Source organism: Giraffa tippelskirchi, chromosome 2 (assembly GCF_054371585.1).
Source record: "Giraffa tippelskirchi isolate mGirTip1 chromosome 2, T2T-mGirTip1v1.2.pri, whole genome shotgun sequence".
NCBI lineage: Eukaryota > Metazoa > Chordata > Mammalia > Artiodactyla > Giraffidae > Giraffa > Giraffa tippelskirchi.
The window spans coordinates 163,895,740-164,184,097 of record NC_137276.1 but is presented as its reverse complement, the minus strand read 5'-3'; the positions used below and the strand labels follow the sequence as shown (position 1 = coordinate 164,184,097).

The following is a 288,358-nucleotide window of genomic DNA, read 5'->3' as shown; positions in this document are numbered from 1 at the left end:
ATAATACCATTTATCCATTTTACTTTGAAAAGCTAAAATACTGGCAACCCACTCCAGTATTCTTGCCTGGAGAATCCCACGGACAGCTGGCAGGCTACAGTCCATAGGGTCGCACAGAGTCACACACGACTGACTGAAGTGACTTAGCACGCACACACATGGTTCACTTACAGGTTTTTTGATCAGGCAAATGCTGCTGCCCTGAAGCTCCTGCATGTTGGACCCTTCAGGGAAGTGCTGTTTGGGTCTAGAGGGCAGATCCAAGTCTTGACTGGGTAGCAACAATCAGAGCAACAATATACTCAGCAAGATAACCCTAACTGCTATCCCCTGTGTTAACAGGGTAGATGTAAAATGATACTTCCTGGTGTCTTCAATTTGCATTTTCCTGATTCCTAACAAAGTTGGGCATCTTTCTGTGTTTACTGACAATGTCTCTTGCAAAACACCTGGTAGTACTTTGTCATTTTCTTATTTATTTCTAGGAGCTTTTGATGTACTCTGGACTCTAACCCTATACTGTATTGGCTGTGTGTTCCCAGTATCTTCTGTTTTGCAGTTTTTCACTTTATTTATAGCATCTTTTAAGGAAGAGAAATTTTCCTTTTATTTTTCCTTCTTAAGTGGACTTAATTTTTTAGGGCAGTTTGAGGCTCACAGCAAAATTACAGAACAGAAAATACAGAGAATTTCCCATGCACTGCCAGACCCCACACAGACACAGCCACCTACTGCCAACATCGCCTGCCAGAATGGTACATTTGTTACAACTGATGTACCTATGCTGACACATTATTGTCAGCTTTTCATGTTAATGTAGTGGAATTTATTGATCTTTTTCTTAACAGTTAGTGCTTTCAAGAAATTCTTTGTACCCCCAAGGTCATAGAGACAGACTCTGATACACCCTTCTTAGAGGGTGTATTCTGCCTGTCATGTCGTGAATGGACCTGGAATTGATTTTTGAGGCTGCTGTGTAGCAGGAATCTAAAATGGGCAGCAGCACCTGCCCAGCTATTCTCACAGGGTTATTGTGAAGAACAGAGGAGAAAATATGTGTGAAAGGGCACGGAGAACTGTCCAACAAGGTACAGATCTGGGTGCCTTGGATGCTTAATTTGATACAGGATGAGAAAGCCATTTAAGAGAAGGTTGTTTCAGCTCTTGATTTGCTAATAAATTCAGTTGCATGTTAGGCTGCCGATAGACCAGGCAGAAACAAAACCTCCTCTCCTCTTCTGAGGCTAGAGGTCATGTGTGGGCTTTCCAAAAAAGCAAGTTCCAGTAAAACCACTGAGGTTGGTCTCCCCCCATCCCCCCACCCACACTGCACACTCCCTCAGTTACCTGACATTAACAAATGTGATTGCCAAGGCAGCCCTGACTCATAGAGAGAAGATTAAATTATACCAGAAATCTGCTCAACAAAGTGCATGAGTAATGAGATTCAGAAAGATGTCTGTCTAAAGCAGCAAAAAGTGTAGGTGCTTTCCAGAGAGCTTGCTGTACCCCCTCAAAGATGACTCCATCCGAGTTCCTGCTCCATTTTGAATGGCAAAAATTGTTAAGAAAGCACCTGTGACATCTGAGACCAGGGACCCCCGCAACTTTCCCGGACAGGAGATAACTGAGCTCCAGGAGGAGGTGGGCCAACTTCAGGGAACTGGGAGATTCAGATCCAAGGAGGTAGGTCTGCAGGGCTGGTTAGAGGCGGAGGGCTAAGAGCCCAGGGAGGAGGGGGAGCAGACCCAGCAGGAGGCCATGCTGCTGGAGGAAGCTGACAAAATCAAAAGCACTCTTTGACCTCAGAAGGTGGCATTGTTCGTGCTCCTTGAAGCATACCATGACTGAGAGCCAGGTTTTAGGCAAACCTGGGCCAGGTGCCTGCTACCCAGGCCTGTGACACTGGCCTTGTAACAGGGAAGAAAAAATCTGACTCCATAGTGGATCCTTTAATCTTTGTATTCCACTGCTTTTGCTACAAGTTAAGAGAATGTTGCCTACAGCCTGAAAGATACAGAAAAGCCCATTCTCAAGGCTCTGATCTTTAAAAGTATAACACTTTTCCATTCTTATAGAGATCAAAAGATGGAGAACAGAGGATAACTTCTGTCTTGTTGAAGGATTATAGGAACACTGTGACCAGACCTGCCTGGACAGCTGCAAGAACAAGAAGTCTGCAACAATCATTCACATCCCCTCTCCTTTTTAGTTAAAAAAGGAGGCTAACTCATGGAGGATGGTTCTTTGAGACACTAGTCCACCGTCTCCTCTGTCTGCTGGCTTTTCTAATAAAGTTGCTATTCCTTGCCCCAGCAACTCATCTATTTATTGGCTTGTTGTGCAGCAAGCAGTACAGCTTTAACAAAAGTAACAGCCTCACAGGGAGGGGACTGGAGGAAGGAGAGATATAAAAAGGCCTCGGGGAATTGTTTGCAGATGACGAGTATGTTCAGTATCTTGATTGTGGTGGCATTTCACAGATGTACACTTGTCAAAACTCATCGGACTGTACACTTTAAATATGCCCAGTTTGTGTGTGCTTAGTCCCTCAGTCTTGTCCACCTCTTTGTGACCTTTTGGACTGAAGCCCGCCATGTTCCTCTGTCCATCAGCTTTCCCAGGCAAGAATACTGGAGTGGGTTGCCATTTCCTTCTCCAGAAGATATTCCCAACCCAGGGATCAAATCTGTGTCTCAGGTGTCTCCTGCATTTCAGGCAGATTCTTTACCTGATGAACCACAGGGGAAGCTATGTCCAATTTAGTCATTTATATCCCCATAAAACTGTTAAAAATTACCAAAGAGCATGTTGGAGATTTTTATTACATTGGTACGTTGATAGAAGAAAGACTGGAGTAAATTTTTTTTTTATTACATTTGCATGTTGATAGAAGAGACTGGAGTGATGTTTCCCCCATATGTTAACAGGGTGGTAGGATGAGAGATAATTGCAATTTTCTTCTTTATGTTTTTCTATATGTTAAAAAAAATATCCAAACTAGATATGTTTCACTCTTGTAGTCAGGGGGAAAAAGTGTTTACTTCAAAATAAGGACAATCTTTGGGACTTCCCTAGTGGTCCAGTAGCTAAGACTCTGAGCTCCTGATGAAGGGGGGCCCGGGTTCAATCCCTGGTCAGGGAACTAGATTCTACATGCTGCAACTAAGAGTTCTTATGCCACAACTGAAAGATCCCTCATGCTGCAACTAAGACCCAGCACAGCCCAATAAATAAATAAATATTAAAAAAAAAAAAAAAAACACAGCAATCTCTAAGTCACTGGGATATTGTGAAGACAGGCAGCAGTGGAGCCAGGGTGTCAGGTACTCCAAGCATTCAAGCTGCAGTAACTGAGGGAACTAGCTTCGGACAGAACATGCCAGCCCTGGGTCACATCTCAGCTCTGCCACTTGTTTGATGAGTGGCCCTGAGCTAGGTACCTCACCGTTTGGTGCCTCAGCTTCCCCCATTACAACATGGGAGTGATTGTAGAAGCCTCTGAAGGTGGTTGAGAGGTTCAGTGAGGTCACAGCAGTATTCCTATAGGACAGGAGAGACTAGGCAACAAGTAGCTGCTGTTTCCTCCCTGTCTTAGCTCAAGGTATTAAACAGAATTGACTTAAGAAAAGGTTTATTTAAAAAAAAATAAAATAAAGAGAACTGAGTAATCTCTGAAACAGAAATTCAGTTCTGGAATTGAAAGTTTTGAGGTTTCTCTTACCCGGTACCAGAAATACTTCTCTATCCACCAACGGTAACCACCGCTTGTGCCCAACTCCATCACCGCCTCCAACCAGGGTGCGCCCTCCCGATTCCTCTGCACACGCCCCTCCCCACCTTCCTCTCCTTCCCCGATGCTCTGCGGTGAATCACCTGAGCCCGCTTCTCCGGCAGCTGCTTTTGGAGGGCAGAGACCATACTTCACCCTTCTCTTCTCTCTTGTGTCCTTTTTCTGCAGACCTGGGAGTAGCCACCTGTGCCCCCACCCCGTCCCCCATGCCCAGCCCAATTTTGGACTTGGCCTTCCCTTCAGTGGTCTGGATGTGTCCCTAACTGCCTTAGTCTGGTTCCCTGGGCAGCTGACTCCGCTTCCCTGAACCTCCGTTTCCTCATCTGTCTCCTGGCACTGATTATTCCTCCCTCACCTGGCTTGCGAGGGAATGTGTTTTGTGACTTGTGCGCGAAGCCTCACACAACACACGTGAGACCAAATTTTCTTCAGTCACCCCCAGTCCCAGGGAAGAGGAAACCCCCTCTGACACCCGACCCTCCTCCCAAGGGTGGGCTCTAGCCCCTGAGGACGTCACGGACTTCACTGTGACCACCTTTCTATGGCCAGTCATCTGCAAGTGGCCGACAAAAAGGGTTGCCTGCCACTTCAGTTAACAACCAGTGCTGCCTACCATGAAGCCATCAGTCAAGGCAGCCTCTCCACAAGTATGCTCCGAGGAAAATTTAGCATGGAGACAAAAGAATACAGGTGCTGGATAGATAAGATACATTTCAAAGGAACAATTTCAATGAGCCCAAACTCTTGCATCTTCCTACACACAGAAAGGCACTAAAATCATTAACTCAAGGTGTCTGCTTTTTATGATTAGCAGCAATTATTTGATGTTTGACTACATTTTTTTTTTTTCAGCAAAAACTCCTATATATCCTGGCACCTTCCTTATGTCTTTGGAGCAGTTCCTCAGAGTGATCTGAGAAGCTGTGTCCTGGGCTATAGTCTTCAGCAAGGTCCCTGCATAAAACACAACTCATAACTTTTAGGTTGTGTGTTCTTCTTCAGTTGACAAGTCTTAATGGAATCTTCTTCTGGCTGGTCATTTAAGCTTCAGGCAATCTCCCTTCCCTTCCCCCTTGGGGGGCTCAAAGTCCCTTGAGGCCAAGGCCACCTCATTCATCTTTCACTTCCCCACCTTTGCTTTTCACCCAAGAAATCCACCCCTTGCATAGAGCTCACCTTGTGAGCTCCTTGTCTGCTAGTTCTATTTGAATCACTGTTTGCATCTCTCAGAGTCACAGCCAGAGACTTCTAAGCCATTAAACTCTATGGGGACAACAGAACAAAGTCAGAGAGAGACAGATCAGCAATCATCATTCCAAAAGGGAAAAACACCTTAAGAGTTTACAGAACAGGACAAAAGGCCTGCTACCATGTTCCAACAGGAAAGGCCCCTGACCTCACTCAAGCTGTATGTGTGTGTTTGTTGGAGAAGGGGGGGTGACTGTGGCAGGGACAGGGTCTGTGTCTGTGTCTCACTCATGGTGTGTGTGTGGTGGAGAAAGGGGATGGCTGTGACAGGGACCGTTTCTGTGTGTCTGGGTGGGTGGGGATGCATTTGCAAAGTTTACACCTTTCCTCTGACTTAAACCCTACCACCAGGTTGTGTGTTACAGGCCTGCTGGAGGGCAATTCTAGCCTGACCAGTGGTTAAGAGAACCTCAGGAGGTGAGTTACTTAGTTCCTCCTCCATGTGCTGGGTCCCTCTGGGGCCCAGCCTGGCATGCCTCTGCCTGCCTTTTGTCTCTGCCCGGTTCTCCTTCTCACCATCCCCTCCCCGCACCCCCAATCAGTCTCACTATCTGCCCCGCCACAGGCATGAGGTCAGCCAGTCTGAAGCAACCGTCTCTGGTCTGAGGACAGGCCCCTTCCTGGCACAGTTCACCATCGGAGAGAAGTGAGCTCTGAATCGCCTTCCCGGGGCTCCACTGCCCCCAGCTTCAGTGGTCCGTTGGGGAGCTCTCTCTCCAGGCCCCACCTCCCCACTGAGGATTGACCACGGTCATTGTTTAGCTCCTCCACTCCCTCACTGAGTGACCTTGGGCAACTCACCTCACCTCTCTGTGACTGTTTCCGCCTTCTGGAAAACAAGACAATAATACCTACTCACAGGACTGCCGGGAGCACTGAATGGGAAAACAGTGTTTCCCAAACTTCAGTCATTCAACTTCCAGTCACAACTTTTACCATATCTGCCCATTACCTGCTCTGTTCTTTACTTGGTGCTTGTCACTAAATCAACTTTAAATCATCTCACTTTGTAAAACTTATACTTTGCTAAAGAACACAAAGCCCATGCAATATATTAATAAATGCAGCCTCTCTTGTTCTTTCTTTCCATTTTAAAAACTCCTATCTCTAATCCTTCAATTATTGGCCAGCTTTTGAGCTAGCTATATTCTTTTCTAATATTCACTGTCATAAATGCTTCGCTACCTTTTAAAGTTTTTATTTATTTTTTTTGACTAGGCTGGGTTTTGGTTGCTCTGCCTCCTGCCAGTTGGTGGCTTTCTGACAGGGGCTGTTCTCTAGTTGCAGTGTGCAGGCTTCTCATTGCTGTGGCTTCTCTTGCTGCAGAGCACAGGCTCTAGGCATGTGGTCTTCAGTAGCTGGGGCTCATGGGCTTAGTTGCCCCTTGGCATAAAGGATCTTCCTGAACCAAGGATCCAACCCATGTCCCCTGCATTGCAAGGCGAATTCTTAACCACCAAACCACCAAGTCCTGTATTGTTCCAATTTTTAATGCTGCTGAAGTGAGCATAATGTTTATTAATATACAAAGTCCCCTGGGGAAGGCACATGTGGGCTGTTCCAGCATACTTTAAGAGACCCCCAAGGTAACAGATGGCAGCCCCGAGTCCATACCCAAGGCAGGGTGCAGTGACTGTGGGCCATAGGGAAACTTCTGCCTGGGGGAGTTGCCAGCCTGGAAAACCAGGACCAGGGCCCTCCATGCCCCAGGCGGGCAGTCAGAGGGGCACAGGGGACAAGGAGCCATCCTGGGAGTCCCACCTTCAGGCCACTGTCAGAGTGCATGCCTCCTGCCAATCGGTGCCTGAGGACCAAGTGCCAGGATGGCAGAGACCAGGCAAGGGGACGAGGGCAGATTTGGCCTTATTAAGCTCAGGTCTCTTGAGCTGTGTGGGCAGGCAGGGCCTGACTCCATGAGCTCACAGTGACCTGTCCCAGTGAGGAGTTAAGAGTGTGGGGACTTCAAAAACAAGTCAATTAAGTGGTGCACAGGGCCTGCATGTAACAACCCTGTGATTGTGCTCTACGCCGTCAGTTTAGAAAGCTCTTTCACATGCTTTTCTTGGTATGTCACCCTATGAGGTAGTCAGGGCAACTCCAGGACTGTTACTCCACAGATGTGGAAACAAGGGTTCAGGTGGCTGAGATGTGAACTCTCAAGAGAGTAAAAAGGGGAAGGCAATGTGTGATATTTACTAGCACTTCTTATGAGCAGGCACGTTCCCATATCTGATCTCATTTAACCTCCGGAATGGTGCTGGAGGTATGAGCTATAAGCCAAATAAGCAAAGTTAAAAATCCTACCCAATAGAAAGATGGCAACGACGACTCTATATGTGAGACAGCAAGAGACACAGATACAGAGAACAGACTTTTGAACTCTGTGGGAGAAGGCGAGGGTGGGATGATTCAAGAGAATAGCATTGAGACACGTGTATTACCATATGTGAAATAGATGACCAGTCCAAGTTTGATGCATGAAACGGGGCACTCAAAGCCGGTGCACTGGGTCAATCCAGAAGGATGGGATGGGAAGGGAGGTGTGAGCGGGGTTCGGGATGGGGGACACATGTACACCCATGGTTGATGCATGTCAATGTATGGCAAAAACCACCACAATATTATAAAGTAATCAGCCTCCAATTAAAATAAATAAATAAATTAAAAAAAAAAAGAATCCTACCCAAGATGTGGCAGGTTTGAATTTGTTAATTACAGGCAGCCCCCACCTTCTAAGTGTGATCAAGAGATATTCTTCCAGTGAAATAAGGCTTTTATGGGATTTAGGTACTCAGGCTAGTCCAAGGAGGGCCAGTTAACCCACAATACTCCAGAATTCTTGAACACATATAGTGAACACTAGAAAAACATTACTGTAACACCAGTAATTGAAACAGAAAAGCAATAGCATTCGATTAAGGAAAAAAATTACTCTTTATCTTGAATGTTTGCCTGAAACTCTGAGGCTAGATAGAAGGATGGACATAATTTCCCCTGCCCTCCTATTTTAGAATTTAAAGAAAAAGAAGAAAAAACAGGACTCAATGGACATCTATTTGAGCAGACTCCGGGAGACTGTGAAGGACAGGGAGGCCTGGCGTGCCGCAGTCCATGGGGTCACAAAGAGTTGGACACGACTGAGCAACTGAACGACAACATGTGGGAGTGGGGAAGGAGGCACACAGCAGCCCGTGGGGAGCAGGCTGGAGAAAAAAGGGCAGAGTCAGCTGACTGAGTATGGATGTTGTGAAAGGAAGAACCAGGTGCCCGGGAGCTAGCTCCACGGGAAGGGGCCGGCAGGATGGCCAGAGACTCTGAATTCTCTCCTGCTCAAGAGGCTGCTTCCCATGGGAACCAGATGTCTGGCCTCTACAGAGATATGACAGAGGATCTGCCGACTGCTGGGGAGCCGGGGATCAGAGGCCTGAGGACAAAGCGCGAGAGCAGTTCTGCCACTGGCATTTTCTAGGGAAGAGGAATGTGTTTCCGATGGGTAGAACCAGAAGTGGATTTAAACCCCTGCCGCCACATACAAAAGTCTGGAAGTAGGGGCAGGTGCAGGGTCTGGCAGCAGCTGGATAACCCCTTCCGTCCTGGGAAGTATAGCCCAAGGCGACTGCTCTCAGCTCTGAGGCTGAGACAGCAAGTTCCAGTCTTGGAGCCACACTTACCAGCTGTGTGACCCAGCAGGTATGTCACTTCTCGGAGCCTCACCTCCTCCTGAATAGGCAATAAACTTCCCACCCAGGGCCACTTCAGAGAATAACACCTACAGAACAACTCACACACAGAGTCAGGCACACAGCAGCAGGGGCGCATACAACCAACATGTAATCAACACATGGCACCTCCCATCCTGGCTGGCTCCCTCACTTCCTTCCAAGCCCACTTTGAGCCAGGTCATGAGGCTGCAACTCAAGGGTTGTTGTTCAGTTGCTCAGCAGTGGGCAACTCTTTGCGACCCCATGGATTACAGCATGCCGGGCTTCCCTGTCCTTCACTATCTCCTAGAGTTTGCTCAAACTCATGTCCATTGAGTTGATGACGCCATCCAACCATCTGATCCTCTGGTTGCCCCCTTCTCCTTCTGCCTTCAATCTTTCCCAGCAACTGAAGGGTGGAAGAGGTCTTTCATGATTCAAAACAGATATAAAGAGATAAGAGGCGTGATTCTAATTTGAGATCAGAGCCTGACAGCGGATCAAGCTGCAGAGGCCACCACCTCCCATTCGTGGAGCCCTACAGCAAAGGGGCTTGCAGGGGGCATGCACCCAGCTCCCGGGTCAAAGCAGAGCAGCCGGCCAAGCCAATCAAAGTGTCTATAGCCCCCTAGTCCCCAGTGTTCTCAGGTAACGTCAGAGCTGTAAAGAGCCACATATCTGGTTCCACATTCTGATTGCACAGATGAGGGAACAGGCCCAGAGACGGGAAGGGCTTTTCCCAGTCACACAGCCCAGCAGAGGAAGTGCTGGGCTTAGGAATCAGATGTGCCAAAACCCAGACTGGCAGCCAGAATCCCCTTTGTTAGGAAACACTTGGTCATTTAGCACGAGTATCTGATGAATTTGCTTCCAGTCTTTTAAAAATACATCTGTGCTCAGTTGCTAAGTCATGTCCCACTCTTTGCAACACCGTGGACTATAGCCGGCCAGGTTCCTCTGTCCATGGGATTTCCCAGGCAAGAATACGGGAGTGGGTTGCCATTTTCTTCTCCAGGGATCTTCCTGACACAGGGATTGAACTTGCATCTCCTGCATTGGCAGGCAGGTTCTTTACCACTGAGCCACCAGGAAAGCTCCTTTTAAAAATATATAAACATAATTTAAGATTATATTTAAATATAGAATGATATACAATAGTATAATTTTAAATTAAATTATACATGAACACATTTTTTTAAATTCATTTCATTGCCTCCTGGGTATGCTGTGATTATTCAGTGTTTATTGAATGAATGGATGGATTTTTATCTCCACTATCCCAGTCCAAGCCTCAGCCTTTTTATCAGCTTCTTCCTGAATGACAGGAATAGGCCTTCAATTGGTCCCCTCCTCTGGATACCCCTTTACCCAGAGCCCTTCCTCCCCGTACCCACCCAGTCCTACCATGGTCTCCACAGAAGGGCCCCCAGGGGGAAGGAGGGCAAACAAGGCTGCTCAGAGAAGTCCCTTAATCCTGCTCCTCTCACCATCAAGGCTGACCTTGGGACACCCTTTGGACTAGTCTTGGGACAGGTCTGGGGCCTCCAGACACCCTCTCCCCTGGATCCACCCCCCAGCGCCCCCAGCTGCTCCTTCACACTAATAGTGCTCCTCTCACTCAACAGCTGGGTCTGCCTCTGCTTTTTCTCTCCTTTCCCCTTGTACTGGGACTCAGAAAGACCTTGACCTCTGGTGGGACTTCAAGGGAATAATTCAATCATAGACAATTAGGGCGAGGGACTTCCCTGGTGGCCCAGTGGCTACGAATCTGTGTTCCCAGTGCAGGGGAGCAGATCAATCCCGGGTTTGATCCCTTGTCAGGGAACTAGATCCCACATGCCTCGACTAAAGATCCCACATGCTGCAACTAAGACCCGGTACAGCCAAATTAATTTTTTAAAAAAGAAAATTAAGGCTAGTTTGATGGGGGAACCCTTTCATAATGTATACAGATAACAAATCATCATGTTGTATACTTTAAAAGTCTCACAATTTTACTTGTCAATTATGCCCCAATAAAACATTAAAAGAATATTAAGGCCAGAGCCTGGGGAACTGGCAAGACCTGAGAAGACAGAGGCTCAGCCAGGCCCAGCATTGCTGAAGGCCAGGGAACGAGTGAGTTCTCCACAATGGGGCACACCCCAGGCGTAGGACCTGGGAGATACCCTGGCAGGAGGTGAGAGAGTCATGGGCAGAATATCCCATGAGAGAAGGAGAGCCCGGAGTGTGTCTGACCCCCCAGGTCAAGGGTAGAGACAGCCCAATGACTGTGTGGCCAGCAGAGGAAAGGCAGCTGAAGACAGACAGGCGGCGCCGTCCCTCCCTGAGATTGGTGTGCGCCGCCCCCGGGGAGCACGCTGGGGGCCTGGCTGTGACCAGAGGCCCTCTGGCTGGAGCTGGTGCTGAGAAGCCTCCCAGTGAGACTGGACGGTGAGTCTGGAAGGGCGTGGACCCTCCACCAAACCCCAGAGTCCAGTGCCCGAGACCCCACTGAGCAGAAACAGGGTGGGACGGAAACCAAACAAACTGCTCCTTTAAAGCCACCTGAAATTCATGTTTCAGGAATGTTTGATTTGGGGCTTCTCTTTCCTGCAGCAGGATATTTAAACAAAACAAATCTTTAAAAGCTTCAACTCCAAAGCTCAGAGCCCTCTGTGTGCCTACTTCTGGTCTCCGCTTCAGGAACAAACTTCCTTTACTCTTTGGTCTGGACTGTATCCAAGGCAGATGGAGCCCCTGGACCAAGGCAGGGGCAGCCCACGTCCCTGCCGAGGGTTCACAGCCAGACTTTTCAGCCTTCTAGAGGCTTCCCTGCCAGGGGCTCAGAGAGGCTGGCAGTTGGAGGTGCCAGCTAGGAGCAGAAAGGGCGGCATCCCTGCCCCAAACCCAAGTCCAGCCAGTTCTTCCCTAGGGAAGAAACGGTGGGGAAGAGAGCGAGCTGAGAAGTCACCCAGGCTGGGACTGTCTGGGATTGAAAGGGAGGCGGCCCATCCTCAGTCCTGGCCACTTCCAAATGATCCAAACCCAGAACCGGCAGAGGAAGTGGAGACAGAGGGCTGGAGGGAGGTGGGGGTTACTCCTGCCAGGCTCCCCAAGCCCAGGCCTAGTCCTCACAAGGCTCCCTTTACAGTAGCCCCACACCTGCGGGGCTGTGGTGGGTGTGAAAAAGTGAAAGTTCAGAGCATCTTCCACCCTACACTGTGTTCTTCCACCCTACACTGTGTCATCCACAAGCGCTGGAGGCAGCCGGGCTTCTGCAGATGCTGTAACAGCAGTGACGAGAGGCCAGCGGCTTTCCTGTGGCCATATCACCAGGAAGCACAGGGCCTGCCTTCCAACCCTACTCTCCTGCCATCCCATCCTGGCATCCCACTGCCTGGCCAGGCAAAGAGCAGGCAGGAGAGAGTTCTTTCCATGCTGTGTCTGCAAGGGCTGCAGAACAGATACCTAGGGGCAACTGGGCAGAAGACTTTCCAGCCCAGATAGCCAAGGGTCCTGTCCAGGGATCGGTACTTCTGTTTGGTGACCTAATGCTCCCCCCGCCCCCTGACTAGAGGAAGTTCAGGCAAAGGACTCTAATGGGTCATTGAATAAGCCCTGCCTGGGGTCCAGTCTGCCTCGGGGCTTGTACCCAGACCCAGGACACTCGTGCCTGGCCACTAAGTCATAGACTCCCAGGTGGGCAGGGCAGGAATAGCCCCAGGGATCCTCCAGAAAGCTCTGTCTTTGTAGATCAGGAGAGGGAGACCCGAGGACTGTCCAGGGTCATGCCCACAGAAGTAACAGCAGCATCTTCCCCACAAATCATTTTGAGGATTAAATGAGATAATACCAGCCAGGCACTAAGCTTACAGTTAGCATCAAACTGATAGTTATCACTGTCATCACTTTTGTGATTTTGCCTGTGGGAGCCAAGTTATTATACCAGACTTCCAGAAGATAAGTGCCCTTCCTGTTTACAGTCCAGGCCTCTGACCCACAGGGAGTGGTGGGAAGCAGGAGACAGAGACCCAGTCTTGCCTGGCCTCTACTTAGCTCTTTCATCCCAGAACAAGTCCTGCTGAGCCTCTCTCCGAGTTCCAGTGTCTTGGTTTTCTTGTCACTGAGAAATAAGCTAGATATTCAGTGTGGGGATATCCCTCCTAGTGTGGGAATCTCCAATTTCAGCAGCAAAACAGTCCCAGAAGCAGCAGAAGCGGCTGGGGGAGCATGTGCCTGGCTCAGAAGAGGAAGCCCCAGTCAAAGACAAAAGCGCCCTGTGCAAGCCCTGTCTCTGGCCTGGCCCAGAGTTCTAGAGGTTTCCATACCCAGGCTCAAGGGCTTCCAAGAATCACATTTGAAAATTATTACTTGAAAGCCATCAAACAGTTTACTCTCTGTTCCTAGAAGCGGTTGTCCAAGAAAGGTGGTGAGGGGTGGAGAGAGACAGGCAGAGTCATCGTAGGGAGAGCGTGGAAGACAGTGAAAGGAGGAAGGGGACAGAGAGAGAGGACACAGAGTGGAAAGGTGAGAAGGGGTGAGGCAAAGACAGACATGGACGGACAGACCGGGAGGCTATAGGGAGAGGGCAGAGCCAGCAGGAGCGGCGGGCGGCCTCGAAATAGATGCAACAAGGTGCTTTCTTAACAGGAAACCCCTCAGCCTGTGGGAGAGCACAGCCGTTGCGGGGTGGGAGGGGTGATCTTGCTGTTCCCTTGAACATGCTCAGCCCACACCTCCATCCCCCTCTGGCTGGAGGATACAAACATGCCTTGACTTTCTGTAACACAAGACCACAAACCTCCTCTCCTGACACACTTCTCTTTTGCTGCCTGGCTACCAGGAAACCCACACCCAATGGCAGCCCCAGTGTTGGTATCCCCAAGGCCCCAGCAGGTCGTAAAGTCCTGACTCGGGCATCACCTGGATCCTATTGTGGGAACGATCGCTACACTGATTAAGCACCTGCCACGTGCCAGCGCCAGGGTCAAGATCTCCACGTGCACTGCATAATGAATCCTCATAAAGGCACAATAGAGGTAATGATTCATCCCATTATACGGTGGGCCGTCCAGCTTCAGAGCCCATGCCTTAACCACTACTCTGAACTGAAATAAAATATAACTGCCTAGGAAGCACAGTGTCATGACAAAGACTAAGTAAGGAGCTTTGGCCCTGCACTTAGCAGCTGTGTGACCTCGGGGAAGTGATTTGTTTGCTCAGTCAGTTCTGGTTTCTTCAACTCCACGGTGAGAGGTGAGAATAACAACTCCAGAGGGTTGTTGTGAGGATTAAAGGAGATCATGTGAACCAGCTCGCCCAGGTCCTGGCCGAGCTCAGTAAAGGCTTGTTTCCCAGGACAGGTCTGGCAAACTGTCAGCCCAGCCCCTTCCCTCCACTGCGCTCTGTGTGCAGGAACTGGAGGAGGATGTGGGCATGGCTGGAGCATCACCTGGGTGCCCAGGAGCCCAGGAGGCTCAGCCAGCAAGAGGCATGCTCTCTGGGAGGTATGAGGACTCTGGCTCCCCAATTCCAGGCTTCGGCCACCTCCTCTGCCCTGTTTCTCCCTGCCCTGCCCCACCCTCAGCCACTGGCAGGGCCCCCTTGGGTGGGGCGGGCAGGGCAGGGCGAAGGCAAGGCAGCAGGGTGTCATTATCGCTCCCAACAGAGCTGGAGTCAGAGTTAAGCCTGCTTTCTTATCCGGTCCCCAGGCCCTGCGCTGACATGTCCTGCTGGCTCTGTGGGGCTGCCCAAGTCCCTCCTCCTCCGAGGTGGTGCCCGGAGCAGGAACAGGAGGGGCAGCTCAGGAAACGGAGAACACGTTTGGACACTGAGTCATTCCATTCCTTCTCTCCCTAGTGAAAATGTGTGAAATTGAGCGTGCAGGGGCAGCTGGATGAAGTAACCCCTAAGGCTCTTTCAGCTCTAACGACTTAGGACTCTGACCTCTGTAAGCTAGCCATGATGGTCCTCCCCGTTTACAGACGAGGGCCCTGAGGCCAAGCAGAGGAAAGAGGCTCGCTCCCATAGCACACTAGTTGGTAGCAGAGCTGAGTGACACCCAGGTCTCCTGACTGCTGGCCCAGGGCTCTTCCCACCCCGCATGCCCTGACCTTCTAGAAGGTCATGGAGGAAAGGTGTAAAGATGAAAAGGAGGTGTCTGCTTCCAGGCTCCCCCTCCTTCCTTCTGGTTCCAGGAGTGGCCTGGGGACCCCACAGAGGGGCTCCAGACATGTGGGCACCTGGACAGCCCTGCAGGGGTGGGGGTCACTTCTTGGTTCCTGTCCAAGGGGCGGTAGGGACTGCAGGGCTTCCGGGTTGTGTGTGGAGAGCTGGCCCCGTTTTCGGACCTGATAACACCCCTCCCCATATCAGTGGTCCAAGGACTGCAAGGGGTGTGTCTGGGAGTCAAGGGCAGGCTCAGCAGAAATGTGGAGAAGGCAGAAAGGAAAGGTGGGTACAGTTCAATAGAAGCCCCCAGCCTGGCAGGAAAGAATTTTTAAGAATGCCCAAGGCTTGGGGGAGAGAGTGTAGGGGAGTCAGAGGAAGGGGTGAGCCAGCTCCATGAACACCCCTCCATCCAGGCCTCGGCCCAGGTTCCCGAACCCTCCTCCTCTCTGGTGGAGGCTTGGACCACCCTGAGGACTCCCATTTGGGAGGAGGACTGAGAGCCTCTCCTCACTGCTGGGCAGCCTGGGCAGAGCTGTGCTCTCAGAACACACACAACCAGGCCCCTCACACAGATCTGTGCATCACATACACACCTGGGGCCCGGGGCTCAGAGAGTCTCATGTCCTTGTCCCCACACGTGCGACCATGCACAGTGGGCTTCCCAGACAGGGATGGCTGCTTCAGCTTTACTTGTAAACATGACCCCTGAGGATTTTTAATGTGGCCACTGAGGCCTTTTACAACAAGGTTAAAACTGGGCTGCCTTTTTGTAAGGTGGTGAGTACCTTGCATCCCTCCCCAGAACCCAAGGTTAATTTTGAGAGCTGAGAAAACAAGGGGGCTTAGGACAGGGGAGACCCTGGGACCAAGGCAAATGGGGTGAGATAGAACTGGAATCTCTGGGTTGAACAAGGCTGGCCAGGAGCCCAAGACATAGAGCCAGAGGGGTGGGTGAGGCTGGGCCTGGGGCGGAGGGAGAGGGAAGGGCAGCCTCAAAGGGGACCCAGCTTAGAGAGAACTGGAGCCAAGTCCTGTATCTTAGGTCACCCACCTCCCCAGGCTGGGCCCCCAACACACAAACAGGCATGCACACACAAGCGCATACCTTCACGGGGCCCTGGGGTGCCCACCCAACGCTTCCCTTGCACCTTCACCACACCCCCTTCACCTGGATACACCAGTGGTAGGAAGCAGTGTGGATCAGTGCCCATCCCGAGGGTAACAAAGAATCCTCTCACCCCTTTACTTCCCGGGATGAGGCAGGGGGAGGGCCCACTCCCAGCCAGAGGGCCAGCCCCAGCCCTCACGTTAGGCTCCAGTGTGCCGGCTGATCAGGTCCGGCTTGGAGAATTCCCAGGCGACGGGCGCCCCCTGCAGCCAGACAGGGGTGCAGCAGAGCAGAGGGTGGGACTTGGGCGGACACTGCGGCATCGCTGCGTTTTCTCTTCCATCATCTTCAGCCTTCCCTGTGGTTGCTATGGTTGCCCCATTTGAAGGATGACAGCAATGCTGAGTGTCTTACCCAAGGTCGCAGAGCCAGTCAGTACTGGACCCCGGCTCTTCTCTCCGGGGGGCTTCGTCCCAGACCTTCAGAGCCCGCCCCCTTCACACTCCCTCGCACCCAGGACAGACAGTGCAGCAGACAGTTGTAAAAGGTAGGAAAAGGGTATTTAATGCGCTTGGGGGTCTCAGTACTCCCTCCAGGGGAGTGGGCAAGGGCAGGCGGCAGGGCACAGGGTCTTCACGAGAGGCTCAAGAGGTGAGGTTCGGGTGCAGGGACTCCTGGCATCTCCCGGGGCGAAAGGGCAAGAAGTAGACAGAGCCTCGTCTGGGGGTCTCCCGCAGCCGGGGAAGCACGGGGCTGGCGTGGAGCTAACACAGAGTTGGGGGGATGGGGGCTCTCCTCTAGCCCCGCCCCACAGCCCACCCACTGCGGAGCAAGACACTGCCCAGGCCACCGTCCGCCAACAGGCAGAGCAAAAGGAGGGGGCGGCAGGGTCCCTGGGGGGCTGTGGGTTACCCACCCCCACTTCATCCCTAATGTTCCACTTCCCATGGTTCATAGACCCGGTTTCACAGTAAAAGGTGCCTTTAAATAAGGGAATCACACACCACCATCCCCCCCACCAATGGTAAACCACTGGACTAGTCTCAGTTCTCCTGAAGAGCTGAGGAAACTGAGGCCCAGAAAGGATAAGTGACTGGCCCAAGGCCACCCAGCAAGTGAGCAGTGTGGTCTTTTCCTTTGTGAGTCCATGGACCCCTGGGGTATTCTGGAGGTCTGTGAATCTACTGCCAACACTCTTCAGGCCTAAAATCCCCCTCCCTCCAGCTGAGTGCTCCAGCTTCAGGGCCAGCCCAACACCAGGGGCCTTCTCTCCACACCCACAATCTGCAGACGCCCTCTCCCAACACACACATGCACACACACACACACACTCACCTCCTGGAGGACTGCAGCCTCACCGCTCCCTGGGGGACCCATCCCTGGTTTGTAGAGACCCAGAGGTTGAGGCTGGGGGCCAGACTCAGGCCCAGGGAAGGCAGGGGGAGTGAGCACAGAGGGGCACGCTGGGAAGTGCGGGGTCTGTATGGGCACCCAGTCAGACCCCACCACTCTCTGCAGCCAGACAGCTTCGGCCATATACCTGGGGAGCGACAAGCCAGATGCAGGTGGCCATGGCCTCCTGGCATGGTCCCTCTCAGTCTTGGGGGGCACACAGCCTGGGCCTGGGCCTGCAGGGAGCTGGCACCTGTCTCCTCCAGGCTGCAGTGCCCCTTCTAACCCCTCTTCTTGGGGCCAGAACCCACAGAGGCAAGAAAGGGGAGGCTTCAGGGGCTCCCACTAGGTCCTGGAGAAAACTCCGAAAGAAGAGGAACAGTGAGCGTCAGGGGCCAGGAGCTATGCTAAGGGGCCAGGGGAAACCATCCAGCTTCACCCCACCCCACCAGCCCCAGGGGCCACCACCAGGCTTCTGCTTTGCCAACTCACTTGGGTCCCAGTGGTGCACAAATTGTTAAATACCAGTTGCTGGCACAGCCATGGTCGAAGGGATTGTATCCCTGCAGGTATCGGCACTGGAGGGGGTGAGGACAGGAAGAAGAGCTCAGATCCAGCAGGACGGGGCAGGACACCCATACCATCCCTCTGGGTGCTGGTGAGCTCAGCCCAGCCCAGCCTGGAGCTGCGGCCAGACTCCAAGGACAAAGGAGCCGGAAGGTCAAGTAAGGTGTCCCACAACCCACTGGTGAGTAGCTCTGGCACCATACCCACATCTCCTGCCTGCACAGGGGTCCTCCCCCATCACCTGTAGCCTTTCACAATCTCCTCCCCCTCTGTCTCCCCTGGCCACCTCCTTCCAGATACACTTTTGGATCTTCCTTTTGCTGCTAAACTGCTCCAAAGGCAGTTCCATCCTTGCTCCTTCAACTTGTCTACTTACCCACGTCTCATTTTTTCTTTCCTTCTAAAATTGTGCCTTCACTGAATTTCACTATCTGGAAGGGTGGCTTATTAATCCAGGCTGCTCCCTTTTATAGATGGGGATACTGAAGCACCAGATGGCTAAGTAACACAGCCAAGATCTCCTTGCTGGTATGTTGTGGAACTGTGATTTGAATTTATGCAATCTGGCTCCAGAGCCCTTGTGATCTAAGCAAGTGTCCCAGCAGAAGTTGGAGGTAGGAAAGGAATGAAGTTGAGGTGTGTGAAGAATGCCTGAAATGGGTCCTGGTATCAGGAAAGAGGGCTTACCAGGTGTCACTAGTGGTAAAGAACCTGCCTGCCAATACAGGAGATATGAGACTCAGGTTCGATCCCTGGGTCAGGAAGATCCCGTGGAGGAGAAAATGGCAATCCACTCTAGTATTCCTGCCTGGAGAATCCCGTGAACAGAGGAGCCTGGCGGGCTACAGTCCATAGTGTCACACAGAGTCGCACATGACCGAAGTGACTTAGCACACATGCACAATGGGAAAGAGCCCTGTCTGGTAAATCAGGGTGCAGATCACATGTAGGTTTCTTAAGGTTGGAGATCACGGACTGACACAGCCCCATCTGAGCAGTGGAGGCAGGGCAGGCCTATGGCCTGACTTGGGCTGTAAGAACCACAGGATGTGGGAAGGGAGAATGCTGCCCAGGAGAGGCTGAAATGAGGCACTGAGGCTAGAGAGAGAAGACATGCAGACCACAGGGGGCTGATGAGCAAGGGCTGTGCAGAGGAGTCACAAATGAGCTGAGAACCAAAAATGGGTGGGGTGGAGTGATTAAGTGGTGACTGGAAGGATGGGAAATGGTGGGTAAAGAGGTCTCCTCTGTCCTTTCAGCTGTCTCAGTGTCTCCAGCTACTCCCTCAGTGATGCAGCCAACTACAGGCTTCCTAAAACAGGCTTTAATAAAAAATGATTGCCACGTGGAAGGAATCTCATGGTAAGGGATGTTCACTTTACCACTCCTAGTAAACAGAGTACTGAAAGTCCAAGGGAATGCAGGAAAAGTAAAAGAAATGAAGCCATACATTGTGGAAAGGAAGAAACGAATCATGACATGATTTTCTATGTAAAATCAACAAAAAAGCAATTAGAACTAATAAATGAGTCTAGAAAAAGTGTAAGACTCAAGACTAATACACAAAAATCCATTGTATTTTCTTATAGTAATAGGCAAATGGAGGGATTTCCCTGTGGTCCAGTGGCTAAGACTCTGCATTCCCAATGCAGGGGGCCCAGGTTCAATTCCTTGTCAGGAAACTAGATCCCACATGCCCAAACTAAGAGTTTGCATGTAGATACTAAAGATCCCATATGCTGCAACTAAGACCCAGTGCAGCTTAATTAATTATTTTAAAATACAAACGAAAATGAAATTTTAAAAATTATAACACAAAAAACAAAATGTTTAGAAAAAGGTCTAACACAATGTAGTCAAGATCTATATGCTGAAAATTGACACTAATGAAATAAATCAAAGAAGCCCTAAATAAATGGAGAGATATACCATGTTCATGGATTCAAAAATTCAGTATTATTAAAATGTCAATTTTCAAAATTGATCTATAGGTTCAAACAAAATCCAAATGAAAATCTCAGTAAATGCTCTTATAGAAATCGACAAGTTGATTCTAAAATTTATATAAATTTAGGTAAGATAAGTCAAGGTAACTAGAATAACCAACAAAACTTTGTAAAAGAACAAAGTTGGAGAACTCACATTGCATGATTTCAAGACAATATAAAGTTGCTAAGCAAAACAGGGTGGTATTGATTTAAAAAAAAATCAAGAGTCCAGAAATACATCTTCACATGTATAGCCCAACAGATATTCCAAGGCAACTCAATGGAAGGATAATCTTTTTCAGAAATGGTGCTGAAATAACCCGTAAGCAAAAAAAAAATAAATCTTGACACATACCTTCTGTCATATACACAATTTAACCCCAAATGAATCATAGTCCTAAATATAAAACCTAAAACTATAAAATATCAAGAAAAAATATGAGAAAATCTTTGTGACAGGCAAAGATTTCTTAGTTACATACCAAAGCACAATCCATAAAAGAAAAAACTGGTAACGTAATTCATCAAAACTTAAAACTTCTGTTCTTTGGAAGATACTGTTGAGAAAATGAGATGACAGGCGTGGAGAAAATATTTTCAAAACACATATCTGAATCTTGAATATAGAAATCTTGAAGTGAAAAGTGAAGTGAAAGTCACTCAGTCATGTCCGATTCTTTGCGACCCCCATGGACTATTCAGTCCATGGAATTCTCCAGGCCAGAATACTGGAATAGGAAACCATTCCCTTCTTCAGGGAATCTTCCCAACCCAGGGATTGAACCCAGGTTTCCCACATTGCAGGTGGATTTTTTTTTTTTTTTTAAAGGCGGATTTTTTACCACCTGAGCCATAGAAATCTTAACACTCAATATTTAAGAAGGCAAACCAACTTTTAATGGTCAAAGAATGGAAAAGACTTTCAATCAAAGATATAATGATGGCAGGACTTCCTTGGTGGTCCAGTGGCTAAGACTCCACACTCTCAATGCGGGGGTGCCTACCAACATTCCACAGACTCATCCCTGGTCAGGGAACTGGATCCCACATGCCACAACCAAGAGTTCGAATGCCGTGCAACTAAAAGATTCCACAAGCCAAAAGGAAGATCAAACGTCTCATGAGCTGCAACTAAGACCCGGCGCAGTTACGTAAATAAATACTTTTTAAAAAAAGATAAACTGATGACAAACAAGAACATGAAAAGATGTTCAAAATCATTAGTCATTAGGAAAATGCAAATTAAAACCACAATGAGATAGCACTACACATTTCTTAGATCGGCTTAATTTTTTTAAAAATGACAATGCCAAATGTTAATGATGCAGAGCAACTGGAATTCCTATACATTGCTTATGGAAATTGAATGGTACAGCCATTTTGGAAGACAATTTGACAGCTTCTTATAAAGTTAAACATACAGTTACTATATGACACAGCAACATCACTCTTAAGTACATATCTCTCCCCCCAAAAAATGAAAACTTGTATTCACATGCCTGTACACCAACATTTATAATGGCCTCATTTCAGTTCAGTTCAGTTCAGTCGCTCAGTCGTGTCCGACTCTCTGCGACCCCATGGACTGCAACACGCCAGGCTTCCCTGTCCATCACCAACTCCCGGAGTTTACTCAGACTCATGTCCATTAAGTCAGTGATATTTCTCCTGGCAATCTTGGTTCCAGCTTGTGCTTTATCTAGCCTGGCACTTCCCATGATGTACTCTGCATATAGGTTAAATAAGCAGGGTGACAATATACCGCCTTGACATACTCCTTTCCCGATTTGGAACCAGCCTGTTGTTCCATGTCCAGTTCTAACTGCCGCTTCTTGACCTGCATACAGATTTCTCAGGAGGCAGGTCAGGTGGTCTGGTATTCCCATCTCTTGAAGAATTTTCCATAGTTTGTTGTGATCCACACAATCAAAGGCTTTGGTATAGTCAATAAAGCAGAAGTAGATGTTTTTCTGGAACTCTTGTGCTTGTTCAATGATCCAATAGATGTTGGCAATTTGATCTCTGGTTCCTCTGCCTTTTCTAAATCCAGCTTGAACATCTCGAAGTTCATGGTTCATGTACTGTTCAAGCCAAGCCTGATTTGGAGAATTTTGAGCATTACTTTGCTAGCATGTGAGATGAGTGCAATTGTGTGCTAGTTTGAACATTTTTGGGCATTGCCTTTCTTTGGGATTGGAATGAAAACTGACCTTTTCCAGTCCTGTGGCCACTGCTGAGTTTTCCAAATTTGCTGGCATACTGAGTGCAGCACTTTCACAGCATCATCTTTTAAGATTTGAAATAGCTCAACTGGATTTCTATCACCTCCACTAGCTTTGTTTGTAGTGATGCTTCCTAAGGCCCACTTGACTTCGCACTCCAGGATGTCTGGCTCTAGGTGAGTGATCACACCATTGTGGTTATCTGGGTCATGAAGATCTTTTTTGTATAGTTCTTCTGTGTATTCTTGCCACCTCTTCTTAATATCTTTTGCTTCTGTTATGTCCATATCATTTCTGTCCTTTATTGTACCCATCTTTGCATGAAATGTTCCATTGGTATCTCTAATTTTCTTGAAGAGAAAATTTTCTTGAAGAAAAAATTTTCCTCTATTTCTTTGCATTGATCACTTAGGAAGGCTTTCTTATCTCTCCTTGCTATTCTTTGGAACTCTGCATTCAAGTGGGTATATCTTTCCTTTTCTCCTTTGCCTTTCACTTCTCTTCTTTTCACAGCTATTTGTAAGGCCTTCTCAGACAACCATTTTGCCTTTTTGCATTTCTTTTTCTTGGGGATGGTCTTGAAACCTGCCTCCTGTACAATGTCACAAACCTCCATCTTCAGGCACTCTGTCTATCAAATCTAATCCCTTGAATCTATTTGTCACTTCCACTGTATAATTGTAAGGGATTTGATTTAGGTCATACCTGAACAGTCTAGTGGTTTTCCCTACTTTCTTCAATTTCAGTCTGAATTTGGCAATAAGGAATTCATGATCTGAGTCACAGTCAGCTCCTGGTCTTGTTTTTGCTGATTGTATAGAGCTGTATACTGTCACCCTGCTTATTTAACTTATATGCAGAGTACATCATGAGAAATGCTGGACTGGATGAAGCACAAGCTGGAATTAAGATTGCTGGGAGAAATATCAATAACGTCAGATATGCAGATGATACCACCCTTATGGCAGAAAGTGAAGAAGAACTAAAGAGCCTCTTGATGAAAGTGAAAGAGGAGAGTGAAAAAGTTGGCTTAAAACTCAACATTCAGAAAACTAAGATCATGGCATCCGGTCCCATCACTTCATGGCAGATAGATGGGGAAACAGTGGAAACAGTGGCAACAGTGGCTGACTTTATTTTTCTGGGCTCCAAAATCACTGCGGATGGTGACTGCAGCCATGAAATTAAAAGACACTTGCTCCTTGGAAGAAAAGTTATGACCAACCTAGACAGCATATTAAAAAGCAGAGACATTACTTTGCCAATGAAAGTCCATCTAGTCAAAGCTATGGTTTATCCAGTGGTCATGTATGGATGTGAGAGTTGGACTATAAAGAAAGCTGAGTGCCGAAGAATTGATGCTTTTGAACTGTGGTGTTGGAGAAGACTCTTGAGAGTCCCTTGGACTGCAAGGAGATCCAAGGAGATCCAGTCCATCCTAAAGGAAATCAGTCCTGAATATTCACTGGAAAGGCTGATGCTGAAGCTGAAACTCCAATACTTTGGCCACCTGATGCAAAGAACTGATTAATTGGAAAAGACCCTGATGCTGGGAAAAATTGAAGGCGGGAGGAGAAGGTGATGACAGAGGATGAGATGGGCGTATGGCATCACCGACTCAATGAACATGAGTTTGAGTAAACTCCGGGAGTTAGTGATGGACAGGGAAACCTGGTGTGCTGCGGTCCATGGGGTTGCAAAGAGTCGGACATGACTGAGCGACTGAACTGAACTGAATGAAGATAATGGTGACCTCCTTTAAAAGGTCCCATGCATGCATTGCTGCACTGAGTGCCCCCAACCCTGCACCAGGCCACCGCTGACCCACGCCTCTGCCGGAGACTTCTGGACACTCACGGGCAAGTCTGGGTCAGTCTCTTGTTTGGTCACTGCTCCTTTCTCCTGGGTCCTGGTGTGCACAAGGTTTTGTTTGTGTCCTCCAAGAGTTTGTTTCCCCAGTCCTGTGTAAGTTCTGGTGGCTCTATGGTGGGGTTAATGACAACCTCCTCCAAGAGGGCTTATGCCATACCCAGGTCTACTGCACCCAGAGCCCCTGCCCCTGCGGCAGGCCATTGCTAACCTGTACCTCCGCAGGAGACACTCAAACACAGTTCTGGCTCAGTCTCTGTGAGGTCTCTGTGTCCTGGTGTGCACAAGGTTTGTTTGAGCCCTCCAAGTGTCTCTGGCAGGTATGGGGTTTGATTCTAAATGCGATTTTGCCCCTCCTACCATCTTGCTGGGGCTTCTCCTCTGCCCTTGGACATGGGGTATCTTTTTTTGGTGGGATCCAACATTCTCCTGTCCTGCCTCATTTGTAGTCACCAAAACCCAAAACAACGCAAATATCCTTCAATTGGTGAAAATGAGTAAACAAACTGTGACACACCTGTATGATGAAACACTACACAAATAAAAAAGAAGGAAACTCCTGATACAGGAAACAACCTGGATGAATCTCAAATGGATTACACTGAGTGAATGAAACCAGACTCAAAAGGCTATGATTACATTTATACGCAATTCTGATAAACGAAAAACTATTGGGCTAGAAAACAATTCTGTAATTGCCAAGGGCTGCAAGTAGGGAGAGAAATGGACTACAAAAGTCCATGAGGGAATTTGGGGAGTGAGGGGAGGGTGGATGGAGCTATTCTAAATCTTGGTTATGGCAGTGGTTACAGAACTGTATGTTTGTCAAAACTCATACAACTGTGCACTAAAAAGGGTGAATTTTACTGTGTGTAAAGAAAAAAATCCTATCAAGGCTTCCAAGTTTCCACTGCACCAAGATTAAATTATCCACCTGACTTCTTTGCCTTTTAAATCTGGCCAATCCCAGGCAGATCACTTGATTGCGCATGCCACACGTGCTGCAATTAGAAATGTTCCCTCATCCTCCTACCAACATTCCACAGACTTTTAGGCTTCCCTGCTTTTTTGCAATCTTTGCCCCTCACAGCAATGCCTCGCCTTCTGCCGTCCAAAACCGCTAAGTGGCACGTCCTACTCAACACCGCGGTCCTCACTGAATTCTCAGTGCTACACAATGTCGGCAGGCCCTTCTCTCAGCGCGTTCGCTGGTGTCCGGTGAGTTACTCTGATTTCCGGTCCCTTGTCAACACACGCGCAAGATGCAGCATTACTCGCCTCCACGCCCACGGCTCAAAATAATGCGCACGCGGCCTAGCACTCAGTCGTGTACCTTCGACGCAGTGCACCCAGGAAGAAGGGTGACCACCGAGCTCCGGAAGGAGGTGAGATCTGAGCTGAACCTGCGTCTGGAAGGGCTCAAGAGGCACCTTCCAGAGAGCTCAGGCCATCAAAGACCAGGGCGAAGGAGAAAGCGGCAGGTGCGGAAGCCCAGGAGGGGTAAGGTGACCACCCACAGCCCGATACCATCATGGCGCCCCGCTCGTCCCCGCGTACCTTGCCCTCGTAGGAGCGCTCCGCCGCGCTCACCGACACGGCCTGGATCAGCAGCAACAGGAAGAGGGGCACCAGGAAGCCGGCGGCGGGTACAGCAACAAAGATGCTGCAGGGCAGCTAAGGAGCAGAGCCTCCGGACAGATCTCCTTGGCCCCGCCCCTCACCTACCTCCGCCCACATCAAGCCCCGCCCACCCGCTCCCCGCTCACCCTGCTGCCTAGGGCCAGCGCCACCTCTAGCACGCTCCAGCCTTGACCCTGCTAGCTCACCGCGTCGCAGTTCCTCCTATCCCCACCCATCTCTCTGACCCTACCTACCCTAACCTCGTCCCAGGCTGGTCCTCTCAGGCGGCTTCACCGTCTAACCCCGCTCACTATTAGCTCTGCCAGCCCCGTGACTCCGCCCCTCTATTGACAGCTCCTCGCCACCCTCACTGTTTGGGTCGTGGGTCCCCACAGCCCAGCAGATACGCGATGGCCTTGTCCATGGAGAAGGATAGGTGGGTCGTGCGCACCAGGAAGATCAGGCAGGTGACCAGCATGGCACCCGAGTAGAGGCATAAGGACAGGACCAGCAGCATGAAGAAGCGGAAGTTGCGGTGACCGATGCAGTTATTGACCCACTTGCAGTGGTGGTCAAAGTCCTAGGCAAGAGGGAGAGGACTCATGCCTTGACCCAATCTCTGATCCAGGCTCTATCGCCCCCAGATCTTATGCGCTCCCTCTAAACCCCTGCCCTTGACCTCACAAAGTGGCTCCCATTCCTAAGGAGAATCTGAGCCTCAAAGTCCTTAACCCTGCGGGCATTCACCCAGTTAGAGCACCGCAGCGCTCACAGAGCTGCACATCTTGTCAAGAGGCTTTGGAGACAGGACCTGCCTGCTCTTCTCTGGGACAAATCCTGGTGTAACTTCGGAGAGGACATAGAATATCTCTGGGCATCTGTTTTCTCATCCACTGGATGAGCCTAATAATAACACCCTTGCCCAGCCAGTCTCCCAGGGTTGTAAGGACTAGTTAAGACAGCACATTGGTGAACTGTTGCAGACTGTGCGCTCAGAACCCAGGAGACCAGGAGACCCTCTGGCCTAGACATTTTTTTCAGAAGAGGCAGGATGTTCTCCTGGCTGGTCCTGCAGCCTGCCGAGGAAATTTGGACATCCAGTGTCATTGAGCCCTAGGAAGAACAGAGGTGTCTGACCAGGCCCAGCATAGATGTGGATGCCCCTCTACAACGTCAAAGTGCAGGAAGGGGCCAGCCTCCCAGAAAAGGTGCAGGCACAGAGGCAGTAACCTGCCTGAGTGATCAAGACTGTCTGGGAATTACTGCCACCTTTGGTCTTTAGCAGTCCAAGAAGTAGTTTCACACCCACCACTGGCCCCCATGTGAGTAGGCCTCCTGGTCCCAGGCAGGTGCTGGGAGAGTAGGTGGGCAGGAGAGAGGGGCACTTACCTCCACACAGATGTTGCACCAGGGACAGTGGTAGGTCCGGGGCGGGCGGTGGAAGCAGCACTTTTGGCACCACTGCAGGCGGAAGGCCCTGTGGTTCACCCATACCACATGTACCATCAGGGGGCCCTGTTCATTGGATCCTGGCACGGGAAAAGGATTGAGCAGCAGTCGGAGGCCCTTCCATCAGTCTGCTGCAGCAGAAGGGTGGGGACGGGTAGCCCCACAGCATCCCTGGGCTCAGGAAGAGTGGGGACCAGGTGGCAGGGGAATCCTTAGTCCTCACTGAGCAAGCTGGCCAGGCTTAGAGAGGCTGGCAGTCACAGGGAAAGTGGGTTTCCAGCCCGAGGAGTTCTTTGTGAACTCAGGCCTTTGGTACTGTAACTGACACTTTATGGAATTTGTGTGGTAGGGAGGAGGAAGAGAAAACTGAGTGGTTGTGAAGAGCTGGCTTCTCTCCCAAGGAACTTCTGCCCTGGACCTCCCCTCCAAGGAAACTGGAAAACCTCCAAGATTCTGTTTTTTTCACACCTCCATGGCTCAAGAAATGAAGTGGCAGATGCAGGGCCTGAGCAAATGAGGACATGGGGGGAAGGAGCCCTGAGGCCCCAGTGGTGGTGGGGGGAGATGGGAGGAGCACTTTAGGGATCACCCCTGCAGGCAGGAGCCCCCAGGGGGCCAATGTCTCACCTTGATGCAAGATGCCCGGATCGGAGAAGTTGAGTGAAATGAGACTGAAGAAGGTGAGGATAAAGAGGAGGCCTGTGATGACGGGAAAGGCCCATTCCCCATTCTGGGCCAGCCACCTGCAACTGAGACAAGAGCAGGACTCAGCCCTGAAGCTCCAGTTCACCTAGTCAGCACCCACAGACCATAAACCTTGCTCTAAATATCCAGGCTTGTGACAGATCCATGGAGACTCCACCAGTCACCCTGTATTACCAACCACCTGCAGCTCCCAAATGCACCAAGCCCTCTATACCTCTATACCATTCAGTTCCCTTTGCCTAGAACATCCTGCCTTCCTGACCCCTCTTCTGCACTCCCCCTACCTCCGTACTATCATTATCTGCTTTCCTTTCTGTTGCTCTGTAAGAAAGCTATCAGGGAGACTTACGGAAATGCGAAGAAGAGGCCACTGAAAATGACCAACAGTACCACGTTGAAGGCGGCAAATAAGCTTGGGAGGACCCAGGGGAGCGGGGCCTGAGGTGGGGGGTGGGGCTCCTTTATGAGCGGCATGGCATCCTTCAAGAGCGGCATGGCTGGACCTCCTGTGCCCCCAGGGGAGATGAGAGTCACCAGGCTCCCTTCCCGCTGCTGGCTCCAGGAGCTCCACGGCCACAGCAGCCTTGGAAGCCACAGCCTAGAGTGGAAAGAAAGGAGTCCCAGTGTGACATCACAGAGGCTGAGGATAATGGGGCTAGCAGCTCTCCAGCACAACTGTCTGCAGCCAGTGACCATCACTCCTGACAACAAACCACACCCTTGCTTGTGCTGGGGACTGAGGGGTCCTGTCCCTGCGAGGTTGGCTTCAATACCACGTGAGATTAGAGAAACATGGGGAGGAGATGGATGATGCTGCTCACCTTTCAGGATCAATGCTCCTCAGAGGAAACAGTGTTCATCGTTCTATCTCTATCTGTTCCTTTTTTGTTATTACAAAATCGCACTTTGGGAGAGGAGGCAGCTAAATCTTCCCTTGTTTCCAGGATTGGCTTCATGACAAAATTCTGGTCAATGAGACATAGTAAACGTTGCAGGGTTTCTGGAAAGGCTTTTGCTTTCCTCATTAAAGGGGAAAAAGACACAGTTGGTGCAGTTTTGCCCCTTTCTTCCTGTTTTGAACCTAGATGTGCTGGCTGGGTCCACCTCAACCCATTAGGCAATAAGTCAACACGGGGCACAGACAGAGTGACAGTAATGACACTGAGTCACTTCCCCAAGCCTTGAACTGCCTCCCTCTGAGCTGCTTATTATGTGAGAAAATGACTGGGTTTTCTGTTACGTACGACTGACACTTGCCATTTGTTTTAGCCACTGAGCGTCAGAACCTCCCTGTGTTTGTTTGGCGGATTCCCTGAGCTCTAAGTCTTGATGAAAGCAAAGACTGTTTCTCCAGCCCAGCTGGACCTGAAAATGCCAGACACCCACAGAAACCTCTTGCAGCTAGCACACAGGCCTGCGGCTTGGGTGCCTCAGATTAGCCTCAGAACTGAGGCTACCACCAACCAACTGAGGAGGCCACTGAGATGAAGTAACTGTCTTTTTAAAACTTAGACTGTGGCCTCTGCTTAGAACCCTCCAGTTGTTCCCAGCCCCCTCTGAGTAAAGCCCAAAGTTCTTGCCATGGCCTTCAAGGCCCTTCCTGGTCTTTACCCACTGACTTTCTGACCTCGTTTCCTAACAGCCCCTTACTCACTCCACACCAGCCAGGCACACAGCACTCCTTGCTGTTCCTCAAACACACCTGGTATATTCCAGTCCTGGGTTCTTCACACTAGCTCTTCTCTTGCCCTGGAATTCTCTGCCACGTATATTCTCAGGGCTTGCTCCCCGACTTCATTGTGTTCTTTGCTCCATAGGTGCCCTCTGCGGTTATCCAGACGCCTGCATCTCCAGCTGTTTCTGTAGAATCATTGGACTTGGGGCCAATGAATGTGAATATTTAAAACATATTTTGCATAATTTACAAATGCTTTCTAGAGAGTTTGTATACATTTATACTGCTATTATGAGCATACCGATATCATAATACCTACACTATAGTAGGTATTAATGTAAAATTGTTTCTCCAATTTTATAGATGACAAATGATAACTTGATCTTTTAATTTATATCTCCTTAAATTACTTATGAAATTAAATATTTTATACATCCATAGATCATTTTATTGTAGTTTTGTGAATTGCCTTTGTACATCTTTTTCTTGTTCACGTTTCAAATGTGGAAGTATTTTTCTGTTTTTTTATTGTGGTAAATATACATAACATAAAGTTTATGTTATGTATAAACTATCAGTACTATCCACTCCCGAACTTTTTCATCATCCCAAGAGGAAACTCTATACCATTAAACAATACCTCCTCACTCCACCTCCCCCCAGATCATCGTAACCACTGTTTTACTTTCTGTCTCTATGAATTTGACTATTTCTCACAAAAGTGGAATCATACATCTATCCTTTGGAATCTTCCTTATTCCACTTAGCATAAGGCCCTCAAGATTCATCCTTGAGCCCTAGCAGTCCTGGAAGTTGGTATGTTGTAACATGTATTGGAATTTTTTTGCTTTTTAAGACTGAACAATATTTAATTGTATGCATATGCCACATTTTGGTTATTCATTCATCTGTTGATAGACATTTAGACTGTTTCCACCTTCTGTGAATGATGTTGCTATGAACATGGGTGCACAAATGTTTATTCAAGTTCCGCTTTTCAATCTTTTGGGTATATATCCAGAAGTGGAATTTCTGGGTCATATGGTAATTCTATGTTTAGTGTTTTGAGGAACTGCCGTAGTATTTTCTATTACAACTGCATTATTTTACATTCCTGCTAACAATGGACAAGGACCCCAATTTCTTCACATCCATGCTAACACTTTTTGTTTTCTTCTATTTTTGTTTGTCTTTTATAATATCTGTCCTAATGGGTATAAAATGATAACTCACTGTGATTTTGATGGAAGTGTTGGGTTTTTCTTTCAGATTTTCAGGAGCTCTTTTATCTTAAAAATTCTAGCTGTGTTTGTTACAAATATGTTCCCAATTTATTGTTTGCCTCTTAATTTTGTATGCAATGTTTAGTGTAAAGTTTTTGTTGTTTTTATGTAATCAAATGCATGGATCATTTCCTTAGCATCATCTTACCTTATTTTCCCTTCTTCTATCTGATATTTATATTTCTTGTTTTCTTTTTCATTTAACTCTTAAGCCCATCTGAAATTAACATCAGGGTAAGATACTAGGTGAAGGTCTAATCGTGTTTTTTCCCCACATCATTATAATCAATTGTTTCAGCATCATTTATGGAATAAATGTTCCTTTCCCTCTTATGACAGATACTAAGTTCTTCATACCTACTAAGATGTGCAGGTAGCTCTGTGAGGTGCCTCCCAGAACCCTCTCAGGAATGAAGAGCTTACTCCCCCATCGGCTAGAAAACCGCCTCAGCTTCGGAGATTGCCTCCCCTAAAGAAAACCTCCTTCCAGGGACAGCTTGCATCCAAGGAGTGGTCCAACATGAGGATATAAAGGTCCAGATGCTTTTCCAGTGCAAGACAATTCTGAGGAGCCGTCCTAGCCCCCATGTGACCTTGGAGGAGGCTGAGGCCCTGACCACAGATCAACGTCTCCCTCTGCTCAGCCTTGCTTCCTTCCCTTCCTTCTTTCCCTCTCCTTTCACAGGTGTTGGTCCCCAAATCATTCCCTAATAAACACTCTGTGTCTAAGCTCTAGAATTTGTGGGCTTTTTGTTTCATTGATTTACTGAATTCAGCACCATGTATTTTGATATTTGCAGTTTTAGGATCCAGGAGCCTTTTTTCATTCTTAGTTGTCATTATCTGACTCTCTAAACTTATGATGTTGTGTAGTAAATGAAAACATCAGAACACAAAAATATTCACTAATGAATGAGAAATGAGGCTCCACTCAGACATCACCTTTCATTTAATACTAGCATCTTCCTTTTCCATCTCAACTGTAACACAAAACAATGCCAAGTTCAAGTATAATGATAACTTATTGCAAAGTGACATTTAAAATCTTGCAAAAGAAGTAGCATTTCATGATGTTGATTGAAGTTATATTAGAATACAATTTTTAACTTTTTAATTAAAAAAATTTCATTTAATTGCGGTAACGTCGGTTTTAATATTATATAGGTTTCATGGGTAGGACATTGTATTTCCACTTCTGAATACACTGCAACAGGCTTCCCAGGTGGCTCAGTGGTAAAGAATCCACCTGCCAATACAGGAGACATGGGTTCAATCCCTGGGTCAGGAAGATCCCCTGGAGAAGGAAATGGCAACCCACTCCAGTATTTTTGCCTGGGAAATCCCATGGATAGAGGAGCCTGGCAGGCTATATAGTCCAATAGGGTTGCAAAAGAATTGGACACCACTTGGCAACTAAACAACAACACTTAAAACTAACACAATATTGTAAATAACTATACTTCAATAAAAATATACTGATTTTAAAAAGAAAAAGCATTTGGCTAAATCCTTCCATGATTCCTTGACAGATTAGGAATAGAAGGGAACTTCGTCAATCTGAGGAAGGACATTTTTGAAAAACCCACAGCTAGTGTCATAATCCCATTCCAGTATTCTTGCCTGGAGAATCCCCATGGACAGAGGAGCCTGGTGGGCTACATTCCATGGGGTCGTAAAGAGTTGGACACGACTGAGCGACTAAGCACAGCATCATGATAGTGAAAGACTGAAAACTTTCTCTGTCAGATTAAGAAGAAGACAAGCACGCCTGCTTTTGCCACTTCTGTTTAACACTGTACTGGAAGTTCTATAGAGCCATTAGGCAAGAAAAAGAAAGAAAAGCATCTACGTTGGAAAGAAAGAAGTAAAACTATCTTCATTTGCAGATGACACAATATTGTATATGGAAATCCCTGAAGAACACATGCACACACACATACACACATTCAATTAGAGCTAATAAATAAGTTTAGTAAAGTAGCAGCAGTTTTCATAATAGCCAAATATGGAAACAAACCAAATGTCCAATAGCTGATGAATAAATGCCATTACCTGATTTTTCAAATATGGTATATATCCATACAACAGAATATTGCTGCTGCTGCTAAGTCGCTTCAGTCGTGTCCGACTCTGTGCGACCCCATAGACGGCAGCCCACCAGGCTCCCCTGTCCATGGGATTTTCCAGGCAAGAGTACTGGAGTGGGGTGCCATTGCCTTCTCCGATAATGGGATATTATTCAGCCATAAAAAAGAATGAGCACTGATACATGTTACAATATGGATAAACCTTGAAAACATTATGTTAGATGAAAGAAGTCAAATACAGAAAGCCACATATTGTATGATTTTATTTAGATGAAATGTCCAGAACTGGCAAATTCATAGAGAGAAAGTAGACTAATGGTTACCATGGAGTGAGAGGAAAGAATAATTGAGAAGCATGAGGTTTATTTGGAGGATAAAAATATTCTGCAATTAGATTAATGGTGATGGGTACACAACATTATGAATATACTACAATGCACTGAATTACTTTAAAATGACTGAAGGAGTGAATATTATGTGAATTTTATCTCAGGAAGAAGTATTTTAAAAGAGAAAGACTGGCCTTTGAATATCAAATGATTTGAGAGCCCTAGGGAAAAACTGATGAAATTTATGATCAGTTTGTATTTTTCAAAAATGACCCTTACACTGAGAAAGCCAGAACTGAAGTAATAGATGCCTTATGTTACCATATGATTTTGCAGAGGAAATTAAACAAAAGTAAATAAATAAATAAATAAAGACTTCATTCTTCTTGATTCTAAAAATCAAGGTTCCATAGGTAGCAGTCCTAAATTAGCAAGAGAAGAATCTGATTGGCTGGCCCACCTCATCTTCTAGCCACACCTTAGCTATGGACAGACTGGCCTTGATTAATCCATGGGTCCCACTGTATAAAGATAGTCACTTAGGGACTCTGGGTGAGGCAGAAGCACCACTTGAGAGCTAAGGCCTTCCCTCTCCCCAACCACCTGCCCTTCTGCCTTGCGTCACCATCCATCCTGAGGATTAGCCAGTCTCCCCTGGGCCTCCCAGCCCCTGCCCAGCAGCCTTCCCTCCTGCTCTTCAGACCTCCTCTCCTGCCTCCCACACCCCTGTCCCACAATTCTGTCCCAGAGAAGTTTCAGAGAACATCCTCAGCATTCTGTGTTCTGCTCTGTTGTTTTTGTTGTTCAGTTGCTTCAGTCGTGTTTGACTCTTCGCCACCCCATGGAGTACAGCATGCCAGGCTCCTTGGTCCATGGGATTTTCTAGGCAAGAATATTGGAGTGGGTAGCCAATTCCTTCTCCAGGGCTTCTCCTCGACCCAGAGATCAAATTTGCGTCTTCTACATTGCCCGGTGGATTCTTTACTGCTGAGCCACCGGGGAAGCCCTATGGTCTGCTCTAAGGAAGTCTAAAGTTCAGGGCTCTGGATGATTAAGCTCAAGGCTTCTCATCAGGGTAGGGATGAATGACCCAGGGAGCGGGGAGCATGCCTGTGGAAATGGTTTGAGGAAGCTGAGTCAGCCTGAGTCTTTGCTAGGGCAGGGCCCAGGCGACTGACCCTCTGGAGGTCAGTGCCCTTGTCTTACGGGTTGTGCCCTATCTCCACTTCGGGAGGTCATTGGCCCCTGAGACTCCTGGATCACTGCATTGTCCTGTCCGGAGAACTGTACTTTAGGAAAAGGATAATGAAGAGAGAGGACTCTTCTTGATCCTCAGGAGATATTTTGAGGAGCTACTTAGGGACAGGAGTAAGGAGTCTTCTTGTTACTACATCAGTAACTGCTTCCTCTGACAGCATCTACCCACCAACCCAGAGCAGGGGGACTTTTTTGCTTTCCCAGAACTTACTCTCTTGACCCTCTCCTTGGCTTTTTTTGCTGTTGTTGTTGTTTTACTATCAAGAACTTCATCTAAGCCTCAACAGAGCCCCTAACCCAGGTCCCTTCTGCCTCTCTCCATATCACCATGTATCCAGCTTAGTGTAGTGTCATAACCCCTCTGACCCTCAGTTTCCTTATCTTAACATGAGAGTAAAGATAACGTTTACCTTTAATGAACTGAGAAAGTAGCATTGACATATATACACTATCATGTGTAAAATAGCTAGCTACTGGGAAGCTTCTATATAACACAGGGAGCCCAGCCTGGTGCTCTGAGGACCTAGAGGGGTGGGATGGGAGGGAAGGGAGGCTCAAGAGGGAGTGGATACATATATATATATGTATATATAACAGTGGCTGATTTTCTTTGTACAGCAGAAACCAACACAACATTGTAAAGCAATAATCTTCCGATTAAAAAACAAATTTTAAAAAAGCATTTACCTTACAAGAGTACTTGTTAAGTTTAAATGAGATAAGGAATATGCAGCAATTCCTGTACCACCTGTTGCATAAACACTCCACAGGCGTTAGCTACTGTTGCTGTGATTTCATTATTTTATCTGTCATGCAACTGATTCTAAGGAGCACTTCAGTATGTGTGAGGCCCTCTGCTGGGAACTTAGGGGTACTATGTTTGGCCTTAAATAGGTTTAAGGAGAGAGCAAGAAGAGACATCACCAATCAATAAAATAGTTCATAAGCATACCATTTGGCAGTTTTTTCAAAACCTGTCAAAGTGCCCAGAGATCCCACTCAGTGACTGCCTCTTAAATACTCCCCTCCGCCCATTTGCTGCACCTTCAGGGCTGTTTGTCTGGATGAGCCTGTCGTCAGGATGCCCTAGGCTGGGCCTCATCTGGATTTCCCAGCTGCCCTCCTTTCTGCACACCAAGCCAATAGCACCAATACAGTCAAAGCCTCGGCCCTGACTTCCACCTTCATGGGGACAGAGCCTGACTTCCTGCCGGGTTCTGAGGGGGAGGGGGTCACTCAGCAGGGGGGACTGTGGGGTGGATCAAGGATTTTGTCTCTACCAGGGCCCTGGGAGTCTCCTCAGGAGGGATGGAGAGTGAAGGTGGACTGGGGTCAAGGGGTGGCCAGAGGCATTCACGGGAGGGAGGGTAGGGGGAACCACACCTACAGGCAGGGAGGAGTCAGGAAGCAGGGAACTCAGCCAGCTGAGGGGTTCAAATTCCTCTGAGGTGAACTCTGAGAAAGGAACTCGTGGGCACAGGAGGCCTGAGGAGGGAAAGAGCCAGAGGGGAAGATCCAGCCACTCCGCCAACCCACGGCCAGTCTTGCAAGCAGCAGTCAGCTGAAGCTGCCTCCCCTCAGGGCCCTGACTTCCCTGTCTCTCCTTGGCCCTCAGTGCCTGCCCGGAAGGAAAGCCGGATAGAGAAGACGATGGAGCCAGGCAGGACTCAGATAAGGCTCGATCCCAGGTGAGTGAGGGAGGCAGGCCCCTAGCCAGGAGCCAGCTGCTAAGCAGCAGGGGGCCCTCTCACTCTGGCCAGTCCCTACCTCCCTCTCAGCACAAGAATGAGACAGGACTGACAATGGTCTGGTCATCCTGGAAGGTCCTCAGGGACACTGTGGGGAAGGGTGAGTGTATGACCCCTCAGAGCCTTAGCTTTGGCCCCCAACCAGGCAGAGGAAGATCCCAGAGGTGGAGGGGGCATGAGGGACATGCGTAGAGCTTTGACCAGATGGGGACCCATTCCTGATGCTAAGGGTCCATTCTTTCTCTGGGATCCTGCTTTTTCTCCCTAGCCACCCCCTGGGCTGCTGCCCCTGTGGAAGTGGAGGGAATGGACTGTGGGCTTTTTGAGCACTGCAGCCAGACTGGCAGACTGTCACCTGGGCCTTGAGGGGAAATGGAGACACTCCCTGAACCTAGGAGTGTTCGAGAGAGTGTCAAGTTTCTGGTGTCCCTTCTGCTACCCACCCGCCTGCCCCAAGTCCCCATATTCTGAACACAGGCTGGTGTCTTTCCAGGTACACGGCAGATCTTCTGGAGATACTGAAAATCAATTACAGCGTCCCCTCTGCCTGCTTCTCTTACCCTCCCACTGCAGCCCAGCTTTTGAGAGGTGAGTCAGGGACCCTACCCAGAGGGAACTGAAAGAAGGAAAAATGAGCATACCAAGGGGGAAGTCAAAACAGCTGAGAGGAGCTGAGGGAGCATGGTCCCTCTATGCTGGTCCTGAGCTGGCCAGCATAGAGGGAGTGTCTGGGAGGATGGCTGACCCAGTGTCAATCTTGGTAAAAACCTTTTAGGGAACTTCCCTAGTGGTCCAGAGGTTATTCGGGGGGTGCAGCTTTGATCCCTGGTTAAGGAAGTAAGATCTTATATGCTACGTAGTACAGTCAAAAATTTTAAAAATTTCTAAAAAGCTGGGGAAAGTACATCTCTGGAAGAGCCAAAAAGTCAAAAGAGGGGCACAGCTGTGTGGCCTGGAGAAAAGCCTGTATGTTTGGACTCTCCGATTCACACGGGAGACACTGACCTGGAGCATTTTTCAGACCCCAGGGCCACCCAGGGACTCATGTGGGTGCCCAAAGCCCCACAGAATCCCCTCGAGGCCTGCACAACAGCCTCCTTAAAATGAGTCTATATCGCTCTGGAGAGTGGTTATTATGAATAATATTCTTAAAACTTAGGTGAACCTGTAAAAGTATTCTGACAGTGTTGGCCAACTAGCTCCTATTACCAAATTGGTTTTGAAAGTGAAAGGCATAGGATGGGACTCTGTTCATTCCCTGGACACCTAAAACATGACAATCAAATGACCCTAGCATCTTGATAGCAAATGTGGCTCCCATCTATACTGTATTTTGTTTTCTTACTGCATGATCAACCACCTCTTAGACGTTGATGAGTAGGAATCTGTGTCTCTATCCTTAATGCTTTTCCTATTCTCCTTCCTGATGTTGTTACCTCAAGGAGGAGACTCTTTCTGAACAGTAGGGTGTGGTCAGTGTGTACTAGGAGGCAGATATGGGCATGTCTACATTTCAGATGCTCTGAACTAGAGTGAATACCAACTGCCAGAGGAGGTCCAGGGGTGCCTTGTAGCTGCTCTGTGGTTCAGGCAAGTAAGCAGATGCTACATCCGACTCCAGGGATTTCTTGTTCAGAGAGCACAGATGGTGACACAAGTCTTCTCACACACCAGTGTTGTCAACCAGAGGCAACTTTGTCCCACAGGAGACTTGGGGCAATGTCTGGAGGCAGTTCCAGTCACCACAAGTAGAGGGTGCTACTGGCATCTAGTGGGGTAGAGGCCAGGGAGGTTGCCCTGGAAACAAAGGAAAGTCCCAACAACCAGGGAATTAGCTGGGGCAAGGGGTCAATAGTGCTGAGATTGAGAAACCCTATCTTACACAGTGAAAATGGATCACACATTGCTTTGCTGCAAAATGTGGAAATAGAAGCACCGAGGATATTCAAAGTAGGTAGACCATTCTGGGTCTGGTAGTCTGGGGAGATGCCTTGTTCCCCCATTGAACTGTTGGAGTGAGTAACAGTTGGAAAGTAGGGAGCTGGAGTGGAGATAGAAGGAGTAGGCAGGTTCTGCAGGCACTGGGGAGATTCAAGGTTACTTGTGAGGAAGCAGGGGACAGTTGAGAGGGCTGGGCAGGTAAGGTGGGGCCTGCTGAATGTCAAGCAGAAGAGTTGTACTTTATCCTGCAGGCAGAAGGAGTGGATGAGGGCCCTGAGATTGGGAGGAGCTGGATAGTATTTCAGGACCATTAATTAGTAATCAAGATAGACTTTGGGAAGTAAGGACCTTAAGAAGCAGGGGTATAAATTGGAGGTCAGTGCCCCAGCCTAACAGGAAGGGCAAGAGCCTGCGCCAGAGCAGTGTCGGGGAAAGGAAGGGCAGATTGGAAAAATACAGGCAATCCAAAGAAAGAGCAGGCACTCTGGTAAATATTTAGACAAGGTAAGTGAAAGAAAAAGAAACTCTAATGATGACTCCGAGAATCTGAACAGTGATGATGACACTGACAGAAATAGGAGAGTCAGGAAGAAGTGCCGATTGGACAACACGGTGAAACCTCTTCCTCCTTCATTTATAAACTCTTTGTTTCTTAAATGCTATTTAAGAAAGAACTATTCTGGAAGAACTGTTGAAACTTTGAATAATTTGTTTTTGAAATGCCTGTGATATGACTGCAATTATAATCCCTAGAGGATTTTCTTATTAATGGACTGATCCAAACTTTTATTTGGGGGGAGTGAAGGGCCAAGAAAAGCCAAGACAATTTTGAAAAAGAGTAAGGAGGATATGTGCCCTACCTGATATTAAAGGTTATATATTATAAGACTAGAGTAATTGAAGCAATAATATAATAACTGCAACCGCACAACCCAGACTGCAACTTAAACCCACTATTTGTGTTTTTTTTTCCTTTTTGGCCATACCATATGGCTTGCAGGATCTTAGACTGGGAGGAATAGAGGAACTCTCCTTACGTGCCGAGGAGACACGTCTAAGAATGCTTACGGTAGCATTTGTTTGTCACAATGAAAATAATAACAACCATGAAAACAATGTTGAGTGGAAAATATTTATATAGATTTTTTTTTAATGCAAAGCAATATAATATGTTGAGCATGTACATATGTTGTAAAAACAATTAAAACATACAGGAAAAGATACATACCAACTTCAGAATAGTAGTTAGCCCTGGGAGGTGAAATAAGTGAAGGGAAAAGGACCCTGGAGATATATACAGGGTCTTCAAGTACACCTGTAATGTTTTATTTTTCTAAGAATAACTTTCGAAGCAAAGCTAGCAATATCATAACTCTTCAAAATGGATTATGGATACATTAATGCAGCTCTATTATTCTCTTTATTTTATTTTAAATTGTAAGATAATTATAAAAATAATTTTTGACAGGCTGTGATGAAATGTTAGGTGGAAAAAACAAATGCAAAATTTTACAGTATGATCTCAGTAATACAATATGTATACACTTTAACCAAGATGTTTTTTAAAGCTACTTTTCATTAAGCAAATACTACCATTGAGTCACATGCTAAGAGGTTTAATTGGAGGATAATAATCTACCCATGATTATAGAGCAAGAAGTAAATGGAATTTTACTTTGAGCTTAGAGCCTATGCTGTTCACCTCCATGGAAATACGTGCAAAAATGAGAATAATTTTTGGTTAGGAACTACCTAGGATTATGGGTAAAACTTTTTTTTCAAAGTTTTAATGTTCTTATATTGTTTTTATTATTTAAAAAGGTAATCTTCATTGTTACAGATACAATGGGAATTTGCTAGTTGCTAAAGTATAGTTGTATTCAACAGGTCAGTTAGACAAGTATTTCCCAAAATATGTTCCTTGGAATACTAATCCCAAGGGGTGCTCCATGAAAACAGAGCCTGTAGAAAAATCATTTCTGTTAAAGCTATATTCTGTGACCTCCCTTTGGAAATTAACAATATAAATCAGATTTAAAACTTATATTCTGCAGGAAAGAAACATGTTTAACCTTGTTTAAAGTGTTTCCAAAAATCCTTGAGCCATCAGAAACTTTTGTTTCATAATATCTGTTAAGATACAGAAAAATAAGACAGAGGACGATCTTCTAAGGAGATAAATGAGTTTGAGGTTGAGTAGTGGTGTTGGCTATGGATACTAAGGAAGTTCTCTCTCAGCTTTTGCCCTGTGGAAGTGAATGTGAGAGCCTGTAGATACTGCAAGTAGGAGAAAGAATAGAGCACAAAAGGCATCAGATACAAGAAACTGCAAAAGCACTTCCATACTGAATACCTGGGATATGCCTCACCTCCACCTTCATCAACTTAAGCAACTTTTGATGGTTCATATTATTCCACATTTCTTCCCACAGTTACGTGAACACACACCAAGAGTCAGCATGTGTAATGGTGAAGAGAATGGGCTTAGTTTAGGATCAGGAACCCTTGGGTTTAAATCCCAGCTCTGTCACTTTCATGCTGTGTGATCATGGGTGAGGTGCTAAACTCTAAGCCTAGTTTCCTGGAAAAGCTTGTAAATAGAGATGACTGTAAGAAGCCTCATGTAGTCATTTCTTTCATTGATCAAATAGTCACAGTTACTGTTGCATGCACTTGGAGATCGAACAGAAAGCAAGCCTGACCAACTCCCTGCCTTTGTGGCGTTCACACTACCATCACCCTATGGGGACACGCAATAAATATGTAAATAACCTCACTGTGAGGGGAACTTGGGAGGGAGAGATAACACCACACTGGACACTCAAGGGTTGCTGACTGAGGAGGGGCATTTGAGCAGAGAGCTCAGTGATGAGAATGGGCCAGACAGAGGGAGCTCAGGGAGAAAAACTGAACAGGCAGCAGCCAAGCACTATAAAGTCTTGGAGGTAGAAATGGCTCAGGTGATTGTTAGGCGGCTGAGGGATGGTAGGGAAATCCTAAACCTCAATAAACAGAAGAGGTGAGATGCAATGGTTGAGTCTGGAGAACAAAGGGTGTGGGAGAGGATAAGGAATCAGTAGAGGAGACCTAAGGTCTCCAGGAGAGGAGCCAGAACTGTGGTTCCTGGAGTCAAGAGGGATGGGAGAGATTTTCAAGGAGGAGGGAATAGTCAAGGACAGTGAAGACTGAGAAAGGCTTTGACGTGATGGCTTCTGGAGGAGCTGTTTCCACTCTCAGCTCTCAGTGAGCTGATGAGGACAAGAGTCAAGCAGGGGCTGGGGGAGTCCCTCGAGGAGGGGCCTCCAGCTGTATTCCCCTTCCCAACAAAGGACATTGGTTTTTAGAAATCTACTGAATTAATTTTGCTTTCTGCCTATCTGGACTTTATATTTTGTCTGTTTTTTTTTTTTTAACTAAACATTTCCATTGCAAAAATAATTTAGGAAAGTCAATATGAAAATAGAGAAAAGTATGAAGAAGAAAAGCCATGTATGGTCCCACCACTCAAGACCAGCACTGCAAATATCATAGTATAAGCTCTGTTTTCTATGCTTTTATTTAACATTAGTAGAAATCACTCAGTTCAGTTCAGTCGCTCAGTCGTGTCCGACTCTCTGCGACCCCATGAATCGCAGCACGCCAGGCCTCTCTGTCCATCACCAACTCCCGGAGTCTACCCAAACCCATGTTCATCGAGTCGGTGATGCCATCCAACCATCTCATCCTCTGTCGTCCCCTTCTCCTCCCGCCCCCAATCCTACCCAGCATTAGGGTCTTTTCCAATGAGTCAACCCTTTGCATGAGGTGGCCAAAGTATTGGAGCTTCAGCTTCAACATCAGACCTTCCAATGAACACCCAGGATTGATCTCCTTTAGGATGGATTGATTGGATCTCCTTGCAGTCCAAGGGACTCTAAAGAGTCTTCTCCAACACCACAGTTCAAAAGCATCAATTCTTCGGCGCTCAGCTTTCTTCACCGTCCAACTCTCACATCCATACATGACCACTGGAAAAACCATAGCCTTGACTAGACGGACTTTTGTTGGCAAAGTAATGTCTCTGCTTTTAAACATGCTATCTAGGTTGGCCATAACCTTCCTTCCAAGGAGTAAGCGTCTTTTAATTTCATGGCTGCAGTCACCATCAGCAGTGATTCTGGAGCCCAAAAAAGTAAAGTCTGACACTGTTTCCACTGTTTCCCCATCTATTTCCCATGAAGTGATGGGACCAGATGCCATGATCTTAGTTTTCTGAACGTTGAGCTTTAAGCCAACTTTTTCACTCTCCTTCTTCACCTTCATCAAGAGGCTCTTTAGTTCTTCTTCACTTTCTGCCATAAGGGTGGTGTCATCCGCATATCTGAGGTTATTGATATTTCTCCCGGCAATCTTGATTCCAGCTTGTGTTTCCTCCAGCCCAGCATTTCTCATGATGTACTCTGCATATAAGTTAAATAAGCAGGGTGACAATATACAGCCTTGACGTACTCCTTTTCCTATTTGAACCAGTCTGTTGTTGCATGTCCAGTTCTAACTGTTGCTTCCTGACCTGCATACAGGTTTCTCAAGAGACAGGTCAGATGGTCTGGTATTCCCATCTCTTTCAGAATTTTCCACAGTTTATTGTGATCCACACAGTCATACTATACTACAATTTTATATACTGTTTTTATAAGCATGACATCGTATGAATTTTTTCGCATTACTACAAAGCCAAGTATGTCTTTAAAAAGACTTATTTGTTATAAGATGCATATTTGTTATAGAATAATTGGAAAAGAAAGAAGACAAAGACCACCCACAGTCTCATCACCCAAAGATGGCATTGCTGATTTATTCCTAGGCAATGGTTCTTAATGTTTTTATCTTAACCCACATGAACATGGGGTAAAATTTTAAATAGTACAAAAGGGCTACTAATGAAAATTAACACTCCCTGGCCCTATTTATTTTCATTTTTAATCTTCATCCTACTTTTTTAGCTGATGATTCTTTTTATAGTTACCTTCAAATTACCATTATTTCACGTGGTATCAGTTTTGTACATTATCTGTGGCTGCCTCTATAATACACAAAGATTTAATTCACTTAGTACCAAACTTCTACTCTTTCCACGTGGTTTCATCATTATTTTTAGTTGGTTATCTTTATAGCTATATATACTATACCTGTAGTTTATTTCTTATTCTGCCAAATACGGACAGTACTTCTTCACTTTCCATTTTGTATGATAAAGATATTAGAGCCCCACTCTTTCCTTAACTCTTTTCTATCCTTCTCTTCAGCCAAATCCTTTACATGGCTATAGTTTTACTATGCTCTTTATTTTTATTTCTTTCTGGTCATACCACGTGGCTTTTGGGATCTTAGTTCTCCAACCAGGGATCAAACCCTGGCTGCCAGGTCCTACATACCAGGTCCTAACCACCAGAGAGCCAGGGAATTTCCTGTGGTAATTTTGCTCTCTGGTTTGTTTGCATTAAGGTTTGTTTGTTTCAGTTATAAATTACATTCAGTAAAGAGCAATGATTTTATGTATATAATTTGATAGATTTTTACCCAAATGTACATCTGTGAAATCACCACTTTACTGCCTACACCTTTTTTAACATTCAGAAGTTTAAACTCTTTATATCAAATTTGACCACCCTTCTCTTTGTGATTTCTTGGATTATACCTAAGCTTAGGAAGGTCTTCCCTCAAGTTTTGATGAAAATACAATTCTCTCTTTTTGTTCCTTCTCTCAACTTTCCCTGTTTTATTTTTAAATAAATACCTCTTTTTTTAAATCTCTTTTTTAAAACACTTTTTTTTTTGTATTGCTGCTGCTAAGTCATTTCAGTCATGTCCGACTGTGTGACCCCATAGACGGCAGCCCACCAGGCTCCGCTGTCCCTGGGATTCTCCAGGCAAGAACACTGGAGCGGGTTGCCATTTCCTTCTCCAGTGCATGAAAGGGAAAAGTGAAAGTGAAGTCGCTCAGTCGTGTCTGACTTTTAGCGACCCCATGGACTGTAGCCTACCAGACTCCTCCATCCATGGGATTTTCCAGGCAAGAGTACTGGAGTGGTGTGCCATTGCCTTCTCCGTTTTTGTATTGAGGTATAGCCAATTAACAATGTTGTGATAACTTCATGTGAACAGAGAAGGGACTCAGCCATACATATACATGTATCCATTTGGATGGCATCACCGATTCAATGGACATGGGTTTGGGTAGACTCCGGGAGTTGGTAATGGACAAGGAGGCCTGCTGTGCTACAGTTCATGGGGTCAGAAAGAGTTGGACACGACTGAGCGACTGAACTGAACTGAACTGAATTCTCCCCCAAGCCCCCACCGGCTACCATTCAGGCTGGCACGTAATATTGAACAGAGTTCCATGTGCTATACAGTAGATCCTTGTTGTTTACTAAAGATTTATCTTTTTAATCTATCTGGAATTATTTTGATACATGGAAGGCTTTATGTGTATATCATGATAAAACAATGGCAACAGTTTTAAATCCACATTTTTATTGTATAAGGATAAGATTGTGTCAGAAAAAAAGATGCCCTGTTATGTTTATATCTTTAAAATTTCAAGGAAGGGAGGTAAAGTCTCTTTTTAATTAAGGATTACAGCCAGGTGGTTTTTCGCTTGTTTTATTTTGTTAATGTTTAAAACCTGCACGGCCTACTAGAGCAATATCTGTAGAGGTAATTGAGAAAGAGGCAACAGAACTGAACAGCTACACCAAACCAGTAATTCGGTCACACAATGGGCTGCATCTTAATTAAGTGGAAGCGGGTGGAGACAGGAATGGGGAGGAGGGAAGAACAGCACAGTCCTGTCTTTTGAGGCCTGTAACAGAACGGAAAAGCCTACTACTGACTTCAGAAGTGCAGGCTGGGAGATTGTCCAAGGACCGCCTTCCCTGCAGCAGGTCCTCTGGATTGCTGCTGCTGCTGCTAACTCGCTTCAGTCATGTCCAACTCCATGCGACCCCATAGACAGCAGCCCACCAGGCTCCTCCATCCCTTGGATTCTCCAGGCAAGAATACTGGAGTGGGTTGCCATTTCCTTCTCCAATGCATGCATGCATGCTAAGTCGCCTCAGTCGTGTCCAACTCTGTGCGACCCTATGGACAGCAGCCCACCAGGCTCCTCCATCCACAGGATTCTCCAGGCAAGAATACTGGAGTGGGTTGCCATTTCCTTCTCCACCTCTGGATTGATCACAGATCTAACTGTGGTCAGAGGTAAAGGGCCTCTTGGAGAAAGCAAACAGAAAGAAAAACACATGCCCTGAAATAAGAACAACTAGGATCAAAGTTCAGTTTAGTTCAGTTGCTCAGTCATGTCTGACTCCATGGACTGCGACCCCATGGGCTGCAGCACACCAGGCTTCCCTGTCCATCACCAGCTCCTGGAGCTTACTCAAACTAATGTCCATTGAGTTGGTGATGCCATCCAACCATCTCATCCTCTGTTGTCCCTTTCTCCTCCCATCTTCAATCTTTCCCAGCATCAGGGTCTTTTCAAATGAGTCAGTTCTTTGCATCAGGTAACCAAAGTAGTGGAGTTTCAGCTTCAGCATCAGTCCTTCCAATGAATATTCAGGACTGATCTCCTTTAGGATTGGCTGGTTGGATCTCCTTGCAGTCCAAGGGACTCTCAAGAGACTTCTCCAACACCACAGTTCAAAAGCATCAAAGTAGTTTTTGACAAATTCACCTTTGTCTGGTTGCTCCTTGTGATGTCACCAAGTATGACTGACCCAGATGACAACTCAAGTCTTCACGAGGATGTGGTCTCCTTCTTCCTTGTTTTGGTGTCAGCAGCTCTGAGCTGCCCTCACTCACCAAAACATAGGCCAATATCCTCTTGTTGTTGTTCAGTCACCCAGTCATGTCAGACTCTTCGGGACCCCATGAACTGCAGCACGCCAGGCCTCCCTGTCCCTCACCATCTCCCAGAGTTTGTCCAAGTTCATGTCCACTGCATCAATGATGCCATCTCGTCCTCTGTCACCCTCTTCTTCTGCCTCCAATCTTTCCCAGCTTCAGGGTCTCTTCCAATGAGTCAGCTGATTGTATCAGGTGACCAAAGTATTTGAGCTTCAGCATCAATCCTTCCAATGAGTATTCAGGGTTGATTTCCTTTACTCCCAATGCAATAGGACAGTGGCTGAACTCTGCCAGTCTTCCCTTGCTTCTTTTGTCATCTAGCCAGTTGGGAGGTTAAAAGGAAAGAGTCTGCCAACTAGGGAAGAACTTAGATAAATGCGGGTCCAGGCTTAGTCACTGAGGACATGGAACTCTTTGTTTAAAAAATTGTTGCACTGATTAGAACATGTTCAGAAACAAATATTGTGACGATATTAGTATTTTCCTATTAGCAAGGGTGAGGCCTGAGGAGCTTCACTGTTGTTTGTTAAAATGTTTGTTATCTTCTATTATCAGGTGAGCTTGTTTAACATGTAGATTACATCCCAGATCTATGGGAACAGCATCTATGGTGACAGGGGGCATAGGAAGTGGGGGTCTGGACAGCTACTTTTTAACAACTACTCAAATGATTTCAATAAACACTAAATCCAGCTACTGTAATCCAGCACTGGATTACATTTAATGTGAGAATAAGTGTACTTGAGGCAAGCATAGGTTGAATGTCCTTGGAGTCTTTACTTGGGTCCACTTCTTTTGTTAAAGTCCCTTCGTGTGTCCCAGTTTTGTGACAAAATTTTTGAAATCAAATTTAAACATCTCTAAGTATATCAAGTTTATACCATTAATGGGTTTCTCAAGGCAAGAATACTGAAGTGGTTTGCCATTGCCTTCTCCATCGGGAGACTTCTTCCACTGGAAGGACTGATGCCAAAGCTGAAACTCCAATACTTTGGCTACCTGATGCGAAGAGCTGACTCATTTGAAAAGAGTCGGATGCTGGGAAAGACTGAAGGCAGGAGGAGAAGGGGATGATAGAGGATGAGATGATTGGATGGCATCACCAACTCGGTGGACATGAGTCTGAGCAAACTTCGAGAGTTGGTGATGGACAGGGAAGCCTGGCGTGCTGCAGTCCATGGGGTTGCAAAGAGTCGGACACAACTGAGCGACTAAAGTGTATCAGTATATATTCTGATATATATCAGAAGTATATATTCTGCTTTAATTATAATGTTAATTGGTCCCTGTCTGCTAGCATAACCCCTGTCACTGAGAAAAGTGAATAGACCCTGTTGATCTAACTTAGAATTTTTGTTCATTGTGTGCAAACTTGTTTGGTGTCTATATCCTGGTTCAAGTAAGCCTTACCATACTTAGAATGATCTGGTCTAGTCTCCCATGCATGCAGAAGAATGACTATTTCTTAGTCATGTGTTGGAAATTCTAGGTCTAAGAAAAAGCCCATCTTCTACATGAAGGGAAGCCTAGACCAGATAATTCTAGATGTGGTAAAGCAATTTAGATGTATGTGAGGAAGCCCACATCTTCTGCTCCTTAGCCCTGGTCTTCAGCTCACTGGAGTCTGTCCTCTTTCCACTCTAGCATTGGGCCCTATGGAAATTTCCCTCATGGTCATCATGACCTTGCTTGTTCTGGGCTCAATAGCCATCTTCCTGGAGGCTGCCGTCTACCTGCACAAGAACACCCGCTGCCCTATCAAGAGGAAGACCCTGCTCTGGTGCAGCTCTTCACCCACGGTGAGGGTCCTGCAGCTGCCTTTGGGGAGGGGCCGAAGAGGAGGATTCCTTTCCACTCAACAATTCAAGTTGCCTTCCTCTACTACTTTAGGGTGGGGGTTTTAGTCTGCTATCTGCAGTCAGGATCCCAAGCTTGGAAGGTCACAGGCAGTGGGATGGAGTGTTTGAAATCTTAGAGCCACAGAAAACAGCTCTAAGAACAGCTAGAGAACCGTCTGAGCCCACCAGCTATCCCATTCACTACTCCCCTGCTACCGTGTTGCTGTTAGAATAAGCCTGCTTCCTGTACAGACCAGCAGTGGTTCCTCAGAGGGTAGGAGGAGAGTAATTTTTTCCCATGGGGTCATGTTCACTCTACCCTTACATTGTAAGTCCTTCTAACTCACTCTTACAGCCATTTGCTAGCTCTTTGGCATGCTCGCAGGCCACAAGATGGGGCTTCTCTTTCCATATGCTGAGCTCTGTGTCTGTTTTGGGTGAAGAACAAAGCCCTTGAGGTCCTTTTCTGCCAGATGACACCTGCCTGGGCCATCTCAAGACATCAGAGGTGCTCTAATAACATGGGATGTTGAAAAGGAAGGGCTGGATCTTGAGCTACCTATTCTTAAAGATGCACTGAACTATTCCTACTCCAGTGACGTATGTTGAGAGATAGTCTTCAGAAGAGCCTTTGACTCATGGTGACTTGCTGTCTCTAACCCTAGACAAGGAATAAACTGATAGCTGAATTAAAACAAATTTTTTTTTGAATTAGTTGATTTAACTAGCTCTTTTGCCAACTGGTCACTTTTTTTTTTTAATTTGGCTGTGCCAGGTGTTAGTTGTGGCATGTGGGATCTTGTTTCCTGACCAGGGGATGAACCCAGGCCACTTGCATTGGGAGCTCGGAGTCTTAGCCACTGGACCACAAGGAAAGTCCCCAGTTGGTCACTTTATGTAATGGTGCCTCAGATGTTTAGCTTTTGCTTCCTTGAGCTCTTGCCGCAAAAGGTGAGCATGCAGCCTCCTTCCTTACCCTAACCAGCTCCTGGTTCTTCTCCAAGCAGATAGTGTCTGCATTCTGCTGCTTTGGTCTCTGGATTCCTCGTGCCCTCACACTCGTGGAAATGGCCATAACCGCGTGAGTGTCCTGCCCTGCCCCCAGCTGAACTTGATATCCCTCTGGGGTCCCCCTTCTGCTCCTCTCAACCCCGGGAATCCAGAGTTTATGTCTTTTTTTAAATCCCCTGTCCCTTCCATAAATCCACACAAATAAACTGATCACAAATCGAGCCCTTTCCAACTTGTCTCTTGAACTTCTAGTGCATCTCAGGCACCATTTTGTTCTCACAGCCTGCCCTCTTCCACCTGTCCTCTCTCTCACTTCTCTAGAGTCACACACTCAAAATGCCTAGACCCTACCTGATCCCTTCAGGAAGCCCCCCTCTCCGTCCTTTTGCAGTCTGTTTTTCTTTGGCAGCAAGCGGTACTCCAGCAGCTGCTGCCGCACCCCCTTCTGTGTGCTCTCAGGCCCACCTCCCACCTCTCCCCCAACTCCAGGTTTTACGCGATGTGCTTTTACCTGCTGATGCAGGCCATGGTGGAAGGCTTTGGTGGGAAGGAGGCAGTATTGAGGACACTGAAGGACACCCCGGTGATGATCCATACAGGCCCCTGCTGCTGCTGCTGCCCCTGCTGCCCCCGAATCAAGATCACCAGGTGAGACGGGAGGGAGAGGCTGCCTAGAAGAACAGATTGGCCTCTTCTGCACTCTCTCCAGAGCCTCTGCTGGCTCTCTCAATCCTGCTTCAAACCTCATGGGATTTGGCTTGTATGGAACAAAGCCAGTGATGAAAGGGTGGGCATCCCACAGCCAGGACCCACACACTGGGCACCCACACAGGGGTAGGAGCAACAAAGGAAGGTGAACTCCAAAGTTCCTATCACTTACGCTCACTGTCCCCTACAAACTTTACCACAGAGAACAAATTGGACTTTAGGCTGTTTACTTTCCCCTTCCATCCATTTCAGTTAATGAGGTTGGGGTCAATCCTCAGATAGTTCTTTCTCAAAAGGCATCATTCTGGTCTGAGGGTGAGTGGGAGGCAATAAAGAGGGTTCCCAATGCTCTTCCTAAGTCCCCATCCACTTGACTATGTTGGTGTCTATGATGGTGGCCAAGCCTTGCCAGGAACCCAATGACAGAGCTGGAAGTTCTGCTTGGGGTGGGTGATTTGTAGGTCTATGTTCCTAACCCTCTTCCCACTTCAGGAAGAGACTTCAGCTGCTGCTGTTGGGCCCCATCCAGTACGCTTTCTTCAAGATATCACTGAGCCTGGTGGGCCTGTTTCTCATCCCTGATGGCATCTTTGACCCATCAGACGTAAGTCCAGAGTAAGAGACAGCAGAGGCCAAGATGAGTTTAATTTCTTTGAGCTCTAGAAGGAATAGCTAGAGCCAATATCCCCTGATTCAGGGCCCCAGGGTTGGGATAGCCCCAGGTACAGGGTTCTGTGGAAAAGCAGAGGCTCGGGGACTCTAATGGGAAGAGAAGAAGCTTTTTTATTTTACCCCACTATGGGAGAAGGGAAAAAAAAGGAGAAAGGGGCTTGCTTCCTCACTGACTGCTTTCTGGCCTGCCACCAGATTTCTGAGGGGAGCACAGCTCTATGGATCAACACTTTCCTCGGTGTGTCCACCCTGTCGGCTCTGTGGACCATAGGCATCATTTTTCGTCAAGCCAGGCTGCACCTGGGCGAGCAGAACATAGGAGCCAAATTTGTTCTGTTCCAGGTAACTATACCCTGGGAGAGAAAAGATGGTTAATAATGAGCCACAAATCATAAGGGTTAGGAGCTGAGACTAATAAAGGCTAGAAGTGGGTCTGGGAATCTTCTTAAGCCTTAGGTTTCCTGTGAGATTTGGAAAAGAATCCCTGCCCTTCCCCAGTTGTTGCTCTTCTGTGCTGTAACAGTTTCCTAAGGTTGCTGGAGCAAAATAGCACAAACCGGACAGCTTAAAACAACAGAAATGCATTGCCTCACAGTTCTGGAGGTTGGAAGTCCAAAACCAAGCTGTCAGCGGCCCACATGCCCTCTGAACACTGTTGGGGCGAACCCTTCCTTGACTATTCCTGGCTTCCGATTGTTCGCAGCAATCCTTGGCATCCTTGGCTCATCACAGGGCATTCTCCCCTCATGTGTCTGTGTCTCTTTTTCTGATAAGGACGTCGGTCATATTGGAATAAGGACCCACCCTACTTCAGTATGACCTCGTCTTAACTAATTACATCTAATCAGTTACCAAGACGATGATGGTCACATTCTGAGGTTCTGGGGGTTAGGACTTCAATGCATCTTTTAGAGGGACACAATGAAGCCCATAACACATGTATTTTTAAACCTTAAATTCTTATACCTTTGTTGTTTTCTTTTCTTCACTACCCATTACTTCTAAAAATCTTGCAATTCATCACCACTAGAAACATCAGCATTATCACAGTTACAACTACGAATGACCAGTACTACATATTAGGTGCTTTTCATACATTAATTACATTTAAGTTCACTAATCTTCAGAATCACTGTTTTTTCTATTTTACAAATGAGAAACTGAGGTGTTTTGCGGTTTGCTCAAAGGTACATAAGGAATGGGACTGGAATTTAAATGTAGAACTGTCTACTCCCAAACCCACATCCCTTATCTTACTGCCTCTGCATCATCACATCTTTCTTGAGAATTCTCTTGAAGGCACATTTGTTCACTTTTTACACTTTCCACTCTCTTAAGCCCAGAGATAACCTTTCCACCAAATGCAATGACTTCTAGCCCCATATTGTTTCTCTTCTCTCTCCATTCTTTCTGTTTTCTTGCTGGGCCCTTCTCCTATTCCCAAGGCACAATGATTCCTTTATAGTTAACAGATTGATTTCACATAAATTCTCATTTGACCTAAGCAGGTGCTGCTTACAGGCACATGGTAGGCAGAAGTGGCGGGTCTATAGGAAGACAGAGGACAGAAGAGCCTACCATGAAGTAAGGGACTGACAGGGCACAGAAAGGATCTGGGCTCCAGAAGCACTTAGGGTCAGGCCACAGAATAAAAGCCCTGGGATTGATGAACCTGCCCATGATTATTGGAGGGAAGCCTGGACAAGCCAGATCTACCCTGGAGAGGTTGTGTGTCAGGAAAGTGTACTCAGAGATGGCAAGCACTAAGACACATTTCAAACACAGCAGTGGGCCAGCCAGCCTCAGTGCCACGGATGCTGAGCCCTGCCTTTACTCTGCTTTTCTGTTCTGCAGGCACTCCTTATTCTGTCTGCCCTGCAGCCATCCATCTTCTCAGTCTTGGCCAATGGCGGGCAGATTGCTTGTTCACCTCCCTTTTCTTCTAAAATCAGGTCTCAAGGTAAGCACATGCATGTTCCTAGTCTATTCCAGGATGGGCAGGAGAGGGAGGTCCAAGAAGAGAGGATCTTAGATCAGAGGTAGGGCTAGCCACTCTCAGAATATTCAGTGTTCTGCTCAGAGTACTAAGAAAGAGACCTCCAAGAAATCTAGCAGAGGCTCTGAGACTATGACCTCTCTGAGCACACAGACAGCTGCAATCCCACAGCTTGAGGCCCAGCCCTGATGATCAACCCAGGAAGCCATGGGTTCAATCCTCAGCTCCTGGAAGAGGAATAGGTGTGGTTAGGATGCAGAGGGTCATGATGATAAAACATGCAAAAGAAATGTTTAATCCTAGCCTCAAAGCTCAGGAGGTAGAGAGCCAAGTTCCAGTTCTGGCTCTACTGTTAACTTGCTATGTTACTGGTGACAACTTAATATCTCTAGGTCCTGGTTTGAGGATAAATTAAGAGAAACTGCTGTCCAACTCATACACCAGGGCTGCTAGTGAGATACCACCTCTGTAAGTTAGAATAACCTATATTTTTTCCCATGCTGCAGTGATGAACTGCCACCTCCTCATCCTCGAGAGTTTTCTGATCACTGTGCTGACACGAATATACTACCGAAGGAAAGATGACAAGGCTGGATATGAACCTTTCCCTTCTCCAGACCAGGATTTGACCCTCAAAGCCTGAGGTGAATGGCTTGGACAATGAAAGAGACACTGTATTCATTAGACGGGCACAAGATTTCTTTACTGCTCTTCAACCTTGACCAAATGGGGATCGATTCTATTGTCAGTGCAAGCTGGCAAATGATGGATGCTTGACTGTAGAGATGAATGAGAACTATGCAATAAGACGAAATTGTTTTGGATCTTGCCTGAGCAAGGTATTTTAAGCTTAATAAACAGGATGGAGTTTGATTTTCTACAACTGGGCACATTGCCTCCATGGGTGCCACTATTAGCCCATCAAGACTGTGTATTAAAAGGTTACTCTGAGCTTTCCCAAAGCAAATGAAAGGGGGAAGAGTGTATGATAGTTTTCTTGGTATAATAACAGAAGTAGAACTCAGCCAGGCAAAACAGTATGAACCCAAAGTCTCAAAGAAACCAGGCTTCTGAAGAACAGATGGAAGTTGTTTTCTTCCCTTACAGATATGTCAGTAGGGCACTGATGACATTAGACCTGGGAGATCTAGATCAGCCTCCCTCTGTGGGCCAATGGCTTTTTGAGTCTTCTGTACGAAGCTGCAAAAGGAACTGCAATGATATGGTTCATGCAGTGATTCTGAGGAGACAAATTAGGATACAAAAGTAAAGGAATTAATCATACAGGTAAAAGTCTCAAATACATAAAATATATCATACACATGTATACCAGGTCAAAACATATTAAATGGAACATTAGGTAAAATCACTTTGCCTTTATTTGGATAATGACAAAAGCCAAAATAACTGAACAATAACAATTTAATAACACTCAGACAGGAAAAAAGTATACTGAACACCGATTGAGGAAAACGTCCTTGTGGACACCAGCACTGGTGATGGGGCCAACATTCATGCCAAGGCCAGTATTTCTTTCCAACACTCTTTCTTCTCAGGATCCACAATACAAAACAACGCAACCAATCAAGTCTCTGTGTTCAAAACAGTCAGTGTCTCCCTAAGAATGGTGGGAAAGCCCATTCGAAAGCTAAGGAAACAGAACTGGAGTCATTTTAATGTTAAACCAACTACTTTTGTTTTCTACTCCAATCTAAGTACTAACATTAAATTTTGGCAGACAGAATATCTTTCTTCTTTCTTTTAAAGAAAATTAACATTTAATAGTATAATCCCCAAAACATGTTCTACTTATTTGCAAAAATAATAGCTAGGGACCAGTCTTTATCCCATGACAAACTATTCCATGACAGAAAACAAGAACAATCATTGTATGACCTTGAAAAATATAACTTTAAAAATACTTATATTGATAAGCTTGAAAAAAATACCATTAGTTAAAAACATTGTTAAGGGAGCTTTTCTCCTACCTGCATTGGTTCAACTTCTGGTGACAGTTTGCTGACAGAACATGTAAAAGCTATGGCTTTTAGGAAATTAAACAAAAGCAGCAAAATAGACTTGATTTGGAAAGATTTTAGATAAAGGGTCTGAAACAGGATTAATAAGGCAATGAGCTCCAGAAAAACAAAAACTGCCCAAAAAGCAAGAAAGAATAAAAAGCACTGTGAATAATTATTGTAGAGGGAATATTCAAAGACTTCCTGGACAGCTGTGTGGTCACAAATAAGAAAAATGTAACTCAGGTGCTGCCTGCAGTGTTATCAGTGATCAGAAAAGGTCAAAAGCTCTCTTGACCTCCCTCAAATTTGTTCTCTTATTCAGGACTTTCAACCTCCTCACATCCCCAACCTTCTTACCCAAGCCTCAGCAAAATAATGGTCTTTGGCTCTAGCAATCAGAAGCAGCTGGAGCAGTATAAATCACTCATTTCTATTCCTCTAAAATTTCAACCTCTACCCTTCAGTGCTGCAGAGTCTAGTGTATGAAAAAAGCAAACTTTCTGCCCAGCTCATCTCAAGGTAACTGATGGAATGGCACCTCCTCAGCACTGGCTACAAGGCTTCTGTTTCCCTTCTATTTCTATTACAGAGAGAGGCTATAAGGTTGGTTGTCCTTATAAAGACAACCAACTTTTAAGGCTTTCCCATTTCTGCCACATTTGGCCTATTCAGGCTGACAGCTTTGTTTGTGTGATTTAGGGTTTAAGTAATATTAAAATTAATGTTAGAAGTTAATATTAACAACAATATTTAAAGATTTACAGATCACACATGTGGTTGTGGAATGCAAACCTCTAACTTCATTTAATTAGGCACAAATGATCAAATAATGCATCATCCCAACAACTTCTTCCACCTACCCACCGTTGTCCAGCACGTAGGATCACATTTATGGCAAAGTACCTAGCATGTCATGCCATAAAGTTTTTTGCTTTCAGTCAAAATTTCATGGAGATGTACTGTGTTAGGACAATGAGGCCACAAAGGCTCACCAGAAGGGGGGAAGAGTTTTCCCACAACGCGTGCACATGCCAGTGCTAGCAGTCTCATGGAGTTTGTTAGCCTAGAGGTCATACTCCAAGGACAGAATATGCCAAAAGCAGCCCATCTACAGAGCAGAGGAGGAAGGCCAAACATTTGGGACCCAGACAATACATGGGAGGAGTGACTGCAGGGAGGAAAATCATTCTGATTGCCTCCTTTTCCAAATATACTTGGACAATGTGTATTTTGAGAGAAAATGTAGGTGGGTTTCAGTGGTGATTTCACTGCTTTTCTATCAACAGAAATGGGCAGAATTCCCAAAGAGGGAAGACTGAAGCAGAAAAGTTAAAATATGTGATCCTACGAAGCTGGGTATTATAGGAAAACATTTAACTTCAACAATTCCAAAAAAAGGATTCCAGGCCAAAACCTGTGTAAACTAGATTTGATAGTAAAAATAGCACTTCATGAGAAAAGTTAGAAATATAATTTTTATGGGCCATCAGGACAGCAAGAGGTTCACCCTGTTTATTCCTCTACTCTGCTGCGCTCTGCTTCTCTGGATGATCTGAGTTTTAAGAACCTAGGTAGTCCTCCTGTGCAGGCAGACAATAACTCTAGCCACTGGCCCTCAGGCATAAGAGCAAGTTTTACCATAAAGTGTTCAGGAAGGGGACTATGAGATGCTCACAGCCTTAGCAGAGGGGCAAGGAAAGATAAAATGTGGTTTCCTTAGCTGAAAACACTAAAACTCCACCCCCACAAGGGGTATTTATGAGTGATGAGATGGGCCCTGGACAGAAGCAAATTTCCCCTGAACCTAGGATTATGATAGATAATGTTCTGCTAGGTCATGTGCTGTAGGATGCTACAAGCTGAAAAGGAGCTCATGCTCAACAGCAAGTGCTTAAGCTTCAGCATTCTCTGATGTGAAATTTAAGTGGTGAATCCCCTGGGCAACATAACAGGGGAGATGGGGGGCAGGCAGAGGGAGAGGGAGGGAATCTACCACACTCTTGTAATGTGAGCCACTGGTAACTTGCTAGAGGGGCAGTGACGGGAGTCCCTGCCATATGCCAACTCACTGGGGAGAAGAAGCACCTCATGGAGCACTGGTTCCAGTCAAGGATACTCTTACAAGGGGAAGAGGTCAAGATAAAGCTTTAAAAAGGGGTGCGTTTCCTTATGCTTTTGCACCTATGTTCTCTGCAAACCTCTCTCAATATGGTTACAAGCAACATGGATTAACAGATCATGTTCAAACTGCAGACATTTACAAAGTATCCTTTGTAAAAAGCTAGGAAATGAGTATTAAGACAGGAGTAGTAGGGCCAGGGACTTACCAGAGGAAAATTAAACTGACTTTGTATAGGATTGAGTATTGTCCAACTCCCCTCCTCAATCACAGTAAACCTGAAAGTGTTCCTCCCTTTAAAGGTAGGAAGAATTTAAAGATTACAAAAAAGAGATTGACAAGAGCTCCCAAATAACTGGGCAACCGAGTTTTCTGAGAGATGAACACAGCATAGAAACCGCAGCAGATGCCATGTGGTCTGGTTCCATCCCCATCAGTGTCTTCATGGACCCCACTGGGTCCAACAAGAAACTCCTCCGGGAGTTAAGAAAAGTCAGACTCAGATCTCCTTCCCACAGCTATACGGACACACGTGCCAGCAGTATACTTTGGGGATTTGTGGCCGTTACTCAGCTTTTAGCTTTTTTTAAAAAAGGAAACCAAAATTATAATATTTTCCCTCCAAATCACCCATCAGCATGGCTCACTGCCTGAAGGAGTTGGCAAGACAGTTTGCCTGAGAATAGAAGGCAAACACTATGGTGTATCAAGAAGAAAAGGCCTCTGGTTATTACACCACTTCCTTCTGCCCACTCCTCAGGGGCAAAAAATTAGTTCTACTTACTACATTTGAAAGACTAATTTTTTAAAAATTAATAAAAATGACAATTTCCCTGTCAAGAGCACATGAACATAAACAGTAAAGCAAAGTCCATGGGGAGGGTATATGAATGCAGAACAGGCTTCTAAGATGTAGTTAGCCTCCTTCTTGGTGGGGATGGGTGATGTCTCTCCGCGGATAGGCTGTCTGGTCCCCCCATCCTAAGTCCTCTTGCCCCAACTGTCTTTCCTTTGTAGCTGTCCTTAGCATTAGTGTTGGGATCACAATCTGGAATTCAACAGAGAGCTTCTGAAGGTGATGGGACAGAGGGAGGGGAGGAGAAAGGAGAGGTGAAAATTTAGTCTTCTTCATCCTCACTGATATCATAGGCTGCAGACTTGTGTCTGGAGAGGTTTGTTGGGGAGGAAGGCGGGGAAGTCTTGCCAGAGAAGGGCCACCGGAAAGAGGGAGAGGGGGAACGTTCACGAGTGGGGCTGTTGCTGGGACTCTGCCTTGGACTGATGGCCTGCAGCATCCGGCCTTTCCCCTCTTTCAGCATATGTTTCTGGGGAGACCAAAAGGAAGAGTTAGAAGAAACCTATGGATCCTACTAACCAATGGAGGCGATCTGAGACTTCAAATTATCATGAATGCCCTCTGTAATGTCAAAAGTGACCAAGCCAGCCACAGATACAATTCTAACCAATTTCTCAAAGTGGTTATGCTATACTACATGTCTAAGGGTTCCCACCTGCTATCCACTGTCACCCAATCTTTGACTTCTATGTCAAAGGAATTCTTAAAAGGCTACTTGGTCTGTAGTCTAGGTTCTAGGCAAAAACAAATGAGTTAACTCAGACAAAAGGGTACCTACCCTAGTTTTGGGGGTTCTCTGAAAATTCTATATTCTCCATGAGTAATCTATTCTGGCATCCAAGCACCCCCCACAGCCAGATCATTTCTGATATCCTAGGGCTCATCTGCTAATAGCTACACATGCACCTTTTATCTGGCTCAAAAAGACCTTGCCTATTCCTCAAGGACAGAATTCCCACCTTACCCAGCAATCCTGCAGTGGCTGCTTATAGTGGAGGCAGTTTTTTTTTTTTTTAACTGTTCCTTGCTCTTTCCTTTCCTTCTATCCAAAATTGTAATGTAGAAGCAAGCTAGGCAAGGTTACTCACTTGTCACCATATTTGGAGGTTTATAGAGAGCTGGTAAAATTAGGAGAATGTATAACCACTTTCTGTAAAGATTTTTAAAACCTTTCTGGGGACAGTTGAAATATAGTTCTGTCCAACAAAGGGAACATATTAGATAACTTCTTATTGTCAATGTCCCTTTCTGCTCAAGGATTCTATAGTTCCTTTCACAGCATAAAGATTCCCTAGATTTTCCTGAATTTCCCGAAATTGCCCAGCAGGAAGGAACATACCAGCGCTCCTTCTGGACCAAACATTTCCAGGAAACTTCCAATGAATTCTCGGGATTTCTCTTCCCATTTCTGAATGAGGTCAATGCTTTTTTCTTCCACCTTCTGAACAAATTCTTTTGACTTTTCCTCCACATCTTTCACTTTCTTCTTTACTTTGTCAACTCGCTCCTGCAAGTGGTATTTCTTCTCCTGGATAAAGAAAGAACTGTTTTGAGAAATAATACTCACTCTGATCTTCCATACCAAGGAGAAGGAAAAGACTTGGTTTGGTACTCTATTTAGACACTCCTTTCGGTCTTGAGAATTTCATTTTACTTTAATATATCCCATACTTCCCTAGCATGGTAACAGAAAAGATATGTTCTGGATGGTCATCCTATGTAAAAGTATAATAATTCTAAGATTGTAGAGCCCAGGACTAAACCAAATGCACAGGGAAGCCCAGTAACAGACTGGCATATATCAAACAAAGTCAGATTTTTTTAAGACAAAACATTAACTTGGAAGATAAACATGCCCAACAAAACCCCAAACCCCATTCTAGACGGAGATGTATATGTATATGCATGTGTAGCTATTAGCAGATGAGCCCTAGGATGTATATGTATAGGGAGGGAGCAACAAGATCACTGTACAGTATTGCCAACAAGTCAACTGTAACAGGTTGAAAAAGAAAGTAGTAGATCTTTTACTTAATTCATTTATTGTGCTAAAATTTTCCCTCCATCACTAGCTTATTCTATGACTACAGGGAAGTTTTTTTTTTTAAACATCTGGAGGTCTGTTTGCTCATTCGCAAAATGAGGATGACACTCATTAGTCCTGTCAGCTTCCCTAAAGATAAGGGAAAATGGTATGAACCCTCTCAAAGGGAGGGAAGGAGTCTTTAGCCAAATGAAAAGTGTTCTCATTTTCAGATCATAAAGGGGAAGGGGAATATGTTTAGGATTCTTAAACACCTGAAAATAAATTCTGCAGTGTAACAACAGCTAAGTTGTTAACAGCAGCCAGCATTTATCTGCACAGGTAAATCAATTTAGATGAAACCATTTTACCCATCCATAATTCACAGAGCTGGGAACAAATGAGGGAGCATGGTAAATTACTCACGTATAAAAGACACAGCAGCTTTCTTCTTCTTAAATCAACTTTACTGAAGTATAACATATACAAAATGTGTAGCAGTTTGTTTCTAAGGGCAATATTAAGCTAAGATAAACTTGCTTTCATAAATCAAATTTTAAAAGTTAGTTCCATGTGCCTTGAGAAGTTGCATGCAAAATGTTGCGTGTTACTATCCACACAGGGAGAAGATCCATAGTTTCCATCAGATTTATAAAGACCATACAATAAAAAAAAAAAGTTAAGAACCACTGTTTTAAATGTATTTGATATAAACACTGTACTTTGTAAGTTACACATTCTTATTTATTTAATTGACTGAATGTCCTTGTTTCAATGTTGCGATACTAGACCATAAAGGCAGATAATGCTTCTTTTTATAGGACAGATACATTCAAATGCTCTTTGTAAAAAGCCTGGCATAGTACTATGTGCAAAGAAGCATCCACTGAGCTTTTGGAGGTGATAATAAGAGCAGATTGAAGAGCAAGTTTAACTTAGATGAAGTGAGAGGCAACAAGTCCTATAGGGCCAGGGAACTCTGGGATGAGGTTAGAACTTACATTGATAAAGCTGACATTGAGTTCCTTTGCTGTGTAGCCCCTCTGGAGGTTCCGCCTGGCATACACATCATAGTCACGGACAATTCGAGTGATGATGTCTGATGTGGAGATACCTTCTGTCCTCTGTGTTGGAGCAAACATGCCTAACCCAAAAACACAAACACTGTGATACTCTGACTAGCTCAGGCAGTAGGACTAGATGGAAACTGGGAGCCACAGTCCTTTCCTATCCTCAAAAAGCAGAGTCTGCTATTACTAAGTACAGTCTGAGATACTGACATACAGAAGGAAGACTGAATCAAGGGTTAGGAGTAAGGAAAGGTCCTAATATTAAGACGAGAATGGGGCTGGAGAAGGGTTTCCTGAAATTAAGAGATAACAAAAGTAGATGTTTAGACTGAGAACTGATGGATATGATGCTATGCTCACTTTAACTTCTTATCCAAAGTGTGACCTAAAAGTGGATGTTGAATTTCTCACTGTATAAATTTTCCTCTGTAGTGATATGATTGAATATGTCATTGTTCCCGAGACTCCATAAAATGAGGATGCACATCAGCTTACTCACCTGCTTCCTTGATGTGCTTATAAACATCATCACTCCCAGCAGAAGAATAAGGGATGTCATCATGAGCCACAAAATCAATCTGAAAATAAGGAAACATGATTAAAACTCAGGATAACTGCTACTTAGAAAGAACCAGGCAACACTCTGTGGCCTAGAAAAAGGGCCACAAGGTGAACCCAGGCCTCAAATGAACTTTTCTCTTTGTCTCTCTTTGCTCAGCTCATAAATTTCACGATTCTTTTACAAGTGATCCAACCTAACTGTTTATGGATCATAAACATGAAGCTACCCAGTTTCTCTTCTAGTTGCTCCTCCTGGTTCCTGGAAGTGCTACCCTCACACTGAATACCAGTCACCATGGTGTGGGAAATGGGCCTGGAGGATTTTCTGGTATGCTAGTTAGTGGATGGAGTCAAGAAAAGGAGAAAAGAAACCTCCCTATTCTCCTGGCTGTACAAGAACTACTAGTCAAAAAGGGTTTCTAAAAATATGAGAAAGAAGTCACTTCTTTGTTAACTGGTTTCTCTCTAAGTCTGTGAGATAAGTGGGAATATAAAAATAGCAACCAAGAGCCCCATAAAAGACCTTTAGGTCTCAGATCTATCACTTTACTACTGTCAATACCTCTTGCACTGGGATCAACAATGTTTCTAAACCTCATTTATTTACTCCTTCCTGAATAGGCCATTATCTCCTTTGTTAATATAATTGTTAATCCCACTATCCCCAGCTCCAAGAAGCCACTGTAATGTTACTCTCATCAGGACTATGTCAGGAACTTTCAGCTAACATATTAATTACCCATGAACAATTTGTCAGGGACACAAAGGCAGCAAAGTGAAAACAAGAATGGTGAGCATGCCAGACTCGTGACTGATGATATACTACTAACAAGGAGAGAAAAGGGAATCTGGGAGTCCCTCTAACCTTTTCTGCCTGGGCCTACGTGGCTATGTTGCTGAGAATAATCTTGCTCTTCACCTTTGGTACCACTGGCTGCTAAATGTTAATGCAGAAAAGCTACAGAACTATAAAAGGTCTGTCTTAATCCTAAATAGCTGTAACAAATATCCCTTAGCTTCAGGCCTACCCAAATACTGCTTTTGAAGCACTTTGGCTACTTTTGTTCTTTCCTGTCTCACTGGACAATTTACTTTCAACATTCTACACACCACTGTAGAGAACTGACAACATGCTTGCTGGCTCCTCAAACTTGAGGAACTTCCAACCTGACCTGGTAAGTTCTTCTCAGCTATAAACCCATCTTTTGTAGGAAATCTGCTTTTTTAATGTGGGAAAATAAAAAGGAGATAAGGATTTTTATAACACCAACTCACTGAGACAAGGTGAGAAACTTCACTGGTTTCTGACCCCACATAATTTCTAGCCTGAAATTAAAAGTCTTGAAACTAAATTTAAGCCAATACAAGATAAGTCCATGTTTCTATATCTTATTTCCTGGAATGTGAGCTCCTTGAGAGCATGGAAGAAAAGTTATGGCCAACCTAGACAGCATAGTAAAAAGAAGAGACATTACTTAGCCAACAAAGCTCCATCTACTCAAAGCTATGGTTTTTCCAGTAGTCATGTATGTATGTAAGAGTTGGACTATAAAGAAAGCTGAGCGCTGAAGAATTGATGGTTTTGAACTGTGGTGTTGGAGAAGACTCCTGAAAGTCCCTTGGACTGCAAGGAGATCCAACCAGTCCATCTTAAAGGAGATCAGTCCTGAATATTCACTGGAAGGACCGATGCTGAAGCTGAAACTCCAATCCTTTGGCTACCTGATGTGAAGAACTGACTCATTTGAAAAGACCCTGATGCTGGGAAAGACTGAAGGTGGGAGGAGAGGGTACGACAGAGGATGAGATGGTTGGATGGCATCACTGACTCAATGGACATGAGTCTGAGTAAACTCCAGGAGCTGGAAATGGACAGGGAGGCCTGGCGTGTTGCAGTCCACGGGGTCGCAAAGAGTTGGACACAACTGAGTGACTAAACTGAACTGAGAGCATGGCTGGGGCTAGGTATACTCTAAAGAGGCTGGTATGCTATGAGGATGGACACACCTATGGGGGAAAGTGTGGCGGTGCGTAGACTCCATAACTGAAGAGGTTCAATTTCTAGCCCAGCTCGAGTGTAACCTGGTTATTTGGCCTCTCCGGCCCTGTTCTCATATGTAAAGTGGAAATAACTAATAACTACCCAACGGGAGTTTTGTGGGGAACAAATTAAATATAACGGACGTAAAAGTGCCTCTAAACCATCAAATCCAATAAAAATGTCAGGGATGACTATTATTAGAAGTAATAACATCATCATCTCTTCTATATTAAATTTACAGAGAAGGTAGAAGTAAAATAAAGCTAGTGGAAAACTAGCCCAAGTACCAGAAGCCTTCAAAGTTGAGGGAATTATAAAACACAGAATGGGAACAGGTACTCAGTTTCTTACCCGGTGTTCTGCCAGGAACTCTGGTGTCAGGGTCCAGGGGGCATTCCTCACCACCTCATCCACATAGCGGCAGTGCTGCACTGCATCGTAGCGCTCATTTTCATTCATCACGGTGAAGCCTTTGAAGTTGTGTGTTAGCTCATCACTGCAAACTGAGTTCATCACCACATCATAAGGTTATAAGTCAAAGTCCCCTCTGCTTAACCACACCTCGGTCACCAACCTCTACCATTTCCTAGGATTGTAACCAATCACCCCACTTGGATAACAGTATTCTAAATGTAGCTCAGTCTGGGTAACAATGCTTTCCCTAATCCAAGATACACCTTCGGGAGCAACACTATGTTCACACTTTGGAAAGGAGAGGATACAACAGAAGAATAAAATCTTTGGCTTTGAAATGAACCTACTATACATTTCTGCATCAATGAACAGTTTAAAAAAAATATTTTCCTATTAGACTGGAAAGTACCAGTTGCTCAGTCATGTCGGACTCACTGTGACCCCATGGACTGTAGCCCACCAGGCTGCTCCCTCTGTCCATGGGATTCTCTAAGCAAGAATACTGGCATGAGTTGTCATTCCCTTGTCCAAGGGATCTTCCCAATCCAGGGATCAAAGCTGGGTCTCTCACATTGCGGGCAGCTTCTTTATCATCTGAGCCACCAGTGAAGCCCCATTAGCCTGGACTGGACCACATAACATTTGCTTAGCAGACTTTTGTACTTCAGCTGATTCAGAATGACAAACTGAGGGGCTTCCCAGGTGGTGCAGTGGTAAAGAATCTGTCTGCCAATGCTAGGAGATGCAAGAGATGTGGGTTCGATCCCTGGGTTGGGAAGATCCCCTGGAGAAGGGCATGGCAACCCACTCTAGTACTCTGGCCTGGAAAATAACATGGACCGAGGAGCCTGGTGGGCTAGAGTCCACGGGGTCTCAAAGTCACACAACTGAGCAGGCAGAGTACACATACAAACATACAGAGTCATGTTAGGATGATAAACTGAAATCTAAAGTAAATGCTATTTTTAGGTAGGCAATAGGGGAGCAGACTGCAGAAACCAGCCAAAATCCGTGAGATAAATCCTGGACATCTCAAGTCAATGAGCTTAGAGCGTCTCTTTCCAGGTTTATACAGTTCAGGTTTTAGATACTTCATGTTCTTCATATGCTTCACATTTTAAAGAGGCTACACTATATCCCTCATTTAAAAACCAAAATAAGAGTCAATGTACTCAGGTTATAAAGACAAGAGAAAAGAGGCCACTATAATTTTTTTCTGAACAGCACCTAAGTCAGCAGGTGTTTTCTTACCTCCCACAATGAGGTATGTATTAGGGAAAAGGTTCTTTGCTTGCATCAAAGCCCGGGCATGACCAGAATGAAATAAGTCAAATATTCCATCTGCATAAACTCTCACAGGCCGTTCACCTAAATCCAAAGGAAAGAATTTATCAGACAAACACACTGACTCAATACCTCCTATTTAACAAATGGAAATGGCACCGTGTGACCGTTCCATTCTTGCACAACTCCCTTTTAAGGTGTTCTCTGGATATTCAGCTTAATTTGGGGTGTTTTGGGATTGTAAGGAATAACATCACAGAATTCCAAAGACCCTCTTGGCATCACAGCCACTAACTCTCTTTGTCAGCCTGGTTTTACCAAATTGATCAGGTAATTGGGTTTCTTGATTGTTTTTTCTTGAAGTTATTTAAGAACTGAAGGGAAGAGTTATACAAGAGATATATCTGAAACTTTAAAATCATCATTTTCGGTTTATATTTAAACTTCAGTTATGTTTAAACAGACTATAATTAAACTATACTCTGGCTGCCTGCTCTCTCATTTTCAAGCTGCTGTGATTACTAATGACTAACACTTTGCTTTGAAAATAAAATACTTTGTTTTGAAAGTAAAGAGTGATCCAGAGGAGTGAGACTGAAAAAGAGGGAAAGTAAGCACCAGTTATCAATCTATCGCTTCTCAGTCCCAGATTCACCCTCACTTTCTGCTCTGTGGTAACAGATGGAATTTCTTCAAGCATTTCTCCTTGATAGTGAATATGTTACACCTTCTCAGTACAGGGTAATATAGAAAATACTTGAAAATCATATATAAATACTTTAGGACTTTATATTAGAGCTTTGCCTCTTCTCCTGTCCATTAGTGAATAATAAATGACCGTCAACTTATTTTTAGTGGTAGTAGACTGTGAAAGAAAAGGCAGGAAATGATATTCTGGGGTACAAGACTAATTCTAAAGTCAAGTAAACACATTGAGAAAGAAACTGATACAGTGGTTCATCATGCTTCAAATGATAAATCTAGTGAGTCCTAGGCAACCTATTTCCACTACATGAATAAAAGAAGAGTTGTTTCACTATAGCAGCAAAAAAGAACAGTAGGAGCATCTGCATTATTTTTGGAAAGAAGGGTCAGAGCCTTATCATATACACCATACTGAAGGCAGGGATAAGATACATCTCCTTCCTGCCTTGAGGATAATGAATCAAGAGGGAGGAAACTGGTTCTCAGGAGGCTTATGGACTTCTCTCTATAGATAGCTTTATCCATAAATGAAGTTTTTAAACTGAGAAATCATACACTGCTGACAGAGATATAAACTGGTATAACTTTTAAGAAAGGAAATTAGGCAATATCTGTCAAAAGACAAAGGACAAATGTTTATACCCTTCAGCCCAGCTATTCCAATTCTAGGAATTTATCTCACAGATATGTTTGTAAATATGTATGCAGATTGCATTATTCATTGCAGCACTGTTTGTAATACCAAAAATTTGGAAACAACCTAAACTTCATTGGAAGACTGACTATGACATGATTCCCCACTTTGCTTATATTATTTGCTTAGACATCCATAGGAAATTGGTAATACTGGTTGCCTGCAAAAGGGATACTAGGTGGATGTGAGATAGTAGTGAGAGGAAGACACTTCACTCTGTGTCCTTTTTCAATGTTAGGTCATGGGAATGTAATGATTTTATAGGAAGCAAAATTTTTAAATAAAATAAATACACCAATACAACAAAAAACAGAGAAATAATATGATGGATTTAGGAGTCAGAAAAAGTTATAGCTTAAGCTTGCCAACAAGCTACATTCCTATGTAATCTTAATCTCTTTTTAAGTATCAGTTTCCTAACCTACAAAACAAAGCAACTCCCCCCAATCTGAGTAGTATAATCTCTCTTCGACATCCTAGAAATCATGACCATGAAGTAACTAACACACTTCTAGCTTTCCTAAACGAGTTCAGAGTAGTTATGATCTCACTTTATTTGATCCTGAAAGACAATGGATAGAATATAAAACTTGAAAATATTGTACTGGTGTTTCTTTGCCATTAGTATATAACAAGGGCAAAGTGAGATGAGGGAAATTAGCTCAGTAAACACATTTCCTGGATAGTGGCAGTAGGACAGAATGCTGTTAAATGAGTGGCTATTTGCCAGCAGTTAAACATCCATATTAGGCCAAATCACTCTGAACTTTCTTGGATCAGCCCCAGATGTGCCTCTCTTGCTCTATTCAGCATTTCCCCAGCACCCCAACCTCTCAATTCTCTGTCTTAACCCCAAGTCTTTAGAAAATCCAGGCTGGTGTATTAATCCACTGACCAGAAGGGGCCACTGTTGAACTAAAAATCTAGGGAGAAAGAATGCGTTTGCATTCTTCTACCAAGTGGCTATTGGCCAGGATGACTATACCCTTTGACTTACATCTGCTGTTCCAGCACATTATCAAGAGCAACTGTTTTCACTTTCAAAAATGGTCTTGATTTGGATTATAAATTATAGTCTTTGCACTACTTCTAGACTAAGTAACTAGATGTTCTCCTTTAAACAGAAAAGACGTGGGTCTCAATTTATTATTTCTTTTGATATATTCTCTCAAATAGCTACCACTGAAACATTCCATCTTTAACAGATTTCCATTGCCCTTCAGACTCTTGCCTTTTTCTTCTTTTCTAAAAGAGAAAAAAGTTCTTTTCATCTTCTAAAAGAGACAAGAATAGGAAGCCAAGAGATACCTAGAGTAACAGGAAAATTTGGCCTTTGAATACAAAATGAAGCAGGACAAAGGCTAACAGAGTTTTGGCAAGAGAACGCACTGGTCATGGTAAACACCTTCTTCCAACAACACAAAAGATGACTCTACATATGGACATCACCAAATGGTCAATACTACAATCAGAATGATTATATTCTTTGCAGTCAAAGATGGAAAAGTTCTATACTGTCAGCAAAAACAAGACCAGGAGCTGACTGTGACTCCTTACTGAAAATTCAGACTTAAACTGAAGAAAGTAGGGAAAACCCTAGACCATGCAGGTAGACCTAAATCAAATCCTTTACAATTATACACTGCAAGTGACAAATAGAGTCAAGGGATTAGATCTGACAGAGTGCTTGAAGAATTGTGGACGAAGGTTTGTGACACTGTACAGGAGGAGGTGATCAAAACCATCCTCAAGAAAAAGAAATGCAAAAAGGCAAAATGGTTGTCTGAGGAGGCCTTACAAATAGCTGAGAAAAGAAGAGAAGCGAAAGGTAAAGGAGAAAAGGAAAGAGATACCCATTTATATGCAGAGTTCCACAGAATAGCAAGGAGAGATAAGAAAGACTTCCTAAGTGATCGATGCAAAGAAATAGAGGAAAACAAGAGAATGGGAAAAACTAAAGATCTCTTCAAGAAAATTAGAGATACCAAGGGAACATGTCATGCAAAGATGGGCACAATAAAGGACAGAAACAGTATGGACCTAACAGAAGCAGACGATATTAAGAAGAGGTGGCAAGAATACACAGAGGAACTATACAAAAAAAGATCTTAATGACCCAGATAACCACAATGGTGTGATCACTCACCTAGAGCCAGACATCCTGGAATGCAAAGTCAAGTGGGCCTTAGGAAGCATCACTACAAACAAAGCTAGTGGAGATGATGGAATTCCAGCTGAGCTATTTCAAATCCTGAAAGATGATGCTGTGAAAGTGCTGCACTCAATATGCCAGCAAATTTGGAAAACTCAGCAGTGGCCACAGACTGGAAAAGGTCAATTTTCATTCCAATCTCAAAGAAAGGCAATGCCAAAGAATGTTCAAACAACCACACAATTGCACTCATCTCACATGCTAGCAAAGTAATGCTCAAAATTCTCCAAACCAGGCTTGAACAGTACATGAACCATGAACTTCCAGATGTTCAAGCTAGATTTAGAAAAGGCAGAGGAACCAGAGATCAAATTGCCAATATCTGTTGGATCATCGAAAAAGCAAGAGAATTCCAGAAAAACATCTACTTCTAATTTATTGATGACGCCAAAGCCTTTGACTGTATGGATCACAACAAACTGGAAAATTCTTTGAGAGATGGGAATATCAGACCACGTGACCAGCCTCCTGAGAAATCTGTATGCAGGTAAAGAAGCAACGGTTAGCACTGGACAAGGAATGGGCTGGTTCCAAATTAGGAAAGGAGTATGTCAAGGCTGTATATTGTCACCCTGCTTATTTAACTTATATGGAGAATACATCATGGGAAACGCTGGGCTGGATGAAGCACGAGCTGGAATCAAGATTGCCAGGAGAAATATCAATAACCTCAGATATGCAGACGACATCTCCCTTATGGCAGAAAGCAAGAGGAACTAAAGAGCCTCTTGATGAAAGTGAAAGAGGAGAGTGAAAAAGCTGGCTTAAAACTCCACATTCAGAAAACTAAGATCATGGCATCTGGTCCCATCACTTCATGGCAAATAGATGGGAAACAATGGAAACAGTGAAAGACTCTATTTTCTTCGGCTCCAAAATCACTGCAGATGGTGACTGCAGCCATGAAATTAAAAGACGCTTGTTCCTTGGAAGAAAAGCTATGACCAACCTAGACAGCATATTAAAAAGCAGAGACATTACTTTGCCAACAAAGGTCCATCTAGTCAAAGCTATGGTTTTTCCAGTAGTCACATATGGATGTGAGTGTTGGACCGTAAAGAAAGCTGAGCGCTGAAGAATTGATGCTTTTGAACCATGGTGTTGGAAAAGACTCTTGAGAGTCCCTTGGACTGTAAGGAGATCCAACCAGTCAATCCTAAAGGAAATTAGTCCTGAATATTCATTGAAAGGACTGATGCTAAAGCTGAAGCTCCAATACTTTGGCCACCTGATGTGAAGAACTGACTCATTAGAAAAGACCCTGATGCTGGGAAAGATTGAAGGCAGGAGGAGAAGAGGATGACATAGGATGAGATGGTTGGATGGCATCACGGACTCGATAGACATGAGGTCTGAGCAAGCTCCAGGAGTTGGTGACGGATGGGGAAGCCTGGTGTGCTGAAGTCTATGGGGTCCCAAAGAGTCAGACACGACTGAGCAACAGAACTGAACTGAAAAGAGACCATCTTCTCATCTCTCAAGCCATACCTCTGTTATTTCTAAGCAGTGCATTTACTCCAAGATTACACACACTTCCCTCTTGTACTCTCCCTTAATCTCCCTAAATGAAAACCTGGGGGCAGGGGAGGGATGCCTCTTGAATCAGTTATTGGTTTAAAATTCACTAATGATGGTATGTGTAGATTCTTTATTCGTTTATTCCTTACCTGGCTCCAGCATGAAGACAATCAATTACTTGGTTATCTAACATAACACTGAACAGGCAGAATAAGATAAAGGAACAGCCAGAGGTCAAATTGGCAAACTTTATAGACCAATTTGGGACTATTTGTTCCACCCAAGATATAATCAGTTTGCTGATGGTCTTCTATTATTTATAACTGATGTCTACAAAGAGTAGCAACACTCCAGGGTGAAAAGAACACAGAGATGGAAAAACTTAGGTTTTAGCTCCAATTCTATCACGAATTATTTGTTTTACTGTAGGGGAAACTTCATTAGAGAAGGAACTGGCAACCCACTCTAGTATTCTTGCCTGGAGAATCCCAGGGATTCTGGGGGAGCCTGGTGGGCTGCCGTCTATGGGATCGCACAGAGTTGGACACAACTGAAGCGACTTGGCAGCAGCAGCAGCAGGGGAAACTTCACTTCTTAATTTCTGTGGACCTTTATTCATGTATATAATGAAGAGACTATAAAGTACATAATCTCAAAAATGACTTACCTGTAAAATTCTATTATAAAATTTTTAGAAATTAGATTTACTATTCAGCATTTGTTAATTACAAGTGTCAAAACTTGGAAACAGTATACATATATATACATACATTTTTATCTTCCACAAATGGTATGTGGCTAGATTAGCAACAAGGTGGGTAATATAACTAATATGATCAGATCTGGTGAGGTACTGCATTCTCAATGTGTGTCATTAGCATATGAAAAGTCGTTGCCCTCAACAGGCTCTACTATCACATCCGAATGTGATCCCTGAACCGTAAAGTAGCATTCTTAAGTCTAACCTGCCACCCCTACTCTGTCACATACAGCCTGTCTTTACTTGGTGTCATTTTACTCTGCCTCATTAGCCTAGATATTACTGAAGTAAGAGGAGCCAAACCCCAAAAAAATCACATCATAAATCAGAAGGGTTGTGATCATCATGAGCTATATCTAAAATTCTTCCAAAAGGACCACATTCTCTGGAATTTTGAGGACCTCAAAACCATACTATATATGGATAAGATACAGCCAAGGGGTATCAGGATCCTAGCCTGACACTGTCCAGCATTCATTTCACTACTTCTAAGTTACAACAGAGAGTAAACATACTAACACAATTAAGAAGTAACTATAAATATCTTCTATATACTGAAAATGCATAGATTTGTGGCTATAACTACCTCTTATTCCTGAGAGCTTGCCTAGGTTGAGTCCAGCCCTACATTTACAGAATAAAAACCATAGTAATAAAGAAAGAAATGAAAAAGGATTGGGGAAAAAAGGGAGAATTGGAGAACTTAAAGAGAAGTAAGAACAGATGCCAATAGGACTTTGTATTCATAACAAATGCTCATGAAGTTTCTGTTTTATTCTTTTTAATTTCTATTGAAGGACAGCTGCTTTACAATGTTATCGTTTCTGCTGTACAGCAAAGTGAATCAGTTACACATATATCCCCTCTTTTTTTAAGATTTCCTTCCCATTTAGGTCACCAGAGACCACTGTGCTATACAACAGGTTCTCATGAGTTATCTATTTTATACACAGTAGTATATATAAATCAATCCCAATCTCCCAATTCATTCCACTTTCTCCTCCCCACCAGGTATTCATAAAGTTTGTTCTATACATCTGTGTCTCTATTTCTGCTTTGCAAGTAAGTTCATCTGTAACATTTTTCTCGGTTCCACATATAAGCAATACTATACAATGTTTGTTTTTCTCTTTCTGCTTTACTTCATGCTGTATGACAATCTCTAGGTCTATATCCATGTCTCTGCAAATGGTACTATTTCATTCCTTTTTATGGCTGAGTAATACTCCATTATATAGATGTACCACATCTTCTTTATCCATTCCTCTGCTGATGGACATTTAGATTGCTTCCAAGTCCTGCTATTGTAAACAGTGCTGCAATGAACACTAGGATTTATGATGATCTCTAAAACCAACTGCCCAAAACAGGGAAAGTATCTAGGATACATATTAATAATTTATGAGGCCAAAAACTGCTAGTTAATGATGTAAACTAAGTATACAAATAAAGAGTATGGGCTTTGAAAATAATAAAGAAAAGTCGTCTTTGAAAAACTTGGACAACTATAATATCAATAAAGATAAAATTAAGTGACGAGCATCTCCCAACTTGGGATATTTTTGTTCTATATCAATCAGTAGTATCATAGCTAGTGTACAGACTGACAGAAAGGAAAACTTGGGGGAAATTCTGAAGACTATTAAAAATGTGACAGTCTGACATTATCTGGGCCTCTGAAAAAACAGACAAGATTATAAACCAGCTCAAGTTAATATTTATCCTCTTTGTTCCTCTGTATCTCCAGCTATGATGATAACAGCCCCAAATGTGTATCACTATATCTTCTAGCTGTGACAAAAATACTGGGAAATAAGCATACAAGAAGAAGAAAAAAATGAAATTTTATGGGGTACATTATCCTCTCAAATAGAAGAGTAAGGGAGATGGGAGGAACACCTCTTTCAACTAGCTTTTCCAGGTAAACTGAGGGAACAATATAGAGTATGTGTATATTTCATAAATACAACTGAATGTTAAAAACAATAGTCAAACAAAAACATAATTCATCATTTACTTACAAGGAGTTCCTCTGCTGGCTTCTTCCATAGTTACCCTGACATAGGGCTTACTAAAGTCTACTTCAATTTCATCAGAAAAAGGTGCTGGCTGCCGTAAACCCTTAAGAAGAGGAAAATGAAGGAAAAGAAAAATTCAATAAAATACCCCCCCAAAAAAATGGTAGCTTGACAGAACAATCAGTTATTAAACATGCTGTGATTAAAATTTTTCCTAAATCTTCATAACTTTAAAAAGGAAAAAGATATAAGCATTCCAAAATGACAAGTGAAAGTATAACTTTTTACCAAATGGGCAAATCATGGCATGAAAGATAAATGTCTTGATAGTGATTTCAGCCACCATGGTGGACGGTGGCTGGGAAGCTACACATAGTCCCAACTAACTGGGTCCAGAATGACAGCTCCTCTACCAGATGGTAGAACAGCCAACCCTGAACTATGTGATGAAATTGCCAAAGTTCACAAGTGCATTTTCTTACCACTTAGTTGAAGTGGTACAGAACTGGGAAGGCAAACAGCTGCCACATTCTTTAAGCACAATCACCACTATGTAATGCTTTACACTGTAAATATGTTAATTCTCATTTACAGCCCTGTGAGGCAAGCAGTATGACAGTTAATACCCTCAATTTAAAGATGAGGAAAGTGAGGTTCAGAGAAGTCATATGAATTGCATGTAATTACTCAGAGGCAAAGCTGAAATATGAATACAGGTATGCTCTTTTCCTCTTTGGAGGAAAGTCTTACTTAGGAGTTTTTGTTAAATTTATTTCTAAGTATTTTATTCTATTTGATGCTTTTGTAACTGTTTTATTAATTTTATTTTTGGGTTGTTCCTTGCCAGTATATAGAAATGCAATTGATTTGTAAGTGTGTATGTGTATCGGTATGAGTAATTTCAGTTGATTCTCATCTCCTGTGGCTTTGTTAAACTAAATTATCAGCTCGAGCAGTTTGTTTGATAGATTCCTTAGGACTGTCTACATATGAGACCATGTTGTATGTGAATAAAGACAGTTTTATTTATTCCTTTCCAACCTGAATGCCTTTAATTTCCTTTCATTATCCCTTAATGCACTAGTTGAAACCTCTAGTACAATGCTGAATAAAGATTACAAGGACAAACATTCTTGCCTTGTTCTCAGTCTTAGGGGAGAAGCATGCAATCTTTCAATATCAAGTTTAAGTTAGCTGTAGGTTTTTCTTAGATGCCCTTTATCAGATTGAGAAATCTCTCTTCCTTTTGTAGTTTGTTGAGCGGTGTTTTGGGTTTTGTTTTTTGGCCACGTCAAGCAGTTTGCAGGATTTTAGTTTGCCGACAAGGGATAGAACCAGGGACACAGCAATGAAAGAACTGAGTCCTAATCACTGGGCCACCAGTGAATTAATTCCCTGTTGAAAGTTTTTTAATGAACGAATGTTGGATTTTGCCACATGCCTTTTATACAATATTGGGACAATCATATTTTGTTTTTTTAAATTAATTATGGTGTATTAGATGCACTGATTTTAGAATGCTAAGCCAATCTTTCATTCTTGAGTGAGATTCTTCTTGATCACATTGTATAAATCTTTTCATATGTTCTGGGATTCAATTTGTTAATAAATTATTAGGAATCTTTGTATCTAAGTTTATGAGGGATTTTGAACTATAATTTTCTTTTCTTGTTCTGTTTTTGCCTGGCTTTGACATTTGGTCTCATAGAATGGATTAGGAAATGTTATCTCCTCTATTTTCTGAAAGTGTATAGGATTGGTATTATTTCTTCCGTAAATGTTTGATAGAATTCACCAGTGAAGACATCTATGTCCAGCTTTGTTTTTGTGGGAAGATTTTCTTAAATACAATGCAATATTTTTAATTGGGACAGGTCTATTCACATTTTATTTTTTTTCTTGGGTCAGTTTTGGCAATTCAGCTCTTTCTAGAAATAAGTCTGTTTCATCTGAATTGTCTCATTTGTTGGCATGGAGTTGTTCATAATATTCCCTTACAATTTTTTAAATTTCTGTTGGGCTATAGTGAAGCTCACTTAGAATTTTAAATTCTACACAGATCACATCATGACCAGGCTAAATTCAGAAACTGGGAAGACACTTTTAATTTCAGATAAGGATATATTTTTAAAATAAAGTTTTAAAATGAAAACATATTTCTTTTAAAGATCACTTATATAAGCTTAGTTTAAAATATGCTAAAGCTATAAGAAAAACAATCATTTTTAAGAAATTTGTGTGTGTTATCTTTTTTTAGATGTTTTTTAAAAGAGGTTAAGAAAAGACCAAGGAGGGCTTCCCTGGTGGTCCAATGGTTAAGAATCCACCTTGCAATGCAGGGGACACCAGTTCAATCCCTGGTCCGAGAAGATCCCACATGCTATGGGGCAACTAAGTCCATGTGTCACAACTACTGAAGCCCACGCACCTCAAGCCTGTGCTCCACAACAAGAGAAGCCACCACAATGAAATGCCCAAGCATCACAACTATAGAGTGAGCCCCCACTCAACACAACAAGGCCCACACACAGTAACGAAGACCCAGCACAGCCAAAAATAAAATAAATTTTTTAAAAAGGAATAAAAAGACAAAGATCATAAGAAAAAAAAAGAACAGACAAAAGACCCCAAAATGTGTGATTTTCTGAAGTAATTAGAGATTTACTTACAAATTGGAAAAAACAATTTATCCTCTAAAAGTTAGTACTCAAAGAGATACCTGACAGTAATTTGTGTTTCTAAAAGTATATGCTAGTCACAAAATAATATATATTCTATGATTCCACCTAGATAAAGGTCAAAAACAGGCAAAACTAATCTATGGGGAACAGAAATCACAGAACAAAGAAAAAATCTGGGAAAAGCAGATACTGACTAGCACGGGTGTGAGGGGGTCTTCTGGATGTATCAGTTATTACATGGATATGTATACATATAAACATTTATTGAGCTGTACACCTAAGGTTTATGCATTCTACTGTATGTAAGTTATACCTCAAAAAACAAATGCCATTCAGACACAAAAAGGAATGCAATACTGATACCTGCTACAACATGGATGAACCTTGAAAAAATTACGCTAAGTGAAAGAATCAGCCACAAAAGACCACTTATTATATGATTCCATTTATCTGCAATGTTCAGAATCGGAAAATTCATAGATAGAAAATAGATTAGTGGTTACAATGGGCTGGAAGGTTGGGGAGAAATGGAGAGTGACTGCTAACGGGTACACGGTTTCTCTCTGGAGTAATGAAAAGCTACTAAAATGTATTATGATGATGGCTACACAACCCTGTGAACATTCTAAAAAACTTTGAATTGCACACTCTAAATGTGTGTGTGAATTATAATGGTATAAGAATTATCACAATGAAGTTGTTTATATAAATAAATGCTTATATATAAAATATATGAAAGAAATAGAAAAAATTATGCTTATTAACATTAGTACATGTAGATGAAAGACAGCCTTACTGTGTTCTCTGAAATAATTCAAATGTCCAACAACTGATGAATGGATAAACAAAGTAGTATGTCTATATGGATTTACTTTTAAAAAGAAATGAAGCACTATCACCTGGATGGACCTTGAAAACACTGTGCTAGATAAAAGAAGCCAGACATAAAAAAGGCCACATATTGTGTGATTATACCAAATGTTCATAATAGGCAAATCCCTAGAGACAGAAAGTAGATTAGTGGTTGCCAGGGTCTAGAGGGAGGGGAGAATGAGGGAATGATTGCCAATGGGTATGGGATTTCTTTCTGTGGTAATAAAAATATTCTGGAATTAGACAGTGGTGATTTAGTATTAAAAACCACTGTGAATTTTTAGTGTAAAAAACCACTGAATTGTACACTTTAAAATGATTTAAATGGTGAACTTTGGGCTTCCGTGATGTCTCAGAGGGTAAAGAATCCGCCTGCAGTCAGGAGACAAGGGTTCGATCCCTGGGTTGGGAAGATTCCCTGGAGGAGAAAACAGCAACCCACTCCAGTATTCTTGCCTGAAAAATCCCATGGACAGAGGAGCCTGGCGGGCTACAATCCAAAGGATGGCAAAGAGTTGAGCGACTAAGCACAGCACAAAATGGTGAACTCTATGCTATGTGAATTTTACCTTAATTTTAAAAGATACATTAAGTATTCTATCTTTCACAACTCTGTTTCTTCAATCTTCCTTGTAGAAGGCAAATGCAGCTGTCCCTCCTGGCTACAGTTTGTGCTGAATTGATTCCTCCTAAGTATAGAGAATGAAACCTAAGGTTCTTCAGCTACGGTAGATCAGCAAAACCTTTAACAGTCTAGAGCTGCCTCCAGTTAGAATGAGTAGTATGTTTTTGGAAAAAAAAAAAAAACACCCTATCATTCTCTTCTCAGAGAAAAAGAAAAGTGTCACTAAAAGCTGAAGTTTATAAAAGTAGGACCAAGTATTTCTTTCTACCTATGTTCTCCTAAAACAAATCTCCTTTATTTTAACCTCAAATGAATCCTATGGAATATTATAGCTTTCAAGTCTTCTGATTCTCTGGTAGCAAAATACAAATGAAAGGGCAAGCATTTAGGACCTGAAAATCGTTAGATCTAAATTCCAGTCCTATCGTTTAATAGCAGTGAAATCATAGCAAGCTTCTAAAGCTTTCATCTTCTATAAAATGGAAGACAGTAATACCTGCTCCATAAGTTTGTTATGAGGATTAAATAAAATAGCATATGCAAAGTAACTAGTACAGTGTTTCACATACAAGTAGTCACTCAACAAGTATACAACATTAGCTCATTTTCTCTTCCATTTTATGGAACAGGTTTCTTTATGCCAACAAAATTAACTAATTTGTATTAATCTAAGAGGTTAGCTTCTAAATGTTATATAAAATTTCTAAGTTTATGCAAATTATAACTAACAGTGCGTGCTAAGTCTTTTCAGTCAGGTCCAAGTCTTTGTGACCCTATGGACCGTAGCCCACCAGGCTCCTCTGTCCATGGGATTCTCCAGGCAAGAATATTAGACTGAGTTGCATGCCCTCTTCCAGGGGATCTTCCTGACCCAGGAATCAAACCCGTGTCTCTTATGTCTTCTGCACTGGCAGATGGTTCTTAATCACTAGTCCCACCTGGGAAGCCCGTAACTAATAGTATATACTGCATGCATGCATGCTAAGTCACTTCAGTTGTGTCCGACTCTTTTCAACCCTATACCATAGCCCACCAGGCTCCTCTGTCTATGGGATTCCCATTTTCTCCTCCAAGGTATCTTCCCAACTCAGGAATCAAACCCATGTCTCATGTCTCCTTGCCAAGCAGGTTCTTTGCCACTAGTGCCACCTGGGAAGCATAATACTATAACTAATAGTATTATAACTAACAATTAAAACTTACAATGCTCATTATCCTCCAAATTAAGAAAGAACTTCTAAATGTAATATTGCTTCCATAAAAACTTTCTGACTGTTGTTGTTGTTTAGTGGCTATGTCCAACTCTTTTGCAACCCCACAGACTGTAGCCCACCAGGCTCCTTTGTCCATGGATTTCCCAGGCAAGAATACTGAAGCAGGTTGCCATTTCCTTCTCCAGGGAAATCTTCTAACCCAGGGATCAAATCCATGTTTCCTGCTTGGCAGGTGGATTCTTTATCACTGAGCCACCCAGGAAGCACAAATTCTTTATACTTAAAGCCAAACTAGCCAGAAAGTTATCCTTTAATTTTTCCTCCTTAACTCTTTTCTCTCCTTTATATCCATTCTATCATGACCTACAAAGTTCAGTTCAGTCACTCAGTCATGTCCGACTCTTTGCGACCCCATGAACCGCAGCACGCCAGGCCTCCCTGTCCATCACCAACTCCTGGAGTCCACCCAAACTCATGTCCACTGAGTCGGTGATGCCATCCAGCCATCTCATCCTCTGTTGTCCCCTTCTCCTGCCCTCAATCTTTCTCAGCATCAGGGCCTTTCCAAATGAGTCAGCTCTTCACATCAGGTGGCCAGAGTACTGGAGTTTCAGCTTCAACGTCAGACCTTCCAATGAACACCCAGGACTGATCTCCTTTAGGATGGACTGGTTGGATCTCCTTGCAGTCCAAGGGACTCTCAAGAGTCTTCTCCAACACCACAGTTCAAAATCATCAATTCTTCAGCGCTCAGCTTTCTTTATAGTCCAACTCTCACATCCATACATGACCACTGGAAAAACCATAGCCTTGACTAGATAGACCTTTGTTGACAAAGTCTCTGCTTTTGAATATGCTGTCTAGGTTGGTCATAACTTTCCTTCCAAGGAGTAGGCCTCTTTAAATTTCATGGCTGCAGTTAGCGTCTGCAGTGATTTTGGAGCCCAGAAAAATAAAGTCAGCCACTGTTTCCCCAACTATTTCCCATGAAGTGATGAGACCAGATGCCATGATCTTAGTTTTCTGAACATTGAGCTTTAAGTCAACTTCTTCCCTCTCCTCTTTCACTTTCATCAAGAGGCTCTTTAGTTCTTCTTCACTGTCCGCCATAAGGGTAGTGTCACCTGCGTATCTGAGGTTATTGATATTTCTCCTAGCAGTCTTGATTCCAGCTTGTGCTTCCTCCAGCCCAGCATTTCTCATGATGTACTCTGCATATAAGTTAAATAAGCAGGGTGACAATATACAGCCTTGATGTACTCCTTTTCCTATCTGGAACCAGTCTGTTGTTCCATGTCCAGTTCTAACTGTTGCTTCCTGACCTGCATACAGGTTTCTCAAGAGGCAGGTCAGGTGGTCTGGTATTCCCATCTCTTTCAGAATTTTCCACTGTTTATTGCGATCCACACAGTCAAAGGCTTTGGCATAGTCAATAAAGCAGAAGTAGATGTTTTTCTAGAACTCTCTTGCTTTTTCGATCATCCAGCGGATGTTGGCAATTTGATCTCTGGTTCCTCTGCCTTTTCTAAAACCAGCTTGAACATCTGGAAGTTCATGGTTCACGTATTGCTGAAGCCTGGCTTGGAGAATTTTGAGCATTACTTTGCTGGCATGTGAGATGAGTGCAATTGTGCAGTAGTTTGAGCATTCTTTGGCATTGCCTTTCTTTGGGATTGGAATGAAAACTGACCTTTTCCAGTCCTGTGGCCACTGCTGAGTTTTCCAAATTTGCTGGCATATCGAGTGCAGCACTTTCACAGCATCATCTTTGAGGATTTGAAAGAGCTCAACTGGAATTCCATCACCTCCACTAGCTTTGTTCGTAGTGATGCTTCCTAAGGCCCACTTGACTTCACATTCCAGGATGTCTGGCTCTAGGTGAGTGATCACACCATCGTGATCATCTGGGTCGTGAAGATCTTTTTTGTACAGTTCTTCTGTGTATTCTTGCCACTTCTTCTTAATATCTTCTGCTTCTGTCAGGTCCCTATCATTTCTGTCCTTTATTGAGCCCATCTTTGCATGAAATGTTCCCTTGGTATCTCTAATTTTCTTGAAGAGATCTCTAAGTCTTTCCCATTCTATTGTTTTCCTCTATTTCTTTACACTGATTGCTGAGGAAGGCTTTCTTATCTCTCCTTGCTATTCTTTGGAACTCTGCATTCAAATGGGCATATCTTTCCTTTTCTCCTTTGCTTTTCATTTCTTTTCTTTTCACAGCTATTTGTAAGGCCTCCTCAGACAGCCATTTTGCTTTTTTGCATTTCTTTTCCATGGGGATGGTCTTGATTCCTGTCTCCTGTACAATGTCACGAACCTCCGTCCATAGTTCATCAGGCACTCTCTATCAGATCTAGTCCCTTAAATCTATTTCTCACTTCCACTGTATAATCAGAAGGGATTTGATTTAGGTCATACCTAAATGGTCTAGTGGTTTTCCCCACTTTCTTCAATTTAAGTCTGAATTGGGCAATAAGGCATTCATGATGTGAGCCACAGTTACCAAATACTTGATGACACATCCTATTCCTTTCCCTGCTCTCAAGGAAAGCACTTTTTTTTTTAAAGCTAGTGAGATATGAGTTACAGAGCTCTATATTATGTTTACATCTCTCAAAGGGAAGGTCTTATTTAACACTCCCAGGAACCACTGCCATGCAGGCACAAGGTAAATATGTCATAAAATCTTGTCTGTTCAATCCAAATATCAACTAATGAGAGGATAAATAAAATGTGGTGTGTGATATACAATGGAATGTTACTTGTCAATAAAAACAAATTAAGTACTGAATATGCCACATTAATGAATCATGAAAACACATTCAGTAAAAGAAGCCAGCCACAAAAGACCAGCTATCATGCATTGCCATTTGCCTGCAATGTCCAGAGTAAGCAAATCGATAGGAATAACGTAGATTAGTGGTTTCTAGAGGTGAGACCCTGGGAGGAAATGGGGAGTGACTGTAAATGGGTATGGGGCTTATTTTAGGGATAAGAATATTCTAAAATTGGTTGTGGTGATGGTAGCAGAACTCTATGAATATATTAAAAACCATTGAGTTGTATAGTTTAAATGGGTAGATTTATGATCTCAGTAAAGAAAAAAAGAAAAAATCTTGTTTTTTCTACAGAGTTGAATGAGATTCAGAGATAGAAAGAATATGTGTACAGCAGAAATTACACACAAGTTTATTTAGCAGACACTCCTCTCATAGTCAGTACAGTCTGCTGGGTGAGTGAATCTTTGCTCATTAGCTCTTGATAAATAGCCAGTGTATACCAGAGAAGAACGTGAAATAGGTAGCAAGCCATTACTGATTTGTGACATGAATATATGAAGCAGAGTAACTAAAAACACTGAGATTCCTCAGATTCTAAAAACCAAGAGATTAACTCTTCTCAGAGCCCATTCCACTAAGAGTCATCTTCTTAGGTCTATTAGCCCATTCCACTAAGATTCATCTTCTTAGGTCTATTCCTGGCTACGGTGATCAGCTCAGAGTATTACCTTCTTGGTTATAGCTTGTCCCTACTACAAGTGAGAATGCTGAATTTGTGCCTACCACCATCTCCTTAACCTGAATTCTCTAAGAAACATTCAGAAATTAACAATGCCCTGTTTTGTTGACTGCTGAGTCATTTTCTGAGTTTACCTGCTGTGGTATAAAGAATAACGTCCTCCTAAGGATGTGTACATCTTATTTTCTAGAACCTGTGACTATGCTATCTTACATGGCACCGTGGGCTTTGCAAATGTGATTAAAGGATTTTGAGATAAATTGTCCTGGAATAGCTAAGTACATCCATCCAATGTAATCACAAGTCTTTACAAGTGAAAGAAAGAGGCAGGAGATTCAGAAGGAGATGTGATGACAGAAGCAGTGGTCAGAGTGTTGTGACTGCTAGCTGGTCCCCTGAGCAAAGCAATATGGGCAACTTCTGGAAGCTAGAAAATATAAGGAAACAGTTTTCCCCTAGAATTTCCAGCCCTACCAACACTTGACTTTGGCTTCCTGAGACCCATTTCAGACTTCTAATCCCCAAAACTATAAGATAATATATCTGTATTGTTTTAGACCATTCATTAAATTTGTGGTAATTTGTTACAGAGAAACAGGAAATGAATATACTTGCCCTCAGCATCATCATCAACATCAGTCCTGGAGCATAAACCTCTCATTTGTGAAGTCCAGTTGCTTTTACTGCTCAAGATAGTATACTGGCTTGGAACAACTGTTACTTATGTCAGAGTAGAAATATTTTTCCTTCTGGGTTATGAAGCTCCAAAAGTAACCAGGGGATCAAACTGCAGTTTGATCAATGGGTAGTGGTTAATATAGGTACAAAAAATACAGAAACATGTAATTCTGTTACTGGGATTTTAAAACATGGATTTCATAATAACACTGTGTACCAATAACAACTCCAATTATCTATAAATATTCTTTGATATGCTTTCTACGGGAAGCTTCAGGAAGGGTACCAACCTGAGACAGGATGAAGAGTTTGGAAAGCAGTCTTTCATCAAATGTTTGTAAGTGGTTAGGAAATACAAAGATAACACTTCAGAGATAAAGGAACGTAAGGTAGGCAGTAGTAGGAAAAGGTTCTCATCTAAGATATAACTAGTAATGGAGTGGAGCAGTGATATGACAGAAAAGACAGTAAGACACAGAAAACTAAACCAGAGATGATACCAAGATCAGGTCACTGCCTGGAGCTACAATTTCTCTATTTCATTAGTTTGAATTTTATCATATTTTGCCTAATATACATACAAACTCCAAGTTTTCCTAACATTCTTTTTTCAATTCCAGTGTAAAGTTCTTACAACTGAACTGTGAATTATAATCTGCATAAGATTTCCAACAACTGTTGGAAAGTCACTATTCACACTTACTATTCATTCTTTCCATTATTTAAGAAGACTTGATAAGAAGTAATGTTGATATCATCAGTGTTATATCACTTTCTACCTTCCCCCTGCAAGGTTAAGAGTTCAACAAAGAAATCTCTTCCTTACTTACAACTGCACAGCGCGGCATTTTTGAAGGAATTCCATCTTCTTCTGTTGCTCCATTGGGTCCAGGTGTCTCTTTCCTCCTCTTCCTTGTGTTGACTTTGGCTGAATTCTGTGCATCCATCTTCTTTTAGCTGGTCATAGAGAGTGAAAAGAATTTTTTTTCTCACTGGGGAGAAAATTTCTCAATGACAGGGAAAAGCACACACTTCACAAAGATGAACCAAATGCATCTGGTAAAAAGAGCAAAGCGTCACAAAAACCAGGCTCTAGTAGAAACACTGAAATGCCTCTCTGTGGAAAAATGGCCACAGTTAATCATCTGGACCTTGGAAATTACTGCACAAACAATACTAACTATTCATTTCATACCCTGACTGCATGTAAAACACTGGAAGAACTTGGCTGAGAAAGTTAGTTATACAGACTTTCACTACCCTTACATCACATCCCTAGGATACCCAGAGGTCTGACAGGTGCAAAGAAATGTGGAAGGTATGTCTTTGGTACAGAAGGTGAAAAGAGTCTTTTTTAAAAAAGAAAAAAAGATGGCCATCAGCAATTACTGGTTAACAAAGTCTGGATTTCTTAACTCTAAGTGCTCTGTATATTTCAAAGACTACTTGTCCAGAGTTAGAAGTATGAAAATTGTAGAGTAAGTATACTTGTGAGTTTCTCTGGTAGCTCAGCAGTAAATAATCTGCCTGCTAATGCAGGAGACTCGGGTTTGATCCTTGGTTTGGGAAGATGCCTAGAGAAGGAAATGGCAACCCATCCCAGTATTCCTGACTGGGAAAATCCCACAGATAGCAGAGCCTGGCAAGCTGTTACAGCCCAGGGGGTCTCAGAGTCAGACACAACTTAGCAACTAAACAACAAACATACTTGTATCTTTTAAATGTCTTTCCTCTCCCTTTTTCAATACTCATTTCCCCCTTCCGCTTTCAGAGTCTTAGCACCTTAAACTTGTCCACAATCCCCAACTACTAAAACCCTATCCAAGCTTCTTCCCCCAAGGAAAATTTATTAATTGTTGTCTCATTTAGAAGAAAGCATTTAGCAACTAACTATTACAGAAAAGTTCTGAATATTTAATGTTCCATGTTTAGGTGACATAATTTTCACAAATAAATTGATTTCTTGATAATGATAAAATTTTAGGTATCAGCCAGGAATTGGAGAGAGAGGAACCTCAATGATCAACTGCCACCTCTGTCCAAGATACAATGACAGGTGGAAAAAAGATCCTCAGAACAAAAGTGGTAAACAAAACAAAATACCAGACAGAATGAGGACTTTCTACGCTGTCTCTCTGCCTCTAATAAGCCCTCCTGAATAAGATATTTATTTAAACAATTGCAATCGTGCCTTACTTTCTTTCCTCTGGCTAAATTCCAAAGAGCAATGTGACAAGATCTACAAGAAACCTGACCTAGTTCTCAGAGACTGAAGGAGACACCTCATGAGTCATGGTTAAATATTAGCCTGATATGAAAAAAATGTCAGAGTCTAAAGTGAAAGACGAATACCACCCAGAAACTTCCTTTCATCACATATTCAAATTCAGATTCAAATGCTCTTTCATCACAAATTAAAATAAAAAAGGAGAGAATTATATATTTAATAAGTTTTTCCAGTGATGATGATGAGAGATTTTCATGATTGTTATTATTCTTTTGAAATACCGAGAATTCAGATTTACTACTCTCATCTCACTGATCTGAGTGGCCTGCTAAGAACGCCTAATCAGTTCAATTAATGACAGTTTCTAATTTGCAAATAACAAGATTTTGCTGCAAATATTTCTTAAATTCTCAGAGTAGGCAGACAAAATCCATTACGAGAAATATAATCAGCAAATGGTGTCAGGTAGCTCAAAGATCAGGCAGTCAATAATACTGAGTATATATTGTGTACAAGGTATTATAATTTTTACAATAAAAGCTATTTTCTCAAGAAGACTTCTTCAATCAATGTGAGGAAACCACGTTTATGATATAAAAATGGTCCTTAAGATTCTAAAACCACTGGGGGAAATTTTGTTTGGGAACAGGAGTTTACACAGTTTCAAACTCTCTCTCCATCAATGACTTATTAATTACAAAGTAAAGCGAGTTACCTTTAAAGTGAAAAAAAAAAACCAACTCTTACCTAAATAATTAAAGCTAATTAACATCACCAATAATGCCTCCTGATACAAGGCACTGGGGTCATATTATCTGCCAAAAACACATAACCTATATGTGTTTATGAGGAACAATTAGACAAACCTCAACTAAAAGACGTTCTACAAAACAAGCCTGTATTCTTCAAAAAAATGTCAATCATGAAAAACAATGAAAGGCTGAAGGACTGTTCCAGGTTAAAAGACCAAAGAAATGACAACTAAATGTAATGCATAATTCTAGATTGGGGGAGAAATTGTTATAAAAGATATTTATTAGGACAACCAGTAAAATTAAAATATGGGTTGTATCAGATAATAGTATGTATCAATGTTAAAATAAACTTCCTGAAGTTGATAATTACACTGTTATGTAAAAGACCGTCCTTTTTTTAAATGCTGAAGTATCTAGGGACAAGGGGTTATGACCTCTGATCGCTGCAACTTACCCTCAGCAAAAAAAGAAAAGAAAAAAAATTTATATTACATACAAAAAGGTAAAGCAAATATGGCAAAATTTCATCAATGTATGAAGCTGCGTGAGCACGTGCTCAGTCGCTTCAGTCGTGTCTGACTCTTTTCCACCCTATCGACTGTAGCCCACCAGGCTCCTCTGTCCATGGGATTCTTCAGGCAAGAATACTGGAGTGAGTAACCATGCCCTCCTCCAGGGGATCTTCCCCACCCGGGGATCTTCCCCACGTCTCCTGCATCTCTTGCACTGCAGGTGGATTCTTTACCACTGAGCCACCAGGGAAGCCCAAATGAAACTGAGTGGGTCATAAAGGGCTTCATTTTAATATTCCTTTTTTTAAAGTTTTACTTTTTTTTTCAAGGTAAAAAGTTTACTTTTAAACATGTTTGGGGACTTGTCTGGTGGTCCAGTGCTTAAGAATCTGCCTTCCAATGGAGGGGAAGAGGGTTTGATCCCTGGTTGGGGAACTAAGATCGCACATGCCATGGGGCAACTAAGCTGGAGCAGCCAACTACTAAGCCCAAGGGCCTCAATAAGAGAAGCTCATGGACTGCAATGAAGACCCCGCATGCCGCAACTAGGACCTAACACAAGCCTAATAAATGCACTTTTTAAAAATGTCCAATAATCATTTTCTACACAGACAGACCCTCATCAAAGGTTGTCTTTTGGGATCTCTAAAAATAGATTCTCTCTCCTTCCTAACTCTGAATCAGTGTAGATGATACATACATTCTAAGAAGTACGTGTTAGCAATCTAGACATGTTGCAAGTAGGTAAGATAGTAACAGCAACAATCATAATAATGACTATTTTTCTTCAATATTACCAGTGACAGACACTGTGCTGGGTACTTTATATACATTATTCTAATTTAACCCATATAACCTGAGAAGCAGGTATTTTTAGTTCCAGTATACAAGTGAGAAAACTAAGGATCAGGGAGGTTAAGCAACCTATTCAGAGGTCACATAGCTAGTAAGTGGGAAAACCAGAATGCCGTCTCCCAGAAATCCACAAATTTTTAGTAAAAGAAACTGTCTCATCATTACTGCTGCTTCTTCCTTCAATTAAGAACATTCTTTCCATAGCATAGGTTTCTTAAATTTTTGCAAACTTAAGTCAGACCAGCCTAAATTAACAGTGAAATAAAAAGGTCAGATACTGAAAGTAGCAAGGTCCAAGTACCAATCAAATAGAACTAACATGGTTATTGGCCTGATTCCAAAGCTGCCTGATTCGCCAGCTATACAGATCGTTCCTGTCAGAAGTTTTACTAGGATTTCCTGATAAGCTTTCAACTTAAGCAATAAAAAAATTGTTTATTTTTCTGTTCCTCTCTCTTCTGACACTACAAATAGGCAGCGTTTAAGTCACCTGTACTTTTCATTCATGATACAAAGCAGAGTTTTAAGGATGCCATAATAAATCAAGGGGATAAACGTCATGCCATATTCTCACCAGTTACTTTTCATGACTTCAAGTTAAAATTCCTTAGAGTTTAACAGAATAATACTTAACACATTCAAAGACATATTTATAGGAACTTCTCAGAAATCTTTGCTGAGTGTGTGCAGGGGTCAGGGGCAGAGGGGAAATGTGGGCTATATTTTTTCAGCTTTACTGAATGATGTATAATTGACATACAATAAATGTATACTTAAAGTGTATAATTTAATGAGTTTTAACACTATACCCTTGTGAAATCATCAAAATTAAGATAAACATATCATTCACTCTCGTTTCCTCATACCACTTTATAATCCACCTCTCCCTCCCCATTCTGATTTTGCTTTGCTTTTTGTTTGTTTTATAAACAAAACACTGTGGTAAAATATACATAACATAAATTCTGCTTTGCTTTTAACTGCTTAAGTCTTGAAGTACTGAACCATCTTGTTTGATTCAACTTAACCAGCCAAACACATCATAGATATCATCATACTAGAAAGAAGCAAAGGAGGTAAATACTGCCATTGTGATTTTAGAGTTTTTAAAAATTTCTATTGTTTAAGACAACCAGTCTTTTTTTTTTAGTTTACTTTTGATTGCGCTGGGTTTTTGCTGCTGTGTAAGGGCTTTCTCTAGTTGTGGTACGCAGGCTTAGTTGTGGTGGCTTCTCTTGTTGCAGAGCAAGGGCTCTAGAGCGCGTGGGCTCAGCAGTTGTGGCACACAGGCTTAGTTGTCCTGAGTGCAGCATGTGGAATCTTCCTGGACCAGGGATCGAACCCATGTCCCCTGCACTGGTGGGTGGATTCATAACCAATGGACCACCAGGGAAGTTCTAAAGATATTTTAAAGTCAAACTGATATCTGGGGTCACTACATACTGTGACACTGAATCTATTCCACTAGATTAAAAAAATAACACATAAAATATCACAGAGAGAACTTGAGGCAGGAGAAAGGAGGTATCTGGCTAGCTATTTAAAACTAATGTAAAATTTATTAACAAAGTAAGAATCAAGGCAACCATTAGTATTAGCATTGATACATTACAAAGCCCATTGGTAAATAATAGTAGTAATACTAACATATTTTACCTGTATTTCAGTTGAGTAAATACATTCTTCAATAAAATCTCTCCATCTGCCTTTATATAAACACCTCTAACCAAATGTCTAAGGCAGTGTTTCTCAATAGTTTTTTTACTCATGTTCCATTTTGAGAACTCAATGTCTGTGTACACAGTATGTGCTTGTAAACATCAGCTACCATTATTATTTCATAGTAGTAGTAGTTGCCATCATCTGCTTTTGTCTATTTCCTATGTATCCTCTATGGCCAAAAGAGTTTGTCAAGTTTTCCTCCATGATTACAACTATGAAAAGTGTACTTTTCATGTAAAAGTATGATAAAACATGAGGTATGCTCGCTGCATCTTCCCCATTCTATCCTACCCCATTAAAGAATCACTGCTGTAGCAAGAACTCTTCTGATGTTAAGCAATGATGAAGAAAAAATATTACTACTACTGTCAGCATTTATATAACACCTGTATGTCAAAAAATTTTAAAAATTATTAAAACTGTCTTAACACTCACAACCCTCTGACATACATGTATTATCACTATTGAAACTGAGGTACAGAAAATAAAAGTCACACAACTAGTAAGTGGTGCTAGGAATCAAATTCAATCAGCCTAACTGCAGACCACATACTCTTAACCACTATAGTATATGGTAAAATATGACACTGTATTTACTATACAAGAAGGTACCTAATACCTATCTCTAAATATCTGAATGCCTGTCATGTTGGATAGGGCAGACACTTACTTTATGAAACTCTAGATAATGGAAAATGAATCACTAGTTGGAAGATGCAGAGACACAAATTTTAACTGAACATAATAAAATGCTTTTGAGGAATGAGAGTTATCTGAAAAGGGACTAGGTGACCTTAGGGGGCATTTCATTTTAGCATACCAGGTCATTCAAGCAAAGACTGTATAGAAATACATTTATTCATTTTATTGGTCATAATCCTGTTAAAGTCTATCTTTTTGAAAAAATGTTTTATTGAAGGATAATTGCTTTACAAAAGTCCATCTTGATTGATCTGTTTGTTCTAATCTGTTAAAATAATTTCAAATTGTGACTGCCATCTATCACTTTGCATTCACAATTTTATGTAATCTATAAACTTGAAAAGCATGGTTTTTATGTCTCCATCCACATTAGTACTGAAAATACTGATCAGAATAGATGTCACCATATACCAATGTAACATACCACTAGCACCCTTTCTCCTCATTGAGATCCACTTGTAATACTGTTAGTACTATATAAAACACATGAGAGTTTATCTTTAGAAAACAGAATTAAAAATATATTTAGAATTCTTAATGTTTACAGTATTCAATCAGACATAAACCTGTTTCTTTGTACTATCACATAATCCACATTTCTCTATCACTGTCCCAAAGATTATGATGATAATAGTGATGATAAAAATTATAGCTAATGCAGGCTTCCCAGGTGGTGCTAGCTGTAAAGAACTCGCTTGCCAATGCAGGAGACCTAAGAGACTCGGGTTTGATCCCTGGGTTGGGAAGATCCCCTGGAAAAGGGAATGGCAACACACTCCAGTATTCTTGCTTGGAGAATCCCATGGACCGAGGAGCCTGGAGGGATACGGTCCATAGGTCACAAAGAGTCGGACATGACTGAAGCGACTTAGCATGCATGCATGCAAAACTAACACAGAGTACTTCCTATGTGCCAGAAAGTTATAAACCTTTTGCATATATTATATATTTTTAAAATATTTTTTATTTATTTAGTTGTAGTACATAGACTCTGATCTCCACTGCAGCATGTGGGATCTCTTAGTTGTGGCATATGAATTCTTAATTGCAGCATGTGGGATCTAGTTCCCTGACCATGGATCAAACCTAGGCCCTCTGCATTAGGAGCATGAAGTCTAAGCCACTGGACCACGAGGGAAGTCCCTAAACCTTTTGTATATATTAAACAATTTTTTATTTATTAAATAACAACAATCTTATGAGGTAGATAATATTATTAACTCTATTTTGCAGATGAAGAAATTGAGGTACAGCTGGGTTAAATGACTTGACTGAGATGACATGTCTCGGACAGGGCAAAAACAGGATTTGAACCAAGGCATTCTGGCTCTAGATCTGTGCACTTAATGACAACATTATGTTGCCTAGTGTATAAAATGGTCATACCTGAATTTAAACAAAACCACTTCTTCCACCCTGGCCATGAACTACACCCTGTGCCAGGCAGGAATTTAATTTCATCTTTCATAAAGACTGAACTCCTTCTTACTGGGCATATCACTGACAGACTAATTAGGGTTTGGTTTGGGCTAGAGTAGAAGACTAGAGGATGCACTAGACCAAGAATCATATCACATACAAGAGGAGTTAATTCTAGCTGCTCCCAGGGACTTTCTGGCGGTCCAGTGGTTAGGATTCATGCTTCTGCTGCAGGGGGCACAGGTTCAATCCCTGGTCAGGGAACTAAAATCCCACAAATCGTGTGGCTTGGCCAAAAACAAACAAAAAAATTTAGCCAAAAAAATATCTTTTAGCTCCTCCTTGTACTTTAACTCTAAGTTAAGGTGAATGCCTTGACCCTAAGAGATTCTTCCTGAGATTAAGGAACTTTCTAATAAAATGCACTTAATTTCTAAGTTATGGTAAGGATCAAATGAGAGATTAGAAAACAAACTCCCTAATGTTGTTTGTCTTTCCACTGTGCAATCTCCTGCTCTGGACAGGGGCCATTTTCATTTGGAGAGTCAGTATCATTTGGCCTGTGTGATCTTCACCCTTCATACCATCAGATACCATGTGCCTAACCTGAACCAATCAGCACATCACTCTCCCAGGCCACAGACTAGGGGAAGAGGGGGTGGGAAAGGCAGTGATAGGTGACCTAAGATAGTCCAATCAGAGTGAATCCCAGGACTTGTCAGATGGGAATCCTGAGACAAAGATTTGTGAATTTAAACCTGGAGACACGTCTCTAGGAACCATCTATGACAATCTACTGGTCATCCTATAACCAGGAAGAGTCTTTCTCAAAGTAAACAACATAGGGAAAGCAATGATGATGGTGGAGAGAAGCCAGATCCTGAATTGCCTAATTCTCCCACCCAATGCACTTTCCTTTTTGCTGAAACTCAGATAAGTTGGGTTTCTTATCACTTAGAACCACAAAATCGTAATTGATGCATCCAATACCTGGCAATGAGCCCTAGCACACAGCAGATGCTCAATAACTATTTGAATAAATTTAATTAAAAAAAAAAAACTCCTTTGAAATTTTGAAAAACACTACACATCTTAGTATTTGTTTTGATGGAAAGATGTCAAATATTTGTCAATTTAGAAGTGTATCAAAGATGGTAATATAAAGCTCTCATCCTGTCAAAAGTATTTTTCCTTATCTGCTTACATGTAGTTCTTTCATTTCCCAAAGATGACTTTTGTTTCCTATGCTGTATTTTACACTATAAACTGAACATTATGCATCAGACAAACTGAAGTCTAAAGATCCTTTGGATTTAGAACAAACACAACTAATAATTTTTGTTTTTTAGTGTAAAATACTTCTATATCTTTCCACTTTTTTAGGAGGTAGAAAACACCAAGACCCCAGACATTCCATAACAATAGAAATTATAAAGAGATTAACTCTCACACCTTTCCTCTAGAACTATTACTAAAACTATTTTTAAACTTTGACTTTATAGGTCGCCCACGTTTTTCATTTTTCACTGGCTCTCTTAGACCATCTTCATGTTCCTCATATCTACTAACTTACACACCTTGAACGTATATAGAAAAATTTAATAACTAGTACCTAGGATTGGGGGCAGGAGGAGAAGGGGACGACAGAGGATGAGATGGTTGGATGGCATCACTGACTTGATGGACATGGGTTTGGGTAAACTCTGGGAGTTGGTGATGGACAGAGAGGCCTGGCGTGCTGCAATTCATGGGGTCGCAAAGAGTCGGACACGACTGAGCGACTGAACTGAACTGAAACTGATGAAAAAAACTACCTCTAGTTTCCCTAAAGTTCCAATAGACGGCTGCCAGACACACTGAATTTGCTACTGAGAAAAGGTATGTGAGAGGATGAGAGTGTACTGAGGGTAGCAAATATATGCTGGGTTTTCAAGTTCATTATACTGAAACTTAGCTTTACCTAAAACTATACCACGTTTATTATACTCACAACTGCCCAGTAATCACTGAATATCTCCAACAATGAGGAACAATACTTCCCAAACTCTGTTTATGATAACTGCCCCTTTGTAATCAACTAATGCTATTCACGTAAAAGTGAGTGATGTCCCCAGAAAAGGAGGAGACTTTAAATATCTACATTCCAGAAGGAAAATACACACACACACACACACTCACAGTGGCTGTCTTAATAGCTACTTGACAGTGGTTAGTAGGGCTGCGAAAAGATGGCACCTCCTCAGAGCCAATACAGTACAAGAGCAAAATGAGGATGGGGAGCAGGAGACTGCCTATTTGCAGATAGATCCTGGTTTCCAGGCACAGCACCCCCGTTAATTAAGCTGAGATGAGTCAGAATGAAAACAACAGAAGCCAAAATACAGTGCCTCCCTCTTGGGCCCATCAGGGTGGGCCAAAACCTCCTATTCCTTAGCTGTTTATCCTTCCCAAAAGTTTCTATGTCAAAAGAAGCTGTAACAAAAAAGAGGAAAATAGAGCTGGCATTTAGAATGCAGCATCTGTAATTTTTCCAACACTGCTACATATTCAGTCCCTAGTAAGTCACTTCATCTTAGTCACTCAAATTCCCCATTCAAACACAGAATCTAAATATGGACATCAATACCCACACTACCACCACCCTGGCTAGTAAGTGCCTTAGTGTCTCCAAACTGCTTTCAAGATATAGAATGTAGTATCTGCTCCTGTGATTTTTACCCAGATTCACAAAATCTGGCTCCATTTCTGCTGACTCACTTCCCAGTACACACTGCTAGCTTTGTTCTTCAGTGTTCCAGTAGATGCCTGCTTGGACAGATCAACTCTGCTATTAAGGAAGCACACAAAAGAAGTGGAAATGTGTGTCAGCGGTAAGGGGTAGCAGGACAGAGATATGAAGGATAAATCTAATCAAGTGTTTTTCCAACATGAATGTCTTGAAGGAGACAATATCTGGGTGCTGGTATGCATATGCTTGTGTTTTAAAGATGAGTCTTCTAGAAGTGCAGTTTTAGAAACTCCTACTCAATCCCCTTCTATTCTACTTCCCTATTGCTGGTAGATTTACTAAGTACCCCAGGGTGAAAGAGGAGACGGACACTGCTTCTTAAGCTATGCAACAATCTAAATAGTAGAAGCTGCAATCATATATACTCTTCAAGTTTAAAAATTCTAATTCAAATCTGACTGAGTACTACAGGAACCATCTGAGTTACAAAAAAAAAAGGAGACAAGAATTTTTCCTTTGCCGCTTCCCCTCATCCCTGGGCCTACAATAATTTCCCTCAATACAACCCTATACTCAGGATGAAATGGTTGGATGGCATCATCAACTTAATGGACATGAGTTGGAGCAAACTTTAGGAAAGAGTGAAGGACAAGGAAGGCTGGCACGCTGCAGCCCATGGGGTTGCAAAGAGTCGGACACAACTGAGTGACTGAACAGTAACAGCAATATTCTACTGGCATACCTACGCCCAGTTCCAAAGCTAAATGAGTAAGCATACTTCATATTTGTTATCTTTATCTGCTTCTACCACTGTGGAGTTTAACAAGTAGTGCTCTAAGAGGCAAGCTCTGTGAACTTCTAGGTTAAAGTGAGTCAAATACTGTTGGCATTAATCATGTCATTTGCTGTACATTCAGGCCTTCCCACAGATAACAGTGCAGCCACATCATCCTTTGTGTAAGGATCTTTGAAGCTTGAGGGAGGATATATCTAGCCCACAGTGGGAAGGAAGGGCTGGATTCAAGAACTAGCAGAATTCCTACAGCAAGGGTCAGCAAACTACAGCTTACAAGTCAAAAATGGTCCACAGTCTGTTTTTATAATTAAAGTTTTACCGAAACACAGCCATGCTCATTCACTTATGTATTGCCTATGGCCATTTTTGTGCTACAACTACAGAGCTGAGTAGTTGCAACAGAGACTGTATGACTTACAGAGCTGAATATTTACTGTCAGGCCCTTTACCTAAGAAGTTTGCCAACTCTATTCTAGATAAAAACAAGATCAGTTTTATTAATAATTTGGTAGCGAACTCTACCTAGATTATGTAAACAGTTCTAATGTGGAGGACAGTGCTAGAAATTATTTCAAGAAACTGTACCATAACTTTCTTCAAAAAAAAAAAAAAAACACAACACTATTTATTTGGCTGCACCAGATCTTAATTGCATCATGTGGGATCTAGTTCCCTGATCAGGGATCAAACCTGGGACCCCTGAATTAGGGAGCTCGGGAAGGGGAATCAGCCAGGGAAGTCCTCGCGTACCATAACTTCCTGATACAGGATTACTGCAGTTTATGCCACCAACCATAAAATTAAAAGATGCTTGTTCCTTGGAAGAAAAGCTAACTTAGCATATTAAAAGGCTGAGACATCACTTTGTCAAAAAGGTCTGTCTAGTCAAAGCTATGGTTTTTCCAGTAATCCTGTGCAGATGTGAGAATTGGATCATAAAGAAGGCTGAGCACTGAAAAATGCATGCTTTTGAATTGTGGTGCTGGAGAAGACTCTTGAGAGTCCCTTTAGACTGCAGGGAGATCAAACCAGTCAATCCTAAAGGAAATCAGTCCTGAATAGTCACTGGAAGGACTGATGATGAAACTGAAGCTCCAATACTTTGGCCACCTGACGTGAGGAACTGACTCATTGGAAAAGACTCTGATGCTGGGAAAGACTGAAGGCAGGGGCAGAAGGGGGCAATAGTGGATGAGATGGTTAGATAGCATCACTGACTCAATAGACATAAGTTTGAGCCAACTCCAGGAGACAGTGGAAGACAAAGGAGCCTGGAGTGCTAAAAAGTCCATGGGATCACAAAGAGTTGGACATCACTTAGCGACTACAACAGTAACAAAGTCACTAACCAGTATATATCACTACACCATATAGAATAAGTCAAAAGAATGCCTGCTTTGGGAAATTTTAAGTGTAAAGGTGATTTCACAACATTATCTGCACAGACAGATTAGTTTTAAGTCAGGGCTCAATGTTACTCCTCAATACTTAGGATCAGTAAATGGCCACATCTAAGATCTTAGCTTTGAACTTGATCTCTTCCCTCTAATTGCTTCAGAGAAACTCTTATTCAACAAACGCTGAGTGGGCACTTACTCTGTATCAGACTCTGGGTTAGTCATGGACCAAAATAAAGTCTGTACTTGGGCCTGACCACAGAGGGTTGGATTTCAGGACAGAGATTATCCTAAAAACCAGAAACTTGTAACAGTTCTTACAGCTGAACAATGTGCTCTGCCACTATCCTACTGTAAGAATCAGTGTGTAAACCCTGGTTTAGATTTTGTTCTCCCTAGACTGGGTTATATCTCTAAGGCAGGATCTATGACAGATTCAGGGAATCTGGGATTTAGACTAAAAAAAGTGTATCTTTAAGGGGGGTTCTGGAAGGGGAAAACATGTACACCCATGGTGGATTCATGTCAATGTATAGCAAAACAAATACAATATTGTAAAGTTAAAAAATAGAAAATAAACTAATTAAAAAAAAAGTGTATCTTTATTTTCACTAGCCTCTGGCAAATCCACCATCCTTCAATTATGAATGTAAGCCACAACAGTAATAGTAGACTTAGTAAAATAGACTTTGTCACCAATAGAAATCATAGATATTTTCATATAATATTACACTTGTTACAAATATCTTGAAACACTATTTAAACACATGATCATTTAAAAATTATCATAGTTATAAGACCCACTGATAGACAGCAGATAGTTTTATTATGTTAATAAAAACTACATGTGCTATTTCACACATTTAAAATATATTTTGATAACTACATATCAACACAATTTGTTTTCTTTATAATTCTATGTACTTTTTTGCATATAAAAACATTAATCAAAAAAAGGAGTCCACAAGGTTTCACCATAATGCCAAAGTGGTCCATGGAACAAAAAAGATTAAGACCTAGGGGCCAAAAAAACAAACAAACAAACAAACCAGAATCACCCAGTTTCTATTAAGTGCCATACACTCATTCTGTTCTCTAATATAGAGCAAAGATTATAAATCACTATTTTTAGCAGCTTTCACTTCAAACTGGTTTGCAAATAGTTGTGAATGTGATATACCAGCCTAGCAAATCCATGGGTTCCCCTGGCAGACATTCTAGTCCAAATGCAGAAAGCTTCAAACTAAACTTTCAACAAGAGAGTTACCAACAGAAAGGGAGGAAAAAAAGAAAAACAAACAAACCTCCCTCCAATCCTGCTATATATCTATCTATTTATGTGATCTGCAAACAGGAAAATACAGGAAATTCACTTATTTATATTTATGAAATAAAGTATGTAAACAAACCTAACACAGTGCCAAATACATACTAGAGACTCACTGTTGGTTTGGGTTTTTTTTCCCTTCTAGAATGGTGCCGTGGCATATACTGCAAAATAAAGTATGTAAAAATGTATATTCCCTGAATTTATTGATTAAATTATAAAGGAAGGGAGTTAGGATTTAAATTTTGTCACAAACCATTCATAAACAATTAACAAATCATATGTCATACATGTGTCTGGGTACCCATTTGATAGGAATATTGGGAAAAGAGAAGTTTAGGCCTAGAAACAGAAAGGTTTAAACTTAGGAAAGAGAAAGTGCTAGAAGTTACTCTCTCGGCAGACAAGCAAGAAAGATGAGCCCTGTTCTCACTCTCTTCTTGCTATTATTTTCTAATGTGACTTATGTAGACATAAGTAAAAGATATAGAATCAGCCACAATCTTGAATAAAAAGGAGCTCTCACAGTCCAGTGATGATTGGGAAGTAGCCTGACTTTAGGATTTCTCTAACTGAAAAAACTCCCCCTAAATCATGACTTTTAGAAAAATTTATTCTTTCTAATCTATTTCAGGAGAACATAAATGTTAGTGTTAGAACTTCTGTTTGATTCAGTAGGAGGAATTATCTCTATTAGGAAAGTCAGAAGATCTGGCTTCAGATGAGAGTTATGCTAATACTGTGAAAGACAAACATAAGAAAATTATTATTAGATATTCTGTCCTTATCCATCATTATTATGCTTGCTTTTTCTATGAATATTTCATAAATTAATCAGAGTTTATAACATGAAGAGGCTATTCAGCTCCCAAGGGGAATCATGTCTAACCTACAGATTAGATAGCTCCACAGGAAAATCATGAATGAGGGCAGATGGTTAACAAACTCCATGAGACTGTATACTAAATGTGGTTAGTATGTATATTTTTCAGATTATTAACGGGCTGTTTAACCAGAAAAACAGCTTTCTCTGCCACAGTAAGGAAATCTAAAGCAAGAGAAAGCAATCATTCTTCCCACAGTCACAGAGTAAATCAGTGTTAACATCAGATAAAGTCACCAGGAATCCAAGGCTCTGACTAGATTCTCCTTAAGGAGTCACATATCCAAAGAGGAGATTCTCAATAAAAATAAAACCTCACCTGTTTATGAGAGAAGACATCATAGGCTGAGGAAGGAATAATGTTCTTTCTTTATCAATTAGGCCATTATATTGGTTTCCAAAAGGAATTTACAAAGCAGGTCAAATCAAAAAGAATATTTCATTCAGCAAACACAAATAACCCCAGAGGCAGTGCTGTAGTCCCCAAGCCTAAACGTCTTCCCTTTGGTGATGAGTAACCTTTAAGTAGTATATTCTGTTTTAGGAACAAATTCTTAAGTAGTTCCTTTTAGCTATACAGAATGTAAGCCTAGTAAACATATAATATTCTAGAAACAGCCATTTTTTAGCTAAGCAAAGGCTCTTCCTGGGACTTTCCTGGTGGTCCAGTGACTAAGACTCCACACTCCCAATGCAGGGGGCTGGATCAGGGCACTAGATCACACCAGCCAAAACTAAAGATCCTACATACTACAAGGAAGACTGAAGATCCCTTGGGCTACAACTAAGATTGGTGCTGCCAAAAAAAAGGCTATCCCTCACCATTCCCAACCGATTCCCGTTTAAGTATCTTTCTGAAATCTCTTCTGCTATGACACAGTGTATATGTGTATAAAGGGTGGGAGTGACTATCAGGTTATAACTACAATGTCTGGTAAGTTAAAACTGTCTCAAGCTTCTTCTATTAGATATATTTTTTTAAAACACTAAGTGACGCAACCAATAAGTAGCACCTTCTACAAAGGGCTGTAAAAGAGGAGGAAGTAGTGAAACTCACTTCAATTTCATCTGCATCACTAACAGTCCTCATGAAAGGGAATAAGTAGAAAATAAACCCAAGCTAAAACATCACTTGAATCATCCACAGCATGGTATCATTCCCAGTTGGCCAGTCTTGGCCTCCAATGTACAAAAATCGTTGAGCTGGACAGCTAAATACATTAAAGCTTCTCCTCTGTGGCATTCTAGTCACCACTGTTGATCTCTCCAGGTCATCCCGTCTTCTCCATGATGATCATCTGTTCACCACAGATTACTGCACCAAATTTTATTCTCAACCAGTACGTTTTTACTAGCAATTCTCTGTATTTACAGAATCATTAAATATTAAGATTGAAAAGGACCCTGAAGGTTAGTTACTTTATTCTCAGTAGAATCTTTTCTGTCTCTATCTTCAGTTCCCTTTCTAAGCCTTGTTTCTACCCTCTTCAAAGCTTCCCCCTTACTCAGTGTCTATTCCTAACAGTTTTTCCCATCATAAACCCCTATATCCTCACTGCCTTTCTAAATATTACTGTCCCTATTTCAATATATAAGTATTGGTTCTCCCAACTGAGGACCTGAGTTTCAGTCTTCAGTTAAAACTACTCCAATTTTATTTGGGAAGCCTTCTTCAGTTAAGTCAATCTGGTAGGGGATGTGCCCCAGCCCCAGATCTTCCGAATTGCATCTTGGTATTTCCAAATAGTCCCCTCACTGTAGAATCATGACATTTTAGACCAGAAGGAAAACTCAGAAATAATCTGGTCCAATGTTTTTCCAACTTTTTACTACATTTTAAGATACATGAAATTCATTTTGTATCATAACCTCACACACACATAACTGAAACAAGTTTCATGAAATAATACTATTATTATGTGAAAATTTCAAGTCTATTTCTTTTTTTTGTAAATTTCAGGTTCCCTCCACTAAATGGACTACACAACCCAATAACAGGACAGACCCACAGTTTAGGAAACATTAATCTAATCCAAACTTCCCACTCACGAAGGAAGAAACTGTAGCTCAATGGTGAGGTAAGCTTCCCAACCACGAGAAGTCTGTCCATCAGATTAAACTCGGGGTCTGTCTAACCTTCTCCACCCAATCACCACACCCCTACTCAAACAAAACGCTACAGTAGTACCCTGTCCAGTCACTGATCCACAGTCTTCTCCAACTCAGCCCGCTCAAAGTTACTGCTCCTTGGTCAGAGTACCCTCGCAGCTGCTACTTCATGTTCCCTTAGGTCAGAGTCCCCTCCATCGATCAGTCTCCTCCGAGTCGTTGGCCCTTGGTCAGTTCCCCGCTGTCACTGCCTCATACTTCCTCGGTCACAGTCCCCACGCAGCCTCTGCCTTGTGTTCTCCAAGGTCAGAGCCCCTTACTATTCACTGCTGCTGGGTCACAGACCCCTCGCAAGCAGCTGCGTCTCAGCCACAGTCCCCTCGTTGTCAATGCCCCTGGGTCACAGTAGCCTCGCAGTCGTAGCCTCACGCTCCCCTCGCTGTCACTGACCCACTCTTCTTTCAGTCACTCCTCCAGGCGGTCCCAGCACCAGTTTCTCCTCTCAAACAGAGCCGTAAGGATATACACACACTCGGTCCTTACCCGCAGCTCACGTTTCCCTGGCCCCTGGCCACTGTCCCGTCGAATTTCTCCAGGGCGCCGCGTCACGGACAAGCGAAATTGAAGAGGTTGCGGGGAGACGCCCGGGAAAGGCAGCTGACGGAAGCACGGACCGGAAATCCCGCCTATTGCCCGCCCTCTTATCACTCCGACCACGACTTCTCTTCGAAAACCACTTCTGACACAGTGGTTCCGCCTCCATAGAGGCCCCAGGGGGCGGAGTAACTGAGCAGAACTTAACCAAGAGAGAAGATAAAACGGCAAAGGGACACTTACCGTGAGGAATTGGACTATGCGGTGAAGAAACGGCTGTACCTTGTAATAAGACACGGCTGTGACTTGTCACTCTTGCTCGCTGGCAGTCTGTCAAGAAGCGTTAACGTGGTGCCTCGCCTTTTGCCGAGCTCCGGGTTCAGTCCCTCCCAGGCGGACCTGTCCGTTTTAGTCCTTCCTGCTCTACCCCAGCGCCTGACGCGGTGCCAGGCACTCGTATACCAGCACATTCACAATGCAGATGGCCGCGACACCTTCCAACTTCGACACCCCCTACCTCCACACTATGGTCTGCAACTGCTTCACAAAGCGCCAACCTTTCCCTACTGGGTGACGTCTTCGCCAACCAAGTCTTGTGAAAAGCCCTCTGTGTTCCCGTTGTTTCTAACCCAGGTTGGCTCACCAAGAGATGATCCCTCGGTATCAACTGGGGGCCATTTGAGCCGGAACAATTCAAGGGTGGCCACTGGTAGGAAATCACACAGAGGGTGACTGGTGAAAAGAAATGTTTTCCTTTGCTAGAAAGAAACTAGCAAACCCCTTTGGAGGAGTCCCTTGAAGATGGGCTTCCCTGGTGGCTGAGACAATAAACAATCTGCCTGCAATGCAAGAGACCCAGGTTCCATCACTGGGTGGGGAAGATTCCCTGGAGAAGGGAATGGCAACCCACTCCAGTATTCTTGCCTGGACAATTCCATGGGCAGAGGAGCCTGGTTGGCTACACTCCATGGGGTGGAAGAGTGGACAGGACTGAGTGACTAACACTTTCACTTTCAACAAGGCAAGTAAATAGCCAATGTTACGGAATAAGTATGTAAAAGAACTTTTCCATGTATTTACTTATTTTTATTTACATGCTTATCTTGAAAGCGGCTGAGAAGAAATATGGTGGGTAAGCAGCTGCTGAGGAGCTACTAGGGGAAAATAAAAGATTTATATTGTGACCCTTCCCTTTTGAGTTTCAAATAGTTATTTGAACAGGGCAGATAGATTAAGGTGCTTGAAATAAGGACAGCTAGCTGGAGAAGACATCTAAGGGGAAGATTACTACAAAGACAGTGGAAGTTGGGATAGTACTATCATAACCGCTCAGTCTTAAGGGAAGCTAATTTCATATACAGCCTGGAAACTCTTCGATCGTGACACTGGACAAACCCTGGATAAAACAAATACAGGTTTAAACTAACAAGCTGTGGAAGGTGTAGAGTGGCAAGAGCTGAGTAAAAATACTAGGTGAAAGATAAAGGCAATAATTTAAAATGCAGGAAAAAAAGTTTATGCACAAATAAATTAATCTCGGAGTTAATTATAGTGAAAAATTAGAAATAATCAATCCCACAATAAGGACAAGGCAAAAATAACCAATGGCATATAACCTAATGGATTTGCAACTATTAATGTAGGCTGATGAAAATTATAATCAAATAAAATGATATAAAAATTGTACATGACATTATAAGTGAAAAATCAGGTTACAAAACTGTATATATGATGTTTTTAACCCTGAAAATAAAAAAACTCTGGTTTTGTTTGAACAATTTCATTATGGATTATCCCTAGTTTTTTCTATACCTTCTAAATGTAGTAACATGTTATAATGAAATTGAAACATTAAAATAAGACCTACAACTCAACAGATTCAGTTGCCAAACTGTCCACTTTATTTTGTCAAGATATTTAATAATGTAAAAAGGTTCATATTTCTTCAGAGTCATATCTTTTTCCAGCCTTCAAAGATTCAATAGTAGAAACAGCCAAATGCTGCTACAACACAGAATAAACTGTCCTAAAAAAAAATCAAAAAACAGAAAGCAAACACGAATCCATTGTTAGTATTTCAGTTATAACCAAAGGACAGCACAGATGTGAAATTAACATCATCTCAGATCTTTACCAGTTTTCAATCATGAAGACTTTCCTTTCTTCAAGAAACAGGTTTTCCAGAGTATAGCTATAGATTTTCTTGCCTCAGGATAGCTACAAAGTTGCTAACTAAAAGGGTAGGATGGTTAAATAATAGATTTTCTGAATTAGGAAACATAATGCAAGCTAATGTACTTTATGTAATGTATATTCTCAAAATAAGTATTCCCATTTTTCCTGATTTATCAAAGAAATAATATAATTAAAATGCTTTGAGTGTCTTAAAGTATATAAATTACCAAATCCAAGCATATTATAGTATCACAGATAATGAAAATACAGCACCTTGTTATAAATTCTGGATAAGGACAAATGATGTCTGGTTGTTCTTAATTGATAAAATATATTTGTCCACCTTTTAACTCAGAATCTCAAAATGTGCTCCATATCCTAATAAATTTGTTAAAACACGTTTTAGGTACTTATTAGAGGAGTTCAACGTGCCTCAGTACCTCCTAACCCATCAACCTCACCTCAAGCCTGGCAATGATGCAAGAGAATATGAGTTCAAGTACGGGATTATTAACCAAAAGCAAATTCTTCAGTTAGCCCAGTTCCCTGGCTCCTTGGGTGGGATTATTGTGTTCTAAAATAGTGCTATCTGGCACCTAACTGCTGAACAACCATAGACAGGAGGACACTGGAACCCACCGAAAAAAAGGTACCCCATGTCAAAAACAAAGAAGAAGCTGTAGAGATGAAATGAGAATCCAAGTTCTTGTTTCTGGAGCTGAAGAATGAACTTCATGAACACGCAAACACTCAGGGTAGCAAGCAAACAGGATTTATTAAAGAGAAGGAAAGTACAAAGCTCTCAGCATAGACACTGAGAGGGAGTAGAGAGGCACCCAAAAGTGGGACTTAGAGCAGTATTTATATCCTTAATCTGTACATTTTTGGTTGGCTCCTGTCCTTAAAATACATCATTTTTAACTAATTAGTTTAAAGGTCAAGATGCTTAACATCTTTATGGTTTCTCTTGATCCTTGGATTAATTTGCCACCCTTTTTAATGTCCCCTGGCCCTTTTACAATTGACCAGATGTACAGGCTTAAGATTAATAATCATCAGTTGTGTTTCACTACAAACAAAGCTAGTGGAGGTGACGGAATTCCAGTTGAGTTATTTCAAATCCTAAAAGATGATGCTGTTAAAGTGCTGCACTCAATATGCCAGCAAATTTGGAAAACTCAGCAGTGGCCACAGGACTGGAAAAGGTCAGTTTTCATTCCAATCCCAGAGAAGAGCAATGCCAAAGAATGTTCAAACTACCACACAATTGCACTCATCTCACATGCTAGCAAAGTAATGCTCAAAATTCTCCACGCCAGGCTTCAATAGTTTGTGAACCGTGAACTTACAGATGTTCAAGCTGGATTTAGAAAAGGCAAAGGAACCAGAGATCAAATTGCCACCATCCGTTGGATTATAGGAAAAGCAAGAGAATTCCAGAAAATCATCTATTTCTGCTTTATTGATTACACCAAAACCTTTGACTGTGTGGATCACAACAAACTGTGGAAAATTCTGAAAGAGATGGGGATACCAGACCACCTGACCTGCCTCCTGAGAAATCTGTATGCAGGTCAAGAAGCAACAGTTAGAACTGGACATAGAACAACAGACTGGTTCCAAACTGGGAAAGGAGTACATCAAGGCTGTATATTGTCACCCTGCTTATTTAACTTCTATGCAAAGTACATCATGGGAAATGCTGGGCTGAATGAAGCACAAGCTGGAATCAAGACTGCTAGCAGAAATATCAATAACGTCAGATATGCAGATGACACCACCCTTATGGCAGAAAGTGAAGAACTAAAGAGCCTCTTGATGAAAGTGAAAGAGGAGAGTGAAAAAGTTGGCTTAAAAGTTAACATTCATAAAACTAAGATCATGGCATCTGGTCCCATCATTTCACAGTAAGTAGATCAGGAAACAATGGAAACAGTGAGACACTTTATTTTCGGGGGCTCCAAAATCACTGCAGATGGTGACTGCAGCCATGAAATTAAAAGACGCTTGCCCCTTGGAAGAAAAGCTACGACCAACCTAGACAGCATATTAAAAAGAGACATTACTTTGTCAACAAAGGTCCATCTAGTCAAAGCTATGGTTTTTCCAGTAGTCATGTATGGATGTGAGAGATGGACTATAAAGAAAGCTGAGTGCCCAAGAATTGATGGTTTTGAACTGTGGTGTTGGAGAAGACTCTTGAGAGTCCCTTGGACTGCAAGGAGACTCAACCAGTCCATCCTAAAGGAAATTAGTTCTGAATATTCATTGGAAAGACTCATGCTGAAGCTGAAACTCCAATACTTTGGCCACCTGATGTGAAGAACTGACTCATTTGAAAAGACCTTGATGCTGGCAAAGATTGAAGGTGGGAGGAGAAGGGGACAACAGAGGATGAGATGGTTGGATGGCATCACTGACTCGATGGACATGAGTTTGAGTAAACTCCAGGAGTTGGTGATGGACAGGGGGGCCTGGCGTGCTACAGTCCATGGGGTTGCAAAGAGTCAGACACAACTAAGCAACTGAGCAACTGAACTGACTTTGATGTATGGGCTTAAGGTTAATGATCATCAGTTGTTTTTCCCTCAAGCATATGGAACAGAAGTTAGTTACTGCCCTTCCCTGGATCTGAGAGCTGAAAATTTATCACACCAAGCACACATTCCAGGAATTGGGAGAAAGGGTATAACTTTAGGCTAATGGAATCAGATGTTTATGGAAACAAGACTGAGGTCTCAGAGTCCTACACTCACTGCCTAGCAATTTCTACCTCAGCTAGATGGTAGGAAGGGCACAATCATTATAAAATCAAATCCCATACTCACCAGGTGGGTGACTCACAAACTGGAGAACAATAATACCAAAAAAGTTCTCCCACTGTTGTCAAGGTTCTGAACCCCACGTCAGGCTTACCAGCTTTCAGATCCGACAAAGGAACTAGGAATCCCCAGGGAATTTGACCTCAAGACCAGTGGCATCTTATTATAGGACTTCCACAGGACTGGGGAAAACAGAGACACCAGTCTTGGAAGGCACAAACAAGATCTTGTGTGCACCAAGACCCAGAGGAAAGGAGCAGAGACCCCACAGGAGACTGCTAGTGTTGGAGGGTCTCCTGTGGAGGCATGGGTTTGAAGAAGCTCACCACAGGGATGGGGGCACTGAAAGCAGCAGGCAGGGAAGGTCCCCCTTGGTGTAAACCTTCTTGGAGTTCACCATTAACCCTACCATAGAGCCCACAGACCCCAGGGCTGGGTTGCCTCAGGCCAAACAACTACTAGGGCGGGAGGGCAATCTCACTCAGCAGCCGATAATTGGATTAAAGCTTTACCAAGCAAGGCTCTGTCTCACCAGAGCAAGACCCAGTTTTTCCCACTGCCAGCCCCTCCCATCAAAAAGCTTACACAAACCTCTTCGCCTCCTCCATCAGAGGGCAGACAGAAGAACCAAGAAGAACCACAAACCCAGAGAAGTTAAAACAAAAACCACATTACATAAAGTTAATCAGGATGAAAAAGCAGAAAGTTTTGTCCCAGATGAAGGGACAAGATCAAAACCCAGAAAAACAACTAAATGAAGTGGACATAGGCAACATTCCAGAAAAAGAATTCAGAATAATGATAGTCAAGATGATCCAGGATCTCAGGAAAACAATGGAGAAAATGCAAGAAATGTTTACCAAAGACCAAGAAGAACTAAAGAACAAACGAACAGAGATGAACAATATACTAGAAGGAACCAACAGCAGAATAACTGAGGCAGAAGAATAAATAAATGACTCGGAGGACAGAATGGTGGAAATCTCTGCCACAGAACAAAATATAGAAAAAAGAATGAGAAGAAATGAAGACAGTCTAACAGACCTCTGGGACAACAGCAAACGCAGCAACATTCATGTTATAGGGGTCCCAGAAGGAGAAGAAAGAGAAAAAGGACCTGAGAAAACATTCGAAGAGATAACAGCTGAAAACTTCCATAACATGGGAAAGGAAATAGTCAACCAGACCCAGAAAGCACAGTGAGTCCCAGGTAGGATAAACTCAAGGAGGAACACACCAAGACACATAGTAATCAAACTGACAAAAATTAAAGACAAAGATAAAATAATAAAAGCAACAAAAGAAAAATGACAAATAACATACAAGGGAACTCCCATTAGGCTATCAGCTGATTTCTCAGCAAAAACTCTACAAGCCAGAAGGGAATGGCACGATATATTTAAAGTGATGAAAGGGAAGAACCTACAACCAAGAAGACTACCCAGCAAGCCTCTCATCCAGATTTGATGGGGAAACCAAAAGCTTTCCAGCAAAAGTTAAGAGAATTCAGCACCACCAAACCAGCTTTACAACAAACGCTAAAGGAACTTCTCTAGGCAGGAAACACAGAGAAGGCAAAGACCTACAGAAAATAAACCTAAAACAATTAAGAAAATGGTAATAGGATTAACTGCACTAACCAAAAGACACAGACTTGCAGATGAAAACATGTGCATGTATGTACTTCTACTTACCACATCACTCTGCTTGAACCCCCCAAATTGTATGTAATTATTTTATATTGTTAGGTTAATCATGTTGCCATTATGGCTGGCTTTTATTTTTTGTCTGGCTACTGACTGTAAAAACTGATAAACATCTTTTACTATTGTGTTTATGTAACTATTACTCACTTAATACCATTGTATCATGATTGGTCAACAGGAAAATAATAGCACTCTATATCCTGTAATCACTTTTTAAAATCCAGATGCATATCAGAAATACCTTGGAATTTTTTAAAAAATACAAATGCCCAGGTATTGCTTTTTCTTTCTCCAGAGCTCCAAATATGTTTCTAATGAGCAGTCATGTTTAAAAACAATTGGACTATATGATTATCTTTATTTCTATCTAGTTTGCTTGACTTTTTCTATTTCATATTCAGCACTCCCATTTCATTTAGTTTATGTTTACCAATTACTCCATTTCCTTTTTTCTTCTGATGTTCTTTCTCAAGCATAGTAGAAAAGCTTTTGTATACTTACATATAAATAATATGTATAATATATGTATTTTAGAAAACTTATGAATTTTTGCTTAACTAAAAAATTTATGACATTTTGATTCCACTTGTTTGACTTAGTATGAATAGAATGCCAGATTCCTAATTTAAATAAATAGATATGCAACAAGCAACAAATGTTTACTGTATAGCACAGGGAACTATAGTCAATATCTTGTAATAACCTATAATGTCAAATAATTTAAAAAATAATATATGTGTATATGTATAACTGAATCACCTTGCTGTGCATCTGAAACATTGTAAGTCAATCATACTTTAATAAAATATGTATTGCTAAAATAAAATATAATAAAATAGTACTGTCTGTGGTGAGGATCACCTATCTTTTGTTTGTTTTAATTTCCAATCCCTTATGAATGATACTTTCATAAAATACAATAAAAATTATTAACTAAGGAAATGAAATGAAAAAAGAAACACACAAATACAACCTAAACTTCTTATTAATTAGATTCAATGAACATAAAATTACTCTGTCAAATTCCATGAGAGTTTCTAAACCCTTACACATAATTTATGTACTTATCTTTTTGAAGACCTATACCAAACAATTCGTAGACTGGCACTGGTCTTACAGACCCCACCTTTGATTGGCACTGTTCTTCCAGTGCCACCCAGAGTTCTTCACAGGAATTGAGCCCTGGCTATCCACAGTAATCAGTTCAATAATACATGCTTTTCTCTCCCCTCTCTCATTTCCTCAACTCCTACTGGCCCTTCCTGGGATTTTCTCCCAAATAAACAAAATATTTTAAGCACTGAAAAATGAAGCCTAAATAAACACTCAATAAACTGAACTAAAGATATAGTAGACTAAGTCAGCAACCTAGACCAGGCTCTCAAAAATGACTTTTAGACACTTACCCCATTAATCCTATATTCTAAATCCAGATCCTGATCATCTTTACCAAGTAACAATTAATAACTATAATTTTAAATTGCATATTGGTTAATATGAGTATTGTCTAGTCTCCATGGATTTATAAGCTCTTGACAAGCTGAAATCATGACTGTCTTATTCACCATTTTATTCCTAGCAATAAAGGAATTGAGTTATGGGTTATCCCCTACGTTCTTCTCTACTTTCTAAATGTAATAACAGATTATAACAAAATCAAACATTAAAATATAAGGCACATAGTAGGAGCTCAGGATTATTTGTTGAATGAATTGTATCATATAAGGACTCAGGGAAATATGCAGTTTTCAAAGAGCAGGGAAAACTACCACCTGAGTTTGACCCTTCCCCCAGAGAGCTGATACATGAAGATTTGCATAGTACTTCCCACTGCCCTGGTGGCTCAGACGGTAAAGAATCTACCTGCAATGCGGGAGACCTGGGTTCCAGGGTTCAATCCAGAGGTCAGGAAGAGCCCCTGTAGAAGGGAATGGCTACCCACTCCAGTATTCTTGCCTGGAGAATTCCACGGACGAGAAGCCTGGCAGGCTACAGTCCATATGGTCACAAAGAGTCAGACACAGCTGAGCGACTAACCCTTTCCCACTGTCCATCCTTTGATCCCCAGGTTAGTTGAGCATAAAACAAAACTTTGGTAGGACCATAGAATTTTAGAGCTAAAAGGTACCTTAGGATCACCTGCACCAGCAGCTTCTACACCTGGCAGTAAGATAATCATGTGGAGAACTTTTTTAAAGATTCAGATTCCCTGATCCAACCCCTGGCTTATTTGATCAGAATTTATTGAGCAGAGCCCTGGCACCTGTATTTTAAACAAGTTCCTCAAATTATTCTTAGTCACCCACAGCCAGTCTTCAGGAATATCTAGTACAGCTTTCTAATATTACTGATACAATCAGAGAAAAGTTCAATGACTTACCTAAAGTCATTCAATTAGAAAGTTACAGCACTAGAAATGGAACCTCTCTCCCAATTCACTCAATCTAGTTCTTTTCTTCTACTCTACTCTACTTTAAGTCTGACTCTACTAACTCACAACCTGAGAGCATTTGGATAGAAGACAGGATACTTTCTGGAAATAAGCATAAAATAACAACATATGTTTAAAATATACGAAACATTCATGTCAATAATGTCCCAATGTTTAAACGAAACTTCTTTATAAAAATTCCTCTGTGCTTTTGCTTAGTTTTACTAAATAGCTTTAAGATAAAGTAATTAATTTTACTACTGAAAGAAAAACCACCTTTGCTCATGGAATCCCTACCACCCAAATTTCTTTGCAGCTTAACAAACTGCTGTCTGTTAGCACCAAATAAGTAGTATGCTATTTCTACATTCAAACTTGTGAAGAGTTATATCATCAGTAGATATAAGTGTCCTAATCTATAAGCAGCACACTAGGCTTCTGCTTTAATAACACAAATGGACAGTAAAATCATCTTATCTGGAAGTCGTCTCAGACAAATGTCTAAAATGAAAGTGGCCTCAGGAACTTCTCTGGCAGTTCGGTGGTTAAGACTCCACACTGCCAATGCAGGAGGCATGGGTTTAATCCCTAGTTGGGGAACTAAAATCCCACATGCTGTGAGGCCAAAATAAACAAATAAAGTGTCCCCACATCTTAACAAATATTAAGGGATTTGATCTGGAATGCCCACGTGCCCTTAAGATAGGCAAAAAAGGTTTCCAATAGACTTACATTCATGAAAACATCATGAGTACAGTTGTCAGTGTCAGCATCCCAGAAACAGCGAGCAGCCATGCTAAAAAGTCAAAGAGTAGAGAATTATCAACAAATAACAAGGATCTGAACTACATATATCTGCCATAAGCAAAAGTTTCACATGATACATTCTTACATATCAGTGCTTCCAAATCTTTTCACAGAATAAGATGACATACAGAAAATCATATTTGTATAGCAGAAGATCCTGGGTACACTAGAAGGGACTGGAGTCAGATGAGGCTGCTCGCAGCTGGAGGTTAACGGGCCCAGGGATCTAGCAGCCTCCGACTCTGACTGGCTGCCTGAGGGCTGAAGAGGTAGATACCTTGAAGTCTTTGGCAGTCAGGGTAGAAAGCTCTGTTAAGGATTATTTCAGGTCAGACTTTTAGAGGAAATAATACCTAGACTTATGGCTAAAATGGGCTCAATTCCTGCACAATTATATGAGAAAGTAGGTCTGGAAAGGACCAAACAAATTATTTAGTCCAACCTGTTCTAGGAACTAGAGATCAAATTGCCAACATGCGCTAGATCATCAAAAAAGCAAGAGAGTTCCAGAAAAACATCTATTTCTGCTTTATTGACTATGCCAAAGCTTTTGACTGTGTGGATCACAATAAACTGTGGAAAATTCTGAAAGAGATGGGAATACCAGACCACCTGACCTGCCTCTTGAGAAACCTGTATGCAGGTCAGGAAGCAACAGTTAGAACTGGACATGGAACAACAGACTGGTTCCAGATAGGAAAAGGAGTACGTCAAGGCTGTATATTGTCACCCTGCTTATTTAACTTATATGCAGAGGACATCATGAGAAGTGCTGGGCTGGAGGAAGCACAAGCTGGAATCAAGATTACCGGGAGAAATATCAATAATGTCAGATATGCAGATGACACTAGCCTTATGGCAGAAAGTGAGGAAGAGCTAAAGAGCCTCTTGATGAAAGTGAAAGAGGAGAATGAAAAAGTTGGCTTAAAGCTCAATATTCAGAAAACTAAGATCATGGCATCTGGTCCCATCACTTCATGGCAAATAGATGCGGAAATGGCGGAAACAGCAGCAGACTTTATTTTGGGGGGCTCCAAAATCACTGCAGATGGTGACTGCAGCCATGAAATTAAAAGACGCTTGCTCCTTGGAAGAAAAGCTATGACCAACCTAGACAGCATATTAAAAAGAAGAGACATTACTTTGTCAACAAAGGTCCATCTAGTCAAGGCTATGGTTTTTCCAGTAGTCATGTATGGATGTGAGAGATGGACTATAAAGAAAGTGAGCGCCGAAGAACTGATGATTTTGAACTGTGGTGTTGGAGAAGATGCTTGAGAGTCCCTTGGACTGCAAGGAGATCCAATTAGTCCATCCTAAAGGAAATTAGTTCTGAATATTCATTGGAAGGACTGATGTTGAAGCTGAAACTCCAATACTTTGGCCACCTGATGTGAAGAACTGACTCATTTGAAAAGACCTTGATGCTGGCAGAGACTGAAGGTGGGAGGAGAAGGGGACGACAGAGGATGAGACGGTTGGATGGCATCACCGTCTCGATGGGCATGAGTTTGAGTAAACTCTGGGAGTTGGTGATGGACAGGGAGGCCTGGCATGCTGCAGTCCATGGGGTTGCAAAGAGTCAGACATAACTGAGTGACTGAACTGATCACTGTATAGGAACCTAGAGAAGAAAGGGACAATTCTAAACTAAAATTCAATCTTCTAACTAATTCTATCCAGTATTATCTCTACAGGATGCTATGCTACCTCTAAATTCTAAAATTAGCCATTCTCCTCTCCCCAGTTAATGGATAAGAAAAAATGTCAGTCAAAATAAAAGTCTATTTGAAAATGGAAACACATATGAAGAAGTATTAGATTACTAAATGAAATTATGGTATTTCTTAGTAATGAAATTCTGTGCAGCCATTAAAGATTTTTCACAAAAAAACTTTTAAGAACATGAAAAGATATTCACAATATAATAAGTTTAAAAAAGTAATTTTAAATGTTCTATTTTTTATTAAATGTATGAATATGATTCATCATTAACATTTATTGAACACTACTTTGTGCCTCATTGGTCTAAGTGCTTTATATTAACTTACTTAATTCTATGAGATAGGTACTATTAATATACCCATTTAACAAACAGGGAAACTGAGAAATTAAGTAAATTTGTCTAAAGTCATTTATAATATATAGTAAGTGACAAAGCTTGGCTTTGAACCTAAGCAGTTCAGCTTCAAGTCTGTAGAGAAAGATATACACATACCATACTATATTCGTTCAATTTTAAAAGTCTTTTTTTCCCTGAGTTTTACATAGAATAGCTCCCCCCAGCCTAAGATTTCTCACATTCTTAAATCCAAAAAGTTCTACCTATTTCCAAACTGTAAGAGGATGAAATCAAATTAATATACTTAACAGATCAATCAGCAAGTATTTCGGAGAAGGCAATGGCGCCCCACTCCAGTACTCTTGCCTGGAAAATCCCATGGACGGAGGAGCCTCGTAGGCTGCAGTCCATGGGGTCGCTAAGAGTCAGACACGACTGAGCGACTTCACTTTCACTTTTCCCTTTCATGCACTGGAGAAGGAAATGGCAACCCACTCCAGTGTTCTTGCCTGAAGAATCCCAGGGACGGGGGAGCCTGGTGGGCTGCCATCTATGGGGTCGCACAGAGTCGGACACGACTGAAGCGACTTAGCAGCAGTAGCAGCAACAAGTATTTATTTAGCAAGTATCATGTGTCCAAAAGAGTAAAGCCTGGCTTTGTCCTCAAACAATTCTCAACTTAATTCAGTGAAAAAAAATTAATACTCATCAAAAGAATAAGATAATGTATTGTTGGTGCTGATTTATAGGTTATTTAGGATTAAAAGGGATTATATTGTCTATCTAGGCCAAGCCTCCAAGTCCAAGTTGCACAATAGTTGAATTAAATCTGTAGAAGTGCTGAAGAATTTTAGAGAATTTAGAGAGGACAAAACCCCAAAGATTTCATGAAGAAAGCAGTACTTAAGCTGAGTAGAACCAAGTGAAAGCACAAATATAAAAATGTATTTAACCAGTATTTGTTGAGTATTATATATAAGCAAAGTGCTAGGTGTAAATGATACACAGATGCACAAAACAAAATCCTTACTTTCGAATTGCAGTCTCTTTACACAATTTCCAAAAAAAAGGAACCAGAGCTCCTTGGAAAAATGGTCTGTTCTAAGACTGTGGCTGAAAATGTACAAGATACACCTGGGACACTTGGGTCATTTCAAAACCCTTGGCTATACCAAAAAGAATGTTATATTCATTTAACCATATATACATATACACATTTATATATATTTATGTATATATATTTATAAAATTATGTCAAAAGACTTAGAAGAAATATGATGGAACAGTTTGTAGGAGGCCAAATGCTCCCACTAAGTCAATTAGAAAAAATAAATAAAATGGATCAGAGAGCTGCTGAAGGAAATAAAGACTAGGGGAGCCAAAATTCCAGAGAAAGGTGAACCACATGAAGTAAGCTAAAACTCTGAACCAAAGTTCTCGCTGGGGCACTTGCCAACTCTAAGCACAGATCTAGAGGTTGAGAGCCCGGGCTTTGTCCAGGAAAAGGACCAATTACTGAGAGAAAAAGAAATCAGCAGGACTGCTGGCAGTCTTGCAGGGCTGGGGAGTTGGGGGTGGCATAAAACTGGAGATTTGAAGGGACCAAGATCCCTGTGAAAAAGGAGAGAGTAGAACTGAGCCTGTCACATGGTAGGTTTCCCCTCAAGACATGTGTTAAATTCTGAAACTGTGCACGTAGGAAAATAAAATGCTAAACGTGGTAGGCAAAATAATGGCCAAATATATCTACGTCCTAAGCCCCAGAACCTGTCAATGCAATATTACATGGCAAAATGGTTTTACAGATGTATAACTAAGGATATTGAGATGGAGAGATTATCCAGAGTCCTTATAAAAGAAAGAGGGAGGCAGGAGGGTCAGGGCCAGAGAGACATTTGAAGACGCAATGCTACTGGCATTGAAGATGGAGGAACAGCTTTGAGCTGAGGAATGCAGGTGGCCTCTAGAAGATGGAATAGGCAAGGGAGTGAACCCTCCCCCAGAGCCTCCAAGAGGAATATAGCCCTGCCAACACCTTGATTTTAGCTCAACAAAACCCATTCTGAATGTAGGATCTCCAGAACTGTAAAAGAACACATTTTTGCTTTTCTAGGAAACTAATTCATTACAGAAAAAGCCTTTGGAATGAAGAGGAGTTTAACACTGAGAAGAAAAGGACTAAAAGTCAGTAGATCGGGTTCCAATGAACACTCCAGGTTCTTGGTTGAAAGATCTGGAGGGCTACGTTCAAGAAAGAAGGGTGAGGTGAAGATGGAGAAAGCCTTATCAAAACAGTAACAACCCAACCTCAACTCAGCTCAGTATCTGATTGGATTAAGGTAAGTAGACCATATTCTACATGAATAACAAAGGAAAGGTAAACCTTTTCTGGAGGTAAATAATATTATCTGCAAGTTTTACAATTTTTTAACACAATATCCAGGATTCAAAGTAGGCATGCCAAGAGACAGAGCCATATGAAAGATTAATAAGACAAAAAATAGTCAAAGAAAACAGGCTAACACACAATTCAGAGATAAGGGTAAGCACTGCTAAGACTAAAGTGTAAAAAGAGAGAAGAGAGAGAGGATGGAGAACATAGATTAAAAAATAATTTCACTAGACAATTAGAATCTATGAAAAAAGATTTTAAATGGAAATGCTAGACTTGAAAAATATAATAACAAGTTAGGAATTCAGCTGGTGGGTTTATTAATAACAGATTAGACAGAATAGAAAAGAGGATGAGTGAACTAAGGGACAAGTCAATAGAAAAATATCCAAACTGAAGTACAGAAAACAAAAAAATCAGAAAATAGCATCATAAGAGATATGTCTATTACTGTAAAAAGATCTAAATATTTGTAACTGGAGTCCATAAAGGACAGCAGACAGCAAGGAAGCAGAGGCAATATTTTAAAAGATAATAGCCATATGTAGCACCCAGATCTTAGTATCTAATGCCATTATCCAATAAAATGAAAGGCTCCTTAGAGAAGTGGCTGATTCTAGGGCTGGGGCAGAGAATGGATAAGGTGAGACATCTTATAGTGCCAGTAAATAAGGATGTGCTCAAAAACCCCACAATAGCAGGGTATGTAAAAGGGACCCAGGAGTCAACTGAAAGAATTCCCAATGGCCAAAGCTGGAACAATTTGAGCAATGAAATAAATAAAGAAGAACTGGATTGTAATCCAAATTATAAATTTCCATAGTTCAAACTGAAATAAATAAATGAATGAATAAATAAATAAATGGGAAAGAAGAAACAAATCTTCTATGCTGAAAAATTCCGGATAATTTGTGTAGACACTCTGCCTTCAAGGAGGTGAAGTATAACTGCTTGCTCCTTAAGTGTGGGTGGCACGTAGTGATTTCTTTGTAAAGAGTACAGTATGGAAAAGAAAAGAAAGAGTAACTTTACAGTGGAAAATCTGACAAATACTACTCAGACAGGTGTGAAAGTTATCATCAACAGTAATATGTAATGCTGACAACATGTACCCTGAAATAATATAATGAGAACAGCACTTTACCTCTGTGATCTTCCTCCCCAAAATTTATAATTCTAGGCTTATTACGAGCAGACAAATCCCATTTGAGGGACGTTCTACAAAATACTTAACCCATACCTCTCAAAACTGTCAAAGGTCATCAAAACCAAAGAATATCTGAGAAACTGTCATAGCCAAGAGAAGACTAAAAAGAGACTTGTAATATGGTACCCTAGATAGGATCCTAGACCAGAAAAACGACATTAGGTAAAAACTAAAGAGACTGGAATAATGTATGAACTTTAGTTAATAATAAGGCATCAGTATTGGTTCATTAATTGTGGCAAATGTACCAAACTAATAGAAGATGTTAATAACAGAAGAAACTGGATGTGAAATATTTAAGAACTCTCTGTACTATCTCTGAAACTTTTCTATAAATCTACTATTCTAAGATAAAAGACTTGTTTAAAAAAAAGAAAAAAGAAATGGTTAAGACTTTCCTCAAGCTGATACGAAAAGATTCAAGAGCCTGCAAATTCAAGAAGTCCTAAGAACCTCAAGTAGAATAAATACAAAGAAAACCATATATATCATACTAAAAAGGCAATGAGAAAAACATTTTAAAGTGGCTAGGAAAAAAGACACATCACCTCCAAAGGACCAAAAATAAGACTAAGAGCTGATTTCTCAATAGAAACAACTGAAATCAGAAGAGAGTGTAATCTATAAGTTTAAAGTGCTGAAAATTGGAAGGCATATATGTTTTCCTTCTATCTCTTTCTCTTAAGGAATGTGGATAAATGTAGTATTAAGCCACCTTCAACAATACAGATGAGGACATATCAGTGCAAGACAGGAGAGCCCATACCCTTGACACCAGTGAGGCACCTCACTGGTGTTTTAAGAAGAGAAAAAGAGCCAACTGAATATTTTATAATATTAAGGACCTTCAGTATTTAAATGTGCTATTTTATTATGTTTAAAAAGGCCCTTATATTTTAGAGATAAATATTGTTGTATTTACAGATGAAATGATGACTAGAATTTCCTTCAAAATAATCTGGTGGAGGCAGGGAGAGTAGGTGGAGGTATAAATGAAACAAGATGAGTGTGTGTTGATAACCTTAAAGCTAAGTAACAGACACATGGAAGTTCCTTGGTGTCTGCAGTTTTGCATCTGCCTGAAATTTTAGATGATGAAAGTTTTAACAGGAGGTAAGGGAGGCCTTATATGCCATGCTTTAGAGTTTGACCTGATCACATTTAACAGTCAGTCAGGACAAGTTTGAGGAGTTTATGCTTTACAAGGTTTGAAATAAACTCTACAGAGTTTAAGAAAAGTAAGGGCATATTTCAGGGACACTAGTCTGCTGTGTGAACTGCAGAGAAGAGAGATCAGAGTCTGGAAGTGTTGATAAGGGGAAGCTAAGCAACCCTGGCACCCAGGTTACAGTGTGTGCAATGAGAAAGTCAGGGCTACATAAAAGAGGACTCCACACTCTAAGCAGGGGGACCTGGGTAATACTGTGGGAGACAGAGAAATGAAAATGTCTGACTGATTTAGGAAGAGGAAGGAAAGAGAAATATGGAATTCTATTTGAACACGTTGAATCTGAGGTGACAGAATAATAAAGTATTTCCTAGTTTCTCTGTGGTGAAGAAATCTCCTGAAGCCTTTTGACCAAATGGAAAAGGACACCATGGTAAAGAGTACAGTGACCCTGACACCAGCCAGATACATAGTTTTGGGCAAATCATGCTGAACCTCATAAGTGTCATCATAAAATAAGGGGACTGGACACTGGAAACAATCTGTAGTCCTTTCCCAATCTAACAATCTACAGTGAAAATTCTCAGTGATAGTATCTACAGGGTATTTTTTAAAATTCATCCAGCAAATATTTTCATACTGTCTTACAAAATACTAGACTAGGCACTGTTTATGAAGGAAAACAGGAGATTAACACTTGGGCACAGGAAAAAACAGGAAGTACAGATTTTGAACTTGTCAGTAAGGGAATGACAGTTTGAGATCATGAAAATGAATGACCTCATTGAAAAAGCACAGAGAAGAGCAGTGGAATAAAACCTGAGCCTTGAAGAAAGTTCACAGCTGTGGGGGTGTAGCCAGGAAAGAGGAACCAGTGAGGGAGAGAATAATCAGTTAGAAAAACATCAGAGAAACAAGTTAGGTAACTGACATCAGGACTGGGGAAAAAAAAAACAACAGAATGAACTTTAAGAAACAGGAGCCCAGGCCAATAGCAATAGCTATGAAAATTGTCCCTCAGACAATTTTAAAGAAATTAATTTAGGAGAATGGTAGGACCAAAAACCAGGCAACATATATACATAAGCCTACACTATGTTAGGAGCATATATACATAAACTCTCAAAGGTTTATTAGCCTACAGGTACTATGAAAAGTGAGCTACCCTGTGGAACTTACCCAGATTGTCAACCTCACTGCTCAGCACCAGGATCTCTTCAGTTCACACATGCATTTTATTACACTGTCCTTTCCTCACACCCTTGCAAAGACAGGATCTTCCTGAATTGTCAAGAAGATGAATACCCAGTAAGAAATTTATAAAAATAAAAACAAAAGGAAAAACCAACTACTCACAATACACCTTCTCCTCTTTGTTCTCCAATCACTACTTGTACCACCATTTTATATCGGTCAAATCCCATTTCTGGAAAGATAAACAAAAAAGAAAGTTATATGTAAGCAAATATATGGCACAATTACTTAATGAAGACAAATTTGCCTGATAACAAACAAAACCATTTGGTCTATACACTTAGTGGGTATGATTCTAAGTCTGGGAGTCAGAGAGACTTGAGGACAAATTCTAACAGTAAGCTTAATAAGTGTGTAACTTGAGACAAGTTATTTAACTTTTCAGTTTAAGTCTCCCTCAACTGTTAAATGGGAGTATCACTATCTTCCTCCTGGAAGTGTTGTGAGGTTAGAAGAGACAAGTTTCCTCCTGTCTCTACTCATTTCTCTTCCACAGCAGTCTCTCAATAGGTCTTTGCTTCCTTCCTTTCTCTTTTGCTCTAAGTCGGGTATTGAGGTAGGCCCTGGAGACACAGAAGTAAATAAGACATCCTTCTTGCCTTAAAGAACTCATAGTAGTTGGGAAGGCAAACACAGAAAATAAAATGAAAATGCCATAGAGTAGTAATTCAGAGAGTGGCATGTACAAGGTATATTAGGAGCAAAGAGCTGGGGGGCTCCTGCCTTTGACTGGGCAATGGGGAAGGAATGACCAGAAAAGACTTCTTGGAGGATGTGATAAGTGAGCTGGGTCCTGAAAGATGAGTGAGATTTTATCAAATGAACAATGTCTCCCCATTCTATGGAGGGGCGTAGCACATGCAAAGACATAGTGTGTGGGATCTTTAGAAAACTACAATCTGTTCACTAAGATAGAAAAGAAACCAAAAGATTCTGGAGTATATGGAATGGCCAAGGACAACTCTTCTACCTCACCCAAAACGATACTGCTAAAACAGCAAAATCCTGAAAATTCTCTTCAACACCAAATTTTGGGGACAGAAAACTGAATGGGCATCTTTATCTTCCCTCTTTTCTGACCAAGGAAAAACGGAAACAGTAAAATAAAAAAAAAAGGAAAAGTGAAATAGGCAAAATTGAGACAGAGCCAATTCTTTTTTTATGAAAGTAAAAGCTCCAGGATCATACAGTAAATTAAGTAAATAATCTGAACACTTACAGGTACCCTTCCATTGAGGGACATGAACTTGAATTCAGGATACTCAACAAAGTCTCAGAAGGAGACAGAGCCCAAGTTATTTTTTAAAAACACTGCACACAGCTCAGGTGAGCTTCCTCCTTCTCTATCCATTCCTCTTCCTCCTTTTCTCATACCCATGCTTTAGAAATGTGCTTGAATATTAAATGCCCAGAGCTTAAAACATAGTTCTGAAGGAAAAATAATATAGTCTTAGACACAGTGGGAGGAGGGTAAAAAAAAAGCAAAAAAAAAAAAAAAATCACCAATACCACATCAGAGCAAAAATGAAAAGAAGCTGAATGGTAATAAGGAAAAGGAAAAGAGGAAAAACAAGCCAAAGAACTAGGAAGACAAGAAATTTACTGTTTAAGAGACCAAAAAACTCAACCCAGGAGATAACATAAGTCAAGGAACAAAGAGAAATTCCTCACAGCTGATTCATAATATAAGCTTACAAATTCAATAAAATAAGAACTCAGATTACAAATTCAATAAAATAAGAACTCAATCAGATTACAAATTCAATAAAATAAGGACTCAATCAGATTATAAAACAACAGAAAGATGAAAAGGGAGACTATAGGCCTAGGAAATAAACTAAATACCCGTATTTATCAGTGCAGAACTAATCACTTAAAAATGGCAAGAGACAGGACAGACACAAATGAAAATTGAATTACTGACTTAAGATAATAAGAAGTATATGTCAAAGAAAAAGGAAGAGATTACAGCAAAGATAATAAATGTGGTAGACAGAGGTGATTCAACACATCGATATTTGGTGTCCTGAAGAAGATAATCTAACAAATGGAGCTGGAAATGTACAAGAAGAAAAAAGATACAAGAAAGTTTCTCCAATATGGAAATAATAAAATCCACAGATTAACAGACATAAAATGCTCAGTATCAAGCCATACTCTAGAAAAGCTATTGAGCATCAAGGTTAACAGGATTCTTTCGGCAGAGAACATCAGACTGGCCTCAGATTTCTCCATGATAACATTTAATGCAAGAAGACAGTGAAGCAATTATCTATATGATTCTCAAAAAAAATTAACTCAAAATATTATATTCATCCAAAATATATTTTGGTTTAAAGGCATTCTCAAACATGAAATAATCTAGGGAATAAAGCATTTCTGAGCCTTTCCTGAAAAACCTTACAACAAAATCTTATTAGGTAAGAAATGAACCAGAAAAAAGAACTCAGCAATGGAAATAGCATGGTGAAGGGACTATTTAAATATAGCATAAATGCTACAATGCTACTGGAAATAGTCTGTAGCATATCATTGTTTTTAAAGTATTTATCCATACATACAAAAGGGGCTTCCCAGGTGGTTCAGTGGGTAAAGAATATGCCTGCAATGCAGGAGACCAGGGTTTGATAGCTGGGTCAGGAAGATATCCTGGAGGACGAAATGGCAACCCATTCCAGTATTCTTACCTGGAGAATCTCATGGACAGAGATGCCTGGCAGGCTACAGTTCATGGGGTCACAAAGAGTCAGACACAACTGAAGCAACTAAGCATGCATGCATGCATACATAGAAAAGAGGTCTGGTATGATGTTCATGTAATACTAATAATTCTTCATGGGTGTAGGCATTTGAAGTGATTATTCTAATTTTAATTATCTTTCTATGCTTTAACTTTTTAATAGCAAGCATGTATTTTTTACAATAATTTTAACAGAATTTCATTAAAAATCTGAAAACAATGCTAATATACTAACAGTTAATTTGGATGATGGAATAAAATTGCTATTTTCTTCTTTGTGTTTTTTTATATTTCTAAAAATTAAGACATGTTACTAAAAATAAGAAAATATATAAAAGTATTAAATAGAAACTATCATGGTTAACAGGCTTTTACATAACTTTAAAAAACACATTATGTATATTTTCCAGGTTTATTACAATGAAAATGTATTACGATTACAAAGACATTTCTTCCCTCCAAAAGAATCTTTTAAAAAGGGTAGGTAGGGAGTTTCCTGGTGGCCTAGTTATGATTCCAGGCTTTCACTGACATGGCCTGCGTTCAATCCCCAGCTGGGGAACTAAGATTCCACAAGCCATGAGGTGCGGCCAAAATAAAGTTTTTAAAGGGTAGACAGAAAGGACTTTTCAGATGGCATGACATTATCAACAAAAGAGAGTAAAAGAGATAGAAAGACAAAGAACAAGGAGGAAAAGCATGAGATCAGCCCTGCAGGTGTAGAGTGAGGCGGGAGTGGAGAGCTGAGTAGGGCAAGTGGTTAAGGATTTGGCCAGAGAGATGGACTGAGGTCCATCTGGGAAGATATGATAGGAAGCTGAGGACTTGATATCTCAGCAGATACCAGAAGTTATGGAGGAAAGGAGCCCCTGTACTTTCTGATCTTTCTGCACACTGGGATTTCTTGGATAGTCATTCAGTACAATTAGGTATTTCACACCTTTGCTCTTTCCCACCATATGCAGAAACCTGCATGAGTGAAAGTTACCAAATAATTGAGAAGACGAACACAGAAGAAAAATTTGTGTTTAACAGAATCCACAGCTAAGCTATGTCCCTTGTTTAAAAGTAAAGGAGACAAATTGGTAAAATTGGATTTTGAAGGGAACAAGTCATTTCCAATTACCATCACTATTACCTTTTAACTTATCTTTAATATTTTCTGATAAACGTTTTGTGAGCTGAGGCATTTCTTCTGGAGAGTATTCAGCATTGGCCAGTTCCTCCTTGAGTACAGCATGGATACAGTCTTTAACCACAGAGGGTCTGAACCTAAATGAATCAGTTCAAAACATCTAATTGGTAACTCCAAAATCCTAAACTTAAAGCTGAACTTCACAGCTCAACCTCCCCCAGTTTTTTGTCATTCCAATCATCTGATCCTTCTTTTTCATATTTTTATAAAAGTAATAAAAACAAATTAAGAAAACAAGTCATATTGCAAACTTATATCTCCAGCCTGGACCATTCCCCTAAACTTCAGACCACATATTCCCACCAGTACTCCATCCAGATGACTAGGAGGCAACTCAGATTTAGTACATCCAATACTGAACTTCTGATCATTTCTCACCAAAACTAGGTCATCTCAGTCAATGGTAACTCCATTCTTCCAGTTGCTCAAGCCAAACACCCTGGAGTCAGTGTGGTTGCCTTTCTCACAGCCCTCATCCCATTTAGGAGCACATCTTATCAATTCTATCTTCAAAATAACCTAAAATTCAATCACTCACCAGTCAACTACCACCACCCTGCTCCAAGCTACCACTGCTTCTTTCCTGATTACCATGACCTCCTCACAAGTCTCCGTGTCTGCCTTTGCCCCCAAATCCTGTTCTCAACATAGTAATTAGACTGGTGCTATCAAAATGTGTATCAGATCATGACACTCCTCTGTTTAAAATACCCAAATATGTTCCCCCTCACTCAGAGTAAAAACAACATTCTGTGACTTGCAAGGTCCCATTTGATCTACCCTAGCAAACTCTCTGACCTTGTTTTCTTCTACCTTGCCCCTAGTTCTCTCCACTCAGGCCACACCAGCCTTCTGTATGTTCCTGGACCACACCAGACATGCAAACTTCAGTGCTTCTGCACTTGATGTTAACCTCTGTAAGAAGTTCAGTTCCTCTCTTTATATGCATATCCAGCTCCTTCACTTCTTTCAAGTCTTTATTCAAAAATCTCTTTCCCTAGCCACCCTCTCTAAAACTTCAAACCACCCTCCTACTGTATCACTTTATATATCTCCCTTCCAAGTACTTATTACTGTCTGATACACTATATGGTTCACTTACGTAATTATCTTCTTTGTGGTCCGACCCAACTACAAAACAAGCTCCATACAGCAGAATTTTTTATCTGTTTTGTTCATTGTTATATCCCATTTCTAGAACAGCATTCAGCACACAGTAGACGAATATTTTTTGAAGACATGAATTACTGAATAAATGAAGACAGAGAAAAAAGTCTCCCCTAATTCAGCCACCCTAACAATCCTATTAGCATTTTATTTGCATTTATTACATATTACAACACTAGGTTCCTTTTCTGGGCTAGATAGTCTGTCAGTTGATTTGTTTATCATGTGCCAAGTTACCAGAATGCTTTAAGTTTTGAGCTTATAATGCAGCTTAATAATTGGTAGTACTAGTAGCCCCTTACTGTTTTTTAATAGTATTTTCTTTGATCTCTTGGCTGCTTATTCTCACAGGCAAATTTTGAATCATGGATAAATTTACAGGATTTGATCTGTTCAAAATGTGGTTTTCCTATCAACAAGCATACTATATCTGGCTTTTCCTTTAAGTCCTTTCCACTCTCAGGAAATGTCAAAGGCATTCTGCAAGTCATAAATAATCTCATAGTGTTATTTCTACATAATATATACTTTCTGTTAATCTTGCTCTGTTTTACAACAGAAACACAGGTGAAGGGCATCCTATGTATTTAGAATGTTTAACCAAGATAACAGCATATTTTTTTAATGTCCCTTCTACGCCACCAGGGGCTTCCCAGGTGCGCTAGTGGTGAAGAATCCGCCTGCCAGTCTCTACCTAAGCGACTTGTGTTGGATCCCTAGGTTGGGAAGATCCCCTGGGGGGAGGGCATGGCAACCTACTCAAATATTCTTGCCTGGAGAATCCCATGGACAGAGGAGCCTGGCGTGCTACAGTCCATAGGGTTGCATAGACTCGGACACTACTGAGGTGACTTTACACACGCGCGCTACCCACCAGAAAATTGCTACATGAAATTTTTTATCACATTATAACTAACGTTCCTGGCTTCTAGTATTCACCAAGCACTTGATGTGGGAATCTAATTTCACGTAACAGAGGAGGGGCTTGGGAAAGTCTTAATTTTTTTATCTTGGGAAAATGAAGTTATTGATGGATCCTACAACCCTGACCGTCCTTTACACAAGACTTTGTGCCTTAATTCTTGGAAGGTATCAGGGTGGCAGGCCAAAAGCCTCTGGATACTACTTGGGTAAGACTATAATATGAACACATACAGGTCGCGTGCAGAGGAGTAAGCGCCTTCTGGGCACACTTAGGCAGACATGAACCCTCAAAAATGAACGGCATTCAAAGCAAGCCGTTTGTTTTCTGCCACCTAACCATCTCAATTCCTCTGTGTCCACTTTCTGAAACTCCTAGAGTCAACTACCCCTACTGCACTACTTTAAGGGACTACCTCCAAGCGCTCTAACCCTGCAATCGCTGGTCCGGTACTCTGCCGTTCCCTGCAGCTGGAAGGCCAAGTAGAATAGCACCGCATCCCCTCCCGCCCAGTCCTTCCTTCCCCGGTCACGCCCCTTCCTCCCTCTCAAGTTCCTCCGCCAACACCCGGGCTCCTCCCCTGCCCGCCCCTCCGCATCCTCTATAGTCCCGCCCCCCCCGCGACCGCGCTCCTCCCTGACACTCCAGCTATTAGGCGAGCTCTGCCTGGGGCCGGCAGGAGTTTCGCGGGTCGCCTCCCCCACAACCCGTCTTCTACCCACCTTTGCTGGAAAATGGGCCGCAGAATATAGGTATTTTCCGGCTCCCCAGCGTTCTTCTCAGTCTCAGGCAAGCCGTCAGCTGCAGCAAAGGACGTGTGCGTAGGGAAGGAGGGGGCAACCGACATAACTTCAGCTTCTTGGCCCCGCGTTTTCCGCAAAGAAGGCTGAGTCGGTGGCCGCGGGCAGCTGGTAAGCCGTCTCCAAGGTGACAGCGCCGCCTTTGACCCTGCGTGCAGCGGACCCGCGCTCTGCGCCGTGGGACCCGCCCTTCTTAGCGTGCTCTCGCCGCCCTCCCCCTTGCGCCTGCGCATCGGATGCTGGACCAGACGTGTGTTGGGGTACAGGGAGCATAACTTCGGCGAAGACTGGGCTCTTTTTGTCTGATTTACAAAACACTTCCACAGGCGTCGCAATCTTAGAAAGTGACGCAGAGCCTGAGGCCCGTAGAGGCCCAGGGCTACACAGGTAGTATGCAGGGCCGGGTTAGCGGTTTCAGTGACAGATCTAATGCATTCCTGACTTTTTGGATGTGAAAGCATCTTTCGCCTCCTAGGCCTTTCCGAGTTAAAAGAGTAAGTAATAATAAATAATAGGTCAGCTATAAAAAGTTACAGGGATTTTTTTTTCCTTGAGGAATATAGGTAACCTTCTGATGCACGTTCTTAAATTGTTTTTACAAAAATCGGGATCTTACCAGATGGAAACCGCTGACCACAAACACTAGACCATAGACTGCCTAGAGCCAGAGTTTTGATGATTGAGATTCCTGTAACTTTGCCCTGTTACCTCACCAAGAACCAGTCAGAAGAAGTTTCGGGAGCTGATCACTTACCCTGGGACCCTCACCTGTAATGTTGCCCTGAAAGCCATTGGGGAATATGAATATTGTGAGCATGAGCTGTCCATTCTTCTTGCTTGTTGCTCTGCAGTAAATGCTGTAGTTTTCTTCACCACAGCCAAGCCAGTAGATTGGCATTCTGCTGTATTGGCAGAAGGAAGCAGTTGCAAATAGAAACCATATGGTTCTCAAAGTCTGAAATATTAGCTGAGCCTTTACAGAAATTTTTTGCAGTGTCCTGCTTTAATCCATAACTGTCAACCTACAGATCCCCCAGCCTCACCACACTGCTGCTCCAGGGCAAAAGTCAGGAAGGAGCAGACTTAGGATGCATTTTCTGCTTATGAGTGCACCAGTCCTGGTCCTGTTTTAGAAAGCTGTATTATCCTGTCAGCTTCAAAAACTAAGAGAAGAAATGCCCCCAATACCATACTGACCAAAGGTCCCAAAATGGGAGATAGGGAAGTCTTCTGCTTTCTGCATTTCACATTGAAGGAGCTGTGGCATCACAGGTCCCCACCCTCACCATCATGTGTCTCTCCTCCATGCTTTTGAGCGTTCTATTTCCTCAGCTGGGAAAACGCTCCCTTCACTCTTGAATGGGCTAACCATTTCAAGAATCAGTACAGACATGACTGAAGCCTTCCTCCACCTCTTGACAGATTGCCTCAATCTCTCATTACTTCTGGGTTGACCTATAACACGGTCCTTACCGTATGACATTCAAATTATTAGTCGATGTGTTTCCCTAACCTGACCATGAGCTCTTCAAGGACAGGGACAGGCCCAAAGGCAAGGATCATGTCTCAGGCATAGAGCACTCAGTGGGTACTCAGTATATACCACTTATTGAAATGCACTGAACACTGGTGGATTAGTCAGCTCAGGCTGCCATAACAAAAGACCACAGACTGGGTGGCTTAAACAATGGAAATTTATTTTCTGGAGGCTAGAAATCCAAGATCAAGGTGCCAACAAGGTTGATTTCTACTGAGACCTCGCTCCTTGTCTTGCAGATGGTTACCTTCTGGCTGTGTCCTCACATGGCCTTTTCCTCTGTGCTCCCATGGAGAGACAGAACTGGTTTATCATCTACTTTCTTTTTTTCCCTCATCTTGTTTTAGCATATACTAAATACTCAAAAATATTTAGTTCTATCTCTGGACTCCATTTAGTGTACCACACTGTTTTAATTATTGTAGTACATTAGCTTTTAATATCTAGTATAGTCCCACCTCATTGCCTTCTCCTTCAGAAGTGTCTTGGCTGATCCTAGATTGTTCATTTTTTCAGGTGAACTTTAAAACCAGCTTATCTAATTCCATATCTTTTTCCACCAAATGTCATGGTGACTTTATTAATCTTGTTAAATTTATAGATTAAAGGGCATTCGTATTTTATGATGTTAAGTCTTCCTATTGAAGTTCATGGTATACATTTATATGAAAGTTTGTGTCCTTCAGTAATATTTTAAAGTTTTCTTCAATAAATATTTCACATTCTTGGGAATTCTCTGGCGATCCAGTGGTTAGGACTCCTCACTTTCACTGTCAAGGGCCTAGGTTTTCTCCCTGGACAGGAAATGAGGTTCTCACAGCCACATGGTATGTTGCAGCCAAAAAGTAAGTAAAGAGAAACTAAAAGATAAAAAAAAGTGTTTCACACTCTTGTTATGTTGGTAGCTGGGGTTTTTTTTTTTCTGTGATTAATATAAATGGGATTTCCCCATCTCTGTGTCTGTGTCTGTTAACTGCTTGTTGTTTGTATACATGAAGATTTTTCATTCTGTATATTTATTTTGTACCTAGATGTATGAATTTCTTATTCTTTGTAATATAATTTGAGTGCTCTGGATGTGTAATCATATTGTTCAAATATAATGAGAACTTCACCATCTTTCCTCTTTTATATCTGTTAATTTCCCTTTGAATACTTGCTTGGGCTAATACCTCAAGAACCATATTAAATGATAATGATGATAGTGAGTATCATCTATTTGGAACTTTAGTGAGATTGCTTCTAGTATTCCTCCATTAAGCATGATGCTGACTTTTAAGTTGAGATAGTTAGGTTGTATTATGATAAAGAGGGAGCTGTCTTCTCATTTTCTCGAGTTTTATTAAGAATGTATGTTGAGCTCTCTTTGAGGAAGCCACGGTCGCCGCTGAAGTGGATCTCCGTGCTGCCCGCTCCTGCTCCTGACTCACCGCTGTTCGCTCTCACCGAGGAACAAGTGGGTCAGGAAGCCGCGCCGCAGCCATGGCCTTTAAAGACACTGGCAAGACTCCCGTGGAGCCAGAGGTGGCCATTCACCGGATTAGGATCACCCTCACCAGCCGCAACATGAAGTCTCTGGAGAAGGTGTGTGCTGACCTGACCAGAGGCGCGAAGGAAAAGAATCTCAAAGTAAAAGGACCAGTTCAGATGCCAACCAAGACTCTGAGAATAACTACAAGGAAAACTCCTTGTGGTGAAGGTTCTAAGACTTGGGATCGATTCCAAATGAGGATCCACAAGCGACTTATTGACCTGCACAGCCCTTCTGAAATTGTCAAGCAGATCACTTCCATCAGTATTGAGCCAGGAGTCGAGGTGGAAGTCACCATTGCCGATGCCTAAATCAACCTTTTTAATAAATCGATGATTGTTAAAAAAAAAATAAAAAAAAAGAATGTATGTTGAGGGACTTCCATGATGGTCCAGTGGCTAAGACTCGGTGTTCCCAATGCAGGGGGCCAGGGTTCGATCCCTGGTCAGTGAACTGCATCCCACATGCCGCAATTAAGAATATGCATGTCACAACAAAGATCCTTGGGTCATAGCTAAGACTCAGTGCAGTCAAATAAATAATTTTTTCTAAAAATTAGGAAAAGAAAAAGGATGTAAAGAGTGTATGTTGAATTTTATCAAATGCCTTTTGAGACTTTATGAAGAAAATCATTAGGATTTTTTCCTCCTTAAATCTATCATTATAGGTGAATAAACTTTCTGAAGCTTAATCATGCTTTTATTCTGGAAATATACTACATTGTCATTTTTATAGTATAATTGACATATGACATTATATTTGTTTCAAGTGTACAACATAATGATTTGATATTTGTATATATTGCAAAAATGATCACCACAATAATTCTAGTTAACATCGGCACCATATATTACTTACAAAAATTTTTTTAAAGATCTATTCTCTTAGCAACTTTAAATATGCAATACATATTATTAGTAATCACATGTTGTACATTACATACCCACGACCTAACTATTTTATAATTAGAAGTTTGTACCTTTTGACTCCCTTCATCCATTTCTCTCACTCCCCAACCCCATGTCTGGCAACCACTTGTCTGTCACTGTATCTATAAACTTGGTTTGGTGGCTATTGTTTTAAATTCCGTATATAAATGAGATTGATTATTTCACTTAGGTCCATCCATGTTGTCACAAATGGCAATATTTCTTTCTTATTTTTTATGTCTGAAGAATATTCCATTGTGTGTGTGTACTATAACTTCTTTATCCATTCATCTATTTATTTATTTTTTGGTTGTGCTGGGTCTTTGTTGCTTCATGGGCTTTTCTCTAGTTGCGGTGAGCATGGGCTACTCTTTAATTGCAGTGTGCTGGCTTCTTATTGTGGTCCTTCTCTTATTGCAGAGCACGGGCTCCAGGGCACCTGGGCATCAGTAGTAGCAGCACATGGGCTCAACAGTTGGGGCTCCCAGGCTCTACAGCACAGGCTCAGTAGTTGTGGCAATGAACTTAGATGCTCCTGGGCATGTGGGATCTTCCAGGACTAGGGGTCAAACCTGTGTCTCCTGCATTTGCCAGCAGATTCTTTACCACTGAGCCATCAATAACGCCCTCCATTCACCTGTTGATAGACACTTAAATTGTTTCCATGTCTTGGCTATTGAAAATAATGCTGCAACAAACATGATGGTACAGTTATCTTTTTGAACTAGTGTTACTGTTTGCTTCAGATAAATACTCAAAAGTGGTATTGCTGGAACATGTGGTAGTTCTTTTTTTAATTTTTTGAGGAACTTCCATACTGTTTTCCATAGTGGTTACACCAGTTTACATTCATATCAACAGGGCACGAGTTCTTTTTTCTCCACATCCTCACTAACATTTGTTCTTTCTTTCCTTTTTGGTAATAGCCATTCTAACAGGTATAAGGTGATATCTCATTATGGTTTGCATTTCCCTGATGATTAGTAATATTAAGCATCTTTTCATGTACTTGTTGTCTCATCCTCTTCTTATAAGGATGCCAGTCTTACTGGATTAGGGTCCCACTCTTATGACCCCATCTAACCTTAGTTAAGGCTTAGGGCTTCCCTGGTGGCTCATTCGGTAAAGAATTCACCTGCAATGCGGGAGACCTGGGTTTGATCCCTTGGTTGGGAAGATCCCCTGGAGGAGGGCATGGCAATCCACTCCAGTATTCTTGCGTGGAGAATCCCCATGGACAGAGGAACCTGGCAGGCTACAGTCCATGGGGTCACAGAGAGTCAGACATGACTGAGCATCTTTCACTCACTCAGCCTTAGTTAACTTCTCGAAGGTCCTATCTCCAAAGTCACATTGAAGGCTAGAGCTTCAACCTATGAATTTGGGAGCCACAAAATTCAGTATTATTAATAAGCTGGTGAACTTGAATTTGGAAAGCAGGGGCTCCAGTACTGACTTTTCCTGAACCTAATTAAGTGCTTTTGGGCAACAAGTCCATTATCCTCTAGGAGCCTTGACTTCATCTCTAACATGTGGCCAGTTTTACCGGGCTGTTGAGAAGCTGAAATGAGATCATGGATGGAGGACATTTCATGGACTATAAGTTCCTACACAATAATAATGATTTAACTATTTCTTCTATTAATATATCATCTTGCAGTAATTGATTTAAAATGCATTGTATCATTCAATATATATGCAAGGAATCATTGCTATTATTACCACATGACCTCCTAAAGGGAAATTTGTTTATAATTCATACCCCCTCTTGGAGGAAAGGTTCAAGGCAGCACATGATGAAAACACTCATGTATGAGAGGGCATTACCTGTCACTTCTCACAGAGGCTGCAGAAAAGGCCCAGGAAGCTGTTGATGAAATAAATGACCACCAGGAGAATCTGGAAGAGGCTGATGCACAGAAGGGTGGAGAAGAAGCACACATGCCAAATGACCGCTTTAGAAGGCTCCAGGCAGACAGAGTTCCAGAGTGAATGGTCATACAAATAATTCCTGTCCCCAAAAATAAGGAGACCAGGGGTTCGAATAAGTAAGAAAAGTCCAAGCAACCTCAATAGAAACCTGGGTTCACCCTCAGCTCTGGTCATAGGACTAGACTTTAGAGGGTGACTTTTTTGTATTTGCAATTTTCTAAGAATCAGAGAAGCAGGATGCTAGAGTGCATGACCAAAAGGGGTTTGTGGCCCATGTGTGTGTCTTTCTCTTTCCGAAAAAATGCAAATCCAAGTTTCCATCCATTTACCTGTTATGCAGGTCTTTGAATGGGTAACCATGTTTCCAAGCCTGTGTCTGATTGAAGGGCGAGACATCAAACATGCAAAAAGGACCATCCTTCAGGGCTACTCCAGAAGTGATAAAGCAAATCAAGGCTCCAAGCAAAGCCAGGCCACTTGACAACAGAGCAGTAAGCATCTACACAAGGAGAGAAGGAACAGTGAGCCTGAGATGCAGGCCTGACTCGGTGACTAGGTGACTTGTGAGGCGATCTCGACAAGTCTCACTTCGCTGGTGCTCAGGCTTTCCCCAGTCATGGGGATAATTCTACCCACAGCACCTCCTTGAACACGTAACCAGGGTAGGGGTGGTTGACAAGGGGTCACTGAGTAGAGCCGGGAAGGGGTGGGAAAGAAGGAACAGAAGGGGGAAGGGGGAAACTGGCACCTGGACCAGGCAGCAGGCTCAGCAGAGCCTCTCAGCAGGTCGGCATCAAAAGCTTGGCCACTCAGACTGCAGTCACTCAGTCTCCGGCTTAAAGGGTCAGACTGGTTATCCAAGCCCCACTCCACTTTTAAGGGAAAGCTCTATTTTTTCAAAAGTTCCAAGCTGCCATCCATGATTCCTCTCTCAGATCAAGGAAGAAAGGAAGGAAGGGAGGAAGAGGGAGAAGAAGAAAGGAAAGGAGGGAGGGAGACAGAGACAGAGAGATGGGGAGACCAAGTCAGAGATTACACTCTGAAACGACCTGAGTTCTGTCATGGTACTTTTCTAGTCTGTGTACCACTCATTTCCCTCCCAAAAGATAACAACGTGTTTATTTCCTTGGCAGGATTCTAACTTCCAAATTGGTTTCTTTCTCAGAGTACTAGATTTTTTTTTCACCTTCCAAAAGGACATAGTTTTAAAGTTTAAATAAAACATATATATATACACACACATATATATATATACAGAAACCATATATAGTTTTTATATAGAATCACAGAGTCATTTTCCCATTGATATCAAGCTGGTTTAAAACTCGTGAAGGGCCAAAGAAAGATGCATACTAAGTTTTGACTCTTAAGTTAAAAGATTCAAGATGAATTAGTCTGACATAAGCCTAGGATGGTGGTTCTGAAAATATGGTCCCTGTCCCAGCAACATCGCATCACCTGGAAACTTGTTAGAAATGCAAATTCTCCTCCCTCCAACCCAGTCCTATGGAGTCAGAAACTCTTGGGGTTGGGGGTGCCAGCAATCTGTGTTTTAGCACAGCCTGCAGGGATTCTGATGCACACATTCAAGTCTGAGGGCCATTTGCCTAGGGGAAATCGGACATGACTGAGAACAGATAGTGAATGACATATGTGGGTGTTTATATTTAATTCTTTAACATGTAATTCTAAATCAGCAGGATTCCCAACATGTGGGTTGTAGATATCAAAGCAGACTGTAGATTTACTGTAAAAAGGACACAGATTCATGTGTCTGAGGCTGAATGAGCAATACACATTATACACTTATGTACTGAGATATTTCAAATATATATAGATGCTGCTGTAGTTAATAAAGGGAACATTTATTCTGGGCCTCAGTTTCATTTTCTGTGAAATGGAGACGTTAGACTAGAATCTAGTCATCAGATGATCTCTGGAGAAACTTTCAGCTCTAAAAAATAATTAAAATAGCCAGGAAATTTTCTATCAATGACACATGACTACAAAGAATGTAATTCATGTCCATATTGTTCAACAGGCTAAAACTAATAATAAGAACAGTTCATGTATAACTGAATCACTTTGCTGTACTGTAGAAATTAACAGGACATTGTAAATAACTATACTTCAATAAAATTTTAAAAGAACAGTTCCCCACAAATGTGTAGACATTCATGGTTCATTAACACTCCCTGGACTTGATTCTCTTAACTCTCATTTTAACAAAAGGACCTCAGGTTCAGAAAACTTGACCGAGGGCTTAGGGCTTCTAAGTATGGTCAGGACCTGACTTCATACCCCAAAACTGAAATTGCCTCTTTATCACTCTGCCTCTTAAGTTGTAGAATGTGAGGACATTCTAACTCTTAGAAGAGTAGGATTGGGTTCTTACCCTTCGGCAGGGCCCAATCTTACTGAAGCAGCCATATCTCCAGCCCATCAGGGAGATGAGGGTAGCTGCAGTGAGCACCTGGGAGAAGAGGGATGTGTGTTAAGAAGAGAGTAGGTAATTTACATCTCTAACTGCCACCTGAGGCTGTTGAAACAGAGTGGTTGGACATCTCACCTGGACTTAGTTATCCTATATTTCCCAAAGGGTTTGGCTTTGACTGTCAGGACCGAATTTTGAATGACTAGCCTGATGTGATTCTATGGACAGCAGCATTCACACCCAGCCTACCTAGTCCAAAATCCAGCAAACTTTGATCAGTCTTCCTAGGGTCTTCTATCCCTTGGAGTTGCTATAGATTCACAATCCGTTTGTTAGTTCAAACTTGTTTTCAAGAAATTACAAAACTCCTTCCCTCACCCCGACTTCGTTGCTCCACCCATGGGGGACACTTTGGGAATTCACACTCAGGGAACCCTGGACACTTACCATGAGGCCTCCTCCCCAGAGCCCAGAGCCCAGCATGGCATGCCTGCCAATGAGGCCCCTCAACAGGTAGGTCACATCCCAGTTAGGAAACAGGAGCAATGTGTTCGCCACAGCAGCAAACAGGGCTGTAGTCCCGAGGCTCAGCCCCAGAATGCGGGAGCAGGTCCGTGAGCATGCCATCACATAGGGAGAGGACAGTGTTCTGTAACCAATGGAAGGAGGGTCATGTAGCTCTGTTACTGGGACTGACAGGTAGGGGAAACCCCTAGTGCACAGGGCGGGGTATCATCCTCTTGCTATGAAAGTTGTCATTTTCAAGGTGTCCACTGTCACTACTTCCATTCAACATTGTACAGGGGATCTTTTCCAGTGCAACAAGAAAATAAAAAGCAGCAAAAGCCACAGATATGAAAGAAAGAAGTAAGAATGTCATTAGTCACAGGTAACACGATTATCTGCATGGAAAATTATAAGGAATCTATTAAAAAGTTACCAGAATAAATAGGTGAGTTTAGCAAGGTTACCAAATAAAAAATTAAATACATGAAAATCAATTATATTTCTATATATAAGCAATGATAAATTATAAAATTTAAAAGAATATTTACAATAGCATAAAATATTAATAGAAAATACAGATAAATTTAACAAAAATCTGTGCAAGATCTGTACACTAAAAATTATAAAACATTGCTGAGAAAAAACCCAAATAAATGCAGAGATATAACATGTTCACAAATCAAAAGACTCAGTATCAATGCAACCTCAGTCAAAATCCTAGTAGTTTTGTTGTAGAAATTGGCAAGCTGAATCTAAATTTACACAGGAAAGCAAAGAACCTAGATATTTTTCAAAACAATTTGGAAAAGAACAAAGTTGGAGGACTTATGTGATTTTAAGACAAATAAAGCTACAGTAATCCCACAGTGAAGTAATGGTGTATACAGACATATGGACCACTGGGACAGACTGGAGAATTCAGAAATAGAGTTATACACATACGATCAAATGATTTTTGAAAAACATATTTTAGTCGGAAAAGGAAAGTCTCTTCAACAAATGATCCTGGAACAATCCATATGCAAAACAAAAATATGTATTTTGCCTATTACTGGAAACCTTATTCAATATTTAACTTGAAATGGACCATGGATCTAAAACCTAATACAAATTTTACAAAAAAAAAAATGGAGAAAATCACTGGATTTTGGGTTAGATAAAGATTTATTAGATAGAATACAAAAAGTACAATCTATAAAAAGTGAAAAACAACTTCAAAATTAAAAATTTTTGTTCTTCAAAACTACCCTTCAGGGGAGTTCCCTGGTGGCCTCATGGTTAAGGATTCTGAGCTTTCACTTCTGTGACCTGTGTCCAATCCCTGGTCAGGGTACTGAGACTCCTCCACAAGCCATGTGGCATGGCCAAAAATCCCCCCCAAAACAAAAACACAATAAGCTACTGATACATGCAACAACATGGATGAATCTCAAAGGCATCATGCTAAATGAATGAAGCCAGAAAACTACTCCCTGTATGATTCTGTTTATATGGAATTCTAGAAAAGGCAGAGGAGAAGGCAGTGGCACCCCACTCCAGTACTCTTGCCTGGAAAATCCCAGGGACGGGGGAGCCTGGTGGGCTGCCGTCTATGGGGTCGCACAATGAAAGTGAAAAGCTTTCATGCATTGGAGAAGGAAATGGCACCCCACTCCAGTGTTCTTGCCTGGAGAATCCCAGGGACGGGGGAGCCTGGTGGGCTGCCGTCTATGGGGTCGCACAGAGTCAGACACGACTGAAGTGACAGCAGCAGCAGCAGAAAAGGCATAACTATAGTCTAGTGAAGGGAAGTGGATCAGTGGTTGCCAGGTGCTGGGAATAGAAGAGGGGATTAATACAAGGGACACAAGGAAACTTTTTGAGGTGATAGAAATGTTCTATATTCAGATTCTGGTGAATATACAACTACATATATTGACAAAACTCACCAAATTACTCTTAAAATTTGTGAATTTTAATTATATATCAATAAAATTGATTAAAAATTAAAATGTTATGTCCAGATAGGTTGAAAAATGCCTCCTCTACACTGTTACTTTTAGCCATTTCTCCCTTTTAAATTTTCACTGATCTGTGAACTTCTTATGTATGTGAATTAGAACAGGACTAGTAGTATTTGGTAGACTCAGGTCAGTGCGAATCTGAAAAAATCAATACCATGACATCTCCAAGAAGTGGTTTGTTGCCACTTTGCAATTCAGTTACAAGTCTGTCTCAACTTAAGGCTCTTGACACTCCCCTCCTAACACACAGCTTTGCCCATAATCAGAAAATATGCGTGGATCAGAGCCTCCACCTCAATCTCTTTTACATATATAACTAAATATATAATATTTCAGAGTTAAAGAATTAAGCATAATGTATATATTTGCCCTTACTAGTTGTGTGGAATAATTGAACAACATCCATGTAAACACAACTGGTTTACAAAGTGGATCCTTACCACCAAGAAATATTAGTATCATCTTTCAGTACTTCTTCCTGGGAAGGACTATCCTAAATTTTATCATACCTTTTTAAAAACGGTTTTACAAATTATGAACTTAATTAAAAACAAACAAACCACCTTAATTAGCCTAGGATTTTTTATCTGTCCAGACTTCATCTTTTATAGAGACTGGTGTCAGACACAGCATTGGGGAGGCCATTTGGGTGAGGCATGAAGGGGTGGGGTGCTCTTGTGCTGTCGCCCCCACCTTCCACATTCCCCAGCCTCTACAGTCCTTGGTGATCTTTACTTCCCCTAATCTCAGAGTCCAAACGTCTCAGTGGCTCCTCCTAGCAGGGAATTTCCTGATGCAATTGCTAATATTTCAGTGGGATGAGTTGCCTTCACCATGTGCCCTTTCCACTGGGTTTTTGCTCTCTAAGCCATGTTTCTCACGGTGAGTAAAATAACTTGTCCCTGACTAAAGCAAGTTCAGATCTCTGTGGAGGCGGGGCACACGTTGGAGCTGTTGGGGGTAGGATATGGAGGAACAGCGGCCCTTTCCCCAGAGATACTAGGGGCCTAGAGGGAAGGGGTGGCACCAGGGATCAGGAGGGATGGCGTGTCCCTTTCCCTACCCCGTCCCCCAGTGGACCATCACGGAGCCATCTTTTCCTGAAGTAGTCCTCCAGGCCGATATGGTACCGGCTGTTTCCTCCCCAGGTCCTCAGCGTGAGGAGCCTGCTCTGTGGTCAGGAGACAGGGAGCCTGTACGGTAACAACTCCTCACCCCCAACAGCTTGTGATGCAGCCTCCCCCTGGGCTCTCAGTGTGTGTCTCCAATCTAGGGTGAAATAACCAATCCAGGCTGTTAGCAAGTTAACCTACACACCTCCCAGATGACTGACATTTTGTTAGGGTCCCAAGAAAGGACTGGTGTGTGGCTGGACTGGGAGGCACGCTCTCCGGCTGGGAGAAACTTCTGTTCAGGAATGCCTTCAGCTGCCTTTGAATCATTCCACCTATAAGGCCTGTCTAGACATAGATCACTGAGATGGACAAACCCCTAATCTCTTCTGTGGACATATTTCCAATCTGGAGCTTTAGAAGGGAAACTAGGGGCTTCCCTAGTGGTCCAGTGGCTAAGACCTCGCACTCCCAATGCAGGGGGCCCAGGTTCCATCTCGGATCAGGGAACTAGACCCCACAGGCCAACTGAAAAGATCCCTCATGCCGCAAGAAAGATCAAAGGTCCCACGTGATGCAACTAAGACCCGGTGCAGCAAAATAAATAAATAAGGGAAAGGAAAAGATATGAACATGCAGAGGAAAACTAAATTGAGCATGGCCTTTGGGGTGAGTACGATTCAGAGGATCCTGGCTGTCCTACTTCTCTGCTAAAAGCACTTGTGCTGCTGCTGCATCTCGCAGGGCAGTGGCTCAGTTTGAATTTCACTTCCTCCCTCTGACTTTGTTCCTCTAGAAATCAATATTTTTAGAAATGCTTCCACAAATGTGAGGCAGGAGATTAACAAAGAGTTTGGCTAATTTGACATGCGAAGAGACAAGCTGGGTCATAAGGTAAAACTTTACAGCCAGGCTTTAGAGGAGGCCCTGATCTAAGGTGAGACCTGAGATAAGTGAACAATTCATTAGCTAGATGTCTGGGTAACAGTTTTAAGTGATCAGCTAAGTCATATAAAAGAGCTTGTAAATTCTGTGTGTCTCTAGATCTACCTTATTACTTAGCCAGCCTTTTTATCATTCTTTCATCAGTCAAATATTATATTAAGTGACCACTGTCTGCCAAGGCACTATTCACTCTGGTGAACAAGAGACAACCTCTTCTCTTGAGGAACTTTAAGTCTGGTGGGGACACTGATCAGGCAATGAGCAAGTACTGAGCAGAAATGTCCAACTGAAGGTGTGATGGAAGCACCAGAGGATTGCCTAATCCTGCCTGCAGAAGCAATGCAGAGCCTCCTGGAGAAAGTGGTATCCAAGCTAAAGCTTGACAGCAAGGTATTAGATGGGCAAAGTTGGGAAGGGAAAAGTATTCGAAGCATATGTAAAGGTCTGAAGTTGATAGACAGAGGCAAAGAGATGTTAAATTGCCTGAAGTCACACAGAGCTCAGTGGCTGAGGCAGGTATCCTCTGGATTGGAAGTTTGTGCTCTTAAAAGCTGCTGCTGCTGCTGCTGCTGCTAAGTCGCTTCAGTCGTGTCGGACTCTGTGCGACCCCATAGACAGCAGCCCACCAGGCTCCGCTGTCCCTGGGATTCTCCAGGCAAGAATACTGGAGTGGGTTGCCATTTCCTTCTCCAGTGCATGAAAGGGAAAAGTGAAAGTGAAGTCACTCAGTCGTGTCCGACTCTTAGCGACCCCATGGACTGTAGCCTACCAGGCTCCTCCATCCATGGGATTTTCCAGGCAAGAGTACTGGAGCGGGGTGCCATTGCCTTCTCCGTCTTAAAAGCTAGACCAAACTATTAGCTGGCCATCCCTTCACTGGGCCCTTTCATTTCTGCTTACCTGCTTCCAGTGGCAAGAATCAGGATGAGAGAGAGAGAACCTGGAAAAGGGCTCCGTGTTCAGAGTGGGCTTAAACTCCTGTGGCCTCAGCTGGGACTCCTGCAGGGCTGGACTACAGGCTGTTCTTTCAGGACTCCTACAGAGGGCCAGGGAGGCACAGTTTATATGCGGTCACCCAGGCGGTTGCATGGTGTGGAGACATGCCCCCCACAACACTGCCTACAGGTCTCCATCAAGGAAGCTTTCTTCTTCCTGAAGAACCCTGTCCTGATGACCCACCCTCTGCTCATTTTCATGTGACACTAAGAAAGGAACCAGGAGGCATTGCCTCGTGAGCTAAAATGCCTTAGTGAGTCAGAGGATAGTACCCATGAGAAATATCTTAGCCTCCCTTCTTTCCCAAGCGGCAACAGTGTTTCACACACTATCTGCCCATATCTATTTCACTATCTGCAAAGTTTGGCTCTTTGGAAAAACAGCACCAAGCAGGGCAGCCATCATTTTTTTCCTTATCACCTTCCTTACTTTGCTCTTCACTGTGCTTCCTTTAATAGCTTTTTAACTTTCTAACTTTCAAGCTCCAGGCCACCATCATCTTGTACCACCATTTTAATAATATAAGAGTGTTTGCTGTTAGATAAGCCATTGGGTTCGGAACAGAAATACCTTCTAAAATCTGAATGATATCTGACAGTCTGCCATCAAATCATTCTAATTGCCTAACTATGAAATGTTCTGGTAGTTCAGCTGGTAAAGAATCCACCTGCAATGCAGGAGACCCCAGTTTGATCCCTGGCTTGGGAAGATCCCCCGGAGAAGGGAACGGCTACCCACTCCAGTATTCTTGCTTGGAGAATTCCATGGACAAAGGAGCCTGGCGGGCTACAGTCCACGGGTTCCCAAAGAGTCGGACAGGACTGAGTAACTTTCACTTTCTTTCATGAAATGTTCTAACAGACACTGCATGTAAAATCCTTTTGCTGAAATCCAAGAAAAGGAGAGGGCTTGCATCTTATGCCATGAGAGGAATCTTGCCTCTTATTTCTCAAAATAAACTTGTGAGGTAGGTATCATTTTGTAAATGAGAAACTGAGGCCGATTATTACTGAGGCTCAGTGAACTATGCAAGTTCACATAGCTAATAGGTATTTGTAGCAGAATTGAGACCCAGATCTCTTAGATGCTGAAGCACTTTAGCATTGCCTCCAAGAAGCTAGTTGGAATTTGGGTTGGGGAAAAAAATCTCAAACATCAATGTGTGGGGTTGTAGTTAGATGACATAGGATCATTTCCCCAAACTCACTGTTACTCTGAGCAAGTCAAATTCCTCTGGGCTATAATCTCTTCATATGCATGATGAAGCTAATCTAATACTTATTTTACTTGCTTTAGGTCTGTTGTAAAGATCTAATGAGATAGGTTGTGAACGTGTTTTATAAAGTGAATAATGTTTGTTCTTAATATAAAGCTTTGCGAGTCCTCAGCCTAGTATCTTGTATCAAAATTCAATTCTCTGGGTGACATAAGAATTCACTTGGGCTCTAAATGATTCCCTTTTATCATGAAAATGGAAACTGGATCCTATTTAATGAACTTTCCCAGAGTGGTTTACCAGCCTTTGTGTCAGGCACATATACATCTGCATGCAGAGAAATTTCATAGAAAGCATAGAAAGCTCATAAACAGTTTAAAGGAATATTAATAACATAATTTTCCTTCTCATACATACGCACCAAGAATCTCTGTGCAGTTACTCCAGCCAGTGCATGAATTAATTCATTAATCAAGTGATTCCTGAGCTCCTACCGTGTTCTAAGCTCTATGCTAGATTCTGAGTCTACAGAGCAGAGTAAGATACAGCAGCCCCTGACTTCCTGAATCTCAGCTGTGGGGGAAGAGGCATTTAAATAGCATGCTGCTGATGCTGCTAAGTCGCTTCAGTCGTGTCTGACTCTGTGCGACCCCATGGACGGCAGCCTATCAGGCTCCTCCGTCCATGGAATTTTCCAGGCAAGAGTACTGGAGTGGGGTGCCATTGCCTTCTCCAGTGCATGAAAGGGAAAAGTGAAAGTGAAGTCGCTCAGTCGTGTCCGACTCTTAGCGACCCCATGGACTGTAGCCTACCAGGCTCCTCCGTCCATGGAATTTTCCAGGCAAGAGTACTGGAGTGGGGTGCCATTGCCTTCTCCATTAAATAGCATAGGTAAGTAAAAATGAAGTAGAAAGTGGCAAAGATTTTTTAAACAGGACATGAAAACCAGGGATCATAAAGAAAAAGACTGATAAATGGAACTTAAAATCTTAAGAACCACTTTTCAAAAGACATTAAGAGAGTGAAAAAGCAAACTACAGATAGGAAAAAACATTCACAATACATATATCTGACAAACGTCTCATGCCTGGAATTACAAAGAACTCCTACAAACCAGTGAAGAAAAAGACAAAAACCAGTAAAAACTGGGCAAATGACTTGAGTAGGCACTTCTCAAAAAGGATCATCAAAGGCCAATTAGTATATGAAAAGCTCTAACTCATTAAGAAAAGGCAAATTAAAACCACAATGGATACTACCAAACACCTACTGGAATGGCTTAAGTTAAAAATATTGGTAAGAATGTGAAGCAATTGGAATGGAACATTGCTGGTGGGAGTGTAAATTAGTATGACCACTTTGGTTAATTGTTTGGCAATATCATTTACCAAATGAAATATTCACCTACACTATGACATAGCTATTCCCATCCTCGGTATATCCCAGCAAAGGAATTTGACTTTAACACCTTAAAGAGCTAAACTTAGTTTGGGCTGGTGAGGGCAGTTTGTCTTTGTTCCTTAGGGTAAATTTGTGACAAATAATTCAATGATTAATCTTATGAACAAGACCCTTCTTTTAGAAACTATATACTTGCTATAAACAGTTATACTAAGTAAGGCCAGCTTAGGTCAAATTCTTTATTCCCTTTTGGTAAGACCTCTATGGTCGCAGAGGCCTGGTCACTGCCGTGACAGAACTAAACATTATCTTTTTGCAGATATGTTAATGATATTAGAAGCTGGCTCTATTAGAGGCAAAGCTACTAATTATCACTTGGTTGGTGATACTTCTACGGGGAAGCAAACGGGAGTCCAGGGAGGGCACAAATTAATGAGGCCTGGGTGGGAAAACTATTTGACTCATGTCATAAAAGGTTTCCCAAGGCTGAAAGGCTTTCGAAAACAAGATAGATGTTCCATCCTCGATTGGAGGTGGGATTTGAGCAAGAAATAGAGGAAGTTGAGAAGATGGAATTCACTGGTAGAAGGGAAAAGGAAAAGATGATTACAATCAGGCCAGTCTTTCCCAAATAAGAGTGACATACTCATCAGCTTCCTTGTGGGTGGGTTTCAGCCTCAACTGACAGCTGACTAAATAAGGAAGCACATTTTCCTTAATTGGAGAGAGAAAAAAAAAAAGGAAGATAAGAAATGTTGAAAGAGTTGCCATTTATACCAGTTCACTGAAGAGGAAGTTTGGGATTTTTTTCCCTTTTCTTCTTCATTAGTATAAAAATATAAGAAATACTCAAATTAAGCTTCCATCTCCAACATCACACTGAAACTGTTCTTGGTCTCCAGTGACTTGTCTATTGAACACTTGACCCTAGACAGAATTAGACATAGTTGGTGACTAGATGCTTCTTGAACATTCTCACTCTTGGCTCCCTTGACAGCTCACTCTGGTGTTTCTCCTCCTTCACAGATCACACCTTCCAGACTGGGCCTCTTCATGCTGGTAATCTCCAGGCCTGGGTTCTGGGCCATCTTCTCTTTCTCCCTAGTGACCTCATTCTTTCTCATGGCTCTAAATTCCATCTGTAACACTGATGATTTCTCAAATCTCTTAAGTTCAGTTCACCTCTCCTCCAAGCATCAGAATCATGTGTTCAACATGCTGTACTACACCTGCACTTGTAAGTGCCACAGTGAACACATCCAAAATGACTTCTCCACTAAATCTGCTTGATTCACCAGTCTTTCTGTCTCAGGAACGACATCACTACCTACCCACTGCCTGAAATTTGCCATTCTTGAATTTTCTTTCCCTCACTGCCCCACATCTAATCCAACAGTTGTCTTTACATTTTTACTTTAAAATGCATCATACACTACACCCCAGTTCCATTGCTATTACTCTAGTCCAGGCAATTTCCACTTTGTACCCAGCTGCTGCTGCTGCTAAGTCGCTTCAGTCATGTCCGACTCTGTGCGACCCCATAGACGGCAGCCCACCAGGCTCCGCCGTCCCTGGGATTCTCAAGGCAAGAACACTGGAGTGGGTTGCCATTTCCTTCTCCCGTGCATGAAAGGGAAAAGTGAAAGTGAAGTCGCTCAGTTGTGTCCAACTCTTAGCGATCCCATGGACTGAAGCCTGCCAGGCTCCTCCGTCCGTGAGATTTTCCAGGCAAAAGAGTACTGGAGTGGGGTGCCATTGCCTTCTCCACTTTGTACCCTAATCACTGCAAAAGTCTCTATTCCAGTTCATCTCCACATTCATGGCTTCTCATTAAACTACGAACAGTATATGTACTCCTTACAAGGCCTAATATGTTGTATGATCTGGCTTTTACATATTTTATGCCACTACCTTTGCTTACTACATGCCAGACACATTGGCCTTCTCTCAATACCTCAGATACATCAAGAACTTTCCTGCTCCACAGCCCCTTATACTTGTTCTCCTTGGAAGTTTTTCTACTTTTAGCATGGCCACCTTTTCATCCTTCCTGTGTCAGCCTAAAAGTTAACTCCCCAACATCTTATTTAAAGCAGAATTCTCTACTGGCTCCTTTCCCAGTTCTGTTCATAGTGTTTGAATAAAATGTTATTTTTTTCATTTGTTTACTATCTACATTCCTAACTGAAAAGGAGGTTCTTTGTGTCTGTTTTGCTCATCACAATCTCTGTAACTCTTGGTTTTTCTCCCATTAATTTAGTAATTACTTTTTTCCTTCACTTAAGCTGAGTCCTTAGTCATTAGTCACTGCTGGTCTGAAAGACTAGACTCTATGTGACATATTCATTGGACTGCCAATACGTCAAATATAGAATCTTACTTTCCTTACAACAACTATTTCATGAACAGTCCAGCCAACATTCATAGAGCTTTTGTCATGAATGTTCAACATATAACTAAGACTAGAGAAGAAGCTAACAAACATTACCCTTGATAACAGAATGATGAACTAACCTTTGTCAGTAAACACTAGTGTCCTCAACATGAGAACATGAGAGCAAACCTGAATTATGTTAACAAAAGTATCAACAGTACCCAGTCTTATCTCACAAAAACAGTAATGCAAAAAAACTAATACTGAAAAGTTTTTGATTTTATTTCCAAGATCAAATATTACAACAGGACATTTACATGTATTTATAAAAAAATGCAGCAGTTGAATTTATAGATCAGAGGTTTCCTTGAGTTTGGTCCCTCTCTCAGCACAGTGAGCTGATGTCTTCGAAAGACTCCCCTCCCTCCCCCACCCTAAATGTCCCACCGCCCCCTCCCCAATTCAAGTTGCAGTATCAATATAAACTGGGTACAACACAGCAAGAATATTCACAATTTGGTACAGCCAAAACCAGAGGATCACCAAGAGAAAGATCCTCATTTTAGAAATTATTTACCTATAGACTATGTGTATCTATAGATATATCACACCCAGTTATCTAAGATTTCCCTGGTTTTAGAGCAAGTGGAAGTTCCATTGAGTCTTAGCCAGCAGTTACAGCTCTGCTTTATCTAACAGCATGTTTTTCTCCTCCTACAAGTTTATATTTTCTATGGTCTCCATATGTCTTCAAATTTAAGGCTTTCCCTAGCACCTTTATTATCTCTTACTAGATATACAGGAGGGTCTTTCAAGTGTCTTGAACAAAAAAATTTAGTGGATGATCCTGTCGCCCCTTTCTCACTGGTCCCAAAGCCTTCTTCCCACTCTTGAGAAGAACTGCAGAAACAAATGATCTCTCCTAGCACCATGGGATTAAAGCCCTGAAAATTGAGAACTATATGTTATGTGCATTTTAGGGAGCACTTGCCAGAAACACTACAATAGAAGCACTGTCTCTGTCCATTACCTTCTTGGATTCAATAACCAAGTTACACTACAGATTAAATTTAGAGCTTGTCCTGCATTAAGAATGCAAATCTCACTGAGACCACCACTTTATCCAGAATAAGTTGAGTATACAAACATCCCAGGGAATTTCTAAATACCGTTAGAAACTGCTTGAGAACACTAAAGCAAATACCCTAAGTTGACTTCACTCAAGTCCCCAACCCACCCCCGTCCCTATCCCCAAATTCCATTCCTTGATTAACTTCTCCGAATAAGATGGGAAATGAGGTTTGGAAAATGACACGAAAAATGTTGAAAAAACACAATAGTGAAGACACCAGAACTGGACATCCCAGATGATTCAAAACGCAGTTAAAACTGAACTCATACAAAGCATGCAGAGAAGCCTACAAACACTCCTGAGAGTTTCCATGGAACAATCAATACCTACTTTCTTTCTTAAAGGGTTAAAATAATAATAATAATAATGATAATAATAAAGACACCAGATGCTTAGAAGTTGTTAACAATCAAAAGGAAAACCGTTCTAAAAAAAAAGATTCTTAAAGGAGTGAATAAAATTATTTCTAAGATTCATGCCAAAGCTTGGCTGGAAGCCCCTCAAAATCCAAGTATCATATTAGCATCAACTGGTACTCATTTCTCTACATCTAAGACTAGAGGATTATCTCACAGCTTTACTGTCTGTCTCCCAACAAGGTTTAAATAGTCTTTCCAAATCTAAGGGACAACCCTAGGAAAGGAACAAGGCCCAAGTCCCCAAATAGGTAAGATAAACAGCCACTACAAGCTTACTACTAATTAGCTGAAATGTGGAGGTCACATACTACTTTCATTCTAATTAGCAGGTAAGAGGGGATTTTCTGGTGGCAGTGGTCACTCCATGTGAGGTTTAACTTACAGGGCAGTAAATTATCAAAAAGCTACTGTTAAAAGAGCATAGGATTAGTGTCAAAAACCTATTTATATTTTGAATCACACCATTTATTGATATTTTTCATTATTAAGAACACAGAAGCTTGAGAAAAGCATACTATAAAACCATTTTGTTGAAAACAAAGATATCCAACTGAGCATCAACATTCCAATGTCATTAACTTGAATACGTCCTGGTGACATGTACTAGAGTCAGCGACCTTGACAGAGGAAAATTAAAAAAAAAAAGAGCAGAATGGCAGGGAATGGTTCCAGATCAAGAATTTCTCTCCCTTATCAGTTAAGATGCCCATATTGAGTCTATGAAGAAAACAAATAGAAAAGACTTTAAGGAGGAGAGAATTAAATTCCAAGTCAGAATTTATCTCATGATTCGAAATGTTTCCCATTTTATTCACCATGTCTAATAAATGAGTGATTCATGGTGGCCGAGTTAGATTAATAATTTCTTTCAATGGAGATAAAATTTTTCTTACATTAAGTAGAGCTTATTCTTCCAATCTATAAACCAAAGTGACTGTTTAAGGGATATAAAAATCTTAGGGCATTTTGATGTCTGTAGAGGAAACATTATTAAGCAAACAATAAAAACGTGTTGTTTGGTGCAACAGAATCAAGTACAACAAGGCAAATGTCCATATTTATAGATTAATATGTGATTGTTCTTAGGCAAAATACTACCATCAGTATTTATATCTCTAATCCTACAAGTAAGTCTGGTTATCTTTTGAAAATGCTTTACAGAAATGCTAAATTATGTTTTATTAAGGTAGTTCATATTAGATTGTTCAACTCTACCTTGAGATCATATGTCAAAGAAAAGCCTGTACCAAAACTAGTATGTTTCTGAGAAAGACTGAGATTCTAAGCAATACAACAGCATTCCATAAGCTAAAGAGGGGGAAGGGTGTCACGGACTAGCTAGTCTATATTTGGAATACGATTCTTAGGTAGAGAGAGAGTTATAAAAAATGATGCTTGCCTCAAATTCTTTTCTTGTATATTAATTTATAAAAAATGAAAAGTTATTAAAAGTCAGAAATGGAATTTCTTAAACATATCCAATTTCATTAAAAATCATGACATTTTCTGAGAACAGATGTCAAAAATCAGGAAGAGAATGGAAACGTAAAAGAGAAAGTTGTATTAAAAGATTTTCTAATTAAGGGTCTCATTACATTCAATAATTTAATCACACAATCACTTCATGGGAAAACTACCAAGGTAATCATAATCTCTATTTAAAAAAAGGCTAAGATTCTAATTTGTCTCTCTAGCAGGACTGACACAGAGGTGAATCAAAGACTTAAACAGCCATCACTGAAATATAAATTTCGACATATCAGGAGAAATCACCACACTGGCTTGGTGTTCTCTGTTGGTTACTTTCAGTACTACAGAACATTTTTACCACTATTCTAAAATGTATACAGTGCAATACTAAGTTTCATGGCAAGACAGTAAGTAAAATGCTAAGCAAGGCAAACAAATGAAGTTAAATATTCATAGTACACAGCTGTCCTTAAGTGGCCTTTTCATCAAGGCTTATGTTTATTGGAAAATTGCTATGTTCACCAGAAGGGTGGGTTCTTCTTACTCTCATTTAGTTTTACACAAGACCTTACTTACTCATCAACCTCCATTCCATGCTTTACTATTGAGTAATACTTCTGAGTACTATTTACTCTCTCTCTCTGGCTCTAAATGAGAGACCCAGAAAGACAAAGAATGACACCACGGCGATACACTCTATGGGATAAGAAATATTTTAAAAAGTCAACCTAATTCGATTCTGAAAAACTTGTTTCTGTCAAAACCAAGTGAATTCTACAATTTACACAAATCAATTTCCTAACAACTGCTCACTCAGTAAACTGCTTTGTTTAAGCACATATATAGAATTAAATTTAACTCTGGTTGTCAGTGAAATAATTGGTTCTCATTACATTTTAGTCACACTCAACACTGATTAGGAACACAGCATTAAGTTTTAATTAAAAGTAATGAATTGTGTTTAAAAGATCATTAGTAAACCTGAAACTATTACACTCTCCTTCTGGAGATTTCAATCATCACTGTATGGGTACATCCAGTTACTGGACAAATGAAACCTGGACACAGGAAAAAAAGCAAGAACTGATTAACAAGAATACTTTTAATTCCTCTAGGGATAATATATAAAATAAAAGGAAGAGACTCAGAGCATTAAATTTTGGAGTGGAGAGGATTCAGAGATAATATAATTCAGTGGTCTACAATCTGTGGGTTCCCAGAGTCTCTGGAAAGGGTGTGCAATGCCACATGCACACTTACATTTTCTCCACCTAAGGAATTAAGGATTTTAATACTTAACCCCACAACTTCCCACCACTGCCAGATTTTAACGTTACAAGCCCTTTTACTTGAACAGACTAAGAACTATTGATCTAGTCCAGTTCTCTGTTAATTAGAAGCAGAGATGTAACTCAAGTATACTTTATACCCACATATAGTGCCCCTTCTGTATATAATATATAATACATTTAATTTGTACCTAGGAAGAGAAATTAAATCTTCCCTTTCTCGTAGCAAGTGGCTCCCTCTGGTATTTTCCTAAATGTCCAAATGAGATCCCTGCTAGCTTAAATCTTTAATCCTGGGATCAATAATTCTTTCCTAGTTATGCCTTACTGTTAAATGTCACACCCTAAATCTAGCAGTTTCAAAAGCTGGGACTAAAGAATACAGGGGAATCAAAAGAAAATGTGAGCAACAGTGTTTGCCACTTTTCAGTTCTATTTCCCTAAATAAAACTTACACTATTCTTTACCTTTTCTAAAATTATAATTATGGTTCAGACTCAGGAAAGTAAGTGTTTACAGGTTCTATTATCTCATGTGTAGTGTGTCTCTTCAACTGGATAAAATAGGCAGGAAGCAGATCTTAGATTAAGATTTTTCCAATTTTGATTAAGGACTCAAATAACTGTTAACTTACAGTCAAGGAAGTAGAATTTTATAGAAGATTTGAAAATACACACACAGAATGTTCAACAATCTAATATAGATGGGATATAGAAAAGATAATTGTATCTTTTCTGAAATATGGTAAAAAAAAAAAGTTGATAAAATTCTTTTTTATCTTTTCCATTTTTTTCTTGGCAAATAGTGCCATAGTTATTGTCCTTTCACATTTTCATCAGTGCATCATTTTTAAAAAACAATTAGTAATCAGCCCCTGAAAATAATGATGTAAATAAGACTATATAGGCATAGTATAAATCTCACAAGCTTTAAGGAAACAAAACTAAATAACTTACAGAGCCAAACAATGAGAAGATAACCTTTTGAACAAAATGATTCCTATTGTAGGAGACCACAGCACGGGAGTGGAAAAAAAGCATGCATTTCAATTCTGATTTTGCCACTTACTAGCTGTGACATCCGGAACAAGTTCTCTGAACTTCAATTTTCTTCCTTATCTATAAAAATGGGGAAAATATGTATTTTGTGGAGTTCTTAGGGAGATTAAAGGAGAAAATGCACATGAAGTACTTAGTACTTGTTAGTCACTCAAAATTATTTTCCTATTCTTCCCCCTTTGGCTATTCTCTTCTCTGGTCTCTTCATAAATCAAATTCAAACGATTTCCTGTTACTTTCCCCCCTACTAATTTTCATTTCATCTCCCTGTATTTGTCTTCTGTTATTTACTCTCATCAAAGTCTATCTTGTTCTTTTCCTTCCTACCTTTAAGATCTCTTTCAAGCTGTTTCCAATATCTATGAGGAGTGACTATTTTTACCTAATCTTACTAACTTCATTTTATATATTCAATAAAACCTCTCCTCCAAAGAGCTAAGGAATTTGCAGAGGAAATAAGACATACTACTAAAGTGGATTAAGTTCTTGAACAAAGCACAATCCATACTCTTCCTGTGTACAATTCATAATGCCTTCCTTGTGGGCCTGTATACCAAGCCCAGGATAATTACACTCCTGTCTCAAAATAAAATAAAATCCTCTACATCTTGTACTCTAAAAACCCCTGTTTTATTTATGTTGTATTAATATCTCATGCCCCATCCCTTTGATATGCTTACTTATATCACTTTGATGTGGTCATCTCATAGTAATCAAAGTTGCAAAAGTTACTTTGGTTTCTTATATATGGATATGCCAGAACTGAGCTTATCAGAAAGAACTACATCTTATCAATAATGAACACGTTGTCTTAAGTTTTCTGGATATGTTTTACAAAGAGAAACTAGTAGGTAAAAGAGTGAAACAGAATCCTATGGGGAAAATTCTTGACTTCATATTTTTAACAGATTTGGACTTTAGCTGTGACTCTGCTGAGAGTGGAGATAGGTGCCATCACAGCACCAAAGCTGAGCATAACCTCACCTCTTACCCTGTGCCTCCCTGAATTTTTAGATTTTTGACCTTGTCTATGACCAATAGTTTTTTTACCCTCTAACGCACCTTTGTATATAGCTCTGTTCTTCAGATAGCAAGTATATTATCCAAGTTCAGAGAAACAATTGAGGAATTAACATGAAAACCATGCTTCCTCAATAAATCAGAAGCTGCTATTAGCCTTGAGAGCCTATGAAAATACACCAAAATGGTATTACTCAGTCACCAATCTAAAGAGAGAACTTTGACTCAAGGTATAAATGAAATTGTAATTATATAAATATATTTATAAATATTTATACAATTATATACTTATACATAAGCACTTACACAGACTTAGAAAAAAATGTAAGAACATTAATTCAAAAGGACTCACTGAAGAATAAACAGAATTTTCCATGATTTCCTTGAGGACATACATAACTCATTCTTTAGGGAGGGTCCCTCAAAGTCCAACCATTAGAAACCGTATTCTCTAACTGTGTACTAGCAACACACAAGCATTTTTTTTTTTTAAATCCCCCAGTTGCCAAGAGAGTGATCTTAAAGTAGATGGGAACCTAAAGGTCTCTGAGTAATAGCAATTTATGTTCCTCAAGTAGAAGAATCAATCAATCTAAATCCCAATCAACAAAATAGGTTAACTCTGTATTATGATTTTATAACAAGTTAAAAGTTCTGATTTTCCCACCAGAATTACTACTACCCGTTCAGAGGACTCTAAAGCTCAAAATAAGAATTGAGCATAATGTGAAGCTGTTAGTCTAATCATATTATATAGATTCAAGACGACCTCTTCTAAATAATACTGAAAAAAGCGCTCCCCAACTACAATTTGAATGTGGCTTTTGTTGGCAGAAAAAACCCACACCCAAAAATTACAGGTAAATCTTCCCCACTTCCGTTGCTAAATGTTGTCTTATGAATTGATTTTAAAGGTCCTCCCCTTAGAGCTGTTTTCAGTTTTGATACCTTTTGTAAAAAACTGCATGAGGAATTAAGCTCATTCAATCACCAGAGCCTTTTAGAGACAGTTCCAACCAAGGGTAAAAGATAAATCATTATTTCTAACCAAAGGAACATGGTTAGCAACTCTCAGCTGCATCTTCTTCTTTTTCCCCCAGGGCATACATTAAGTATGCCTTAAAGCACATAGGACAATCAATAACCATAGTGGTCACAACTACAAGCCATTGTACTCATGATTACTGAACAGCTGCCTTCCTTTAGATCACTTGTGGACCCCAACAATGGAAGGGCCAAAGGAACTAATATGCTGTACTGGCAAAAACAGCAAGTACCTTCCCATCCTCGTCACCACAATGTGCTCACAAAATGTCCATTCCAAGATTAGCAGGATCAAGATAGTTTATAGAGTAATAACGAAGAAAGCTGTCTCAGGCTAGGATATTGAAAGCCACTCCATGCTACTCACCCTAATTTAACACTCTTTCTGTCAATAACACATATCATGGAAATAATTCTAGATGGGAGTTCTTTGAGAAAAATATTAAATATAATGAGCAGTAATTATAAAGGATGCTTTTTCCATGTAAACAAAAGCCTGGACACTTTGTTACGTGGTATTTCCTACACGAACAACAAAACAAAACATGTGTTAGAGAATTTCTTCTCCCTACTAAAAATGGGCTTACAAAACAGAGAGGCTGTTCTTATTCTGAATCTAGCCATTCCTTTACCAAAGGAGTCTGAGGAGTAACATTTCATTTGATCCCCCAAAAGTGCTGTGTAAGAGACCACTTATTGGAACACACATTTCCTGCTGCCAGTACTAGGAGGTCTTATCCTAACACTTCCATTTGGTCACCATATTAGGTAAGAAAGAGAGAGAAAAGTAGGAAAAAGAAGAAAATGGGAGAGGAGGAAAAAAAGTGGGGAGGTGAGGCTGATTATAGGAGAGAACAAGAAACAGAAGAGAAGGCAGGTGACTTGCTTGCCCAACTTTGGCTCTATGGTCCTATGAGCCAAAATGCATACTCAGTGACATGGTATCTCACAGAAAAAGGGGAAAAAAGGGGTAAGCTGAGAGAGGTCAGGCCATGATGTTAATTTCTTTCCTGTACAAAGACAGTCTCTTGAGGACAAAGGCCTGCCTCCTGTAATGTAATATCATAGTCCAGATGAGAGAGTTTCCTCCGAGGGAAGTTGGTGAGAAGTTCAAAACGTTCATTTGGATATCCTTTAGACTGGACATGCTTCACCAAAGCCTATGAAAAACAAGAGAAAAGACAAAGTTGTTAAATGGAAACAAAAGAAAGACCATAATGAAGAATTTAAAAAATGTAATATTCATTTTTATATCAGATAAGATGTTAAATTTAAGTTATAAAAACTGAAGCTTACTCTTGTAAAAGTGCCAATATAATACTCTGCATGGGGAGATAATAAACCTGTACTCAATAATTAACAGCCAGTAAATGACATTCAGCGTTATTACTATCTCACCAATAAACAAAACCAATTTGTTTATAAAATTATTGTCCTCATTTTTAAACATGTCATTAGTTTTCCTTCCTTCTATTTATCAGAGAAGATACATCCTTCATCCTATCTTGTCAGTTGTGCCCTGAATCCTTTCTTGCCTTCTCAGAAGCCATGCCACCACCACAAACCATTCTTTTACATGTATCTTCAACATCTTTTCTACATATGCTTCCCATCAGACTTAAACATGCTTAGTCTCGCCTTCAATCATCTTTTCCCCTCTGATTGCTGCTCACTCCCCACTCTAGATTCAAAACCAATCTTCTCAAAAAAGTGGTCTATACTTGTATTCATTGTTTCATCTCCCATTCCTTTCCAATTACTAGACTAGGGAGACATTCTAGGTATTAACACCAGAGGCCAGAGCCTGCCTGCATTCGTCAGTCTTCAAGAGTCTAATTATTTTCAGGCACAGCAAATGGCCAGGTATACTTGACCCAAGGAGGATTCATTCATAGGCTAATCTAAACAAGTCAGATTCATTCTCTTTTCCAGGAGCTGAAAAACACGGAGGGAAGGCTTATCAGCTGTGGACTCTAGACGAAAAGCTCTCAATACATCCCTGTTACGGATTATGTATAAGCTGTTTTCCAAACAACAGTCACCAGAATACAGAAAGAATAATGGTATGAAGCAGAGAATCACAAGGGGGAAACTCAACAGGCCCCACAAGAGAAACACACAGAAAAATAGTCATGGGTCTTAACTACCTTGCAATTCCAGCTACTAGGAAATTCAGAAGGCCCCACTACAGTCTTCAAATAAACCTCACTCCTTTTCCACGTAATAATTTCAGTTGGGTTTCTACTGCAAGCAGCTATGGAACAGAGAAGACTTGACTAGAACAGACTATGCGAGTTGACCAAGATAAGGTGGGAAGGAAATAAAGCAGTGAGAATTAAAGATTCACCATAGTGAAGTTTCCAGTTAGAGGTCAGACCTAACTAACGCCCATATCAAAGAATCATCAAGCTAATTACACCAATTAGTTTCTCTGCTTCAAGTAAATTAGATATACTTACTAGTAGTTTAGCTTGCTCTGGAAGAGTGATTTGTTCCCTTTTTCCATCTGGATACCGCAACATCAGCTGTGCTTTTGGTCCTAAAGGAAGGGTTAAAAAATATATATAGCTGTGTGACAGAAGACTAATTTAAACAAATAATTCTCTTCAGTAATATTAAAGTTTTAAGTAAAGGAAGTTTAAAATGTGACCCACCATTTACATCAATGCCCTCCACTATTCCATCTGATTTTTCAGGTGACATCTCCAATATTTCTGAATCCACGACTGGCAATCCTTGGTGGTTTGTGGCTGTTCCAGGCTCAGTTCTGGCAGGGGGCTCAGTCAGTGACCTTCTGTTCTCCTCTTTTCTATGCCCCAAATCTTTGTGGGGAGACTTTCTAGACTTGGCAAGATTCTCTATCTCCTCCTCTTCATCAGAGCCACAAACAGATATGAACTCCTCACTGCCAGAAAAAAGTTCAGATTCAGATTCTTCATCTGAGCGGCTATCCTGTTTTGTCTGTGTGGAATCAAAATGTGTCTCTTGTAAGGAGGCTCTGATGGCAGCTTCTAGCTGACTGTCTTCACTTGCATCTATAAGGCTCTCCTGCAAGATGCAGTCATACAACATGGGTAGAAAGAAAAAGAAAACAGTTAAACCAAAAAAATAATCAAGTCGAATAGGGCATGGGAAATGAAACAGTCAGTGTGCCGTTATTATTGTCTGCTGGATGTATCTCTTCTACTAAATTTTAAGCTATTTGAGGGCAACAACTTTGTCTTAAACAGCCAAGTTGGAATGGCATTTTAAACACAAAAATAAAAACTGTCCTACCATCTGGCACAATGATTGCCAAGCACAGGATTTGGCAGGATGTGGGGTGGGGGAAATCAAAGTGAATAAAATCAAGAAACCAACTTATTCCTTGCCCAGAACAAGACATGAATTAAGGTTTTAAATATAAAAGTCGAAACATCAGTCTTTAACATGACTAAGCACAAAGAAAGATGTCTATCTTGCTCATTAACCAGTACTGCTTTGGCACACAGAAGGCTATCAGTAAATAAATAACTCAGTAATGATCATTTTACAAAAAATCTAACAGTCAGATCTTTAACATTCAAAACAAAATACTGTATAAAAAATATGAAAAAACTGTACTTTTCCAAACTTAATTTCATTGAAGGTTCTCACTGTGATCACGAAAAGCGACTTTCAATAATAGTTCTCCCCATGGAAAAGTTCTAATGTTACAGATTTCACCAAACTCGTTGAGTAACAAAATAGGCATTGCTAGAGTGAATCCAAAGTATACAAAAATATTTTTTATGATAGCCAAAAGTTGAACACTGGATATTTTATGATATAAAGGAACTACAGTTAATTTTTGCAGGTGTGTTAGTGGTACTGTGATTATTTTTAAAAAATAAAAAGAATCTTTTATCTTTTAAAGATACATGCCAAAGAATTAATAAATAAAACAATGAATTTTGAGATGTGCTTCAAAATAATTTGCTTCAAAGGATGGGATATAGCTGAAACAAGACTTACCACAAGTTGCTAACGACTGAAATTAGTTAACAGACACATAGAGGCTCAATAAACTCCTTCTATTCAAAAAACGAAAGGAGTCTCAATTTGGCTTTCCCTATCTGCCAATAACATAACAAAAAAAAAAAATTTTTTTTTTTTAAATTTTAAGACAACTTAAGGCCAATTTAGCACCAAAATAAACAAACAAATAAAAACGCAAGTAGATGTACCCATGTGACCGGCAATGGCTTAGGTGAACTGTAGGTTTATAAACAGTGATATTACACAGCATGCAGCTTGATTTTAAAGACTGCCACTATAGTAGATACTGCTGGCTTCCTATCCAACATTCATTCTCCTCTGATTCCTTACTTACAAGATCCTACTTCTATTTAACTTTGTACTCAAGGTGGATAATATGGTTTTCTTTTTTTAGTGAATTCCATTGGTTGGTTGTCTAACATTAAACCAACCTTGCATTCCTGAGCTAAAACCCACTTGGTTAGGATGCACTGCTTTTTTATATACTGTTGAGTCTGATTTATGAAAATTTTGTCAAGAATTTTTGTATCTCTGTTAATGAGGGTTATTGGTTTAGTTTCTTTGTCTTTTGTTTTCCTTGCAAAACAAAGCTCAGTTTTTGGTTTTGGTTTTGATATCAAGTTAATGCTGGCCTCACAATGAACTAGGCAGTATTCCTTCCTCTTTGGTTTCCTGGAAGAGTTTGTGTGGAATTAGCATTATTTCTTCTTTAATAATTAAAGACATTTACCAGGGAAGCCACCTGGGCATAGTTTTCTTTGTGGGAAGTTTTAAACTACTAATTCAATTTAATTAATAGATATATTAATAGGACTATTCGGGTATCTGTTTTTCCTTTAATGAGCTTTAGTAGGTTGTGTCTTTCTAGGAATTTGTCCTTTTTACCTAAAGGGTCAAGTATTTGACATAAAGTTACTCACTGTATTACTTATTATTTCTTCAATAACTGTAATATCTATATGGATGTCCCCTCTCCCAATCCTGTAATTGGTAATTTGTGGCTTTTTTCCCCTGACCATCTGACTAGAAGCTTACCAATTTTATTGACTTTTTAAAAAACAAGCTTCTGGTTTCATTTAATTTTTTCTTTTGTTTTCTATGTTACTGATTGATCTTTGTTCTTTCCCCTTTTCTTTCTGCGTAGTTTGGGTTTGACTTAATTTTTTCGGTGTGGGTCCTTTTTTCATTTCATTTAAGATGGAAACTTAAGTCATTAATTTGAGGCTTTCTTTTTTAATACAGGCCTTTAGTTCTTTACTTTCTCTGTAAGTGATGCTTTAGTTCCATTCCACAACTTTTTTTAGCTGCAAGGGAAACTGGTAAATGGAATTTTTTAGTAGGGCATGCTTCCTTTTATAGACATAATTAGGATCTTTCTTCCTTATTAAAAGATACCTCAACTGTGTTTGTACAAGCAACTGTGTCCAGCTAAAATAAGCAGAATTCTTTATCTGTGGCTGTTTATCTTTGTAATCAAGGTATCACCTCCTTTCTCCTTGTCCATTAGACTGTGATACTGGGAGCATAGCATCTATATCATAAGCATGAGGACAAAAGCCAAAACTAAGGATGGAGGTGGGGGAAAAAAAAAGAGAAGGAACCTGGTTCCTTGATGACATCCACAGTAGTCAAGTCCTAGATTGCTTCCCTCTGAACTTCTTATTGAGAAAAGATGTCTTCCTTGTTTAAGCTATTATGTGTTGCAGTTTCTCTTGTACAGAGTTGAACAGAATTTGTTAACAGTCAGAGAATTTAGTTCAGAAGTAGGGTCTGAGGTACTAGTTACCCAAATAACCCCTATGTAATTGTCCAATTTTATGGCCCCACTCTTTTCCCTACTAAGTTCCTTAATTTTTATAAGACATCTGGTGAAATACTAAACCAAATTTATGTTGTAATTCAGCAACTCAAAAGCTCAGGCTCTGGATTTTGACAATAGCAGCCTATGATTGCAAAAGATGAGAAAACTCTCTCAGGGAAATCATAGAAACTTCCTGGATTTTTTTAATGTCTTAAAAAAGAATTCTACTTACATAAAATTCATGAGTAATGGAGGGGGAAAATGAATTCTATACAAACCCTTGGCAAGTATTCATAGCCTCTCCTTAAATGTGCACTATATTTTCAGCAATAATTTAAGGAACTGTTTCATTACTGCATAGTACTGGACTACTAAAGTCAGACCCTCTATAACTAATTTCATCCTCACTGCCATCAAACCCAAATAGTTCCCATAATCAATGAGAGATTCCCACAACTTTGAAGGTCTCTTACTTAAAACTAATCTTGCTATCAATTATCAAGTAGGTCTGCCTAGTAATAGCATATTATAGAATTAAATATAGAAATAATGTTTAGGTGGGCCTGAGAGCTAGGGCCTAAAGCTATGTAACCAGAAATAATGCTCAACTACACCATGAGAAATGTTCTAGCAAAAATACCATTTCTGCTGCTGCTTAGACCTGGACTCCAAAAGTTCAAACAGTACTGCCTTTCAAAAAGTGGGTATCTCTGTTACTGGGCTCACAGGTGAGCCCTCCTGCTCAGTGTTACACATTCCCATTGTTCACGTCTAAATGCAGGCCTTAGGTCCCATGCCTGACCCTAGCAGCAAGTGAGACTGGAAATATGAATCTTGTAATTTCACTGAGAAGAAAGAACCCTTATGTGGGAAACTATCAAAATGTAAGATGTTGTACAGTCACATATTTTAACTGTTTGCTACTTATATTAATATCTTTACCATCTTAACCGCAAACATTTTACACAAGGCACTTCTATACAATTACATTTAATTGCCCATCACTACTTCTCAGTCATACTTACTGAACGGGCACATTTTTTGGGGGGACTGCTAGAAAGTCCATCCAATTGCCCATGTTCACCCAGAAATCCCGTTACTTGGTCCAAGAAAGAAGATACATCTAACTGGTGCCACTCTACAAGCTTCTGACCTAAAGATTAAAAACCAGGATATAGAAATATAATAAAACCAACATTCTTTCTGAATTCTCACTAAGTATTTCTTTCAGCATACACACAATTAAAATTTACTGGGAACATATCCCACCCATCACCACTTAAGTTACAGTGTCTTCATAACCTAGAAGATACATTAATTATAACCAGCCTAAGAGATTCCCAGCCTTCATGATAGAGCAACTACTTTATCTGCTGGTATCATTTATTGCTATTTAGGAAAAAGAGATTCAGACAAAGCAATACATATACAAAACTCAATCAGTTAATAATAAAACTAGCTCTACCCTCTGCTTCTCTGGTGGGATTACAATGAGTATCTGAACAATCTTAAATAAATGACCTAAGGGGATCCTTAAAAATGATAAGATAAACTTTTATTCTTTGAAAGAACAGAACTGCAAATTTAAAATACTACTATCTCCCGAAGTTGTTTCCTAACAAACTCCCTAAAGACACACATCGATAGATTTTTAAATAATTCTGAGGCACATGAACAAGAACCGTTCCTATACATTACTACAGACAATCTTGAAACTGGACCCAAGATAAAATTAAAGATTATTTAGGTAATTGAAAGATACGCGATAGGTTAAAGGCCGCAAGCTGAAATATACCTTACCTGTCCGTGGATCCAAGATGGAAACATAGGGGAAATCCCCTAGCTTATAAAACTGTATGTATCTCTGACCTTCCTCACTGTCGTGATAAACCTGTTAAGTCATTGATACATATTAAAAAAAAAAAAAAAATCAGCCTCTTAAAAAAGTACCTTGTATATACCAACAGCTATTAATTCTCCAAAAACACCTTCGGCATGTTAGGCTCTGTCTACAGAGAAAATGAAGGTCACCTAATGTGAACTCTTCACTTCCTGCCTTCAGAGTCACTTCTGACACTTACATAAATATACCAATCCATCCTTCCTCCTTTACCCAGTTCTTCCTTTTCAAGTCATCTGTCCATCTATGTCACTTCTGACTCTCAACTACATACATCTTAATAAATCACAGTATGTTAAGATTATCAACTCAAGTGCCCAGCATACGGCTAGGCAAACAGATGCTCAATCAACAGTTGTTGAATAAAAGGTTACCATTCAGAAAAAAACTTACTGAATTCAGGGACCTGTAAAGAATGAACTGGCAAATTACTAACATTAATAGCATATCTTGGAGTGGGGAAAAAATTAATTCAGAAGTTTTTATTTTCTGTATTTTTTTTTTTTTTGCTGCATTGCATAGCGTGCAGGATCTTGGTTCCCTGAGCAGAGATTGAACCTGTGTCCCCAGTGGAAGTCTCAGAGTCCTAACCACTGGACTATGGGAGTTTTTCCCTATAATTTTCCTTTATAATTTTTCATAATATAAAAAATTGGAGCAAGATCACCTACTGTTAGCATGGTAATTTATATAAAAAGAAACCAGAGCCAGAAGGACTAAGTGACAAATTTAAGGACATACAGTTAAAGATTACCAAACTCAAGTTAAAATCAACATATTAAACAAAAGTTTCTCAATTCTTTCAAATCTTCTACATCTGCACTATCAATTATAGTAGCCACTAGAACATGTGCTACTGAAGCATTTGAAATGTGACTAATCCTAACAGCTATAACGTAAATGTAAAATACATACCAGATCCTGAACGCTTAACACCCCCCCCAAAGACACACAAAACACAAATGCCTCATCAATATTTTAACGTTAGTTTTATAATACAGATACTGATTTTTAAAATACATTAAAATCATCTGTTTCTTTCAACTTTTAAAAATGTGTCTACAAGAAAATTTTAATCATATTACATTTCTGTTAAACAGTACAGCTATACACTCTTATCAAGATGCTTAAAAAGTGATGTTAAAATTCTTCTGAAGTATGAATACTCTATGGTTATATGGCTTGCTTCTTTTTTTTGGCTTGGTCTGTTTTTTTCCTCCTTCCCTTCACTGATGCCCTAATTTTCTTTTGTCTTTACTCTCTTAGCCATTACAGGTGGCTTTATTTTTTCATATGTCATAATTTAATCCAACTCTTTCTTTTTCAGCTTATAACCTACTGCCTCCTCCTAGACACCCCATACTACCAAAGTAAAATGCTATAAAATGCTTGATTAACTCTCCCCACCTGCCAGAAAATGAAATGTTCCCGGATAATATTCTTCACAGCTTCATTGCTCCATACATCACGGTTGAGGCACTGGCATGCAAAGTCTTGTACATTTTGAATGTTTATCATCAGCCACTTATTCTGCATTTGGCCACACTCTTTGGCCTGTAAGAATAAAGTTACATAACAATTATTAGAAACAGTTTCTACTTGGTAACAGATGTGTTTCAGAATTCACAAGTTATCCTCTTTCCATATAAATACTAAGTTTTTTCCCTCAAGTATGACACCTATAGTTTTCTGTGTATAAACATTAATTACATTTTTTGCTTATATATACATGTATATAGATATGTATAATTATACAGTCCATTTGCAAGCATTTCTCAAATTTAAATGAATTGTTTTCCTTTTATCCAGTGTTATTTATTAGAGTGGCTGGATTTTTATTGCACTGGTAAACATGTAAACATCTTTACCTGAAAAAGATTCCATAAACAAGGGCACAATTCTATTGTGCTGTCTCTACTAATCCCTATCCAAAAATATATCTCTTCTTCTTAATAACTGTAACCAGTATGTATTAGTTTATGTTATTTTTTCAACATTTTACATACATTTCCAAATATCATATTCATCTCAATTATTAGGCACATGGCATTTTATAGAATCAATCTAAATCTTTCACTAGAAGCTGCTGAAGATTTTTTCTCTCAGGGTTGTTTTCCTAGGCGTGTATTTAAAAACTGAAACTACAGATCAAATGATGTTTCAGAATGATCTCCAAAAGACTCCCCAATTTACAGCACAAGTATCAATTATGAGTGTGTACTTTATTTTTTCCCCTTACATTGCCTTATCACCACAATGATCTACAAAATATTACTGAACTGGAAAAGGATGGCAGAAAAGCAAATGAGCAAAAGCTACCTCAAACCCTCTCATAGAAACAATGAAATGGAAGTCACAGTTTTTTAAATGATTTTGTCCTGGAACAATATATTACTTTCCCCTAAATCAGCGTGACATGGGAAAATCTTAAGAATCAGCTAAAACTCAGATTAATAATAACTGAAGAACACATACCATTTTGGAGGTACTGGAAAATGTTAAGACTAAGAATATCTTCTGTTTATTAATAAGCTGGAATCAAGACTGCCAGGAGAAATATCAATAACCTCAGATATGCAGATGACACCACCCTTATAGCAGAAAGCGAAGAAGAACTAAAGAGCCTCTTGATGAAAGTGAAAGAGAGTGAAAAAGTTGGCTTAAAGCTCAACATTCAGAAAACTAAGATCATGGCATCCAGTCCCATCACTTCATGGCAAATAGATGGGGAAACAGTGGAAACAGTGTCAGACTTTATTTTTCTGGGCTCCAAAATCACTGCAGATGCTGACCGCAGCCATGAAATTAAAAGACGCTTACTCCCTGGAAGCAAACTTATGACCAACCTAGACAGCACATTAAAAAGCAGAGACATTACTTTGCCAACAAAGATCTGTCTAGTCAAGGCTATGGTTTTTCCAGTGGTCATGTATGGATGTGAGAGTTGGACTATAAAGAAAGCTGAGCGCCGAAGAATTGATGCTTTTGAATTGTGGTGTTGGAGAAGACTCTTGCGAGTCCCTTGGACTGCAAGGAGATCCAACCAGTCCATCCTAAAGGAGATCAGTCCTGGGTGTTCATTGGAAGGACTGATGTTGAAGCTGAAACTCCAATACTTTGGCCACCTGATGTGAAGAGCTGACTCATTTGAAAAGACCCTGATGCTGGGAAAGATTGAAGGCAGGAGGAGAAGGGGATGACAGAGGATGAGATGGTTGGATGGCATCACCGGCTAGATGGACATGGGTTTGGGGTGGACTCCGGGAGTTGGTGATGGGCAGGGAGGCCTGGCGTGCTGCGGTTCATGGGGTTGCAAAGAGTCGGACACGACTGAGCGACTGGACACGACTGAGCGACTGGACACGACTGAGTGACTGAACTGAACTGATACAAATCTCCCAGAGAAAATAATTTTATAATATTCATTACTGATTCCAAAGGTGAAAATCCAAGTTCTAAAAGGAAGCAGCCTTATAATGAGCCAGAAAGCTACAATTAACTGGTCAAAAGCTTATTTTTAAGTATACAAATCTAATAACTCCTTGCTTCTAGGAAGTAATAGTATTCCACTTAATCCCTTGCCTATAGCAAGCATGTGGATTTAAAAAATGGGTGATAAGTGAGTAATTACACTGCTTTAACTGAAGAAAAGTATTTGAGAAAAAAGAAAAAAACATTCTAGAGGGACAGACTAAATAGTATACATCCCTATAAGGTAAATTTACTAAGTCTGCCTTAACTACAATACTGACCAAAAAACCCCCAAAAAACAACAAAAAAAACAACCTGTGTAACACTGAGAAATAAAAAAATACAGAGTTCAAAAACAGTAAGAGCTATCTGCTACTGTTTTTAAAAATTCATCTATTCACAGTGATGCTTTCATTCATTCAGATTCATTCATTCAACAGATATTTGAGTACCTACCATGTTTCAGGTACAGCTATAGATGCTGGAGTTATAGCAGTCACCAAACCAAAAAATCCCTGCCTGCACAAAGCTTACAATGGGAGAAACCCTATACAAGCAAAAGAAGCTGAAAGATGTTAAGAAATTACTTTTAATGCAAATCAAAAATCAAAAAACTACAATAAGGTATCACCTCACACCAGTCAGAATGGCCATCAATAAAAAAATCTACAAAAAACAAATGCTGGAGAGGGTGTATAAAAAAGGGAACCCTCCTACACTGTTGGAAAGTATGTAAAGAGGATATAGAGAAAAAATTAATCTATTTCAATAAATATGTATGCATAAAGTTGAAAAGGAACTATACTAAAATGCGCACTGTACTTTCTTATGGAAATGGAAACTACTATTATTTTTCCTTGTTGCTTTTTTTGGGCTGTGCCTCATGGCATATGGGATCTTAGCTCCCCAAGCAGGGATCAAACCCACACCCCCTACACTGGCAATGCAGTCTTAACCACTGGACCACCAGGAAAGTCCCTCCTTGTTGGTTTTTAATTTTTCTCTAATTTTTGCCTAATTTGAATAAAAATATAAGCTATGTATAAAGTCTATTTAGAAAAACTTTATCTTCTGCATTTTGTTACTGAGTCAGTTCTTTACATTTTAATGACAATATTTTTACTTGCATTTATAGCAAGTACTTTGGAAATTAACAAAGTACTCTTCGTAGGACCAACTGGATGTCCAACTGAATGGCAATTTTACAAATACACATGCATTTGTTATGAAAATAAGAAATATTATGGAAATTGTTCTGATTCTTTCTGTACAATATACTCTAGATTATGCCACTAGATAATTTAAGGAGGGCAACTGTGTGCCAGATACCCTTCTATGCACCACAGACACAGAACAGTAAATAAAACAAAATTCTTATATTCATGCTAATAAGGAAAGGAGAAACTTATATGCTAAGAGGGAAAGAGGAAAAGAGGAAAACCTAAGAAATGTTTCCTTGCCCAGGTCAGATAACTCCCCCTAAGTGCCTTGCTCACTCAGCTCCAGCTACACGAATTTCCTTGGCTGCACCAAAAATATACCCTAACTCTTTCCAACACTAGTATCTTTACACTTAACTGTTTTTCTACTCTTCCCTAAGATCCTTCTATGGTTTACACCCTCACTTTGTCCCCAAACAAGAGTCCTCTCTCTCCTTCCCTTCTACTATTTTATACTTTCGCCCAGCAACTACTGTAACCTGAAATTTCTGTGTGTCAAACATACATAAAACATATATATATACACTAAATGTTATACAGGTATTGTTTTTGGTTTTTGTTTAGTCTGTTTCTCCCTCTAGATTATAAACTTGTTGATGTCAAAGGACTTTGTATAGTTTGTTTACCACTACCTTCCTCTGGCAGAAACTGCTTACAGGTAACAAATACCCATTTTTCCCTTCACCTCAGTAACAGAATCTCCAACTTTCAGCTAAGCATCTTAATTTCCTAGTATCCTTTGCAACCAGGTGTAGCCACATTGCTAAGTTCTGATCAATGGAATGTGAGAAGTGATATGTGTGACTTCCAAGTTGTTCCTTTAAATGGAAAAGGTGTACCCTTCCTGGTCACTTCCCTCCTTCATGCTTACTGAAAAGCAAACATGGTGGTTAGCCACCTTGAATCATGTAGACAAGGGCAAGCAAGGCCTAAGGAACAGCAGGATGAGACAGGAAAAGCTGCATTCCTAATAACTTCATAGAGTAGAACCATCCTAAAAGCATGGACCTCTATCTTGTTTAAGTCGTCGTTTCATTCCTGGTCTCTCTCACATGGAGTTAAATCTTTATTCCGATAAATATAATCGCCATCCCCTAGAACAAGGCCTTACCGATAAATATAATCGCCATCCCCTAGAACAAGGCCTTACAACAGGAGGCCTTGTTAAATACTGAATGAACTTCATGGGCATGAGCCAGAACCCTTGAACATGGTCCACCTCTAGTTACACTAAGAAACAACAAAGTCTAGTTTCTAAACTTGTGAAACTGTAACTCAGATCTACATCTAATCCAAACCTATGAGTCCTGCCTGAGCAACCAAAGAAAGGGAAAGTGAAAGCCGCTCAGTCATGTCCAACTCTTTGCGACCCCATTATTCCTTTAATTTTTAACATTCATCTAAGTTTCCGTAACTAAATTTTGCATATTGCTTCCCTAATTTTTATAAAACTGATGGATATATCATTAGTCATAATGAAATGCCTACTTTTCCTGGGAATATTTATATCATTTAACGAGTTGTAAATGATAAAGTTGAGTATTATCAGTGAAAAAATACATGGTTGAAAACAACACAGGTCACAAAATACAAAGAATAAAAGGTGATACCACAAATTGAATCAAACTCCAGATGACAATATTGAAAAATTCACATTTTCCCTTAATGAACAAGCAGCAGACTAACTGCTTTTTATGAGCCCAAAGTGTCCAAATTAAGTTCAGAGTTACTTCACTAAGCCCCTGAGCAACACAGAAGCTAATGAAAATAGAAAGCACATCAAAACAGACTCAGATCCTTTTTTTCTTATATATTATGTTATTCTCTGTCAATGGTTATTAGAAAGGATAGCCAGTTGCCATGTTAAAGATCATGAGCGAAAGATGAAGAAAACTGAGGAGACATCTAACCTGACATTTTTGAGCTGATAAATTGACATCAGACTCCTTGAACTTTATTTACACAACAAAAAGAAACACATCTGGTCAAACCTCCATTATTTGGATTTTGTTACATGCAGCCAAACACTTTCAGGTTTTACAATTCAGAAAATTAAAGAATGCAGAAAGAAGAAGCTTATAATTAAATATCTTAACCTAAATATTTCACTTAGGCTAGTGTAAATGTTATGTTAAAGGACAAAATGTTTTTAAAAACACAATCATAATTCACTTCCAAATATGTAGCTACTAATGTCATTTTTGTAGTTAAGCATTTGCCCTACTTTATCCTAAAAGACTTACCTGAAATTTAAGTGACTTACAGCTATAGAAATGCTCTTCTGATTCAACAGAGCATTAACATGCCAGTCAACACACAAAATCAAGCTGTTTGAACACCAACAGAATATTTAAAATCCCAACTAAACTCATTCATTTAACAAATATCATGTTCTTATTAAATGCTAGAGACTGGATCCAAAGGATTACCAAAATAAAAAGAAACATGGTTCCCCTGCCCTCATTGAGCTTATAATTTAGCAATCAAATAAACCTGCTCCAGAAGGTTTTCCTTTGGTTTCAGCTAAATTAAAACCAAGAACTGAAGGAGAACATATTTTGCAACTACAGAGATACTCTTTTCAAACACACTTGGATCCTCATAAAAATATGAGTAAAAAGTAACTATCAACAATTCACAAATGGCCAAAACACACAGAGACTATTAGTAGTAGTCAAAGACATACAAACTTTAAAAGATTAAAAAAAATAAAATAAAAATGGCTGATTCTAAAATGATGCCACACAATAAAGTGATTTTATTAGGTAATATCATATACTGGTGGTAGAAATATAAATCAATGTTAACTTTCTAGATATCTCATTAAGACGCCAATTTCTCTATATGTTGAAAACTATTTTTTGCTCTTAGAAAAATGCCACTAAAAACTGCAAAATGATTCACAGGTTGGGTTTAGCATCTCCAACAACTTACTGTTTCAAAACTGCCTTTATGCATCAAATCAATGGGTGGCCGGAATAGATCTGCAAGGGTAGTTAGTTTCTTATCTATCGCGCCTCCATTTCTTAATTCCTGTTCTTGCCGAACTGCAACACAGGAGGATAAGAAAGTTTCAGTTAGCCATAAAAGTCATGAAATCGCCCAATTGAATGCAAATGCAAAGATCTAAGGCTGACTCTGAAAAAAAATACAAAGTGAGTTGGGGAGAAAGTCTTAAGACTTGGTGCTCTCTATCCAAAGGTAGGGATAAAGGAAAAAAAAAAAAATTTGAATCAGTTCTAATGAGATGGATGAAACTGGAGCCTATTATACAGAGTGAAGTAAGCCAGAAAGAAAAACACCAATACAGTATACTAACACATATATATGGAATTTAGAAAGATGGTAACAATAACCCTATATGCGAGACAGCAAAAGAGACACAGATGTATAGAACAGTCTTTTGGACTCTGTGGGAGAGGGCGAGGGTGGGATGATTTGGGAGAATGGCATTGAAATATGTATATTATCATATGTGAAATGGATCACCAGTCCAGGTTCAATGCATGAGACAGGGTGCTTGGGGCTGGTGCACTGGGATGACCCAGAGGGATGGAATGGGGAGGTAGGTGGGAGGAGGGTTCAGGATGGGGAACATATGTACACCCGTGGTGGATTCATGTCAATATATGGCAAAACCACTACAATACTGTAAAGCAATTAGCCCCCAATTACAATAAATAAATTTATATTTTAAAAAAACACCAATAAGAGGGAGCAGTAGTGTGTTTGATTGGGAGAATGATTCTTGTTTCCTTTTCATTATTAACAAAAGGAGATGGTGACCCCCCCCCCCAAAAGAGTCACTATTCAAAATATTTCCTTCACGTACTCAAAATAAACTTTAGCATACAAGAAAACTTTCATATCCATTTATCTAGTCATTCTAATTTATCTAGCTACATTCCAGTTGTTTCTAGCAACACTCCCAATCTTGAAAGATTCTGCCAGTGAGAGACAATGACTACTGCTCTCATCTGCTCCTGGAAGGGCACAGGATTTCCTGGATGACTGGAAAGTCAGTCTGGATTCCACTCTCTCAAGTTACAAGACCTATCTGCACTTCAATGAACTCATTATAAATCACTACAAAATCAAACATGGTCCAAAAGTTCCTCACATATTCTCTAAACATAGCTGTCCTTTTCTTTAGGATTCCATTACTAAATCAGTACTAAATCCACTAAAAGTAGAAGGTCAAGATTTTTGTTCTAATTTATTTCACAGAAAGATATAAACCTATTTCAAACAGCTGTAGCCAAAATGTTAATAGTGACTGCTTTGGGTAATATGGCTTTTTCTTCTATTTTTCAATCCCTATAATAATCATTTTCATTGTAGTCATTCCTTTAATTGACATATATCAGGTTCCTGAGGAAACTCAGTTTTTATTTTATTATAGCCAGCATTAAGTGCTCATTCAGAAATGGATTAAGTTAGTAAATTATCATATTTCTAATATTATATCCACCTCTCTTATTCTTCTATAATCAAGGTTAGAATTTAGAATAATTCAGCTCAAGGGGGAGTTAATAACAATCACAGACTGAATTCATAATTTACTTTTTAAAATAAGATGAATCCTCAAAGTTATTAGGCCTAATATTAATCATTTTTTTTCTTTTTAAGAAAAAAATTATATATAACAAACCAGGATCTTGACCTGAAGGGGAGTATATGGGTGCTTTTCCACCTTGTGGTCTTATCTGCAGGAGAGGGAGAGGGACAGAAAGACAAGAATGGAGGCAGAGGGAAGGAGGAAGAGAAAACGAGATGATAAACTGATCCATAGATACCTACTAGTTTCAGTTTGAAAATCCCGGAAACCATCAAATATTGAACGTGCAGGCCGTCGTCTTTTGGGAGCTTTAGAAGAAAAAAACAGAATTGATACAAAAGCTTAAACATTAATTTTGTAACAATTCTAAAATGTCTTTATCTATAAGAATTTCTTATTTTAAGACACTCAGATTGATAATAGTGCCCTCTTCCAAAAAATAAAATATTTTTAAAACCTTCAAGTCATTCATATATAGTTAACGTAACCATCCTCAGACCAATATTTTGTTATATAAGAAAGAAAATTAAGGTCCAGTCAAGACTTGGCCAAACTTGTGTAAAAACACAGGAAGAAAGATTGTGAGGATGATTCCATATGGAGATGAATCGTATACATGCTCCAAATACCAAATTCAGGTTATCCTAAAGGATCTACCTACCCTTTAGTACAATACTTGAGTAAATTTTAAACCATAATATTTAAGAACTACTTCTTAGTAAGTGGCATACATGTAGAATTATAAACACCAAAAAACAATTTTAATTTTAGAGTATAAATTCTTCCTATAATTACAGAAAAATAAACAGAAACCAATGTCTTCTGATACTGTTGAATAGCGTCTATTACCCAATCATTAAGTATTGTACAGATAAAGTTTCAAAAGCAATCATCAAAATGTTATCTCCCAGTATGTTCTTAAACCTAAAAAATTTATCAGGTCTTAAATGGGGAAAAAGAATCTGAAAAGGGATAGACACATGTATATTATGTATAACTGAATCACTTTATTGTACACCTAAAACTAACACACAACTGTAAATCAACTATAATATAAAATAAAATTTTTTTTTAAATTACCAGGTCTTTATATACTTTAAATAAGGACATTTAATGATTCTTTCAATATGGGTGACAGTTATTAAGTTGGCTTATGGCAAGCACAGCAAGCATGTAACTAGAACAATACTCCATAAGAAATGATGATTAGATAGTAAGATTAGATATAAACTATAAAAGTCCCCCAATCCCATGTCAAAGCATCCTTCGCAACAGCCTGCACTTTCCATTATATAGGGTAATTCTTTAAATCTAAGAACTACTGAGTAAAGAGCAAAACAAAAAAATAACAAAAAAATGCAGAACCACATGTTAAAAAATTACCCATGGTGGATTCATGTCAATGTATGGCAAAACAAATACAATATTGTAAAGTTAAAAAATAGATAAACAAACTAATTAAAAAAAAAACAGAAGAAAAAAAATTACTTATTTGTTTAAAGCATTATCTGTCAGTATATCATTTGGAAGATTCCCTTGGAGAAGGGCAAGGCAACCCACTCTAGTATTCTTGCCTGGAGAATCCCATGGACAGAGGAGCCTGGTGGGCTACAGTTCATGGGGTCATGAAGAATCGGACATGACTGCATCGATTTAGCACATCTCATTTATGCACATATGCATATTAGTATTTATACTGAAGAATCACAAGATTATCTCTAGGAAAAGGAATTTGGTAAAAATGAGAGGCTTCCACATTTTACCTTTGCATTGAATTTCAAAATTTAACTTGAATTTTACATATAAATTGTTTTATTTTATTGAATAAATTATATAAATTTATTTTAAATTTTATTAAACTTATAAAATTTAAATATTGCATTATTTCTCTCTCCCCCCTTTTATAAAGAAGAAGAAAGAAATACCCTTCTCAATCTTGGAACCATTTTTATTTGAGAGTTCCTATCTTAAATATGTATGTTTCTAGCAGTAATAATTTCTCAATACTTTCTTAAAACTCATAACCATAACAATTAAGAAAGTAAGGTTATTTTAGGGTAAGACACAGAACAGCTGCTTAAGAAAGCATATTATTATTGGAGAGGTAGTACATAATATATAAAAGGCAGTTTTTTTTTCTATTTTTAAATTACCAATGGCAGGCCAATCAATATTCTACGTTCTATACACACATACATATTCACTGCCTCCACCATGCCTCCAATTTAGCCCTTCTCAATCTCCTGGAGATTCATCGTAGGTCCTTATTGCTAGCTTTTCGTATTTCTTGGACTCATGACCTATTCCCATTTGTTTCCCCCTTATTTATCCTACGTTTAAGCAAGAACCTCTCCTCAGGCCACTACACCACTAGCTTCAGGACCATTATTACTCCTTCCTGCCTCTTCAATACATGGTTTCCTGACTCTTCCAAATCATATGCTAGAAGTAAACATCAGTCCTCTTTATTCTTACTCTACTACCCACAAAGTAAGAGTACTGGTCACTGAGGTCAAAGAAACTAAGCTGCAAAGAGCTAAAAGAGATTCACTTGGAGCTTCACAGTCAGAATAGGGGAGAAACAGAGAAAAAAATTTTATGAGAAGAGTAGCACCATTTCACATCTTCACAGATCTCTGTTAATAACTGGTATAAGAGAAGACACCTGAATTTGTAGATATGCTTCTGCATTCAATCTGCTGCTATTCTTTTAATTCAAGTATATGAAGAAAAATAAAATTTAACTTCACACAGACATGTAGTTGTAAAAGGGAAGAGTATTTTAACAGTTTTAAGGTAACTGTGAACATTTTCCTCTGCTACTACACCAAACTCAATCAGTGGTAATTTCTTAAAGGTTGGTAGCAACGTGGAATCTGAAATATTATCAGTGAACTTTTCATACTCTGCTCCATTGAAATCCACTGGTCTATGTGGTAGGTAGGCTCTGTGATGGCACCCAATTATCCCTATCTCATGACCTGTGCGTGAACATCTTGAGTATTGACAGGATCAAACAGAATGTGGCAGAGGTGACAGGATGTCACTTCCAATAATTAGGTTACAAAAAGATGGTGGCTTCCATCCTGGGCTATCCTCTCTGGCTCTCTCATTTGCTCTATGGTAAGGAACTGATGATGTCTCCAGTCAACCACCAGCCACATAAGTGAATTTAGACTCTTCCTCTAGTCATGCTTTGGGATGCCTGTAGCCCTGGCTGACACCTTCATTAAACCCTTGAGAGACCATAAACAGAGGGACCCGAATAAGCCACACCTGGATTCCTAACACACAGAAATGGTGATGTAACAAATGTTTGTTGTTTCAGGAAGTTAAATTTTGAAACAATCTGTTAAACGACAGCAGGTATCTAGTATATATTGCATATACAAATACATATTGATCTGAACAGATCTTTCACCTATGCACAATTTTGTAATAGTGTGCTTTGGTGGTTTGAAAATATTTGTTCACTGAGTTATGCAAAACATTCCAAATATTGACCACTTCATCATACAATATTAAAAAAAAATTACCATCTGTTAATGTCACCACTTATCTCATTAGAAAGCCTTTAAGTACTAGGAAGCTAACAAGATCAGAATCATGGACATAGTTCTGCATGAAAACTTTTTTTCTTAAATGACTGGCAACAATTAATGTCAGTTGTTTGCCTTGAAGCAGTTAACAGGCCTTGTTCACATTCAAGAAAATGTCTGCCAAATGCCTAACTCTAAATAACTACAGCTTGTCAGTAATCTTTCAAGAAAAAGTGTTCCATAAAAAAAGCAGCTAGTTTAGCTTTCAACTCAAACACCTGTACAAGTGTTTTTCCTTAAAGTAACCAGAGTACTTCAGTATGCAGAAGTGCTTTATGCACACATCCTATTTCATCAAAAAGAATAGTTTAAAAACGTGGGTCAAGATCAAATGAAATTAATTTTTATTGCTTTGCCAAGAACATTAATAAGTAAAATTGGCTTTTTTAAAAAAAAACTGCAAGTGTGTATCAGTGAAGAATTCAACAAGTAGCAGCAGTCTTGGTGCCACTGTCCTGATTTAATTAAGATGCAATAGTTTGACCAACCATTGCTTCTCAATTATCAGCCCAAATGTTAACACTGTAAAAAAGGCAAATAACTTGCTAGTATTATTATGAAAATGGTTCTGTTCTTGCAAACCCACTGAAAGGGTATCAGGGACTCTCAGACCACACTTTGAGAAACACACTTTAAATCAATACTACTCCTAAGAAGAAAATAGTTCTCCAAAAACCTTTTCAAAGTTATACTAAGGTCTACTAATGAAAGTTAAGCCTGACTTGCCAACTGTATAAAGTCATTCTCACCCCCCATCCTCATCAAACCATAGGTAAAAGAAAGTGGTGTTACAAATGGAAACTCTTTTGTCTCAAACAGTAAAACAGCATAGAACCCATTTGCTGTAGTCTTCCCCAATCAAAGATACTGCCTTTATTCCCTGCAATAAAGGAAAGAGAAAGCTTCCAAGGGCATTATTCCTGAGCTCCATTACATTTATATGAGGGAAAAAAAAAAAGCAGAAAGCACATATTCTTCAGTATTCAGACCTTATAGTGCTCTTTCTCCCATCTTTATTTCTGAATCTTCCTCTCATCTTTATTTCTGACTCTGGAGAGTACATTCTTTATTTCTTTCTACAGTAAACTCCAAAGCTGCCAGGTTAAAAATCAATCTTAAAACTCTCAACTAAGTTGCTTTTTCAAATCAAAAGACATGGTTTATATAGTTTTCTTCATCTTTTTCTTACAACTTATTTCTTCTTTTAGCCTGCCTACAAAACTTCTTAAAGACCTATTTTTTGGCATCGCTATTCTCAATATACACAATACATATTTCTATGACTCTGTCCACCCAACCAAATCATAACTTTCTCTTCTGGGTTTTGGGTTTCTTTTTAAGTTTTTTTGGCCAGACCACATGGCAGGCAAAATTTTAGTTTCTCAACCAGGGATGGAACCTGTGCCTCTAACAGTGGGAAGTGCAGTCTTAACCACTGCACTGGCAGGGAAGTTCCTTATCTTCTGTAGTTTTAATATACCTCTTAATGCCTAAAATATCTGGCTCACAAAAGGTAAGTAAGTGCTTGTTAAAATAAAATTATAGGCAATGTTGAGCATCTTTTTTTTTTAATTTTATTTATTTGGCTGTGCCAGATCGCAGTTGTGGCACATGTGATTTCTATTTTCATTGCAATATGAATGTCCACTTTTAAATGATGGTGTATCTAAGAAGCCATAATAGTGACATTGCTTTTGATTTGGTATCTTGGTAGAGGGTGGACAATCTAGTGACTTCTTAGCCCTTCTTACTCCATGGATTAGAGAAACAATGTGGAGATTTTTCCAGTTTCTTCCAGTTCAAAATTCATTATCTGACCCTCATAAAGCCTCCCTCTGGCTAACGGACCACAGTGGCATTCTGTATTCCAAGGCAAAGTATTAGCTTAGAGTTAATACTTAGTAACCATTAAAAAGTTTGGGTGTTTCCCTTTCTGCAGTGTCTATATACTTAACCAAAAAGCTGCAAGTCCCTCGGAGGAATGCTACTATGGAATGGTGGCTCATATACACTTGTGTTTGTCCCCTGGCTTCCCCTTCATTTGAGGGGCTCTGGGTCTATGAATTGACTCAAGTCAGGGGCTGAAGTTCAGTGGATAATGATTCAGATGACTCTTCAACAGACATCCAGAGTTTTAAAAATTGTCTTTACACAGATAAAATATGCTAGTTTGCTATCAGTTTTATTTCAGTCAATTTCTTGGATTAACATTTGTTCCTGCATCTGGGTACAGCTTTCTTCCTCTTGAGGTGCATGTTTAAAAGTTCTTTCAGTGCATGTTTGCCTGGAATTATCTTTATTTTTATTTCACTGTTAAATGATAGTTGTAGCTGGGTACGTAATTCCATGTCGTCTCCTGACTTCCATTATTCCTTGCGAAGTCTTCAGTCAGTCTAATGGTCATTTTGTGTTGATAATCTGCATTATCTCACTGTCTGCTTTGTTTCTGATGTTCTGTAGTTTTACTATGATGAGTCTAATTATTGGGTTTCCCTGGTGGCACTTGAAAATACAGTACATATTATATAGAATATATAATTATATACTATTATGGGCTTCCCAAGTGGCACAGTGGTAAAGAATCCACCTGCCGAGGCAGGAGACGCAAGAGATGTGGGTTCGATCCCTGAGTCGGGAAGATCCCCTGGAGTAGGCAATGGCAACCCGCTCCAGTAGTCTTGTCTGAAAAATCTCACAGACCGAGAAGCCTGGTGGAGTGTGTGTGTGTGTGTGTGTGTGTGTGTGTGTGTGTGTGTGTGTGTGTGTGTGTGTGTGTGTGTGTGTGTGTGTGTGTGTGTGTGTGTGTGTGTGTGTGTGTGTGTGTGTGTGTGTGTGTGTGTGTGTGTGTGTGTGTGTGTGTGTGTGTGTGTAATGAAATAGACATGAAATAGAACTTAAAGTGGCTGCAAAAGTAAAAGAAGGCCACTAATGCCATTCTGGAGATTGGGGAGGACCGAGTCTGAGAGCAAGCTGGAGAGGCAGGCAAGGATCACATCCTTTAAGGTCTAATAGTCCCTGTAAGGAGTTTGGACTTTAACTCCAAGTTTATGTGGGAAATCGTTACAGAATATTAAGGAAGAGGATGGACTTGATCAGATATGCTTCTTTAAAGACACCATGATTGCTGGTTTGGGGGATCATATTGGAGATGGGCCAGAGGAGATGTGGTAAGAACCATTTTTCAGTAGTTCAGGCAATAGATACTGCTCGGTTGGACTGAACTGGTGACAGCTGATAAGAAACAATTGGAGAGATATTTATGAGATAGAATTGACAGTATTCGGTGATAGAATGTTGGTGTGTGTGGTGGGGGTGGGGGATGGCAGGGTAGGGAAATTTAAGGGAAACCCATGTTTTTTGACTTAGACCACTGGGTGGATGGTGTAAAAGTTACTAAAGTGAAAGAGACTGAAAGAGAATCAAGTTCAGTGGAGAGGATTCTGAGTTCACTTATGATGTTCATTTTGAGGTGTGTGCAATAAATGTGTCACGGTTAGTCATTCTTTTGGCTGCTGCTACCAATGCAGATGCCAAGAGAATACCCAATTAGGGGTAGTTTAAACAAATGGGTCTTAAACTTTCATAAAACAAAAGGTCTAGACGAGGGTGGCTGTTGGAGCTGGTTCTGTGATTTAAAATGTCAATGCCGACACCTCCATAATTCTCTTGGCTTTTCCCCTCATGGTCACAAAAGCTGTTCACATGCATTCAAGTCCAAGGCAGGAAGAGGAGAAAAGCAGGAAAAAGTTTTCTTCCTGTGAGGCCTTGTCATTTGGTTCGGAAAGGGACACTTCTCCCTAGTAGAATTCCTCTTGTAGCACGTTAGCCTCCCTTGCATGCCCACCCTTAGGCTAATCAATAACTAAGAGGATTGTGCACAGTATCACTCATTTAGAACAGTTCTTATTTCCTCCTTGAAATCAAGGGATCTCTGCATGGGAAAGGTGGGACAGGAAATTGTTGCTGGATAGGCCAAGGATAGTGATTGCCACAACATAGAAGGGGAGATGTCAAGGACTCTTTTGGTTACGTGGATTTAGAGAACAAAAGGGAAGTCCAGACTTGAACTATGGAATTAAGCTGTCAGCTGCCAGGGAAAAGCATGGTGGCATACAGTCCAGTCACAGAATTTCAGACCTCCAATGTCTACTAAACTTGGAACCCAGAAGAAAGACTGCAAAAATCCAGCATAAAGCATATCAAGTCACAACAAAACAATTAGAAAATTGACTGAGGTCAGACCTTCCAAATGACTGTTCACCTCCATCACTATTCCCACTATTCCTTAAGCTACAGTGACATGGACAATTTGACACATATAAGACTTCCCTGGTGGCACAGACTGTAAAGAATCTGCTTGCAATGCAGGAGAGCCGAGTTCAATCTCTGGGTGGGGAAGATGCCCTGGAGAAGGGAATGGCTACCCACTCCAGTATACTTGCCTGGAGAATTCTGGGGACAGAGGAGCCTAGTGGGCTATAGTCCATGGGTTCACAAAGAGTCGGAGACGATTGTGAGACTAATATTGACTGACACTGACTTACAGTGTAGTCCTGTTCAGTTTAGTTCAGTCGCCCAGTCGTGTCCGACTGAGACCCTATGGACTGCAGCACCCCCGGCCTCCCTGTCTATTGCCAACTTCTGGAGTTTACTCAAACTCATGTCCATCGAGTTGATGAGGCCATCCAAACATCTCATCCTCTGTCATCCCCTTCTCCTCCCGCCTTCAATCTTTCCCAACATCATGGTCTTTTCATATGAGTCAGTTCGCATCGGGTGACCAAAGTATTGGAGTTTCAGCTTCAGCATCAGTCCTTCCAATGAATATTCAGGACTGATTTCCTTTAGGATGGACTGGTTGGATCTCTTGCTGCCCAAGGGACTCTCAAGAGTCTTCTCCAATGGACATGAGTTTGAGTAAACTCCGGAAGTTGGTGATGGACGGGGAGGCCTGGCGTGCTGCAGTCCATGGGGTCGCAAAGAGTTGGACATGAATGAGTGACTAAACTGACTGACTGAAACTATGGTGGAGGTAATGAATGGTGACCTCCTTCAAAAGGTTCCATGCCCGTACTGCTACTCGCAGTGCCCCCAACCCTGTAGCAGGCCACCACCGACCCACACCTCCACCCCACACCTGCACCAGAGACTGAGAGGGTAACAGGCAGGAAAGCCAGGGGTCTCCAAATGGAAGAAATAGGCTGCAAGTGTCAGACATTTTTATCTCTCTTAAGCGACAGGAAGAAACAAACTAGCAATATTTTTTCCCTTCTCTATACAAATTTTGGTGGATTCATGTCAATGTATAGCAAAACAAATACAATATTGTAAAGTTAAAAAATAGATAAATAAACTAATTTAAAACATAGAAAAAAATTAAACAAAAGTTTACAAGTAAAAAAAAAAAACAAAGAGGTTTCTCTTCCAGAATTGAAAGAGACACGTGTACCCCAATGTTCACTGCAGCACTGTTTATAATAGCCAGGACATGGAAGCAGCCTAGATGCCCATCAGCAGATGAATGGATAAGGAAGCTGTGGTACATATACACAATGGAATATTACTCAGCCATTAAAAATACATTCGAATCAGTTCTAATGAGGTGGATGAAACTGGAGCCCATTATACAGAGTGAAGTAAGCCAGAAAGAAAAACACCAATACAGTATACTAATACATACATATGGAATTTAGTAAATCGGTAAAGATAACCCTGTATGCGAGACAACAAAAGAGACACAGATATATAGAAAAGTATTATGGACTCTATGGGAGAGGGTGATGGCGGGATGATATGGGAGAATGGCACTGAAGCTTGTAAATTATCATATGTGAAACGAATCGCCAGTGCAGGTTTGATGCATGATACAGGGTGCTCGGGGCTGGTGCACCAGGATGACCTGGAGGGATGGGATGGGGAGGGGGGTTCTGGAAGGGGAAAACATGTACACCCATGGTGGATTCATGTCAATGTATGGAAAAACAAATACAATATTGTAAAGAAAAAAATAGATAAATAAACTAATTTAAAATAAAAAAATAAAAAGCAGAGACATTATCGACAAAGGTCCATATAGTCAAAGCTATGGTTTTTCCAATAGTCATGTATGGGTGTGAGAGTTGGACCATAAAGAAGGCTGAGAGCCAAAGAATTGATGCTTTTGAACTGTGGTGTTGGAGAAGACTCATGAGAGGCCCCTGGACTGCAAGGAGATCAAACCAGTCAATTCTAAAGGAAATGAATCCTGGACATTCATAGTCCATGGGGTCACAAAGAGTCAGACACGACCGAGTGACTAACACTTCCACTTTCACATGAATGAACCCAGAGGACATTATGGTAAGTGAAATCAGCCAGTTACAGAATGACAAATACTACATGATTCCACTTATGGGAAGAATCTAAAGTAGTCAAACTCATAGAAGTAGAGAGTGGAATGCTGGTTGCCAATGACTAGAGGAGAGGAAAAGTGGGGAAACGTCTGTCAATGAGTACAAAGTTTCACTTATGCAAGATGAATAAATTCTGGAGATCTGCTGTACAAACTTGTGCCAATAGCTAGCCCTATTGCATTGTGTACTTGAAAACTTGTTAAGAGGGTTTATGTTAAGTGTTCTTACAGGAATTCCCTGGCAGTCCAGTAGTTAGGACTCCCTGCTTCCACTGCTGAGGGCCTCAGTTCAATCCCTGGTCAGAGAACTAAGATCCAGCAAGCAATGTGGGGGACAAAATATTCCTACAACAACAATAAAAAGAAGCACAAGGAAATTTTTGGAGGTAATGGATATATCTACTAGTTTGATTGTGGTGATAGTTTCTTGGGTGTATGTGTATGTCCAAAGTTATCAAATTGTATACATTAAATATGTACATCAGTTGTACATCAATTGCACCTAAATAAAGTTTTTCAAAATAAAAATAAATAAATAAATAAAAATAAAATAAAATAAAATTATAGGCAATGTTGAGGTTTTTTTTTTGTTTTTTTTTTTAATATTATTTATTTGGCTGTGCCAGATCTCAGTTGTGGCACATGTGATTTCTATTTTCATTGCAATATGCTGGTTCTTCCTTTGCGGCATGTGGGGTCTAGTTCCCTGACCAGGGATTGAACCTGGGCCCCCTGAATTGGGAGCACAGAGTCTCAGCCACTGGGTCACCAGGGAAGTCCCTGTTGAGCATCTTTTCATGTGTTTGTTGGCCATCTGTATGTCTTCTTTGGAGAAATGTCTGTTTAGGTTTTTCGCCCATTTTTGATTGTGTTATTTGCTTTTCGGGTACTGAGCTGCATGAGCTGTAGTATATTTTGGAGACTAATCCTTTGTCAGTTATCTTATTTGCAATTATTTTCTCTCATTCTAAGGGGTGTCTTTTAATCTTGTTTGTTTCCTTTGTTGTGCAAAAGCTTTTAATTAAATCCCATTTGTATATTTCCATTTTGCTTTTGTTTTTATTTTCATTACTCCAGGTGGTGGCTCAAAGAGGATCTTGCTATGATGTATGTCAAAGACTGTACTGCTCATGTTTTCCTCTAAGAGCTTTATAGTAATGCAAGTCAAAACTATAAATGAGGTATCACCTCACACTGGTCAGAATGGTCATCATTAAAAAATCTACAAACAATAAATGCTGGAGAAGATGTGAAGAAAAGGGCACCCTCTTGCACTACTGGTGGGAATGTAGATTGATACAGCCACTATGAAGAACAGTACAGATTCCTTAAAAAAACTAGTAATAGAACTACCATGTGACCCAGCAATCCCCTACTGAACATATACCCTGAGAAAACCATAACTGAAAGAGACGCATGTACCCCAATGTTCAGAGAGAAGTAAGTCAGAGAGAGAAAGACAAGATATTGTATATTAATGCATGCGTATGGAATCTAGACGGTACTGATGAATCTATTTGCAGGGCAGCAATGGAGACACAGACATACAGAACAGACTTGTAGACACAGCAGAAGAGGGTAGGACGAATTGAGAGTAGCATGGAAACATACACATCACCATATGTAAAATAGATAGCCAGTGGGAATTTGCTGTGTGACACAGGGAGCTCAACCCAGTGCTCCGTAACTACCTAGAAGGAGTGGGATGGGGTGGGAGATGGGAGAGAGGTTCAAGAGAAACGAGACATATGTATATCTGTGGCCAATTCATGATGTATGGCAGACACCAGAACAATATTGTAAAGCAATTACCCACTCCCCCCAAAAAATTTTTAAAGAGAATCTGCCTTCCAATGCAGGGGACAAAGGTTCCGTCCCTAGTCGGGGAACTAAGATCCCACATGCCTTGGGACAACTAAGACCTGATGCAGCCAAATAAATAAACATTTTAATAAAATACAATAAAACTGTAATTTTTCCTTAAATCTGATTAAATGTTCTATTTCCTACCATCTTCTCTATGCACCCCAGATTGATATCATAATTTTTTGCATGGATTAGAGATTATTTTCTCCTTTTTTCAATACAGGAATAGCACTTCTAGAAATTAAATAAGAGTTCCCTGTGGTTCAGTGGCTAAGACTTTCCGCTCCCAATGCAGGGGACCTGGGTTCAATCCCTGGTCAGGGAACTAGATCCCACATGTGCCAACTAAGACCTGGTACAGCCAAATAAATAAGTACATTAAAAAAAAAAGAGTGAAGATATAGTGTATTAAGACAGTAAGGACATGGCAGTCAAGTGGGTATCCAAAAAAAAACAGTCTTTTATCTAATGATAGATTTGTTTCCATTATAACGCAGCAATTCCTTTTGCTTATTTTCCTCCTTTTGGCCTTCTGAAACAGCTATCAACTTTTTAATCTGATTCACTCCTCAGAAAGAACCAACTGTGCAACTTGCCTCAGTGGAGTACGGAATTACAAGATGAGAACTGACTGTACTTGAAATAATCATCTCTGAGCAAGCCTTCACATCTTTTGATAGCTTCATTAAAATTCTGAAGACAACAATACAGGCAAATAAAGCTAGGAAAAAAAGGTAAACTTACCACCAAACAAAGGTTCTGGTTCCACCAGTATTTCTTGCTTTTGAGGAATTGGGGCACGAACTTCCTCTCTATTAAAAAAAAAAGAAACAAGTGGGAAAATATCCAAATGAAAACTGTTTTCTGCTACCTATTCTCACTGTAATTATTGTGAATACATTCAAATTAACAAGTAAAATGAACAACAGACTTAGTGATTTTAAGGAACCACATTAAATTATGACAAGTGACTGTTGGGTGATTTCCAAATAGAGATCAACTGGGACAAGGCACCTGCCATGGATAGAGCAATGGGCTTAAGAAAAGAGAACGAACATAAAAATAAAAACTACTGTGCCTTTCCTCTTAAGTTCCCTAACATAAATTCTTAAGGAAAAAGAAGACAGGAAATTTATACGAACACACAAATATTCAGGAATAACTTAATGGAAAAATATGAGCTTAATAAAAGCAATATTACATCACCACTACATCAAATAGATAATTAAAACACAGATATATTAATATAAACAGGCAGTTAACTTTATGCTAGTAATGACGAGAGCTAAAGTAAGTAGTTGCTGTTTTGTTGTTTAGTCACTAAGTCATGTCCAACTCTTTTGTGACCCCATGGACTGCAGCCTGCCAGGTTTCTCCATCCATGGGATTTCTGGCAAGAATACTGGAGTGGGTTGTCATTTTCTTCTCCAGGGGATCTTCCTGACCCAGGGATCAAACTGCATGTCCTATGTTAGCATGTGATTCTTTACCACTGAGTCACCAGGGAAGCCCAACCTAGGCAGTACTCTTGGATTATTTATTAAAGGGACATTAATAACAGGAAAAAACACTCATCTTTTAAAAGCCTATAAACTCTTCAAAGTTTATCTCCAGAGGGTTTACTAATAATTCGTCTCTTCTAGTGAACAATACTCATTTAGATATGCTGTAAAAATGGTACATATCTCTTTATATATCATTTAGTTATTTTAGCTTTAACTCAAATACAAAACTGCTCATTAATGTTCATGGCATGTAATAAGTTCCAAATTTAATATGTTCCTCTTAAAATAAATGTTAATTTAACTTAGGCCAATGTTTTTCACTCAGGTGTTTCTAATAGTAATAACTGAGCTTAAGGCTCTGTTTTTGACACCTAAAAGTTGAAACTTCAAAACATGCTTTATTTAATAAAGTATCAATACTAATTTGTCAACAAAAACTAACATACTGTAAATAAAGAAGAACTAGTCAGACAAAGAAATCAACAATAAGCCAAATGAGTGAAGCATAAATGGTAATTCAGTATTATGTTAAGTATTCTTTCCTACTGGATTTCAGTCACTGCTCACAAACAGAACTGCAATACTCTGAAGAAACAGACATGTGTCTCTAAGAAGAAGCTCTATTAAATCTCTTTCACCAAAGAGGAACAGGCCATTATCTTAAGAAAAAGATATCTTAACAGACAACTTTTACCTGAATAGATCTTTCCATTATTGGTATACTTCACTTTACATTTTATGTGAATGTGTGTGTGTGTACAGAATTATCTCAATCTAAGGCTTCCCTGGTAGCTCGGTTGGTAAAGAATTTGCCTGTAATGCAGGAGATCCTGATTCGATTCCTGCGTCAGGAAGATCCCCTGGAGAAGGGATAGGCTACCCACTCCAGTATTCTTGGGACTTCCCTGGTGGCGAGGCTGGTAAAGAATCCACTTGCAATGCAGGAGACCTGGGTTTGATCCCTGGGTTGGAAGATATCTGGAGAAGGAAACAGCTACCCACTCCAGTATTCTGGCCTGGAGAATTCCATGGACTGCACAGTCCATGGGGTTGCAAAGAGTTGGAAACAACTGAGCAACTTTCAAACACAAGGCAATTTAATTACTCAAGAAACAAGTCTTAAATCTGATGAAATACATCAATTAGGGCCATGGCTTAATTAGTAGTCCTTATACAGAAAGACATATTTTAGGTCATCTATTCCAAGACTGCTGGCTACCTAATGAAATGGAAGAATGAACAGAGGTGAACTGTATAGAAAGAAAACCTGTTTAGAAAGTAGGCTATGGTGTTAGTAACTCAGTTGTGTCTGACTCTTTGCGACCCCATGGACCACACCAGGCTCATCTGTTCAGGGGATTCTCCAGGCAAGAATACTGGAGTGGAGCTATTCCCTTCTCCAGGGGATCTTTCCTACTCAGGGCTCAAACCTGGCAGGCATATTTTTTTACTGTTTGAGCCACTGACACTGGCTTAGGAAGTAGGTGCCACTATCAAATATTAATCAATTAGTAATACAAATAATCTAAGTCAAATTATAATGTAATTCAATAGGAAAAGACATTCATTAATCAAAAGTATTTTTAAGTACAATTAAGAAAACATGTTTTAAACAGTGAAGACTGGTATGTCCCCCAAAGTCAGCTATGAATACCTGTTATAAACTAAATCATATTTTCATATTGATTTCCATTAAAGATTTGAGTTATGCTGGTGGAAACTGGGTTACTGAACTTGAAATACACAGCCAATACAGATAGGAAAAAACTTTGTAAGATACAAATAAAAACCTTTAAAGTTCACATTTTGTGGGGAAACAGTATATTACTCTAGAATCTGGAACTAGATTAAAAAAAAAAAAAGCAATCATGTCCTGGAATGTTTACGTGGCTTTTTAAATCTAATTTAGTAAATATAAAATCCGCACCTTTGGACTATTCTATTTAAGGGGATCCCTCTTGTTTAGTATCTCATGTTGTAAACACTGAAGAATTATAAAGGGCTATCTGTATTAAAGTCTTATTTAAGGATCTTTGAAATTTTGATTCAAAAATCAATGTTTTTCATTTGAGGATCATTCACCTCTAATATTTTCCAAAGACTACTGGAATTTTGCCTAACAGATATTCATTTTAAACTCTCATTGCTATCAAATGTAAAGGGCAGAAAACATCAATGTACTTATCATTTGTTACTATTCTCCATATATTACACTTCTATATGCTGAAGGTGCTTCTAAAGATTAGATACCTATAGTTATTTAAGGTATAAAGGATTAGAATTTTTTTCAAAAATTTTTCATGACAACTCAAAACCTTGCTGGGACAATGTAGGAAAATCTAAAAATGGGAAATCTGAACTTTATTGGGCTCTACTTGCATATCTGTTACTTAATTGCTACAGAGCTTGGGGAAATGGGTATCCTTCAGCTTCCTCTGTAAAACGTGGATAATAATACCCACCTAAAGGATTCTTCTGAGGATTAAATAATAGACTTGACAGTGCTCTAGAGAACTTAAAGCATAGAAGTAGAAAAATTGTCACCTGACACGTTCAGATGCTTTCAACTTTTTATTTGTTCAAAACAGAGAATTAACCTAATCAACAAAAATGTAACTGCTCAATGTTGGCAGCAGGTAGCTCCTAATAATAAATATTAAATTCATACTCTGTGTGTGGTCTGACAGTGGAGACACTTGCTGAACTGGTACTGGGCTCTTCAGCGATTCCTCCACCATCCAGAAACATAGTGACTGCCATCTCCAGATTATTGTTGCAGGCTTCAAGCATATGTTTCCCTACACTTTCACTTGCACCTGAAATAGTATAAAAACAAGAAAAAAGTTAAACAAAAACATTTTCTTACATTCAATTCACATTGGAAGACAGAATGCCCAAGGAAATTAATAGTACTTTTCCCTCTTTGGAATGAATGTTTTTTTAATTAATTTATTTTTAAATTGAAGGATAATTGCTTTACAGAATTTTGTTGTTTTCTGTCAAAACTCAACATGAATCAGCCATAGGTATACATATGTCGCCGCCCTCCTGAACCTCCCTCCCATCTCCCTTCCCATCCCACCCCTCTAGGTTGATACAGAGCCCCTGTTTGAGTTCCCTGAGACATACAGCAAATTCCCATTGGCTACCTATTTTACATATGGTAATACAAGTTTCCATGTTACTCTCCCCATAAATCTCACCCTCTCCTCCCCTTTCCCATGTCCTTAAGTCTATTCTCTATGTCTGTTTCTCCACTGCTGCCCTGCAAATAAATTCTTTGGTACCATCTTTCTAGAGTTCACATATATGCATTCGTATATGATATTCATCTTTCTCTTTCTGACTTACTTCATTCTGTGTAACAGGCTCTAGGTTCATCTACCTCATTAGAACTGACTCAAACAAGTTCCTTTTTATGGCTGAGTAATATTTCATTGTGTGTATTACCACAACTTCTGTATCCATTTATCTGTCGATGGACATCTAGGTTGCTCCCACATTCTAGCTACTGTAAACTGTGCCGCAATGAACATTGATGTGTCTTTTTCAATTTTGGTTTCCTCAGCATATATGCCTAGGAGTGGGATGGCTGGGTCATATGGTGGTTTTATTCCTAGTTTTTTAAGGAATCTCCATACCGTCTTCCATAGTGGCTGTATCAATTTACATTCCCACCAACAGTGCAAGAGGGTTCCCTTTTCTCTACAGCCTCTCCAGCATGTACTGTTTGCAGACCTTTTGATGATGGCCATTCTGACCAGAAGAATGACCATTATGGAAGAAAGCGAAGAAGAACTAAAGAGCCTCTTGATGAAAGTGAAAGAGGAGAGTGAAAAAGTTGGCTTAAAACTCAACATTCAGAAAACTAAGATCATGGCACCTGGTCCCATCACTTCACAGAAAATACATGGGGCAACAATGGAAACAGTGAGAGACTTATATTTTCTTGGGCTCCAAAATCACTGCAGATGGTGACTGCAACCATGAAATTAAGACGCTTGCTCCTTGGAAGGAAAGCTATGACCAACCTAGACAGCATATTAAAAAGCAGAGACATTATTTTGCCAACAAAGGTCCATCTAGACAAAGCTATGGCTTTTCCAGTAGTCATATATGGATGTGAGAGTTGAACCATAAAGAAAGCTGAGCGCCAAAGAATTTATGCTTTTGAACCATGGTGTTGGAGAACACTCTTGAGAGTCCCTTGGACTGCAAGGAGATCCAACCAGTCCATCCTAAAGGAAATCAGTCCTGAATACTCATTGGAAAGACTGATGCTGAAGCTGAAACTCCAATACTTTGGCCCCCTGATGCGAAAAACTGACTCGTTGGAAAAGACTCTGATGCTGAGAAAGACTGAAGGCAGAAGGAGAAGGGGACGACAGAGGATGAGATGGTAGGATGGCATCATGGACTCAATGCACACTGAGTTGGAGCAAGCTCCAGGAGTTGGTGATGGACAGGGAAGCCTGGCGTGTTGCAGTCCATGGGGTCGCAAAGAATCTGACACGACTGAGCAACTAATTTTGACCAGTGTGAGGTGCTATCTCATCATAGTTTTGATTTGCATTTTTCTAATAATGAGCGATATTGAGCATCTTTTCATGTGTTTGTTATTCTGAGGGTTGTCTTTTCACCTTGCTTATAGTTTCCTTTGTTGTGCAAAAGCTTTTGAGTTTAATCAAGTTCCACTTGTTTACTTTTGTTTTTATTTCCATTATTCTAGGAGGTGGGTCATAGAGGATCTTGCTTTCTTTTTTTTCAAAAATAATTATTTAATTCTACACTGTTGCCTGATTAGTATGAAATATACAGAACTAGAAAAGAAAGCAGCAACATTAAAATAGTAGTCTTCCTTCATAATAAAACAAAAACTAAAGCATTTATTTGCCATTTCTTTAAATAAACCAAATATATATTCAATATTTGTTAATAAACTGAAAAATAAAATGAAACATATTCTAGAAAGTTAGCACTACTTCATTAGAAAGAATGCAGTTCAGTTAGCAATTTCTATTTCTATCAGAAAGGAAGCATTTTTGTAATGATGGGAGAGGAGAGATGGTACATTTCTTGTCAAAGATATAGCTAAATCAAAATCTGCTACGAAATGTCAATCTTCATCATTTAAAACTGGTGCTATCACACAGTTACTCATTTATTTGTACAGTAATAGATGGGGAAACAGTGGAAACAGTGTCAGACTTTATTTTTGGGGGCTCCAAAATCACTGCTGATGGTGACTGTAGCCATGAAATTAAAAGACGCTTACTCCTTGGAAGGAAGGTTATGACCAACCTAGATAGCATATTTAAAAGCAGACATTACTTTGCCAACAAAGGTCTGTCTAGTCAAGGCTATGGTTTTTCCAGTGGTCATGTATGGATGTGAGAGTTGTACAGTGAAGAAAGCTGAGCGCCGAAGAATTGATGCTTTTGAACTGTGGTGTTGGAGAAGACTCTTGAGAGTCCCTTGGACTGCAAGGAGATCCAACCAGTCTATCCTAAAGGAGATCACTCCTGGGTGTTCACTGGGAGGACTGATGTTGAAGCTGAAACTCCAATACTTTGGCCACCTCATGCGAAGAGTTGACTCATTGGAAAAGACCCTAATGCTGGGAAGGATTGGGGGCAGGAGGATAAGGGGACGATAGAGGATGAGATGGTTGGATGGAATCACTGACTCGATGGACATGGATTTGGGTAAACTCTGGGAGTTGGTGATGGACACGGAGGCCTGGCGTGCTGTGATTCATGGGGTCGCAAAGAGTCGGACACGACTGAGCGACTGAACTGAATTGAACTGAAAGCAAATATAATCTGTTTGATGAAATGTAAATTGGTAAAGTCCTTTAAGAAATCAATTTTTAAAAAATATTTATTTATTTGGCTGCATTGGGTCTTAGTTGTGTGACATGAGATCTTCGATCTTCATTGTGGCATGCAGAATCTTTAGTTGAAGTATATGAACTCTTAGTTGCAGCATTTGGGATCTAGTTCCCTGACCAGGGATCGAACCTGGGCCCCCTACAAAGGGAGCACAGTCTTAGCCAGTGCGCCACCAGGGAAGTCCTAAGAAATCAATTTTATAAGATGTTACCAGGAAACATAAAAATACCCTTTACAATTTTTCACCCACTAAGTTGGACTTGTAGTCTAAATAAACCTACATTAATCTATACAAGTCTAGATAATCTATATAAATCTAGTCTAAATAAGTCTATATAAAATACATACATAACCATGTCTATCTACATGTCCAATATAACTTCAGTTAATACCGAAAAACTGGACAACATAAATGGCTAACAGCAGTAGAATCTAAATTGTAAATCTATTTGGTGGGACATTCTGTGGGCATTAAAAAGCATCTCAGGTCACAAGGAACTATATTCAATATCCTATAATAAACCACATTGGAAAAGAAAAAAAAAAAGCATCTCAGACTTTCCATTTGAGATGACTTTCTTTCTACCTGAATTTTGTCCCTTCAAGTCTCCTTCAGTCAAGACTGATGGTGTGTTGGTTTTTTGTTTTTGATCTGATAACGCCTTTTATCTTGCCATTGTTCCTGAAAGACAGTTTCAGTGGATATTCTATTTTAAGGCTGACAGTTATTTTCTCCCAGTACACTGAAGATAGCATTCCGGTGTCTTCTAGCTTCTGCTACTGCTTGTGGGAAGTAAGCTGCCAGACTAAAGAAAAACATTTTTATAGCAATCTGTTGTTTCTCTCTAGTTGCTTTTAAGATCTTCTCTGTCTTTGGTCTTCAGCAGTTTCACTCTGATTTGCTGGGGCTGACTTTATTTATCCTTCTTAGGATTCACTGGACTTCAACCATAAAGACTTATCTTTTACCAATTCTGAAAAATTCTCAGACGTTTTCTTTTAAGGGTCTTAGTTGAGGCATGTCTCAACCTTCTGTTGCAGTGTCCCCTGCATTGGAAGACGGATTTTTTAACCACTAGACCAGGGAAGTCCCTGCCAATTTGTCTTTCACCTGTTCACGAGCTTTTGTGTTGTGCTATGACCAGCTGCATCTGATTCTTTGCAACCCCATGGACTGTAGCCTGGCAGGCTCCTCTGTCCACGGGATTTTTCAGGCAAGAATATTGGAGTGGGTTGCAATTTCCTTCTCCAGGGGATCTTCCTGACCCAGGGATCAAACTTGCATCTCCTGCACTGCAGGCAGATTCTTTACCATTAGTGCCACCTGGGAAGCCCTCATGAGCTTTTAGTTTTAATTTTTTATAACTAGAAGTTCTGGGTTTTTTCTAATCTGCTTGGTCATGTTTCAGAGACCCTTACTTCATATTCTTACACTGATCTTTTTCATTTATTCTAATGTATTAATCAAACTTACAGGAATTACAAAGACAAAAGATAAACTTTCTGCAGTCTCCAGTGGTCACTGTCTCTTGTTTCTGCTGGCTCTTGCCTGCTGCTGCTGCTAAGTCGCTTCAGTTGTGTCTGACTCTGTGCGACCCCATAGATGGCAGCCCACCAGGCTCTGCTGTCCCTGGGGATTCTCCAGGCAAGAATACTGGAGAGGGTTACCATTTCCTTCTCCCATGCATGAAAGTGAAAAGTGAAAGTGAAGTTGCTCAGTCGTGTCCAACTCTTCGTGATCCCATGGACTGCAGCCTACCAGGCTCCTCTGTCCATGGGATTTTCCAGGCAAGAATACAGGAGTGGGTTGCCATTGCCTTCTCTGCTTGCCCACTGTGCCATGGTTTTTTGTGCATTTTGTGATTTTTCTGACTATGATCTCAAGTGGCTTGGAATTTTAATCTGTAGATTTATGAAGCCTGGGTTGAAGGTACATCCCTTCTCAGAGAAGACAATTTAACAGATTTTGTAAGGTACCTGAGGGCACTACCAAACTGGGGCTATTTAAAATACATTCTTGACCTGAAGTTTTATATGACCACATGGGAAATGTGACCTTGTAAGAACCCTTGCTATAAATTCTCAGTGAAGATTTCTCCTACCACTCCCCAAATGCAAAGGTCCCAGTGTCATGAATGGGAGGGGTCTCCTTGCAGATTCTTCTCGTTAGGAAGGCAACAGGCTTGTTTCCTGTGCCCTATGAGGCCATCAAAAGAGAAATTCAAAGCCATCCAGTTTGGGCAAATTCAATCAGGGTGAAAGCTTAAAACTAGCTAACATTTCATTCCCAATTTCATTTAATATTTAGCTTCTGAATAGTCTTTATTTCCTTGCCAGCCCAGTGAGGCATACTGAAAAATTTTTTAAAATAAATATTTAAGTCAAGTCTTTTAACTCTTCTTACCCAGATTACTACAATAGGCTCCTAACTGATCATCATTTCATCTTCCACCTTGCTGCTGAGGTTATGTTCTAAAATACAAGTGTAATTATCACACATAAATACAAACACAAATACACACAAATGGCTTAAAATTCTTTAATGGCTCTCTGACACCTACAGTATAAATTTCAAAGTCCTTATGATCTGGCAAGTGCTTTGTGATCAGACCTCAGCCTATCTCTCTGGCTTTGCCTCTCCTCTTCACCATCCTACAAATTCAGTATTGCCACACCAAATTACATGCTTGGAAAGTCTTTATTCTCCTTATTTCCCTCTTCATCTAATTCATGCATGCTCAAGAATGTGTTACTTTTGTCAATTCCTGTGCTGAGCATTCTCTACACTACCTCCTCCCCACTCTCACCGCTGTGATACTCCACTACATACGTGGATATGCTACTAAGCACTAAATGCTTGTTTACTTTCTGTTTCCTCCAGAAGAGCATGAGCTTCTGGAACACAGGGACTCGTTTCTGTCTTGGTATCCCCAGCCCTATCATTGTCGTTTGCTTCCATGCTACCAACATCCAGTAGGCTTAGAACTATCTCATAGTACTTCAGATAACCAGTTAGTACACCGGGAATGAAGGGCCAGACTTCAATCAAAAAAGCCTTCTATATCCTTTGAATTTTTTTTCGTGGCCAAGCCAAATGTTTGCAGGATTTAAGTTCTCCAACCAGGGACTGAACCAGAGCCCTGGCAGCGAAAGCACTGGATCCTAACCACTGGACTGCCAGAGAATTCCCCTATTCTTTAAATTTTAAACCATATATATTTATGTTTTAAATTTCCCTTATAAAAGCAATATGGTTACACTGTGGAAATTACTAACAGCAAGTGGGTATTCAGGAAAAATGAACTTAAGATAAAACTTCCACTTAAAGCATCACATACAAACGTTAAAAATGGTATTATCTCAATCTAAAGTGATAATCAAAAGCTACAAAAAATCGTCAGATGATAGAGCAAGCTAAAGCTCTGTCACAAAGCTGACAAATACACATCTAAGATGCTAGTTAAAAAAGAAAAAAGAACTTCCCTGGTGGCTCAGACAGTAAAGAATTCACCTGCAATGCAGGAGACCCAGGTTCAATCTCTGGGTTAGGAAGATCCCCTGGAAGAGGGAATGGCTACCCACTCCAGTACTCTTGCCCGGGAAATCCCAAGGACAGAGGAACCTGGCGGGGGCTACACTCCATGGAATCACAATGAGTCGGACACAACTGAGCAACTAACACTTTCACTTTCCCTGGTGGTCCAGTGGTTAAGAATCCACCTGCCACAGAGCAACTAAGCCCTCTGTCCCATTTCCTCCAGCTGCAGATGTCTTTATAACCACGGCAGATCCTTTGGTAGCACTTTACAGTGCCATGTCTCTGCATATGGAGAGTGACAGCAGTTACATCAGTCCTCTCATTTTTCTTGACAATATACCAAATACCCACCTGCTAAGTTGTGACCCCCCCGTCCTCACTCTGAAGTAGATACAGGAACAGACACTACTTTTCCACAAGGTTTTATCGCTATCCTTGTCTCTGCTAGCTATTCTATCTTATAGCCTTTAGATACTCACTCAACTGGCCAGTTCTTACTTTTCTGAAACTAGTTCTCTCTCCTTAAATTCTCAATCAGGCTAACCAAAAGTTCTCAAGTTCTAAACTATATATAAAATAGATAAACAACAGGCCTTACTGTATAGCATAGGAAACTACATTCAATATCTTGTAATAGACATAATGGAAGAGAATATGAAAAAAGAATACATATAACTGAATCACTTTGCTGTAAAAATTAACTATACTTCAATAAAAAGTAATTTTTAAAAAAGTTCTCAAGTTCTAATATGTATAGATTTACTTTCTTACCATTAGAAAACACTTTAAAAAATGAAATCTCAAAACAAAAATAAATTCAACTTTTTGAGGGAAAAGAGGAGTTCAAATATTCTAGTAGACAACTGTATGTTAGATAATTAAATACAAACTCCACTCCAGTCCCACTCCAATATTCTGGCCTGGAGAATTCCATGGACTGTGTATGTCAGTTCATGGGGTCACAAAGAGTTGGACATGACTGAGCAACTTTCACTGGGGGCATAAACAGCACAAATTTGATGAACGTTTTCCATATTATTGCTCATAAAACCTAAGGCTTTGTTTCAATGCTTTTCTAGTATTTTTACATTGTGTCCAGGTATACTGGGTTATGTTATTATATTTCTTAAATGCTAGTCTAAAAGTTCAGTGTCTGTTGTACTCCACCATTTTAATTTACTTATCTACACAGCAGTTTCTGCAAATTAAAAGGTTCACATAGCTAAACTACTCTGGTTGTTTACTCTAGCAAGAGATGAATGAACTGTAACCTTTGCCTCATAAAACTAGTTTCTGAATGACATCTACTGACCTTTTTCTTTTCAGAGAATTAAGTGGCTGAAATTTATACCATTCTGGCTCTTGTCTCTTGAGGTGCTCATCACATTGCACTAAAGCACCACAAAAAGCACAAAGAACATGCTGATGGGGAATTGAAACTCTCTTCTACTATAACAGCAACCAATCCTGGCTGCTTTCACTCCTTTTGAAATTTTTTCATAAGAAAATTCAGCTTAAAAATCATCACTGCTGGGAATTCCCTGGCAGTCCAGTGGCTAGGACTCAGCCCTTTCAATACTGGGGCCGGGGTTCAATCCCTGGTCAGGGAACTGAGGTCCCAGAAGCTTCAGAGCATAGCAAAACATAAACAAACAAAAATGACCACTGCATTCAAATGGTTGTTGTCATCCTTCTCATCACTCTTCAACTATCTGAATTCCAATACCCGTTATGGGAACCATTTAGAGAACTTGTGAGTTCTGAAGTAAAATAGAAGATGCCATGAAAATCAGGAGCTTTAAACCCACCCTCAGGCAAGCTGGCCCATCAAAATATGGTCTGCCTATCCCAAAAGAATTTTCCTGAATACCTAAGAAATTTTTTCACTTTATGATGCTGCCTAAAACACCATCACTTAAGAGATTAACCTGGGTAAACAAACGTCCTTTTTAAAAGTATAAACACTTAACTGAAGAGTTAAGGATGTGTCAATTATTTGTGGAAACAGTGACAGACTTTATTTTCTTGGACTCCAAAATCACTGCACTTGATGACTGCAGCCATGAAACTAAAAGACACTTGCTCCTTGGAAGGAAAGATATGACAAACCTGGACAGAGTATTAAAACGCAGAGACATCACTTAGTTGACAAAAGCCCATATAGTCAATGCTATGGTTTTTCCAATAGTTGTGTACAGATATGAGAATTGGGCCATAAAGAAGGCTGAGCACCGAAGAATTGATGCTTTCAAACTGTGTTGCTGGAGAAGACTCTTGAGAGTCGCTTGGACTGCAAGGAGATCAAACTAGTCAATCCTAAAGGAAATCAGTCCTGAATATTCATTAGAAGAACTGATGCTGAAGCTCTAATACTCTTGCCACCTGACGTGAAGAACCAACTTGTTGGAAAAGACTCTGATGTTGGGAAAGATTGAGGGCAGAAGCGGGTGACAGAGGTTGAGATGGCTGGAGAGCATCATCAACTCAAGGGACATGAGTTTGAGCAAACTCCAGGAGATAATGAAGGACACGGAATCCTGACGCAGTGCAATCCTTGGGGTTGCAAAGAGTGGGACAAGACTTAGCAAGTGAACAACAACCATTATTTTAGAATGTGGATTAACTCAATCATGATGAAAGAAAAAGTGAAAGTGTTAGTTGCTCAGTCCAACTCTTTGTGTCCCCAAGACTTGCTTCCCTGGTGGCTCAGATGGTTAAAAAAAAAAGCATCTGCCTGCAACGTGGAGACCCACGTTCGATTTCTGGGTTGGAAAGATCCCCTGGAGAAATAAATAGCAACCCACTCCAGTCCTCTTGCCTGGAAAATCCCATGGATAGAAGAGCCTAGTGGGCTGCAGTCCATGGGGTTGCAAAGATTCGAACACTACTGAGAGACTTCACTTTCTTTGCAACCCCATGGACTGTAGCCCACCAGGCTCCTATGTCCATGGAATCCTCCAGGCAAGAATACTAGAGTGGGTAGCCATTCCCCTTTCCAGCAAATATTCCCTACCCAGGGATCGAACCCAGGTCTCCTGTATTGCAAGCAGATTCTTTACCACATGAGCCACCAGGTAAGCCCCTAAAACCCACTTCCACCTAATATCTAGTAACAATAAATTGAGTGTTAAGATAAAATAGGGGAGTTGGTTCAGGAAAACAGGGATGTTAGTGGCTTTAGCATCCCAAGTGCCTTTGGAGGGAAAGACAAGAAAGGCCTACATGAAATGCCACATGGTTGGGGGTGGGGAGGAGTAACTCAGGGCATCAAAAAGATACAGAGCTCCTAGGGATAGAAACACCAAACAGTTCAAAAGAAAGTATCAAAATTATTGCTCTGGCCAGTCCTATACCCAATAATGAAGAGAAAACATTCACATTTCCTTCTGTTCTCAGGCGGGGGAATATAACAGAGCCATTACAAGCCTGGATACTATCAGATAAACCTGAGTTTGAATCCTAGTTCTGTCATTCACTAGTTGCGTAACTTTGAGCTAGTCACTAATTGCTCTAGCCTTCAGTTTTCTCAGTTACAAAATGCAGATATTACCAATTTCATTAAGTCCTTGTGTGGATTAAGAAAATGCACATTAAAGAATGTGGCACAGCTCCTCATTGGCAAATAGTGGCTGTTAATAAAAATAGATTGTCTCAAGTTATATGATGTGTGCTGTATGCTTAGTCACTCAGTCATGTCCAACTCTCTATGACCCCACAGACTGTAGCCTGCCAGGCTCCACTGTCCATGGGGATTCTGCAGGAGAGAATACTGGAGAGGGGTGCCATGCCCTCCTCCAATGGATCTTCCCAACCCAGGGATCTAACCCAGGTCTCCCGCATTGCAGGTGAATTCTTTACCATCTGAGTCACCAGTCAAGCTATACATCAATGAAATAAAATGAAAGATACTGTAAGTATGAAGCATGAATATTTATTTATAGCTATGGAGAACCACATTACATCAGAGAGTAAATAGGCAGAGTAAGACATTTCACTGTTTTCTTTCCCTCGTTCATCTGCTGCTATGAACATATGTTTCATTCATGTTAAACATTCATTTTTTTTTTAAAGCAGTATAATAGAGGAAGTAAAAACATTATGCAGGCAGGAGGAGAAGGGGACGATAGAGGATGAGATGGTTGGATGGCATCACCGACTCAATGGACATGGGTTTGAGTAAACTCCGGGAGTTAGTGATGGACAGGGAGGCCTGGCGTGCTAAGGTTCATGGGGGTCGCAAAGAGTCGGACACAACTGAGCAACTGAACTGAAAAAACATTACTCTATAAAAATGAATGTTACGGATAAAGAATAAAACAATACACAAAAGGATCTGCCCTGAGCCTGGGTTCAATCCCTGGTAGGGAAACTAAGATCCCACAAGCCAGTGTGGCAAAAAAAAAAAAAAAAAAAGAGCTGATGTAGAGAAAGAGGAAACTGTAATAAAAGTGTAAGTGAGCATTCCATAGATCTATTGAACTATAGATTAAAACAGAATTTATTAAAAGGGATTATACCAGGAATGACTTGAAGACACTAAAGCTATAATAAAGGAAATAATTACTGTGACATTTGGGGATAGAAGGTGTCAACACTCAGGGCTCGGAACTGCCGTTCCTATCTGTAATCCTCACTTGACCATTTAGTGCTAGAATCTAGGCAGCATATCCTAGAGAGGGCCCTACTGTAAATCTGTTGACAATTTGACAGGATAACTTCCAACACTGGAGCTTGTCAGGATGACCTAAGAGCTTTCCCAAAGAAAGGGTCTCTACCTATGAGATTTTTTTAAAAAGAAGCACATGCTAAATCCTGGCATGACTGAAGAAGGCAGTATTAGAGAGGGGCTCAAGAAGCAAAGTACACAATTCACTTTTTTAAATAAAGCTGTATTATCTGAGCCATCTGTGCTTGTATAATCAGGCATTCTCTAAGTTTTATCACTTGCTGTGTCACAAAGTGTATCCTTTTAGAAACAAAAGATAACTGAAGGATAATTAAAGGTTCTAGTGGTTCTTAACGTCAGGAAGTACCAGAGGCATTTAGAAATGTGAGATACCATTTTTAATGTTTCATGAGTAGGGGGTTGGGGGCACTACTGGCATTTAATAGAAAAGCCAGGTGTGCCTCAGCAGATTGAAAAATGTCCCTCCTTCCCTAAAGACTGCTCACACCTTCATTTCAGAATTTTGGCCTCTAGAACTGTGAGAGTAACTACACTAAGCCATGTAGTTTGTATTAATGTGTTATAGCAGCCACAGGACGCTAATACAAGTGCTAAATCTTGTGCAATGAATAGAACAGACCTACAGAACAAAAAAGTGTTCTAGCCAAAATGTCAACAATACTTCCACTTAGCTAAACAGAGGAACAGAAAGTTAACTGAGAGGGCAGAGGAAAAGTGAGGAGGACGAAATGATATAGAGGAAAGGAACAGCAATAAAACAAATTTAATCAAGTTACAAGTTTTACCTATATACCAGAGGTAGTAACAATTTTTGATGAGTCAGCAGTAAAAAATTTGAACTTATTACATTCAGAATGAAGAACAAATCTTTTTTAAAAGGGGAAGGGGGGACCTTAAAAAGAAGCTTGCAGGGTCTTCCTGGTGGTCCAGTGGTTAAGACTCTGCCCTTCCACGCAGGGAGCATGGGTTCAATCCCTGGTTGGGAAACTAAGATCCCACAGGCCCTATATTGTGGCAAAAAACCAAAAACAATAACAAAGAAGCTTGCAGATTCAAACTATCTATAAAGCTGTTCTGGGCTTAGTTTGAGGTCTCAGTATTATAGGTAGCAGCAGGACAGCTTAATCCTGCTGTGTCTTAGTTTGTTCAGGCTGCTGTTAACAAAAATACCAAAGATCAGGTAGCTTAAACAACATACATTTATTTCCCACAGTTCTGGAGGCTGAGAAGTCAAAGGTCAGCCTCCAGCAGATTTGGTGTGTAGTGCAGGCCCCCTTCCTGGTTGATAAGACAGTTCTACTCTCAGCATGTACCTGCACGTTCGAAAGGGCCAGACACTCTCTGGGGTCTCTATTTTAAGGACACTAGTGGTGATGGTTTAGCTGCTAAGTCATGTCCGACTCTTTGTGACCCCATGGACTGTAGCCTGCTGGGCTCCTCTGTCCATGCGATTTTCCAGGCAAGAATGCTGGAGTGGGTTGCCATTTCCTTCTCTGTTAAGGACTAGTCCCATTCATAAGGACCCCACCTTCATGAACTAGCCACTTTCCAAAGGCCCCACCTCCTAATACCATGACACTGGGCGAGGGGGTAATCAGGATTTCAAAATATGAATTTTGGGAAGGACACAAAAATTCAGTCTGTAAAACCCAGTAATCATATCTACAGCAGGAGTCTCACTTTACTGTTTCTCACCAGATGCACTCTTTTTACCTGTTACAGTTTCTTCCATATGCTTTAGCTTGCTAATGGCACCAAAGGAAATTAACCCAGCTGTGGCACACAATTTATCAGTGGCCATCTCCTTGATGCTTGCTGCCTCTTAGTTCACACTTTCTTTATTAACGACATAATACAGGAAAGAGCACCAAACCTATAATGTAGTCTATGTCTCTACCACAGCTGGAAGGATCAAGAGACATTCCAAACTTTAGTAGTCCCTTATACCTATTCCCTACACTATTTTCAATGCCCAAATAGTCTCTTCACTATTATCAAGGAACCTAAGTATGGCAGTCACAGAGACTTTTTTTTTTTTTTGGTATTTTTTTATTTTTTAATAAATTTATTTTAGTTGGGGGCTAATTACTTTACAATATTGTAGTGGTTTTTGCCATACATTGACATGAATCAGCCATGGGTTTACATGTGTTCCCCTTCCTGAACCCCCCTCCCACTTCCCTCCCCATCCCATCCCTCTGGGTCATCCCATTGCCCCAGCCCTGAGCATCTGTCTCGTGCATCGAACATGGAATGGTTTTCTGTTTCACATGATAATATACATGTTTAAATGCTGTTCTCTCAGAACGTCCCACCCTCACCTTCTCCCTCAGAGTCCAAAAGACTGTTCTATGCATCTGTGTCTCTTATTCTGTCTCATATAAAGGGTTATCGTTACCATCTTTCAAATTCCATATATATGCAATAGTATACTGTATTGGTGTTTTTCTTTCTGGCTTACTTCACTCTGTACAATAGGCTCCAGTTTCATCCATCTCAATAGAACTGATTCAAATGTATTCTTTTTAATGGCTGAGTAATATTCCATTGTGTATATGTATCAGAGGTTCCTTATCCATTCGTCTTGTTGATGGACATCTAGGTTGCTTCCATGTCCTGGCTATTATAAACAGTGCTGCGATGAACACTGGCATACACATGTCTCTTTCAATTCTGGTTTCCTCGGTGTGTATGCCCAGCAGTGGGATTGCTGGGTCATATGGCAGTTCTAGTCCCAGTTTTTAAAGGAATCTCCACACTGTTCTCCATAGTGGTTGTACTAGTTTGCATTCCCACCAACAGTGTAAGAGGTTTCCCTTTTCTCCACACTCTCTCCAGCATTTACTACTTGTAGACTTTTGGATAGCAGCCATTCTGACTGGCGTGAAATGGTACCTCATTGTGGTTTTGATTTGCATTTCTCTAATAATGAGTGATGCTGAGCATCTTTTCATGTGTTTGTTAGCTAGCTGTATGTCTTCTTTGGAGAAATGTCTGTTTAGTTCTTTGGCCCATTTTTTGATTGGGTCGTTTATTTTTCTGGAATTCACTGCAGGAGTTGCTTGTATATTTTTGAGATTAATTGTTTGTCTGTTGCTTCGTTTGCTTATTTTCTCCCATTCTGAAGGCTGTCTTTTCACCTTGCTTATGACTTTTTTTAAGGAAAAAAACAAAATCCCTCTATAGACCTTTTCTTGCCCAAAGGGTTACAGCACAGAAATGACAGGGACACAAAGTGATTACTTTTGGTTCCCCTAGAAATGATAACAAACAAGCCAGACAATCTATCAAGGAAATTAGAGTCGTGATAGTTGCAAGAAGTAAAATGCAAGTTCAACCTCCGTATCAGTTTCCCATCCAGGAGTTTTTAAGCATTGAGGAATAGAAAATATTTTTTAAAATTTTATATACAATCATTATGGAGAATAGTATGGAGGTTCCTTAAAAACAGAACTACCATATGATACAGCAGTTCCACTCTCGGGCACGTATCCAGAGAAAACGATAATCCAAGAGGATACACGCACCCCAATGGTCACCGCAGCACCGTTTATAGAAGCCAAGACACAGAAGCAGCCTGAATGACCACTGGGAGAGCAATGGATAAAGAAGATATGTCTCTCTCTCTCTCACTCACACACACACACACACACAATGGAATATTACACGGCAATAAAAAAAGAATGAAATAATGCCATTTGCAGCAACATGGATGGACCCAGAGATTATCATACTAAGTGAAGTAAGTCAGGCAGAGAAAGACAAATATCATAAGGTAACATTCAGGTGTAGAATCTAATTATCTTTTAAAAAACGATACAAAGGAACATATTTACAAATTAGAAACAGATATGGAAAACAAGCTTAAGGTTACCAAGCGGAAACATGGGCTGGGGGGGAGCAGGGAATAAAACAGGGGCTTGGGATAAACATACACACACTACTATACATAAGACAGATAACCAACAAGGGCCTACTGTATAGAATAGGGAACTCTATACTCAATATTCTGTGATAACCAGTATGAGAAAAGAATCTTAAAAAAAAAATGAATATAGGGACTTTCCTGGTAGTTAATAATACACCTTACAACACAGGGGACATGGAAACTTGCATAGCAATCTGATTAAGAGTAATTTTATGTCTGTTGTCTCTAATAAAATAAAGTTGGGCTTGAAAGATGTTTGGATGGCAAACTATCACATGAAAAAATAATATTATTAGTCACTAAGGAAATGCAAATTAAAACCACAATGCCATACAGTAACACATCTATTAAAATAGTTATAGAAAATTAAAAATACCAGAGGGGCAGCTGGAACTCGTACACATTGCTGAAGGGAATGTAAAATGGTAAGACTCAGGAAAATAGTATGGTAATTCCTTAAAATTGCACACCTATCATACAATCCCACTCCTAGTTATTTATCCAAAGGAAATGAAAACTTATATTCATACACTGTGTCCTAACATTTTTAGCAGCTTTATTTATATAATCTCCCAAACAAGAAACAATTATCCATTCATTTAATCACTGCATAAACAAATTGCAGTATATCCATACAAAGGCATATTATTCACAATTCACAATTATTCACAATGACATGAATGGGTCTCAAATGCAGTATTCTAAGTAAAAGAAGCCAGACTCAAAAGAAACCTGACCACATATGGTGATTCTATTTATGTCAGGGGTCCCCAACCTCCAGGCCACAGTGGCATGAGATTAGAAATATAGTGCACAGTAAATGTAACAGGCTTGAATCACTCCAAAACCATCTCCTGCTCCCCCAGTCTGTGGAAAAACTGACTTCCACAAAACCAGTCCCTGGTGCTAAAAAAAAAAAAGTTGGGGACTGCTGATTTATATGACATTCTGGAAAAGAAGACAATAGGCAAAAACATTAGGTTACAGGTAAGAAGAGGGACTGACTACAAATGGGCAGGAGGAAATTCCTGAGGATAGAACTGTTCTGCATCTTGATTGTGGTTTTATGATTCTATGCATTTATAAAAACGTTATACACTAAAAACACTAAATTTTACTTTATGCAAATTATACCTTTAAAAAAAACATAATTTAGGCTTATATTTTGTATGTGTTCTTTTTATTTCAATTTTTAAGCAATTAATTTTTGCTGTATTTTTACAAAAGTATTGGTCAATGGGGAACCCCCTGGCAGTCCAGTGGTTAAGACTCCACACTTTCACTGCTGAGGGCCTGGGTTTAATCTCTGGTCGGGGAACTGAGATCCCACAAGCTGAATGCAGCATGGCCAAAAAAATACACTGTTTTATAAAGATTTTTTTTAAGGGAGGAGGGGATTCTTCCTACAAATAAGTTTGAGACGCACTGACCTAGACATATAACTTTAAATCGCTTTACTTCTCTGGGCCTTCAATTCCTCATTTTAACTCAGAAATGGGTCAGTTGGATTACGAAAATGTCTTCCAACCCTAACTAAGAAAAATCTATGATTTCTAGTTTCCTAAAGATTGCAGCCATGAAATTAAAAGACGCTTACTCCTTGGAAGGAAGGTTATGACCAACCTAGATAGCATATTTAAAAGCAGAGACATTACTTTGCCAACAAAGGTCTGTCTAGTCAAGGCTATGGTTTTTCCAGTGGTCATGTATGGATGTGAGAGTTGTACAGTGAAGAAAGCTGAGCGCCGAAGAATTGATGTTTTTGAACTGTGGTGCTGGAGAAGACTCTTGAGAGTCCCTTGGACTGCAAGGAGATCCCACCAGTTCATCCTAAAGGAGATCAGTCCTGGGTGTTCCTTGAAAGGACTGATGTTGAAGCTGAAACTCCAATACTTTGGCCACCTCATGCTAAGAGTTGACTCATTGGAAAAGACCCTAATGCTGGGAAGGATTGGGAGCAGGAGGAGAAGGGGACGACAGAGGATGAGATGGTTGGATGGCATCACTGACTTGATGGACATGAGTTTGGGTAAACTCTGGGAGTTGGTGATGGACAGGGAGGCCTGGTGTGCTGCGATTCATGGGGTCGCAAAGAGTCGGACACGACTGAGCGACTGAACTGAACTGAACTGAAAGTGCCTACATACTATCAGAGGTATTACCCTACTCCTGATGTTTGAAATACCACCACAGTCTCCTGGTTTTCCTCCTACATCTTTAGTTTCTTCCAGTCTTTGCACTTTCTTATTTACTGTCTGATGTGTTTCTTCAGCTTTATAGCCTATTATAGTCTCACACGACACTCTCCCTGCAAGATGCCATCCACTTTTATAGCTTCAGTTGCCATCAACAAGACTCATTAGATGTCACTTTCCTTTCTGGATCCAAATATTCATTTCCTTACTGAACAGCCCCATTTGGAAGTCCCAGAGACAGCAACTTATCTAAATCTGAACTAATCATCTCCCTAAACCTCTTCTACTATTCTGTATCTTCACAAATTGCACTATATATGCTTAGATGTCAAAAACAGAATTCTAAACTTCATTCTGACTTCTCTGACTTCTTTCCTTATCTTATTTCAGGACATCAGTATCTTCAGTTATCGTTAATAGTCTAGTGATCTCTATGCCTAACCTCTTTTCCACTATAGCCAAGTAGCTCTTTTGAAAAAACCCAAATCTGACTGTGTCACTCCCCTAATTAAAACTTTTCACTGACTCCCCACAACATTTTGAATAAAGCCAAGATTTCTTAACATGAGTTATAAGGCCCTACCTAACCTGGTACCTTCGTACCTCTTCAACCCCATTTACTGCATCTCCCATGAGCTATGCTCTCTTCATTGGGAATTTTCATCAATTCCCTCAACATATTGTCTCTCCTTTCTTGTCTCTATATGTCTATCTGTGCCTCTCTCATCCAGGTCTCTGCACATGTTTATCTCTCCTCCAGGTTTTAGCTAAGAAATTATTTCTTCTAGGAAGCCTTTTTTGACCTCCTTCTTTTGTGCTACCTCAACTGCTCCTTACCATGATTCCAACGTATTACAATACCTATTTAATGTGTCTATATTCCCATTAACCTTTAAGCTTTTTTCAGGACAGCCTCACCACGTCTTATTCATGGTAGTATCCCCAAGACGTGAACTATGCTTGGCACATAGTAGCCTATTAATAAACACTGAGTTTACTAGTAAGAGTCTATTCACAACTCAAAAAAATATATTCCCTCCCTAAATTTCTACTCAAATTTCATTAACATTCTTTGAAATAGTTCTGAAAATTCCAAAAGGGTTTTCTTTTAATATCTAGAACACTGGCAACCAACCACCTTTCTTCAGAGAACTTAAATACTAACCAAAAAGAATATATTGTACAGAATATGAATGGAAATGGACCACAAATCCAAATACAAGAGTTTCTAATTTCTTTAACAAATATGGATTCATTCAACAATTTCAAAGAAAGAGTAAAGGAAAGTGGTTCTATAATTTCATAAGGTTGGTGAATGCCTACTATACACCAAGCTTTATGAGGGAATGCTATACTAGCAACCACCTGTACTCTTCTCAGCCTCACTTTCTATTCCTTCATATTTCAGTCTTACTTTCTGATTCCATATTTATTTTTACCTACTATATAGCATCTATGTATCCTTCATCTCATGATTTATTCTAGTTACATCTATGCATTCTGTATATGTATGGCTAGATCTTAGCCCAAGTTGGTGTTAATGGGATACTGCTATGATTCAAAAACATTTTCAATAAAAACTGTTCTTTTGGAATTACCTTCAGATCCAGTGACATATTCTTTCCTCAGGTTTTGAGAATTGATATAACTTCTGAAAGTAGTCAGCAGTCATTCAAAGCCATGTATGAAAATATTAAGGGAGATCAAACTGAGCAATACTATAAAATGTGGTAGACTATAAAATAAGTGGATGGTTTTTTATGTAGCCTGAAATACAAATGACATTAATAGTAAAGGTACAAAACTGCTCAGTGTGATCACTTTGAAGACCATTATTTCCCTGGCTATTTGCTTATAAAAGTTTAATAATAGGAAAAATGTTTATGATGTAATGTTAATCAAGTTTCAGGATTCTAAATTATATATATTTTGATTCACAAAAAAAGTAAGAATAATTTAAAGTAATTTAAGAAATAAAAATAAATATGTAAGTAAGAACTGGAAAATAATATGTGAAATAAATAATATTGCTATTGTGAGAATGAATTGGTTTTTTTTTCAAAATTAGTTCATGTTAGATGTCTTTTTAGTACTTTTTAAAAGTCAAAGTCACTATTTCATACTCACATATCATAGGGAGAAATTTGTTCTATTTAGTGAGAAATAAAACTTAAAATTCTTTCAATTTTCTCTTCTACTTCTAAATGCCACAGAAAAGGTAAGACTCACATTTTTGAAAATGCATTGCTTTTATCAGAATGTTGGGCTTCCAAGTAAGTAAAATCTTTCTGAAATAGAGTATAAGTTCTTAAGGTCAGTTTCATTCACCTAGCAATAAATAAATTTCAAATACCTTTTTGTCATGAATATTACGATCTAAAATGTGGACAGATCCCACCAATTTTTTTAAGATATATGAAATGGACTAAAGGGGCCAATTATGAGTTTCTAATAATTAATTACAATCTTGTAAAAAAAAAATCCATAATACATTAAGAACAATCTAAGGTATTTTCCCTTTTGCAGACTTCCAGATTCCATTGTCTACTGAGGGTCTCCAACTTGATTCAGGAGTAGAAAGTCCTGTGACCAGGAAAGGAGCCATGAAGACTAGCAGACAGAAACAGAATTAAAGCAATTATGTGAGTCACTTCATCTCACCACATTTGGGTTTTGTCTACACCTACCAAAAATGTTGCATTAGAAAAAATAACGTAAGTCTAACATAACCTGAATTCCTAAAGTGGTAGTTAGCAGTTAGGGAAAAAACTGGAATTAAACAGGTGGCATCTTAAACCATCTCTAGAAAATCTAGAGAAGAGATAACAATAATCACCTTTATATCTGATTCACTACTAAGATTTTTCTGTATAAACATAATGTATTATATACACAATAATTTTTTAAACTTTCCCAATAATGATCTGCTTACACACTGGGAAATGCATTATATCTCTAATATAATACTTCAAACACAATTTTAAAATACTAAGAAAAGTTATCATTCCATTCTTCATCCCAATTTTGTTACAAATTTTATTTTATCAACTTTGACCTGACGTTTCATGCCCACAAGCTAGACAATGTATCGAACATCTAGTTATTCTTGCAAAGTAAAAAATAAAACTAGCTTTAACCATGAAACGGCAGCTCGCAAACAACCGGCAGTGGTTAAAATATAAAATTTCACTTATCCAGCTTGCACATCAAACCCTGGATACACTGAAAGTGGCAATGTTCCCTGCATCTAACAAACTACCAGATAAAGTATAGATCTGCTAACATTCTGACCTCCTTCCAAAAGGACAAACTAGAACGGCAAAATTACACTCAGGCACATGGAGTACTCTTCTCTCAAATCACTCCACAGAGAACTTCATCATTTGCTCCGCCCTCTAATAACTCATGCAAAAAAAGTTCAGCACCATCAGAGAGAACAAGACACAGAGAATTCATAGAATGGCTTAGGGCCTTTCCTCCAGGCAGTAAGAGGATCTGCGTGTGCCCTTCGCAGGGGTCCAAACGAAAAGAGAAACCGAGGATTTAGGGGATACTGACATCCAAAAACCGATTCTGTCTCAAAGAAGTTTTTGCCGTCATTCCTATTTTATCAGCAGGAGGCCTGGGCGCCATCGTTTCAGTCTTTATTATTTTATTATGGGGAGGTGGGAAACGCCACCAAGGATTCCTCCAGGTCTTTCCAATTAAGGTTGGGGGGTTCCCCCTCATTCTTCTCTTAAAACCTCAGTCTGGAGGGTACTCCTCAGCACCCCCGGCTTTCTGGCGGCCTATCCCCCGAGATCGGTAAAGGCGCTGCCGAACCCACCAGCCTCGCCGTTAAGGCGGGAGGGCCCGAACACGCCAGGGCCACAGCGATGGCTCCGAGGGGCCCAGAAAGGGGAAGGGCAGGCCAGGGACGGGTGAAGAATGACCTGGCCATGGAAGAAAGGGAAAAAGAGGTGAGGGGATGCGCTGCACCCCAAAGCTGCACAGAGAAGAGGAGATGATGATGAAGAAGGAGGGCGGTGGCCCGGGTGCGGCCCCCCACCTCTCCCGCCCCCAGGTCCCCGGGCCGGCGGGGGCGGATGGGCTCGGCCCATTCCCCGGGTCTAGGCTGAAAGGGGGTGGGGAGATCTCCCTCCACACTGCGAGAAGACCGAAAATGAAGGTATGGGGTGCGCGGGGATGGGGGGGTGTCTCCCGCCTGAACCCGGAGACCCGACGCCGTCGTCGCCTCTTCCTCAGGAGGGAGGACGGGAGCTGTGGGTAAAGCCCGAGGGAAGAATGCATGAAGGTAAAGAGAAGCCCTGGGCACACCGGCCGCCCGCTCCAGACCCCACTCTCCACCTTCCGGTAACCGCGTCTCTTACCGGTGATGGCGGTGAACTGCTGAATTAACCCCTTCAGCGCCGACGACGCCGCGGAGCCCCCGTGGGCAGCCATCTTACCGCCGCCGCCGCTGCCGCCGAACAACAACACAGACACACACGGAACGCCCTCCCCCAACTCGCCTCACGGCTTGCGCAGGCTCATTGACCACCCTAAGCTCCGCCCCCCCGCCCCGCCTCCCCGCGGCGATCAGCGCAGGCGCACTTCCAGACCGGTCCGGGAGCGCTCTCGGCTCTCCCGGTTGGCTGCTCTGTTGCTGCCTGCCACCGCATCCTTTGCGACCTCTGGGGACTTCTTTGAGCTCCAAGGCTAATCTTATAGATGCGATATCGCTTCATAAGTTTCCCAAGGTCTTGGTAAGTAGTAGACGTTTCGCGTTTCAGCTTCACAAGCTTTTTTTTTTTTTAACAGACCCAACTTCGGATGACAGTGTATTTTGTTGTTTTTGCAACTCTGGAGTCCTCTGCTAGGTTTCCTGCAACTGCCATCAAAACACATATTCTATATCACTACACTGAAGCGACTTTTGCACCTGCTTCCCAACTTCCAAACTGATTAGTGAGGCAGCCCATCCAGCGGAAGTAAAATACCAGGATCATTAGTGCAAATAAAGTTCTGGGCGCAGAGTCTGACACATTGCAGGTTTTAATAAACGATTGTCCAGTCCACTTTCCTTCAATAAATTTGCAACACATCTCCCCTCAAGGTCTCAGTTTCCTCATCTCTAAAATGAAAACTTCGCTTATGCAAGAAGAAAATGTGTATGCAGTATAGAAAAGAAATGTATAGAAAGGTCACTGGAAAGGTCAAAATGATAATAGTTACCTCTAGAGAGGAGGAATGGAGGGCATGGTGAAAGGGGACTTTGAGGGTCTTTATTAATCCTTTCTTGTTGTTCAGTCACTCGGTCATGTCTGACTCTTTTCGACCCTCTGGACTGCAGCAGGCCAGGCTTCCCTGTCCCTCACCATCTACCTGAGCTTGCTCAAACTCATGTCCATTGAGTCGATGATGCCATCACCATCTCATACTCTGTCGTCCCCTTCTCCTGCTGCCTTCAATCTTGCCCAGCATCAGGGTCTTTTCTAATGAATCCATTCTTTGAATCAGGTGGCCAAAGTATTGGAGCTTCAGATTCAGCATCAGTCCTTCCAATGAATATTCAGGATTAATTTCCTTTAGGATTCACTGGTTTGATCTCTTTGCAGTCCAAGGGACTCTCAAGAGTCTTCTCCAACACCACAGTTCAAAAGCATCAATTCTTCGGCACTCAGCTTTCTTTATGGTTCAACTCTCACATCCATACATGACTACTGGAAAAACCATAGCTTTAACTCTGTGGACCTTTGTCAGCAAAGTAATGTCTCTGCTTTTTAAAATGCTGTCTAGCTTGGTCATAGCTTTTCTTCCAAGGAGCTAGAGTCTTTTAATTTCATGGCTGCAGTCACCATCTGCAGTGATTTTGGAGCTCAAGAAAATAAAGTCTGTCACTGTTTCCTTGTTTCACCGTCTATTTGCCATGAAGTGATGGGGCCAGATGCCATGATCTTCATTTTTTGAATGTGGAGTTTCAAGCCAGCTTTTTCACTCTCCCCTTTCACATTCATCAAGAGGCTCTTCAGTTCCTCTTTGCTTTCTGCCTTAAGGGTGGTGTCATTTGCATATCTGAGGTTATTGATATTTCTCTCCACAATCTTGTTTCCAGCTTGTGCTTCATCAGCCTGGCATTTCTCATGATGTACTCTGCATCCTTTATTTTTAAGCAAAGGTAATATTATAATGTTAATTATATGATTTTAAATATGTTTAAAAACAATTATAGGAGTACGCTCAAATCTGATGATCCCATACCTTGAAAATAAAGTTAAAGAGACTCAATTTAGGTTCTTAAACTCCCTCCCAACTACATATTTTGCATCTAGACAGAAAAATGGCCCAATAAAAGAGATGAGTCATCTGGAGAACTGACCCATCCTAAAAGTCTGTAAATGCGCTATTGAGATGAATTTTAAAAACAACCAAGTCAAATCAAAGTAACCATAGGGTTATATGATTGGCCTGTACTCCTAATCAAGAGTATTGTCAGTTAAATGACACACCTCCCAGCTTGCTGCAGTTTCTAGGTGGGTTGAGGAAGCCCAGGAACCAGTCCTGGATTTGGGAAACTGGTTCACTTTCACACAAAGGTGCAAAAAAAGGAGAGGAAAAACCAGAACAAGAAACAGTGTGACCTGTTCCTTCCTAAAGGCCTTAATCCTAAAGTCTGTGTCACTGAAGCCAGCCATGCAAAATCAGGTTCCAAATAAGATAGTCTACCACTGACTACAAAAACTATGTGCAATAATTTCTGTATCTTCATTAAATGGAGAGGCTAACAATGAGATCTGTAGGTTTATTTCCAAGGTCTTAGGGTTCAGATAGCGTGATGTCATTTTTAAATAAATCTTGTGAAAAAATGGTAACAATTGTGGTATCCACAACTCTAGAAAAAATTTTGTTAGAAATTTAAAAAATAAGCTAAAAGAAAGGAGACAGGAAATTAATAACAAAACCTTGACAGTTTTTTTGGATTGTTAAAGAATATGAAATTCTTTAGAATCACAGGAAAATATATTTAAATATGTCCCCCAAATCATGGAAAATACATTCTTTAAAACACATGGATTATGCTCAGGAAATTAAATTGCAAAAATATTGTACATTGAATAATGGAAAATTAAAGTTTTAGATGACAAAGAGCAAATATCTCAAACTTAAGCATCAGTATGAAAAGGCAAAAAGATATGACACTGAAAGATGAACTACCCAGGTCAGTAGGTGCCCAATACACTACTGGAGAAGAGTGGAGAAATAACTCCAGAAAGAATGAAGAGATGGAGCCAAAGTGAAAACAACACCCAGGTGTAGATGTGACTGGTGATGAAAGTAAAGTCCAATGCTATAAAGAACAATATTGCATAGGAACCTGGAATGTTAGGTCCATGAATCAAGGCAAATTGGAAGTAGTCAAACAGGAGATGGCAAGAGTGAATATCAACATTCCAAGAATCAGTGAGCTAAATGGACTGGAATGGGCGAATTTAAAGCAGATGAGCCTTATATCTACTACTGTGGGCAAGAATCCCTTAGAAGAAATGGAGTAGCCCTCATAGTCAACAAAAGAGTCCGAAATGCAGTACTTGGGTACAATCTCAAAAATGACAGAATGATCTCTGTTTGTTTCCAAGGCAAACCATTCAATATCACAGGAATGCAAGTCTTTGCCCCAACCACTAATGCCGAACAGGCTGAAGGTCAATGGTTCTGTGATGACCTACAAGACCTTCTAGAACTAACACCAAAAAAAAGATGTCCTTTTCATCATAGGGGATTGGAATGCAAAAATAGGAAGTCAAGACATACCTGGAGGAACAGGCAAGTTTGGCCTTGGAGAACAAAATGAAGCAGGGCAAGGCTAACAGAGTTTTGCCAAGAGAACACACTGATCATAGCAAAAACTGCCTTCCAACAACACAAGAGACAACTCTACACATGGACGTCACCAGATGGTCAATACTGAAATCAGATTGATTATATTCTTTGCAGCTGAACATGGCAAAGCTCTATATAGTCAGCAAAAACAAGACTGGGAGCTGACTGTGGCTCAGATCATGAACTCCTTATTGCCAAATTCAGACTTAAATTGAAGAAAGTAGGGAAAACTCCAGACCATTCAGGTATGACCTAAATCAAAGCCCTTACAGTTATACAGTGGAAGTGACAAATAGATTCAAGGGATTAGATCTTATAGACAGAGTGCCTAAAGACCTATGGACAGAGGTTCATAACATTGTACAGGAGGTAGTGATCAAGACCATCCCCAAGAAAAAGAAATGCAAAAAGGCAAAATGTTTGTCTGAGGAGGGCTTACAAATGGCTGAGAAAAGAAGAGAAGTGAAAGGCAAAGGAGAAAAGGAAAGTTATATCCATCTGAATCCAGAGTTCCGAAGAATAGCAAGGAGAGATAGGAAAACCTTCCTCTGTGATCAATGCAAAGAAATAGAGGAAAACAACAGAATGGAAAAGACCAAGGATATCTTCAAGAAAATTAGAGATACCAAGGGAACATTTCATGCAAAGAGGGGCACAATAAAGGACAGAAACAGTATGGACCTAACAGAAGAAGAAGATATTAAGAAAAGGTGGCAAGAATACATGGAAGAACTATACAAAAAAGATCTTATGCATGGAACAATTTTATGGACTCTGAGGGAGAAGGTGAGGGTGGGACGTTCTGGGAGAATAGCATTGAAACATGTATATTATCGTATATGAAACAGAACACCATTCCATGTTCGATGCATGAGACAAGGGCTCAGGGCCGGGGCAATGGGATGACCCAGAGGGATGGGATGGGGAGGGAGGTGGGTGGGGGGTCCAGGAAGGGGAACACATGTAAACCCATGGCTGATTCATGTCAATGTATGGCAAAAACTATTACAATATTGTAAAGTAATTAGCCCCCAACTAAAATAAATAAATTTATTAAAAAAAAAAAAATCTTAATGAACAGATAACCACGATGGTATGATCACTCACCTAGAGCCAGACACCCTGGAGTCTAAAGTCAAGGGGGCCTTAGGAAGCATCACTATGAACAAAGTTAGTGGAGGTGATGGAATTCCATCTGAGCTATTTCAAGTTCTAAAAGGTGATGCTATGGAAATGCTGCACTCAGTATGCCAGCAAATTTGGAATACTGAGCAGTGGCCACAGGACTGGAAAAGGTCAGTTTTCATTCCAATCCCAAAGAAAGGCAATGCCAAAGAATGTTCAAACTACCACACAATTGCACTCATCTCACACGCTAGCAAAGCAATGCTCAAAATTCTCCAGGTGAGGCTTCAACAGTACGTGAACCAAGAACTTACATATGTTTAAGCTGGATTTAGAAAAGGCAAAGGAACCAAAGATCAAATTGCCAACATCTGTTGGATCATTGAAAAAGTGAGAGAATTCCAGAAAAACATCTACTTGTGCTTTATTGACTACACCAAAGCCTTTGTCTGTGTGGATCACAACAAACTGTGGGAAATTCTTCAATAGATGGGAATACTAGACCACCTTACTTGCCTCCTGAGAAATCTGTATGCAGGTCAAGAAGCAACAGTTAGAACTGGACATGGAAGAGTGGACTGGTTCCAAATCGGGAAAGGAGTATGTCAAGGCTGTATATTGTCACCCTGCTTATTTAACTTATATGCAGAGTACATCATGGGAAATTCTGGGCTGGATGAAGCACAGCTAGAATCAAGATTGCCAGGAGAACTATCAATAACCTCAGATATGCAGATGACACCACTCTTATGGCAGAAAGTGAAGAAGAACTAAAGAGCCTCTTGTTGAAAGTGAAAGAGGAGAGTGAAAAAGCTGGCTTAAAGCTCAACATCCAAAAAACAAGGATCATGGCATCCTGTCCCATCACTTCATGGCAAATACATGATAAAACAGTGAAAACAGTGACAGACTATTTTCTTGAGCTCCAAAATCACTACAGATGGTGACTGCAGCCATGAAATTAAAAGACACTTGTTCCTTGGAAGAAAAGCTATGACCAAGCTAGACAGCATTTTAAAAAGCAGAGACATTACTTTGCTGACAAAGGTCCATAGAGTCAAAGCTACGGTTTTTCCAGTAGTCATGTATGGATGTCAGAGTTGGACCGTAAGAAAAGCTGAGTGCTGAGGAATTGATGCTTTTGAACTGTGGTGTTGGAGAAGACTCTTGAGAGTCCCTTGGACTGCAAGGAGATCCAACCAGTGAATCTTTAAGGAAATCAGTCCCAAATATTCATTGGAAAGACTGATGCTGAAGCTGAAGCTCCAGTATTTTGGCCACCTGATTCGAAGAACTGACTCACTGGAAAAGACGTTGATTCTGGGCAATATTGAAGGCAGCAGGAGAAGGGGATGACAGAGGATGAGATGGTTGGATGGCATCATTGACTCAATGGACATGAGTTTGAGCAAGCTCAGGTAGATGGTGAGGGACAGGGAAGCCTGGCGTTCTGCAATCCATGGGATCAGACGGAATCAGACACAACTGAATAACTGAACTGAACTGAAACGTCAGTTACTATTTGCATTCTTTTACAAAATTACAGTAGGATTTTGTATTTAATTTTAGATCTTGTTTTAAGACTCCCTTTGTCAAATAAATTTGTAACTTGTTACTGTAATTTAAGGAAATGACAGAGTAAATGAGCTAAAGGAGATATTCAAGATAATCTGATTCAACACATATTTTATCGATACTCTCTTGAGAGAGAGTTTGAGAGAGTTGTGTAAGGTTATACAATGATGAGGTAGAGCCTAGAATCTGCATCCCTTGAATCTTAAATGTAGTATACTTTGATTTAAACTAAAATGACAATATGTTTTATTTAAAAATCAGATAATTAGATTATGTAGTTTTGAAAAATCCACTATATGCTGATACAAGATATACCTAAAACTTAAGGATAAAGAAAAATTAAGAGAAAAGTAAAAAGACATGAAGAAGTAGTATTAAGAAAATGAAAGGTAGAGTAGCTATATTCATTTCCAAGGAAATAGCCTTTAAAGCAAAATGTAACATTAGAGATAAAGGGGGTCATTATATAATGATAAAAAGAACAAATCACCAGGAAGATAAAATAATTCTAAATCTGTATGCCTCTAAATGACATGATCTCAAATGTACATAAAGAAAATTTTTCATTTGTAAACAATGAAAAGCATGATTATACAACCCCCATCTCTCAGGCAAAAGTAGTAAAGATATAGAAAATACTTATTCTATTCAAGTACTTGTGAAACAAATTGAAAATTGCCCACAAAGAAATTCTCAACAAGTATCAAAGAATCATTATAACCTAGAACATGTTCTTTAAATATCAACCAGCTAAATTAGAAATTAGTTTTAAAAGAATAATAATAATAGTAAAAAGCTCACGTAGTTGGAAATTAAAAACAAACTTCTAAATAAATCATGGACCAAAGAGAAAATAAAAGTTTAGTATCATTCAGGGTCCCAAAACAAAACAGGTGGTCACTGAAGTCATTTTTAAAAGAACAAACTTTAAAGATGTGGGTGGGATTTATGGGAATCAAGGGACAGTGAAGAATCTGGGACTCACAACAGTGGGACAGTCACAACCTCTAGGTCCAAAGGGACAGGAGAGAAAAGAGTTACTAGAATACCAAAAGAGACAGAATCTTATTGCAGAGCAGGCCATCTTTTAAGAAGCGGTGACCTTTTGTCAAGGGAAGTAACCAGCGATCTCACAGAGAAGTGTGTATGTGTGTGTGTGTGTGTGTGTGTGTGTGTGTGTGTGTGTGTTTGTGTGCATGCGCCTATGCCTCAGTCGTGTCCAACTCTGGGATTCCTTGAACTAACCTGCCAGGCTCCTCTGTCCATGGGATTTTCCAGGCAAGAATACTGGAGTGGTTGCCATTTCCTTCTCCAAGGCATTGAACCTTCATTCATCTCCTGAAAGGGCATGTTGCCTCCCTGTAGGGGAATCAAACCCTGGGTCTTTGGTGTGACAGGCCAGGATACTCACCACTATACCAAGACAACTATACTAAGTCTTAGTATAAGGTATAGTAGTAAGTATATCACTATACTAAGACCAGGAAAATAAATACCCTGACCTCACTCTCCTCCTCCTTTACCATTTCTTGCCAGGAATCCCTACTTAGCAGAAGCCAACTGGAAGACAGCATGTATGCTAAGTGCTATGTTGCTTCAGTCGTGTCCGACTCTTTGCGACCCCATGGACTGTAGCCTGCCAGCCTCCTCTGTCTATGGGATTTCCCAGGCAAGAATACTGGAGTGGGTTGCCATTTCCTTCTCCAGGGGATTTTCTGGACCCAGGGATTGAACGTAGGGACCCAGGGTTTGAATCCACGTCTCCTGCATCACAGGCGGATTCTTCACAGTCTGAGCCACCAAGGAAACCCTATTAGTCATTAGGCAAATACAAATTAAAATTGCAGTAAAATACCATGCCACACTTACCAGAATGGTTAAAATTTAAATGACTTACTATACCAAGTGTTAGAGATTATGTAAAGCAAATGGAACTCTTAAATCTAGTTGATGAGAATGTCGACTAAAAAGAGATGTACAACTTGAGAGTTGTGAGTTAAGTTTTATCTGGGGCAAAATGAGAACTGCAGCCCGGGAGGCAGCATCTCAGATAACTCTGAGACACCAACTGGAAGACAGAGGACGTATAGCCTGTGGGGCAGAGAGTAGAGTGGAGAGGGAAGACAATGAGTGGGTCTGGAGAGCCAAAGGCAAGTTGATAGGCACAAATGGAAAGTGAAAAATATTTAAAACTGAATTGTCGAGAAAATACATATCAGAATTTGTGAAATGCAGTTTTAAGAGTACCTAAAGGAAAAGTTTGCAACCTTAAATGGTTATATTAGAGAAGGTTAGAAAATGAGCACCTCAATAATCAAGAGGTTAATAAAGGAACAACAGAGTTAACCCAGGGAAATTTAAAGGGGAAAATGCAGAAATCAATAAAATAGAAAATAAAATACAAAAGCTAGTTTTCTGAAATAACAAGTAAAATTGAAATCCTTTTAAAAATTAGATTAAGAAAAAAAGGACATAGCAGATAGAGCAGTGATTTTTAAAATAAGAGAATATTATGAACAACATTATGCCAATGAATTAGGAAATAGATGGCGGTTTCCTGGAAAAATATAATTTACTAAAATTGACTCAACTATGAGTAGACTTATGACAATTAGCAAAATTGACTTAACTACACAAATAAACAACCAGACCCAGATGACTTTACAGGTGATTTCTACCAAAAAGAAAGAAAGAAAAAAGAAATAAGAAAAAAAAAAGAAGAAAAGAAACAGGTGGTCCTAAACTTATGCAAATTATTCCAGAAAAGGAACAATAGGGACAAATAACTCCTTCTGAAAACAAAGCAGTAAATGAAAACTCAGCCTCACTCATGGTTAATCAAGATAAAAATGCTATACTAAACCAAAATTTAGAAATCCAGTAACACACACACATATATGCATTACTTTTTAACTAGATTTATTCAGGAATGCAGGTATAATTTTATAGCAAAATTTTTTTCAATGTAATTACAATAGTAGAATAAATTAAATATAAGAAACCATTTGATCCATTTGATTGGACACAGAAAAAACATTGATATAATCAATATCTTTCCACAAAACAAAACTAAAAACATGAGGAACAAGCTTCGTTAACCTAATGAAGTATATTTACTAAAAGCACAGAGTAAACAGTATTATAACTAATAATAAAACGTTTAAAGTCAAAACAAGATAAGTATGCCCTCTAACCCTATTTCTATTCAGTGATATACGGGAAGTCCTAGCCATAGTAGTAAGACAAGAACGAATATATTAAAAGTTTTTAAAAGAAGAAAAAATTGTTATTACTATATGATTATTTTCACAGAAAATCTAAGCAAACTGACAAGTTTTAAAACCAGCAGAAAAGTTCAAGGATATTTCTGGATATAAAACCAAAATACATATTTTAAAACTGTATTCCTAAAGATGAACAGCAAATAGTTTGGAACTGTAATTTTAAAAATATCCCATTCATGATAGCGACTAAAAATATAAAATGTTTAAGTATAGATTTAACAAAAATGCAAAAGATCTTGTAAAGAAAATGATAAACTTTACTGATAGGCATTAAATGAAGAAATCTTCTATATTCATGTGTAAGAAGACCCAATGTTATAAAGATGCTCTATACAGTAACCAACAAATTCAATGTAATGCCAATCAAAATCCCACAGAATTTCTCCAACATTTTAATGAGGTGATTTTAAAATTCAAAACCAAAGAATCAATAATAATCAAGACACTTTTTAAGTAGAAGAACAGGTGGAAGTTTTGCCTACGAGATATCAAGACATAAGGTACAGTAACTAAGACTGTATGGTATGGGTGGGGCATAGACAGAATACAGAACAGAGAGTCCATACACAAACACAAACGTATATGGACACCATGATAGAGGTGAGGTCACTGTGACCAGTGAGGGAAAGGATGGACTAACCAATCACTAACCCTGGGACCTAAATACAATTAGATCCTAACCTTAGAAACAAAAATAGTTTATAGATTCATTCAAGATTTATGTAAGAGGGGCAAAACTTTGCAACTTCCATGATAGCATATTTATAGGGGCTTCTTCTAATGACTTTAAGTCAGACTGCCTTGCAAAACTTAAGAAGGGGATGCCATGTACTTAGTGCTCCAGGAGGCGCCATTCACATAGGCCAGAGGGTGATTGGAACCCCCTAAAGTTGTGGATCAGCAGGTTTTGATCAAGGAAGTGAAAAAAATTATTAAAACATAAAATCACAAACTATGAAGGCAAAAAGTGATAAATTTGACTATACTGTAACTAGAAATGTCTGGACTTCTCTGGTGGTTCAGTGGTTGAGAATCCACCTGTTTGCAAGCATCACATCCAGATACAATAACATCCAGAGGAAGAAGAGCCAGCTCATCTCTTCTGCCTTGTTCTCTTTTTTTAATTGAGAAAGGAAACATTTCCTAGAAGTCCCTTGAGAGACTTTCCTTCAGATTTCATCGGTCTTAATTGAGTCACAATTCTGTTGCTAAAGCTGTCCCTGCCAAAGAATGTGAGATAAACATAACTGGTTTTTAGTAAAGCATATGGCTTTGTGGAGGAAGGTGGATACCTCCCTAAAGTCTGGTCCTTTTAGGAAGAAGGAGGGGAATGGGTGTTAATTAGGCAATTGTCAGAATCTGCTCCATTCATAAAGCTTCACTCTGAGCCTGATGAATTACCCCTGTACTCCTCTGTTCTGATTTTACCTTTACCTAGAATCTTTCCCCGGAGAAGGCAATGGCACCCCACTCCAGTACTCTTGCCTGGAAAATCCCATGGATGGAGGAGCCTGGTAGGCTACAGTCCATGGGGTCGCACAGAGTTGGACACGACTGAAGCGACTTGGCAGCAGCAGCAGCAGAATCTTTCCCAATGATACTTTACCTTTCTAGGTTCCTTCATACCAGGAAAACAGCATGTGAGTATGTTGGTCATTGGAAACTTCTGTCTCTCAATATGAGATTTAAAACCTGGTATTTTGGTTTAGGGTTAGAGTTTTCTGTCCCTACGTTTTTTGCTATTTCCAGAATGTTATGTAGATAGATATACACAGTGGAGCCTTTTGAGTCTGGCATCTTGCACTTAGCATAATGCATTTAAGATTCATGCAGAACTTCCTTGGGGGTCCAGTGGTTAATAATGCACCTGCCAATGCAGAGAACATGGATTTGATCCCTCGATCCCTGACCCAGAAAAATCCCACTTGCCACAGAACAACTAACCCCGTGTGCCACAACTACTAAGCCTGCACTCTAGAGCCCATGCTTTGCAACAAGAGAAGCCACTGCAGTGAGAAGTCTGCACATCAAAATGAGGAGTTGCCCCCACTGGCTGCAGCTAGAGAAAGCTTGCATGCAGCGGTAAAGACCCAATGCAGCCAAAAATATATAAATAAATAAATTTTTTAAAAAGTCACCTATATGTTGTCTATATCAGTATTTCATTCCTTTTTACTGCTAAATAGGATTCAGTTGTAAGCATGTACTACAATTATTTGTTCACTCATCAGTTGAAGGGTATTTGGGTTGTTTCCAGTTGCTATTATGAATAAAGCTACTACCAACTCATGTAGAAGTTTTTGTGTGAACATAAGTTTTCACTTCTCTTGGGAAATACTTGCGTGTAGAATTGCTGGGTCATATAGTGAATGTATGTTTGACTTTATAAGAAATTGATAACTTGTCCAGATATTTTTAAAATTTCATTTCAGGGAATATGTCTGGCAATCATCCCCTCAACCAAATCATTAAAGTTAATATTACAAAGAATGAGACAGAATAATATATCGTATTAATTTTTCTTTTGACTGCACAGCATGTGAGATCTTAGTTCCCCGACTAGGAATGGAACCCATCTATGCCCCTGGCAGTGGAAGTACAGAGTCTTACCCACTGGACTGCTAGGGAAGTTCCTAATGTGATACATTAAAAAACAAACGAGCATCACGTGTGACATATTCTTAGCAAAACTTAAACTTCCAGGCTTAATTTCCAGACTATAAGAAAGATCAAAAAATAAGTTAAATAATTCTATAAGGAAGCACTCGGGTAAATCCAGAATGTAAGCATTCACCATGCTAGTCTCTTCAAAAGAATCAGTGTCACGGGTGGGGGCAGGCAGGTAGTGGGGGTGGGAGAAGGCAAGAGGATTGCTCTAGATGAAAAAGGAACAAAAAGGAAACCGCCAAAATCAATGCCTTCATTGGATGCTAGTTACAAAATAACAAAAAAGAAAGCAGCTATAAAAAACCTTTTTTGCAAACTGAAAATTTTAATATGGACTCTATGAGATGGCATTAGGCAATTATTAATTTTCTTAAAATAATGACATTGTAGTTATGAAAAAGGTTTTATTTCAGAGGTACATTCTAACATATTTAGGGGTAAACTATTATGATGTCTGTAATTTACTTTTAAATATGTTTAAAATTAATATGTCAGCAAATTTAAAAATATGTAACATAGCTATGATAAAATGTTAACAATTATTGAATCTAGGTAGTAGTGTACAGGTGTTCTTTCAGATTTTCTGTTTGTTTAAAACTTGTATGAAATAGCTACAAAAAAATCTAATTATTGTAGTTGTTATTTCTATAAGTTCTATTTGTATTTCAAGTCTGATTAGGTATTTAAAAAATGTCTTGTTCCTTACAGGTGCTTTCAAACTTTCATTTTATTTCTTTAAACATCATAGTCGCAGTTATTTTTAATCCTTGTCTGGTGAATTCAAAATCTGAAGACTTTGCGTATTTGTTCACTGTTATTTATCCTGCTTCTCATACATGATGCCTGGATCTCTCTGTGTGTGCTTCAGTTCAGTTCAGTTCAGTTCAGTCACTCAGTTGTGTCTGCCTCTTTGTGACCGCGTGGACCGCAGCACGCCGGGCCTCCCTGTCCATCACCAACTCCCAGAGTTTACCCAAACTCATGTCCATTGAGTCGGTGATGCAATCCAACCATCTCATCCTCTGTCGTCCCCTTCTCCTCCTGCCTTCAATCTTTCCCAACATCAGGGTCTTTTTCAAATGAGTCAGCTCTTCACATCAGGTGGCCAAAGTATTGGAGTTTCAGCTTCAACATCAGTCCTTCCAATGAACACCCAGGACTGATCTCCTTTAGGATGGACTGGTTGGATCTCCTTGCAGTCCAAGGGACTCTCAAGAGTCTTCTCCAACACCACAGTTCAAAAGCATCAATTCTTCGGTGCTCAGCTTTCTTTATAGTCCAACTCTCACATCCATACATGACTACTGGAAAAAACGTAGCTTTAACTACGGCCGTCTGGCCCTTTGTTGGCAAAGTAATGTCTCTGCTTTTGAATATGCTGTCTAGGTTGGTCATAACTTTTCTTTCAAGGAGCAAGCGTCTTTTAATTTCATGGCTGCAATCACCATCAGCAGTGATTTTGGAGCCCCGAAAGATAAAGTCAGCCACTGTTTCCACTATTTCCCATCTGTTTGCCATGAAGTGATGGGACCAGATGCCATGATCTTAGTTTTCTGAATGTTGAGCCTTAAGCCAAGTTTTTCGCTCTCCTCTTTCACTCTCATCAAGAGGCTCTTTAGTTCTTCACTTTCTGCCATAAGTGTGATGTCATCTGCATATCTGAGGTTATTGAGATTTCTCCCTGAAACCTCGATTCCGGCTTGTGCTTCATCCAGCCCAGCATTTCTCATGATATACTCTGCATATAAGTTAAATAAGCAGGGTGACAATATACAGCCTTGACATACTCCTTTTCCTATTTGGAACCAGTCTGTTGTTCCATGTCCAGTTCCAACTGTTGCTTCCTGACCTGCATACAGATTTCTCAAGAGGCTGGTCAGGTGGTCTGGTATTCCCATCTCTTTCAGAATTTTCCACAGTTTATTGTGATCCACACAGTCAAAGGCTTTGGCATAGTCAATAAAGCAGAAGTAGATGTTTTTCTGGAAATCTCTTGCTTTTTCGATGATCCAGCGGATGTTGGCAATTCAATCTCTGGTTCCTCTGCCTTTTCTAAAACCAGCTTGAACATCTGGAAGTTCACAGTTCACATATTGCTGAAGCCTGGCTTGGAGAATTTTGAGCATTACTTTACTAGCGTGTGAGACGAGTGCAACTGTGCAGTAGTTTGAGCATTCTTTGGCATTGCCTTTCTTTGGGATCGGAATGAAAACTGACCTTTTCCAGTCCTGTGGCCACTGCTGAGTTTTCCAAATTTGCTGGCTTATTGAGTGCAGCACTTTGCTTAGTTTATTTATTTATTTTTTTTACCCTGAGGTGCTTACTTTTTGCAAAATGACTTTTAAGAATTCTTCGAAATTTAAGATTGAAGTTACATGCCTCTAGAGATTTATTTTGATCCTGTCAACCATTTAGAGGCACTACTATTTAAAAATTAATAAATAGAAATCTCAGTTAAGTAAGAGTCTGGAAATCAAAAGGGGGAGCACTCATGCCCCATGCCATAGCTGAGCCCAATAGGAAGAAGAAGGACTTCTTTCCTGGTGAGGACTCAACCAGTGAGAAGCCACAGGCTCTTCGATTACTCTAGCCCCCCCAGCTTCCTTTTACTGTCTGTAAAAGCTTTTCCTCCCCTTGCTGTGTGGGAACTTGCACATGGCTCATCACATTTGTAGGCCCCCAGTTGCAGTTCTCTGCTGATCTTGAATAAACCCATCTTTGCTGGAGAAATACCTGGCAGTTTGTTTGCTTTAGGTCAGCACTACCACAGCAGGACCAATTTGAATTAAGCTCATGAGACTTTCTGAACCAATGAATTGGGGTTGCTAATCAACGAGTGCAAGCAGGCCTGGGGCTACAGCTTCTTAGAGAGAGCCCTCACCCACCATTATGCATCATTGAGGCAACCTTCCATGCATCTCCATGGTGACGGGGGTGGAAGGGTTATTTACTTCGGATTCTCTGTCATCAGAGGGGTCAAATGCATGGGGTGTGTTTTATACTGTATTCTTTTTTATGAGCTAAATTGTGTCACTCTCAGATTTGCATATGAAGGTCTAATATCTAGCACCTTAGAATGTGACTGTGTTTGGAGACAGGGACTTGAAAGAGATGGTTAGTTAAAACTAGGTCCTTAGGGTGATTGTAATACATTTTGACTGGTGTTTTTCTTTTTTCTTTTTTAATACACAAAACAATTTACCATCTTACCCTTGCCTGTGCTGCATGACATGCAGGATCCCATTTTCCCCACCAGGACCTGAACCCAGTCCCAGTCAGTGAAAGCACCAAGTCCTAACCAGTGGACTTCCGGGGAATTCCCTGACTGGTGTCTTCATTAAGAGGAAATGTGGACACAAAAGAAGACACCAGAGGTGTGTATGCACAGATGAAAGACCAAGTGAAGACACAGAGAAAATGTAACCATCTATAAGCCAAGGAGAGAGGCCTCAGAGTTAAACTAAACCTGTGGACACCTTGATCTTGGACTTCTAGCCTCCAAAACTGTGAAGAAAATACATTTCTGTTGTTCAAGCCACCCAATTTGTGGTACTTGGTAATGGCAGCCCTACTAATACCACTACCCACATTGCATGACCTTGGCTTTTTTCTTTACTCCAGACCCCAAGGGGCTGTGAAAATTGCAGCTCATGTTTGCTGGATCTGTCATACACCCTCAAAGAGAAGAGATTTCTGTGCTCCCTTTCCGTTTCTGAGATTCCACATTGACTGTGGCCCAATGATTCCTTATTATCTTGTCATCTCTTTAATGGTTTTAAGAGGTTTTGTTTGTTTTAAAATAGTATCCAGCATTTTTAATTGTTTTCTGTGGGACAGTCTATCTGAACACCTCCTTCCACAGATCAGCTTTGCTGGAGCTGAAGTTCTATTGAGGGGGGAGAGTTAATGTACTAAAAATGTCAGCAGTCCCAATAATGGAAGTCCTCAAGAAGGAAATGGGGAGAGAGGGGGAGGCAAGTGGACTAAGAGGGAGGGGAGAGAGTGGGAGAGAAGGAGCAGGAAAGAGAAATAGAAGAAAAGGCAAGAAATAATGGATCCTTCCTGAGACAAAAAAGATGGAAAAGTGAAGGACAACCTTAAGTCTTCAAGTCTGGGAAGAGAAAGAATGGTGATTTCTATTAAAAAGTATAGAATAGAAGTGAATTTTCAGATAATGACCACAAGTACTGTTCTGAATGGTAGTAAGGCTTCAAAGGGTAAGACAGGAATAACATTTTCAATCAAATGAGAGTTACCATATGGTAAGTATAAATCTTAGTGTACAAACTCATGTAACAAAAAATGCAATTTTATTTTTTCCGTAACTCAATTTATTTTTTATTATTTCCAGACCAGGGAATATTTATGTGGCCTAGGGGTTGAGTAGCCATCATTTAATCTTCCAAACCTATTGCCCATACCCTGAGGCTGTTTGTGGTTTTTTACCACCCTGACATCTAGGTTTTAAAACTCAAAAGACAAGAATTGACTCCTTTCTTTTTCCTGTTTTCTACTTTGTTATTGGCATTATAGTTAGCAATGGCTATCAAGAACAGAAAGCTTGAATATCACTGGCTTAATAAAGAGTTGTTTCTCTTACATACCAAGATGTCCAGGGGTAAGCAGACTGGTACTGGTTCAGTGAAATCAGGGCTGATGACTCTTAGCTTGTGCTTAAATAGATTTTCTTTGTGAATTTAGGAATTGTCTATTTTTACCACAAAGTAGCAGTAGCAGGGGGTGGGGAGAGAAATGTTTGCACTTCCTAAACTCTTAGCAGAAATATTAAGGTCCTAAATAATTCCAGCCAAGGGCTGGACGTGCTATAGAGACTAACTTCATCCTCCAAAACTTGGTTTCTCACACATATCCAGGCTACCCGTTTTACAGCAGATTAAGAGATAACACCAGCTTTGGAAGGGTTTTGAGTGCCTCTCTGCTCTGGCAACTGGGGTTAGTGCCATTGAAATTGCTATTCCTTACCTAAAAAGAGGTTCAGGACATCCTGGGAGAAGGAACTATAATAACCGTAATAGTTTCCTAATAACCATAAACTTGATGGCTTAAAACAACAGAAATTTATTCTCTCACAGTTTTGGAGACTGGAAGTTCAAGATGTCAGCAGGACCATGCTCTCTTGAAGGTTCTAGGGCAGAATTTACTCCTTGCCTATCTTTTAGCTTCTGGTTTCACCAGCAATCCTTGGCATTCCTTGATTTAGAGCTATATAACACTAATGTCTGCCTCTGCCAGCAAATGACATTCTTCCTATGTGTCTCTTCGTTTTCTTATGGCTGTCTTCTTGTAAAGAAACCAGTGACATTGGATTAGGGATTTGAAATAATCCAGTATGACCTCTGGAAAAGGCAATGGCAACCCACTCCAGTACTCTTGCCTGGAAAATCCCATAGACGGAGGAGCCTGGTAGGCTGCAGTCCATGGGGTCGTGAAGAGTCGGACATGACTGAGCAACTTCACTTTCACGTTTCACTTTCATGCATTGGAGAAGGAAATGGCAACCCACTCCAGTGTTCTTGCCTGGAGAATCCCAGGGATGGCAGAGCCTGGTGGGCTGCCACCTATGGGGTCGCACAGAGTCGGACACGACTGAAGCGACTTAGCAGCAGCAGCAGTATGACCTCATCTTAACTAATTATGTCTGCAATGACCCTATTTCCAAATAAGGTCACATTTTGAGGTACTGGGGGTTTAGGATTTCAGCATATATGTATTTTGGGAGGCCATGTAATTCAGTCCATAACAAGGACTTCACTCATCGCTGATTTAGAAAATTTAATCATAAACACAAACTCCAACATCCTCTTTTATTAATCACCCTATGTCTGTCTAGGGAATTTAATCATTCTGTAGGATTCTTTCATGCAGTCTCATCACTGTCCAGTCGTACTTCTCAAATCAACAGATACTTCTGAGAGGTCATACCACCTCTACATCAAATTTCCAACCAGATCATGGTTTTTGTCTCAAGATGGCTCAGTTCTAATCCTACTCTACTCTAAGGTTAATACTCAGTCTTCGAGCAGATATGGTTTACCCCAGAATTGTAAGACATCCTGGATGAGCCCCACAAATAGCTGATACTAATCTTGAACAAGAAGTAGTTGTAGAATAGCCTTGTGTGTGTACTGCATGCATGCTCAGTCACTCAGTTGTGTCCGACTCTTTGCAACCCTGTGGACTGTAGCCCTCCAGGCTCCTCTGTCCATGGGATTCTCCAGACAAGAATACTGGAGTAGTTACCATTTCCTACTCTAGGAGATCTTCCTGACGCAGGGACTGAACATGCCTCTCCTGTGTTTTCTGTATTGGCAGACAGATTCCTTACCACTCTGCCACCTAGGAAACCCATGAATTGCCTTAGTTTTCTATAATTCAATTTAATTTCTACTGAGCCCTTGTCATCTGGGATGGCAAGTTTCAGTTAAGTTGATTTCCTCATGCTTTACCCGAATTGTTCCTAAGTTCTAGGGTGTCTTGATTGGTTCCCTTGGGGGATATATGTGGTCCTTGGTTGTCATCTGTTCATACAAGCATCTTTGAGATATTGGCACAGTTCATGTGGTCTTCAGTGGCCCCCCAAGCACCATGGGGCTCTCCCTCATTCCCGTCTGCAGGATTCCTTCGAGTCTGAAAGCCCTAAGGGCCACATGCCTGTGTCACTCTTGAGCAAACAAGAAATGCTCCTGCTCCTGTTCCACAATGGGCCAAAACAACATGTTTCTGAGACAAGCATGTCCATGGACAAAGTTTCCCTCTCTAGAGGCATAATGTGCCTGAACATGTCACGCTTCTCCTCCCTTTTGCTGGCCCAGACAGTCTTTATTTGGGCTGAGGTCAGGGAATCTTGGCTTACTCATGTAGGGGAAGAAAAAACCTTTTCCCCTATCCTTAAGTTCAGTTATTGAGGTCATGCAAATTAAACTCACAAAGACAGGTTAACAGAAGAAAAAAAATTTATTTTTCACATGCAGTACACATACATGCAGGAAAACTCAGTGATGAGTAACTCAGAGGAGTAGTTAGACTTGGGAGCTTAGATACCATCCAGGTAAGTAAATGTGGGGGTGGGGAAAGGGACTTATAACAAGATAAATTACTTTTTGGAAAGATTTTTAAAGTTGGGGGTTTTAGGAGAATAAACAGGATATAAGAAAGTCATAATAATCTTTATTACATTTATATAGGTATGAGTGGTCTTCCTGTCTCCTTCAGGGCCATATAATTGCCCTGGGGAAGGAATTGGGGGTAGATTTTATTCTTGTTTTCCCTTCCAGGAATAGATCTTCCCTGAAGAGTAATTTATGGCAGCCTTATTTCCAAAATATTGTTGCTTTGAATCATATAAGGTGGCTTTGAGAAATCTGTGTTTCTGCATCTGTTAAATCTCAAATGTTTTCAGCTTAAAATAATCTTTATACCAAATAGCATATTTTGGGGTGGCAAATTTTGATTCCCTTCATTCAACATCAGGTATTTTTACAAATGTATTCTTCTTTTTGTGTTGAGTTCTCTCTGGGGAGTAGATTTTGAGACTCTATAGAACTTCTTTTTCCTATGCTTTTTCCTAGGTGAATCATTCCCGAAAGAATGAATGTCCAATAGCCTATCTGACTATGGGCTTATTTTCATTATTTGGAAAGGACCAAATAATGCAAGGACCAGGTAAAACATGGGTTGATATTCCCAAAACCTATCCTGACACACATTTGCCATGTCATTTAATTGCAACAACTCTGATAAGAAGGTCTTTTTGTTTCTCTTTTGCAGTTGAGGAAACAGAGGTTAAGAAGACTGCACAGATAGAAGCAAAAATTCAGATTCACATCTATCTGATTCTAGAATATTCTCCATTTTTTCCCCTCCTGCTCACTTCAGAACACACTCTGATATGATATCTGCTCACAATGCACCAGTCCACTTTTACTGAGTTCCCCCAATACCTCAAAGCTAATTCCTATAGACATTTAGCAGTCTTTATTTGACTGTGTGGATCACAATAAACTGTGGAAAATTCTGAAAGAGATGGGAATACCAGATCATCTGACCTGTCTCTTGAGAAACCTGTATGCAGGTCAGGAAGCAACAGTTAGAACTGGACATGGAACAACAGACTAGTTCCAAATAGGAAAAGGAGTACGTCAAGGCTGTATATTGTCACCCTGCTTATTTAACTTATATGCAGAGTACATCATGAGAAACGCTGGGCTGGAAGAAACACAAGCTGGAATCAGGATTGCCGGGAGAAATATCAATAACCTCAGATATGCGGATGACACCACCCTTATGGCAGAAAGTGAAGAAGAACTAAAGAGCCTCTTGATGAAGGTGAAGGAGGAGAGTGAAAAAGTTGGCTTAAAGCTCAACGTTCAGAAAACTAAGATCATGGCATCTGGTCCCATCACTTCATGGGAAATAGATGGGGAAACAGTGGAAACAGTGTCAGACTTTACTTTTTTGGGCTCCAGAATCACTGCTGATGGTGACTGCAGCCATGAAATTAAAAGACGCTTACTACTTGGAAGGAAGGTTATGGCCAACCTAGATAGCATGTTTAAAAGCAGAGACATTACTTTGCCAACAAAAGTCCGTCTAGTCAAGACTATGGTTTTTCCAGTGGTCATGTATGGATGTGAGAGTTGGACAGTGAAGAAAGTTGAGCGCCGCAGAATTGATGCTTTTGAACTGTGGTGTTGGAGAAGACTCTTGAGAGTCCCTTGGACTGCAAGGAGATCCAATCAATCCATCCTAAAAGAGATCAATCCTGGGTGTTCATTGGAAGGTCTGATGTTGAAGCTGAAGCTCCAATACTTTGGCCACCTCATGCGAAGGGTTGACTCATTGGAAAAGACCCTAATGCTGGGTAGGATTGGGGGCGGGAGGAGAAGGGGACGACAGAGGATGAGATGGTTGGATGGCATCACCGACTCGATGAACATGGGTTTGGGTAGACTCCGGGAGTTGGTGATGGACAGGGAGGCCTGGCGTGCTGCAATTCATGGGGTTGCAGAGAGTCGGACACGACTGAGCGACTGAACTGAACTGAACTGAGTCTTTATCTCAACTGACTTTTCAATAGAATTTGGCATTTCCTTATTACACCGTACAACAGTCTCACTCTTGACTTCCTGGGACCACAACTGCTGATTTTTGTCCTATCTTCCTGATCCTTCCCTCTTCTGCAGCTTATTCCTCTCTATCAGCCATTCACTGTGTCCTGAGACTTGCCCAGGGCCACCTCTCTTTCTTACCATACCCTTAGTTCTAATAATCAGAAACAGATGAGATTTATAAATTTCAGGTGTTAAATAAATACATTTAATCCTTATATTTGTTTTATATAATTTATATTTGGCAAGGCAGCACATTTTGCTTGAAAGAATATGGCCTTTAGACTCTAATCTGGATACAAATCCTGGCCTTTTCCACTTACTGTCAAAATGCCCTTGGGCAGTGACACCTGCCCTGATCTCTTCTTCTATAGAGTGGTAAGTTTCTAAAACTGTGTGGAATGTGAAATGGGAGACTAAAATGGAAACTGTCTAAAAATGTGTCTAAAACTGCATATAAGTCCTTCCTTTTTTCTTATAAATCAGATCCTAGCTTACTTCCTTTCTGAACAGAATAGAACAGTGAGTAGTCAGAGTTCAGTCTCTAGAGTCAAATAGTCCTGTGTTTAAATCCTGACTTGGCCTCATTCTTGTGATTTGACCTTGGGCAAATACTCTGAGTTTCGGTTTCCTTCATCTGCAAAATGGGCACAATAATAGTGTCTCCTTAGCAGAACTGGTGAAAGGATTAAATGAGATATTCAGCACCCAGTGCACTTGCCTAGTCCATAATTAGTTTTCAGTAAATGTTAACTCTTGGGAACATGATCATCTCACACCTTTATGCAGTCATAGTTCAATTTTAATTAGTTGGAGCTCTACAGTTTTCCCCAAGCAAGGCATAATTTAGAATGAAATCGAATAGCTTGAGGTTCTTGGCACATATTTTACCAAGGCTAGTATCAGAATGGGCGTCATTGGTGGCTCAGTGGTAAAGAACCTGCCTGCCAATACAGTAGATGCAGGTTTGATCCCTGGGTCACAAAGATCTCCTGGAGAAGGAAATGGCAACCCACTCCATAATCTTGCCTGGAAAACCCCATGGACAGAGGAGCCTGGTGGTCTATAGATCATGAGGTTGTATAAGAGTCAGACAAGACCTAGTGACTAAACAACAACAACAATAATATCAGAATAAATTAGAATCCTGAGTGTGATTCGTAACAGTATCTTAATCCCAAACCCAGACATTTGATGCCTGCAATTGGGATTTTAACAATATGTGATGAGGGACTTCCCTGGTGGTCCAGGGGCTAAGACTGCATACTCCCAATGCAGGAGGCCTGGGTTCAATCCCTAGTCAGGGAGCTAGATCCCACATGCTGCAGCAAAGAGCTCACACACCATAACTAAAGAACTCGCGTGCCACAACCAAGTCTGTAGTTCCCGCATGCTGCAACTAAGACCAGGTGCAGCCAAACAAATACTTAAAAAAAATATACATAATGATAAGTTGATTTCTTTAGAATGGAGGTGGAGAAATTTAGTAATTTCTAAATTTAATTAACATCCTTATATTTATATCAAAATTTATGTGATATTAATAGTGCAGTCTTTGGCTAATGTCCAAGTTATAAAAGACCACGCAGTCTCTTTCTTCCTTGATACTGCTCCTGCAGGCCCCTCAGCTACCGCCCTATTACCATAGTAAGTACTGCTGGACATTTATGAGAGCCCAGGGATGCACAAATGCAGGAGGTGTTTAGAAAAGCTGAAATTCTGGAGAAAGTGGCTTGAGAGGGAAAGCAAGTACTGATAGCATCCCGGGCAAGGTCATTTTTCAACACATTTCCAGAAATGGTCTGAGTTTTAACTTTTCTTCAAATACCTGGATATCTGTCACTGAAATTAATAAATAATATTTTGAACACAGTATGTAGTTACATAACAGTGCATAGGAATAGGTGTCTTTTTCTCCTAACGACTGATTGAAAATAGCTAAAATGAGAGTTAATAGAGAGTAGAGGAAATAGGTGGTGCTACTGGTAAAGAACCTGCCTGCCAACGCAAGAGATGTAAGAAACGCAGGTTCGATCCCTGGGTCAGGAAGATCCCCTGGAAAAGGAAATGGCAACCCACTGCAGTCTTCTTACCTGGAGAATCCCATGGACAGAGGAGCCTGACAGGCTACGGTGCATAGGGTTGCAAAGAGTTGAACACAACTGAAGGGACTTAGCAGGCAAAGGAAACAGATGACAGTCTGTCATTTCCTAAGATCTGCAGGCGGGAAGAAGAAATAGAGAAGCACACTTACAGCTGAGGTTCAGTTCTCTTAGTACCTTCAGATTACAAACTTTAAAAAATTTGCCTTTACCTAAGGTCTATTTAAATCTAAAAAAGAATATATATATGTATAACTAAATCACTTTGCTATACACCAGAAACTAACACAACATTGTAAATCAACTATACTCCAACTAAAAATTATATATGTATATGTATATGTATACACACACACATATATACATTTTATTCAGAACAAATATATGAAGCTAGCATATCAACTTGAGCAAGCCATGAATGATTTTTTTCCCCTCTATTAACTAGTTTTTTCTGTGGTTCAGGGATCTCCTGAGTCACAGGGGAGCATGTAGGCAGGGGTCCCTTGTGTCATGGGAAATATGCAAAGGATCATCCAGAGAGCCATGCGAACCAGTGGGCATGGGTCCATTTCATAGGCTAATTTTTTAAAAATCAACTTTACTGAGGTATAATTTACATGCAATAATAGTGCATCCATTTTAGGAGTACTGTTTAATGAGTTTTCAAGATATTTGAACATTTACATGACTTTTAATATCTGGTATGTTTCCTAGTGTAGCTAACAGTACCAGTCAGCGGCCTGGCAAGAAATAGATGGCCAGTTACACTGGATAATTTGAGAAGAGGGATTATTTACAAAGGCGTGGGCGTGGTGTAGGGAGGGCACAAGATGGTTCCGTGTAGCAACTCCAGACAGCTGTTCCCACTCCATTCGCGGGGCAGAAAGGAGGAAGCAGCCACCAGAGCCCAGGAAGAGAGGCTCTGGTGCGAGGGAGACGGTGTGGAGGGTGCGCCCTCACAGGAACTATGACTTTCAGTTGAGAGGCATAGCCCGCCAAACTGTGGTGATCCTGCAGAGCAGTCGGAGATATATGGTTCAGTCATCCTCTCCCTTCTCTGATTTCTTGCTAGGGCTCCCCTCGGCATAATTCAACTAGGCATCAGAGGGCCAGGGAGCCCCCTGGTTTAGTCCTTACAGCTTACAGTCCTCCTGGGGCATTCCCAGGACAAGGGTGAAAAAAAAGGCGATCAGAAGATACGTGTTATACTGCTTAGTGAGTCTAAAGTAGCAAGACTTCTTGTTTTGAGGGTGGTGAATGTAGAGGAAGGATCATTTTAAGCTCAGCAGTTCCTCAGCCCATGCCATAGGACCCATATTAACTAACCTGATGCATAATAATATAACCCTAGTGGTCTTGATATGACACACCTATATTATCTCAGCCAGGAGCTTGGACATGGCTGTGTTTTCCGCTAGGGTCTCACCAGGCTGCAGTCAACGTGTTGGTCAGGGCTAATTCTCGTTTGGAGGCTCCACTGGGGGAAGGATCCACTCCCCTGCTTGTGTGGTTGTTGGCAGCTTTCAGTTCCTTGCAGCTGTGGTACAGAGAACTTGAGATTTTTTGCTGGCTCTTGGAGGGAGGGTGCCCTCAGCTCCTGGAGCCCATTCACAGTTCCTGCCACATGAGGCATGGCCTCACTTTTTTTTTTTTTTACCAAAATAATCAACCTGGGAAGTCAAAAAGGTGCAAAGGGGAAGAATGAGAAGTACCAACGGTTCCCAGAAGTAGCAGATACCAGAAAAACATCAGCAAGTGTTCATCTGTAGAAGGTGAGGGCCCATGCTGAGTTGGAAGCCCTATGAGTGGATCCCAGAACAGAGAAAGGCAAAGGCAAGAGCATTGGAGGGGGTGGCAGCGGGAGGCAGAGAGGAAAGGTCAAAAAATTACATAGGCTCAGTGGTGGCAGATTTAAGAGAGGAAATCCCTTTAGAAAGCAGAGGCAGTATTTCTTGGTAGCAGCTGCTGGTGAGGAAGGAAAGAAAGGAAGTGAAAGGGGTAAGAGACTGCCAGAAACAGAATGAGATTCTAGAGTTGATAGGGAAAAATAAGAGTAGCTGGCATATTGTGAGAGGAAAAAAGAGCCATGAGAGAAAAAAAGAGCCGTGAGAGAAAAAAAGAGCCATGGGAGGTGCCTTACTCTGTCATAAAACTAAAGTGACTAAAATAATGTGCTATCAAGGCATGAGTGGATAGCATGCCTGTGGAACAAACCAGGAAATCCAGATATAGACTCTAATGTGTATGGAAACTTTAGCTTATAAGTAGGTTCTCAGATTAGTGGCGATAATGGGTTTTTAAAATATGGTGTTGGGGAAATTGAATAGACAATGAAAAAAATAATAAAGTTGGACAATACTTACTCCCTGCACCAGGTTAAACATCAAATGAGTCAAATATTGAAATGTAGAAAAATGAAGCCGTATAAAATATACATGTAGTGAGGGGAAAAGGTAACATTTTTATAGTGTGAAGAAAATTCTTTCAACAACAAAAAAATCAATCTACTTTTTCAAATGCCTGAAAAATTAATCTGAAAGTCAAAAACCAGCATGGCGAAAAAAAAAAGCCTTATAATTAAAGTCAAGATAAATGGCAAACTGGTGTCAAAATACAAGACCTGGGAATTCTCTGGCAGTCCGGTGGTTAGTACATACCTGTGCCACGGTGGTCGGGTGATCAGCATTGCTCGAAGCAAATAGGAAAGTGTGATGGTAATGTCTGTGCAGGAAGTGTTTACTGGCCTGAGACCACTGATGATTAGCTGACTTTCAAAGCATGAGGCTGTCACTGATTGGTTGGTTTTCAGATATGTGTTCAATGAACCAAATTGTCATTGATTGATTAGACAGGTTTATAACCGGTTCTGGTGGTTACTTATTACCATGACTATCAAACAATCTTTTCCTACCTGTGTTGGGGGGACTCATTTCTATAGGGAAATTTTTTGTAACTAATTACTAAGAAAAGGTCAATCTTCCTAATTACATTAAAAGCCCATAGGAATTGAGAAGAAAGTCTAACAAACCAATAGAAAAATAAGCAAAAAATGCAAACAGAAAATAAATACAAATGGTCTTGGAACACTGAGGAAAAAAAACCCTCCCTTTTGCCTCCTTGCAGCTGAGAAAGCAACATGGGTCACCAGCAGCTCTGCTGGAGCCATCCGAGAAAATTCCGCCAGGGTTTTCGCTCTTGCCGGGTCTGCTCAAACCCGCATGGTTGTGATCTGGAAATATGGCCTCAGTATGTGCCGCCAGTGTTTCCACCAGTATGTGAAAGACATTGGCTTCATTAAGTTGGACTAATTGAACTTCCTTAAATGGATCATCCAGCACATCTACCTTAACAATACTAGCTCTTTATATATAAAATACAAGTTTTAAAAACTTAAAAAAAAAAAAACCCTCAATCTCACTTAAATGTTTTCTGTAGCAACTGCTGTCAAGACTCTGGAGAAAAACACAAACCACATTCCGTAAAATCAAACTGTCAAAATAACTTTTGACATTTAGAGACAATTTAATGCAGAAGCCACTAAATTTGTTTTTTAAAAAATATTTTTAAAAATTTTATTAATTGTGCTGCTGCTGCTAAGTCGCTTCAGTCGTGTCTGACTCTGTGCGACCCCATAGACGGCAGCCCACCAGGCTCCGCCGTCCCTGAGATTCTCCAGGCAAGAATACTGGAGTGGGTTGCCATTTCCTTCTCCAGTGCATGAAAGGGAAAAGTGAAAGTGAAGTCGCTCAGTCGTGTCCGACTCTTAGCGACCCCATGGACTATAGCCTACCAGGCTCCTCCGTCCATGGGATTTTCCAGGCAAGAGTACTGGAGTGGGGTGCCATTGCCTTCTCCGTTTATTAAGTATAGCTGATTTATAATGTGGTGTACCGAACAGTAATATATTTTAATATATATATTATATATATACTTTTTCAAGTTCTTTTCCCGTATAGTTTATTATAAAATATTGAGTAGAGTTCCCTGTGCTATATAGTAGGTCCTTATTGATTGTCTGTTTTATATACAGTAGTGTGTATGTGTTAACCCCAGCCTCTAATTTATCCTTCTGCCCAAGAAGCTACTAAATTTGGAATAAATGTTTCAGTATAAAATACATAATGCATGAATTATCTTTTTAAGCCAAAAGAGGCATGTTTGTTTCAGCTCCCATGGTAGCTTTTGCTATTATGCAAAATTAAAATGACCACTTCTTCCCAACCAGAGACCTGAGTCTTAGGTAATTCGACCTCTTCTCTACTTTTTGGTGTGTGACCTGCTTATCAGCACCCCAAAAAAACCCCAAAAAACCCTAAAAATAAACTAGTTAAATTCATGTAATTTTTAGCTTTATACAAGTAAAAGCTTTAAATGTAAGTTTTCTAAGCATTTTCCAATAGAATCAAGTACATTTTTTGTTTACAATGTGCTTTTCCAGAGAATCATTTCTGAGATCATGAGATTTCTGAACACTGTTTTCAGAATGCAGTTGCATAAACTATAGCACTTCAAGCTCTTTGGAAGTAGATTCTCTCACATTTAAAAAGCAAATTGATTTAGTATTATTTCAGTGCCTCTTGCTAAGATTATTACATAATTCTTGTCATCTAATTTTTTTTTTTTTTGCAGTCTACAATTACTCTGGAGAGTTACTTCATTATGATCTATTTCAATTTATTTCAATTACGAAAATGCCCTCCTTTAAATCTTATCCTGGTGTTCTGTTATTTCTAGGATATCCTCCTAAGAACTATAGCAATTTAGTGATGATGTCTAATGGCCTTAATTTTCTGTAGAGGAAATTTCAGAGAGGGGTTCTGGTATTCCTGTGGGTGAAGAATTAGAAAGCTTGTAGGGACTCAGGACAGTGGTGGCTTCAGGTGATTGTTAGTCTGTGTGTAACAGGTGGCACAGAGAAACTTTACTCTCTAATCATCAGTTCTGGTTGAGATAGGGACACTCAAGTATAATCAGAGCAATAGGTACTGAACAACTGGCAGGGCTTTTTACAGGTGCTTGGGAAGGTTCTCCCGTTTACTTCCTACATTCTTAATGAGGTTTTACCTCTCCTGGGCATTTGTGTTTAAGCATCATTTCCCATATATATTACTCCATCTTGTAAGGATAGGAGCTTTCCAATTTCTTGCCTTAGAGATTTCAAGACGTTTTTGTCCCAGAACCCATTCAACTGTTGTGCTTGTTTTCCCTCCTCTTGTTGCTTATCTCCTGCCTGTTTTCTCCAGCCTGTCATTCCAAACTCTCCTGGGATATAAAAAACACCAATTCCAGGGACTTCCTGGCAGCCCAGTGGGTGAGGTTCCAAGCGATCCCACATGCTGCCAGGCTGAAGAAACAAAAACCAAAAAACCCCAAACCCCACTTTTCCAGACTCCTTCACCAGCAAGCTTGCTATTAAGTTCTATTAAGAGGTACTACGAGGAAAGGGGAAAAGGGACATTTCTTTGCTGTTCCTCTCAGTGTTGGCAGTTGATCCCAGCTTCCAAATGCCTTCAACTCCTCTAGAACCCTTTCAGAGTCCCAGCAGTAGCTGGGAGGTGTTTCTCAAAAATCTGAACACCAAGTCTGCAGGATCCACTTCCCTGCACATCCTGAGCACCTACATTCTAGTAACCAGAAGCCTTCCCATGTGTTTCCCAGCTTTGAAGGTGGTAGCTACTTCCCACAGTGATCATTTTTGGGTTATCTGTGTTACCTTTTGTTCCAACACCTGTCTAACGATTTTTCTATACTGCATACTCTGTTCAAATACCTATTACAGTTTTCTTCTTCAGTGGACTGCGATCAATAAACCCCGTATTAACCTACATCTGTCTAGTATAAACTGACCAGAGAGTGGGATTCTAATCCTGCAGTAAAAAACAGACACCCAAACCTTTTATGGGTTTTAAGAGATGCAGAGGAATGATACAAACGATGGATAAACTCAATTTATGATCCCCAACTGAGTGAAAACCTGGACTGAACTAGTTTCACGGACAGAGCCTAAGTGCAGCAGCCTGGGACCACAAAAGCCAAGTTGAAGAGAAATGTAAAGTGAAATGTCAAGTAAGAGAAGGAAGGGTCCTCTCAGTTAGAATTCAGGGTCCATGTTGCTCCAAGTCCTGCCACAAGGCAACTTATATTGAAGGGTTAAAAAAAAAAAAGACAAAATTTAAAGTAATGATTATTTATTAAGATCTTCACACAGGAATCAAGATATGGGTAAACATAACAGTAGAGGTTCACCTCCCCACTGCAGTTTGTTTTACACACCTTTATGCATACCAAATGGAGAAGGCAATGGCACCACACTCCAGTACTCTTGCCTGGAAAATCCCATGGACGGAGGAGCCTGGTAGGCTAGTCTATGGGGTCGCTAAGAGTCGGACACGACTGAGCAACTTCACTTTCACTTTTCCCTTTCATGCACTGGAGAAGGAAATGGCAATCCACTCCAGTATTCTTGCCTGGAGAATCCTAGGGATGGGGGAGCCCGGTGGGCTGCCGTCTATGGGGTCGCACAGAGTCGGACACGACTGATGCAACTTAGCAGCAGCAGCATGCATACCAAATGTATAGAACTTGTATAGGAATTTGAAGAAGCCACAAGATATTTGAGGAATGGTTTCCTCTGAGGCTGAAGTCACTTGTGATCTGGGAGCTGTAACACAGGGAAACTCATGGTCAGGGGTCTCTTGTGACACAGAGCTAAAAATATATCCGGTAGGGGAGAGGTGAGTAGTGTTCATGAGTAGACAGAAGGCAACTGCACTTTACTGGATGCTATACATGGGCACTTACGGTACACGAAGTCACTGGATAAGTGACTCTCCCAAAAGTGGGATTAGATGGAGTAGTGGGACTGGAGGAGAGCGAGGAGAGACATTATCATTTAAGGTTCTTTGTTGAGTCAGGGCCTGTGCCAGTTGCTCTATTACTTCCCTTAATTCTCCATAGCAACTCTTGGTTACACTGATTCCTGTTTACAAATTAAGAAAGGGAGATTAAGTAGCTTGCCCAATGTCATACAGGTAGAGACCAAGTTAAGGACATTATTTTCTTTCCTCCTGCACCACATGCGCCTTGTTTTGGTGGTCCAAAATTCATGTACAAATTACTACTTCCACAGTTCAGTTCCTTATATGTGAACTAAGGAATCCAAGAGCTATTTAGTTTGGGTATTTATTTTTCTTTCTTTATTTGGCTCTGCCAGGTCTTGGTTGTAGCACACAGGCTCTTGGAACTTTGTTTCAGCATGTGAGATCTTTCAGTTGTGGTATGTGAACTCTTAGTTGCAGCATGCAGGATCTAGTCCCCTGAGCAGGGATCAAACCCAGGCGCCTCGCGTTGGGAACAGAGTCTTAGCCACTGGACCACCAGATAAGTCCCTCTAAGAGTCTGTTTAAAGCTATTCACAGGTCCTACAAGTATCGCAGAGTGCAGATTTGGCTCCTGGGATGGGGGGCCTTCAGTTGAGGCTTCTGGTGTGTTCAACAAGCTTCCTTCCCCTGGTAGGTCCTGAACTCTGTTCTTGTCTCATCCGCAGTGTGAGCCTGATGACAACTCCTCTGCTTTTCAGAGGTTTTCAGCCTTTTAGTTTCTGCTCTTAACAGTTTCAAAACTGGATTATCTTGATGAGAAAGTAGAACTTGTGTTTGATGACCTTCAAGTCTCTAATAACTCCAGCTTCACGAGCTGGCCAAGAGTTCTGCCAGTAGAGCAGACCTGTTCACCAGCAGAAGTCCTCATTCTCATTCTGCATTCAGAATAGGCACATGCTACAAATGGAAGAGGGGCTGCAAACATCAGTTCACCTCTCAAGTCTCCCCTCTCTAGAATCTTAGCCCCTAACTTAGTCCTCATTGTTTCAGTAGCTTTCTGATGTTTTTAAGAAGAAAATTTACACTTTTATCTGGCTCTTCTCATTGTCTTCAGCAGGACTGCAGGTCTACAGCATTGCTACCTGAAAAGCATAATCTTTGCTTCTCAGATAACTTAAAAATAGTACATTAAAGCTAAATATATTCATTCACAATGCTATTTGCGAAAACTCACTTTTTTTTTGCACTGAAAAATCTTCCTAAATTATAATTCTTAAGAATTTAAAGGCAAAAAAGGACTGTGTAGAGTAGTATAGGCTTAGATGCATACATATCCTTAATCTTATAATATTTTAGGAACACTTAAGTTTTGAGTAGATGATACATTCAACATGATTGAAAATTCAAAGTATAAAAACATATAAAGTCATTTTTCCACTTCTGTCTCCCAGCCACCCAGTTTCTCTCCCTGCTGACAATACTGTTTTTCTCTCTCTTACATAGATATATATTTCTCTTCTTTGGATAAATAGTTGCACACTATTCTACACTTGTATTTTTTGTTTATTCTATATCTTATAGTGCTTTTCATATCAGTAAAGTGGGCTTTTTTTGTTTAACTGCTGTATAGTATTCCATTTTACCATCATTTATTGTCTCTTGATATGCTTAAGGTTGTTTCAAACTTGTTATTACAAACAATACCATACAAAAATCTTTTGTGCATGCCATTCTACATATATGTGAAAACAGTAAGAAATTACTAGAGGTAAACTGCCAAGGTTACCTCTCCAGGACTTTAAAATTTTCTCTTCATATCAGCAACATATAAGAGTGCCTATTTCCCTACACTTTTGCCAAGTCTGGAAAAAAAAAAAAACCACCAAAACCCATACACACATAAAAACAAAACCAAAAAAGCACCTTTATCTTTACTAATGAAGGATGGAAAAACATATGAGCATTGGTGTAAGTGATATTATGCATCTTTTCACACATTCAAGAGCCATTTATATTTCCTTTCCTGGGAACTGTTTCTTGGGAACATAAACTTTTCTAATTTTTCTTTTGAATTGTTAGTCTTTTTCTTAATGTATTGGCAGACACTTTATAAAAAGAAATCAGCTTTTCATGGTGAACTGTATATACTTTTTCCCTCGTCTTCCATGTCTTCCAATTTTCCTTTATGGTAGCTTTTACACAGAACTTATTTTCATGTTTTAATTTTTAACTTTGATAAAATGTAATAGTCCATTTTAATTTTTAATAATTATTTTAATTTTCAGATTCTCAGCCTTTGCACAGTTCTAGCACTCCTTGAGAAATTAAACACTCTCATATCCCTTCCATAAAAATGGAAGGAAAAGAATCAATACATTCCAATGACACAAAATATTTACCAGTTTCTCACAAAGATGCATACATGGTAGGAGTATCAGAAAGACTAAGAAGTTAAAATTTGTGTTAAAACCAATTTTAGTCAGGAAGACTTTTCACAGACAAATAAGTGGTTATATATGTAAATCCTAAATACATTATACTATTTTTCTCCCTTTTTGGTCATGGACTATTCCAGGAAGATTTAACTGTGTAACTTTTATTTGAGGAATCCCTAAAACGTAAAGCAAAATTGGTCTTTAAAAAATATTGCTTTGATGAAAAGATTTTAGTCTACTTTAGACAAATTTGGTTAGTTTCTAAGTACACTTCATTTCAGCACAATCATTACTCAGGAGACAATCATTTTTGAGAAAGGACAAACTAAATTTTAAGTTAGCATCAGGATTCTACCCATAATTAATCAATATTGAAGGAGATGCCATCAATGCCGATTACAGAATTTTGGTTACAAAATTTGAAGGAAAAAAAATAAATGTCCAAAAGCACTGATAAATTTAAGCTACAATTATTAACTCTAGGACATTTTATTATGTTATTACCTTAATAGGATGGCTAATTAGACATCAGTCAGAAATGCTGTTAAGCCTGTTATTTGCTCAAAGTTGTTCATACTACTGAAAGAAAAGATCTTTAAGTTAAATTTCATAAAATGAAATTGCTGCCTTCCTAGTTAACTTTCAGGGGTAAGACAGGGCAAAACCCAAGTATCATACTTTCTATTTTTGTCCATAAACACAAATAAGTCAGTATGATAACCAAGGAAATAAACACATGGTTAGTCAGGTTCTACGATATAGGATACTGTGACATAACTCCATTTTTTCCCCCTGGAATAGTAGATTAGATAGTATGGTGTGTAAAACTATAAAACCTAAATGTTTCTTGTGTCATTCAGCAAAGAAAGGACAAGGAAGAACACTCTGCCAGACTACACCTGCTACTCCATTCTAGATCCAACCGCCTGATCATCCCACACTGTCCATCTACCCCCCTCAGCCTCATCCCAAGACAAGCTCCTTTGCATCAAGAGTCTAGTTTCCTTTGTCAACTAAGTCTTAATTTTCCAGAAAACTCCGATTTTTCTGATTTCACACTGACTCCAACCCATTTTAAGTCAAAGAAAATATTGTAATACTTAAAGTAATTAAAGCAGAAATGGAAATTAGTGTTATGGAAGATGTATGTCAAGTGCTCTGCAAATATATGGGAAAGCTGCAAGAAAACAGCTTCTAATCCCTGCCTGGATCCCTCAGCTACTTGGTACCAATGTTGCTTTGATTACTAGTCAGGACAAAAAGGGGCTCAAAGGCCATAAAATAATGCATTTTGGGGGAAATGCACGGAACTGAAGATTTCCTGGGAGTTGGCGAATGCAATTTTATATCTGTCAAGACTGTCAACCTATACTTAGTGCATCAGTTACTGAAAAAGGAAAGGAGTGGGACACTTGCTTACCACTGAGTCCAGCAGAAACACATTTGTATATTTCTCCACTGTAATCAGTTAGAGACAATGAGTATGTCCACAGAGCAGAGCTAATGAAAAATTTATAAAGAACCTATGATAGAAAGCTTCCAACCCAGCCTTACTGGATTATAAAATACTCTTCTTACACAAGCATTACTTTGTGAATCTCTGAAACATCTGAAAAATACTTTTCTGTGACTTACTAGGCTGTAGGGAATGAGCAGTTTTAGGTACATTACAATTATCTCTAGTAGAATTTGCTATCTTTCTTCCATTAACCGAACAATTCAACTGGATCTTAAAAGAAGACTGCCGACTTTCATTTTTTGAGTCTGTCCGAGGTTTTGGCTGCTCTAGCTCAGTTTGTCTTTTGGAGTTTCTGTCTCTAGAATTCTTTCCCTGTCCATTTAGTAATTTGTCTGGAGGTGAGGACACAGTCCGTAACTGATACCCATCTGGGGATCCTTTCTGCCGGTCTGGCCTCATTTGCTCTTGATCCGCCTCTTTCTGAAGCTGTAATGCTAATAACCTGTCCTGCTTTTCTTGCTTATGTCTCTCAAAAAGTAGATGTTCCAAATCTATCAGTTTTTGGGTAAAGTTGATTTCTGTTTCCTCTTGGTCTGAGGAGGCTCTGGGGAACATTTTTCTTCTTTTTGCAGAAAAGCATGGCTCTTTGATTACTTCAGACAAAGGTTCTAGGTTTCTTCTTTTGGAGGTATCTTTATTGATCGGTAGGTGACACTCTTCATTTTCTGTCTCAACCGTGTTGTTTCTAATGAATTGTGTCATATCTGATACAGTGCACCCACTCTCTGTTTCACCACAAGGCTTAGTGGCAGTGTCTCCAGAGTAGGGAACTCTGGCTTTAGGTTCCTCATGATTTATGACACATATCCCTTTTTCATGATTGCTTGGTCCTGTTTCAACTTTTCCTTCAAGGCACCATTCTCCACCACTGGTACATAACTGAGGCATAGGTGACTCCACTGAAGATTTTGCACCTTGTTCCTGAACTGCAAGGCATATTTGAGGAGAAAGCGTTGGCATATCTTCCTCAATGTCTGTGTCTTGCCATGTAGGGCTCTTCACATCACTGTTCTCGTCAGTTTCCTGTAGAAAACAGAAAAAGATTGAATGAACCAAGGGAAACCATCAAGTCATAACATGTAAGTCTTATTACACTGACACCAAAATTGAGTTGTCACTATATACTATAATTACCTGATTATTACTACTAATAAGATATATTAGTTCTTAATAGTATTTTTATTCTGTGTGCCAACTTAAGGTATTTCTTCATTTTCACTCTCATGAAACCTACAGCTCAAAACCCACAAGCCAGTTTTACATATGGCCAGGAGCTGGCACCATGACTTGACCTCTCATCTTATAAACTTCCTCCAACCCAGGAACTTTTAATCCCTTTTTGTGTCACAAACCCTCCTCGTTTTGGCATTTTTGTGAAGCTGACAGACCTCTTCTGAGAATATTTTAAAACATAAAAGTAAATACATAGGGACCAATTTATATTGCAACACAATTATTAAAATCTTATGATATAATAATGCATATCATTAATACATTAAATAATAAGATCTAGTGACAAGTCTAATAATTTGTAACACTGAAGGAAGGATGAGTATAAATAATGTTTCAAGAGATCTGCAACAAATGTAATATGTTATTGGTGACAAAGACACAGGTACTGTTGACAATATTATGGTTTGCTGCTTATATTCATGACTAAAGGAAACACTAAAATGAGAGGTCAGGCAGAAGATAAACCTTTTCTTCTATCCAGGTTCATATTTACTCTATGGATTCTACCCACAGACCTTAGGTTAAGAACCCTTGCTTTAGCCAGTATAAATCTTCTCGCTTACAGGTCTTGGGTAAGTTAAGATCTAGGATTATTTTTGACCATGGGAAAGCCTTAAGAAAGGCTTCAGTGAGAATTTGCTTCAAGACAAAAATTATTTCTTGTTCAAGATCTTAACTGTTCTTTTACCTACTTTGCTTTGCATTTATTGTTCCTCATAACATTTCTTGTGAACCAATGTAGTCTGGGTTGGACAAATTCTAAGTTGCCTACTACTTTTTGCTGTATTAATATCAGGTTGGGGGGGGATCCCAGCCTTCAGTGCCTCCTTCCATCAATCTTTAGTTCCAGCATAAGCCAGACTATCTGGACTTGAATTTCCCACTATTACCTCTACTTAAGGGACTCTTTGTGGCTCAGCTGATAAAGAATCTGCCTGCAATATGGGAGGCCTGGGTTAGATCCCTGGGTTGGGAAGATCCTCTGGAGAAGGGAATGGCTACCCACTCCAGTATTCTGGCCTGGAGAATTCCATAGACTGTACAGTCCATGGGGTCACAAAGAGTTGGATATGGCTGAGTGATTTTCACTTTCACAGGACTCTGAGCAATTTTCTTGCCTCTGCATGCCTTGGTTTTCTCAATTATAATTGGACACAAGGATACCTTACAGAGTTGGTGGTTGTGATGAAGATTAAAGAAAATACATACATTTTTGGGCATATAAATGTCCATTAAGTGTTAGGTACTATAAAATCACCTACTTGAATTGAAAAAAAATTATGAACCTATTAACAAAACTTTGGTTAACAAAACTTCTATGTAGGACATGGATCTTGGCGTCAGTTCACTTTTTCTAGTGCTATTTTCCTGGCAATATGATAGAGGTGTAATGTCACTTGTGTTACTAAGCCTCATAGCTTATGATAAAAATGACCCTTATTGTTGAACTACATCTATACCAGGAGACCTAGGAGGGATCTTTAATCCCCTACAGGAAGCCAAAGTTCAAGGCTTTGGTAAATGACTTACAACTCTTTGACTGGCTGTGTTCCTTACCAGGACCTCTGGAAGCTACACCATGAGTTGTTACAGTAAATAATTGACTCTTATGGGGCGTGGGACTTCTAAATCTTCGTGGTGACTACACTCCTCTGCATGGTCTCACTTGCAGGCCATCACTTAGGAGCTCTGCAGTGAGGATTCTTGCTGAACAGATATGCCTGTTGCTGCCCTACTAGCATGCTTTATTTCTCGTTCTCTTATCTTTTAAGTGAAGCTGGTACCAGGGGTAGCCTATTTAGTTTTGTGAGTCTGATGATCTAGGTCAGGGATCTACAAATTTTGCCCGTGGACAAAATTCAACCTGGTGTCTGTTTTTGTAAACAGTTTTACTGGAACAAAAACAAGCTCATTTGTTTACATTTTATTCTGGATGCTTCCACGTGAAAACAAATCACTAAATAGTTGTGACCGAGACCACCTGGGCCACAAAGCCTAAAATATTTACTATCTGGCTTTTTAGAGAAAAAGTCTGCTGACTCCTAGTTTAGGTGAGACTAAGATGATTAAGAAAGTGTATTCCATTTACTACAGTGACTTTTTAAAAAAAAAGTTAGGAAACTACAAGTATTAATGATCTATAGCATTAATAAACTTGCCAAGCCAAGAATATCTTTAGCATCTACAAACCTTAGACATGGAGTTTTTTCTGTCTTCCTGTACAACTTCAGACTGTGATGCTGACCCAAGTTGAGATTTAGGTGACAAATACCTTTAGAAAAAAGAATTTGAAGTCAATTACACTTCAATAAAAAATATATATATATATATTTTAAAAGTTTGCCAAAATTTGAATGCTTTGAAACACAAGTGGCATGTATCCAATGAAATAAAGCCAGATTACCTATTTATGCTGAAAGCTGTCTGGCTTGCTACTTGGCTGATGTCTCAGAAAAAGTGTTATTTTATCTCCCTGACTTTATTCCTTAATTCTCAAAAGAATCTAAATAGGTAGGTCCTGGCATCAAAACAACCTAAGACTGTATAGTCTTTCTAAAAGTAATGGAAATGACATTTTAAATCAGGAGAAGGAATATGTTAGGTTTTTTTTAATGTCAGAAATTCTACATTTTTTGTCTCTGAAAAATGGTCCATGATCAGATTCTTTACCATTTTGGTATAGAGATTTTATTACATACAAATTTATAACAACTATATGCTTAGAGACATAAAAGATTTATCAATATGTTAGCCTAAGAGCACATCTGTATCTAAGCATCAGTTTATTGTTGTATTTCTGATAAATTTTTATGTTTATATATTTCAAAGTATATATTTAGATTCATGAAGATTTATGACAGTTATATCCTTTATGTGTGTGCATGCTAAGTTGCTTCTCAAACAACCCCAAGTCCAAGAAGCGGTGGCTGCACGGGCACAGGAGGGCCAAGAGGAGCTACTCCACGTTCAAGGTCAGGAGGGGCGGCCGTGAGGATACCCCTCGTCCAAGGAAAGGAGCAGCGGCTGTGCTTTGCTGGAGCAGCCGTGAAGAGACACCCCATGTCCAAGGTAAGAGAAACCCAAGTAAGACAGTAGGTGTTGCAAGAGGGCATCAGAGGGCAGACACACTGAAACCATAACCACAGAAAACTAGCCAATCTGATCACACGGACCACAGCCTTGTCTAACTCAATGAAACTAAGCCATGCCGTGTGGGGCCACCCAAGACAGGGTCATGGTGGAGAGGTCTGGCAGAATGTGGTCCACTGGAGAAGGGAAAGGCAAACCACTTCAGTATTCTTGCCTTGAGAACCCCATGAACATATGAAAATGCAAAATGATAGGATACTGAAAGAGGAACTCCCCAGGTCGGTAGGTGCCCAATATGCTACTGGAGATCAGTGGAGAAATAACTCCAGAAAGAATGAAGGGATGGAACCAAAGCAAAAACAATACCCAGTTGTGGATGTGACTGGTGATAGAAGCAGGGTCCGATGCTGTAAAGAGCAATATTGCATAGGAACCTGGAATATTAGGTCCATGAATCAAGGCAAATTGGAAGTGGTCAAACAGGAGATGGCAAGAGTGAATGTCGACATTCTAGGAATCAGCGAACTAAAATGGACTGGAATGGTGGATTTAACTCAGATGACCACTATGTCTACTACTGTGGGCAGGAATCCCTTAGAAGAAATGGAGTAGCCATCATGGTCAACAAAAGAGTCTGAAATGCAGTACTTGGATGCAATCTCAAAAACCAGTCACAGAATGACCTCTGTTCATTTCCAAGGCAAACTGTTCAATATCACAGTAATCCAAGTCTATGCCCCGACGAGTAACGCTGAAGAAGCTGAAGCTGAACGGTTCTATGAAGACCTACAAGACTTTTTAGAACTAACACCCAAAAAAGATGTCCTTTTCATTATAGGGGACTAGAATGCAAAAGTAGGAAGTCAGGAAACACCTGGCGTAACAGGCAAATTTGGCCTTGGAGTACAGAATGAAGCAGGGCAAAGGCTAATCGAGTTTTGCCAAGAGAATGCACTGGTCATAGCAAACACCCTCTTCCAACAACACAAGAGAAGACTCTACACGTGGACATCACCAGATGGTCAACACCGAAATCAGACTGATTATATTCTTTGCAGCCAAAGATGGAGCAGCTCTATATAGTCAGCAAAAACAAGATCGGGAGCTGACTGTGGCTCAGATCATGAACTCCTTATTGCCAAATTCAGACTTAAATTGAAGAAAGTAGGGAAAACCACTAGACCATTCAGGTATGACCTAAATCAATTCCCTTATTATTATACAGTGGAAATGAGAAATAGATTTAAGGGACTAGATCTGATAGACAGAGTGCCTGATGAACTATGGACAGAGGTTTGTGACACTGTACAGGAGACAGGGATCAAGACCATCCTCATGGGAAAGAAATGCAAAAAAGCAAAATGGCTGTCTGAGGAGGCCTTATAAATAGCTGTGAAAAGAAGAGAAGCAAAAAGCAAAGGAGAAAAGGAAAGATATTTCCATTTGAATGCAGAGTTCCAAAGAATAGCAAAGAGAAATAAGAAAGCCTTCCTCAGCGATCAATGCAAAGAAATAGAGGAAAACAACAGAATGGGAAAGACTAGAGATCTCTTCAAGAAAATTAGAGATACCAAGGGAACATTTCAGGTAAAGATGGGCTCAATAAAGGACAGAAATGGTATGGATCTAACAGAAGCAGAAGATATTAAGAAGAGGTGGCAAGAATACACAGAAGAACTGTATAAAAAAGATCTTCATGACCCAGATAATCACGATGGTGTGATCACTCACCTAGAGTCAGACATCCTGGAATGTGAAGTCAAGTGGGCGTTAGAAAGCATCACTGTGAACAAAGCTAGTGGGGGTGATGGAACTCCAGTTGAGCTATTTCAAATCCTGAAAGATGATGCTGTGAAAGTGCTGCACTCAGTATGCCAGCAAATTTGGAAAACTACACAGTGGCCACAGGACTAGAAAAGGTCAGTTTTCATTCCAATCCCAAAGAAAGGCAATGCCAAAGAATGCTCAAACTACTGCACAGTTGCACTCATCTCACACGCTAGTAAAGTAATGCTCAAAATTCTCCAAGCCAGGCTTCAGTAATACGTGAACCGAGAACTTCCAGATGTTCAAGCTGGTTTTAGAAAAGGCAGAGGAACCAGAGATCAACTCGCCAACATCCGCTGGATCATCTAAAAAGCAAGAGATTTCCAGAAAAACATCTACTTCTGCTTTATTGACTATGCCAAAGCCTTTGACTGTGTGGATCACAATAAACTGTGGAAAATTCTGAAAGAGATGGGAATACCAGACCACCTGACCTGTCTCTTGAGAAACCTGTATGCAGGTCAGGAAGCAACAGTTAGAACTGGACATGTGACAACAGACTGGTTCCAAATAGGAAAAGGAGCATGTCAAGGCTGTATATTGTCACCCTGCTTATTTAACTTATATGCAGAGTACATCATGAGAAACACTGGGCTGGAAGAAGCACAAGCTGGAATCAAGATTGCCGGGAAAAATATCAACAACCTCAGATATGCAAATGACACCACCCTTATGGCAGAAAGTGAAGAGGAACTAAAAAGCCTCTTGATGAAAGTGAAAGAGGAGAGTGAAAAAGTTGGCTTAAAGCTCAACATTCAGAAAACTAAGATCATGGCATCTGGTCCCATCACTTCATGGGAAATAGATGGGGAAACAACGGAAACAGTGGCTGACTTTATTTTTGGGGGGCTCTAAAATCACTGTAGATGGTGACTGCAGCCATGAAATTAAAAGATGCTTACTCCTTGGAAGGAAAGTTATGACCAACCTAGATAGCATATTAAAAAGCAGAGACATTACTTTGCCAGCAAAGGTCAAGGCTATGGTTTTTCCAGTAGTCATGTATGGATGTGAGAGTTGGACTATAAAGAAAGTTGAGTGCCGAAGAATTGATGCTTTTGAACTGTGGTGTTGGAGAAGACTCTTGAGAGTCCCTTGGACTGCAAGGAGATCCAACCAGTCCATCCTAAAGGAGATCAGTCCTGGGTGTTCATTGGAAGGACTTATGTTGAAGCTGAAACTCCAGTACTTTGGCCACCTCATGCGAAGAGTTGACTCACTGGAAAAGACCCTAACGCTGGGAAGGATTGGAGGCAGGAGGAGAAGGGGATGACAGAGGATGAGATGGTTGGATGGCACCACCAACTCGATGGACACGGGTTTGGGTAAACTCTGGGAGTTGGTGATGGACAGGGAAGACTGGCGTGCTGCGATTAATGGGGTCACAAAGATTTGGACACAACTGAGTGACTGAACTGAACTGAGCCTGTCCCAAATTTCCACCATCTCAAATCCTAAATTTCTATGAATTTTGGAAGGGGGCAAATTACTTGCACATATTTATCTAGTTGAACCAAAAGCCCTTACATTTTTTGAAGTCTAGATTGTAGTTGATAAACTTCTTCGACTATGAATTACTATGGGAAAATCAACTCTTCTTGCTGCTAAGATGGGTAAATTCACTCCACTGTTGACTATCTGACTCATGTTTTTTGTACAGTAGGGAAGAAATGTAATATATAAACTGGGAAAAACAGAGTGGGGTAAGATCTCGATGCCAAACTGTAAACTCTTTCAATGAGGATGACCTTATATTGGACTAGTTTTTTTTTCATTTGAATCTAAACCAAGAGAAGAAGGAATCCAACTGACTGATTTTGAGAAAATGGGACCAACATGGAAATCCGAGCAGTCAAGATAAAAAAAAGCTTCACATATCTCTTCATGCTAGCCAGGAATCTAAGCTATGTGAGCATCTCATTTTCACTTTACATCAATCTCAGACCATCTGGAGGGTTTTCATGCAGAGCTGACAGGCCAAATTTTGATAGAGCAGTAGTCTATATTCACTTACTTCTGAATATCTCCAGTGTTTGTTTGTTTGTTCTTACTTTTCTTTTGTGATTTGGTTGTGACTGGATCAGATTTTCTGGAATTCAAAGGTGAAGCCAAAACACTTTCCTCACAGAAATTGTTCTTCGACAACAGAAAAAGCATAGAACAATTTTAAAATAAAATAAGCTATTAACTCAGAATCCACAATAGAATTTTTCAGGAATTATGCTCATTGTGCTTAAATTCTATATATCCTGTGAAATAATACTGACCATCTCAAAAATTAGTATAAACAAGATTAAGTTTATCTAAGTTGGTCTAAATTGCATTATTACCCTATGTTAGATAAACACAAAGAACATGATGATACTAATCTAATTAACTGATCATTTTTTTCTAATGAATAATTTCATATATTTATAACTACTTTAACCTATAAGGGAAAATTGAAAAAGCTGGGGCTATACCTGGAATAAAAGTTATTTTATGTAAAATAATTTAATTTGGGAATTTAAGGGCATACCAATAAACAGCATGAATATTTACTTTCTATCTCATGACAGACCCATAAGTTTCCTACTATATCATAGGAAAAATTAACATACTTGGTGGTGGTTGACATTTGGCCTTGAACCACCAAACTTTTATTCTAAAATATCAACAGATCTGCTCTTATAATCCCATGTGAAAACAAGAATTAGAATAATTCTTGAAAGACAAAGTTGACCCCAGCGTTTCCTCTTTGATATATTTTCTTTCCTATCCCATTTGTTATTCTATTGGTCTTTTTTTTTTTGGCCTTGCTGCTCAGCTAGCAGGATCTTAGTTCCCCAATCAAGGATTGAACCCAGGGCCATGTCAGTGAAAGTGCTGAGTTATAACCATTGAACTGCCAGGGAAGTTCCATGGTCTATGTCTTTACTTAATTTCTCAATTGTGTAAAGTTCTGAAGCTATTCCACTTAAATTTTAAAAGGAAATATAATTTTAAAAAGGGTGTACATTCTAAAACTTAGTTATATTATGAATGGCAAACCTCTCAAAAAATGGGGGGAGAAATCAATTCTGGATATACTTTACTTTGGTAAGTATATTTTAAGTTATCTGTTGTTTGAAAGCAGAATTGTTTTTAGAGGCTCTCAAACCTGCACACACATCCCTAGAGGGGAGTGGTATTCCCTAAATACCATCCCCAGAGATTTTGTATTTTAAAAGAACTTCAAGTGATTCTGCCAGGTTCTTTCAAATCACCGGGTTTCACTGTATCCTTTGGTCTTACAGTACGTGTTCTATCATCCTTCCCTTAATTCATTGTCCCCTAGGCAGTAATTTTTAACCATGGCGAGATAACAAAATCCAGGTTTAATATGTTATGTAAGAATTTAGGGTGGTCCAGTGTTTAAGACTCCGTGCTTCCATGCAGGGGGCACGGGTTCAATCCCTGACTGGGTAACTAAGATCCTACAAGCCACGCAACATGGACAAAAAAGAATTTAATGTGCTTCCCTTTCAAAAAGTGATTGGCATCCATACGATAGAATAATTTTACCACTATTACAAAAGAATTATAGACTATATGTAGCAATATGAAAAATCTCTTATGAAATATCAAGTGGAAAAGGTCAGGAAACAGTTTCTTATGAGGCTAAATCTTCCTGCCCCTTGATGTTGGACCAAGTCAAGTGATTTGCTTTATTAAATGGCATGTAAACTATCATGATGGTTAAACAGAAGTGTTAGGAGCCACTGCACGGTTGGCTTTTATTCTCTTTACTCTTCCGTAAGAGTGGCATGGGAGAAGGCAATGGCACCCCACTCCAGTACTCTTGCCTGCAAAATCCCACGGACGGAGGAGCATGGTAGGCTGCAGTCCATGGGGTCACGAAGAGTTGGACACAACTGAGCGACTTCACTTTCACTTTTCACTTTTGTGCATTGGAGAAGGAAATGGCAACCCACTCCAGTGTTCTTGCCTGGAAAATCCCAGGGATGGCAGAGCCTGGTGGGCTGCCGTCTATGGGGTTGCACAGAGTTGGGCACCACTGAAGCAACTTAGCAGCAAGAGTGGCATGGCCTAAAGAGGACTCCCTCTTCACATGGAACACCACCAAATCAGCTGACATGAATCATGAGCAAGGCATAAATGTGGGTGGTTGAAAGCCTCTGAGATATGGGGATCATCTGTTACCTCTGCAATGCTCTCTGATGCCATTTCCCATTTACAGGTAAAATGATAAAGGAGAAGTTTGTGAACATAAAATACTAAATAAACCTACATGCAAAAGAATAAAAAAAAGGTCAGAAAAAAAAAATCAGTGTGAGTCATATATCATTTTTAGGTGAAAAAAAAAGTTATAAGAAACTGTTAATAGTGCTAACCTTTGGGCAAAGAGCCTGATGTAATGGAATAAGAATAAGAGTGGAGAAGTGGGAGGGGGAAATGGAGTTTTCATTTTCCACTGAACAGCTTCCTACATAACTGAATTTACTTATAAAAAATAAAAGTTTTTCATAGAATACTTGGGGGACTTTCCCCAGTGGTCCAGTGGTTAAGACTTAGCTTTCCATCGAGGGGGTATGGGTTTGATTCCTGGTCGAGGAGCTAAGATTCCACATGCCTCATGGCAAAAAAAAGAAAACATGAAAATAACAGAAGCAATATTTTAACAAATTCAATAAAGATTTTAAACAAAAAAATCCCCAAACAAACCAAGAAACCACATACTTGGATTAGAGTTAAGTATGTAACAACATGCCAAAAAAGTTTTGCTTTAGGTAGAGCAAATATGTCAGAAATAGTTTCAGTTATGGTGAATGCTTCCTCTTGAGACTGTTCAAAATCAAACAAAGCATTAGTAATGGAAATACTTCAAAGTTCTTTCTTGAAACTTACAATATCAAGGCTTAGTCTTCTTGCCAGTTCTTCATCACTTTTCAGTTGTTCTTCCATTTCTCTGTGCCTTTTTTCTGCCTGTCTCTTTTCCTCCTCTTCCTCCTCTGCCAGTAATCTCTGAATGTATTCTTCACTGGCTTTGTTTTCTTCTTCCTCACAGGCTCGCCGCTCTGCCTCTACCTTAAAGATCATTAATAAAGAACAATCCTTCTCTGAACTTTTGAGTACACTTGCAATATTTCTTAATAAGTATAGTAAAAAAAAAAAAAAGAAACAACAACAAATTGGCAGGAATTAAAATCCCTCAAATGAAGGCCAAATCGGGAAAGGCGATTTCCTGTAAAGTAGTTCAGGACATCTCATTTAGGAAGCTTCCCCAGTCAGTCCAATGAAACCTTGATCAAAGCCTCATCCCTCCTCGTTTCAGTCCTTATCAGTTTCTATTACATTATAATACAGTTTTGGACGACTTCCTAGGGGATATTTTTCCTTAGGTAATAGAAGGTCACGTTCAGACTAACTTTGGCAAAGGATTCTGAACCAAAACCTAGCAAGGGAATGGAATGATAAAAACTGAATTAAACTAATCAGGGTTTCTCCCTGAAGTTGGGATGAATCTCCAAACACGGTGGGCAGGGGTGCAGTAGTTGCTGAAAAAACAACAATGGTCATTATATGATCTACAGATGAGGAAAGACACACAAAAACTTTAATAGATCAGTAAGTGATCTAACTTTCTTAGCTCAGTAAGTGGCAGAATGTAGGCTCAAATTCAGCTTTCTGGACCTAAGACCATGCTTGTGGGCATTTAAACTATACTTCTTGAAAGAAATAATGTAAGAACTACTTTAAAAATCCAAAGGGCCTGACTCAAAAATAAGTCCTTGATTCAATTCAAGTGAAGGAAACAGGAGGAAAGATTTGTTAAGTTTTCTTGCTCTTAAAGGAAAGTCATTGGAAGAGACTGCTGTTTCTTCCTCTGTGTATCATTGTATATGCAGCTGAGGTTCAGAAATGTGCTGCTGTCTTGCTATTAGCCTGAGGATGAAGCCAGGCGACAGAAGTCAGCAAAGAAATGGGACTAGAGCTCTGGATGAAACCAACTCTAAGTCCCTACTAATATCTGGAATTTCAATAAATTACAGTTTTTTTCACCTGTACCCAAAATCATCCTGATAAAACCTGTTCTCACTACATTGTTGTGAACATTAAATTATTCCTTAAACCCTTACTTAAAGACATTGTTTAGACAATATGCTGACAATTAACTACTATGATTATTTATTAGCTCTTGTAGAGCTCACATGGTCTAATACAGTAGCCACTAGCTATATGTGGCCATTGAAATGTGACTAGTCCAAATTGAGATGTACTATAAGTACAAAATACACAGTTGAAGACTAAATAAGAATAATCAATACTTTCTATATTGACTACATAATAAAATATTTTAGATACAATATATATATAAATTAATTTCATGTTTTTAAAAAAATAAAAATATGGCTAATAGGAAACTTTCAACTGTGTATGAACCCACATCATGTTTCTATTGGACAACACTGCTGTAGACTAATCACATTAGGAGGAGTACTAAGGCTCTCCTAGTACTAGTGAAATCCAAAGACCCCTCTTTTCCTAATTAGATACCTGACAAAGAAAGTAGACTGAGCACCAAAGAACTGATGCTTTTGAACTGTGGTGCTGGTGAGATGCTTGAGAGTCTCTTGGACAACAAGGAGATCAAACCAGTCGATCCTAAAGGAAATCAACCCTGAATATTCATTGGAAGGACTGATGCTGAAGCTGAAACTCCCAATACTTTGGCTACCTGATGCAAAGAGCCGACTCACTGGAAAAGACCCTGTTGCTGCGAAAGATTGAAGGCTGGAGAAGGGGATGACAGAGGACGATGGTTGGATGGCATCACTGACTCAATGGACATGAGTTTGAGCAAGCTCCAGAAGATGGTGAAGGACAGGGAAGCCTGGTGTGCTGCAGTCCATGATGTCAGAGTCGGACATGACTGAAAGACTGAAAAACAACTTCACAATTAGCCCTTTATGCTTTCCTCACCTAAAGGCATTGTTTGTGCCTCTAAAATTCATATACTGAACCCTAACTCCTCAATGTGACATTTAGAGGTGGGGCCTTCAGGAGGTAATAGGATCATGAGGGTGGAGTCCTCATCCAAGGGGCTAGTAGCCTTAGAAGAAGAGACACAGAGAGATGATCCATCCCTCCCTCCCTCTCTTTGCCATGTAAGAACAGTGAGAAGGCAGCTGTCGAGAAGCCAGGAAAACAGACCCTTGCCCAACATCAGTGACTTAATCTTTTACTTCCCAGATCCAGAACTGCGAGAAATCAATGTTTGCTGCTTCATTCACCCAGTCTATGGTGTTTTTGAGCCTAAATGGACTTAAGACACCATAATCTACCACCCTTTTCCCATCCTTTATGCTTAAAGCTTCAGGGAAATTTAAAAAATCTCCTTCACACTTAAATGCTTACAGATCACTATCACATAGGAAGAGCACCAAACACATAAATAAACTAAAGCTAATTTTAACTGTTTTGAACACGTGTAAAAACTGGAGCTTTGGGATGTCCCTAGAGGTCCAGAGATTAAGACTTTGCCTTCCAAAGCAGAGGGTGAGGCTTTGAGCCCCTGGTCAGGAAGCTAAGATCCCACATGACTTGCAGCCAAAAAGCGAAACAAAACAGAAACAATACTGTAAGTCTTTCAATGAAGACTTTAAAAAATGGTCCACATTAAAAAAAAAACAAACCTGAAGCCTTTATAAACTATCTTAAAATCATTAACATTTCAGTATATACTATTTATTTATATAGGCACATAAAACTGTATGCAAAAACACAGCAGAAAATTTTTCCAAAAAAGAACTATTTAGGACCTACCTTGCTTATCTCCTCTTCATATTCTCTTCTTAATTCCCCAGGTTTACTTAATAAGCGGACTGGCTGATAGTCATCAACTGTTTCAGATCAAGAGAGAAAATTACATTATAGGCAATTACAGAATTCTATAGCTAGCTTTGAGCTTCCATTAAACCCATGTTAATATAAAATGCAAAATTAAAATAAGTGTACAATTATTAACAGCTATAGCAATATGGAATTCCATTTTAAAAAAGGCCAGAGGTTTTCTGGTTCAAAACCAGAAAATGACACACAAATATGTATACTTAGCTCTTTCTCTAGAAGCTATTAAAATAACAGTAAAGGAATTTTAAAAAAGCAATGCCACAATAATAGCGAACAGATAGTTCTCCAAATAACATATATACAAATGTCCAGCAAGCACATGAAAAGATGCTCACCATCACTAGTCATTAGGGAAATATAAATCAAAACCACAATGAGACAGCATCTTCCCCCTACCCCATCAAACAAAGAAAATAAAACCAGAAAGTAGCAAATGCTAACAAAGATACAAAAAGGAACTCTTGCGCTTGCTGGTGGGAGTATTTAAGATTGTATAGCTGTTACGGAAGAATACAGCAGTTCCTCAAAAAATTAAACATAGAGTTGCCACATGATCCAGCAATTTCTTTTCGGGTACATACTCAAAAGAGTTGAAAGCAGGGACACAGACATTTGTACACCAATGTTAATTCACAATAGCCAAAAGGTGGAAGCCAAAGATGGAAGTAACCCAATGACCCATTGACAGATGAAAGGATAAACAAACATGGTAAACACATACAATGAAATATTAGCCATAAAAAGAAATGAAATTCACTCACATGCTACAACATAAAGTCTGACTTTATGTTAAGTGAAAGAAGGTGGTGATCATTTTGTACTATGTAAAATTACTGAATCACTGTTGTGAAATAGTGAACCTAATATAATATTGTAAGGTAATTATACTTGGATTATTTTTTTTAATGAAGTCGCCAAATTGCCCATACTGGGAAAAAGAGAGAGAGGAGAAAAAGAGAAAAGGAGGGAAGGGAAAAAAAAAGCTACAAATAGCTACTATGATTCTACTTATATGAGGTAAATAAAGTAGTTAAATCAAAGAGACAGGAAGTAACGGTGGTAGCCAAGAGCTGGATGGAGAGGAACTGAGGAATTATTGTTTAATGGGTATCGAGTTTCAGTTTTTGAAGATGAAAAAGTTCTGGAAAGGGATGATGGTGATAATCGCACACCTATGTGAATGTACTCAATGCCCTGAACTGCACATCTAAAAATGGTTAAAATGGTAAATTTTGTAATGTATACTTTACCACAATTTAAAAAACACACTAAGATACCAGTTAACACCTCCTAGGATGGCTATAAAAAATGAAAAAAGCAGAAAAGAACTAGTGTTGGTTAGGATGTACAGAAATTGAAACCATTACACATCGTGAAGGGAATGTAAAATGATGCAGATCTGTGAAAGTTTGGCAGTTTCTCAAAAGGCTAAACATAGAATTACCATATGATCCAGCAACTCCACTCCTATATACACGAAAAATTAAAACATATTCAAACAAATACTTGCACATGAGTATTCATATCAGCACCCATTCAAACAGCCAAAAGGTGAAAACTATCCAAATGTTCATCAATGAATAAATGAAAAAAAATATACATAAAAATTATTCAGCCCTAAAAAGGAATGAAGTACTAATATAATAGAACCTTGTATGAACCTTGGAAACATTATGCTAAGTGAAAGAAGCCAGACACAACAGATCACATATTTTATGAATACACTTATATTATCTTTGTTGCTGTTGTTGAATCGCTAAGTTGTGTCTAATTTTTTGGGGGACCCCATGGACTGTAGCCCGCCAGGCTCCTCTGTTTATGGGATTTCCCAGGCAAGAACACTGGAGTGGGTTGCCATTTCCTTCTCCAGGGGATCTTTCTGATCCAGGGATTGAAACTGCATCTCCTGCATTGGCAGGTGGATTCTTTACTGCCCAGGCACTTGGGAAGCCCTTCCCAATGAATACCTGTTGCTTATTCTGAAGTTCTTTTGTTCTCAGATCCATCAAACAGCCCAGATGCTTCCTTCTGCTTATACCACGGATATCTGATTTTGATGATTTGATCTGGTATCTTTTGGGGTTTATGGGAACATTTTATGAGCTAATTCTGTGGTAAATGATGTCTATGATGTTTAATTCTGCTAAATAGGTGGTGTGTGTGTTTAACTAGGGCTTCATAGAGATTAAAAAAACCAAGCAAATTCACAGAGAACTCTGGAAAGGGGGAGGGGGAGAATGGGAGTCACAGCTTAATGGTTAAAGAGTCTGTCTGGAGTGATGAAAAAGTTTTGGAAACATAGTAGTGATGGTTGCAAAACACTGTGAATGTAATTAACACTACCGTGTGCACTTAAAAATGGTTAAAATGGCAAATTAAGAAAAGCTATGACCAACCTAGACAGCATATTAAAATGTAGAGACATTACTTTGCCGATAAAGGTCTGTAGAGTCAACGCTATGTAGTCAGGTGTGGATGTGAAAGTTGGACTATAAAGAAAGCTGAGCGCTGGAGAATTGATGCTTTTGAACTGTGGTGTTGGAGAAGACTCTTGAGAGTCCCTTGGACTGCAAGGAGATCCAACCTATCCATCCTATAGGAGATCAGTCCTAGATATTCACTGGAAGGACTGATGCTGAAGCTGAAACTCCAATACTTTGGCCACCTGATGAGAAGAACTGACTCATAAGAAAAGACCCTGATGCTGGGAAAGATTGAAGGCAGGAGAGGGTACGACAGAGGATGAGATGGTTGGATGGCATCACTGACTCGATGGACATGAGTTTGAGCAAGCTTCGGGAGTTCTGTGATGGACAGGGAAGCCTGGCGTGCTGCAGTCCCTGGGGTCGCTAAGAGTCAGGCATGACTGAGTGACTGAACTGAACTGAACTGACAATAAATAAAAAGAATTCCAAAAAAAGGTAAGTACACCACAGCATTAAGCATCACATTCAAAGCCTAAACAAGAAACATCACATGACTTATTGAGCACATAAATAATCAAGCTGCTCGAGTGTTCAGTTTGGGGCATAAAGAAGAGTCCACATTGTGGAGGACCTTTGAATAAAAACGGCTGAACTAGAAGCCCACAGAAAGCTATTTTAGGCTCCCTGCAAGCTTAAGAATTAAATGAATGGCAATGTATAGGCAAGCAAGCTAGAGAAAGTCATTGAAAGTGAAAAAGACATTAACACAAGAATCCAGTAGTTTCCTTACTTCTGCTGTTGCTATACTGCGATTGTGGTTTCTCTGAGAATATTTATATAACTTTTCACATGACTGAAGACTCTATCCGGCAATTCTTGTTTGGGGTTTTTCTTTTCATTTTTAATCGAACAAATACCAAGTGAACATAGGCTGGGCATTATAACAATGAACAAAATCTTGCCATTGACCTTAATCGACATTTTGAGGCCAAAAAACCCCAAACACCTGTGAAAATTTTAGACAAATACTAACTGGCTCTCTGTTTTATCCTTTAAAAAATGGATTAGTGGCGGTTGGCTTTCAAAATGATCTTGGTTTTTAGACAACAAACGCGCTGGGTTTTACTCACCAATTTCCTCTGATTCTTGCCCAGAGGCTCTTAGCTTGCATTCCTTTGGATAGTGTTTTTGAATTATCTCCCACAGTTCCATATTGACAAGAGAATTCGTTCGGGTACGGTACCGAGCCCATGAAGAGACCCGGCGGCGACAGAAGGGACAGCACAAATTTGCCTTTTCGACAGTCGATTCGAAGCATGGTTTACAGAGCGTGTGGTTACAAGGCAGCGTCACAGGCTCAAAGAGGATTTCCACACAGATCTGGCACTGACATTCTAACAAGGAAGGGATGGCGTCTTTGGGTACAGCCATTTTAATATGCTAATAAGGCATATTCAACATCAACACCTGAAAGAGAAAGAACCTTGTTTCCGGTCCGAGTAGGAAAAAAGCAAAGTAACAGTTTTGCGTTTTAAATATTATGCCCAGCAGCCTGCCTGAATTCAGAGACTGAAAGCATCAAATGTCTAGAAGTAAAAAAGGTGTTTGTTCTACAGGCCAGGTAAACAGTACGACCCTGGAAGGCGGTCTATCAGTCCATGTTTAAGATAAACATCCGGAAAGAAAACAAATGAACCTTGGCTGCTCCCAGGCATTAACAACCATTGCAGCAGGGCGGAAGGTGGGCTCCAGCTCTCCGGAGCCACGCGCCAAGTTCCCCTCCTCCCTCTTACCAGGTGAGGACGCTCCCTTAGCTCCTGGCAGCCAAGCCGGAGGCCGCCGAGGCGCACAGCCCTCGGGCCATCGCTCGAGCAAGACTGCAGCTCCCCACCGGACGCGGGCTCCGTTGGAGCGGGACTTCCGTTTCACCGGTGCTGTGGTCCGCGCTCGCGCTTCACCCGGGTTCTGAGCCCACCTCTTGCCTCTCTAAAGTCAGCCAAAAAGCCTCATCTTAGCGGCGGTGCCTTAGAACCCCGCCAAGGGCTAGTGGCGTCACGACTGCCCGCCAAAACGGCCCCTCCCACCATAGAAAAATCAACAAAGGATACAGACAGCTAACAGTCCGCCGGACGGGACTTCCGGGCCTGCGCGCGCACTGCCCGCCCCGCTGGCCCCGCCCCTCTGGCCCGGGAGAGAGCCCGCCCCTCCTCTCGCGCGGCGTCTGTGCTTGCGTGCTAAGTTGGTCCAGTCCTTTTGGACTCTGCGACACTAGCTTCTGTGGTCCGAAAGAGTCCTCTGTCCATGGGGTTCTTGAGGCAAGCATACTGGAGTGGGTTGTCATGCCCTCCTCCAGGTGATCTTCCCAACCCAGGGATGGAACCCCCGTCTCCTGCGGCTCCTGCATTGCAGGCGAGTTCTTTTACCGGTGAGCCACCTCCCTCCTTGGGTCGTTGTGGCTCTAATTTTCCCGAGTGATTCCTCCTCCCGGGGGCTGCGGAAACTGGGCAGGGTCGCAAAACTGGTCTCTGGGCAGAAAAAGGGAAACCTCAAAACAAACTAAGAACCGAGCGGTAACTTGAAAATTTTTCCCTCCAAAGTCCTCAGCCTACCTTTCTGTAGTACCCTTCTGTACTGTTTATACATGATGGCCTGCCTCAGGGAACCTTGCCCCTCTGCCTGACTGATAAATCAGGACCTTTGTTCAGGACCATGTTCACCTGTGGATGGCTACAGGAAGGAAGAAATTGACACATCCCTTCCCCCAGGCTTGCCATTCCAGGAGATATTTGCAAGATGAAGGGGCTTTTTACTTCTCTTCCTCACCCCACCCCGTCCACCCCACTCTGTTCTATAAAAGAACCTGGCATCCAGACCCAGATAGGATGGTTATTTTGAGACATTAGTTTGCCATCTTCTTGGTTAGTTGGCTTTTGGTGCAGTGAGTAGAGCCAGCTTGGACTTGGTAATGCTGTCTGTTCAAGCACAAGCTGCCTGTTCTCTTTGTTTGGTGCCCTGCAATAAATGCTGTACTTTCCTTTAACACAACCCCATGTCAGTAGATTGGCTTTGTTGCAGACCCAAGTTTGGTTTAGTAACACTTCCAAGACATAGTTCCAATCTTTCTCTCTTTTGTGGCATGGCTTCTCTAAACTGTCTGGAGAAGGATAAGACTGAGTGCATATATCTGGCAACCAACCTATTTTCAAGGAGGACCCAGCAAGGTAACACATCTTGTATTACTTCTCATCCTTCTCTAGCTAACTTCCTTCCAAGGTGTTACTCATTCTGGTTGTCATAAATTTGTACCTTCCAAATAAAGTAACTTTTGCCTGTAGGGCAGGATCCACGATTTAAAATGTTTCTATTATTGACACTACATAATTACATGGCATGTGTTCAAAAAAGATTATAAAATATATGATCACTGTGTGGGAATTCCCTTTCTAGTATAAAATACCTATGGAAGTGTACCAGAGAGAAAATGCACATCAACATACAAAATATAGTAGATTTTTTTTTTTTTGCTTTACTACATCATACATACACATGTTTCAAAATTCAAGAAGTACAAAGTGAATTAACAGTGAAAAGACTTCTTCCTACCTTTGATCCCTAGCCTCTGAGTTTTCTTCCCTAAGACAACCAATGTTACCACTTTTTAATGTATTTCTCCAGAAGTTTCTAGATATAGTAGCCTATGTATTTGTTTTTGCCCTTTTTTTCCCATTGAGCAATAATGTTGTAAATATTTTAAAACACATCTTGGTGATAACTCTGTGTTACTATACAGTTACATGAAAGCTTCATTTTCTTACATTGCTTCACAAAGTAGCCACTGTATCAATGTATTATAATTTAACACTCTTCTCACTTTTGCTATAAAAATAAGCCTGTAATAAATTGTATATATGTATTGCTTCCCATTTTCAAGATAAATTATACTAGACATGGAATCTCTGAGTCCAGTGTAACAGATTAGCTTTTGACTGATGGTATCAACTCTTTTAGGGGTGACTTTTTCTCTTTGGGGGCCGTCTCTGCTTTCCCCTTCTCAATGACCTGAACAGCCTTCAGCAAACCATCCTGCAGAGCCTGGTTCTTTACCATATTAGAGATCATGAAATTGACATCTCTTATATACATCTGCCTTACTTTAGCAATGTAGTGTTCTGCCTTGTTACCATGTGCTACAAAGAAGATACACAGTGCTGTGATATCTCCTTCTTGCAACCCATACTCCTCCAGAACAGACTCCCATACAACTCTGATGCGCGTGTTCTTGACTTTGCGTCTAAGGATGGAGGCTAAGGTGGGAAGACTTCTCACCAGATCTGGCAGCTTCTCAAGCACACGAGTGTGCAAGTGGACAAGTACTTCAATGACGTAGCTGTATAAAATATTCAATTCCATTGAAGTGAACCTACAAAAAATGTGGGCACTTCTTAAGCAGTAGAACTCTCTATGTACAGCCATAAAGTGAATTTTATTAGGATAATTCAAAGAAGTATAAACATACTAGGAAAACTTTAAACAGATTGGGTTAGAGGTCTCCAGAGAAAGAGAACAAGACTAGGATCTCTTGACATAAGAAAAGCCATTGTTTATCTAAGCAGTTTTGTGATCTAAGCCTGGCCACAATGCTTGCCCTGGAACAGGTCTCAGGAATTCATAATCTTAAGGGAAGTGATGGAATGTTGGAACAAAGGAAAAGCTATCAAGAGACAATAGTTCAGTGATAAGTGTTAGTTGCTCAGTTGTGTCCAACTCTTCCTGATCCCATGGACTGTTGCCCACCAGACTCCTCTGTCCGTGGGATTCTCCAGGCAAGAATACTGGAATGGGTTGCCATTTCCTTCTCCAGGGGATCTTCCTGACCCAGGGATTGAACCTGGGTCTCCTGCATTGCAGGCAGATTCTTAACCATTTGAGCCACCAGGGAAACCCAATTCTTCCTAAAAGGATATACGTAACAATCTGATATGTATCTTAGTGCTGCAGGAACTAAGGCCCCACCCAGGTGGTGGTGGTGGTAGTGGTTCAGTTGCTCAGTCATGTCCAGCTCTTTGCAACTCCATGGACTGTAAGCACACCAGGCATCCCTGTCCTTCACTATCTTCCAGAATTTGTTCAAACTCATGTCCATTGAGTTGATGATGTCATCCAATTATCTCATCCTCTGTCACCCCTTATCCTCCTGCCTTCAGTCTTTCCCAGCATCAGGGTCTTTTCCAATGAGTCAGCTCTTTGCATCAGGTGGCCAAAGTATTGGAGCTTCAGCTTCAGTATCAGTCCTTCCAATGAATATTCAGGATTGATTTCCTTTAGGATTGACTGGTTTGATCTTCTTGCTATCCAAAGAACTCTCAAGAGTCTTCTCCAGCACCACACTTCGAAAGCCTCAGTTCTTTGGTGCTCATCCTTTATGGTCCAACTCTCACATAGCTTTGACTAGACAGATCTTTGTCAGCAAAGTATTGTCTCTGCTTTTTAACACATTGTCTAGGTTTGTCATAGCTTTTCTTCCAAGGAGCAAGTGTCTTCATTTCATGACTGCAGTCACCATCGACAGTGATTTTGGAGCCCAGGTGGAAGATAGAATGATGACGTTGACCTTTTCTGACCCTTTTGACTTCATCAGTAAAGCTTGAATTCTGTCAACCTTTGCCCCAGTTCTCTGCTGGTCTCCTCTGTTCAAGCTCTTTCATGAATATGCATCTATCCTTAGCTTAAAACTTCCTGATTTTGATATTTGGGAAGACACTGCTTAGGGAAAGATCCCTGCTGTTCTCCTTACTTGCTGCACATAATAAATCCTTCCTTGTCCAAATCTTTGGCTTGGTTGTGTCTTTTGGCCTAACATCCACCAAGGGGCCAACCCAGCTTTTGGGTTCAGAACAGAAGCAGCTGTTGTAGTTTAGAAAATACTTTCGAAATAGGGCCTGCCCTACTACAAAAGCCAAGACATGGAAGCAACTTAAGTGCCCATCAGCGATGAATGGCTAAAGAAGATGTGGTATATATCTACAATGTAATGTTACTCAGCAATAAAAAAGAGTGAAATAATGTCCTTGCAGCAACAAGGATGGACCTAGAGGTTACAATACTAAGTGAAGTAGGACAGACAAATATCACAATATCACTTATATGTGGAATCTAAGAAACTAGTACAAATGAACTTACTTATGAAACAGATTCACAGACATAGAAAATAATTTTATGGTTGAGTGAGTGAAGTCGGTCAGTCGTGTCTGACTCTTTGCGACCCCATGGACTGTAGCCTACCAGGCTCCTCCGTCCATGGGATTCTCCAGGCAAGAATAATGGAGTGGGTTGCCATTTCCTTCTCCAGGGGATCTTCCCGACCCAGGGATCGAACCCGGGTCTCCTGCATTGGAGGCAGACGCTTTAACCTCTGAGCCACCAGGGAAGTCCTAATTTTATGGTTACCATAGGATAAATTAGGAATTTACAATTAACAGATACATACTATTAAAAGAATTTTTTTAAAAAAGAAAAGAAATAGGATTTGCACTAAACTGTATAGCTTAGATCTCAGGCCATTCATACTACAAATTTTTCAATGGCAGAGCACTTATATTATCCATCTCTGTGTTATTAAGACTTTGCCAAGCAAGGGACTCTGAGATGTGTACCACAGTATGGCAAGTAAACCAGCACTCAAATCAATCTTTTTTGAATGAATGAGTCTGAGAAAATGTGATTTCTTCACAACCCATTGTTGGAACCATATTAAGAAACCCAGTTTTAGAATGACCACTGCAAGCTCTCATGAAACCACAAAATTCCACTGATTTCTGATTAGATACTCACTTGAGTGATAGAACTGCTGTCCATAGCTCATCTTGGGCTCCCTGGTTTGCCAAAGTCTTGCTATGATCTTCAAATTTCTGTGTCAGATTATCCTTGGTGAAGTCCAGTTCTTTAAAGTGTGCTTCTAAAGCTTGGAGTTTGTGGTCTACTCTATAGGATAACAGAATCAAAGGTTAATTTGGGTCAGAGCACAAAACTAAGATCTCGCCTGAAGATAAAGCAACAATACATTATTTACAGTCACTATCAGTAGCTATTTAAATTTTACAATTATGGATAGATGTTCCCATTTGCCATTCTCTCTAGTCATCATCCCATTTCTTGCATTCCTTATATTGCCGAACACGTGAATTGCCTAATTATCTCAACTATCTCCCTCATCTTTATTAATATATTGTACCTCATACTATAAGAAGTATTTTATACAAATTTTAATTTGATTCTCACAACAACCATAAGTAGTGAAGCAGTCACTTTTACTATTTTACAGATAAAGAAATTGAGTCTCAAAAAGATCAAGACTTAACCATCATATAGCTATTAACAAGTGCTGAGACCCATATTTATTAAGGTGGCTTTCTCCACCTTACTCTGACTATCAAAGTCTTATGCATCAAAGATAAGCTCATTCCATGCCTGCTTGAATCCCTCAGCCTTTCTACCTGAAGATCTGCTCCTTGCCTGCTTCTCTGTCACAGACACTGTCTCTATTACTTGTCACTCCCCATCTCTTCCTTTATTTTTAGAGTTAGCTTTTCGTGATCTAAATTGTAAACTCTTGAAGAGAGAGGATCATAGACTATTTCTTGAACATCTTTATGCTTGTCCCCCAATACCTAGCAGAGGTCTTACACAGAAGTAATAAAACATGTCTTCTATGACATTTGTGGTATTGGTGAAATGCTAGGCAGTGTAGCAGCAAAAGGGGGACCTGAGTTGCTCTGAACAACCCTGATCATTAGAGGGCGCTGTGGCACCAAAATTACGTCTAACTGAATCACAAAGAACTGAAACCCTGCAACTCACTTGGGTGAAGTCACCCACGCTGTCTTTCATGGAGTGATACACAGCCACTTCCCTGAGTTTCTATGTCCCCAGTGACCTGCATACTGTTGTGGTTGCCTAGGGTTCTGTCCTTGACCATCTTCTCTTCTTGGTCTTCACTTTATTCCAAGGTTAATTAGATTCAGGTACCACCCCTCTCCTAAGCTCTAGAGCTGAATTTTCAACTGTGTTTTGTACATCTCCACTTAGATGGTGGTATCAGACTCAATTGTCTTAAGCTGAATTTACTAAGTAAACCCCTCCCCTTGTATTCCATCTTCAGAAATTTCAGCAATGGAATTTTCTCATTGCTCTGGATTCCATATACTTATAGATAGAGCTCTGTATGAAATGTGCATTTTCACTGAGAAGATCCCCTGGAGAAGGGAATGGCTATCCACTCCAATATGCTTGGGCTTCCCTGGTGGCTCAGATGGTAAATAATATGCCTGCAGTGCGAGAGACCTGGGTTTGATCCCTGGAGATGGGAATGGCTACACTGCAATATTCTTGCCTGAAGAATTCCAGGGACAGAGGAGCCTGGCAGTGTAGAGTCCATGGGGTTGCAAACAGTCAGATACAACTGAGCAACTAACATTTTCACTTTTTTTCAAGGCTCTGTATGAAATATGCATTTTCATAGGAACGTAGGCCTACATTACCTAATATGCCAGCAATCTGTCTACAAGTCAAAACTATTATATCTTGTAAACTCTTTGTATTAACTTTTAGACCTTTAAGAACGTACTGCTTATAAGTCATCTCCAGCTTGAACTCTAGAAATAAACTCTAGCTTGTCGATCAGTATAAAGGTTTACATAAATTGAAGCAATTATTTGGAATCCTTTCACCAAAAGGCATTAAATCTTAAGCAACATGTCTGCAAATCTGCATTTCTGTAACAGTTGTCCAGCTCAGTTAATGGGATCACCATCTACCCAATTCCTTGAACTAGAAATCTCAGAATAACTCGCTATTTTTCCCCTTTCTCTCCATCAACATGTCTCTAATCTATTCCTTCCTCTTTATCTCTAGTAAGTCAGTTAATCACCATCTTTCACTTCGACCTAGGATTACAGTAGTCTAACTAGATTTCTGCTTTTCACCTCCAATCCATCCCCTAGAGATATTCTTCTAAAACACAATTCTGTTCTCATAACTTGACTATTATACACATTTTATGCTGCTCTGATTTGCTTACTGATATTGCTAGAGTCAAGCTGGATCTCCTCAGCAGGAATTGTAGACTCTTTAACCTTTGCCCCTATCCTCTGCCAGTCCTCTTGCACAACTTAGTCACCAGTCACATGAGACATCTAGCTGCTGACTGAATACGGTATGAGAGTCCAAGCATCTGTGGTTTACATGTACTGTTTCCTCACCCTAGAATTCCTTCCCATATTTTTATTTCTTGCAAACTCCTACTCACACTTTCAGATCCAGTCTAAACGTCCCTCTATGAAGGGTTCCTTTTCCTAGTATCAAAGGCAAAATTCATTCCTCTCTTCATGTTCTCATAGCCCTTTAAGAGCATCACCATTATGAGGTCAGTCACGTTAAATTGTAAGCATTTTTAAATAAGTCTGTTATTCCAAAGGCTGTGAGCTCCTTGAGGACAGAAACCACATTTTACTTATTTTTGTAAGCCCAGCATATAGCGCATGCATTAATCGAATGGAATATAGCACCTAGGAGGAAATTTTTCTTTATTATTAATGGACTCAATTTTTGAACCTGAACACATTAACAGAAAAAGAATTCTAATTAGCATGCCTGTAGTTCGTTGCCTGTGTTTATTCTTCATTCTTCTCCTACCCATCTTCCCAGAAAAGCCAACCCATGCTTGCTCCCTCCCTGTAGCCCTTAGCAACCTTTTCATTGCCTCCTTCAAGGATATCAGGGTTGTGGTTTCATTGTTCATCTTCTTAAGGCAAAATGAAAAGAAACAAAACAAGCAAAACAAAAGCCCCACAGAGGTTTGAATCCAGGGTTTTCTGCTGCCATCCACTCAGCAACAGGCAGCAGTAGTGTGAGTATTCGATCTAAATTCTGCCTGAAAGGTCACTCAGTACAAGAAGCTTTTAATAGCTTGTACATCCAAATATAGTTTCAAAGAACTGATCGTGTGAACACAGGTGTCCTGGGATGCACTATAATATTTGCCTTTGAAAAATGACCCATAGTACATCAACACAGTAAAACAACCAGATGTAACTGTGACTCAGTGTATATTCTGGTAAATGGATATATAGGTACACAAATGTATACATATACTAGGATTAAATTTAATGGAAATACTACTCTCAAACTTTAAGAGCTTAATTATTCACTTAGAACTTAAATTAGTTTTAAAGAAGCTTCAGACCTTTTATAATGAATTTTATCAATGCAAAAAAAATCTAACCGTCCTTAGAAACTTATAAATATTTATTAACCTTATAGTGTTAGATAAGGTATTAGAAATAAAAACAGGCTTAAAACAGGATTTCTGAATTCAAGGGGTTTAAATACTAACTGAGGAGGTATTTAAAAGATAAATATATTGAAAAGAAAAAAATATATAAAAATATTGTGTGCTAAAAAAAAAAAAAATATTGTGTGCTGAGTAGATACAGACCATAAAAATCATAGATGATGAGAGAGTATGTCACTGAAGCCTTGGATAATTGAGTATCACTCACATTGAAAGTGCAATTTGGTTTTGGCCTTAAAGGAAATGTAGGTCATTGATTATCAGAGAAGAGAGAGAAGAGTATTACAAACTGGAGAAACTGAATAAAATCACATGTGTGGGTGGCAAGGTTATGTGATGTGGTCAGGGAACAATGAGTGAGTGTCTCTCAAGCAAAAAATTCATGTGAGAGAAAGAAAACAACAGCATTTAAATTGATTAAGAGTCAGGTCATGGATGTATTCATTCATTGAATAACTTATTCATTTATTCAATATTTGCTGAATGCCATAAATACCAACTGAATGGAAAAAAAAATATGAATGAATGACCAGCACTATTCTAGGTACTGGGAATAAAATGAAGAGTAAGGCAAAATCCTTACCCTAAGAAGCATACTAGTAGGGAGACTGAAAACAAGGATTACAAAAAAGTGGATGGTTCTAGATAGCCTGGAAAGGAGTTTGGACATATGTATTTGTTCTCCAAAGTAGTATGGGTGTTTAAGATGGATCCAAACAGGAATAAAACTAGAGGCAGAGATGTCCCTCAGGAGACTGGTATCACAGTCAGCTGTGAGGTGATGAGATTACAATGTCTGTCCTCAGGAAAGAGACAGATCTGAGAGACAATATAACTGCTCAAGGACCCCTGGGGGTTGGAGTCAGTAAGTCTCATGTGAATCTTCAGAAAGCTTGGGTGTCCTGAAGGAATCGAGTCCTTCCTTGCCTCGGGGGGAAAACCTTGCCAGGATCTGTGTCCTACCCAGTGGCCATCGTCCCCAACATCTCCCCACCTCTGCTATTTTTTCCTCATTAACAGAATCTAAATCCAAATATTGTTCAAGTATTGGGCAGCTGTGTGCTTCAGGGTACTCTGGGATCCACCCTATCCAGTCATAAGGAGGGTAAATCTTGATGAGAACAAGCCAATCAGTAATTTCATTATTGTTGCCATTATCATTGGTTTAGGAAGCGGCAGGTGGCAGAATTCTGGCCTGTGAAATGTGAGAGGAGGTTTACTGTGAGGCTTCTGAGAAAAAACTTTTTTTTTAACTTGTGATAAAATACACATAATATAAAATTTACCATTTTTTTTGGTGGAGAGCAGTGGGAAAAATGGAGGAAAGTAGTCAAAAGTTACAAACTTCTAGTTATAATAAAATAAGTAAGTCTAGGAATGTGATGTACAGCATGGTGACTATAGCTAATAACACTTTTATATTTTTGAAAGCTGCTAAGAGTTGATCTTAAAAGCTCTTATCACTGGAGAAAAGAATTGTAACTATTTATGGTGATGGAGTTAACTAGACTCAACGTGGTAATTATTATGTAAACATACATATATTGAATCATTATGTTTTACACCTGAAACTAATACAATGCTGCTGCGAAGTTGCTTCAGTTGTGTCCGACTCTGTGCGATTGCATAGACGGCAGCCCGCCAGGCTCCCCCGTCCCTGGGATTCTCCAGGCAAGAATACTGGAGTGGGTTGCTAGTTCCTTCTCCAATGCATGAAAGTGAAAAGTGAAAGTGAAGTCGCTCAGTCGTGTCCGACTCCTAGTGACCCCATGGACTGCCCCCTACCAGGCTCTTCCATCCATGGGATTTTCCAGGCAAGAGTACTGGAGTGAGTTGCCATCGATTATATGTCAATTATATCTCAATTTAAAAGTTTTACCATTTTTGACCATTTTAAGTGTACATGACTGAGCGACTTCACTTTCTGTGACATTAAGAACACTTACACTGTTGTCCAAACATCACCACCATCCATCTCCAGAACTTTTTCATCTTCCCCAGCTGAAACTCTGTACCCATTAAACACCAGCTTCACATTCTCCCCTCTTCTTAGCCCCTGAAACCACCATTCTACTTTTCATCTCTATGCTTTTGACTACTCTAGCTCCTTATATAAGGGGAATCATGTCCTCTTGTGACTGGGAGAAGAGTTTTTCTGATGATAAAAATAAATACATGGAAGAAAATGCTCTCCTAACCCCTCAATATTGTTGGGTCTTCCTTCACGTGATGCCTAGGACTGCAGCATCCAAGCTATGACAGCCATGAGGGGAATCAGCTCAGGGACTTCCTCCAAAATTAAAAATAGAGCTACTACTATATGATCCAGCAATCCCACTTCTGGATATACATATCTAAAGGAAATTAAAAGAGGGTGTCTATGAGAGACCTGCATGCCCATGATCAGTGCAGCATTATTCACAATAGCCAAGATATGGAAACAAGCTAAATGTCCAATAAAGAAGGAAATCCTGATGTTTGCAACAATGTGGATGGACCTTGAGGGCATTATGCTAAATGAAATGTCAGACAGAGAAGGACAAGTACTGCACGGTATCATTTATATGTGGAATCTATTAATAAATAAAAAGTTAAACTCATAGAAACAGTAGAAAAGTGGTTGCGAGGGACTTGGAGTCGGGGGAAGAAAGAGACTGGGAAAAGGGTAAAGTTAAATAAAAAAGAAGAAAGACGCTGTCACTGAATTAATCTCCCCTAGAACTGTTTCATTGCTAGTATGCTTATTATGAGGAATAACGACTTGGCCTTATTGATTAAGCCTTTTATAGTTCAGACTTGGTCCTTAAGGAATTCAGCAAATGAAGGAGACTTTTTTTGTGTGTGTGGGGTGCCCATCACACAGCATTCAGGATCTTAGTTCTCTGACCAAGGATTGAACCCAGGCCCCCACCAGTGGAAGTGTAGAGCCATAACCACTGGAAGTCAGGGATTTCCATGAAGGAGACTTTATACACCAGATTCTTCTTTGCTGGGGTTTTTTCAGAAGCACTTCATTTCTCTAGAGCTTACATTAGTTTTCTTATGGGTAGACCTGTGGCCAGTATCTTGACAAGGAAATAAAACAGGAAAGGAAGAGAGGAATGGGTGGAAACTCTGACGTAACCTGGCATCTCTGTCCTCAGCTCACTCAGAACAAGCCGTTGGGGAACGACCCCCAGGCCCTGGAAGAACGTTTAAAACAGGGTAGAGGGCAAACAGTTCTGTTGTGGGATCAGAGCCTGGCAAATCTACCCACAGTGCCGCTTCCTCCAGGATGCTGCCTGCCTATCCAGATGCAGTACTTGTTCCCTTCTCACACTTGCATTGATGCTTCTTGCCTGTGCGCACCTAAACGGGACCTGCTGATCAGTCCATCCTGGATTGCCTCTCTGGTATTTGGCCTGTTGTCTGCCCAATATTTTGAATTTCCTGATCTCTTCTGCCAGGCTCACCTTCTGCATCCTTCTTGTTCCCTGTCATATTGGTTTTCAAACTTTTTTAGCTAGTGAACTTTATTTTTACAGCAGTTTTAGGTTCACAGGTAAAATTTATATATCCCTGCCCTCACACAGACTTAACCACACCTGCCTGCCCCCCCACCGCTGCCATGAGAGACAGCCTGCCCCATAGTGTATATCTGTTACAAGAGATGAACCTACACTGACACTTCCTTATCACCCAAAGTCTCTAGTTTACATTAGGTTCACCCTAGGTGTTGTCCAGTCTGTGTGTGTGCCAAGTCGCTCAGTCATGTCTGACTCTTTGTGACCCCATGGACTGTATCCCGCCAGACTCCTTTGTCCATGGAATTCTCCAGGCAAGAGTACTGGAGTGGGTAGCCATTCCCTTCTCCAGGGGATCTTCCAGACCCAGGGATCAAACCCAGGTCTCCTGCATTGCAGGCAGATTCTTTACAGTCTGACCCACCAGGGAAACCTTGTCTAGTTTATAGTTTTTGACAAATGCATATATAGGTATTCACCATTGGAATGTCATACAGAACAGTTTCACTGTATGCTCTGCCTATTCTTCTCTCTCTTCGCACAAACCTCTGGCAGCCACTGATCTTTTCACTGTCTCCATAATTTTGCCTTTCCCAGAATATCATATGGCTGGAATCACAGTATGCAGTCTTTTCAGATTGACTTATTTTACTTAGTAATATGCATTTAAATTTTCTTCATGTGTTTTCATGGCTTGATAGCTCATTTCTTTTTAGCTCTGAACAATATTCCATTGTCTGAATGTATCACAGTTCTTTTATCCTTTCACCTATGAAGGAATCTTGGATACTTCTAAGTTTTGGTCTCTATGAATAAAGCTGCTATAAATAACGTGCAAGTTTTTGTGTGGACATAGGTTTTCAGTTTATTTGAGTAAATACCAAGGATCTTGATTGCTGGATGGCATTGTAAGAGTATGTTTAGTTGTGTAAGAAACAACCAAACTGTCTTCCAAAGTGGTTGTACTATTTTGTACTTCTACCAGTAATGCAATTAGGGTTCTCGTTGATCCACATTCTTGCCAGCACTTGGTGTCATCATTGTTTTGGATTTTGGCCATTCTAATAAGTGTATAGTGGTATATCATTATCTTAATTTGCAATTCCCTAATGACAAATGATGCTGAATATCTTTTCTTGTGCTTACTTGTCATCTTTGGTAAAATGTCTGTTCAAGGGTTTTGCCTTGTTAAAAGTCAGATTGTTTCCTTATTGTTGAGTTTTAGAAGTTCTTTGTATATTTTGAACAATAGTTCTTTATCAATTGTATCTTTTTCAAATTTTTTTTCCACAAACCTTTTTTATAGCAAAGTTGCAACATATATTCCTACCTGCTTTCTGTTTCAGGGTACAGATCTTTGAAAGAACGCTGTACTCAAGAACTAAACAGTAGTGCTGAGAAGTAAATAGTACTTTGATCGGTGAAAACAAGCATCTGAGAAATAAGCATCTAAAGCAGCAGTAGGTTTTTGTTGTTTATCCTAGAGCTGAATCAAGAACCAACAATTGAATACTTTGAGTACTATCTTTGAGTACTGAACTCAAAGTACAGATGCTAAGTGAGTAATGTTATTTCTGACTCAGGGAAAAGACCCAGGAGTTTTTGCCAGATATTAAGTTACCATAAAGTTTACTAATAGCCACCTTGCTCTACAAGTTCTTGTAAGAGTAGCACAGGTGGATAGAAATAGGACTTGTTAAAATGATATCGAACACTTTGTCAGGGGGCTGCCAACTGGATTTCCCCCACATTTTTAGATTGCTCACTGTGCAAACTTCAGGAAAATGCATTCAGTCCAGATATTTGCCTACAGCTGTACATCAGAAGAAGATTTCTTTGCAAATTTATAAAGATTGCAAAAAGGATTCATTGAGAATGTCTGAGTTCATATTCTAGAAAGGGAATTCCATACATTTTTTCATGTCCATGACCAGATTCAACCTTTCACCTGGCTCAGTCATTGGATAAAAGCAAGATCCAGACAACAGCATTGATTCCAGGCAATCATTCCATTTGCTTGCGATCTGCTTGGTTTTGTTTCCTCTTATTTCTAAAACCTTGGTGTCCTTCAGGCCAAACTGTCCTTGGGCTCTGATCAGATTGGTACAAATTCTTGTTCTACCACTTCAAATTAGATCTGTGAGCTTGTGCAGGTTACTTAATATCTCCCAGCCCCTAGTTCTGTATTTTAAAATAGAGGCCATTATCAAAGGACTTTAGAGGGGATTGACCCTTAATTACCCACAGAGGGAACCTGTACTCTGTGCCGGCTTCCTTCCCTTCTCTGTCTCACTTTCCTACTTCTGTACTATGGGCGCTTCCTGGAATTGTAACTGAGTAGGACCCTATGTGGCCTTCCCAGGACACAGCACTACCCACGCCCCCATACACATCCTCCACTTGCCTTTTTATTTATTTATTTATGGCTGCACTGGGTCTTTGTTGCTACAAGTGGGCTTTCTCTAGTTGTGGCAAACAGGGGCTGCTCTCTAGTTGCACTCTCGGGCTTCTCACTGTGGTAGCTTCTCTCATTGTGAAGCATGGGTTCTAGGTGTGCGGGCTTCAATTGTTGCCGCACTTTGGTTCGGTAGTTGTGGCACATGGGCTTAGCTGCTCTGCAGAATGTTGGACCTTCCCTGACCAGGGATAGAACCTATGTCCCTTGCATTGGCAGCCAGGTTCTTAACCACTGGACCACCAGGGAGGTCCCCTGCCTGCCTCTTGTTTGTAGGAAAATTTTAGCCTCCTAGGCCTTCCATGAATTCTGAAGAATAAATTTAATCAGAGAAGTGAGAAAATGCAGAAACAAAGGAAAACAGTCAAACAAGACAAAATAATAATAGTTTAGCCATCAAGCAAAGTCAAGGAACTTTAGTTCCTCCTCAAGGGCTTAGATAATCTTCTGAGCTGTTTTCTTTGAGGTATTTTGCAGACACTGAAGCCCCCACCAAATGGAAGAGGTTAACTGCATTCTGTCCACAAGCACGTAGACCCCAGACTGGCTGGAACCAGAAGGTTAATGATGTTGGTTCCTGAGTATCCCACCACCAACCGATCAGAAGAATGTCCATGAGCTGATCACACACCCACAACCCCTCTCAGCATGTATCCTCCTCCTCTCTTCCCTAAATAATTTCTGGGGAGCAGGGAGTTGGTTCATTTGGACATGAGTCTACTTCTTTCCCAGGATTGCCAGCTTCCTCAATCAACCTTTCTTTGCTTTTACCCAACACTTCTCTCTCTGTATGGGATTCTTGAGCCATTAGCAGCCGAACCCGAGTTAGGTAACGGAATCATCTCACACGCCAAAGGCAATTCTCATCTTAGGTCCTGCTCTGGGAAAAGCCAAATTGAGAATACACTCCTATACCTGTATGACATTTCTTTATTTTTATTTTATTTTTTATTTTTTTGTATGACATTTCTTGTTCAAATATTAATCTCAAAGAATCTTAGCAGCCCCTACTTGCTAGATTGGCTACTGATCCCCAGATGTGTCAGTGTGATAGGCATACTCATAGACAATGGGATTCTTATGGAAACTTCCATTAAGGAACCAGCGAAAAACATACAAATAGTTTACCTACTTCGAATACATTGGTATTTTTTAAATGAATAAGGGTTTTAAAAACACTGAAGTGTAACACACACAGAACACTGTGTATCATGTTTGTGATAATTTATAAAGGGAAATCGGAGAAGGCAATGGCAACCCACTCCAGTACTCTTGCCTGGAAAATCCCATGGACAGAGGAGCCTGGTAGGCTGCAGTCCATGGGGTCGCTAAGAGTCAGGCACGACTGAGCGACTTCACTTTGACTTTTCACTTTCATGCATTGGAGAAGAAAATGGCAACCCACTCCAGTAGTGTTCTTGCCTGGAGAATCCCAGGGACAGCGGAGCCTGGTGGGCTGCCGTCTGTGGGATCACACAGAGTCGGACACGACAGAAGCGACTTAGCAGCAGCAGCAGCATAAAGGGAAATGTCACTAAAATGGCACTGAGAAGGCAGAAGGGGGAGCTTTTATGCAGTACCACTCAAATTATAGGAAAACTATCAATTACAGACCCCAATAGAAGAATCACCAACAGGAAAGAATCATCAATTACAGGCCCCAACCAGACAAGGTGTATGTTGAGTATCCTACAAGAAATCAGCTACCCCAGCAACTTAACCAATGAGAAAATGTCATCACCCTGAACTCCCACTTTTCTCCAATGGGCTTTCATTCATGATAATAATCTTCCACTTCCTCCTTTTTCTCTATAAAATAATGTTCTTCTCCTTTGTTTGTTGAACTTGCTTATGGTTTTTGCTGTGGCTTGTTTGTCTTGAACTGCAGCTCTCTGCTATTCCCAACTAAATCCATTTTTTGCTAGTAAAATAACTTTTAAGATCAATATGCTCGGTGACTGTGATGTTATGATATAATAAATACTTATTGGGTCTTTGTCCTGGATCTTGGCACAGAGCTTCTAAAACTCTTATAACTTCCTAAGTGGTAAGAGTAACAGAACATCTCTTGTTATAATTGTCTTATGTCCTTAGGTCCTAAAACAGGTAAAAGGAGCATCTTTTATTATAATATTTGGTTTTATTCCCAGTTACTAAAATGGCTCCAGAGTGATAAAAGTGAAAGGAGTGTCCATTGTTATTCATAGCAAGTCACTTTCAACAGTACCTGAGTGTATATTAGTGAGGCAAGTTTTAGAAAGCCCCTAAGGATGTCAGCAAATTTGGAAAACTCAGCAGTGGCCACAGGACTAGAAAAAGTCACTTTTCATTCCAATCACAAAGAAAAGCAATGGCAAAGAATGCTCAAACTACCGCACAATTGCACTCATCTCACACACTAGTAAAGCAATGCTCAAAATTCTCCAAGCCAGGCTTCAGCAATACGTGAACCGTGAACTTCCAGATGTTCAAGCTGGTTTTAGAAAAGGCAGAGGAACCAGAGATCAAATCGCCAACATCCACTGGATCATCAAAAAAGCAAGAGATTTCCAGAAAAACATCTACTTCTGCTTTATTGACTATGCCAAAGCCTTTGACTGTGTGGATCACAATAAACTGTGGAAAATTCTGAAAGAGATGGGAATACGAGACCACCTGATCTGCCTCTTGAGAAACCTGTATGCAGGTCAGGAAGCAGCAGTTAAAACTGGACATGCAACAACAGACTGGTTCCAAATAGGAAAAGGAGCATGTCAAGGCTGTATATTGTCACCCTGCTTATTTAACTTATATGCAGAGTACATCATGAGAAACACTGGGCTGGATGAAGCACAAGCTGGAATCAAGATTGCCGGGAGAAATATCAATAACCTCAGATATGCAGATGACACCACCCTTATGGCAGAAAGTGAAGAAGAACTAAAGAGCCTCATGATGAAAGTGAAAGAGGAGAGTGAAAAAGTTGGCTTAAAGCTCAACATTCAGAAAACTAACATGGCATCTGGTCCCATCACTTCATGGGAAATAAATGGGGAAACAGTGGAAACAGTGTCAGACTTTATTTTTTGGGGCTCCAAAATCACTGCAGATGGTGATTGCAGCCATGAAATTAAAAGGCGCTTACTCCTTGGAAGGAGAGTTATGACCAACCTAGATAGCATATTAAAAAGCAGAGACATTACTTTGTCAACAAAGGTCCGTCTAGTCAAGGCTATGGTTTTTCCAGTAGTCATGTATGGATGTGAGAGTTGGACAATAAAGAAAGCTGAGCACAGAAGAATTGATGCTTTTGAACTGTGGTGTTGGAGAAGACTCTTGAGAGTCCCTTGGACTGCAAGGAGATCCAACTAGTCCATCCTAAAGGAGATCAGTCCTGGGTGTTCATTGGAAGGACTGATGTTGAGGCTGAAACTACAATATTTTGGCCACCTGATGCAAAGAGCTGACTCATTTGAAAAGACACTGATTTGGGGAAAGATTGAAGGCAGGAGGAAAAGGGGACAACAGAGGATGAGATGGTTAGATGGCATCACCGACTCAATGGACATGAGTTTGGATAACCTCCGGGAGTTGGTTATGGACAGGGAGGCCTGGCGTGCTGCAGTTCGTGGGGTCGCAAAGAGTCGGACACGACTGAGAGACTGAACTGAACTGAAGGATGTGGGGCTGGTTACCAGGAGACTCAACCATGTGGTTAGAGAGTTGGAATTTTCAGCTCCACCTCTCAACCTCTGGGGTAGGAAAAGTGGTTAAACGTTAAAGCAATCACTAATGCTAATGAATTGAAGCCTCCATAAAAATCCTAATCAAAGGGTTTGGGGAGCTTCCAGTTTGGTGAACAAGAACACATCAATATGCTGGTAGGGTGGTGCACCCCAAACTCTACAAGGACAAAAGGTCCTATGCTCAGGACCCTTCACCCTATGTATTTCTTCATCTGGCTGTTTATTTATATTCTTTAATTTATTCTTTGTAATAAATTGGCGCATGTATGCGTGCTAAATCACTTCAGTCAGGTCCAACTCTTTGTGACCCTATGGACTATAGCCCACCAGGCTCCTCTGTCTATAGGATTCTCCAGGCAAGAATACTGGAGTGGGTTGTCATGCCCTCCTCCAGGGGATCTTTCCAGCCCAGGGATTGAAACCACGTCTCTTACATCTCCTGGATAGGCAGCCAGGTTCTTTACCACTAACACCACCTGGGAAACCCCAATAAATTGGCAACAGTAAGTAAACTGTTTTCCAGGGTTCTATGAGCCATTCTAGCAAATCGCCAAACTTGAGGAGGTCACAGGAACCCCTGATATATAGCCAGTTATTCAGAATTACAAGTTACACTTTGGGACTTTTGATTGGCATCTGAAGTGGGGGCAATCTTGTGTGACTCAGCCCTTAACCTGTGGGTCTGTGCCAACTCCAGGCAGTTAGTTTTAGAACTGAGTTAAATTGTAGGACATCCAGCCAGTGTCTGCCAAGAACTGAAGAATTGTTTGGTGTGGAAAACCCCACACATCTTCAGAAGTATTGCATATAGAGAGGAAATGGTGTTTTTCCTTTTAATGATTTATTGCAAAGTGAACACACTCATGTAACCTTAACTTAAATTAAAAAAAATAGAATATTCTAACATGCCAGATTTGTCATGGCCTTTGTGAACCCTCTCATTTATTGCTTTCCCTCTCTCTCTAAAAGATAACCACAGTGTCTCATTAAACATTCAGTTCAGTTCAGTTCAGTCGCTCAGTCGTGTCTGACTCTTTGCGACCCCATGAATCGCAACGCAGCACGCCAGGCCTCCCTGTCCATCACCAACTCCTGGAGTTTACCCAAACCCATGTCCATCAAGTCGGTGATGCCATCCAACCATCTCATCCTCTGTCGTCCCCTTCTCCTCCTGCCCCCAATCCTTCCCAGCATTAGGATTTTTTCCTTTAGCTTTGCTTATTTTTGAACTTTCAATAAATGGAATCATATAGTATGTATTTGTAATGCTTTATGGAGATGTAATTCATATATCATACAAGTGACTCATTTTAGATGTACAATTCAAGAGTTTTTAGCATATTCAGAGTTGTGCAACTATCATTACATCAATTTTGAACATTTACATCACCACAAAAAGAAGCCTTATATCTCTCAGCAGTCACTACCCATTCCTCTCCAATCCTTCACCCCACTGCCCCCAGCACTAGCAACAGTTTATCTTCAGTCTCTGTAGATTTGCCTGTTCTGGACATTTCATATAAATGGGATCATACAGTATGTAGTCTTTTGCAACTGGCTTCATTTACTTAGCATAATGTTTCCAAGGTTCACCCATATTATAGCCTGTATTTGTATTTCATTCCCTCTTTATTGCCAAATAATATTCCATTATGCAATGTTATGTACTGAATTGTATCCCTTACCCCTACTGTAAATTCACATGTGGAAGGCTTAACACCCAATGTGATTTGGAAATAGGAACTTTAAAGAGATCATTACAATTTTATGACGTTATAAGGGTGGAGCCCTACTCCAACGTGACTACTGTCATTATAGGAAGAAGAAGAATCATCAGGGAGTACACACCTGAGAGAAAAGGCCATATGAGGACACAATGAGAAGGCAGCCATCTGCAAGCAAAGGTGAGAAGTTTCAGGAGATACCAAACCTATCAACACCTTGTAATTGAACTTCTAGCCTCCAGAAATGTGACAAATGATTTTCTGCTGTTTAAGCCATCCAGTCTGTGGTATTCTATTATGGCAGCCCCAGTAGACTAATGCATGAACCAAATGGAATTCCTAGAGCTGAAAAATGCAAAATCTATAATTTAAAGTTTACTAGGTTGGACTTCACTGGTGGTCCAGTGGTTGAGTCTGCCTGCTGATACAGGGGGCCCAGGTTTGATCCTTGGTCCGGGCAAATTCCACATTCTGTGGAGCAACTAAGCCCATGTACTACAACTACTGAAGCCTGCATGCTCTAGAGTCCGTTCTCTGCTAAAACAGAAGCCACTGCAATGAGAAGCCCTCTCATTGCAACTAGAGAAATCCCACATGCAGAAATAAAGACCCAACACAGCCAAAAAATAATAACTTTAAAAAAATGTAGTAAAAAATTTTTACTGGGTAAATTAGGCACTGGTGATGAAAGGAGCAATGCGTCTGAAGACAGGGCATTAGAAATCTTTAAAACTGAAGCACAGAGAAGGCTGAAAAATAACTAACTAGAGCCTCAGTAATCTGTGAGACAATATCAAGAGTTCTGACATATGTGTACTGGAGTTCCAACAAGAGAGGGAAGCAGCAAAAAACATTTGATGTCAGAAATATTTTCCAATTTGGTGACACATTAAATTCCAAGAAGTTCAAAGAAGTCCAAGCAGAATATACATAAGGAAAAGCATACCAATGTGACTAAGTTGATTATACTGTACTGTATAAATGAAATTTACTAAGACAGTAAAACTTAAATGTTCTCATCAAGAAGGAAAGAAAAAGAGAGACAGAGAGGAAGAGAAAGAAAGAGGTGATAGTTGTGATAATTAACTGGATTGGGGACTCCTTTCACAGTATATATCTATATCAAATCATCATGTTGTACACTTAAATATAATTTTAATTTGCCAGTAATACTGACAAAACCCATACCGAAGCACAAAAAAATCAAATTGAAAAACAGTGATGAGGAGAACATTTTAAAAGCACAAAAGAATGGGGAATTCCCTGGTGGTCCAGTGGTTAGGACTTTGTGCTCTCATTGATAGAGCCCAGGTTCAATCCCTGGTTGGGGAACTAAGATCTCACAAGCTGTGTGGCACGACCAAAATAAAATAAAATACACAGGATTAGAAACAAACAGAAAGCACCAAAGAATAAATGATACATTAAATACAGAGAAACAAAGATAAACATTACTGCTGACTTCTCAGAAAAAAATACCAGCCAGGAGAAATTGAACTATCGTCTTGAAACTGATGAAACCAAACAAAAACAAGGGGTAAGAAAACTACCAACCCACAATTTGTAATACTACCCTTCAGCATGAAGATGAAATAAAAAGTAAAAAAGATCAGATTGGAGTAGGGTGGGTCACTAATACGGTACTAAGACTAGTGTTGTCTTAGTCCCTACAGGCTGCTATAACAAAATACCACAGACTGAACAGCCTAAACACAACAGACACTATTCCTCACAGTTCTGGAGGCTGGGAGGTCTAAGATCAAGGTACCAGCATGGCTGCCTTCTTGTGAGGACTCACTTCCTATTTCCTGGCTGGTCTCTTCTTACTATGTCCTCACGTGGTAGAAGGGGTTGGGGATCTCTCTGGAGCCTCTTTTATGAAGCTCCTACTGTAAAACTTACTAACCCCATTCATGAGGCCTCCACCGTCATGACCTAAACACATTCCAAAGTCTCCACATTTCCTCTGGAATTAGGTTTCAACATATGAATTTTGGGGGAACACTTTCAGACCATAGCAAGTGTCTTTATAAGAAGAGAAAAGACAGACACACACAATGGCAGGTTGCTACTGTGAAGACAAAGGCAGATTGTAGTCCTACAGCTAAAGCCAAGGAACACCAAAGATTGGTAGGAAGGTAGGAAGAGACAAGGAAAGATTCTCCCCTACAGGTTTCTTTCCTTGGCTTCATATTTGCCAAAAGACACACTGGAACTCCTAGGCAGATTTCTGGATCTCCTTGTTTGCATATATATGCTCCCATCTCTTTTGTAGTCTGGTTCTAGAAATTTTAGTTGCCTCAGTCTCTACAAGTTCTGACTCTTTTCTCTTCAGCTCAGCAAGTCTGTCATGCTTTACTTGGAATCCCCCTTCTTATGCTGATACTTGGTAAATGCCACCAGGCAGAAAGCTAGGAAAACTGTAGAGCTCACTTCACTTTTCCTTTCAGAAATCACTCTCCTGGGCTGCCTATGGTCCAATGACTGAAGACATATATATTATTTCATATCTATTGTACAGTTATCTAATTGCTTATGACAGGAGGTTTAGTCTGGTACCAGTTACTCTGTCATGGCTGGACGTGTGTATTATTTTTTGACTGGTTCCTTCTGCTTACTGTTATGTTTGGAAGATTTATCCTTGTTGTTGAGTGGAGTAGTTAGTTTTATTTCTGTATAGTATTCCGTTGTATGAATATATCACCATCTACTTATATATTCTATTGTTGTTAGACATTTGAGTCGTTCCCATTTGTGGGGTATTATAGATAATGCTGCTATGAATGTTCTTGTACATGTCTTTCAGTATAGAATTCCTGTTGGGTATACATCTAGAGATGGAATTGCTGAGTCACAGGTTATGCCGATAGTCAAGTTTACACATATTGCCAATTAGTTTTGCAAAATGGTTGTAACAATTTTTATTCTCATGTTCAGTGTATGAGAGTCTCAGTTGTTCCATACATCATCAGCACCTTGTATTGTCAGTTTTTAAGATGCTAGCCATTCTAGTGGGTGTGTTTTAGTTTGTATTTTCTAGTTTCCATGAAATTGATCACCTTTTCTTATAATTATTTTGGATATCTACTGGCCCATTCACATCTTTTGCCCATTTTACTGTTGGATTCGCTTTTTTCCCTTGTTGATTGATCAGTTAATTGAGTTATTTACTCAGAGTCCTTTGTCAGTTATACACATTGCACATATCTTATTCCACTCTGTGGCTTGCCTTTTTGCCCTCCTAATGATGTTTTGATGAACAGATGTTCTTAAGTTTAATGTAGTCCAATTTATCAATGTTTTCATTTCATATTACATATGAAATCTTTCCTTTTCCTAAGGTTATGAAAGTGTTCTTTTTCTCTTTAGAAGCTTTATTACACTTATCTATCACATTTAGATTTGCGACGCATCTAGAAATAGCTTTTTGATGAGTCTGAAGAAGGGATCAAGATTCATTTTTTCTTCACATGGATATGCAGTTGACCCAGTTCCATTTATTACCAAGACTGTCCTGTTCTCACTGCTCTGCAGAGCACCTTTGTCATTAATCAAGCTTCCATATTTATAAGCATCTATTTCTGTCCTCTACTCTGTCCCATTTATCCATTTATCTACTCTTGTGCCCATACCACAGTCTTAGTTATTGTAGCTTTATATATTAAGCCTTAATATCATATAGTGAGTCTTCTACGTCTGTTCTTCAAGAATATCTGGGCTGTTCTGAACCATTTGCATTTTCATATAAAATTTACAACAAGCTTACTAATTCTTATAATAATACTAGCTGGGATGTTGATTAGGATTACATTGATATCTTTATAATATTTAGTCATCTAATTCATAAATATGAGGAAAACTTTTAAATTTTCTTCAGTTTTTCTCAATCATGTCTTGCACTTTTCTCTGTAGACCTTTTGCATGTATTTCTTTAGACTTAATACTAAGTATTTGATGTTTTTTGATGCTGTTGTAAATGGCATTTAAAAATTTTTCCCTGTTGCTGCTGTTATATAGGAATATTGGCAATTTTTATAAATTTATCCTTTTATTCAGCAACCTAAATTTATTTTTAATTTTAGTAATTCATCTGTAGATTCTTTTGATTTTCTGCATGCACAACCATATTGTCTGTGAATGAGAGTTTTACGTCTTACTTTCTAATTCTTACGCCTTTTTTTTCTTTTTTTTGCCTCATACTATTTAGGACCTTCCAGAGGATGTCAAATAGAAATGAAGGATGGACATATCCTTCTCTTCTCTTGTTCCCAACATCAGGGGAAAATGTGTTAATATTTTACTATGTTTCTAAATAATTCACATCTCAAAGAAGAAATCACAATAGAATTTAAAATGTTGTATTGGAACAATAATGAAAGTGTGGCACTTGTAGCTGGAAGGATGCAGCTAACACCACACTTAGAAGGAAAATCAGTAAGGTCTACGTATCCATCTCAAGATGTCTGAAAAAGAGCAAATTAAACCTGAAGATAGTAGAATGAAGGAAATAATAAAGGAACTAATGAAATAGAAAACAAATTAATAGAATTATCAAAGGCAAAGTTTGGTTCTTTGAAAAGGATATTAATATTGAAAAAACCCTGACAAGACTAATAAGAGAGAAGCCAGGTAAGCAAATAATAGGATTGAAGAATGGAACTATATACATGTAAACAAATATTGAAAAGTGAAGAGGATATTATAAACAAATTCCTGACAGTAAATTTGAAAATCTGTATGAACATCCATGTTGCTTCATGTAACAAGTTTGTTCCTTTTTATTCGGAGTAGTATTCCATGATGTGGCTATATGTCAGTTCATTTAACCATTTATCTGTTTAAGGAATCTGGGCTGATTCCAGTTTGGGGCTATCACAAATAAAGCTGCTATAAACATTTGTGTACAGGTTTTTATGTGAACATATATTTACATTTTTCTTGGATAAAGCCCAGGAATATGTTGCTGCATCAAATGGTAGTGGCGTGTTCAGTTTTGTAGGACACTGCCAAGCTGTTTTCTAGAGTGACTGTTGCACTCTACATTCCCACCATGGATAGTTTCTCTATACCTTCCCAGGATTTAGTGTTGTCACAATTTTTTATTTTATACAAATTTTTAATTTTTATTTTATAAATTTTTTTATTTTATGCAAATCAATTAAAATGTCATTCAAATTAGTATTTTTGAAGGGTGAGTTCTGCTACATGTTAAGTCTCTGTAATTGGTACTGAATCAGGTATTTGAGAGACAGGGCACAGGCATCTAAATATTCTAAAAATCTTCATTGGTGAATCTGACTTGCAAACAAAATTATGGTGATACCTTGGTCTCAGAAGACACAAGCTTTGAAGGAAATGTCATCCTATAAAGAAAGAGCCAGCCTGCCTTCCTTCCGTTCTCCCTTCCTCTCTCCCTCCCTCCCCTCTTCTTTTTTTTCCCTCCAAACATATGATTATTATAAAAGTACTGTGGACAACAAGGAAGAGAAAAAATAGCGGTATACCTACTAAAATGTCTATTTACCTCTTGTTTGACCTTTGGTGGTAGTATAAACATCATAGACACCAAGAGGATTGTAACATTAGGCCTCTAACAGAAACCAGAGCTGGAAGTGTCTTCAAGGGAAACATCAAATAGCTGTTTCAATTTGCTTCAAGCTTTACACATGAGGTGAATCAGAGCTCTACGATTTTGCATATAATTCCATGCAGAAGCCAATGGCATGCACATTTCTGAGACTTTCATTGCAATCTTATTAAAGTTTGCTGTTGCTGTCAGCCTGTGCAATTTCCCTGATTAACCTGCCAAAAGTGTTCTCCTGTATGAAAGCTGTCCAGAAATAAACAGATATTGTAAAAGGAGACAAGGGCAGATTCTGGAACTCGAATTCTTGATGATCTTAAATAATGATGTATGAAAGAAATAGGGAAAACAGTTTGATTTGCTCCAACTAGGTTGACCCAGAAAGGAGAAAGTGTCTGAATCCCTGCGACCCCGTGGACTACAGCCACAGGATTGTGTCTCTAGGGGGAGCTAAATCTCTGCAGAGCAATGCAGGAAGGGAAAATATTGAAAATTCTTAGAAGCAAAAAAGTAAAGCCTCATGAAAATCAGTAACATCAATCAGAAAATTAGAATATGTTATTCAAAAGGGAGCAAGTCTAGGAGTAAGAGGTTTAAGGGAAACAAAGAGAAACAGAAGTGTCTGCTTAGTCCTCCCTCTGGCTTATTCTGGTAACAGACTCCAAACCACCCCCTGCCTCTCCAGTGGGATTCTGTCTTGTGCAACCAAAGAATACTGACAAATAATAGCGGCTATGTGTCATTTTGGAGAACTGATGGTAACGACACCAGAAGTGCTAGTCAGGGCAAGTCAGGGCAGATCAGGTCTAAGTAGTCAAACCTGTTCACCCTCCTGTGCTCCCTACCTAGATTTATGGCATTAAGATCCACCCAGTCACCGAAACCAGAAACCTGGGCTTCCTTCTTGACTCCAAAACCTCTTACTGAAAATGTGACTAGTTATTCTACTTGGCTACCTTAGAATTTATACTGAAAAGTCCTCTGTGCTCCTTCAGAACATGTTCTTCAGAACACACTATGGGTTCTAACTTTGCTATTTCCCCACCTTCCCCAGAAACCTCACTGATTTAGTCTTACCTAGAGAGGCCAAGACTACTCAAGAGGATTTTCAGGACTCTGTGTACAAGCCAGTGCATTCAAGTTTGAGTACTGTCCACTTTCAAAAGAAAAAAATTATTAGACTTCTATGATTGATTATTAATTATTATACCAAAATTGTTTGTCCAAATCCAATATTAGGTATGAGATTCTTATAACTCTTATGTAACTACAAAATCAAAACAAACCTATATATTGAACAGAAACCAAATCATAACTAATAAAATTGCCAGTATTAATTTATTACGATGGCTGATGCTATTTTGCTGAAACTAAATCACCTCTAATATCATGGATTTGGCACTAACTGCTTTAGAGGAGATTTTTTTGCATTTGGCAAATTGATACTACCTTGGGCAGAATAATGACTCAATTACAAAACATTTCTGTAATTGAACTAACACCTATCACTTAGCGCATTCATTCTTAGTTCGTGAATTTTAGATGGAAAGAAACACAATAACCTGAACATTTACACCTGCCATGTATTTTGAAACATTTTTAGATTTTATGAGTTTTTTCCAAGGCAAAGTTACCCTATGACACTGATGACATATTTAAGATAATTTAAAAATTAAAATGGGAGCAGCTATGGTTCAGGCATCCAAAATGGAGCTGGGTGGCCATTGTGGATGTGGTTTTAGACATGTTCCTGTATCACTGAAAACCTGTACCTTCTGAAGTGTATATAACTCAGACCCCATCAGCCATTTTCAAAACAATATCTACTAGCAGCTCCTAGATGCAACCTTGTAGTTTCAAAGCCCCCCCAGCTCTACTTAGCAACTAATCATCTTGAACCCCAACTAATCCTTGCTTAACAAGCACCCTTACTTCTTGCCAGCTCCAATCCTCATTCTTGACAATTTATGTAACTAACTGTGACCTTGCAGTTTTTGCCTGTATAAGCTTCCTTCATTTTGTAGTCCAGAAGAACACATTTCAAGTGGTTTCTTAGATTTGTGTTTCCCAGGCTGCAGTCCTAACAAACCCCAAATAAAAGCTTTTCTTTTCTTTCTTTTTTTCTGCCTCCACCAGGTCTCCATTCTTTGAACCCTTGTTAACAACATGATTTAGAAGATATATTTTTCCTGTTACTTCTGCTACTGCTGTTAATGAGTGGAGCAATGATGATGAAGATTGGGGACGGGATTTATTGACACATATCGAGTGACTTTTTTTGATTCTGGGGGACCTGTGCCTGCTGAACAACCAAAGTGTTTCTGTTGAAAATGTGCCCAGTTTAAACCCTTGTTTGTACTATTATTTCTAACACAACTTTCAAACTAGAAAAAGAAAGCATGTAAAAAGTATGTAAAATCTATGGGGAAAAAAATTCTAATTTTAAGTGAAAAATTAGTGATAACTCAAAGCAAGACAAACCTCAGAGGCATGAAAGCTTCAAATGGTCTATGTACAAGGACACTGGTTGGTAGTAATAGGTTTGGAAAGAACACCAAGAAACTTGTCTTGAAAATGTACTTTTTATAGCAAGCAATCTTTAAAAAATCAGTTTTGAGATATAATTTATGTACAATAAAATTCAAAAATTTTAAAAAGTACAGGAACACCCCTGGTGGTCTCATGGTGAAGAATCTGCCTGCTAATGTAGGGGACACGGGTACAATCCCTGGTCTGGGAAGATTCCATATTGCTGTGGGGCAACTAAGCCCATGTGCCACAGCTGCCTGCAGGCTCTAGAGCCCGTGCTCCTCAACAAGAGAAGCCACCACAGTGAGAAGCCTGCTCGCTGCAACTAGAGAGCAGCCCGTGCTCTCCTCAACCAGAGGAAGGCTGTGTGCAGCAGTGAAGACCCAGAGCAGCCAAAGATAAATAAATAAATAATAAAAATATTTTTTTAAATAAAATAATTTTTTGAGAAGTGCAGTTTGTTGAGTTTTGACAAATGTTTACAGTCATGTGACCACCACCACAATCATGGTAAACCTCACAGAACATCACCCCTATTACTCCCAAAGGTTCCCTTGTACTTATTTGCAATCAATCCTACACCCACCTCTGACCTCCGGTAACCTCTGATCTGCTTTCTGCTTTGCCTTTTCTAGAGTGTCACATAAGTAGAATGATACAGTATTTTGGTCTGACTTCCTTTACATATCATAATGCTTTTGAAATTTTCTTGCATATATCAACAATTTGTTCCTCTTCTCAGTAATATTCCATGATATGGACATACTACAATGTGTTTAAATAGTTACCAGTTGATGGACATTTGGTTTGTTTTCAATTTGGCTATTATGAATAAGTAGCTATAAACATTTGAGTAGCGACCTTTGTGTGGACCTAAATTTTTATTTCTCTTGGACAAATATCTAGGAGTGGACTTGGTGGGTCATAGGTAAGTATGTTTGGCTTCATAAAAACTGCCAAACTTTTCTTCCAAAGTGGCTGATCCAGTTTTTATTCTTAACAATATAAGAGAATTCCAGTTGCTCTGCATCCTTTCCAACATTGTCAGTCTTTTTAATTTTAGCTATTCTGATGGATATGTATAGATATAACCTCGTAATATTGTGTTTACCTAGTGACTATTGATGTCAGCTACCTTCTCTTGTGAAGTGATGTGAAAGTTGCTCAGTCGTGTCCAACTCTTTGCGACCCCATGGACTACACAGTCCATGGAATTCTCTAGGCCAGAATACTGGAGTGGGTAGCCTTTCTCTTTTCCACCAGATCTTCCTGACCCAGAAATCGAACCAGGGTCTCCTGCATTGCAGGCAGATTCTTTACCAACTGAACTAGGAGGGAAGCCCATATCTTACCTTCTCATGTACTCATTAGCTATTTGTAAATTCACGTTGGTGAAGTGTCTGTTCAAATCCTTTGTTCATTTTTAAACTGGATTGTCTTTTCAGTAAGTTGTAAGAACTTAATGAATATGTATGTAAATGCTTTAACAGATATGTGTTCTACAAACATTTTCTCCCAGTTTATGGCTTGCTTTTTTATTATCATAGATTTTTTTTTGAGGAGGGGAAAGAGCAGAAGT

General features: G+C 40.5%; 7 protein-coding genes, 5 long non-coding RNA genes, 1 other non-coding gene and 3 pseudogenes across 37 annotated transcripts; 7 read left to right on the top strand and 9 right to left on the bottom strand.

Moving 5' to 3' along the window:
• Positions 1-16,544: 16,544 nt before the first annotated feature.
• Positions 16,545-28,384, bottom strand: ZDHHC19 (zDHHC palmitoyltransferase 19). Of its 6 annotated transcripts, none has more exons than XM_081571573.1 (8): positions 28,165-28,384; positions 27,738-27,859; positions 27,051-27,190; positions 26,069-26,241; positions 25,599-25,704; positions 17,888-17,973; positions 17,339-17,543; positions 16,545-16,767 (listed from the first exon to the last, which is right to left on the bottom strand). In XM_081571573.1, exons 1-8 carry the CDS (start codon positions 28,308-28,310, stop codon positions 16,648-16,650), a joined length of 1,098 nt encoding a protein of 365 aa, XP_081427699.1. In that variant the 5' UTR covers positions 28,311-28,384; the 3' UTR covers positions 16,545-16,647. The 6 variants fall into 6 exon arrangements, with proteins under 6 accessions (XP_081427699.1, XP_081427700.1, XP_081427701.1 ...); XM_081571574.1 differs by having other exon boundaries at positions 16,545-16,684; XM_081571575.1 differs by having other exon boundaries at positions 16,545-16,677.
• A 61-nt stretch (positions 28,385-28,445) lies between these two features.
• LOC145538840 (uncharacterized) lies at positions 28,446-31,508 on the top strand. Its single transcript, XR_014077270.1, has 2 exons — positions 28,446-28,574; positions 31,113-31,508. It is a non-coding gene; the product is annotated as an uncharacterized LOC145538840 (long non-coding RNA).
• An 18,837-nt stretch (positions 31,509-50,345) lies between these two features.
• Positions 50,346-125,189, bottom strand: PCYT1A (phosphate cytidylyltransferase 1A, choline). 11 transcript variants are annotated; one of them, XM_081571556.1, is made up of 13 exons: positions 124,933-125,189; positions 122,065-122,198; positions 118,289-118,358; positions 110,029-110,092; positions 82,967-83,093; positions 72,550-72,649; positions 64,607-64,723; positions 63,293-63,444; positions 60,839-60,917; positions 60,271-60,413; positions 58,586-58,774; positions 57,529-57,715; positions 50,346-50,607 (listed from the first exon to the last, which is right to left on the bottom strand). In XM_081571556.1, the coding sequence occupies exons 5-13, from the start codon at positions 83,081-83,083 to the stop codon at positions 50,471-50,473; spliced, it is 1,221 nt and encodes a 406-aa protein (XP_081427682.1). In that variant the 5' UTR covers positions 83,084-83,093; positions 110,029-110,092; positions 118,289-118,358; positions 122,065-122,198; positions 124,933-125,189; the 3' UTR covers positions 50,346-50,470. The 11 variants fall into 11 exon arrangements, with proteins under 11 accessions (XP_081427682.1, XP_081427685.1, XP_081427686.1 ...); XM_081571559.1 differs by lacking the exons at positions 110,029-110,092; positions 118,289-118,358; positions 122,065-122,198; positions 124,933-125,189 and adding exons at positions 98,517-98,544; positions 99,648-99,893; XM_081571560.1 differs by lacking the exons at positions 110,029-110,092; positions 118,289-118,358; positions 122,065-122,198; positions 124,933-125,189 and adding exons at positions 97,779-97,804; positions 99,648-99,893.
• LOC145538834 (uncharacterized) lies at positions 100,021-106,467 on the top strand. Its single transcript, XR_014077267.1, has 2 exons — positions 100,021-101,183; positions 102,744-106,467. It is a non-coding gene; the product is annotated as an uncharacterized LOC145538834 (long non-coding RNA).
• Positions 102,041-125,189, bottom strand: DYNLT2B (dynein light chain Tctex-type 2B). 2 transcript variants are annotated; one of them, XM_081571567.1, is made up of 5 exons: positions 124,933-125,189; positions 122,065-122,198; positions 118,289-118,358; positions 110,029-110,092; positions 102,041-102,188 (listed from the first exon to the last, which is right to left on the bottom strand). In XM_081571567.1, exons 1-5 carry the CDS (start codon positions 125,055-125,057, stop codon positions 102,141-102,143), a joined length of 441 nt encoding a protein of 146 aa, XP_081427693.1. In that variant the 5' UTR covers positions 125,058-125,189; the 3' UTR covers positions 102,041-102,140. The 2 variants fall into 2 exon arrangements, with proteins under 2 accessions (XP_081427693.1, XP_081427692.1); XM_081571566.1 differs by having other exon boundaries at positions 102,041-102,183.
• A 2,840-nt stretch (positions 125,190-128,029) lies between these two features.
• LOC145538832 (small ribosomal subunit protein uS10 pseudogene) lies at positions 128,030-128,633 on the top strand (annotated as a pseudogene). Its single transcript, XR_014077266.1, has one exon. The product of XR_014077266.1 is annotated as a small ribosomal subunit protein uS10 pseudogene (transcript).
• A 122-nt stretch (positions 128,634-128,755) lies between these two features.
• TM4SF19 (transmembrane 4 L six family member 19) lies at positions 128,756-142,677 on the bottom strand. Its single transcript, XM_081573658.1, has 6 exons — positions 142,556-142,677; positions 133,821-134,022; positions 133,335-133,412; positions 131,269-131,438; positions 130,835-131,018; positions 128,756-130,568 (listed from the first exon to the last, which is right to left on the bottom strand). The coding sequence occupies exons 1-5, from the start codon at positions 142,675-142,677 to the stop codon at positions 130,838-130,840; spliced, it is 753 nt and encodes a 250-aa protein (XP_081429784.1). The 3' UTR covers positions 128,756-130,568; positions 130,835-130,837.
• Positions 142,678-144,188: 1,511 nt separating this feature from the next.
• UBXN7 (UBX domain protein 7) lies at positions 144,189-206,400 on the bottom strand. 6 transcript variants are annotated; one of them, XR_014077265.1, is made up of 17 exons: positions 206,297-206,400; positions 204,156-204,214; positions 188,165-188,260; positions 184,356-184,503; positions 180,927-180,994; positions 168,569-168,634; positions 166,703-166,815; positions 160,485-160,631; positions 158,978-159,068; positions 158,203-158,330; positions 154,014-154,407; positions 153,819-153,898; positions 151,727-152,519; positions 150,358-150,481; positions 149,306-149,355; positions 147,525-148,006; positions 145,922-146,195 (listed from the first exon to the last, which is right to left on the bottom strand). XR_014077265.1 is itself a non-coding variant. In XM_081571552.1 (13 exons), the coding sequence occupies exons 4-13, from the start codon at positions 184,475-184,477 to the stop codon at positions 152,358-152,360; spliced, it is 1,371 nt and encodes a 456-aa protein (XP_081427678.1). In that variant the 5' UTR covers positions 184,478-184,503; positions 188,165-188,260; positions 204,156-204,214; positions 206,297-206,400; the 3' UTR covers positions 151,404-152,357. The 6 variants fall into 6 exon arrangements, 3 of the variants coding, with proteins under 3 accessions (XP_081427678.1, XP_081427677.1, XP_081427676.1); XR_014077263.1 differs by lacking the exons at positions 188,165-188,260; positions 204,156-204,214; XR_014077264.1 differs by lacking the exons at positions 147,525-148,006; positions 188,165-188,260; positions 204,156-204,214 and having other exon boundaries at positions 144,189-146,195.
• Positions 205,584-206,324, top strand: LOC145538831 (uncharacterized; annotated as a pseudogene).
• A 167-nt stretch (positions 206,401-206,567) lies between the features above and the next one.
• Positions 206,568-227,781, top strand: LOC145538836 (uncharacterized). The gene is made up of 4 exons (XR_014077269.1): positions 206,568-206,671; positions 221,694-221,811; positions 226,027-226,120; positions 226,226-227,781. It is a non-coding gene; the product is annotated as an uncharacterized LOC145538836 (long non-coding RNA).
• On the bottom strand, positions 225,394-232,378 carry LOC145538835 (uncharacterized). Its single transcript, XR_014077268.1, has 4 exons — positions 232,325-232,378; positions 231,038-231,204; positions 229,659-229,782; positions 225,394-227,203 (listed from the first exon to the last, which is right to left on the bottom strand). It is a non-coding gene; the product is annotated as an uncharacterized LOC145538835 (long non-coding RNA).
• Positions 232,379-232,803: 425 nt separating this feature from the next.
• On the top strand, positions 232,804-232,975 carry LOC145538833 (small ribosomal subunit protein uS14 pseudogene; annotated as a pseudogene).
• Positions 232,976-236,848: 3,873 nt separating this feature from the next.
• RNF168 (ring finger protein 168) lies at positions 236,849-259,065 on the bottom strand. Of its 2 annotated transcripts, XM_081571547.1 has the most exons (9): positions 258,705-259,065; positions 258,042-258,378; positions 254,399-254,475; positions 251,480-251,659; positions 248,607-248,728; positions 243,866-243,947; positions 240,559-241,465; positions 239,428-239,502; positions 236,849-237,630 (listed from the first exon to the last, which is right to left on the bottom strand). In XM_081571547.1, exons 2-8 carry the CDS (start codon positions 258,340-258,342, stop codon positions 239,495-239,497), a joined length of 1,677 nt encoding a protein of 558 aa, XP_081427673.1. In that variant the 5' UTR covers positions 258,343-258,378; positions 258,705-259,065; the 3' UTR covers positions 236,849-237,630; positions 239,428-239,494. The 2 variants fall into 2 exon arrangements, with proteins under 2 accessions (XP_081427673.1, XP_081427672.1); XM_081571546.1 differs by lacking the exon at positions 236,849-237,630 and having other exon boundaries at positions 238,742-241,465.
• Positions 259,066-259,109: 44 nt separating this feature from the next.
• On the top strand, positions 259,110-283,559 carry LOC145538826 (uncharacterized). Its single transcript, XR_014077262.1, has 3 exons — positions 259,110-259,320; positions 278,761-278,846; positions 282,874-283,559. It is a non-coding gene; the product is annotated as an uncharacterized LOC145538826 (long non-coding RNA).
• SMCO1 (single-pass membrane protein with coiled-coil domains 1) lies at positions 260,419-266,841 on the bottom strand. 2 transcript variants are annotated; one of them, XM_081571548.1, is made up of 3 exons: positions 266,658-266,841; positions 263,743-263,892; positions 260,419-261,331 (listed from the first exon to the last, which is right to left on the bottom strand). In XM_081571548.1, the coding sequence occupies exons 1-3, from the start codon at positions 266,705-266,707 to the stop codon at positions 260,887-260,889; spliced, it is 645 nt and encodes a 214-aa protein (XP_081427674.1). In that variant the 5' UTR covers positions 266,708-266,841; the 3' UTR covers positions 260,419-260,886. The 2 variants fall into 2 exon arrangements, with proteins under 2 accessions (XP_081427674.1, XP_081427675.1); XM_081571549.1 differs by lacking the exon at positions 266,658-266,841 and adding an exon at positions 266,602-266,627.
• TRNAW-CCA (transfer RNA tryptophan (anticodon CCA)) lies at positions 263,267-263,338 on the bottom strand. The gene has a single exon. It is a non-coding gene; the product is annotated as a tRNA-Trp (tRNA).
• Positions 283,560-288,358: the final 4,799 nt, after the last annotated feature.

Excerpts from the sequence above, each read along its gene's own strand:
- ZDHHC19 (XM_081571573.1), bottom strand. The coding sequence starts at position 28,310 with ATGCCGCTCTTGAAGGATGCCATGCCGCTCATAAAGGAGCCCCACCCC. Across the intron at positions 27,860-28,164 it reads GGCCTCTTCTTCGCATTTCC|TTGCAGGTGGCTGGCCCAGA; the intron begins GTAAGTCTCCCT and ends CTCTTGTCTCAG. Across the intron at positions 27,191-27,737 it reads TCCGGGCATCTTGCATCAAG|GATCCAATGAACAGGGCCCC; the intron begins GTGAGACATTGG and ends TTCCCGTGCCAG.
- PCYT1A (XM_081571556.1), bottom strand. The coding sequence starts at position 83,083 with ATGGATGCACAGAATTCAGCCAAAGTCAACACAAGGAAGAGGAGGAAA. Across the intron at positions 63,445-64,606 it reads TACATACCTCATTGTGGGAG|TTTGCAGTGATGAGCTAACA; the intron begins GTAAGAAAACAC and ends TGATGAACTCAG. Across the intron at positions 58,775-60,270 it reads TCAATGTCAGCTTTATCAAT|GAGAAGAAATACCACTTGCA; the intron begins GTAAGTTCTAAC and ends TTCTTTATCCAG.
- DYNLT2B (XM_081571566.1), bottom strand. The coding sequence starts at position 125,057 with ATGTCGGTTGCCCCCTCCTTCCCTACGCACACGTCCTTTGCTGCAGCT. Across the intron at positions 118,359-122,064 it reads TATTAAAGATAAGTTAAAAG|AAATGGGATTTGACCGATAT; the intron begins GTAATAGTGATG and ends TTATCTTTCCAG. Across the intron at positions 102,184-110,028 it reads CTCATGATGTTTTCATGAAT|TTTATTCTGTGTTGTAGCAG; the intron begins GTAAGTCTATTG and ends TTTTTAGGACAG.
- TM4SF19 (XM_081573658.1), bottom strand. The coding sequence starts at position 142,677 with ATGAGAAAGAATGAGGTCACTAGGGAGAAAGAGAAGATGGCCCAGAAC. Across the intron at positions 133,413-133,820 it reads TCTGGGGAGGAGGCCTCATG|GTGCTCACTGCAGCTACCCT; the intron begins GTAAGTGTCCAG and ends CTCTTCTCCCAG. Across the intron at positions 131,019-131,268 it reads TTCAAAGACCTGCATAACAG|GAATTATTTGTATGACCATT; the intron begins GTAAATGGATGG and ends TTTTGGGGACAG.
- UBXN7 (XM_081571550.1), bottom strand. The coding sequence starts at position 206,369 with ATGGCTGCCCACGGGGGCTCCGCGGCGTCGTCGGCGCTGAAGGGGTTA. Across the intron at positions 160,632-166,702 it reads ATAAAGGCAGTTTTGAAACA|GCCAAAGAGTGTGGCCAAAT; the intron begins GTAAGTTGTTGG and ends TTATTCTTACAG. Across the intron at positions 153,899-154,013 it reads GGAGGGCATTGATGTAAATG|GACCAAAAGCACAGCTGATG; the intron begins GTGGGTCACATT and ends CCCTTCCTTTAG.
- RNF168 (XM_081571546.1), bottom strand. The coding sequence starts at position 258,342 with ATGGCTGTACCCAAAGACGCCATCCCTTCCTTGTTAGAATGTCAGTGC. Across the intron at positions 254,476-258,041 it reads GCAAGAATCAGAGGAAATTG|TTGATGACTATCAGCCAGTC; the intron begins GTGAGTAAAACC and ends GATCTGAAACAG. Across the intron at positions 251,660-254,398 it reads ATGAAGAGGAGATAAGCAAG|GTAGAGGCAGAGCGGCGAGC; the intron begins GTAGGTCCTAAA and ends ATGATCTTTAAG.
- SMCO1 (XM_081571548.1), bottom strand. The coding sequence starts at position 266,707 with ATGAACAATGAAACCACAACCCTGATATCCTTGAAGGAGGCAATGAAA. Across the intron at positions 263,893-266,657 it reads TTGAAGGAGGCAATGAAAAG|AGTAGACCACAAACTCCAAG; the intron begins GTTGCTAAGGGC and ends GTTATCCTATAG. Across the intron at positions 261,332-263,742 it reads ACAGCAGTTCTATCACTCAA|GTTCACTTCAATGGAATTGA; the intron begins GTGAGTATCTAA and ends CATTTTTTGTAG.